Source organism: Malaya genurostris, chromosome 2, assembly GCF_030247185.1.
Source record: "Malaya genurostris strain Urasoe2022 chromosome 2, Malgen_1.1, whole genome shotgun sequence".
Taxonomy (NCBI): Eukaryota; Metazoa; Arthropoda; class Insecta; order Diptera; family Culicidae; genus Malaya; species Malaya genurostris.
The window spans coordinates 98,883,320-99,127,112 of record NC_080571.1 but is presented as its reverse complement, the minus strand read 5'-3'; the positions used below and the strand labels follow the sequence as shown (position 1 = coordinate 99,127,112).

The 243,793-nt window shown below is 37.9% G+C and overlaps 2 protein-coding genes and 1 non-coding gene across 25 annotated transcripts in view; all 3 read right to left on the bottom strand.

Annotated features, from left to right (window-relative positions):
* Positions 1 to 1,150: 1,150 nt before the first annotated feature.
* LOC131428336 (voltage-dependent calcium channel type A subunit alpha-1-like) lies at positions 1,151 to 183,320 on the bottom strand. 3 transcript variants are annotated; one of them, XM_058592229.1, is made up of 26 exons: positions 182,122 to 183,320; positions 55,048 to 55,203; positions 54,686 to 54,958; positions 42,317 to 42,414; positions 41,853 to 42,008; positions 41,548 to 41,777; positions 41,375 to 41,478; positions 40,832 to 41,304; positions 32,007 to 32,856; positions 31,368 to 31,931; positions 31,159 to 31,302; positions 30,890 to 31,091; positions 30,668 to 30,832; positions 30,389 to 30,499; positions 30,247 to 30,330; positions 30,005 to 30,187; positions 29,837 to 29,928; positions 24,896 to 25,046; positions 24,707 to 24,834; positions 24,439 to 24,641; positions 24,055 to 24,373; positions 23,820 to 23,968; positions 22,857 to 23,057; positions 22,632 to 22,783; positions 22,301 to 22,563; positions 1,151 to 8,364 (listed from the first exon to the last, which is right to left on the bottom strand). In XM_058592229.1, exons 2-26 carry the CDS (start codon positions 55,152 to 55,154, stop codon positions 8,220 to 8,222), a joined length of 5,547 nt encoding a protein of 1,848 aa, XP_058448212.1. In that variant the 5' UTR covers positions 55,155 to 55,203; positions 182,122 to 183,320; the 3' UTR covers positions 1,151 to 8,219. The 3 variants fall into 3 exon arrangements, with proteins under 3 accessions (XP_058448212.1, XP_058448213.1, XP_058448215.1); XM_058592230.1 differs by having other exon boundaries at positions 22,301 to 22,560; XM_058592232.1 differs by lacking the exons at positions 42,317 to 42,414; positions 55,048 to 55,203; positions 182,122 to 183,320 and having other exon boundaries at positions 54,686 to 54,810.
* Positions 183,321 to 192,768: 9,448 nt separating this feature from the next.
* LOC131433392 (U6 spliceosomal RNA) lies at positions 192,769 to 192,870 on the bottom strand. The gene has a single exon (XR_009230193.1). It is a non-coding gene; the product is annotated as a U6 spliceosomal RNA (small nuclear RNA).
* A 7,251-nt stretch (positions 192,871 to 200,121) lies between these two features.
* The window catches only part of LOC131427151 (voltage-dependent calcium channel type A subunit alpha-1), a 394,973-nt gene continuing 351,301 nt past the window's right edge, over positions 200,122 to 243,793 (bottom strand). For 13 of the 21 annotated variants that reach the window (XM_058590100.1, XM_058590094.1, XM_058590097.1 and 10 more), the window contains 12 exons: positions 243,099 to 243,226; positions 242,835 to 243,037; positions 242,554 to 242,762; positions 241,483 to 241,524; positions 229,376 to 229,602; positions 229,143 to 229,152; positions 216,263 to 216,375; positions 216,038 to 216,192; positions 205,550 to 205,780; positions 204,973 to 205,127; positions 204,614 to 204,885; positions 200,122 to 203,224 (listed from right to left, as the gene is read on the bottom strand). In XM_058590100.1, coding sequence (XP_058446083.1) covers positions 203,059 to 203,224; positions 204,614 to 204,885; positions 204,973 to 205,127; positions 205,550 to 205,780; positions 216,038 to 216,192; positions 216,263 to 216,375; positions 229,143 to 229,152; positions 229,376 to 229,602; positions 241,483 to 241,524; positions 242,554 to 242,762; positions 242,835 to 243,037; positions 243,099 to 243,226 — 1,911 coding nt within the window. In that variant the 3' untranslated portion in view covers positions 200,122 to 203,058. The remainder of the gene's footprint in view (positions 203,225 to 204,613; positions 204,886 to 204,972; positions 205,128 to 205,549; positions 205,781 to 216,037; positions 216,193 to 216,262; positions 216,376 to 229,142; positions 229,153 to 229,375; positions 229,603 to 241,482; positions 241,525 to 242,553; positions 242,763 to 242,834; positions 243,038 to 243,098; positions 243,227 to 243,793) is intronic. The other 8 variants (XM_058590103.1, XM_058590102.1, XM_058590107.1 and 5 more) reach the window with 6 other exon arrangements.

Sequence of the window (243,793 nt, the reverse complement as noted above, 5' to 3'; positions counted from 1 at the left end):
ACCACTGCTCTCCCTTCATTCGCTAGATAACAGCGAAAGCGCCTCTCCTCCAAGAAAAAAAAAAAAAACAAGATCCATTAAAAAAGAATAAATATTTTTTTCATTGTAAAACGGCCGCGTAAAGCAGAATGCAAAAAGTCAAATAAAAAAAAAACGTTATATAACAGATACGTATTTCGAAATGTTATTTACTTCCTTCTTCAGTGTATCGGGTTTATAAGTTTATTGATAGAACGCTGCAGTGTGTGCAGTTGTGAAAATAGTAACTTTGTGGGAGTGTAATGACGTGACGTAGTAGAATTAAACGGTACAACAACAGTACTATTAGTGACAATATTCTACTAACAGCTCAAACGGAAATTTATTGAAACTTTTTTTTGTTTGTAGTCTACATTTTTTTCACGAATAAATAATAAAAAATTTGGTTAAAACTTGAATACTGTCTTAAAATTTATTTGTTCAATTACCTTAAAATGATGGATTAAATGTATGGATGATGAATTAAATGTAAAAGCAGATTTCAAGAGGCTTCTTGATTTTGAGGTTAATGGCGTCGCAAGATCGACAGCCAAACATTTGGGATAGATTTCTAGAAAGCACATGATATGGCAGGCTACTTGTAATTGTGGTTATGATCACAAAATTTCGATAACTGCAGGGGCGATTGTTTGTCCTGCTTTGGTAAAGCAGTCCAGGAGTACTATGTAGAAAACAATATCTGTATTATACCGAAGGACTGATCCTTCGAACACCCTTGAACTTCGTCCAATATAAAAATAAGGAGCCATTGTGTATCTAAATCATGGAAAGTCGAAAGGAAAGGCAAACAATAAATGCGATTTGGCTAAAAAGTGAGGAAAAGCTAGAGCCACTTCTCCTGAAACAGGATATTCAACGAAGTCCCGAAATTAGATGAAAAACACTTAAAATTGGGTTGTTTTTCAGTCTTCAGGTTCGATTTATTTTTCGAAATCGGGTAGCATCTACTTAATTTTTGCGAAGAACCGAACCAACCCAAAATATTTCGGCTTCCGTGATATTTTACTATCGACAACTGAAAACAGACTTACTTCAACATCTATGTTTCTCACTTTTCGGAAAAAATGTCATCACCATCATTCAATTGCGGAAGAAAAGTAAAACATTCCACTTCTAGTTAGAACTATTCTGTTTTCTTTTTTAATTCTCTCTGAATGCAATTTGACTTCAATGCGCTTTTTTCCATTCGGTTTTAATGTACACTGCGTAATATAAAATAGTGAAAAATTTACAAATGTGCGAGTAATGCTTTCATTCGATTACGTTTAAATTTTGCTAGCTTTGAGTTGTATGTACCTAATGTAAATATATAAATAATGGTTTGCTTGGAGGACGCCCCAAAATGGTCGTAGCAAATAAGGATCCGTATTCCGATTGCTCTCTTCGGCTGTGCCGTGTGGTTTTTTGTTTTTGTTTTTTTCGTTTTTATTTTCCCTTCGACTACGTTTTGCTCCTTAACTTGTTTGTCCTTCAAAATCGGTTCGAATCGACCTCCAGCTGATTTTCGTTCATTTAGTTCATATCAATCTAGTATAAACTTTGTAGTAAACATCACATTTTAGACTGCATTTCGTGTTCGTGTGTGAGTGTGTCTGTATGAGTAGTAATAGTATTAGTAGTAGTATGTTAGTAGTAGGAGGAAAAGAAAATAAAGATGCTTCTTTTGTGATAATTTCGAGAAACGAGTTTTTAGTAGAATTTCACTCGTAAGTTGATTACATTCGGAAGTCGGTCGGTTCGTGTTCGCTCTGCCTAGTTCGATTCATTTGAGTAATAATTATGTCTGTGTCTGCTTTATTTATTCGTGTAGAATTTTCTCATATCGGAGTAATGTAGGATTGACCTGCTTAGTTTCTGGGACCGTTCAGCTAGCCTTACATTCCGTAGGTTTTATTTTATGTAGTAGTAAGATTAGTGGCAGTTTGTTATTCTTTCTTTTTCTTTTCATTCTGCAAATGGTTAGTGTGCTTACATACTTGGCGAAGTATCGAGAACGAATTGCATTGACGAGCAATGAGGATCGTTTTCCTTTAAGGTTATGTCGAATTCAGCAGATGAGTGTGTGTTTGTGTGGGCACAGATAACAAATATCCAGGCTTGAGCTGTGTGAATTTTTAATTTGCTATACGGTGGAAATACGAGGTTTCCCACTGCCACCTACTCACCTGCTTTCCTCAATCTTACAAAACCATATTTTCTTGTCTATTACATAAATGTTCCAACTACAACGATTGGAATGGTTCTCTCATGATTCTCACAAGAGTTCAATATTGCATTTTACTGCTAGGTCGTTTAAATCACATTTCTATCAGAATAATAACAAACTTGCAATAACAACCTACATTAAAACTAAAATTTGTCGTGATGGAATTGCATCACCTGACCTGACACAGTGGCGATCGCGGTGACATCTACAAGTGTTCGCCAGACAGATCATTCCAAATTTTACACACAGAATGGGAGCTTGGATATCTGTTATCTGCGGTGTGAGTAAATCACGAAGAATATTTTTCAATATCAGTAAAGTAAATTTCATTCAGTTGAGTAGGTTATTGTGGTCGATTCAATGAATTTAGAATGTTGACACCAACTTAAGTTTAAATTCAAATCGATATTTTTCCTATACTTGACTAAGGATTGATTTCACCTACTGATAGAAAATTTTCGCAAAATAGAAGCAGTTTGAATTAGTTAGTAAAATCTTTTATCTTACCTCTTCTAGTATGTACAGACAATGGCTATTCTAGTCTAATAATTTTATAAATTTTTAACTAGTTTGAGTTTTTTTTTGTTTGCATATAAGTCCCAATCACTGCTATGGAATAAAATGTTGCGATTTGAAACTGTTTGAACTCGGTAAATGATTTATCTATGCGCGCTTAAATTTTAACGTTGTTAAACTGGTAATGTATCACTTGGTGTAGCTTCAATCTTTGCTTTTGTATCGGTTTATGCTTTGCCTGTATGTAGGCGATGTTGTATAAAAAACTGGATTCTTTGCGAAGATTGTAGTTTAACTGCCACTCTCACTGCTTGGTTACTTTCTGTGTTTATTTAGAGCTTTTACTAAGCTTGGCGACTTACTTGGAGAGAAACGTAACAATTGTTTGCTAAAATGGCCCAACTCATAGAACACTCAAAACTCTCCCATTTACGCTATATTCGGTGTTGATTTCCTACTGAACCAAGTTAAAGCTTCAACTCCTAGTTGGTGTTGTGAACAGAAACGGCTCGGCTTATGACATCAGATGGTCGAAAGATTTTCTACTATGTACACTTGAAACGCTGAACTAAAGCTTTACGGGTTGTGCTTTTGTGTTTGGCAATTCCTTAATGAACGTTCATACTATTTTGAATGGTTCAGAAAAAATAAATTGGTGTTTAGAGTTTTAGCCTAGATGCGGAACTATCATTCGTTGTCATCCCAGAAATCTCAAGATAATGAGCATCGGAATATTGATCATAGGTTGTATTGAATTTTAGTGCTTGGTAAAATGATGGAACCTGTTGGAATTTTTTTTGCCTCAGTATCTTGAATACTATCAAATTTTAAAATCTGTTCCTAGTGGGTATCAAACCTTTGCTAAAACTTTTCAAGCTAAAAAGAGAAAGGATTAATTCACTCCTGAAAGAACGATGAACCCCTCTGACTATAGCTCCTTACCACATTGGGTAAGAAACGATAGAATATCCTTCAAATCTAGCTCCCCATACACACATTCGAACTGAGTGCCTTCAAAGACGCCTGACTATCGGAACGAAAATAAAATCGCTTACCACAGATTCTCTGCTGAAGTGCCGATTGTATTCCACACAGAATCGCGTAGATTTCTGCTTGGAACACAGTACAGTATCTACCAAGTGAATGAGACTGCTCTAGCATCATTTCACGACAGTAGACACCAGCACGGCCATCCAACAGAGAACCGTCCGTAAAACAAACTATGTGTTCATCAAGTTGTCATTTCAAATAACCAGACAACCATTTATCACGAAGAGGGTATCTAACATTGAATATTTTGAAAGGAAAACTGCATGTAAGAGTTAGGTCACTAGGAGCGAGTAAATACTCATCTCAGGTAACCATTTGAGACCATAAGCGAACGTGGCAAGTAGTATAGTCTATGAGGTTACTTTTTCAAAGCCCTTTAACCTTGAGACGATATGCAAACGACAATGCTTTTTGTTTTAGGAACACATGTAGTGGTTGAATGCACAGTAGCGTCTCTAGAGTAGTAGTGGGAGTTGTCGTGAATACTAATTTCATTGCCATTAGAACAATCCTTTGGAGATGATTTAGCTTTGACTGAACTGTCAAAACTTCTCCTTTCTGTCACATAAACGACATCCATATGTCAAAATTGGTCCAAAAGCTCGTCTGCGTTGGCTGAAAGCCATGCAAGCTCTTTTTAATCTGAAGTCAATGTGAGCGGATGGATGTATGTGAGGAAAAACTCGACGCACCTCTCTAGTATTTAAGCTACAAAGGAATACCAATTTCAAATATCATCAGACAGGGGTTGCAAAAGACAATAAATCTGAAAAAAATTGTCTGCAGGCTTCAATTTCTCTAGAAAGTATGATACGCTCAACTGACTTGGCGAGCAAAAAATATTGCGGCAATTTCAAAAGTCTGTAAATTTTGACGAAAGTCTGCGAAAAACTCGATTTTTAAAAGTCTGCAGAAAAAGTCAGCAACAAACAATGTTTGCACCACTATACACGAAATCTGCAGATTTACAGACAAATCTGTAGACCTGGCATCTCTGTTTTTTACACTTTTCGTTACCAACCCGCATACGCATGGCTGCCAGATGGCTGACTAAACGCTGTCAACTGGAAAAATATGGCTGGCAGACATTCTGGTGACCGACTGCCTCACCGCTGCCAGATATACAACTCAAACGATACAACCGTATCCACCAGGATTTTTCCACATTGGAATCTTTGACATTTTCAGCGAAGGTGAGAAGATGAAAACGCTCGGCTAACTTAGATACAAGCGACTTTGTTTTGTCAAACAAAGTCGCTTGTATCTCACTGTCACTGAATCAATTTTGGTAGCCGTCTGGTGGCCATGGCTGCCCAGGTAGACAAACGTGCGGGTAATGTTTGATTGTATACGGAAAATAAAAACTACCTATTATTTGACTTCTTTTTACTGAATTTTGAGTTCTTTTGAATCTTTTCTTTCATTCGCTCCTTCCATTGTTCTCAAAATACAAATAGCAAAATCGCCCAACAGCGAGAGCTTCGTTCAATAAGCTGGCCCTTATTACACGGTGAAAACAAAGTTAAGTGACTGTGACCCTTATTATGGGTATCACTTCACGGTGTAAATCGAGTGAAGTGAATTTAGGTGAATTTTTTGCATGTGCCTTGCGGAAATTACCTAGAGCCACTTTACCTAAGATTAGGTTATTGAACGGAACCTCCAAATTGTGTGGAATGTACTTAAAATTAGGTGGTTTTGCGGTTCCGTGTAAGGGCGGTCTTTGATTGTTTGAAGTGAAGCAAGACTGATTCTTCGGAAAACTGGTCGCAACCAGAGAAAGTTCGAAGTGAATATCAATAATATTTGTTTCTAATAAATTGAATCAACTAGGAAAATCTATTTGAAATATAACTTATTCAGAATTCGGGATAAGCTTAATAAGCAGTTATATGAACTTTAATAAAAGGGTACGAAGGAAACAAGAGAAATTAGTTACCTAGAATGACGGCTATAGCGTGATGGGTTAGGCGATGTCTTTCACGCAGCCCATCTGGGTTCGAGATTCCCAACCCCGCACATAGGGTCAGAAGATTTTTCTGGACCGAAGAGATGAATAACTTTAAGATTAAAACCTCTATAACAATAATATTATAATCAAAACAAAAAAAAAACAGTTACCTTACCTGAAATTATCAATTTTGTAACAATCATGAGACAAACAAAAAGTTAGTCACTATAATAAGCTGTTCTGTTTCTCTAAACAAAATTTCACTGAGTAGTAATGTTTCTACCAGAGCCTAAAATTATCACGCATGCTCAATGAAAGAGTCCAGTCCAACAGATTCATATTCGTTTAATACTGTCACATTCGTAAATGACCGCATCCAAAACAAACGAAGAGAGACGAAGCATTTTCGCCTCTCATTGCATAAAAAGAGAGTATCAATGTTACCGTCACTCGTTCGTCTATGGCAAGATTAAACCAACTTACGTCTGCAGAGAGAATCAGAAGAGTTTCAGTCCTCATTCTTTCATCGATACAATGCAAATCTGTGGCATTTGCCTTTAAAAAGTTACTAAAATATGATACATCGAAGTAACTACAACCCAGAATCTTTTTGGAAACCTCTATCTCTGGGATGACAACGTTTGGAACGAAGAACGCAATAGGACAGTGATAGTTCAGTTTGTCAAATTGGTAATATTTCAGGTTTCCCGGAACTCCTAAAACTTCTTCCACGAATGCTTTGGTAGTTAACATCTTTGGCACCGCCAAGCTATTGTAGCATCCAATCGACAGCCATTAACGGCGGTCGTAAATATCTGTTAAATTTTCAACGTGATAGTGAAAAACTAATAAATTTCAAGTTTGGATTGCTAACTGTTTACTTGTTTGTAACTTCAACTGAATCCGTCCAAAGTATTTAATGACTAGATCTCATAATGTAATTATATCGCAATGCGATGAACAATAGATATATTCTGGATCCATAGAGTAAAATATGAGACGTGCTCTGTGAAACAACAAAACATCTGGGATATGCTTCTATAGTAAACTTTTGTAACAAAATCTTTTCTTTGAATCTAAAAATATACATTATACCTATATATGAGATAAATTGCCTCTTCGATAACCATTCAATTCCTACTGATTTGTAACAACCTGCGATGATTTTATACTTTTATTATTTCAAAGTTTTCTAAGTATTCTTTTTGTTTGGTTTTGTGCACTTGATCCTAACCTTACAGCCTAGAAACATGCCTACTCTATCATTGCTAGTATTTTCAGTAAAAACAAAGCCCGATCCTGATACGAATAACGCAACTTGCACTGATGGACGAATTATTGCACGCATGAAGTTGTTAGCCCTACTGTTCCTAAGTAAATGATCGAAATCGTACAAATAGCTTCGCTTCAATTTAATCTAGAACTTATCACCTAACGATTGTGAAGATGAATTTAGTGTGAACGGACTTATTCAAAAGAACGGAAAACTCTCTAGTAGAACTTCACGATTGATTCGGCCAGAATGTTTCTGTCCAATCAAGTCGCGGTTGAATCGGACTCAAACCAATCTACCGTCATTTTATTGTTGTCCAATTAGAGATAAGAATAAGCGACAACAATTCCGTAAAACTAGACCAGATTTGGTTTACCGTTTGGATGAGTATTTAAATCGATTTATTTATCTTCTTCTTAAGTTATGAAAGATTGAAAAGTTGGTAGCTTCCTCCAGCATTGATGCCTCTTTCGCTTTTCATTGTAGTCAAATTAAATTGAATGTATATCAAAATACGTTTGCTAGATGAAGATTATTTCACTCAGTTTCATGTTTTGCTAGCCTATGCTACCTCATCTTCGTCGTCAAATTTCATTTGTTGCTATTAAATTTTTAGTTAATTTTCTCGTTTTCGATTTTTTTGGATGGATCGTTTTGAATTGTAATTTATATGCGATGTATTTTTTTGTTTGTTTCTTCATTTCAAATCTTATTAATATCCTATAAACTGAAGCAAGCAGTCAAAACGAATTTGCGGAGTTGCATCGAGTATTCGAAAATGTGGCAACGAATTGCGGAGCTTGCGGACGAACGTAGCATTCAGGGTTAGTGCTGCTGGCCGATGATCCCGCAACTCTCTACCGGAACAATCGTATCCGTTACCGATACGAGTACGATACGATCCTTAGTAGGATGATGACGATAGTCCGCTCGTGTTAATTACTTGCTACTTATACCGCTATCACTAGGTTGCGCAGCCGTCCGAGGGAAGCCCCCGCTGCTCTCACTGTAGTCTTGACGTCATCGAAGTGATTGTAGTAGTTTCCGTATCTGCTTCTGCTAGCTGATTGAGTGCGCAATGTTCCGTTGTCCTGTCGGGTCGTTGTGTCGTTGTTGCTTCGGTTCGAAGCGTCCGCATATCCAATATTGGCCCTCGGAATTCGTGTACTCTCCGACAACCTGTGCTAGCACCAATCGCCTTCGTCCGACTCGGAGTAGATCGAATGCATGCCCACCTTGGGTTTGTAACCGTTCAGGGTCGTAGATCCGACGGTACTACCACCGGTTCGGCCCAGATTGTACAGGTGCTCGTACGAAAGGGGTTCGACCCTGGAAGTAAATTGGTGAAACTCGGGTCATTATATGTTCTTAAATTAAATAATCAAATTTATTCTTGTTACAAAGTCAGCTATCAGCTATCAGAGCTGTTTTGCAAAAAAGGTAGTAACTTGTACACCTGGTGATAGTAAATTTAACCGTAATATACTGATACATAAAGAGCGGACATTTAAACTCAGCCAATAAGGCAATTTGAAACTTCGAAAAAATGAGTTGAAGCAATCGTCAAATACTAAATACATAAAAAACTAAAACAGACTCGAAAAGTTCCGATAAATGATATGAAACTATTGAAACAATTCTCTTTTTATAAACGATACATATAGAAACAGATTTTTAATGATGTTCCCAGAATCGCACAAAACTATTTATTGCGCATAAAGCTTGCTTCATTTAGAATTGGAACAAACTTTTGATCATATTGTGGCGCTCCTGGTGGACGGATTTGGAAGTTCTTGGCACCCACGTGTCGGGAATTTTGTCAAGCCAATCGTCGGAGTGGAACTGTCGACTGGAAACTGCGTGGTAAGATTTTGAAGACGATTAAGAGGAATCCTAATCTGTCGGACCGTGATTTGGCCAGAAAATTCGGTGCTGTCCATAGTACCGTGAGGAGAACTCGACTCCGGGAAGTAATCAAGTCGTATCGAGGTAGCAAACAGCCAAACCGGACCATAAAACAGAATAGTGTGGTCAAAATTCGTGCTCGGAAACTATATGACCAGGTGCTGACCAAGTTCGACGGTTGTCTTCTGATGGACGATGAAACCTATGTCAAGGCTGACTTCGGCAAATCCCAGGTCAAAATTTTACTTGGCAACGGCTCGGGGGGATGTTCCAGCCAAATCTAAATTTGTTTTTGCCGACAAATTTGCGTAACGTAACTTTTTTTACGAATCAAATTCCAAACATCGGTATCTTTTTTTGCGAATAAACCACAAATAACGCAAACCCTACTTTGTAATAAGAGGTTTTTGAATTAAATGAAAACGATTTCCTGGTCATTAATATTCCATGGAAACCACGCTCCAAAACAATTTGAATTTTACGGGTGATTTAATCCCTCATACGATGCAATTCATTAAGACCTAATTTGTTAATTGACAGAAAATTTCATTTGTAATGACTTAATGTTAGATCAACATGAATTTTACTGGTTTCGACTGTAACTTATATTCTGCTAGCAGGTGCGACTGTATGAATTTAAATGCACCTTTTACCAGCCAAGCAGATGTGCGGCCGTGAACGGGAAAATTTATAGCTCGCCGGAAGTGTGCGTCGTTCACCAAGAAATATTACAAGGGTGAAGACGGCGGTTTTCTGTCTGGATCTGGCATCGGCCCACTACTCAAAGCGATCGTTGGACGAGATGGAGCGGTTGAATATCGATGTGATATCCAAGTCTTCGAACCGCACAACGTCCCCCCCGCTGCGTCCCATCGAGAATTTCTGCACCAACCTGAAGCGTAATATTCCGGTTAACTGCCGAAAGGCCGCTCGCAAGAGCGTAGAATTTTTTTGCAAGTAAGCCTAAATAAATACCTTTTATGGAAAATTTATCATTTTTATCATTTTTTAGCTTTTTTATCACCACCCGAAAAAGTCAATTTTTTCAGTGCAAACGTTATATAAGGGTTTTCAAAGAATATCATTAGATCGGAAGTCGCCATAATGAATTTCGAAACGAATTTAAACATTATTTTCCAGCATCTCCGATCGAAAATACTCGTGTATTGGGTTTTTAAGGAATATCAGTATACAGGAAGTTACCATCTTGGATTGCAGAGCGACCACAAACATCGTTTACCGGTGTCTACTCATCAAATTCTCTCCGAAAATATCCATCTGCGTAGGTTTTACAACATTCGCTGCTCTGTTCGAATTTTTTATGAAGTAAATTTCAAATAACGTAAACTTTTTTTACGAATCAAACTCGACTTACGAACCTCCGTTAAGTTCGTAAATAGAGGTTTCGATGTACTTAGAGCAGAAGCAATAATATTGGCATCGATTCTACCGCAGTTCATTTATTCTTTGAAAAAAAAATCGCAGATGAAGTGCACACATTTACATCTATTGCACATCATGCACATATTTGGAGCAGGAAATTGTATATAAAAATACTCCTCAAGTCTTTACTTTTCAATACACTTTAAAAGCAAAACTAAGCGTAAATTAAAATATGTTGTATAATTTATTGAAAAATCAAGCATTTGAATTATCTCTACATGTAAAGCACATGAAATTCATGAAAATGTGTACTTAAGGGCTGAGCCCAGTGTGTTTTAGAGGGTTATTTTCGCGCTTCAAATCTGATTTTCTCAGAAACGCTCAGAATTAAAAAAAACCAAACTGACAATCTATTAGAAAATTAGTTTAGATTATTCTGTGAAAATTTCAGAATGATTCATTGACTTTAGCGGTCTGGAAAGTCTTTTTCTGAAGAAAGAATTGAATAGCTGAAAACGCCGTCTTTCAACTTGTTCATTGAATATCTCGCCTTCAAAAACATGGATCAAAAATCTATCCTGATAATGTCTACATAATTTAATTTAGATGCGATTAGAGAATGAAAACTTATATGTTGTCGCGATAAAAATGAAGTGAATGTTGTTTTTGTTAAGATAAGTCGATCTCGAATTACGCGCCATTTTTTCTGCTCCAGTTTCCTGGCAACGTAACGAAACATGAGATAGAAATAAAATCGGCTCAGCATGTAGCTTTATTGGAAGCAGACACATTTTATGCAAACTTGTAACCGAAAGTATCGAAACTTTTCTGGTCACCTGGCCCATCGAGAGTCATTTTGTACATATGCGAGAGAGCATGGAGAGAAATGTAATACGCAGAGCGAGACACGTGGTTACTGGCCTCAGCCCTTAACTCATAAATTTAGTTGTAATTTACAATTCATTTTATGAGTTAAGGGCTGAGGTCAGTAGGTCACGTATGTAGCATGATTTCCACTAAATATCAACAGGTTTTTCAACTTGTAAAAACTGTTGGTATTTAGTGGAAATCATGCTACATTTGTCTGAAATGCACATCAAAACTATAAGATAAAACGTTACCTCAAGATTCCATATGAAATTCATACATTTGTGCTGTACTCATTTCCACTAGAAAATGAAGGATTTAACACATGTAGTTCGATTCAATAGCGAAACACATTACTTCCGAACGAAAAAAAACCATAACAGCTAAGTAAAAAACAATCTAATCTTGCATCTTAGTGGATTTGCACATGAAATCTTTAAACAAATCGCTTTGGTTATGTATTGAAATATATTGTATATTGATTTTAGAGTGCCTATAATCAGAGTGACAACAGTTGTTCGTTTGGAACAGGCTTCCCAAATGTACCGCCGCGCGACATTATTATTGAGGATGTCATGCTGCTCTTTCCATGACAGCCTTGTGATAGGTTTCATCACGACAGCCCTTAGACAAATAGTTCTGTACAGCCAACGTTGCCGTCATTCACTTCGTTCGACAGTTCATTCCATCTTAAGACATTTTGTCATGGTCCACGACAGCCGAAGAAGCATGAAGTTCTCGCTGTTGCGACAGTAAGCTTCGGGTATCAGTCACTGCGTTGTTTCTGTCGAGAACAAAATATTACTCTCCCTTGACCAGGTCTGCGACAGTAGCCGGTGCGGTTCAAATTTGTTGCTCTTGGTTTGCTATGAAGATTCGAGGCAAGCATGTGGGTTTTAGTTTTGCCTTTGGTGATTGCTTTGCGCAGCGGTTGATCATTGCGCATAGCAATCACCGTTGGTAGGGCATTGATAACAATATAATTGATAATTAATAATATACGAAACGGATTGAAGAACGGACTTTGGTTTTAATGAATAGTTAATTTTTATATTTTGATCGATCTTCTATGAATCGATCGATCAATGAAATTCTATAGAAAGAAAAGTTTGTTTTCAAGAAATTATATTCATAATTAAAGAGCTGAGACAGTTCGGCGTGCTCGTTTCAGGCAGTTTACGTTCGGTTTGTTGGTTGTAACATTCATAGTGTAGGCGCGTACTGATGTGCGTGGAGCATTATTTCCATCCTCTTTATCTCTTCCTTCAGGATATCAAAGGCGCAATCGTTTCTTATACAAGAGTGAATAAGTCAATTGAATCAGATTTTAGATGTAAACGGTGAATGAATGTTTGTAGCAAAAGATATATTCAAATTAAAGATTCTGTATTCGATACTAGTTAGCGTGATTCTGAATAGCATTCAACTTTGCAGTCGACTTGTAAGTCTACGGGACTATTGCAGTCAGTGTTGCAATACTACGGACACTAAGAATCTTTCCAAGTCAGAACTGAAACATACAAAATCTGGCTCGTTCAGTTCGTTATATGTACATTGAACCACCAATCGAATAAAAACCTTGAGTGCAAAATTCGGAGTCGGAATTAGCAATGCAAAAATCATGTAGAAACTTATTGGCAGGTACCGTACAACAAAGCTTTGAATGCAAAAACTGAATGAAAAATTCCGGTTCTTCCAAAAAACATGTTTCCAAGCGTGGAATGCAGCATGGTTGCCCGTAACAGGTTCGAATGTTTATTTCGTTTTATTTAGAAAAAAAAGTTTTAGTTCACCAAGTTATTTCATAATGTCTTTCGTGAGTAATATGGTCTCAAGCTTTCCAGACATATCAAGTTATCTTATATATATGAATAGTATAGTGTTTCTATTAACCTGGAATATATTCCAAAATACATATGTGCTGATAATCTGGAATGCATTTTCTTCCTGTTAAGCATTGAATCATCTTATCTCTAGAAACGGCATATTAACTATTATATTATTTTGGTCATAGCTACCAGAAGTTCGCGACTTTTACACACGTTGAAACTGTCACATGTTCGACGTTTGGAAGCATTGGGAAAACCGAAAAGACTCCCATCCAGAAATTTCGGAAGTTGCTTCAACCCTCATGACTGTGCCTGCAACGCAAGTTTCTTTTGAAAGAGCGTTTAGCGCTCTGGCGTTAGTGTTGTCGCCAGCTCGGACAAAATTGTGCGTACAAAACCTGTCGAACATTTTAATAGTAAAATTAAACCAAGACCTACTCCATCATATTATTCCACACATGTACAATTGGAAAGACTACAAATCGATGGGAAAAAATGAATAAAAAAATATTTTTGATTAATTTAGAGCTAAAATCTTATCATTTGCGGTTTCAAAATCACTATAGATTCATCGTATTGAATTTCATTGCCGGTTCTGGTTGGGAAATTTGGGGAGTACGATTACCTATAAAGTACACTTATATTTCCAAAAATGGTAAGTAACAAAAACTACCTAAACATGAATTCAAGCTCAATTTGGTTTTGAAGAATCTTATATCTGCCATTGGAATTATAAAAATTTCATAGTGTCTATACATAGATTTTGATTTTGTCATAAAAAAGGTTTTGAAATTACTTGAAAATTCGACTAGTGAAAGTTGACATTCGACTAAGATAAGTTAATCAATTCCTCCGTGTGTATGTATGTGTATTGTATGTGTCAAACAACGTCACTCAATTTCTCAGGCATGAATGCACCTATTTTCCCAAATCAGGCTGAAATGACCCACCTGCACCTATTTTCCCAAATCAGGCATGACTGCATAGGTTACTATTGAATTTAATTCGGATCCTACTTCCGCAGTTACAAGTCTAAGAATGTCGAAAATTTTCTACCGTCTAATTGGCTAAGTAGCTTGTGTCCGCATTTAAAAAAATTAAACGTTTGGAACTTTAAATATTGTAAATGAATAGTGAAACATTCTGAGAGCCGAGTTCATTGCATATATTTAACAGTTTTCTTTCTGAAAAGATTGTCTGAGCGCAAGTTTGCAAGCTGCGCCAGCAGCTGTCACGTTTGGATGCAGCCCAAGAACGAATCTTGTGCTTTATCCAACTAGTTGAAAGTGGTAAAGCTGGTTCAGGACCAACGAAATCATTCGTTGCACCAGCTCTAGCCAACTTATCAAATAATGATAATAATAATAATAATAATAATAATAATAATATTGTGGCTGTCATTTCCGATCCTAAAAAATTCATTGGTTTAGTTAGGAGAAACAGAAAAATCAAAACGTCGTTATTCAGAATAAGGGTGCATAAGATATTTCCGGAGTATTATCAATGAATGCTAGTGTATCTGTTTCTTTAGGAATATGAAGGAAGCACTAAGGATGAATACTTCAGTAATTCAGATATATGAGCCGTTACACAAAACTCTGTGTTTATCTTTTTATATTCGTTAGTTATTAAAATTCATTGCTTTCGCCGACAGTATATATAAATCTAAAACAATTTCTTTATTCCACAATGGTAATGTAATGAAACCCTTAAATTTCCTGCAAAGGCAATCCCAACAACGCAATCGTATGTACTAGTACCATTTCATTGAGGCAGCTGAAATAGTGCGAGCGCACTATAAACCACAGCTCGTCTCCAGAAACAGCCGGTTTATTGCTTCAAGAGACATTGATGAGACAGCCGGCTGGCGACAGCCCTTCGTAACAGTAATTCCCTAAAAATCAAAGGATGTCTTCGATTTTCTAAGGCTGTCCCCGTAACATTTTATGCGAATGAGCGAACAGAAAGAAACAGGATACAAACAGCCCGTTCGGTTTGACTACTCTCCGGATAGAATACTCTCATCAAACTGGTGAGTAGAAACTATCTCAGCGACAGCATTCATTTAGGCATGCGAGCGCTGTTGCCATTACAGTTCGGCATATGCTGCACACATATTGTAGACTGGGCTTTCGACTTTGCACTCAGACAGTTCATGCTATCTCGTGGCGGATGTCATTGAAAAGCAGTACTGCTGGGAAGCCTGGTTTGGAATGACAGCTTCCAGTTTCAAACTAGCAAACGGTCTATCAACTACAATGTAAAGCTTACGACACTGTCAACATTTCGGATTAATTGTTTTGCATTGTTGCCAACATTACGGATTACGGTCGCCACTCTGGTTTTAGGCACTCTAATTAAGGTAGCGCTTCGCCGTGGTCAGGTCGAAGCGAGACAACTCACTGCTTCCTCTTGCTTTGTCGCCGAAATTTCACCCTAAATTGCAAATTTCTCCAATACTAACCCGATTCACGAAAAATCAAAAACATACAATTGTAGGCAAATGATTTTACTATGCATTTGGCGAAAAATATCAGTTAGAAAGCTTTTCTTTCGCGAGATTTCGTGTGAGTTTTGTTAAACATTTTGTTTTATTTTTTCCTTTTCTTGCTATAAACAACTCGCATATGTAGGGATGTGCTACGTTTTCAACAAAGCGTCAAAGCTAGTAACGATGAAAATCATTACTGATTTCTCGTTCTATTGAAACATGAATAGTAATTATTTTACAAAGTAGTAACACTTACTTACATTTTCTACTCATCTATATTCAACGTTTACGCAGAGAGAACGGAAAACGAAAACAAAAGAAATGTTGTTAGCGTCTACCACATGTGGCATTTTGCACACCCCAATGCATGCGTTGACATTGTGTGCGTGCGAAAGAATAAGGAAAAACTCATTTATTTTTATAACTCGCACGAAATCTTTCGATAAAAACGTTTATCAGGCACAATTTATATACGAATCGATAGAGAAATTAATTATCTAGAATCGTATGTTCTTGGAATTTCCGTTTTCTTTCCCGTTTTCTCACAATTTTGGGTAAAGTGCGTGAAACCCCGGGATAGGCAGCGAACTCCCGTGACCACGGCGAAGCGCTACCTTAATTTGAAGTGCTATTTACATATGAATCGATCGTGCAAATTTTTATCAGTGTAGGTGGTGATTTTTATGTTGAAGACTAGAAGCGTTCCACAAGGCCAACGATATTGAACACATCGTTAAACCTTGAAATTTTTTTCGGGGGATGTTTCAGAACATGTAGAATCAATTTCCAAAGAAATGGAACTTTTTGTATGATTATTTGAAATTTTTTGTTTATTGTAGAGTCGTTTGTTGAAAATTATTTATGTTATTATTTACTTATTTGAAGAGAAGAGTTTACATAATATAATGTAATGATTTTCGGAGGGGGTTTGAACCCCTAAAACAACCCCCCCTCCCTTATACGCGCCTGATTTGACGTAAAGTCGAAAGAACACGAAGATTTTCACGGTGAATGCTCCCACTCTTAGTATTAGAATTATAGTTTAGATAATTATTACCACTTGTTTTGATCGATGCTGAGCTTTCTACCAAAAATGCGATTTATTTCAGTCGAGAAAATTCAAAGAAATAGGGAGGTAATGTCAGAGACATAACTGGATGATGTGAATACGAAATACACAAAACAATTCTTCACCCTTTTGAATATCTAAAATCGTTCTAATCAGTTGATATATTGTGTGAATTGAGTAAAGTTTCATTTCTTTACCTCTAGAATCGTAACGGTTTACCGATACTAAACTGCGAATTATTCTAACATACAAATTAATGAGACGGTACAAGTAAACAAAGCAAATATAGAAAAGTTCCTAAATGATTAAATAATTAATTTACTGACACTGAAAGTCAACGATGCTTAATAGAATGAATGAAACGGGTCTTTTTTTAATTTTATACCTACATAGCAGGCACCGTGAGAATGGAATGTCGCTACTACACTGATAAAAATTTGTAAACAGCGCTTCAATTTAATATAATTTAATATTCATTTAAACACACAACCAAAGCGATTTGATTTAAGATTCCTTGTGATAATCCATCAAGATACAAGATTAGATTATTTTTCACTTCGCTTCAATTTATTTTTCCTTTGATAGGGATGTGTTGTTTTGCTATCGAACTAAATGTGTTAAGCACTTGATTTTCTAGTGGAAATGAGTACAGCACAAATGTATGTGCAAAACACTTGATTCGCTCAACCGAGAAATTCTCTCTATCGAAAAAGAAAAGTGGAAGCACTTTTTCGCCGGTATTCTAAATGGCGTACGTTTGCTACGCATGCGCTTGAAGAGGCCTATACCTTCTTATGTGACTTTCGGTCAGGATACAAGAATCCCGTGCAAATCATTTGTTACCTATGACAATCAGCCACATGTCAATATTGCCAAAAAGCTGTTCACTACGGTATGCCATGTGATAAACTGGACAAGGAGACAACTACACCAAAGGACAACGGTGCTTCCTTCACACCAACCCCAAGCAACCCCAGTACACCTGTGACAGCCACCAACAACAATGAAGCATCCCCCTCAACGAAACCATCAGTATTTCCTTAGAAGTATTAGAACAAAGTACACCAGGTGCAGTTAACAACTTACGCTCCAACCAACCAGCAACTGCAACCAATGCACTATGGTCCGAAACGGAAAATTGCCGTGACAAAAATATTTTCACTATTAAATATTAGTTTTTTGTAGTTGGCGTCTTGACAAAAGTTGTTTATAATAAAATGGCGCTCCTTTTTATGGAAAAAGTTACTAGAGTGGTACTTATTTAGATTGAAATCTGAAATCTAACTTTCTTTATTGAACTTAAAAATGATTTTGTTGTACAATAAAAATGCAGGAAAATTTATTTTGAGGAACTTTGCTGAAAAAATCACCCCTCTACACGGAAAAGCCAGCGATCGCAAAACAACTAAAATATTAGTTGTTTTTCTGATTTTGATTGGTTAAAATTTGGTACAACTAATCGACTGTTGTTTTAACTAATCTGTCATTTTTTATTTATCGTGCTGGCAGCTTAGCAACGACACCCAACAAGCAACAAACAAGTGATGAAACGTTTCAGTTGAGCAATGCCAAACACCCTGAGCGAACAATGAAACGTTTCAATGAGATGTCGCTCGTGCAATTGAGCAAAGACACAATCCCAGCAAAGTTACTTGTATGCATGAAAGCAAAACAATGTCTCAGTTGTTTCAACCAATTATTCAGTTATTTGAAATTAAGACGTCAATTGCAATAAATATGTTTTACTGTTAGCCTCTTCGAGGGACAGCTAATCGTTCACTACTTGAACAACGAAATTTTACCTAATTAACTGCTTATATCTTTATCACTAAACTCACAAAGGATATAGAAATGAACCAAAAGATAACAATTCTCAAAAGAAAACTCACCAGAAAAATGGTCACAGGGAATTAGGAAACTTTTCCTTCACTTGCAGAATGGCTCGCTGGTAAACCTTATGCTACAAATACACTTTCAAGAAAATACAAATAGTACCACTTCACTTTAGCAGCAAATTTTTAAGCATTAAGCGGTTTTAATAACATTGACATGAACTGTCCTAGAATACATTACTCTCAGATGAAATTAAAACATTTATACTGTAGGAATATCTATTTAACACATGGAAAACTTGTTTTACAATTAACTGTTATATTCTTCTGCATACTTTCACTTACATAAAACGACCATTACGTAACTAACATAAATGACGTTCATTTACCTTTAAAAATTTTCAATATGAAACGCTTCTGGTGAAATGAAGAGGTTTTTTGTTTTTTTCTTCGTTCTCCGCCAAGTGACAGCATTTGAATACAACAATTTCGGTTACCTGTCATAACCATGACAAAATCAACAGATATGTTAGTTAAAGCAACAACATTTTAGTTGAAACAACCAGAGCGTGAAACAACAATTGCAATATTGTAATTTTGTGATCTGCGGGTTCTCCGTGTAGCTTTTCATTTGATCGAGTTACATCAATTTTCCCGAGTAAAAGTAGGGTGGATCCTGAAAAATCACTTTTTTTGTTCTAACTTTTTTGATAAACGTTCCACCGAAAAGTTGTCTTGAGAAGAGTTGTTGAACTAATCATTGCGCACAATTTTGCTTAACCAAGCTTTTTCATATGAGCTATCAGTAATAAATTATGATTGTTGTTTTTTCAAAAACTATTCAAGCTTCAAATATTAATATTCATTAGTTACCAGATCGATAAAAATGTATCCTATGTGGTTCCTGAAAGGTCATAATATAAGTAAAAATTAAAGAGAAAATTGGAAGGGTGTTATTTTTTTTAACTTATTTAAATGAATTTCTGTTTGAGCTGTTAGTAGAATGTTGTCACTAATAGTACTGTTGTTGTACCGTTGAATTCCACTATGTTATATCACGTCATTACACTCTCACAAAGTCACTATTTTCACAGTCACTATTTTTCCGAAAGTGTATAAAACGTTATAATACAGATACGTATTTCGGAGTGCTATTTGCATCCTTCTTCAGTGTATCGGTTATAAAACCGATACACTGAAGAAGGATGCAAATAGCACTCCGAAATACGTATCTGTATTATAACGTTTTATACACTTTCGGAAAAATAGTGACTGTGAAAATAGTGACTTTGTGAGAGTGTAATGACGTGATATAACATAGTGGAATTCAACGGTACAACAACAGTACTATTAGTATTTAAATGAGTCTTAAAAATACCTTCCAAAAACTCAAAAACATTGCATAACTCTTAAACGTCTTAGCGTATCAACATACTTCCTTCAGCGAAATAATAGTATCAAATTAGTTTTACAAGTGCTTCATACATAGTCCTTTCGAGAAATGAGACACACAAAAACTACAGCCGAAAATAGATTTTTTGTAGGTCAAAGCACTTCCTGAAACCCAAGAAAATCATTAGTTTGTTAAAATGAGTAGAATGTATTTATTCGAACCAAAACTCATTATGCGTCGTTTTCCGGTTTTTACAGGCTATTCGGTACACAAGTGGATGAGAAAGAAAGGCCAGTGTCATAGGCGTGTTGTCACGATGTGAATAAAAATATTTGCATTTTACTAACTTGCACCAGCTTGTTGGAATAGTTATCAAGATCATGCGAATTTCTGTTCATAGAGTTATCATGGCCAACTAGTTTGGAAAAACCATATTACAAAGTATCTCTAATCCTCAGTTGCTCAAACTCAAACTCGTACCACATTGTATTTATTATGGTAATAAATTAATTGAAATTGTTCTGTAATCTATTTTCGGCTGTAGTTTTTGTAGTTTTCTCATTTCTCGAAAGGACAATGTATGGTACACTTCTAGAACTAACTTGATACTATTATTTTGCTGAAAGAAGTATGTTGATACGTTAAGGCGTTTAAGAGTTATGTAATATTTTTGAGATTTTTGAACGTATTTTAGGACTAATTTAAATAAGTTAAAAAAATAACACCCTTCCAATTTTCTCTTAAATTTTTACTTATATTATGACCTTTCAGGCACCACATAGGATACATTTTAATCAATCTGGCATCTAATGAATATTGATATTTGAAACTTGACTAGTTTTTGATAAAATAACAACTATAACTTGTTACTGGTAGCTCATTTGAAAAAGCTTGGTTAAGCAAAATTGCGTGAAATGATTAGTTCAATAACTCTTCTGAAGACAACTTTTCGGTAGAACGTTTCACAAAAAAAAAATAGAATAAAAAAGTGATTTTTCAGGAGCCACCCTACTTTTACTCGGAAAAATTGATGTTACTCGATCAAATGAAAAGCTAGATAGGTGCAATACAACAAAATCATTTTTGAGTTCAATAAAGGAAGTTAGATTTCAGATTTCAATCTAAATGAGGACCACCCTAGTAACTTTTTTCATCAAAAGGAGCGTCATTTGATTACAAACTACTTTTGTGAAGACACCAATTACAAAAAACTAATATTTAATAGTGAAAATATTTTTGTTACGCTAATTTCTCGTTTCGGTCCACTGTGCAATGTACAACAAGGCGCATCTACAGCAACTAGCAACGAGCTCAAAACAGAAATCAGTAACAATACCACCGACGCGGCAATGTATGATGAGACGAGCCACGAACAAAGTGCCCCTCAATCCTCGCAGGACGGAAATGGAAGCTTCTCTCCCCCTAGAAAAAGGGCGACAACGAGATCCAACACGAAGAAAAAATTTTTATTTAAAAAATCGGCTCAATCGGCCACCTAAAGCTTGTACGCAAATCTACCTGAATAAAAAAAAATCTTTGAAATTATGTGTTCTACAAGTAGTGATAGTTGTAATACTTTGTACATGATGCTAGCGTGCAAATTATTTTCAGTGTACATCAAAACTGTCGTCCGAGCACGAGAAAGACAAACAAGTGTCATGAGATTTTCACTTTAATACTTGTTGAAACCGAACATTTTATAAAACTATAATTTTAGTTATTTGTGAATATGTTATACTACGGTAAATTTTACCATAAATAGCTGAACATGTTCACGATAGCATGGAGAAAAAAACTATGTCGTTGGATTAAGTACAACAAGAGATATTCACGATTGATTTCTACCCATTACTGTACTGTAATGTATGAGCTGACTACTGGAGCTGAGATGAATGGGGGTTACGCTATAGCAAATCTAAAATTTGCTAAACGTTGCACAGAAAACGATTTACTGCTGTTTTCTACTTGATTGCCCGCCTCAACTTCGTTGTTATTTTGTATGAATGTAATTTAAAAACGAACATGATTTGATTTGTCCTCTCAAAGTGTGATCCGAATTATGGAGAGAATAATCAAAGTACGTCCCATCGAATCTTCAACGAAAAATTGTTTTGATATGAATTTACAAATTGAAATAGCTGAGAAAATAGATCAAAAGATTTTCAGGAATCAGGAGGTCGGAGGAAATTTATTAGGCCTATTATTCGTCACGAAGTTCGACAAACCATCCGAAAAGCTAACCAAAAATTTCGATCAAAAATAGTTCAGAAACGGGACTCAAACCCTCTACTATCGTCTATCCGTGGAAATCGTTTCACGAACTGAACTACTATGATTGTGATAAAATACAACTCAGAAAGTAACCCAATTGCAAACTTTGCGGGGTCAATGTGTGGTTCCATTTTTTCAGTGAGTTTCATTTATCTATAGAAGCGGATTTTTTATGCAGTCACTAGTCAGTTGATCAACCCAAAAAGACCCCACCGTACATATTACCTTTCGTAATCCGTATCTCGGGCGGAGTCCCGCGCCCGCTCCAGTTCTCGCTCAATCTCGAACAGCTCCCGTTCCGTGTCTCGGAACACGTACCGTGAACCGTAGTCCCGTTCCCGTTCGCGTAACCGTTCCCGCTCTCGGTCCCGCTCGCTTTCCGTGTGATGGTAGATACGAGGATCGCGCGAAATTTCGCCACGCGAATTAGGCAATGAATGAACACCGTATGGCAACGAGTGAGTATTTAGCGATAGATGGAGACTCTGCTAAAAATGGGAGTGAGCACAGTGAGCTGCCTTCGATGTCCCGAGTAGAGTAAGGGTAGAGTACTTACATGCGTAGGACTAGTGTTTAACCGCGGGAAATTAATATTAGTTGACTTTAACTGTAACGTTGTTGGTTTAATTGGTCTTGGTGGCAGTCTTCTTCCGAAATCTCTGTGTGATTGTAATACTGGATAAGTGTGCTGGATGTATGGGCGCGTTACTGGAAAACAAAAAACAAATGGATGGTTTTGGATCTAGTCATGTGAGGTTGTTTGAGCGATAAAAGAACTTACAAACTTCCTCTCTGAATCGCTCGCGCTCCCGTTCCCTCAGCTCCTGTAAACGGGCTGGACTGGGCGACCGTGACCGTTGGCACAGACTCGTTGTCCCGTACGGGTGTATCCTTCGGTTATGGCGATGATGGGCACTGATCTGTGTATCCAGCCTCGTCGGCGAGGGTGAGCGTGCCGGGCTGGTGGCTACGGACCAGGAACCTTTATATTTTTAAAATTTCAAATCTCTGTACATTGTGTGTGTACTGTGTATGTATCTATATTCATTTTCTTGACTAATACGACTAGCGCTATCCGGTGCAGCAACAGACGCCTAAATACGCCGTTGGCACGCAATACAGAGTTCATGCGCGCTAGTTGAGCACGAGCAACTTGAAACAGACATGTATGTAAAAATTGCGCTAATTTGGAAAATGGGCACCGTGAATTGCTATTTGGTTGGTGTGTTTGGTACAGGGCATGCTGGTGATAAATTCTACAAACTCGCACAAATTGCAATCGCTACTAAACTATGGGATCGGATTAAATTCTTGGCGATGGGATTTGTTTCGGAAGTCAATGGTAACTCTGCTTGGTCTGTGAGTACTGACTGACATATGATCAAAAGCTTTCGGTTTCATGCGATTAAAATGCAAAAGGATGACTTTGGCAGTATCATCAGACTCAAACAATCTCGCAAAGTTGACACCATATTTCGTAACGCCGCAAATCAGAATTGGGAAACCATGCTTCAGCCTTGCGTTAAAATGAATGAGTTAAGGACTGCTGGCCGTTATTTAATTCCTGATACCGTTCCAAACCTTGTTCGTACAGTGTCGAAACGACGAGTCGCTTCCAGCTTAAAAACGACAAAAAGTGGTATTCGAAATCGTCACTGATTTCTTGACTCCAATCAGGAAAATAAATATAGTCACAATGGAGGGAATGGATTCTGTGAATGGTGCAAATGCAAATGCAAAATACCTCTATCGAATCTATAGCGCCCATAGTGGTGCCTACCAATAATGTGATCCCTACGTGCAATCTCCACCACATTGGACACTGTCTCCGAAAATCCAATATCGTGATGCAGATGTCGCGGGCTAGGCGATCGTTCCAGCGCGGAGCCACGTCTATGAAAACGAAAAACATAAAGCAAGTTAACGAAATGTGTACTCTACCGGATTCTCGCAGCTTCTCTGAAAAGTAGAAATCATACTGTATACTAGGTGACCTTCGATGTCCGTTCCGATGGTCGTGCGGGGGATGCAGATGTCCATCGTCGATGTACGCTTCCTGAATTTCGTGACTCTTGCGATCCTGCAGATCTGGTGCATCGCACTCCAGCTGTATGCACTTGTTGTTGCGCCACGTCTCCAGCAGCAAGATTCCGGCATAAAGTTTCCCTACCGTCATTTTTCCAGTGTTCAACACATCCTTCGGAGGTACCAACAGATCTATCATTTTCTTTGCTTGTATAGGCCAAATTTGTTTGATGGTCCCTCTTAGCTCACTGTCGGCTTGATCCATTTCTTCGGCTGTTGGAGATCAAATGAATTTGTCATGCCATGGGAATTTCAAAATTATGTTATTTGAAACGTACCAGGTCGCATTTTTATACTGAGATTTTCGCGAATCAACGCGAATAACGTCGTCGTGAAACTGACTCTGCCTTCCTCGTCCACCGGCATGTTCATTCGTATCAATTTCTTGTAAGCCAACCGATTCGGACATTTGTGTCCAAAACCCAGCGGTGGGGCCATGTTTTTCAACATGTCAAACATTTCGGTGAAATGCAGTTTACCCCTGTGAAAAACGTAAAAAAATGTTTTGGAAGAAACAATTAAACAATCTACGGACAAACAACTTACGAAGCCGACGGATCGTACTCTGCCCAAATTCTAACAAACTCGTCCAGATGATGGGCTCCCAGAATACTGGAATCTCGCGTCAGATAGTCGAAGTTGTCCATAATAACGGCAACGAACAGATTCAACATCTGAAATTATCGTGTATATCAACGAAAATGATGCTTTGAAATTCATAATAACAATTATTACCAAGAATGAACAGAAGAAAATAAAGGATACGAAATATCCGTAGGCCAGGGTCGATCCGCAGGTCTCGTTTGGTTTGTCAGCGCGCGGATCACACGGTCTTCCTTTTAGACACGCTAACATAATATTTGGCCACGATTCTCCCGTTGCACATCTGGAATTAGAATTGATTTCATGAGTTCGGTTGTTTCTATGTATGTTTCATTGAAGAATTTAGGATCTAATACGTTATTGAACAAAATTTTATGCTGTTTACTACCATTGGATCCGAAATGGAATTGAATCTACGATTCAAAAATGTTGATGAGTTTAAATCCTAAAAATCCGTGGAGTAAATTTTCAGTCCGTTCAACAGTAACCGAATATTCAAAACTGTTCAATCTAAAGATTTGAAACATTTTTCCCACTAAACTGAAATTTAATATTAAATGCACAGCACTATTCCGTTCAAAAAGCATTTCATTAAGGTTAATTCACATACAAGCTGAACTTGGCCGATCAAACCATTTTTGTTAGTTACAGAACTTGTTTTATTATTGGGTTCCGTGGTCATCCTTTTTTTTTGGGAAAAAGATTCCACTTAACAAGGATTTGCTTGAGAAATAAATTGTAATAATTGTGTGGCACTTTGTTGGCAGCTCGTTTTTCGAGCTTCACCGTCTGTGTTGATGCTAACAGTATTGTCGTGAGTGGTCATTTTGTCTTTGTTTTTCGTATTTGAGATCGTGGCACATCGACTGTAGTTTCTAGTCGAGTCAATAATGAACGCGTTTTTGGTTCAAGAATACTATGCTCACTACCTACCGGTGCTGAACGACTATACTTGTCTTTGGTTGAAGGTGTCTTTTTCGCAGTTTCATTGCAGTTTTTACGGACGAGAGCAGATTGTTAATAGAACTTATCTACATCCTATGAATTGCGCATCTTTTCATTTTGTGGCGGCTATGATGGAAATGAGTCAAGTATAGATACATTTAAAAAATGAGGTTAAGATTACGAGTAATTCAACTCGAGATCCCAACATTTGAACAAATTTTCAAAACGATCGAAATTCCACCAAGTTACGTCTAGAATGTCAATACAAGATCTGAATTTCGTGCATACAAGATTCAAAACTTAACAAACTAGCGAAAGAAAACTGTTGCCAAGACCTGTTCAAGTTCGCCAGATACAGTTACTGTTTGATATAAGACAAATCATGACAGGCCATCAATGGTTAAATTTACAAGATAAGATAAAATTACTATTTTGGCTTGATTTAGCATTATTCCACTATTCTAAAATTGTGCTTCCCTTGAGAGTGATAGAACTCGAAGGAAAGATATGAAGACCGGGCAAAGAGACGTAACCATCATCAATAAGTGTTAGCTGCGAGAGCTGCATCAATCACAAACTCTACAAAGGTTTTCTGTAGAGAACGAAGGAGTTCCGAGGGGAAATTTATGGGGTTTGCTTCTAGATAAATAGACGTGTTGCGACTGTCATTAGGACTTTCTAAGGATTCCATAACCAGCTGAAATCCCGTAGTTAACATACACATATACAAATTGTTGATACTCCCTGTGGCCCAATCTGATGAGTATTTGAAGAAATCAGATATTCGAATACTCAGCGAGTTTAAGAGAAAAACTTCTGCCCTTAATATTCGGTGGTAGATAAGTGAATGGATAATGGCACAGACGCATGAATCATGAGATATATTTGACGTGACGAATGATTTAAATTTAAAGTCACGTAAATAAAATAATGAATGCATGAATGACATGTACACCCAAACATCCGCTTACGTACACTTTTTTTTACGATGCCCCCTTTTACTTAACTTTTTTTACGAACCAAAGGGTGTAGCCGGGTTTCCATATACTAACTGCCCCCAAACACAACAAAAACTGATATACGTTGTTCGAAAGAGTTTATATCGGAGATGAATTTTCCAAAGTTTTAACCCTTTAACTGGTTGGTGGAGTTAGGGTGGTTCTTCTGATTTTCATTCTATTAAATTTTTCAAAAACCTCTTTAGCAAAAAAGTTGAAAAAAATAAGGAATATTTTTGGAGTTATGCGAAACATTTCTGATTTTTTTCAGAATATTTCAACATATATTTCATGTGAAAAAATTTTTAAAAATTTTCGATTTTTTTTAATCGCACTTACAATTTTGGTACCACTCTAGATTTTACATCAAAAATAAATCATTTATAAGCTCATTACACTGTATTTTGTTTCAGATTTTTGAAAAATGTGTACGGGTATAACATCAGACTTTAAAAAATAAATTATTCGGAAAAGCATGCGTCTCCATCAAATTGTCATCACCCGATGGAGACGCATGGTATTTATTTCTAATATCATGTATCACATGGCCTTAGAACTAAATACCATGCGTTCCCATCTACAACTTGGGTTCAGGGCTTAAGGAAGAATTTTCATAAGGAAGGACCAGTGAGAGGAACATGAATCAGAACTAATGAATTGACATTCCTAGATACCAAGCGCAAAATCAAAGAAAATCCAAAACAAGCGAAATCTAAAAAACTAACCGTTTTAAGGTAACGTGTTCGTCTAGGTTCTGTATTACATGGTATGAATAGCCAAGTTGCCTAAAACTGCTCAACAAGACAGCTAAAGTCAAACGGCTTAAGCTCATAAACACGGATTAATCAAACCGGGATCGGACTGATAGTAAATCCATCGAAACAAAATGTATGAGAGGAAAAGGCTTTAAAATATAAAACCTTCCCTTTTGAATAATAGCGCGTGGCGACGGCATCGTGGTGGTTTATCATTTCGTGCATTCATTCATTTATGACCACGGATAAGGATATAAGAAAAGTAATACGTCACCATAAAAATTTAATCAACGGCGTATAAACCACGGGTTTCAAAAGTTGCTTGAAAATCCACCTGTCATACGTACAGCTGAAATTGGACAGCTACGACCCACATTATCGAAACGACGGAATGAGCAATGAATTCTTACTCGACTGCATGATTTTTTAGTGCTCGATTGGTTCAGTGCTAGAATTTTCGCCTGAGTTGGCTGCTCGATCAACCTGATTGACAGTGACATTGTAAATGTCATTGAATATTGGTTCGTTTTATGAATGTGTTAGTGTAAAATTTAGTCGACTTAAGCCATTTCACTACACTCGTACGCGGTATCCGAGTCTTGAATGGCTGACAAAGAGTGGTCATAGTCTGAGCTGTTTGGAGACGACTTCTAGATACAGAATAGACGGGCTTGAATTGGTACATAAGAGAAGTACTCTATGAAAGACCAGAAAAAGACCAGCAAATGCGATAAACTATATTTGCGAAAGCCTATAAAGTTCGATTTTTATATATAGCTTAGTTTCTCATTCATTCTCAGTTAATACATATTTCGATTAAAGCAATAAAACAATACGATTTTCCGAAACTGTTTAATAAAGGGGTCTTCTTCAGGAAATAGCAAAAAACTGAAATAATTAAGTTTTTTTGCAATGATTGAGCGGAAACATATAATGTAGAAGCTAAATGAATGAAAAACTAACAGAGAAGATGATTCAATGGAAAAAGATACGCTTAGAGACAGGACTCGAACCTGCGTTCTTATTCATTCCGTGCATACGCGCTACCATTTCGCCACTCTGAATCTTGTTTTAGTCACTCTAAAACACCAGTCAGACACAGTAGCACGTACATCGAACATGGTCTACATCCTGGCCGTCACCCGACCGATACCTTATATCCAAACATCTTCTCTGTCCATCAAACACTAGTCTTCTCGCTTTATACCTATTTCTCCGATCAAGCATTGAGTAGGAGAGTGTATTTATAATCGCTTGTCACCTTCTTTTAATGGTGCCAGTCGCTGGCTGGACATCGTCAGCGACAGACCCCTATGAAGGTAGTATTGATTGTCTGCCCTGTCCTACCAGACTGAAAATCAAGCCGCAATTGTTTTTAACGTAATTGAAATACTTCAATGCTTTTGCTATACACGTTTAAGTTGAAAGATTTCGATTCTATTGGTAGTTAGATTATATAAATCCTTTCACAGATCACTGAGCTATGAGCTTTAAAAATACGAGCAAGGCAAACGCGCCTTATGGATTATCTTCTTTGATACTCCTTTATACCAAACATTTAAGAAAAGTTTAAATTTGAATTATTTGAGATTATGTCACACAACTGATAATTTTATCATAAAACTGTGATCATATTTCCGATGGCGTGTAGGAAAAATTATATTGATTCGTTAGTTACAACAAGAGATATTCACGATCAAAAACTTGTCACTCTCTCAGAGGGTAAATTTTGAAAAAGTACCCCATAGTAAAGTAAGTCGTATTCACGACAAAAAACTTTCGTCGTTAAAGTAATGTCCCCAGCCCTTAAGACTTTAGTTTACATATTTCGGACTGTTCGATTTTGAGTCTAATATTTTCTGATTTAGTCTGTATAGATTAAGTGTGGTAGGTTAATTCCGATATATCGCAAGCTTCAAACGGTCCAGTTTGTGTTGAGTCATATGGAAACAACTCATACTAAATTATCCATTTCCTGTCTCACAAAAGGCATATCAAAACTACCTTTGTTGTTGGCCTTAGTTTGATCCCCGTTTGAGTTGCTTCACTAAACACCAATTTTAAATGTCTTAAATAAACAACTTGTCCTTTTACAGCTATCGATTAATATGAATTATGAAAGAACTGCGAGACACTGTTGAGCTTCCCTCTAAAGCTAACGTATTATTATAGAACAAACCCATATTTGGCATATTTGACCCAAAAATCACGGATATATTTTCCTTCAATCTGAAATTTATTTTTATTCCTCCTTCACCATCAGGGGAATTAAGTGAAGCTATGGTAAGGTACAAATTCAGTACAATCAAAATGGGCCTCTACAGCAAAAATTTAATCATGATCCGTGTGAAAAAAAGTTATCCACTAAGACTCACCTAAACAGCAACATCAGACCGTCCAGGAACGATCTGAAATTATTGTGACGACTGATGGCAGTATCCGCATCTAATTCTATATTCCCGAACACCTGAATCGAGGGAATGATTATTGTTTTAATGTTTCATCATCATTTTTTCGAACGAATCCTAAGTTTTGTGACGCACCTGCATTCCAATGATTGCATAGATAAAGAACAGCATCGCTATCAGCAAGCATACATAAGGCAGTGCTTTGAAAGATTGAACGAAAGTCCACAGCAGAATGCGGATGGTATCACCTTGACGGAGCAGTTTGATCAAACGGGCAGCTCGGAACAATCGCAAAAATCCAACGTTGAAAGAATTTTCCTGAAACAAGACGAATGATTTGATGATTTCTGTTGAAACAAGCTTCACGGCTGCCTTACCCAAAGAAGTAGAATGAGTGCATCCACTATACTACCAATTACGGTGATCAAGTCGAAAACATTCCACGCATCTTTGAAAAAGTTCTGTAATTTTACAAATTTTATAGCATGCGCATTTGAAAGTTTCACGAATAAAATGTACCCTTGCTCCAAATCCAATTATTTTAAGAACCGTTTCTACACTAAACATCCCGGTGAATATCATGTTGAGGTACTTCATGAAGTTTTCTAATTTTTTGTTCTGGTCGTGACACTGAAAAAAGAACATCGAACACTCACTAATACTGCCACACAAAGGCACGATGGGAGCCGGAGAGAAAGAGCTAGGCAATGTGCCAAACACGTGCTTATTGCGCATACGCAGCACGTGTCATTACTGTTGCGTACCTTCTGGTACCCGAAGGGGGGAACTCATACTCACCTTCATCATAAGCAATAGAGTATTGAACACAATCAGTGACATAATAAAGTATTCGAAGGGTGCCGATACGATGATTCGCCATACGGTGTATTTAAATCCGGAATGTTTGGTGGGAATGTACCGTTCCAGTGGTCGGGCACCGATCGTGAAGTCGATACAGGATTTCTGTGGAGAAGTTTTAATTGTATTTATTTTCTTTTCAACGCAGTATAATAAGCATACCTGGTTCTTATCAATTTCACCGTCCTGCAGTTCCGCTTCTCCCTGCTCCTGAAATGTGATGATAATCAAGGCAACGAAAATGTTCACGAAGAAGAATGGAAACACTACGAAGTACACGATGTAGAAGATGGACATTTCGATGCGAAAGTTTTGTATTGGTCCCTCATCCTCGTAGGTAGCTGCCATCGAATTCTGGAGAACTCTAAAAAAAGTGAAACAAATGATTGGTGCGCTCAACAGAGGAAACAAATTGAAAGGCAACAACTTACTGTGGCCATCCTTCGCCGGTTTGCACAGCAAACAACGTCAACATGGCGGTTGCTACATTGTCATAGTTGAAGTACTGGGTTCTCCATTCCCGTTTGGCAGCACGTGGTAGTCCGTCCACATCTTCGAAAACGAAATACGAACCTCTGCGGAAGCATTGAGATAAATCAAATTATGCTTAATCTTACAAGCCCGTTCCCCCTGAACTTACTGGCAGTCGTGGAAATTGTGTTTGCTGTCGTCGGTACAGTAGAAGAACTTTCCGTTGAATAACTGTACCGCGATGACAGCGAAAATGAACTGGAACAGAATGTACACAATCAGAATGTTGATGACATTTTTCAGCGAACCGACGACGCAATCGAAGACCGCCTTGAGTTTCGGAACTCGTTTGATTGTTTTCAAAGGGCGCAGTACGCGAAGCACCCGAAGGGACTTGATTGTGGACAGATCGGCTCCGGCATCACTGCCGCTGATGTCGAATCCTATACTGACGACCGCACAACCGACCACTACGGCGTCCATGATGTTCCAAATTTCGCGCAGGTAGCTACCCGGGTGAAGAATCACCCCCAAATCGATGACCTTCAGCAGTAGCTCAATCGCAAACACTCCCGTAAAAGCGTAATCCACATTGTTCAGTACCAGATTCCGTGGAGCATTCTCCTGGACAGGATCTTCGGCAGCCAGTGCAATCGATGACAACGAGATGACGATCATGATGAAAAAATCGAAGTATCGCAGATTGACCACCCAATGAGCCGCGCGTCGCATTCTGCTCGGTTTTAGAAATGGACATGGTTAGTAATCGGCTTGAAGCGATGGCTTCAAAGGCTAGCAAGCTACTTACGGATTGGTCGATGAAAAGACAAACATACAAGAGTACGGCAGCATAGGTTTCGGGCCTTCCGTTTGTTCTTCCTCGTCCTCTTCCTTCTTTTCGTCTTTCTTAGCTTCCTTCTCTTTCTCCGCTTCCACCTCCTCCGTTGTAGGTGTACCATCTTTGGCTTTTTGAAGTGCTTCCATCTCCTTCTCCAGTTCCATCTGCTGTTTCTCCTTGTCTCGTTCCTGCTGCTGCTCTTCTGCTGCGGTTAGTTCTTGTGCGTTCGCTAAATTGTCGACAGCGATAGCCAAGAATACGTTCAGCAGTGTGTAATTACCGAACAATGTCAAGATGATAAAGTACAGGGAGTAGACCATCCCGCTCTTGTGACCGCCCTGTGAGTTGATTCCGAGATACATGACCTCGTTCCAGTCCTCACCGGTAAGGATCTGGAACACGGTGAGTAGTGCGATGGTGAACGTGTTAAAGTTAGTCGGTGGTGTGCCTTCCGGGAGGATAAACTGCCCTCCGAACAGCTGCATTCCGAGCAGCGCGAATATCAGTATGAACAGAAAGAGCAAAAACAGCAACGAGATAATCGAACGCATAGAACTGAGCAAAGAGATAACCAAGTTACGAAGCGAGGACCAGTACTTGGTGACCTTGAAGATACGCAGCAACCGGAGGGCTCGCAGTACGGAAATACCGAAGGAACCCTCTTTGTAGGCGGACCAAACCACCTCGAAGATTGAACCAGCGATAACGATGCAATCAAACCGGTTGAAGGCCGACTCGAAGTAGATGCGTGGTCCGAGCGCGTAGATCTTGATCAACATCTCGCACATGAATAAGCCTAGGAACACAAATTCGGCGTAGTCTAGAACAAGAAAGAATTCCGCATTCGTAAGTGCATCTAGTGTCTAATGGTGGGAAGTAGGAAGTGGGAATTGGGACGTGGTGGATTGGTTATTGGGACAGCAATCACACAGATGACGGTGAGTTACGAAATTAGACAGGAAGCGTGTTCCCTGCGGAGGTTCGTTCCGTTACTTCCAGGCGAGACTGGCATAGAGAAGGCTAGAAGAATCGTACACGTTTTATTCCGGCAATAGCAATCAGGAAGGGCTAAGTGTAACATAACATAACTAATACTAGTATAACGCTACATATACATATGTATCTAGACTGGATGGCCTCCAGTAATGCTTCGTTTCAACTGGATCACAGGCGGAAGTTGTCTAATGGAACTGGCTACGAGAAATCATCTAGAACAGTTTTCTAAACCATAACGTGCTTTTTCATTTGCTCAAGAAATCTACCATTTGAGGCCTGTTGTTAATTTTGATGAATGTAGGGATTCTCCGAAGTTGTATTTTTGCTTTCAATTTTGGAAGTTAGTTTCTTGTTCAAATTGGTATGTCTTTAGAACAAACAGAACAACGATTAAACGGAACTCTAAGATGATTACAGTAACGTTACAGTATGGCAAGGTGATCTTTTCTTTGTCGATTAGTTAGCATCTTAAACAACTTTCCGTTGATAACATTGCAGAAGATCACACAGATCTGATTTGTGTTTTGAGCTAATAGCTGATACGGTTCGAGGTGCGAGTGACAGTGCTTCACCGGCTGTGTATTTGCGCCGGGCACTGTTTCATCAAATTACCGATGAGAAAGGATTTCTTTCCATCTCCCGCTAGCTCGATGGAAGAACAGTTTTACGGATATTTTATCCTCACTTTTTTCATCAGAGTTAAAAAAAACCGAGAGTGGGTTATCAGTAGAGAACGTGCAAAGATCGTGCAATTGAGAAGCACGCGCGTAGTATAAGAAGAATCAGTAGTATAAGAAGAAGGTGGTGCGATAACGAATGTTTTGAAAAATCGTTCGGATATATTCCGGAAACGGGGCGTGTACCATTAACAGTGTTGGTGATTGCCGAAAATTTTACAGAAGCTGCTATATTGCTATCTGTATTGTATACAACATTTTTAATCCGGTAGAAGCTGCTACAAGAACTAGAGTGCATGAACCGCGAGCGAATTTTTCTACATTTCATACTCTGAGTATTACACGGCCCTTAAAAAATTTCACAGTCTGATGATGATCGTTGCTGTGTGGAATTTCCCAAGAGAGAATCGCAAGTTGACAATTATCGCAAGAAATCGAATCGATGATTCAACTTGATGATTCTCATACTAGGTTGCAATATTTCAAAACTCTTGTGTGGAGCGTTCACAGACATTTTCATAGACACAACTTATACAAAGGTTATATGCACATAGAATAAGCGGCAATAGTGAAATGATTCTATCGCAATTATCAACTGCCTGTATAGAATCGGATCGCGAAACGAGAATAAACCGTTTGTTGCTTCAGAGAGAATCCCCACAGCAGCGTGCTAACCTTTGATTCTCAGAAATGTCACCGAAAGAAATTCGCTCTCGCACTGGTGTCGATTCTATGTTAAATGAGCCATGCCGGGTTTTTGTTGTTGCGATGATATCGGTCTCTCTTTGATGGCACTGATTCAATCGTATGAAGAGTTGCTGGTGAGCGTTCTTTGATACGATAAAAGCCATCCTTGACCATTAAAATTAACGTAAACATTTGATGCAAACATCGTTTCGAATGTGGCTCCAATTTTTATATCAAAATCACAAAATCTATCGAACCTTTTCAGAAAGTCATTCAAAAAATGGCTCAGAGCAAATGTATTCATATTCATTCAAGTTTATATAGATATGTGGGAAACTTTTCAATATATCATTGCTAAATACAATCCAGGTGTGAAATGTGAATAGTGGTTTTTCAATTCTTGTGAGATTTCTGAGTAAGAAAACATTCGTGAGCAGATGATAACTTAAGTGGTGTTACGATCAAAGATTGGTCGAATAAAAATGAGTAAATTGTTTCAATGTTTCATTAGAAATTTAAATCATGTCTATATTTTCAATTCAATCCATACAAAATATAGATCTTCTAATTTCTTTATTACATCAGTAACAGTTAATTTGGCCATTTAGAAAATTTTGCGAGCGAAGGAATAATTTTTCGTGATACACAAGCAAAATTTAGTAAGGCCTTTTCCACAGTCGAGCAGAAACTATCAAAATTTCTGGTCTATGAAACATTGTTGAAAAATATGCACTCTAAAAAATTTTGAATTTTACAGGTGACTTAATCCCTCATACGATGTAATTCATAAATACCTAATTTGTCAAATGGCGGAACATTTTATTTGTAATGACTTAATGTTAGATGAGCTTGAATTTTACTGGTTTCGACTGTAACTTGCATTCTGCTAGCAGGTTCGACTGTATAAATTTAAATGCACCAGCCAAGCAGATGCATGCTTCTGTGGCTCAGTCGATTAACAAACGTACTTGCGATCCAATAATTCTCGGTTCAAGTAGCGGTGGTTGCTATCAGTATTCTTTTTTTTTATTTCAATGAATTTCATGTCATGGAGTCTTAGACACAATATTAAATGTTCTTCGACGTAAATTTGCGTGAACTGCGACGCTCCATTTATGTGCATCTAATCACAGGGTTTCTTTTAAGTGTGTGGTATAGCGATTCCGTCTTCATACCTTTCGAAGAAAGATTCAATGTGCAGTTTTGGTTACCAAACAGTGATATCACTTAATTATTACTGAGCGGGAAGACTATCGAGTTTTTCTAATAATCATAGAACCAATTACTAAAACAAATAACAATCATGCACGTGTTTATCACCACAACATATTTTTCGTCTCAATTTTACCTTTGGAAGACTGCAAGTCGCAAATAAACTGTTTGTTCTCAAATGTTTTTGTTTGTGTTTCCATTTTCCATATTACTTATATTTTCATAAAATTTATTAGAAGATTCTGTGAAGATTTTTTCAATCTTGAATAAAATAAGAAACTCCCTTTGGATATAAACTAATATTAACCTTTTCAATTTGCAAACGGTTATGTCAAGTTTGTAAGAATGTTTCTTTATTTTGCATCGTCGATGATTAAACACACTTTACCCTATAGCTCTTGAACCGGAAGTCGGACCCAGATGAAATTAAACAGCAACCTATGAGACTATAAGAACTTTTATTTGAGCCTGTATGTGGAATCTCTGAGAAAATTGAGCGAGTCTCGTTTTTAACTTTTTGACCTCTATTTCCGGTACTTCTGGAACCAGTTTAGCCGAAGTCGGTTCGTTTAGTAAGTAACTAATGTAGCCTACAAATTGAATCAGTTTTAAGTCAAACCTAGAAGAATTTTATCCTTTTTTGCATCGTCGCTCTAAATGACTGTGTGAAATTCAATAGCAACTTATGGGACTACGAGAATTTTTATTTTATGAGTGACATTATTTGACACACATACACACACAGACACATACATTGCTCAGCTCGATGAACTGTGTCGAATGATATAGAACACTTAGCCCTCTGGGCCAATTTTCACTTTTCAATTTTTCAAGTGATTGCATAAACTTTCTATATGAGAAAGGCGATAAGTGTACTTTTATAGAAAAAGATCGTTATCATGATTTTGTAATAACACTAACAAGTAGGTACAAATTGGACAAAAGAATTTTAAAATTTACATTTTTTTCACCAGGAAAATATAAATTTTAATGTGGCAACCCTACACGCTATACGAAATTGAACAAAGCATGCTGCGAACGGAGCAAAGCCGCACATACCGTCGCGTACTAGTTTTGCATCGTCATTTTGAATGACGATTGGAATGTCACGCATCGCTTTATAATTTCGGAACCAGAAGTCGGACCTGAATGAAATTGCCCAGTATTTTAAAGACAATAATAGCTGCAATTTGAATCATGATTGGTGAAAATCGGTTAAACCGTTGCTGAGAAATCGAAGTGAGTTCTTCACTATTACCGGTGCTTTTGGAAGCGGAAACCGGGGACTAGTAGTCCCAAAGTAGTTTTATATATTCATTATCTAACAAGGTCTGCCAACTAAATGAATTAAGCAGTGAGTTTTACAAAAATGTGCACCTCGTTTCGCCATCGCTTGTGTAAAAATACACATGAAATTGAAAATTTTCACTAATCGGACTGTTATACCGGTACCGGATTAGGATCTTAATCAACTTTTCGGGAACTTTTTAAAGAATTTGAAGACCTTTTATTTGCTTCCTAGTTTGTGGATATATGTTGAGAAATTTCCGAGACAATTGAGTGCGCATTTTTTAATAAATTTGCACATATTTCCTTGGTATTCCGGAATCGGAAGTCGGATTCAAATGAAATTCAAGAAAATTGTATGAGGCTATCGTACCTTTTATTTGAATCTAAGTTTGTGGAAATCGGTTCAGCCATCTCTGAAAAAACTTGTGTGATTTTTTTTCCTTTTTGTCGTGAATACGACTTACTTTACTATGAGGCGCCTTTTCAAAATTTACCCTCTGAGAGAGTGATAAGTTTTTGATCGTGAATATCTCTTGTTGTTGCTACATGCCATCAGAAATATGATCACAATTTTATGATAAAATTTTCAGTTTTGTGACATAATTTCCTACAATTCAAAATTAAACTTTTCTGAAATGTTTGGTATAAACGAGTATCAAAGAGGATAATTCATAAGGCGCGTTTGACTTTCTCGTATTTTGAAAGCTCATAGCTCAGTGATCTTTGAAAGAATTTATATAATCTAACTACCAATAGAATCGAAATTTTTCAATCTAAACGTGTATAGAAACATCATTGAAGTATTTCAATAGTATACTATTGAAAAACCTGTCTAATTTTACCCATGTCAACATCAGTCAATCAGAACGCGTTCTGATGAAGAGAACAAAATATCTGCTGCAGTACAACAAATCGTTCGAGAAAAATGTTCCGAACAGTGCTTAATATCGTAGTGAGTTCCACAATTTGGTCCTTCTGAAAGGAAGGATTGAATCCCGTACAGCATCCTAAGAGTTTCCTTCAATGAAATGCAAATCCATAATGAAATAATCGACATCAAAATTCTATATGCTGCTATATTTAGGCCGTTAGGACCGCCCGTTAGTGAAAAAGTTACAAACGAAATCACGTTAAAAGAAACCTCTTAACAAAAATTGGATCAGTTAGGATTCTATCGCCACTGTGAGCAGATATATTGTGTGTCGTTTGCAAAGCTAATTTCGCTTCCGACAAGAGCGATTACGTCACAGCTGTCAGTTGTTTGCATTGACAAAAAAACAACGATAATAGAACAACGGTGGAGAGCATCACACAAAACCAGCCGTTCTAATGGCTCTAAAAGTTTTCTAAAGAACTATTAGGATTTTTTGCTCGCAAATCGAAGGTAAATATCCCCAATTTAGTGAAAATCTGAAACTGTTTGATTAGATTTGTGCAATTTTCGCTGTGTGAAATTCACAGTAATCGAGATCAAGTGAAGCCCTCTTTGTTTTTGCGAAAAATGTGAAATAGGGAATGCTTGCATAATTCATACAATTGATCAACTAATTGATATTTGGAAGTATTAAGGAACATGTCAGTTGTTTTCGTATTCACGACATCCAGTTATGTCTCTGACATTACCCATCCACCTTTTTTTGGTGCATATCACCCTGTAATTCCGGAACCGAAAGTTGGATCCAAATGAATCTCGGGAATTTTGTATGGGACCTTTAGGCCTTTCATTTGAATCTAAGTTTGTGAAAATCGGTGCAGCCATCTCTGTGAAAATAGAGTGATATTATTTGATACACACATACATACATACAAACACACACAGACATTTTGTGATCTCGACGAACTGAGTCGAATGGTATATGCCAGTCGGCCCTCCTGGACTCGGTTGTAAAGTCGGTTTTCACAGCGATTGGATAGTCTTTCTATATGAGAAAAGCAAAAAGAACGTATTTGATCAGTGCATGGCCGGTGTGGTTAAAATTTTAGTTTATCCCCTGTGATCCAATTCCGCACGCAAAACTTATCGAGCCTTTCTTTTGCCAATCATCCCTCTTTAATTCTCTGGCTGAGCAATGATATGTGACATTTTTGTTGTGTCTCTAAAGACGTCTATTTTGTTTACCAAATGTTTGCTCGAAAGGATTTTGAATTAACATTAAATTTTAAATACAAAGTTCATGAATTTCATTCGGATCCGACTTTCGGTTCCAGAATTACTGGGCGATATGCACCAAAACAGTGAAAATAATGTCACTAAATTTTCTCGGAGATGGTTCAACTGATTCTTACAAGCTTAGATTCAAATTGAAGCTCTCTTGGTCCCCTGCAAATTTCCTGGATTTCATTTGGATCTGACTTCTGGTTCCGAAATTACGAGGTAATATGCACCAAAAGAGTGAAAATAATGTCACTTGATTTTCTCGGAGATGGAAAATCCAATTTCACGAGCTTAGATCCAATCAGATGTCAGTAACTATTGTCGAACATGACTCAACTGACTTTTATCATCTTAGATTCGACTAGGAGATCTTCAGATACCATGAGAATATCCCGGTTATTCTTGTTGTAGCATGTGAAAGACAAGGAATAATATGCAAAAGGCATCATTACATCACTAGTTGGATTAAAACAGGTTTTAAAAATCAGTCTTAGTTTCAAAATTTCATCTAAATCAGCGCTTGAGAAATATTATTACTCTGGAATTCCTGGAATTGCTCGACTGGCGTCGACGAGTAAGGATAGAGCAAACAAATACGGTTTATGCACCAAGCCGCCAAGATTAGCTGGCTTACGACAAGTATTTTTTGCAAATAAAATCTAGATAAATTGGTATCATTCGTTATTTAAGCGATTTACGAGATCAGAAATTTCCGGTTTATACCTACTATTTTAAGATTAATATATGAATCGGCGGTACAACTTATTCAGTAAAATGACCTGCGACAACATGAACCAACTGTCGAAATGCAATGTTTCCAGATTGTCTCTTCGTGTAGCATGATCGTGCGTTTTGCGTTTCTATATGTCAGGCACTACATTTGCTGTGGGAATCAATGCTTAATGCTGTTATTGGTGCTACATAGAAGGAAGAGTTCCGCCCGGTCCTCTCACAGAAAAGACGTGAATAGTTTCGAACCGTGTATATTTTTTCTGAGAACAAACCTCTAGAAGGCCTAATACCAAATCCAATAGAGTATAAAAAACAGCTGATCGTGCCAGACAAGTTCTAGTTTTTATCAAGCTATGGAAAAAGACGAGTCTCGTGTCCTGATAAAACATTGTATTGTGAAATTGAATAATTGGTGGTACGGATTGCTCCACCATCCCCCGTAATCCCCAGATCTGGCCCCCAGCAACTACTGTCTATTTTCTAACCTGAAAAGGTTTCTACAGGGAAAGAAAATTTCGTCGAATTCTGAGGTCATTGCACAAATGGTGGCCTATTTTGAAAGACCTATGGATCAAGTGTATCGCTCTAGATGGATATTATACTGAAGAATAAGAAAGTTTTTACGGTAAAAAATCGACTTTATTTGTTAGGCACGGGATTTCTCGTTCCACGTAGTATGAGAATGTGAAATTCGGTATCAGCTATCAGCCAGAACATTGATGCATTGTCGCAAGAAAGTTGAACATATGTATTGACTACCAAATGTTATTGTGAAACAGGAAACTCTACCAATACTCAAAACACACGTCAACACCATTTGGTAACGAACGGAAAGTTCTGCACGTCACAGAAGTTAAACCATGAAGTGCACCACTCGTCGCAATGTGCCAGCAAACCCGACAAAGAAACTATCACCTGCCTGTGTTCGGTGCAAAAAATACTATTGAATAATGAGAACAATGAGAACAGTGAAACACTTAGCTCGCGGTTTTTTTTATGAATCCAATGACAGTGGGTCGTGTCCACGGCGTCAAGAGAGTACTCACATAAAAACATCGACAGCCACGGTGGCTGCCCGTAGTGTTCCACCGCCACGCATATGGTGTTCAGAAACACCAGCACTATCACGAACCAGTAGAACCATTGCGTTTTCACCGTGTGCCTAATGCAATAGCGGAAACGCTTCTCGGCCTGCCAGAAACCGGACTTGGCTGGTTTCTTCTCCTTCTTGAGGATACCCTCGTCTCCGGACTCGGTGGTGGCTTCTTCGTCATCCGTCTCGGAAGACTTCGATTTGCCTAGGTTTTTCAGCTTTTTCCGTTTTGCGGCCGCCTTCTTCCGGGCTTCCATTATGTACATCCGTTCCTCATCGGTTGTGCGATCCTCTGCCAGAATGATTTCTTCGGCTTTGCAGATCCATTCGACGAACCCATTCAGCTCTTTTTCCAGCTGCTGCTGACGGCGCAGCTTCAGAAACTCCTGTCGATTTTCGACCTTTTCTCGCTCTCGAGCAAATTCACTGGAAAAAAGATGGGACTTGCGTTAGTTGTTCGGAAATCTCAATTTACTGCGGAGCTCAAAACACTTACCCGCTGAGGACACCGAGAACTAAGTTGAGCATGAAAAATGAACCAATAATAATCAAAGGCACAAAATATACCCAATTAAAGGTTGAGCCTAGGGCATCATTCGTCTGCCGAAAGTAGAGATGAAAAGGGAATAAGAAACGTGCGCAGCAAATCGTTTTTCCAACGCATCCTACCCAATACATGGTTGACGTCCAACCTTCCATCGTGATGCACTGGAACACGGTCAACATGGCGAAGCCGATGTTGTCGAAGTTCGTGATGCCATAGTTGGGACCGTCCCATTGCTCGATGCACGCGCTCTCGTTGTGGTTGCACAGGTGCACTCCGGCTGGCAGATCGACGTTCATTGTGTCGTCGTCGTCGTAGCAAGGCGTCGGCATGTCACCTTCTTCAACAATTTCCACTGCAATTGAGAGAGACGGTGGATGTTGTTAAAAAATTCCGCAGTTGTTATCCGCAACACGGTGCATTTACTTACAGGCATTTTCTAAGCTATAACAACTTTTGTGCAAAGCACCCGAGTAAAATTCTAATCCTATAATTGCGAATATAACGATTGCGAACAAGACTAAGAGTCCGATCTGTAGCAACGGCGCCATAGCTTTGATGATGGATTTCAACACAACTTGTAGACCTTTGGAGAGACGAGTCGTTAGAAAACAGATATTAAAATATTTTGCATTGTTCGATTTGTAGATTACTGAAATGCGATTACTACAACTAAAATTGAAAACTAATCTAATGTTTAATATCGTGTAACTAAAACATCTAAATGAGTGCCACTAGTATTTCTAAAAGCTAGTATAAAAATGAAGAAAATAAATCTACATCTCTGAAATAATATGTAATTGCTAGAAGGATGAATAGAAACAAACAAAAAACTTAGAAACTATAGCTAACGGGTTACGCTACGCGTCTCCCTATTTACACTATTCTACTCACTAGGAACTCCAGAAACTAATTTCAACGGTCGCAACACACGAATCGACCTTAACGTTCTGAGATCTACTTCGAGCGGAAGAGGGAGCAACGTGACGAGCCTATAAAAATGTATTCAACATATTGGTAGGAGCACTGAGCAGGTATCGCTGGAGGATTGAGAAACGTACGCTCCATTTTGAGAGCAGCTAAACAAATTAGTAATCGCTATCTTTCGGCTGATCTAGTGTCAACTACACTATTTACAAATGTTGAAAATTAATATTAAAAAAAAACTTATTGGCTGAGCTGCGTAACTGAGATTAACAAACATAGATTGAACATTGATTCGGATCAGCTATGCTACCCTGAGCTAGTTGGAACAAAATCAACAAAAAAAAACTTTACGTATCTAGAGTGCTGTTAAATAGTTTGCCGAAAGCATGCCTCAAAATATTTATTTGTACTTCGAGTTCAATTGCATTGAGCTGTTATCTTTCTTTGCTTTAACAGAGCTTTCACCTTTTTATTTTGCATATCTATAAAGATTTTCACAAATCTTCAAATAACCAGGGGAACGTGCCACTAGGGTCAATGTGATCTGATTACTGAACGTTGTACGAGGGTAGGTCGATAAATTTAAAGATACACGGACAAAAATCCATTGTCGGAAAGAAATTATGAAAATCATGAAACGTGTCTTCTCATGAGATCATACCGTTTTTTAATAATATTTTGTTTCTATACAACTTTGCATAAAACGCGTAAATTCGAAGTTGGAAGAGTTTTCGGTACTAAGTTTTAAAACAAAATTTCGCATCTAAGGTTGTGTTAATACAACATAAATCGGTGGAGTTGTTCAAACTGTCGACGTAGGACTACCCAGCTGGTTTCATAATCACTGCCAATATATGTTTTCTATATTTATGAATAAAACATTGCTTATTATAGGGAAAACCTATCTTGAGAAGACCGCACGAGAGCGAACGAGGAAAGATACAGACAGGTGCGGAACAGACAGAACACGGTTTTCCGGAGGAAAAAGCACCACCAGGAAGACCAAGATCGCGAAGCGATGGAACAGCTGTACCGCACAAATGACACACGGAAGTTCTATGAGAAGGTGAACCGATCACGTAGAGGCTACACGCCACAGGCCGAATTGTGCAGAGATTCCAGTGGTAACCTTCTCACGAACGAAAGTGAGGTGATCGACAGGTAGAAGCAGTACTATGACGAGCATATGAATGGCGAAGCACAAGATGATGATGATGATGGTCCCACCTCATACCCCTACAAAGGTGTGACCAGAAAGAGTTATCTAAATGATAATTATTATCTTAAGCAGTAAACAAAAGAAAACGATCTGATTAATCTAGCAGGTATAGATTCTTCTTCAAAAGAAAGACTGACCACAAAATAACATTCAAATATTTCGGATCTACTATCCAGGGTTAATCAAGAAAATTTCCAACCCGGGAAGATCCTTGAACATATCAGGAATCGAACCCGATATCTTTACCAGTATCCCTTGTACAATAATGAGTTTTGCGATCTGGCTAACAGAAAGCTTGGTGTTCTAGCATCAAATGCGTTTCTAGTATTGTACCTATGCAAATTAATTCCTCTTTTAATTCGATCACACAAATATCGAGGCAGCATGTCATTCAATATCTTGAAAATAAATACCATGGTTAAGTAGTAAATTTTCTGTTTCACCGAAAGCCATTGTAATGCGTTCAGTAGAAAATCTGAGGAGGTATATCTACTACATTTTAGAATTAATCGCATGATTTTAATTTGCAGTCGCTGTAATCTCAAGATTTGTGTGTTATTAGCAAGAAACAGAATGGATGGGTAAAAGTCAATGTGTGGTGAAATGACTGTTTTATACAGAAGAATCTTACTATGGGTCGTTAAGTAATTTTTCAAACGACATAATATACCATACTTTTTGGCAATCTCCTTGATGACGTTATTGATATGAGATTTGAATGTAAACTTTTCATCAATTATGATTCCAAGATACTTAATTTCTCTAACGCGATCAATAGTTTCACCATCAATTTCCACATTGGCGTCATGACCGGTGGTAACAGAAGAAATAACCATATATTTAGTTTTCGCGACGATTAGTTTCAGTTCCTTAAATTTTACCCATCGAACCAGCGAACTTAGATCCTCGTTTAAATGTGCAAAGGCTTCATTGAAATCTTTAGTCGTAATGAACAGAACAGTATAATCAGCAAACAAATTTATATCACAGAAACGTAAGACTCGCGTCATATCATTAATATACATAATAAATAGAATAGGACCTAACACACTTCCCTGAGGCACACGAAGTGAATTGCCGAGGGAACTAGACACTACATCGTTAAAAACAGTCTTTTGAGATCTACCACATAAATAGTTTTCAAACCATTCATGTGCCATTCCCCCGATGCCAAAACGCCGTAATGTCTGCAACAATAAAGGTCTTGAAATTGTTTCAAAGGCTCTCTTCAGATCCAAGAACACAGCAAAGATACTCTCTTTGGCTTCGATTTTCTCCTTCCATTTTGCCAATACTAGGTTCAAAGCGGTTTCACAAGAGTGACCCTTGCGATATTCCGATTGTTACGGTATTAGCAAACTGTTAGAGTTCAAATAGTTAATCAGCTGATCTTTAACAACAAGTTCCTGAATTTTTTCCAGTGTGTGCAACATGTTAATGGGACGGTACTCCTCAGCTTTATCCGTTCCAGTAACCTTGGGGATAGAAACCACCAGAGATTCTTTCCACTTTTTTGTCACGTGCCCCGTGTACAACGATTCATTTACCAAATCCAGTAGATCGTGTCCGATAACATGAAAGCAATACTGTATCACTTTTGAGTTTACATTGTCAATACCAGTCGATTTTCCCAAATTAAAGCAAATATTTTTCAATTGTTCAAAAGTGATTGGTTGAAATTCATCAAGTCTACAATAGTTATTCATCGGCTGTGTTATTTCAACAGGTTCACCTACCAATTCAATACTTTGATTGATCTGCTGACCACTATTTATGAAATAACTGTTGAACTTTTCAGATATAATTTGTTCTGTGTGCTCTTCTATACTGTTAAAAGTGCTGGTTTTCGATGCACTATGTGTAGGCTTGATCAACTGTTTGAGAATTTTCCATAACTCTCTGCTGTTTTGTTGATTTAGATCGATCTTCCTCTGTATGTATTCACATCTAGTCTTCTTCAGGGCCCGTGAATAAATATTTCGTGCTTGTGTATATCTACTCCAGTGACTATCATTGTTAGTTCTACAGAATCTCTTGTACTGTTTATCCCTCTCCCGTTTTAACCGTAAGAGGTCTATTAAGTACCAACTGCTCGAGCTGTTCAAACTAACATACTTTTCAGTTACTAATTCATTAGTACACTTTTACAATGAGAATAGATGCCCTGTGATCCAAATTTCCAGTCAACTGTGTGCAACCCAAGCTTCTTGATACAAGTCGAAATAGGGTTTACTTTGAATAGTTTTTCCAACACTTGATTTTCACCGTATTTTCCTCATTTCTAGAGCTACTCGTTACGGAAATTGCAACTGTTTCATGATCTGAAATCTTGCAATCGGATTCCACATTTGAATAAACACCGTCGAAATTGGAATACACGTGATCTATCAATGTTTTACTGTATCTCGAAATTCTTGTAAATTCATTCACAGTTTACTACAAATTGAAGAATTCTGCTAACTGTTTGATTGATGTGAACCTTGATCACGGAGCCAATCAATATTAAAATCTCCAGTAATAATATTTAGTTTACCAATTAAACGGAATTCTCCCACCAGTTTTCTAGAATTTCCAGAAACTGGCGGTCGCTTGAACTTGGAGAGTGGTAAACAACTCCATAATTTCCCATCTGCATGCCTCTTTCAACTGATATACTCAAGAACCAATTATTTCCAACTCCTTCGTTTGATTGAAGGAGTTGGTGGTTCAATGCATAGGACGCTGGTCTTACAAACCAGTTGTCGTATGTTCGAGCCCCGACCTGGAAGGATTCTTAGTGTCAGTAGGAGCCATAGTACTAGCCATGCAATGATTCTGTACACTAAGAATCGGCTGCGAAGTCTGTTGAAACAGAAAGGCCAAATTCTACAAAAGGAATGTAATGCCAGGACTTTGCTTTTTGGTTTGATTGAATACTGAATTTAATTGATTCTCTGGCGTAAATTGCAACTCAACCCGTGTGCCTGGAATGAAACAAACAAAAAGCAACAGTGTAACCCAGAACACTGAACTGATCGAAAGCGTCAGAATCAAATACATGTGTTTCTGAGAGCAAAACTAATGAAGGATGACTAACCTCTACAAGATGACGCATTGCGAAATAATTAGAAGACAAACCGGCTATGTTCAAATACAAAATAGCTGAATGCCTCTCATCCATTAGTTGCTATTCCATTGACATAATGTTGTTCTTTTTCGTTTCAAGCAATTTCAGATATACAGGACACTGCTTACTAAATGCTGGATGGTGAACGTCTAAATTCAATTTTCTTTCTTTGTTCATTCTCAGACAATTAACACATTTGAATTCAGTTGAAGAACCATCAGATGTTCTATGTGCGGAATTACATTTGGAACAATCTTCACTGTTTAAACATTCGGTGCTCTTGTGACCAAACTCACCACACTTGAAACAGCGCAATACGTTGACCGACTCGAAAACCGAACACCTATACCAGCCGACGCAAACCTTGCCGGCTGCCATCAAGCTGCAATATGTATTCTTATCAACCTCAATTATAGCACTATATTTGTTGTAGCGTGGATTCTCAAAGTCAGCAACAACTTTTACATCTTCGGTCGAAATTTCCTGATTCTGACTTTTCAAAAGGTCAATAAATAAATACAGATACAGAGAACGACACAGGAATCAATCTGGGTGCACGTTCTGCCGACGACAGACTCCCAGCACGTGATCTGTCGGAGATAATTGAGGAGATCGGCAAGATGAGGAACAACAAAGCCACGGGAAATGACCAGTTACCAGGCGAGCTGCTCAAACATGGAGGAGAGGCACTGGATGATATCTAAGATTTGGGAGGAGGAGATTCTACCGCAGGAATAGATGGAAGGAGTGGTATGTCGCATCTACAAAAAGGGTGATAAGCTAGATTGTTGCAATTACTGCGCAATCACATTGCTGAACGCCGCCTACAAGGTACTCTCTCAAATCCCTTGCCGTCGTCAATTACCAATAGCTAAGGAATTCGTAGGACCGTACCAAACGGGATTTACTGTAGCCCGCGCCTCTACGGATCACATATCCGCGATAAGACAAGTACTCCAGAAGTGTCGTTAATACAACGTACCCACGCATCACATATTCATTGACTTCAAAGCGGCATACGACACAATCGATCGAGAACAGCTACCTCCAGTGCATGTGCTAACCAGATCATGCACGAATACGGTTTCCCGCAGATCATGCACGAATACGGTTTCCCGGATAAACTGACGCGATTGGTCAAAGCAACGATGAATAGAGTGATGTGCTTCGTCCGAGTATCTGGGACGCTCTCGAGTCCCTTCGAATCTCGGAAAGGGCTACGGCAAGGTGATGGACTCTCTTGTATCTTGTTCAATATTGCCCTGGAAGATGTGATTCAAAGAGCGAGGATCGATACGAGTAGTGCGATCTTCCGAAAGTCCGTACAACTTTTTAGCTTCGCTGACTATATTGATATTGTGACACGTAACCTTGAGAAGATGATGGAAACATACATCAAACTGAAAGCTGTAGCCAGGCGTATCGGACTGATCATAAATGCGTCAAAAACAAAATACATGAGAGGAAGAGGCCATACAGAAGAAACACTACGCCTCCCACAACGAATACTGATTGACGGAGACGATATCGAGGTGGTTGGCGAGTTCGTGTATTTGAGCTCACTGGTGACCGCCGATAATGACACCAGCAGAGAATTTTAGAGACGTATTTTGGCAGGAAATCGTGCGTACTTTGGACTCAAAAAAAACCCTTTTACCAAAAATAAGTACGCCACCGCACGAAATTAACCATCTACAAAACACCCATTAGACCGGTTGTTCTCTATGGCTACGAGACCTGGACTTTAAGTGATTTTGAACGTTGCCAAATGAAGCAGCCAACCGGAAAAAATGAAGCATGTTTTTATAATCGTAATGTATGAGCTCAAAATCAAAGCTCGTGAGATTTGATGTGCTGAGATGGTTAGCACATGAACCGGAGGTTCTTTTACGATCTTGTTCGCTCACAATCGACAAAAGTCTGTCGCAATAACCAGGATTGCGTTGATATGAAACAGTGGACGAAACATGAATCCACTGCTTTTATTCGGAGTCATACCAGCATTCAGACTGGGCAAGCCATCCGAAAGCATAACATGAAAATTTCGCCCACCTTATTCATAATAACCTAGCCCGCATCGTGGACAAGCCTTTGCTGATCAGAAAAAAACACGCTAAGGAAAAACTGAAGCCTATGTTTAGGCCAATGACAAATCATTCTATAAGGCAGTATTGAACCCCACAGAGTCTATTTCACATAAAATCTGGTTTTATATGTGTGATTTTCTTAAATGCGAACGCACTCATTGAAACGCAGATATCTTATGAAATCCGTGAACTTATATATATATATATATAATATATATATATATATATATATATATATATATATATATATATATATATATATATATATATATATATATATATATATATATATATATATATATGAAACTGTCGTATTTGTTAAAGGTGACAATGATTTTCGTCACTAATTGAAGTGAAATATGAAATTATAGATCTAGATGCATCTACTCCAATCGATGGGTAGAAATATTTCCATGCAGTTTGTGTAACGATGTGGAAAATCAGTCAGAAATGATTGAGATATATATGCTCAAAATCGGAGCACTGTTTGTACGTTTTTTTCTGTATTTTAAATTTACACGCCGATATAGAAAACAAAAACGTAGTCCTACGTCAAAAGATTTTGAGTGATTTTATTCATGTGAAGATAAATAAAACGGCTCATTTGTTCATGCAGACATATTTTAGTAACTTAGCTTTCACTTTCCACCAGAAGAAGAGTCGAGCTTAAGCATCTGCCGGAAAATTCCGATAAAGATCTTCTATCATTTACTATAAGATTGTTCAGATTGTTCCATAACTGTTCCAGAACCGACTTACCCCAAGGCGATCTTGATTAACACCGGTGTTTTTGGACCATATCAACACCGATTAAGGCAGAATGATGTGTTTTTTTTACATACCGTATTTTTGCCGTTTCAAACCGTTTCCGCGTTAGTTAATCACTAAAGTTTTTATCAGTGAATGACTGTATACTGCCTGGATCGAAGTGAGGTGTTATTCTTAACCGCCAAGTGCTAGTCAAGTCGTAATTCACGTTCATCTGTGTCGTGCCTGTGGCTATTCTTCTTGCTGCCGTCGTTGTAGTTTGACAATAAACAATCGACGAACCGTTTGCTGCTGTGATTTACCATCTGCATAGTTAAAGGCGTATTCCTGCACTTAGAATGAGTTCGGAGAAAAATTGTGCAAAGTGCAGTCTGATTATTGCAGGCATCGATTCCGTTGTATGCAGAGGCTACTGTGGACGCATGTTTCATATGGCATGCTCTGGAGTTTCCCGCGCTCTATTGGGCTATTTCTCATCTCATCGTAAAAATTTATTTTGGATGTGTGATGATTGCGCCAATTTGTTCGAAAATTCGCATCTCCGCTCCATTACGAAATTGGCAGACGAAAATTCACCTTTGGTGTCGTTGACGGAAGCAATTAATGGTTTACAAAACGAAATCAAAACATTGTCGAAACCTGCTCCTCTGACTCCCACACCGCTCAATATGCGCTGGCCATTCATCGAGGGTCGCCGTCCAGCCAAAAGACCTCGTGGGCCTGACTTGGAACAAAAAGCTTCCGAATGCAAATCTGGATCGAAGCAAATCGGAGAAAACGTTGTTTGTGTTCCAGTTTGTGAACAACAACCCGACAAATTTTGGCTATATTTGTCTCGTATACGTCCAGACGTCACCAATGATGAGATTGCTGCTATGGTGCGAGCCAATCTTGAAATGAATGAGGATCCAGTAGTTGTTAAACTGGTCGCCAAAGGTACCGATGTTAGCAACAAGACCTTTGTATCATTTAAAGTTGGCCTCGATCCTGCACTACTAACTATCGCCTTGGAACCTTCAACTTGGCCCCAAGGAATCTATTTTCGCCAATTCGAGGAGAAATCATCCCAAAAATTTTGGAAACAAGCTGCTGTGGATCCATCTCCAACGCCTGTTTCAACGCAAGGAGGAATAGTTCAGCAGTGATGCAATGCAGTATACTGGGACGCACCGTAGTTGATATTGTGGAAGCCCCTGACCCCCCTTCCCCAGTCGTGCCACCGCTGCCAGCGTTCATCAGCCGTCCTGGTCCTGCGGGTAGGTGTGGTGGAGGGGTCTTCCAAACTACTCATCTTGGCAAGTATTCGTTAGCTTCCAGATTATCAAGCGCTGATTTGTTTTATCCCGTGTCGCAGAATGACGAACAAGATGACGTTGGTATCTGGGTGTACTACCAGAATGTTCGGGGGTTGAGGACAAAAATCGACGAGATCTTTTTAACGACGAGTGACTGCAACTTAGATGTCATCTTTTTGACCGAGACCGGACTGGATAGCCGAATAAACTCTCAGCAGTTGTTTGGAAATTCCTTCAATGTTTTTCGCTGTGACCGCAGCTCAGCTAATAGTGACAAAGCATCATTTGGTGGAGTTTTGATTGCCATTTCACGAAAACACGTCAGCTCTATCATTGAAACGGTGAATGGTCAGTGTCTTGAACAAGTGTGTGCAAGTGCTACAGTGCGGGGTAGAAAGTTACTGTTATGCGGTGTGTACATTCCCCCTGATAAAAGCCAAAACGTTGATGTGATCGATGCGCACATTTCAACTGTTTCGGAACTGTGCAGTAAAGGTTCTGTGAATGATATTGTTCTGGTGTGTGGTGATTTCAACCAGCCCCGCATTGTGTGGAATCAACGGCATGAAGAAACACAACCCGCTTGTTCTTTGTTGCCATCCGCTGCTGGTACAGCGCTGATCGACGGTATGGATTTTTTAAATCTACATCAAGCAAACCAGTGCAGAAATCATCTTGGGCGATTGCTCGATTTGGTTTGGTCTTTTTTTTTTTTCGGAGCATCAATTAATAGTTGATTGTAGCGTTACTCCACTGCTACCTGTCGACCCGCATCATCCGCCTTTAGTTATCTCGTTGGCTGCTGACTGCGAAAACAATTTCCGGAACATGGACTTCACGAATGAATCAAGGCCATTAAATTATAGAAAAATTGATTTTGGTGCTTTACTTGAATTCTTGCAAAACGTTAACTGGAGTGCTTTGCAAGATATCGACAACGCAAATGAAATGGCATATTTTTTCTGTAACAAAATAACTCAGTGGTTAAGTTCAAATTTGCCTTTTGTAAAACGGCCAATAAGTCCTCCTTGGAGCACAGCTTTGCTTCGTAAATTGAAACGAATTCGAAATGCTTGGCAGCGCAAACATCGTCGCTGGAAGAGCTCTGAAATAAAACGAATGTTCAAAAGTTCCAGTGATAACTATCGCAAATTAAACGCGGGGTTGTACAAATCCTACGTTATGCGGGTTCAAACTGATCTTCGTCGGAATCCCAAACATTTCTGGACTTTTGTAAACTCGAAACGTAAATGATCATCAATTCCTTCAAAAGTTTGTCTCGATGGTGTTGAATCCAGGTCATCCTTGGAGTCATGTGATCTGTTTGCAAAGTTCTTTGCTTCGGTGTTTGCAGAAAAAACAGCCTCCGGTATCGATGCGGAGACCGCCGCGGTGGAAGTTCCTGAGAATTTAGTGCACATTGACACATTTTTGGTTACTTCCGATATGATTGTTGCCGCAGCGAAGAAGTTGAAACGATCGTTCTCTGCCGGACCAGATGGCATACCTGCAGCGGTGTACAGTCATTGCACTTCTGCTTTAGCCGATCCTTTGTGCACTATATTTAACAAATCATTTGAGCAAGGTATTTTTCCGATGACTTGGAAACAGTCTTTCATGTTTCCTGTATACAAGAGCGGTGATCGTACAAATGTTAGAAATTATCGAGGCATAACCAATTTATCAGCTGCATCTAAACTGTTCGAAATAATTGTGAGCACTGAGGTACTTTTTCGTACTAAAAATTACATCTCTACTGATCAGCATGGATTTATGCCAGATCGTTCAGTCAGCACGAATCTCTTAGATTTCACTTCCAGTTGTTTTTCGAGTTTGGAGAATAAAGTACAAATTGATGCAGTATACACTGATCTGAAAGCAGCTTTCGACCGAAATTGACCACCGAATACTCTTGTGCAAGATGTTGCGGCTGGGCGCCACACAAAAGTTTACTGACTGGCTACGCTCTTACTTATGTGGTAGAGTCCTGCGAATTAAGCTCGGCTCTTGTGTATCATCTTCGTTCTCAAATTTATCAGGAGTTCCTCAAGGCAGCAATATGGGTCCACTTTTGTTTTTGCTGTTCTTCAACGATGCTGTTTCGGTGCTCGGAGTTGGCTGCAGATTAGTATATGCCGATGATTTGAAATTATATCTTGAAGTTCGCTCTATTGACGACTGCATCCGGCTTCAAAAACTTCTAGATACATTTGTCGCCTGGTGTCGTAGAAACTGGTTGATTGTCAGCATTTCAAAATGCCAGGTCATAACGTTTCACCGAATACTGAACCCAATTCGATTCGACTATGCAATTGATGGACAAACGCTCCAGAGAGTTGACCATGTTAATGACCTTGGTGTTTTGTTAGATGCCAAACTTACCTTCAATCTGCATCGTTCATTTGTAATTTCAAAAGCGACCAGGCAACTAGGTTTTATTGCAAAGATCGGGCGGGACTTCAAAGATCCGTATTGTTTGAAGGCGTTATATTGTTCTTTGGTTCGTCCAATACTGGAAAATGCTAGCGTAATTTGGAGTCCTTATCAACTTACATGGAACTTACGGATTGAGCGCGTTCAGAAACGATTTGTTCGTCTTGCTCTAAGAAACCTTCCCTGGCAGAACCCGCTTGATCTTCCACCATACCACGATCGCTGTCGACTGATCGGACTCGACTCATTGGAACGACGCAGGAAAATTCAGCAAACTACTTTCGTGGCAAAACTGATCAACGGGGATATCGACTCACCGAAGATTTTGTCTCAACTCGATTTTCGTGCTTCACAACGATCACTGCGCTCTTCCAGTTTATTTCAGCCGAGATTTCATCGAACGACGTTCGGGTATTACGAACCGATAACATCATGCTTGAGGACATTTGGCACCGTTGAACACCTTTTTGAATTTGATGAACCATCACACAAATTCGTGCAGAAAGTACAGCGATCTACAATTTTATGACTTGACTAAACCAATTCATTAAGACCATTTTATTGTCAGATGAATAAATTTAATAATAATAAATAATAATAATAATAATAATGAAATTAAAGAATACCCGGATTTTCTAACACCAAATGCATCAGGATCGGTCAGTTTATTCAGTAGTTACAAATTTTTGAAAAAAAATCGATGAAAATCCCAACCCGAGCGTTTGAGTGATAATATATCATTTTTGGTGGATTGGTCTGTTACATTTGTTCGAATACAACATTTTTGTGCTTTACTACTTGGAAGCGTTAACTTTTATTTGAGCACAGTGAAGCAAAATTTATATTGGAAACTCAATATTTCTAAAGTGAACCTTTCAATGGAAGTCCTATAAGAAATTAATCGGTCGAAAATATCTAAGAAGTAGAGTAGCTTGGAATCGTTTGTAACAAGATGGCGCACTGACACCGAGCAAAATATGTTAAGTTCCTACACGGTAGTCTATAGTTAAGTAGCGAAAAATTCCTAATCAGTAATATTAACCATAAGCTAATCTCTTAGTCAATGGAACGGGTTTCAACAAACTTTGGATATCTGCACCAAATTCTGAAATTGATTACATTCTGATCTCATTTCTCGGACGCTGCAATTACTTGAAATATTCTAAGGGCCATCGGCAATGATTGTCGGAAAATATTTAACAGCACAATAACATAACAACACGAAAAACTAGATTTGAAAAGTTTCATGCAAATTTCCTATCGATGATACCAGGCTAAACCTTTTCATAGTTTTGTATCCATTTTAACTGCTTCTAGGGAAAACCTAACGATTTGAGAATATGTCTCTCTTACGGAAATCGTCTATATTCACATTTTATCAAACGCTTCTCAAAAGTGGCTCGTTAATCAGAAACTAATTGGCCTTACCCCGTGAACACCACGAAAAAATCCATCATGTTCCAGATGTTACGCAGATAAGAATCGGCGTGCAGCACCAGCCCGAGAGCGACGATTTTGAGGGCAGCCTCGACCGTGAAAATACACAGAAAGTAGCTTTCCGTCAGTTCCAGCTTCTGGGCCAGCACCGTCTTGTCGCCCTGGGGTAGATGCTCCTCCAGGGCCAGCACCACGCAGTTCGCGATGATTGTCAAAAGGACGCCGTACTCGAAGGGTGGCCATTCGATAATGAATTTGGTGGCTCTGTCGGAGGTGTGCACGGGAAGAAGAATGAAACAGTTTAAAAGTTAAAAGGTTTCCCAATTGACACCCGCGCGTTCGGTTCACTTTACTTCCTAACGAAATTATCCTCGGCGAAAATGAAAAGCGATGACGGTCCGGGCGGTGGCGGACCGGTTCGATGCCTCGGACTGCCCTTCTTTCCCTTCTTCGGACCCATTTGCTTCCCGTCCTTATCAGGAAGCTTCGGCGTTTGAGACGCTGCTAGCCTGTGGAGTAGATAAGAAGAGAAAAATGTTTTAGGTTTCATGATTTAATGTCATGCAAGTTCACAGAATTTATTTACTGTTGGTTGTGAGAAACGGAACGCATTTTCTCGTTAGGAGCAAAGTTCACATAGCATTTTGGAAAAACACAAAACAAAAATATTTTAGAACCCATTCGAAAAAAATTCACTAACTGTTCACTCAACGCCACCTAGTAGTTCTACGAGGTAGCAATTCCTACTCAAACCATTAGGGAATTATTCGCATACTTTACTGCAATCTAGCATGACTTGCACTGCCTGCAACCGCAAAATTCCATGCCAGCGTTTTTCCCCAAGCCATCGCAGTTTCGCGTTTCATAGAAATATGTCCACCGTTCAGTTTAATCTATGAAATATTCTAATTACACGCGATAAGCGTTATGCTCGGCTCCGGAGTCCATTACCGTTTCCTTATTCTTCCTCTGACAAGGCAACACCGAAGGCCATTCGTCATTCTCCGTAAAAAGGCACACACGAAAGGAACGGGAGCTCGGCGGTTTTATTTTTTGTTTTGTTTTCGTGCATCACAACTTCGAGGAGTACTGCTAATCCGCTTTACACATGAGATCGGAGTTCGCAGAACTGCCAGGCAGGCATTTATGTTGCGTGACGAAGTGATTATATCCATATGCCACAAGGTAGAGCCCCAACCGGGAATATGGCAGTATTCGGCGTATGTCAAGTGCATAATTTTGCTAAGTAGAGCGCAACTCATATGAATAAGGAGTCGTGTGTTGTTGGAAGTTGCCACAAACTTCAAGCAGATTAAATTTTGCATAATTAAACTATTGGCTAGGATGAACATTTGTTATTTATGGGGTCGAAATAATTATACTTCGAAGAAAACCAGTTTATCATTTTTGTAATGCTGTTGTTTTCATAATTTTCGGCCGAAGAAAGATTAGAAAACAAATGGAAATCGGAAGAAGCCTCATCTGGTACGTAGGCCGTAGGTACGTCCGTTTATGTGTGTATTTGTCTGTATTTAAGTACAGCATGAAAAAGGTCGAGATCTCAGAGATGGCAGGACCGAGTCTGATCAAACCCGAATTTCAAATGAAAGATTTCCTCTACAGCCAGAACAAGTTTTTTTTGCTGGAATTTTTTTTTACAGTTTACTGTTTACACAAAGTTTCGTGTCAAAATTTCAAATGTTTTGACAATATTGGAGACTTTCCGTCGATGAGAACGTGGACTACTTCGTCCTCGGATTTATCGTCATCTAGGCGATCGCCATGTGACCTTGTGGATATCTCAGAGAAAAGTTAGTACGCATATTTTCATTTTAGTGCACATTTTACCCCTTTGTTCCGGAACTGGAAGTCATATCTCAACAAAATTCAGGAATGAGATCACATTGCCTTTCATTTGAACTTACGTTTGTGGAAATCGGTCCAACCATCGCTGAAAAAAGTGAGAGGAAAAATCTGACAACTATTTCCGGAGCCTACGGAATCGGACACTGGGAATCAGGATAGCCAAAATTAGTTTGTTTGGCCATCTACTGGTAATGACTTTCGAATGGAATAATAAAAATTTCAAGAAGATAGAATATACAAACTTTCATCTGATTTTAAGTTTGTGAAAATCGATTTAGCCATCTCCGAGAAAAGTTTATGCACTTATTTTGACATATTTTTACCATTTTACTTCCTAATTCCGGGACCGGAGGTCGGATCAAAATAATATTCAGATATTTTGTATGGAACCACACTACCTTCATTTGAATCGAAGTTTGTGAAAATCGGTTCAGCCATCTCCGTTAGTGCAAAAAACGTTACATACAAACAGAGACAATTTGCGTACTCGACGAACTGAGTCGAATGGTTTATGAAGCCTGACGCTTCGGTTCAAAAGTTGGTTTTCACAGTAATTGCATAATCTTTCTGTATGACAAAGGCAAAAAGATTTGCCTTGTAAACCCGATCTATTACGCAAACCTGTTTTAATCCATCTAGTGGTGTAACGATGCCTTTCTAATACACCGAAACATCTATTTACGAACTAAACGAGGGTTCGTGAATGGAGGTAGTTCGTAAAAAAAGTTTACGTTATTTGGAATTTACTTCGTAAAAAAAGTTTTGTGTAATGAATGTGGAAACCCCCAATCACATGGCCATTTTCGGAACGGATATGATAAGTGGGTGCAAGAAAATGATGTTTGGAATCGGTTCAAAATCCAAGATGGCGACTTCCGGTTTATCGATATTCCTTAGACATCCTTACAATGTGGGTATTTTCGAACCGGAATTGATGAGTAGTTGACGGAAAACGATGTTTGAAATGGTTTGTAAATTCAAGATAGCGACTTCCGGTTTGTCGATATTCCTTAAAAACCTTTACAATGTGGATATTTTCGGAACGGGATTGATGAGTAGATGACGGAAAACGATGTTTGAAGTGGTTAGTTACGGTATTAAATTTCGACATTCTAAAAATCAATATTGAGTCGAAAAGGTTCCTTTATCAGGAAGAAGAGATTGCCATACTGAAGAGGTGTACATTGTTTCATCCGATTCGGAGAAAGTCGATCCTGCCAATTTATCTGCTATTTATTTCTGGAATTGTTAGAAATTCAGTGTCATGTGGTTGTCTAACTGATTCTTACCACTTGAGCCATAATATCCCTTTCTTTCAATGGCTTACAAAATTTTAAATCATATTCCGACGGGTCAGTTGACATGAGATTTTGACAAGTTTAAATAAAAACAAATGTGTCGTGATGAGAGTAACAGTACTTTATTCGACTTTATCACGTACACTAAAAAAACTGAAATTATAAAATGTAAATAAAAAAATGGAGAACACGGTCATTGATTTGAAACCAAATTTTAATGTTTGTGGTTGCTTCCAAATATTTGATTTAGACTTCCAGTTGTTCAGTAAAATATTGAAGGCATTCAATATAACTAACAATATAAAATTATTATAGCTGTTCAGACGTCTACTTGCTATGGTCGTTTCGAAAATATAGTACAATATTCAAACAATAACGATTAGCAGGAAACACTTTTGACAGAAGCATAACTTTTTTTTAAACGATATATAATCATATCGTAATGATCGTCAAGGAATACCGATACAACTGAACTCACCATTTTGATTTTTGAAGCGCTTTCAAACATAATTTCCCGGTATATACTCATCAATCCCGTTCCGAAAATACCCATATTGTACGGGTTTTTAAACAAGTCGCCATATTGAATTTTCCTACCACTTCAAACATCGTTTTCCGTCATCTACTCATCAATCCCGTTCCGAAAATACCCACATTGTAAAGGTTTTTAGGGAATATCGTTAAACCGGAAGACGCCATCTTGGATTTCAGAACCACTTCAAACATCGTTTTCCGTCATCTACTCATCAATCCCGTTTCAAAAATATTCACATTGTAAAGGTTTTTAAGCAATATCGATAAACCGGAAGTCGTCATCTTGGATTTCCGAACCACTTCAAACATCGTTTTCCGTCATCTACTCATCAATCCCGTTCCGAAAATACCCACATTGTAAAGGTTTTTAGGGAATATCGTTAAACCGGAAGACGCCATCTTGGATTTCAGAACCACTTCAAACATCGTTTTCCGTCATCTACTCATCAATCCCGTTCCGAAAATACCCATATTGTAGTAATTTCCATGGAGCCGGAAATTGTTTTCAATGGATGCAAAAACCTCTTTTTACGAAGTTGGTTCGTAAAAAAATTTACGTTATTTGGGATTTGGTTCGTAAAAAAAGATTTCATTATTTGGGATTTGGTTTGTAAAAAGAGTTACGTAAAAAGAGGTAACCTAAAAAAAGTGTTCGTAAACGGAGGTTTGGGTGTATAACTCATTTTTTTCATAAATATTCATTCATCAAAAAACTTTTATTTAAATCAAAAATTTACACCTATCCAAATTAAAAAATAGTTTTGATCCAAGCTCATTGGGATTCTTTTAGCTCTACATGACGGTTTAAATTTTAAACAACCGAAATTCGAATCCGAACAAACGTCAATAACAGTCTATGATACCATACATCCTTCCATTTGTGCTTAAGTATGTGAAAATCTACTCCACTACCTCTGAGGAAAAGAAGAGAGCTTCGTTTTCGTGTTTTTGATTACTATTTCCGGGACTTCCGGTACCGGAATTGAAACAATTTCTAGTCATATTTAGAAGAATTTTATTTCCTTTTTTTTACATTTCCGCTCTAATTGACGGGTTGCAATTGCATACACGCTTAACCCTGTTTTTCTGGAACCAGAACCGGAATAAGAAACGAATAATGATGATCTTATGAAATTTCTACACATTTTTCTTAATTGTATTGTCAAAGAAGCAAAAGATATTTAAAAGTTTTCTAGTAATGTAGAATGCAGCAAATAAATTTCCCCTTCCCCTTGAAGGGAAGATTTCGACAAAGTTATAGGAAACTTTTTTAATGTGACGCAATTCCTGTTCCACGATCAAACATATACTCAACATTTTTTATAGTCACGGGTCCATACTGATATTGATGTACGGATTTAGTAGGAGAGAATGGGATAAAATACATCCCCTAAGGAAATGTTATTATATCTTAACTAGAAAAAAATAAAACGTTGAAGTTCCATGCATGATTACCTTTAGTCATCAAGATTTCTCATAATTTTGAACAAATACTAGCTGTATGCATTGGAAAATTGATTATTAGTCTCATTTTTCGGATATTACTTTCGCAACATATATGAGGCAAAACGTCCGATCGTGAAAAACATGAAAAATATACATTTCAATTTTCACGAAGACACGAATGATCTTCAACAACGGATCAACATTTATCAAAACAACAGGGCAATACGCACGACAACAATGGGGCAAAATGCACCCTCAAAACGCTCATCCTTTAAATTAAATTAAAAAATTAAGTCTTTCCGTGGAATTTCCAGCTGGAAGATTGTTTACTATTATTCATTAAATTGACATTTCATACATAATTTTTGTGACGAATTCCTAAGCATTTTACCTCACACACTTCGGGTTATTCTGCCCCCATAAAGAGGAGGCGATAACTTTGACGATTATTCAATGTAATTGCAAATACATCATCTGTATTCGAAAGGAATTGTAAAAATCAAAGGAATATCATAAAAGTTTGCTGGTTACATCATTAAAATCGTTGTTATATTTGTTATTGTTTTTTTTCAGAAACCAATTTTTTTAGTAGTATCTTTTCGTGTTGGACTCTCAGTTACATAAAAATTTCTTCGAAAAAAAATAATAACTACTGAGAAAGGCAAGGAGTGCGTTTTGCCTCGGCAGTAAGTTTTACTCCATCGTCCCCTTGTTGGTGTAGGGTAAAGTGGAGTTAGATGCCTTTTTTCAAGTTTGTAGTAATAGAAGTGCTCTAAAGCTGTGACCGTCAGTGTGAATTCACCACGCTAGACGACAACAAAAAGGAAAGTAGAGCAACGGTTCCCTTTTTCATTTCATTTGTAGGGATGTAACCCAAAAACCAGATTTGGCCACTATTAACACTATGATTAGTTCATATTTCTGCTTAATTCACGTTGCTCCACATTGGGAATTGATTCACATTTGTTGGAAATCAAACTAGTATTCAAAAATCCGCTAAAAGCACTTCTGATATGTTCACTACTCTGCTCTTAATTTCACCTCAATGGATTTCTATTCATCCTATCGTTGGTCCTTTATTCATCCTAATAATTAGCAATGGCGACAGCAATCAAAACATTGCATTGCACTCTCAGGTTCAAAATGTCAGAAATTTTCTTCAAAAGGGTCTATTGCCAGCTACAACACACGATATTTTTAGAACCAGTTTGGAATAATTTCGACGTTTAAAGATATTTGGGTCGGTTTTCGTTACCTTTCGTTTTTAATTTAAAATTTTACTGTAAAGTTAATTAGGTGAACTGTAAAACAAAAACAAAAAATGAATTGTTACTATTTAGACATTTGCCCTACTAAAAACAAAATGCAGAACCAGAGATGCAATTTATACAGATTTATCTGAATTGTATAAATTGTTGCGTTCGCATATTGATTTAAATCAGAGTCTAGATTTTATACAGATTTTCTAAATTTAATGAAGATTTGTACAGGTTCATAAAACGTGAGAAGTAAAAAAATAGGCTTTCTCTCTGAGTATCTCTAAGTATTTGATAGCAGTGATTCTTTAAGAGTTCATTGATCAACGGACAAATCACACGTTAAATGGAAATCTTTTGTGCAGATATTTGATGATAACACTGACAAACATTTATATTAAATTTCATTCAATTAATAAACAAAAATTTCCTCGTTGACTTACAAAGATATGAAGATTTATTTTTTAACATCATTTTATTATAGAAATTTAATTTTATTAGTGAAAACAGATAGAGCAGATCTAGACTTTTTATACAAAGCAATACATATTTTCTATGAAAATATCTGTACCGAACGACCGAAGTTAGCTCTACGCTAATTCGTATTACTGTTTTTGAACAAGTTGATTTCAACAACAAAATTTCCAAAATAGCTATAAAATTAGTTAAAATTGAGAATTTACTTTGCTGAAAAAAAACTCTTATTTTTAGAGAATGTGTTTAGTTGGCGAATATCTTGGACACAAACCAGCAATATTTCAATCCAACATGAAATTCTCATTGACAACTAATTTTGTTATTAAAATCAGAAAATTTGTTTCTATTTATCTATCACAATCATTACTGAAGGACAGCACAAATAAAACACAAATGAAATTGGTTTTATTAACAAGTTTATTAACAAGTTTATTAGTCATTTTTCGCATATATCCATATATAAATCCATATATAAATTTCTAAACTGATATGTAAAAATGACGTAAACTCTTAGTGAAAAGTGTATTTGTTCAAAATTTGTGCGCATTCGAAACGATTGTGCGTAATGATGTTTTTACGCGGAACAGTGAAGTGAGTTTCGAATGTTCCACTCTAATTGTATATGTCAAATGATGGTTTTTGCATTTTCCAAACTTCCGGGTTACGCCGTCCGATGCACTACTTGTATTCGATTTTTGTTTTCCGAGTGCTCAAAGTTTTCAGTGAGAGAGTCGATTTCGCGAAGTCGAATGAATAAAGCAGTGATTTGGAAAAAAAATTTTCAAAAAGAAGTTTATGTTTCGCTTATGTCTTTTTCTCCAATACAACATCATATTCATACCTGCCAATATAGAAAAGACTACCGCGACTGAAATTTTTTTCGGTAGGAGTGTGCCATCTAGTGGCTAGTAGTCATTACGGTGTTAACGTTTTTTCGGTGACAGAGCACCATATAACTGCAAATTGCAGAAACCAATCCAACCATTTATGTTGGTGGAAAACAACGTTTTATATCTGTAATTCAACTAAAAAATTGTTGAATGGAAATGAAGTGTGCCTTAGCTAAGAAATGACAGCACGTTTAATTGGTGAATTGGTGGTTAGAATAAAAAATCTAAATTAGCAAAAGTAAGATTTTTTTTAGTTGTCTCAAAAAATAACCAACCAAAATCAGAAAATCAACTATTTTTTTTTGCCAAAATGCTGATTTCGGTCTTTCCGTGTGGCATCTATGTGCACAGCCGATGAAACACACATACACATAGCGTCATGTTGACATATAGCGGAATGAAATCAGTGCTACTAGATTTGCCACAATGGTTATGTCGGGTTTCTGAGTATTCAGCTTACCAGGAACTTCGATAGCAATAACGTGGACAAGCTCAGCTTCCCAACATCGTGGTTTCCAGCCGGCGAAAACTCAAATCCAAGAACATGCACTTAGGGTTTAGTATAAAGTTTATTTACACACTATACGTTGCTCCAAAAAACACATAATTTATTTTAATTAACACACTACATAACATTTATTTTATCTTCTTAAATCTACGTATAAAATTACCCGCATGGGGTTACTTGTTGCTCTAGCGCAATTCGGGACGGTACTAATACAACATGTAAGCCCGATAGAGGGCCATCGAACTCCAACCGTAAAATCGAAGACTGAGCATGTGGTAGTGTAACGACCAGCATTCTCCATCCTTATCTGATCACTGATTGAATCCGATCGCGAATTGATGACGTCACTGCTTCATAGTTGACCTACTGAGGCTATGTATATCGGGAACAATAAGTAGTGGAATTCGACTACCTGACAAGGGATGTAGCTTCAGGGTGGTCGTAGACATCCTCACCCACCCTGAAATTCTGGCAATTTCTGAAAAAAAGAAAATCCTTTCGACTAGGATGGGATAGGAGTCTAGGATGGGCTCGTGGCGCTATTAATTACTACAGGAGCTAAGCGTTTCGTTTTCAGCTGGTGATGGCAGCAAACACAGTTTTTCCACTGGGCGCTTCAATAAACCAGAGGCAGTTTTGAGAGTTACCACTCTAACCACACCGTCTGATCCTGGATGCAATTCTTGAACTCTTCCCATTTTCCATCGAGTAGGAGGTTGATTTTCGTCGAGAATGATGACTAGTCTACCAATTTTTACTTCTACCGCCGGTCGCCAACGTTTCGTCCGGCTTTGCAATTGACACAAATATTCTCTCTGCCATCTCTTCCAAAAATCCTGAAGCATTCGTTGTATGAGCTGCCAATGATTCAACCTATTGATGGGAACTCCTTGAAGACTCTGTTCCGGAAGCGCTTGCAAGGATGATCCAACCAGAAAGTGTGCGGGCGTTAAAGGCTCAAGATCATTCGGATCTTCGGATAGGGGAGTAATTGGTCGCGAATTTAGACATCCTTCGACTTGTACCAGCAGCGTATTCATATCTTCTGGCGAGACAATAGCATCTCCAATGACGCGTATAAGGTGATGCTTTGCTGATCTTACCGCCGCCTCCCATAGACCTCCGAAATGAGAAGCACTCGGAGGACTAAAATGCCAGCGGATTCCCTCATCTGCGCACGATTTAACCACCTTATCCTGATGTTGTTTATCCTTCAGTAAACGTAAAACTTCTACCAGTGTATTCCGTGCTCCAACAAAGTTTGTCCCATTGTCGGAAAAAACTTCAACTGGCTTTCCTCTACGCCCTACAAAGCGACGAAATGCTTGAAGGAATCGATTAGTGGATAAATCTCCGACCAACTCTAAATGAACTGCCTTCGTGCACATGCATACGAATATAGCAGCATAGGTTTTGACTGTGGCTCGTCGGGGTGCTGGTCGTACATAGATAGGTCCGAAATAGTCTATTCCCGATTTTGAAAAGGGTCGAGAAATAGTCACTCGCGCAGCTGGTAAGTCTCCCATGAATTGTTGCACCGCGGTAGGCTTAGCTCGAAAACACTTTAAACACCGATGGACAACTTGCTTGGCAACGTTACGCCCTCCTAACGGCCAGTACCGAAGTCTGACCACACTCAATAACAATTGCGGCCCCGCGTGAAGTAACCTGTCGTGGTAATGCTGTAGAATCATACATGTTAGCCGATGTCGAGCTGGAAGCAGGATTGGATGTTTAGCATTTTCTGTTTCTTTCGAGTTAATTAATCTGCCGCCAACTCTGATGATATCATCTGATCCGCAAATAAATGAATTGAACCATCGTATAGGTGATCTCCTTGATACCGGTTCTCCCCTCAGTAATGCCTTACGCTCTTCGTGAAAGGTTTCTCTTTGCACCCGTCTAATGAGTACGCACTCAGCTACTTTCAGCTCATTAGTCGTGAGCCATCCTGTCCGTTGCCCTTCACTCGAACCGCGGAGTAGCGACATAAATCGCATCCATATTGCTGTAGAGCGGATTAACTTCGTATATGATGAAAACCTTGATATGAACCAGTCAATGAATTCTGTAGCAGAAGCCGTGGTGGCTACAGCCGTACGACGCCTTTCCTCCTCAGCCTCGTTGCTATTGTTATTCTCAACACCAGTCGGCCATTCCTCTGGCCCATTTTGGAGCCAGTTGGGACCTCTCCACCAGAAGTCATTGTTAACTATTTCTGCTGGGAATATTCCCCTCGAAATTAGATCGGCAGGATTATGGATACCGGGAACATGCCTCCACTCATATCCCTCCGTTACAGTTTGAATAGTCGCCACTCTGTTGGCGATAAAGGGAGTCCATGTTGCTGGACACGCTTGTAGCCATCGGAGCACACATGTCGAATCTGTCCAAAAGTATGCCCGAGCGCTGAAACGAGTGGCCTGTTGAACCTTCTGGAATAATTGTGCAGCGAGTACCGCACCGCAGAGTTCTAATCTTGGAATCGTAATGCATCTTAATGGTGCCACCTTGCTTTTTGAGGTAAGCAATTGAACTTTCACCCTTCCTCTTTCATCAACGCTTCGCATATATACACATGCACCATATGCCTTCTGAGATGCATCTGAAAAGCAATGACATTCAACAACAATTGCCTTCGGTATAATGACGCAACGCTCGACCAGTATTTGATTGAGCAGATGCAATTGCTGATGATACTTTCGCCATTTCTCACCCACCGTCGAGGGTAATGGATGATCCCAATCGAACCGCTGATCGTTTTCATCCCGCAACGCCCAAGAGTAGCTCCCACCAGACCCAGAGGATCGAAGAGCGTGGCAATGATCGATAGAAGCTGCCGACGAGAGATGGAACACCTGTCGTCAATCGGAGGGATGACAAATTGAAACTTGAACACATCCGTTTTCGGCCGCCAGACTAATCCCAAAGTCTTAATCGACGGATCATGTTCTAACTCTATATCTATATCACGAATTGCCAAGTTTGCTGCTGGAATTCCTTGCAATACTTCCAAGCAATTGGATGCCCACTTTCTAAGCTGGAAACCTCCTGCAGACATCATTTTATCCAGTTGATATCTCATGGTCGACGCCTCTGCAACACTATCCGAACCTGTGAGCACATCATCCATGTAAGTATCTTCTTCCACCGCCTTGGCAGCGAGTGGATAACGCCCTCCTTCATCTGTAGCTAACTGCTTTAATGTCCTCGTAGCCAAGAAAGGAGCTGGCTTGGTTCCATAAGTGACGGTACTCAGCTGATAGGTTACTATCTCGTCCTTTGCTGAAGAGCGCCATAGAATCGATTGTAGTGGTCGATCTTCCGGATTAACCATGATTTGACGGAACATTTTTTCCACATCAGCAACCATCATTATTTGCCTCGTTCGAGAGCGGAGAATGATCGACCTAAGATCCTCTTGTATTACTGGACCTACCAGTAACACATCGTTTACTGCCACTCCTGAAGCCGTTTTGCAAGAAGCGTCGAATACGACCCTGACCTTTGTGGTGGTACTAGCCTCCTTTAGTACCGGATGGTGCGGCAGATAGCACCTTTTAACCGTTTCTCGGACTGAAGTATCGACCTTCTGCATATGACCTAATTCAAGGTATTCGCTCATGAACGCTTCGTATTGTTGCCGTAACGTAGCATCCCTTTCCAATCTACGCTCCGTGCCTTGGAGACGTCTGAGAGCGATGTCCCGAGAATCACCTAATAGCTTCAATCCACCATCCTTCTTTGGTAACGAAACTGTATAGCGACCATCTGCTTCGCGTTGAACAGAGGTTTTAAATAACTGCTCACACCGCGCTTCTTCTGGTGAGTAATTTCTACTGGATTCCAGTTCTTCGCAGCTCCAAAACCGTGTCAGCAAATCCTCTAACCTTTGCGTGGAAGAAACATTGCAAAGAATATTTGAAGTCTGTTCAGGCAACGACGAACCACCGCAGACGACCCATCCAAACACAGATTCATTGAGTGATGGTAGACGCTCTCCCAGAGTAATTTTTTGACCGGTCTCGAAATACTCAAAAAACGATTCGATTCCTAACACGATGTCAATTACTTGAGATACCATAAAGGTCGGATCTGCCAACTCAATCCCTTTAGGAATTGGCCACCCAATACTGTTTATAGTTACAGTTGGTAAGTTTACTGTCACCTTGGGAAGTACCAAGAAACTCATTGTTCGGGAGAAATCCGAAACTCGTGACAGCACAGTAGCCTTTATTCGCTGCTTCACTTTACTAGTTCGCTGACCAATGCCTAACATCGAGATATCCACCTTATCTCGTTCCACCCTGAGACGTTGACTTAAACGCTCTGCTATAAAATTACTCTCTGATCTCGAGTCAAGTAGAGCGCGCGCAGGGAATTGATTACCACAATCATCTTCAACTATTACAACTGCTGTTGCCAGCAAAACCTGTGATGATTGACGATGCGCGGTTCCAACCAATGAGATTTTTGAGGCTGCCATGTTAGCTACTTGTGAAGATGATAACGAGGTCGGAGTAGTGAACGTCGGATTATCCTCTGAGACGGAAATGTTACCACATTGATTACCCGATGAATTCTTGGAGTTATCGCTCCTTCTGAAGCAAACCAGCGTATGGTGGCGCCCCTTACAGTTGCGACAGGAATATTTTGATTGGCAATCCTTTGCGTGGTGTCCTTGTCTAAAGCAATTTCGGCAGAGGGAGTTGATACGCAGCAATTTATCTCTCTCAGAAACTGACATTCCCTGGAATTTTACGCACTGATAGAGTGGATGACTGGCATTGCACGCCACGCAATTATTGTTTGTTAACTGAACCGTGTTGAAACTATTTTTAACTGTAAATAGTTTCTGCTTCCTTGGCTGTTGTAGCTGACCACCCCTAGTGTCAGCGGATCTAGGTGGTAGCGACTCCAATATTTGTATCCTCCGATGAAGAAACTCCGTTAAATCTGTTAATGAATCCTGGTCTCTAATTGAAGAATGTTCCTCCCATCCTCTACGCGTAACTGGATCTAGCCGAACCGAAAGTAAGTTATCAGCAACAGATCCTTATAATCGTTAGGCTGTACGATTTGATCAAGCGTCTGAACTATTCTCTGGAAACCTTCCAATAACGAATGAAGATCGGTAACCGATTCCCTTGTTAAACTGGGCAATTTGAACAGCGATTGGATTTGACGCTTCTTCAACTGCTCAACTTGCTGTTATTATAACGCTTTAACAGCATTTCCCACGCCACCTGGTAATTAGCGCGAGTTATTTGTAGTGACTCAATTAGAGCCTTAGGCTCACCCTGCAAACACCCCTTCAGGTAGTGAAACTTTTCCACCTCTGGCAAGTCGGTCTTCCAATGAATAAGTGAGGTGAAGAGATCTCGAAAGCCTAACCACTCGTCGATATCTCCGTTGAAGGTTTGTAGTTTTATTTGCGGTAGCCGCACGTGGTCCACACCTTGCATCGTCGTATCACCAACTCGCATCGATTGTTCCATGACAGGAGTGTCTTGCCTCTCCTTGGTTCGATCCATTAAAAATGATTTAGCCTTGTAATATCGATCGCTGAAATCCAACCTCTGGTCTTCATAGTCGTCACCTTTCGCCACATAATCGTCGTGTGATTTTAGCTCAATGAGAGTGTCGCTAAATTTCTCCCACAGTTCATCGAGCTTCTCCAGTCGTACCTCTATCTGGGTATTAGTTGCGTCTTCCTTGAAGTCTTCTACGAAATTCCAAATATCGTCGAACGAAGATTGAACATCCTTCAACTTGGTAGTCAGCAGTTTCAGCGACGGTGGCTTCTTTGTGGTTGATGTTGTTGCTGCTGGCATGGCTCTCCGTTCATACAGTAGCCCGGGTCAAACAAGATACGGCAAGGTGATGAGAAAACGAATATGTAGTACCAAGAGAAAGGCCAGCTTCGGCTGGGCATATACTGCGGTCACTCACCACACAAAACTAATAACGGATCCAACTGAAGCTGTTTCAATGACCAAAAGTACGCTCAATAAACGCAATTCAACAACGTTTGTCAGGGCTCGGTAAGATACAGTCGAAAGTACAAAAAAATAAAATCACTAATTGTGTATTTCTCTGAAACCTAGACATCGGTGGTCATATACTGTTCATGCACTAACCTGGAGAAAATATTTTGACGCTTCCAGGTTACATCATGCAAAACGCTGCTGTTAACATGCAGACGGTGGTGCTGCTTCCAATCAACCCTTAGCTATGGCTGATGCTTGCAAATGTGGCTCGCTCCAGCAGTGTGTAGTAGATTGTTCCAGGCATCGAAAAAAATCGTTAGTATTACAGCATGCAAACTTCGACCGGACATATACCTGAACACGTAATATTTACCCGAAAAAACAGGATGTTGCCCCTGTTCAGGTTCCAATCAGTTGAACGATCCAATAAATACTTCCGAACTGATAAAAGTAACCGTCGTAATAATCCTTTTCATCCGAACGCAGCAAGGAATTATAGTTGTAGTCTTTCATGCACATTTATCCGAGTGACGCCAAACCATAATGACGCCAAGCCAAACGCGGTGTTAAGATGAATTCCAATATACAATGATACAATGCCCTTATTCAAGATGATTGATACTCCATTGTTCGCCGAATTGTTTGAATCCGATTTGCCGATACAATGGCAGTATGAGCTGAATAGGATAAGGTAGCCAAGCGTCGAATACCCTTAGCACCGACTGCGAGTTTCCAAAATCCGTCCGGATCCTTATCCGGTTCGAAGGACCAAAATGTCGGGTTTCTGAGTATTCAGCTTACCAGGAATTTCGATAGCAATAGCGTGGACAAGCTCAGCTTCCCAACATCGTGGTTTCCAGCCGGCGAAAACTCAAATCCAAGAACATGCACTTAGGGTTTAGTATAAAGTTTATTTACACACTATACGTTGCTCCAAAAAACACATAATTTATTTTAATTAACACACTACATAACATTTATTTTATCTTCTTAAATCTACGTATAAAATTACCCGCATGGGGTTACTTGTTGCTCTAGCGCAATTCGGGACGGTACTAATAAAGGGTGATTTTTTAAGAGCTTGAGAACTTTTTTAAACAATAAAACGCATAAAATTTGTAAAATCTCATCGGTTCTTTATTTTAAACGTTAGATTGGTACATGACATTTACTTTTTGAAGATAATTTCATTTAAATGTTGACCGCGGCTGCGTCTTAGGTGGTCCATTCGGAAAGTCCAATTTTGGGCAACTTTTTCGAGCATTTCGGCCGGAATAGCCCGAATTTCTTCGGAAATGTTGTCTTCCAAAGCTGGAATAGTTACTGGCTTATTTCTGTAGACTTTAGACTTGACGTAGCCCCACAAAAAATAGTCTAAAGACGTCAAATCGCATGATCTTGGTGGCCAACTTACCGGTCCATTTCTTGAGATGAATTGTTCTCCGAAGTTTTCCCTCAAAATGGCCATAGAATCGCGAGCTGTGTGGCATGTAGCGCCATCTTGTTGAAACCACATGTCAACCAAGTTCAGTTCTTCCATTTTTGGCAACAAAAAGTTTGTTAGCATCGAACGATAGCGATCGCCATTCACTGTAACGTTGCGTCCAACAGCATCTTTGAAAAAATACGGTCCAATGATTCCACCAGCGTACAAACCACACCAAACAGTGCATTTTTCGGGATGCATGGGCAGTTCTTGAACGGCTTCTGGTTGCTTTTCACTCCAAATGCGGCAATTTTGCTTATTTACGTAGCCATTCAACCAGAAATGAGCCTCATCGCTGAACAAAATTTGTCGATAAAAAAGCGGATTTTCCGAATGGACCACCTAAGACGCAGCCGCGGTCAACATTTAAATGAAATTATCTTCAAAAAGTAAATGTCATGTACCAATCTAACGTTTAAAATAAAGAACCGATGAGATTTTGCAAATTTTATGCGTTTTATTGTTTAAAAAAGTTCTCAAGCTCTTAAAAAATCACCCTTTACAACATGTAAGCCCGATCGAGGGCCATCGAACTCCAACCGTAAAATCGAAGACTGAGCATGTGGTAGTGTAACGACCAGCATTCTCCATCCTTATCTGATCACTGATTGAATCCGATCGCGAATTGATGACGTCACTGCTTCATAGTTGACCTACTGAGGCTATGTATATCGGGAACAATAAGTAGTGGAATTCGACTACCTGACAAGGGATGTAGCTTCAGGGTGGTCGTAGACAGGTTATTTCATTAGTATTTAACACGCTCTTTGTGGTAATATTCAAAGCCGAAACAGTTTTATTGAAATATAAATATCAATAATATAATCAAACTAATGTCACGGATACCAAAAAAAATACTTGTTGATGATAATTTGAAGAAGAAAACAACTTTGGCAACTTTGTGAAAGGAAATGAGATGAAAACAAACCGCAATCAAGTGAACGAAGTGAAAAAGTTTCATCTGATATTTTTGAAGACTCTCATTGTTTGTTGGGTAATTTTTGAAGTTTTTAATCATTTATGGCAAGTGAACATTACTAATTATGAAGTCATCCAGCATTCAATAGTAGTGTAATTGTGTGAAGTAATGATCAATAATTGAGACGAATCGATTAGTAGATATTCAGAAACACGACGTACTGTAAATTTTGAGACTAAAATGTGTCCTAAATTGAAAAGTAAGTTTGTTTTAAATGAAAAAAAGGCGGGTGGGTAATGTCAGAGACATAACTGGATGTCGTGAATACGAAAACAACTGACATGTTCCTTAACACTTCCGAATATCAATTAGTTGATCAATTGTATGAATTATGCAAGCATTCTCCTTTTCCACATTTTTCGCAAAAACAAAGAAGGCTTCACTTGATCTCGATTACTGTGAATTTCACACAGCGAAAAGTGCAAAAATCTAACCAAACTGTTCTACATTTGCACTAAACTGAGGATATTTGCTTTCGATTTGCGAACAACACATCCTAATAGTTCTTCAGAAAACTTTTAGAGCCATTATAACGGCTGATTTTTTATAATCCTCTCCAACATTGCTTTTTCATCCATCGAAATGACTGGCAGTTGTGACGTAATCGCTCTTGTCGGAAGCGAAACTAGCTTTGCAAACAGCACAAAATACATCTGCTCGCATTGGCGATAGAATCCAAACTGATTAGATTTTTGTTAGGAGCTTTCTTTTACGTGATTTCGTTTGTAGCTTTTTCACTAATGGGCGGTCCTAACGGCTATAAAAATAGTCGCATACAGAATATTAATGTCGATTATTTTATTTCGCATTTGCATAATTTATAGAAAGAAACTATCAATATGCTGTAGGAACTTGTTTCTAGCATTCATAAGGGTCAAATTGTGTAGTTCTCTACGAACTCTGGAACATTTTTCGCAAAAACACAGAAGGTTTCACTTGATCTCGATTACTGTGAATTTTCACACAGCGAAAAGTGCAAAAATCTAAACAAACTGTTCTAGATTTGCACTAAACTGAGGATATTTCCTTTCGATTTGCGAACAACAAATCCTAATAGTTCTTCAGAAAACTTTTAGAGCCTTTAGAACGGCTGATTTTTTATAATGCTCTCCAACGTTGCTTTTTCATCCATCGAAATTACTGGCAGCTGTGACGTAATCGCTCTTGTCGGAAGCGAAACTGGCTGTGCAGGCGACACAAAACACATCTGCTCGCAGTGGCGATAGAATCCAAACTGATTCAATTTTTGTTAAGAGATTTCCTTTTATGTGATTTCGTTTGTAGCTTTTTCACTAATGGGCGGTCCTAACGGCTATAAAAATAGCCGCATACAGAATTTTAATGTCGATTATTTCATTTCGGTTTTGCATAATTTATTGAAAAAAACTATCAATATGCTGTAGGGATTCATTTCCAGCATTCAGAAGAGTCAAATTGCGTAATTCTCTACGATATTAAACTCGGAACATTTTTCGTAAAAAAAAGGCTTCACTTGATCTCGATTACTATGAATTTCACACAGCGAAAAGTGCACAAATCTAACCAAACTGTTCTTGATTTTCACTAATGGGCGGTCCTAACGGCTATAAAAATAGCCGCATACAGAATTTTTATGTCGATTATTTCATTTCGGATTTGCATAAATTTTTGAAAAAAACTATCAATATGCTGTAGCGATTCATTTCCAGCATTCAGAAGGGTCAAATTGCGTAATTCTCTACGACATTAAACTCTGGAACATTTTTCGCAAAAAAGGCTTCACTTGATCTCGATTACTGTGAATTTCACACAGCGAAAAGTGCACAAATCTAACCAAATTGTTCTTGATTTACACTAAACTGAGGATGACTGGCAGCTGTGACGTAATCGCTCTTGTCGAAAGCGAAACTAGCTTTGCAAACGACACAAAACACATCTGCTCGCAGTGGCGATAGAATACAAACTGATTCAATTTTTGTTAATAGATTTCCTTTTATGTGATTTCGTTTGTAGCTTTTTCACTAATGGGCGGTCCTAACGGCTATAAAAATAGCCGCGTACAGAATTTTTATGTCGATTATTTCATTTCGGATTTGCATAATTTATTGAAAGAAACTATCAATATGCTGTACGGATTCGTTTCTAGCATTCAGAAGGACCAAATTGAGGAACTCACTACGATATTCACCACTTTTCGGAACATTTTTCTTGAACGATTTGTTGTACAGCAGCAGCTATTTTCTTCTCTTCCTCAGAACGCGTTCTGATTGGCTGGTGTCGACATGGGTCAAATGAGATAGGTTTTTCAATAGTGTACTATTGAAATACTTCAATGCTTTTGCTATACACGTTTAAGTTGAAAAATTTCGATTCTATTGGTAGTTAGATTGTATAAATCCTTCCAAAGATCACTGAGCTATGAGCTTTCAAAATACGAGAAAGGCAAACGCGCCATATGAATTATCCTCTTTGATACTCGTTTATACCAAACATTTCAGAAAAGTTTAATTTTGAACTATTTGAGATTATGTCACACAAGTGAAAATTTTATCATAAAATTGTGATCATATTTCCGATGGCATGTAGCAAAAATTATGTTGATTCGTTAGATACAACAAGAGATATTCACGATCAAAAACTTATCACTCTCTCAGAGGGTAAATTTTGAAAAGGCACCCCATAGTAAAGTAAGTCGTATTCACGACAAAAAAAAACGATCACGAAGAATTCAAAACCATTTCTTTCAATAGGAAAGTGTGACAATAGAACAAATAATCATTTTAAATCATTTCACAGTTAGGTTTAGGTACGATGTAAGATATTATTCATGTATTCAAGTATTGAGATGAAGGGATGAGAGCTCAGATGAAATAGGGAACCGTTACCCTAGCAAATTATATTTTACCTGTAAACATTTATAACCGATGGTATATTGTTAGTTCTGCTGCTGTGATCGAATATTTATTTCGCGCTTCGTAAATGATTGTGCTTCATTCGAAATTCATCTCAAAATAATGACATAACTTATTTTCGTGACAGATAGAACGTTCCCGGTAGATTTTGTCGACCCGCATCGGTCCGATTATCGGATTTGAATTTTACAGGTGACTTAATCCCTCATACGATGTAATTCATAAAGACCTAATTTGTCAAATGATGGAAAATTTTATTTGTTATGACTTAATTTCAGATGAGCTTGAATTTTACTGGTTTCGACTGTAACTTGCATTCTGCTAGCAGGTGCGACTGTATGAATTTAAATGCACCTTTTACCAGCCAAGCAGATGCATGTTTCTGTGGCTCAGTCGATTAACAGACGTTGGGTAAAGTGTTATAATATGCCCCCCTTAAGAAAACATTGAGATATTTCTAAATGTACTGATTTATTTTCTTCGAGAATGTATGTATTTCTTTGCAATACCGCTGAGGAACATAATTTTCAATGATTTCAGAAGCAGTGATGAGAATTGATTGATACCAGCACATTTTCCAAAACGATCAAATTCACAGTTTTTTCGCTTGCCGTTGGCATAATGCCCCAGCAACTGTATAATATGCCACACAACAAATCAGTGGTATGCCCCACAACAATGATGCAATATGCCCCTTGGAATGTCGGTATAGAAGAAAAGCAGATAAAGAAGATATTCTTTGCATCAGAAATCAATTGCATAATCAATTAATTACAATTGCAAACCAACATTTTCTATCCTCCCAACGCTACTTTTTGTTTTAATAACCGTTATAAAACTTTTAAACAATATTTTAACTCGAAGCATACTGTTGAATCGAAGGTGGGGCATAATGTCCATAGAGTGATTGTTATGAGAAAATTCGTATATCAAAGAAATGGCTTTGTTTCTTTAGATATTTATACTGTAAATAGAGACATTAGCACTGCTGAATGTTAATTACTAAGTTGCAACCGACCATTAGACGTTTTACACGATTACAATGCTTGTTTAGTCGAAGCAAAACCTTACATCGAATAGCTATCTAATGATATTTTCAGTTTTTTCATATTTTCCAGCAAACTACAACTGCCAAAATTGCATACCAGAAAGATCTAACGAAAAGATAACATTAGAGATAAAACTTTTGTTTAGAAAAGTCTTGAATACTTAAAAACGGAAGGGGAGCGTTTTGGCCAACAGGGACGCTTTATAACACTTTCCCCTACTTGCGATCCAATGATTCTCGGTTCAAGTCGCGGCGGTTGCTGTCAGTATTCTTTTTTTTTTATTTCAATGAATTTTATATCATGGAGTTTTAGACACAATTTTAAATGTTCTTCCACGTGAATTTGCGTGAACTGCGACGCTCCATTTATGTGCATCTAATAAGATGTAAAATCACAGGGATTTTTTTAAGTGTGTGGCATTTACCCCGCAAAGCGGCATCTCTAAAAAAATATATTTTATTGTTGTTAATAATTCAGTGTGATAATCAGGGATTTTTCTCCGAACAACTACACTGGATTAATAAGTGATGTTTGAGGCATTTTCAAAAAATATTTACAATAACGGTTCGTTACTTCCTTTTAATTTTATCTTAACTGAAACAAACGAACAGCATTCCTTGCCACTTTACTCTGTATAAATTTCATGAATCACAATTTCTACGATACGTTTATCCCTCCCCTACTACTGACGTCATGCACCTATTTTTCTGCGTTCGATTTGTCGAAATAAGAACGCACCGATGAAATTCTTAGCGTGTGTGACCTCGTTTGTGAAGTATTTATGTTTTATCGCTTTTAATTCATGCGAGAATTAGTATCAGTCTCTTCTTGGCAATGTACCAAAAAATGGGATTCCGGCGGGAGTATTTCATCCGGAAGAAAGTTTTTTTTTAACTTTTGTTCAATTCCCAATTTCCACTCAGATAAAGTTTCCCGTAGCATGGAAATACTTCATGCAAATGTTCGTATTCAGGTTACCAAAGTGCATGTTGACAGCAAATAATCGCTAAATGGCATTATAATTGCACTTTAGACTAAATTAGGACCGATTATGGCAAAATATACGGCTGTTCATAGATGCAAAAACACTCATTCGAATTTCTCAGAGATGACTATACCATTTTCCACAAACTGGTAACCAAATAAAATACTTTATGGTTTCGCAGATGGCTGTTAATTTTCATCTGGATTAGATGCTAAAGATTTGTGACGTTCAATTTGTGGTTTTTGATAGTTGATAGCCAATTTAACCGGTAACTTTAGAACCAAACTCACCGCTCAAACTTTAGGAAACCAAAACTGAAAATAGTGGGGATGAGTGATCGATATTCCTCTGATGTATTTATTGACCTATTAAAAAGTCAAAATCAGGAAATTTCGATTGAAGATGTAAAAGTTGTTGCTGACTTTGAGAATCCACGCTTCAAATATAACAAATATAGTGTTATAATTGAGGTTAATAAGAATACTTATTCCAGCTTGATGGCAGCCGGCAAGGTTTGCGTCGGCTGGGATAGGTGTTCGGTTTTCGAGTCGTTTAACGTATTGCGCCGTTTCAGGTGTGGTGAGTTTGGTCACAAGAGCACCGAATGTTTAAACAGTGAAAATTGTTCCAAATGAAATTCCGCACATAGAACATCTGAGTGTTCTTCAACTGAATTCAAATGCGTTAATTGTCTTCTAATTATGTCGCATTGCGTCATCTTATAGAGGATAGACATCCTTCATTGGTTTTGCTCTCAGAAACACATATTGTTGATTCTGACGCTTTCGATCAGTTCAGTGTTCCGGGTTACACTGTTGCTTTTTGTTTGTCCCATTCCAGGCACACGGGTGGAGTTGCAATTTACGCCAGAGAATCAATTAAATTCAGCATTCAATCAAACGAAGCAGTTGGAAATAATTGGTTCTTGGGTATATCAGTTGAAAGAGGCATGCAGATGGGAAATTATGGAGTTGTTTACCACTCTTCAAGTTCAAGCGATCGCCAGTTTCTGGAATTTCTAGAAAACTGGTGGGAGAATTTCGTAGATTTTGGTAAACTAAATATTATTACTGGAGATTTTAATATCGATTGGCTCAGTGATCAAGGTTCGACTCAATTGAAACAGTTAGCAGAATTCTTCAATTTGAAGCAAACTGTGAATGAATTTACAAGAATTTCGAGATACAGTAAAACATTGATAGATCACGTGTATTCCAATTTCGACGGTGTTTATTCAAATGTGGAATCCGATTGCAAGATTTCAGATCATGAAACAATTGCAATTTCCGTAATGAGTAGCTCTAGAAATGAGGAAGATACGGTGAAAATCAAGTGTTGGAAAAACTATTCAAAGCAAACCCTATCTCGACTTGTATCAAGAAGCTTGGGTTGTACACAGTTGACTGGAAATTTGGATCACAGGGCATCTATTCTTACTGACATATAAAAAAAGTGTACTAATGAATTAGTAACTGAAAAGTATGTTAGTTTGAACAGCTCGAGTAGTTGGTACTCAATAGACCTCTTACGGTTAAAACGGGAGAGGGATAAGCAGTACAAGAGATTCTGTAGAACTAACAATGATAGTCACTGGAGTAGATATACACAAGCACGAAATATTTATTCACGGGCCCTGAAGAAGACTAGATGTGAATACATACAGAGGAAGATCAATCAAAATCAACAAAACAGCAGAGAGTTATGGAAAATTCTCAAACAGTTGATCAAGCCTACACATAGTGCATCGAAAACCATAACTTTTAACGGTATAGAAGAGCACACAGAACAAATTGTATCTGAAAAGTTCAACAGTTATTTCATAAATAGTGTTCAGCAGATCAATCAAAGTATTGAATTGGTAGGTGAACCTGTTGAAATAACACAGCCGATGAATAACTATTGTAGACTTGATGAATTTCAACCAATCACTTTTGAACAATTGAAAAATATTTGTTTCAATTTGGGAAAATCGACTGGTATTGACAATATAAACTCAAAAGTGATACAGGATTGCTTTCATGTTATCGGACACGATCTACTGGATTTGGTAAATGAATCGTTGTACACGGGGCACGTGCCAAAAAAGTGGAAAGAATCTCTGGTGGTTTCTATCCCCAAGGTTACTGGAACGGATAAAGCCGAGGAGTACTGTCCCATTAACATGCTGCACACACTAGAAAAAATTCTGGAACTTGTTGTTAAAGATCAGCTGATTAACTATTTGAACTCTAACAGTTTGCTAATACCGGAACAATCGGGACATCGTAAGGGTCACTCTTGTGAAACCGCTTTGAACCTAGTATTGGCAAAATGGAAGGCGAAAATCGAAGCCAAAGAGAGTATCTTTGCTGTGTTCTTGGATCTGAAGAGAGCCTTTGAAACAATTTCAAGACCTTTATTGTTGCAGACATTACGGCGTTTTGGCATCGGGGGAATGGCACATGAATGGTTTGAAAACTATTTATGTGGTAGATCTCAAAAGACTGTTTTTAACGATGTAGTGTCTAGTTCCCTCGGTTATTCACTTGGTGTGCCTCAGGGAAGTGTGTTAGGTCCTATTCTGTTTATTATGTATATTAATGATATGAAGCGAGTTTTACGTTTCTGTGATATAAATTTGTTTGCTGATTATACTGTTCTGTTCATTACGACTAAAGATTTCAATGAAGCCTTTGCACATTTAAACGAGGATCTAAGTTCGCTGGTTCGATGGTTAAAATTTAAGCAACTGAAACTAAACGTCGCGAAAACTAAATATATGGTTATTTCTTCTGTTAGCACCGGTCATGACGCCAATGTGGAAATTGATGGTGAAACTATTGATCGCGTTAGAGAAATGAAGTATATTGGAGTCATAATTGATGAAAAGTTAACTTTCAAATCTCATATCAATAACGTCATCAAGAAGATTGCCAAAAAGTATGGTGTATTATGTCGTTTGAAAAATTTTCACCACACATTGACTTTTGCCCATCCATTCTGTTTCTTGCTAATAACACACAAATCTTGAGATTACAGCGACTGCAAAATAAGATCATGCGATTAATACTAAAATGTAGTAGATATACCTCCTCAGATTTTCTACTGAACGCATTACAATGGCTTTCAGTGAAACAAAGAATTTACTACTTAACCATGGTATTTATTTTCAAGATATTAAACGGCATGCTGCCTCGATATTTGTGTGATCGAATTGAAAGAGGAACTGATTTGCATAGGTACAATACTAGAAACGCATCTGATGCTAGAACACCAAGCTTTCTGTTAGCCAGATCGCAAAACTCATTGTTGTACAAGGGAATAAGTTTTTTCAATTCGATGCCAAGAGAAATCAAACGCGCAGCGACATTGGTGGAGTTCAAAAGGTTATGTATTTCACACATAAAGTCCGCTTTGTAAGCAAATATTTAGTTAGTTAGTTCAAATTTTTTAGATTTTTTATTTTTTTTACGTATTACGAAGATTGTATTTTCTTTTTCTTTTTGATTATATATATATTATTGTGAGACGAATTAAGTTACTATGTTCGATATGATGATGATGGATTTTTAGTTTGTTTGAGAGTTAAAAATAATGAGCAGTCTACAAACGTTTGAGCCTCGCGCGCGAAGCAGGTAGTGACTATTTGGAAAGCGAATAGGACTGGCCGAAGAGCCTTAGCATTCAGTGTGTTAAGTTTGCTCTAGACCTTGATCGCAAGGTTTGATTAATAATTTAAGGAATTGATTCGGGAGATTAATTGGGATCGACAGTTGTTGATGGAATTGGGCTTGGCTCTGCTCATCCGCAGTCTCGTTACTCCATCGTAGCTGATGTGTGTAGCGATGAACTGGTCCGGCGGGAAGGGCCAGGTGAATTACTGTCTGATACTGGTAAAGATATCGGGTTTGATTCCTGATGTGATCAAGGATCTTCCCGGGTTAGAAATTTTCTTGATTAACCCTGGATAGTAAATCCGAAATATTTGAATGTTATTTTGTGGTCAGTCGTGCTTTTGAAGAAGAATCAATACCTGCTAGATTAATCAGATCGTTTTCTTTTGTTTACTGGTTAAGATATGTGCAAAAATATTAATTATCATTTAGATAACTCGTTCTGCTCACACCTTTGTAGGGGTATGAGGTGGAACCATCATCATCATCATCATCATGAAGAAAAAATTTCCGAGGCCCGAAGGGCCGAATGTCATATAAAAATCGATTCAGCTCGACGAACTGAGCAAATGTCTGTATGTGTGTTGTCAACTAAGAGGTCGAGATCTAAGAGATGGCTGGACCGATTTTGATCAAACTAGTCGCAAATGAAGGGTTTTCCCGTCACCCAGAACGCTATTGAATGGTTTAGAGATCGGATGTTTACTTTTTGAGTTATACGAAGTTTTATGTCATAATTTTTGTCAATATCTGTCACATTTGACCTTGAAAACAGAATATGTTTCCAGACTTAGATTTCGCACGGTAATAGCTATCCAACAAGCCATAGATTGTTAAAATCCGTCCATTTTTAACGGATATATCGATATTTTTATGTAAGCGCCTTTTCCTTTATTCCAGTGGTAGGAACTTTGAGCGTTGTATGACAAATCAATGCTTGGGAGCAACGTGAAACACTATTTTTTATACTGTAACATACAATTGTTTCTAAGTACCAAAAAGACTGTGTACAACATCCTTTTTCATGGCATTTTGCCTCGGTTCGTTTTTGGCAACATAATCGTGCGAGTGTAACATGTAAACTAGATGATGGCAGCATTTTCGAGTTGAAAGTAATTTCCTAATTATTTTGATTTAAACTACTTACAGTAATAAATGCTGGAAGAACATAACACCATACGACTCAGTTCGTCGAGATCAGCAAATGCGTGTGTGACAAATAATTTCACTCAATTTTCTCGGAGATGGCTAAACCGTTTTCTACAAACTCAGATTCATATGAAAAGTAGTATACTCCCAAACAAGGTTCCTGCATTAAGTTTGGATCCGACTTCTGATGGCGGAACCACAGGATGATATGTGAAACGAAATTAAAATAATGCAATTTTTCTCTGAACCGATCTAAGATTTAAATGAAATTTAAGAATCATCTTTGATTGAAATGAGAGGTCTTAAAATCCTATAAAACATCTTATTTTTCAGTCAGATCCGACTTCTGGTTTAGGAGATACAGGGTGATTAGTATAAAAATGTCCATTTCACATAAATTAATCAGGTTTATCGGGTTTGCAGATTTGGATAGTCGATTACCAAATAAATTTATTTCAGTTTAAGCGGTACTCGTTTTTGGATTTGGAATGTACCCCTAAATTTTATTTCGCACTACAATTTCTCAAAGATGTCTACACACTCCTCAGGTGATTTTAACTGATATCGGCTACACCTATTCTAGAATTCCGATTCCTGTATCGAATCGTTTCTCAAAAAGGCCAAATCGAACATTAAAAACAAAAACTTAATTAAGGGACTTAAGGTCCCATACAAAATTGGTGAATTTTATCCGATTCTGGAATTACAGATGATGAGTTTTTAAATTCATACCGATATAGAAGATGTAAATTGTTTGGCGTATTAATTTATGGCCATTCGAATCATTTTGTGTTATGCTAGTTCCTGAATACCGGCTCTGGAAGTACCATACATAATGACGAAAAACTCTAAAGTGGAACTTACTTCGACATCTCATGGAATGTTCAATCGAATGTCACACGTTAGGATTGAAATTCGATACGATTTGCAGTTTCGACATTACATGGTAATGAGTGATTAAAATCTTAATTTGCCGTTTAAAACGACGATAATTAAAATAATGTCAAGAGAACTAAAACACCTTAGAATATCCATGCAAAAAAACACATGCGGATTGATAAAAAATGGTACCATCTCACTGCCAGGTGAATTAATCACGTTTTGCCTTTCTCATATAGAAAGGTTATGCAATCACTTGAAAAACCGACTAGTGAAATTGTCATATACCAATTGACTTAGTTCATCGCAATGTCTCTCTGTGTGTGTGTGTGTGTGTGTGTTTGTGTGTTTGTGTGTGTGTGTGTGTTTTTTTTTTTTACAAGGTGAAATACCTACTTATGTACTTTCCCAGTTCACGCGCTCAGTAGTTGTCAAGCTACCGCTATTGTGAACCAGCGAGTGGGACTGGCTGAACCTTACCCACTAAAACACCTTGGACATCTTGCCTTGATCCCCCCGGAACTAAGCTAAGCTCAATACATCGGGGGAGGCTGTGCTCATGCACTTCTTCGTTTGGGAGAAAATGAGCTCCTGCTCTCTATATACATCTCGGCTGTGCTCATGCACTTCTTCGTTTGGAAGAAAATGAGCTCCTGGGTTTCTATCTTTATCCCTCTCGATCCACCTTTGGCGCCTCGACAACCCAATGCCGCTACGTCGCACCGCACTACTCAACTGATCCCCGACGATGGATCTAGCCTACACCGACTGAGAGTTTCCCCTTTTACGCCACGCGGGACACCCGAAGGAGTGCCGAGGTCTGCTCTGCGATTCCGGTTGGAGCATGGCGTCCGGTTCGCTGATGCCCCGTCGACTCGAATCGGTGTTGTGGCGTCTGCTCAACTAGTCCCCGGTGATGGATCTAGCCTACACCGACAGAGAGTTCCCCGACGATGGAAGTTCTCCCGAAACCGACGTTTTCGATACCCGTCCACGGCCCGACCGTAATGATACCTGGGTCGATCCAGTGATGCCGGTTGGAGGATGGCTTCCGGTTCACTGGTGCCCCGACTATCTTAACGGTGCTACGCCACGATCTACTCGTCTAATCCCCGATGAAAGATCTAGACTACACCGACGGAGAGTTCCCCGGCGAAAGAGGCTCTCCCGACACCGAGTCCCCTGTTGCACCACTCGGGACACACGAGAGAGTGCCGAGGTCGGTCCGGCGATTCCAGTTGGAGCATAGCTTCTGGTTGGCTGGCTGTGTGTGTGTGTGTGTGTGTGTGTTTGTGTGTTTGTGTGTTTGTGTGTGGGTGTGTGTATGTGTGTGTATGTGTGGGTATGTGTGTGTGTGTGTGTGTTTGTGTGTGTGTCGGTGTGTGTGTGTGCGTGTGTATGGATGTGTGAATGTATGTGTGTGTATATGTGTGTGTATGTATGTATGTGTGTATGCGTATGTGTCAAATAATCTCACTAGGTTTTCTCGGAGATGGCTGAACCGATTTTGACAAACTTAGATTCAAATGAAAGGTCTCGTGGTCCCATACAGAATACCTGAATTTCATCCGGATCTGACTTTCGGTTCCGGAATTATAGGGTAAAGTGTGTTCAGTATTGTACACCGTCAATTAAACCGGCGAAACAAAAAACGTAAAAAAAATTCTAAACTGGTCTCGAAACTACACAAATCGATAGTCATTATCAGTAGGCAACTAAACAAACCGATTTCAGCTATCCTGATTCTCGGTATCCGGTTCCGGAAGTACCGGAAATAGTGGTCATATATACCAAAATAGATCTCACACACTTTTCTCAGCGATGGTTTGACCGATTTCCACAAACTTAGATTCAAACGAAAGGTCTTACGGTCCCATACGGAGTTCCTGAATTTCATTTGGATCCGACTTCCGGTTCCGGAATTATAGGGTAAAGTGTGTTCAATATTGTACACCGTCACTTAAACCGGCGAAACAAAAAACGTAAAAAAATTTCTAAACTGGTCTCAAAACTACACAAATCGATAGTCATAATCAGTTGGTTTTTGACATGAATATGCATCGCTGTTTTAGTTCTCATGACATTATTTTAATGGCCGTCGTTTCAAGCGGCAATTTGAGATTTTAGTCACTCATTACTCGGTAATGTCGAAACTTCAAATCGGATCGAATTTGAATCTAAAAGTGTAACTATCGATTGAACATTTCATGATATGTCGAAGTAATTTCCACTTTAAAGTTAACAGCTATTAAAGGTACTTCCAGAGCCGGTATTCAAGAACCAGCATAACCCAAAGCGATTCGTATGACCATATGACTAATAAATTGCAAAAGTTCTGAGTCCAACTTTAAAGCATTTTGGGATTGCCATATTCTATATCGGTTCGAATTTCAAAAATTCATCATGCTGTAATTCCAGAATCGGAAGTCAGAATTGGACAAAATTAATTGTTTATTGTTTATTTATAGGAACCTTGTTTGGATCCGACCAGGAATATTTTTTCACGCACGCATTTGCTGATTTCGACGAACTGATTCGAATGGTATATGGGTGCTATGTTTTTCCAGCATCCATTGTTGTAAGTAGTTAGAATCAATATAATTATGGAATTGCCTTTAACTCGAAAATGCTGCCATCATCTGGTTTACATGTGTCATATTCGAACGATTATGTTGCCAAAAACGAACCGTGCTAAAATCGGTCCGAGGCAAACTGTCATGAAAAAGGATGCTGTACATAGTCCTTTTGGTACTTAGAATCAATTGTATGTAACAGTATAAAAAAATCGTGTTTCACGTTGCTCCTAAGCATTGCTTTGTCAAATAGCGCTTAAAACTCCTACTACTTCAATAAGGTGAAAAGTCGCTTTTACAAAAATATCGACATCTCCGTTGAAAATGGACGGATTTTAACAATCTATGGCTTGTTGGAATGCTATTACCGTCCGAAATCTAAGTCTGGAAACATATTCTCATTTCAAGGTCAAGTGTGACAGATACTGCAAAAAAAATTGAAAATTTTTCATAAATCGGAAAAAATATGCACACACTTTTTTTCATATTTGGCTAAACCAATTTTCACAAACTAAGACTCAATTAAAAGGTCTTATGGTCCCGTAGCATGATATTAAATTTCATTTGGATTTGGTTTCCGGTTCCGGAGTTACATGGTAAGATGTGAAAATTAGAGAAAAAGTGTACATTCAATTTTCTCTGGAACAACTCAACCGATTTTCACAACTTACCTTACCTAGCTATAGGCCTGGGGTGTCCTTTGCTGTATCGAGCATACGTTTCCACATAACTCGGTCCATGGCTGCTCGTCGCCAGCCACTCAAGGCACGGATGCTTCTGAGATCACCCTCCACTTGATCGATCCACCTTGCTCGCTGCGCTCCTTTTCTTCTTGTACCAGTCGGATTAGATTCAAGAACCGTTTTCACTGGTCTGTCGTCCGACATCCTTATGACATGCCCAGCCCATCGTAGACGTCCGACTTTATCTGTCCGTACGATGGGTGGTTCTCCTAGCAGCAGTTGCAATTCGTGATTCATACGCCGTCTCCACGTTCAGTCTTCCATCGGCACTCCGTCATATATGGTCCTCAGTACCTTTCTTATAAAAACACTGAGGGCGCGTTGGTCCTCTGCCATGGTCGCGTTGGTCTGTCCAGGTCTCGTGGCCATAGAGAACAACCGGTCTAATGAGCGTTTTGTAGACTTACTTTTCTCGATCGAAGGGATTTTCTGAGTATAAAATACGCACGATTCCCTACCAAAATACGTCTATGAATTTCTCTGCTGGTGTCATTATCGGCGGTCACCAGTGAGCCCAAATACACGAGCTCGTCAACCACCTCGATATCGTCACCGTCTATCAATATTCGTGGTGGGAGACGTAGTGTTTCTTCTCTAGAGCCTCTTCTTCTCATGTATTTTGTTTTTGACGCATTTATGGCCAGTCCGATACACCTTTCTTCAGATTTCAGTCCGATGTATGTTTCCATCATCTTCTCCAGGTTACGTGTCACAATATCAATATCGTCAGCGAAGCCAAAAAGTTGTACGGACTTTTGGAAGATCGTGCCACTCGTGTCGATCCTCGCTCTTTGAATCACACCTTCCAGGGCAATATTGAACAAGATACAAGAAAGTCCATCACCTTGACGTAGCCCTCTCCGAGATTCGAAGGGACTCGTGAACGTCCCAGATACTCGGACGTAGCACATCACTCTATCCTTCGTTGCTTTGACCAATCGCGTCAGTTTATCCGGGAAGCCGTATTCGTGCACTATCTGCCATAGCTGTTCCCGATCGATTGTGTCGTATGCCATTTGAAGTCAATGAATAGGTTTTTTTTATTCAATAATGTAATATAATTTTAGGCACATTGCCTGAGCTCTGAGATGCCAAGGGTATTTTCTAATCTTAATTAACGACTAACTTAAAACTATAATAGTATCATTAGACTATGTCATCTCGGGTTCTAGTAAATCGTAATGGCAATCGGCAGTGGTCGATGAATTGAGTGTTGCATAAGTCTTCCAGATGGCGTTGGTCCGTGTGAGTCCGCGGGAAACACCCCCAGGCTACGAAGGCCCGGCGGGTGGCCCGCATGCTGGTTTTCGACTGGAGCGGTCTTCCGTGGGCGGTAATGATGATATTGCCGAAGAGAATAAAAGATAAGTAAATATTGTGGAAAACGTGGTAAAAAGGGGGATGTGGGAACAAAATGTCTGAAAACGACAGGGATCTAATTAGTTGCCATCGAGATGGTGACGAGACAGGGAAGGGGGAACGAAAAAGTTAGTGACAAAAAAAAAGATCCAATGAATAGGTGATGCGTGGGTACGTTGTATTTACGACACTTCTGGAGTACTTGTCTTATCGCGAATATGTGATCCGTAGTGGCGCGGGCTCCAGTAAATCCCGCTTGGTACGACCCTACGAACTCCTTAGCTATTGGTGATAGACGACAGCAAAGGATTTGGGATAGTACCTTGTAGGCGGCGTTCAGCAATGTGATTGCGCGGTAATTGCAACAGTCTAGCTTATCGCCCTTTTTGTAGACGGGACATACCACTCCATCCATCCATTCCTGCGGTAGAATCTCCTACTCCCAAATCCTAGAAATCATCTAGTGCAGCGCTCTAGCCAGTGCCTCTCCACCATGTTTGAGCAGCTCGCTTGTTTGCCATGTTTGCCAAGCTTCCAATCGTAGTCCTTTGTTCGTTGCGTAAGTCTTTGCCGATTATTCCGAGTCGTATTTCTTTCTTGATCGTACATAACATGTGTTTTCCGGGCGGCTTGTTAGTCCTGCACCAACCTCTTGTCGCGCCGGAGGGCCATCGTGTCAGCACTGTTTAGTGTCCCACACTGACACAAGGACGATAATCAGCTGCTCCTGACATGGAGAACAGACGCTGTTTCGAGGGGGAACAGACGCTCGGGTAGGCTCGCTCTCTGTAAGGAGAAAGCAAGCCCCCCTTCCCTGTCAGCATACGACCAAGGTCCCACCGGGGTTGGTTACCCGATCTTTCCTATGGTTGCTCGTATCCCAGCCGGCACCGCGGGGAGGTAGGGATAGGATTTACTGGACAAGAGGCTAAGAAGCACATTGGGGCCTGAATTGCGCATTGTCCAGTCGTTTACCAACCAAACCGATTTTCACAAACTAAGATTCAAATGAATGGTCTTATAGTTTCTTAAAAATTTCTAGAACAGATCCAGATTCGACTTCCGGTTCTGGAACTAAAGCGTATTATTTGGAAAATTACCAATTTCATTCATATTTTTTCACAAAAGATGGTCAAAAACAGGTACAAATCCCATAAAACTATCTGATAAATTCTTAAAATTTGCAGGGCTTGATAGTTTGTGAGCATAAAAGTTTAATTCAGCACGACTGGTCCCCCCTTTTTTTGTTCCGGAAGGACCGAAAGTGGTGAAGAAAAACTTAGAAAATAGAACTCACTTCGATTTCTCTGCGATGCATGCACCGATTTCACATATTTTGATTTGAATTACAGCTCATATTATATTTAAATCTACTGTGAATTTCATCCGGATCTGACTTCCAGTTCCGCAGTTACAGGGCGATGAGTGTCAAAGTTTTCAGATCGTCATATAGAATGACAATATGTACCATACCGAAAGCAGAAGAAAACACAAAACAAACTATGCGTGCTTTGTTCTATTTCGTACATGCTATAAAGAAATCGAAAAGGTTACGGATGTCTGATACTAGTGTGTAATATTGGTAAAAGACGGTGCTGCGGTTGATTAAAATTATAGCTATTTTATGATCAGTACGGCCGAAAGAATAAACGAATGTCAATGAATTCAAATTTAGTTGAAAAAACATGAAATTTTCACATCCGGTAGTGCAGTAATACCGTGCCGGTGTAATGATGTCAATAATAATAATAAAAGTAATAATCCTACTACATGTTTTATGCTGCTGATTCATGCTGTTTAGCCTGACTTAACCCATTATGCTCTAGCGTATGGTATATCATACGCAAAACTTCCTATATTTTAATGCATGTTTACTTTAAAAGTTCAATACCTAACAGCTTTACTAGAGCACTAGTTGTTAGTTTACACTTCTAATTTCTGTATATATTAAAATTGTTTTCAAGTGTCAACGTTTTATTTGTATTATAACCTTACATAGTTCACACTAATCACCAAAGAAAAGTAAGCAACATATTCGTATGAATCTTATGTTCGAAACCATAGATAATAAGTGAAATTCCAAAAATATATGTTAAACAGTAGTAAAATTGTTAACATTTGAACGTATGATGTATCATACGGTGGGATAATACAGTAGTAGTTTTTCCAAGGCATATCGTTGACCGATAAACTCGAGCATCAAAATTTGATGGTTAGTTGATGTCTTTCGAAAATTTCTTGCCATCAGCAAATCAAATTCATTTTGTTATATCTTCGAAATGTGGTATATTCAAAAACATGGCTGCAAAAAATTGTGATAAGGATAGGGACCCTTTAAGATTTGACGTACACGTGAATATGGAGTAGAACGCTAACTTAGAAAAGTAAGTATGAATACCTCCGAAACTTGTTAAACAATGGAAACACTATCAAATGAGCTAATGATACTGTCAACAAATCGTACAAATATCACAAATATCATACAAATAGAAACAGGTAATCCATTTTCTTAAAAACGAAGAAATGGAAACAAATGAAGTTATTTTTTTTTATCATCGATTAGACAGATTTTACTCTTAAAGTCCTTCACCCCTTCGGGCCAGAAAAACCTTTTGATCCTGTGTGCGGGGTTGGGAATCGAATCCAGGTAGGCTGTAAGAAAGGCATCGACAAATGAAGCTGTTTGTCGCAGCTTACAATACAATATATACAGATAATTATATTATCAATAACAATCCGCTAAAAACTGAAACGAAGGTATATTTTGGACGAAATGCACCAAATATCTCTACTTATATTGTGCCTTCATCTCCGATAGTACTTCTACCGGTACTATTTGAAAGACATTGAATGGTATATATAAATACCACTCTCAAGATATAGACATATCTCTTATAATTTTTTGCTACTGTATTGTCCCAGCGTATGATATATCATACATAGGATAATTTTGTTTGGAAAAGATTTTTAATAGTGATTTGGCATTTCCTGACATCTTCAACTCAAAATATGATGGTATTGATGATATCTGCTCATTTGGTTCAAATTTGGGAACCCCTGGGTTATAATGGGTTAAATATGCAGAATTTGCTTCATTTGTTAGATTTCGTTTAATTGATTTAATCGAGTATGAGATAGTAAGTTTAGGTTTAACTAGATTCAAAACTGTTCCAATTTTTAGGTCATATTTGTTAATGGCAAACAAACCAACTTCGGCTATACCGGTTATCTGAATCCGGTTTCGGAAGAATTGGAAATAATGATTAAAAACTGCAAAAGAGTCTCGCTCACTTTCCTTCAAGATGGCCAAATCGATTTTTACAAACTTATAGGTTCAAAGGAAAAGTCTTACAGTTTCATACGGAATTCCTAAATTTGTTGTGGATACTACTTTCGGTTCCAGAAATACAGGGTAAATAGGATTTGTAGAGTTTGTTAGATTAAGCGCGAACAAACTTTCCTATTTCTATATTATATTGCGAGTAATCCTAGTATCAGCTATTGACTAAAACATATCTTTCCAAAATTGAGAACATTATCCTGCTGCTGATGTCGAACAACTATATCTATCAAAAATATTGAATTTTTTTGAAAACAGTTTTAAAGTAGAGATGAATAACTTGCCAAACTTCGTAAATATCCATTACGAGTTGTTACACAGCTTCAATTTCTCGTAAGGTCACTTATTAACTTTCCACTATTTCTTAAAAAAATGTTGTTAAGCAACGTGTGATTTCTTCTTATTTTAAACAAATCTACCACTTATATTTTTTACTGTTGAAAGACACATTTTCAAGCTGCTTTAAAAACATGCCTGCCTAATTATAGTCCTATCACAACACCGCCTTGAAGGAGATAGCACGCCTATCTGACCGAGAAAAGAAATACAACATCTTCGAATATATCCGGTGATCTCACACAGCGTCGACCTTTTCCAGATGAAGCTCGAATAGATACTGGCAGAGGCCTTTCTCGGGAGCCTAGATCGAGACGCCTCTTTGCTATCACATCACTGAGGGAATGATGCTGTGTGCGGATGCTGGAACGGCGGGAAGGGGAGAGAAACAGTTTCGGGTCCCGTTTAAGAGGCGTTTCACGACCGTGAGTGCGTAAACGACCGATGACGGAATGCTGGGATAACGTGAGGACACATTCAACAATCGATGTACTATTCACTTGCGGCGGAATAGTTTTACAAAGCACGTTGTTTTTCTAATGGCTTTACTTTCCGTGCTGATTCCTGCGAATAGTCCTGCATAGAAAAGTTGTGATGAGACTGGTCGTCTGGGTTTAGCAGTGTAGATTTTCATTCAAACATGTTCTTGTTCACAGCTCTTTGTAATTCATTCCAACCTCTTGGTTTCGACAACATATTGGTAGATTCGTTTTTCCGATGGTGTCATAATCTCGGCAAGTCGAAAGAAGAAGAGCAACGGATTTTAAGATTGAAGTGCAAAAACGCACGCTTTTCGAAGCCAGTGAAAACTGCCACTCGCGAGTTCACATTTTTATGGGACAATTTTGCGTCCGAACCGTATCTGCTCGGAAATGTTAAGTAGCTAGGAAAATGGATGGTGCGTGAATCGCAGGGTGAATCTCGATCAGCAGATCTCAAAGAAGAATAAAAACAAAATGATTCTTTCCCATTATTACGTGAAAGCTTTGCTATTTTAACTACTAACTAACACAAGACTCTTATCAGGATTTGCTTCCAAATTTGATTTTTGTTCCAAATTTGTTATTGCTTGTGACTCCGTATATTAGATCAGTTTAAAATTCAACAACAATACACAATGGAATGAAACTAAACAAAATTGATTTGTGATACTTATGTAAGTTTTCTAGTCTATTCAACGATTTAAATTTAATCAGTAAGCTACCATGCAAAGCAAAGTCCTGGCATTACATTCCTTTTGTGGAATTTGGCCTTTCTGTTTCAACAGACTTCGCAGCCGATTCTTAGTGTACAGAATCACTGCATGACTGGTACTATGGATCCTACTGACACTAATGGCGTTTTTCATTGAAAAACACTGGTGGCGTGGATTGCTCTGGTTTTGCATTTTCGAGCAGAAATCGCAATGAAACACCGTCAGAATGTTGCATTTCTGCTCGAAAGTGCAAAACCAGAGCAATCCACGCCACCAGTGTTTTTCAATGAAAAACGCCATAAGAATCCTTCCAGGTCGGGGCTCGAACATACGACAACTGGCTTGTAAGACCAGCGCCCTATGCATTGAACCACCAACCCTGGTCTACCATGCACCAGAAGCTTTTATTCAATGAAAACGATTTAGTGACAGATGAACAGATGGATACCCGATCAACAAGGGAGAACAAAATTGTATCTGGGGTTGTTTCGTTTTTTCTATCTAAATTAGTCAAAATCTTGGTCTCGTTAATAATTAAAATAACAGAAATTATAACTCAAATTAACATAGGTGGTAACAAAATTGTTACAAACCGTGATATGTTAATACCAATATTATATCTAAATTTGTTACAAATTTAGTACGACTTTTCAGCTATTATAACCCATTTTTTTTTTGGGGAAATTCTTTACAGTGCAAATCTAAAAATAGATTTGCCACGTAAGATGAAATTGCATACCTTTAGGCGTTTTGACTTACCATAAAAAAGCATGCAGTTACGCGACTTGTGATTTCGAACCGGGAAGTTTTGAGTTGCTAACATACATGCATTGGGGCATGAGACCCCACTGAGGATAACAGGATATATTGGCATCATATAATAACTAGTGTAAGTCTATATTTCTCCCCACCTATTTCGTCGTTTCCTTCCAAACGGCATATGAATGACAAAGGGGTATTTTAGAACTACGAGCAAGCTTTTTTTGGTACTGAAGAATAGTAATAAATGAACGGAAATGACTGAATTCAGTGAAACAAATTTCTTACTACCTTACAGAATATGAGGAAGTTTAATAATGAGTGACAGTTTTTCTGTTTTTTTTTTCTTTTTTGTACCAGGAATCAGTTCGCTCGTTCAGTTGAAGTAGTGAATTGTCTGTACGTGTATGTATGTCGATTGGCGGGCATATTTGATTGAAATGTGCACTTAATTTTCTCGGAGATGGCTGAAACGAATTTCTTGAATTTAGATTAGAATAAAAAAATCGTTGGAAAAAGTTGCAAAATCTGAAGAAGTGAGAAGATTCGATTAGCATGTTTTTATGATTGATGATCAATAAATTGCCTATTAGTCAGATTAGTTTGCGATATCCGCTGCCAGAAGCCTCGCAAGTAATGTTCAAACAGCATCGAAATTGAACTTTTATTCCGGTTTGATTGTTTGATATCTACCAAGATTGACTTACAGAAAAATGATTCAAATGGAAGCAAGGATGGCTTTTATCGTATCAAAGAACGTTCACTGGCAACTCTTCAACGATTGAATCAGTGCCATAAAAGAGAAACGGAAATCATCGCAACAACAAAAAACTGGCATGGCTCATTTAACATAGAATCGACACTAGTGCGAGAACGAATTTCTCTCGATGACGTTTCTGAGAATCAAAGGTTAGCACGCTGCTGTGGGGATCCTCTCTGAAGCAACAAACGATCGCTTATTCTCGTTTCGCGATCCGATTCTATACAGGCAGTTGACAATTTCGATAGAATCATTTTACTATTGCCGCTTATTCTAAGTATGTGCATATAACCTTTGTATAAGTTGTGTCTATGAAAATGTCTGTGAATGCTCCATACAAGAGTTTTGAAATATTGCAACCTAGTATGAGAGTCATCAAGTTGAATCTTCGATTCGATTTTCTGCGATAATTGTCAACTTGCGATTCTCTCTTGGAAATTCCACACAGCACCGATCATTATCAGACTGTAAATTTTTTTTAAGGGCGTGAAATACTCAGAGTATGAAGTGGAGCGAAGAAATGTAGCAAAATTCTCTCGCGGTTCATGCATTGAGAGACTCGAGTTCTTGTAGCATCTTCTACCGGATTGAAAATGTTGTATACAATATAGATTGCAATATAGCATCTTCTGTCAAATTTTCGGCAATCACCAACACTGAATGGAAGGTCTCATAATGCGGGTCGGTTGCCTTGAACTCAACATTGCAAATTTTAAATCCCAGCTCACGGTTCCGGATTGGAAGTAATCAAGATACTACGAAATGAGACTATCATAAATTTATCAGATATGAATAGATTGAACTTTTCAAATCGAAGGTGCGAAGAACCGTTTTGTTTGATTCATGAATGTAAAAATGTTCATGCAATGTTCTGCAATTAGTAGATCCTATTAATTGATGACCTAACCAACTTATTTCGATTTTACTGGTTTTGAATCCAAAAATTGTGAAAGTGATTCGATATTACTGTAGTTTGCTTTAGGCCATGATATCATCAGCGCCACCAGTGAACATTTTTCAATGTAATATTAGCAAAGCTTTTTATTTAGATTCAATCCACAAAGCATACCAATCAAAGGTTGAGTAAAACAGCTATCTTATTCGCAAAATCCTCGTTACATTCTAAGTAAATGTTAAGAATTTATGAATGGAAGTGATAAGCATCTAATATGCATCTCTACAAAATCGGCATATCACAAATAGAGAATAATATCCTTGACCCATCACAACTACGCAAAGAATCATCAGATTAACATAGTATAAAGTACAGCAAGAACTAAAGATAAATCCATACGAGTTTTTTTTAAAGAATTTGTTTTCTCTATTTCCAGTATATCCGGGGTCCGGTAAAACTAAAGTCGCTATTTTCAATCTGCAACTAAAGCTCCTAGACATCGAAAAAGTATTGAACTGAGTTTAGATTTTTATTTGAGCCCAGTTTAGATTTTGTTTTTCGTTTATTGCAGCGTCACTTTTGAAGACGTTTTGAAATTTTTTACACTTCTCACTCTGTTTTTTTTTGGAAACAATCGGTCACCGATAAAGTTAAAGAATTCAAGCATTAATTTGACTCCAAGCTTATGAAAATCATCTCTGAGGAAACATTGCAGAATTCAATGAACTGAGTCGAATGCCATATCACTTTATTTAATATTTATGACTCGAATTTTAAAGTATTTGCCTTACCCTTCTTTGTTCGAAGGAGAAAAAGCGCAAAATCATCTTAAGAAATATTTATTTTCAATTTAAAATTAATATTTGAATAAAAACTTTACACAGTTTAAGTAGGAATTACTTAGGAACGTTCTCAAATTTATTTTTTTTCCGTCTTTTCAAAATCAAACATCAAATTATTGTTTTCAAAAGCATCTTCAGGTATGTGAAACCAGGCACTAAAGCAATAGTTTCGGACAAATCTTCCATTCCGGTGTTGTAACTAACTATATAGAGATGAGAAAATATCCACACAATGAAACACATTGTGTGAGAAGCCGTCGTGGGCAGAATGTGACAACTTCTCGTAACTTTACTTTTGCCGGTTCGGATAGTAAATGGCAAACGACCATTGCCTTTACTTTCTGACATATCAGAGACTCGGATGACTCGTATAGCTAAGATGCCTAAGTTCGACTCCTCTGGTTACTGAAAATAACGAAAATATGAATGTATATGTTCCTACTAACAATCAGACTAAACTTGATTTTGGAGACCATACTGCAAAACAAAGGTAGGTTTCATCTTCACTAACCATGGGGGCACATTAGCTACATTAAGGCGGGAATCCTCCATTTCAGTCGATCGAACGGTGAACCGGGATGTGATGATATTAGTCTTACAAACCCCACCAAATGTGTCATATGTGACCAACAGTTTGCTAAGCTGTTTATTTTAAACGACACATGCAAACACAAACCGAAGGAGCACCATATCGTTGTGACATTTGCGGCAAAGGCTACATCGAGAAAAGTGCTTGGAAGCTCTGGGGAGCGTCCGCACAACTGAGGAGCATTTCAAGTGTGATACCTGCGGAAAAACATTTTCCCTCATTGCACAGTTCAAGTGACATTTTGAAACTACTTTGCATGAGAATTTTTCGATGGGCTAAGTAAGTGTATCAGGGCTTGTAAGTATATAAATACAAATAATACAAAAAACTTCCATAACTCAGACTTTAATATAAAAAACGTGCCTAATCCATTTAGTAGTGAAATGATACCTTTTTTTTTATCAATCCGCATGTGTTTTTTGCATAAATATTCTTAGGTGTTTCAGTTCTCATGACATTATTTTAATGACCGTCGTTTTAAGCGGCTATTTGAGATTTCAATCACTCATTACCCTGTAATATCAAAGCTGAAAATAGGTTCGAATTTGAATCTAAACGAGTGACAATCGATTGAACATTTCGTGAGATGTCGAAGTAAGTTCCACTTTAGAGAGGGGAGAGGAGCTTCCATTTTTATCTTGCGATGAGTGAGGGGCACTTTGTTTGTGGTTCGTCTCGTCCTCCATTGCCGCATCGGTGGTATCGTTGTTGGTTTACGTTTTTTCTTCGTTTTCCTTGTAATTCGCATTCTTGGGTTGGTTATTAGTTGCTGTAGACGCGCCTTGTTGTGCATTAATTGCAGTTGCTGGTGGGTTTGATGGTACAACAGGAGTACTGCGCTCACTAGTTCCCGTTGTTGGGCGGTTGTCCTTATTTTTGTTTGAAGATGTCCTTTTTGCAGTTTCAGTGCAAGGTCCCTTTCGATGGAAAGAACTTCACCGTACTGCGACATACTCTTCCGAACATACCCATCGCTGGTCTGCGGGGTAAAGTCATGCACGCGTACTTCTATGGCATTGTCCACCATGTACACAGGGATTTTATATTCAACATTGTCATGATCAATACTGTGCATCCCGTTATTAACCGAAGCAAATGCAATTGCATCTCTTTCACGTTTGAACATAATGTACACACAGTTAGACGCCTTGTTGAATTGAATCTCACATACATCATTAACGTTTAGATGCATTCGTTCCTTAAGCAAGATTTCAATTTCGGTTGCTGCTGGTCTAACTTTGCAGCGCTTGAAATCAATACAAATTGAATTTGGCCTTGCATGCCAACTTTCAGGCTTTGTTAAATCGTATTTGCCCATTTCGTACACTCTATTGTTCACTACACTGTATTGTCTTTGTTTCTATCGTCTCGACCGTAAGCAATTGTCGACTGCGTCTGATGAGATGCGAGCACGAACTGTGTTTCAAAAATGTTTGAAAATCAGTGTAGACATCTTTGAGAAATGGTAGTGCGAATTAAATCCGAAAACTGAATACCACTAAAACTGGAATAAGTTTATTTGGTTATCGACTATCCAAATCTGCAATTAATCTGATGATTAATTTATGTGAAATAGATATTTTTCTACTAATCACCCTGTATACTCTAAACCGGAAGTTGGATCTGACTGAAAAACAAGATGTTTTATAGAATCTTAAAACTTTTCATTTAAATCCTTGATGATTCTTAGATTTCATTTGAATCTTAGATCGGTTCAAAAAATGAGTTTCACAATTATAATTTCGTTTCACATATCATGTTGCAGTTCCGGAACCAGTATCTAAACATAATCCAATCCAAACATAATTCAGGAACCTTGTTTGGGAGCATACGACTTTCCATATGAATCTGAGTATATAGAAAACGGTTGATTCATCGCCGAGAAAATTGAGTGAAATTATTTGTTACACACGCATTTGCTGATCTCGACGAACTAAGTCGAATGGTATACGAGAGTTATGTTCTTCCAGCATTTATTATTGTAAGTAGTTTAAATCAAAATAATTATAAAATTACTTTCAACTTGAAAATCATCTAGTTTACATGTTATACTCGCACGATTTTGTTGCCAAAAACGAACCGTGCTAAAATCGGTCCGAGGCAAAATGTTAATAAAAAGGATGTTGTACACAGTCTTTTTGGTACTTAGAAACAATTGTATGTTACAGTATAAAGAATCGTGTTTCACGTTGTTCCCAAGCATTCCTACCACTGGAATAAGGGAAAAAGTCGCTTACACAAAAACATCGATATCTCCGTTAAAAATGGACGGATTTTAACAATCTATGGCTTGTTGGATAGCTATCACCGTGCGAAATCTAAGTCTAGAAACATATTCAGTTTTCAAGGTCAATTGTTGCAGATATTGACAAAAAATTGAAAATTTTGACATAAAACTTCGTATAACTCAAAAAGTAAACATCCGATCTCAAAACCATTCAATAGCTTTCTTGGTGACGGGAAGACCCTTTATTTGCGACTAGTTTGATCAAAATCGGTCCAGCCATCTCTGAAATCTCGACCTCTTAGTTGACAACACACATACATACACATACACACACATACACGGACATTTGGTCAGTTCGTTGAGCTGAATCGATTGGTATATGACACTCGGCCCTCCGGGCCTCGGAAAAATTTTGAGTCAATTCTATACCTATTTTTTATATTTATAAAAAAATGTAAAAATCCTTAGACAACTGGTTTCGTTAGCAAGTGGATCATCCGCAGTTTTCACGACAAAAGAATTCTTTCAGCAATTCAGAATGACTAGCCGATACACTGGTCTGGTTCTGTCAAAAAGAGGATTTCTTACTCGAGACATTCACTTTGATTTTGTCGTAAATACGACTTACTTTACTATGGGACGCCTTTTCAAAATTTACCCTCTGAGAGAGTGATAAGTTTTTGATCGTGAATATCTCATGTTATATCTAATGAATCAACATAATTCTTGCTACACACCATCGGAAATATGATCACAATTTTATAATAAAATTTTCAGTTCTGTGACATATTCTCAAATAATTCAAAATTAAACTTTTCTGAAATGTTTGGTATAAACGAGTATCAAAGAAGATAATTCATAAGGCGCGTTTGCCTTTCTCGTATTTTGAAAGCTCATAGCTCAGTGATCTGTAGAAAGATTTATATAATCTAACTACCAATAGAAACGAAAATTTTTAACTTGAACGTGTATTGCAACAACATTGAAGTTTTTCAATAGTACACTATTGAAAAACCTGTTTGATTTAACCCATGAAAGCACCAGCCAATCAGAACGCGAGATGTCTGCATCTATACAAGAGCATTCATATAAAAGTTGAGTGGTTCATTTTTTCGCTTTGAAATATCCGATCCGCTGTTTGTTTTGTTTACATTTGTCATGACTTCAACATGCAGTAACCAAGGTTATGGTAACTGTGATTCATCGACAATTTATTAACTTGTGTTGCCAGTTTCTACATTTTTTCAAGCGATTACGTTTTGACATTACCAGTTACTGAGGGGGAGTTAAATTTACGATACAGTTGTGGCAGGTCGTGTTGTCGATCTTTCTCTTATTCGGGATATAATGAGCAATTCCAGAAATGCTTAGCAGATCATCAGACTCGACCTTCTTCGATTTGGGTGAAACTTTGCACATGGCTTCAGTATGGCAAACCATAAGTTTTTAGCCGATGGAGAGGTCAATACGACTCACGACTGATTTTTAAAAAGGGCGTATGTATTTTTGCATTACACAAGAATTGCCTTTTTCGAATCGTTGAAACTCGGAAACCGTTAATTGCACAGAAATGGTGTTCAGGAAGATTTTGTAAGTAATCGATTGAGCACTCTAAAAAATATACAAAGAAAAATACTTTTTTTCTCAATAATTAAAAAATAATCCGAAAAAGTTAAATAAAAATATCAGAGTTTTAATCAAGTTCATCTCGTTGTAATTCGGAAACCGTTCATCGTACAAAAATAGCGTCCAGGAAGAAATTGTAGGGAATCAATAGGGCACTCTAAAAAAATATACACTGAAAAACAAAATTTGATTTTTTTTTCTCAATAATTTCAAAATGAACCAAATAAATTATCATCAGGGTTTCGATTTTTGTGATAATTTTTATTTTAAAGCTCTTAATTAAACCTACAGGTTGTTGTCTATCCCACCCGTGCCTTTTGAAAAATGAAGAAGTTACAGTTAAAACAATTTACAGATATATTCGAAATTTCAAGTTCTCGTTGAAAGATAATCTTTTAAGCACTAGAAGTAACGTAAACGAATAAACACATGTAGAATCAAAGAGGTGTGCCAGTTGACTACCTACTGTTCACAACCAACCTACGTACTGGCGAATTGCTTACCTATATTCTACCTGTTTCACATATAAATAGCTATGCATCGTAGAACAGATAGCAGTTTATAACAAATTTCTTTCGAAACAGTTACAATACTACAATATGGTTTTCCCAAAGTGTTATAGACCTTTTCCTGGTTTTGTGTGTTCCGGAAATTTTTTCCAATTAACAGAAACCATAATTGGAAAATTAGAAGCTCAAAAGTGTAAGGTTAAATTGAATACCACGTTAAGCATTTGTGATCACTGTCGTAGGCGGGCTTACAAGGAAAGTCATACGTCGGAAACAGAAGGGCAGTCAACAACGGAACCACAACCATCCACATCGCAATACGATTTAGAGGAAGTATCTTCAGCAGCTTCAATCAACTCAGCATCTTCTGTAGCATCAGTCGCGGCGGAGTATTCAAGAGCACACAGCATTGAACTCTTCAACAAGGGCATCGCAGGAATCAACGTGTCTCCGATATCAACGAAGAAAACCCAGAATGTTAATTATCATCGAGAAAAATATTTGGATATTTCAAGAGGTATAAAAGAGCAAATATTCGGGTTCCCGGCGGATGAAGAAGATCCACAATTACTCAAAACGAAAGCAGCAGAGTTGGATGAAGTGATTACTAAAATGACAGAGCAGTTCGCTAAGCCTGATTGCACTAGGAATGAAAAAGTGCGTTTGTTGTCAGTCTTGCCAAACTCGTGGCAAAGGAGAAAATAGCCACCCAATTCAAGGCAAACAAATACATTGTTTCGGAGGCAAGAGAATCAACGGACGAAAAAAGGCAAGAAATAAACGGGACGCAGCAGGAACGAAACGATAGAAAACGAGGTGCTTCAATATTTCAACAGCGATGACGTCAGCAGATTAATGCCGGAACCAAGAGATTGCGTCACAGTCAAAATGAATAGGAAGTGTGAACGCAAACAAAAACGATTGCTTTATTCATCATTGAAAGAAATTTATTTGGGTTATCGGGAGGAATTTCCAGATCGAAATATTGGATTTAGTACATTTGCAGCATTAAGACCAAAACACTGCAAGTTGCTTGGAAGTTCTGGTTCACATAACATATGTGTTTGCACAATCCATGAGAATGTTTCGTTGGTGATTCATGCTGTTGAATAATATTTCAAGTATGATGATAAGAATTATTATTAAAAAAGCTATTATGTGACTCATCAAAAAGATCCTTCTAACTCCGTGAATGCAAAAGTTGTCCAGCGACACAAGATCTGGAGAGAAGCGTTTTAGACAATTTCGAGGAACGTGATTTGACTGAGATAAGATTTGAACAATGGGTTCCTACTGACAGATGTGATCTAGAGAAACCAAGTAGAAGAAAAACTTGTGACTCATGATTTTCTTAAAAAGGTAAAATCTAATTCAAAAACAGGCGAAATTGTAATTTTTCAGAAAATTTTTCATTTGTGCTTCAGGACGCTGTTCAAAGCCACTATTGGAGCAATGATCAAGCAACCATTCATCCGTTTGAAATTTATTATAGAGAATCAGAAGAGCTTAAACATTTGAGTTTCATTGTGATTTCAGAAGTGCTTAAACACGATACCATCGCGGTTCAAGTGTTTATTTCATACTTAATGTCATTTTTAACAGACAAAATTCAAATTAAAAAAGAAATATTTATGTCTGACGGAGCTGCCTCGCAGTACAAAAACAAAAAAAAAACAAAATTGCAAGTCTCTGTAAATTTAAATCAATGTGTAACATTGATGCTGAGTGGCATTTTTCGATGCACTCGGGAGTAATTTAAAGCGAATGGCACGACATGATAGCTTGGCTAAACTGCATGAACACCCAATCACAACTGCAAAACAATTATATGAATGGCAGAGCATAGACGTCGAGATGAACGGGGTGTGACCGAGTGGAGTAGTGTTTATAAGGATACCAAAATGATTTCAGGCACACAGAAATACCATTCTTTCGTTTCGATTTCAGAAACTACAATCGTCACAAGACTGTATTCGAATGACGATGCACGTAGTACTCATACAATTTTCAAAAACTTAAAACCTTAAATATAATTAAGAATTATTCATGTACATGTAATAATTGTAGATATAGCCAGCAAATGAACAATTCATGGAAATATAAAAAATGGTGTTATAATTAAATATCCAAGTATCTCGAGAACAGATACATTTAGAAGAAAGGATATCATGAACAAATTTATTGCCTTTAACCTGTAGAATAATATTCTACTGTTTAAATGATTATCTTTCAACGAGAACTTGACATTTCGAATATATCTGTAAATTGTTTTGGCTGTAACTTCTTCATTTTTCAAAAGGCACGGATGGGATAGCCATCAAACTGTAGGTTTTAATAAGAGCTTTAAAATAAAATTTATCAAAAAAAACACCCTGATTTTTTTTTATTTGGCTTTTCGGATTATGTTGTAATAATTGAGAAAAAAAAATCAAACATTTTTTTCAGTGTATATTTTTTTTAGAGTGCCCAATCGATTCCCTACAACTTCTTCCTGAACGCCATTTTTTAACGGTTTCCGAGTTACAACGATTTGACAAAGGCATTTTTTGTGAAATGCAAAAATACATACGCCCTTTTTAAAAATCAGTCGTGAGTCGGATTGACCTCTCCATCGGTTCAAAACTTATGGTTTGCCATACTGAAGCCATGTGCGAAGTTTCATCCAAATCGGAGAAGGTCGAGTCTGATTTTGTCACTTTTTCGTCTACTCATTCCTAGAATCGCTCTAATGTATTGTCTAGCAATTACAAGCTCTCTTGATATAAGCGGTTGTGATATGTATTTTCTATCTATGTAAAACTATAAATATAAACACAGAACTAAACGAATTAACTTTAATACTAGAAATTCGCTAACATCTCCGAATTATGTATTACAATTTCTTGATTTTACAAATCAATCCACTTGTATTCAGGTTTACTATTATGATGATTTCCTATTCCAGTGGTATAAATACATAATATCAGATCGTTTTATTTTCAGAAAAGTTGAAAACCACTTCATCACTTTTGAATCTAAAGACGATAAATTTAATTCTAACTCTGCACAGAACTTTGAATGGTTTGTTATTCTGATTGTCGTCCTGTTTATAGGTGATGTTTGATTTCATCATTTTGAATCTAAAGACGATAAATTTAATTCTAACTCTGCACAGAACTTTGAATGGTTTGTTATTCTGATTGTCGTCCTGTTTATAGGTGATGTTTGATTTCATCAGAATTATTAACACTTAATATATAGAAATAATTGCGCAACAGTAGTCTTATCGGTCACGAGATCGTGTAGCTGTAATTTTTTTTTATTTGTATTCGATTTCTTGGATTGGTCAATATTGATTTACAGGGTTGTGTAAAGGAAACTGACACATTTATGAAAGTTTACAACCATTTATTGTTAAAAACAATATTTGACAAATGATCCCCACAACTTGGTACGCAATTTTCGAGCCGTTTCGAGTAATTATTGACCACTTTTTCCAACGTATCGATATCAATTACGGCAATTCTACGTTGAATGTTGTCTCGCAGATCGTCCAAGGTCCTGAGTTAGTTGATGTAAACTTAATTGTTTAAATAGTTTCACAAATAGAAGTCACAGTTCGATAAGTCAGGCGATCGGGGCGGCCAATGAAAATCGGTGCTCTTGGAAATGATTTGCTTGTGGAAGTTTTGTTTTCCAACACTGTCAACGTATCTCGCAAGGTATTACACGAGGCTTAATCCTGATGAAACGACAAATCTTTCTTGACTATTCGAAGGAAAGAACGACGAGAAATTTGAAGAGCTGCTACATGTTTCTTATCCGAACGCACGGGATTCTTCACTAGAGCAAATCGTACTCATTCAACATTCTCTAGTGTCCGGACAGTCTGGGCGTAGTATAACGCGAAGGCACCGGCATTTTCGACTTTAATTTGAAATGTTGGCATGACATTTTCGGCTTTAATTCAAAATGTTTTTCAAACTCACGAAAAGTAACGTACATCTGATTCTTGAAAAACGAGTTATAAGTAAAAAGGCGATGGGCGACACTCCTTCATTCTTCTACTCTACGATTCCGTGTTCAGTTTTTTCCCTCCCTTGTTTGGTTTCAGTTTAATCGGAGAACAAAATGTAAAAGGTTCCTTCGCGTAACACTATATAATATATTTGGTTTGATCTAGCATCCTACCACTACGTTCGAAACGTGTTGGAATGGTATCGAGCCAAGGGAGTTAAATTCTCCGCAACTTCGACCAATTGAAAAAATCTGAGCAATCACAAAGACGAACTTATTAATAAATCTCTAAACTATTTTAAAAGAGCTGGTTTGTTTGATCGTCTACTTATAAAAACTATCAATTGGAGAAGATTTGAGGTCGATTTAGAAAACTTTTCACGGCTTTTCGCCCTTTTCAGTGATGGTATAAAATTTTTAACACACTTTACCCTATATTTCCGGATCCGGATGAAATTCAAGAATTACGTATGGGACCACAGGACCTATCATTTGAATCTGAAATTCGGTCGCGCCGTCTATGAGAAAAGTTAGAACACATATTTTCATTTTTTTGCACATTTTACCCCATAACTTCGGAACCGGGAGTCGGATTCAAATAATATTCAGGAATTTTGTGTGGGACCACAAGACCTTTCATTTGAATCTAAGTTTGTGAAAATCGGTTCAGCCATCTCCGAGAAAAGTTATTGCAAAAAAACGTTACATACGCACATACGCACATACACAGATAGACATTTTGCGTACTCGACGAACTGAGTCGAATGGTATATGACACTGGGCCCTCCGGGCCTCGGTTCAAAAGTTGGTTTTCACAGTGATTGCATAACCTTTTTATATGAGAAAGGCAAAAATAATTGGAAATCTAAACTCGAAAGTAATTTTTCATTGCCTGGAAATTTCACTACATCCAGTAATTGGCTTAATATTAGTAACTGAATTTGTAAGTGACTTCATAAGTACAGGTTTAAAATTTAAAAAAGTTTATAGATAAAAGGAGTTTTCTAGTGACAAACTAATAAATGTCACATCCTTACAAATCTAATCATTGCCGTTGATGGCGTTATCATTTTGATTCGCTTTAATCTCCTCCGTCATTTAGCTAGACTGATGTCGCGACGCCACTTCATGACTAACCGGAGGAACATCGAATGGAAAGTGTCTTGTGTTTCATCAGTGCTTTCCACCCTCGCCAATCTGTCGATCAGTGCCAATGAATCGTCCGTTTCAAAACAATCAAAGAAATATAACCCCACAGGCTGGTCGTCGTTTTTTTCAGCCAACAGGACAAAAAAAATGTGCAATGCTATAACCAGCATTGGATGATGAAATAAAAACAAATCATTTATTCGTCTGGTCTTTGTGGGCAGTTTTCCGAGGGTAGCCACCAGGGCCAATGAAGAAGAGTTTCTTTCGTAATTATCGAAACAACCACCCCCTCAATAATGGCAGCCGTTCGACAAACTGCCACATGAAAGCCATTTCGGTTGGAGTTACATCGCTCAGAAAAAGGACGTAGCTATCTTTACAGCAGACCATGATGAGTTTCCGGTTCCGTGCAGTTCAACCCTGCGAAATAAATGGATAACAGTTGCCGGAAAGCATCCAGTTGACGATAGTGTGTTCGCATGCGTAACTTTTCTTTGGATAGTCTAAACGCCCGATGGACGCCACCACTGAGAGCCTCAGGATAAACAGATATTTTTTTGTTCAACGGTCGACTGTGAGCAAAAAAAAGCATCAGATGGTGAGTCAAGTTTAATCCTCTGGTAGACGAACGTAAGTACTCCCATTGACTTTCCCTTTGGAAACGCCGCCAACATGAAACAGACCATAATATAGCAAGTTCTTACTTTGCCCAGACAGAAGAGCGGTTAGTCATGGATATTGATTGATAAGGCGTGTCTGCCATGATGCCATGATGATCTGACTCGTTGGAAAATTTTAAGATCTGTTGACACCGTTTCGAACCAACTGATGGTGTCAGTCGAAGGTCGATTATAGTTCTCCATTCACCATCATACGGCGGGGGATTACAATAAATCTACATACGAATGGCGCCTGTTCGTAAGATTGATGTGTCATCACAGGTTTTTTTTCTCTGCTGTCGGCGTTCAGCAGCCAACAGATCCTTCGGTTCCGGTGCACCATCGGTTGAAGTTTGATTGATGGATTTCATCTGTGTTTGAGCAAGAGCGTGGTACCTTTTTTCAAAAGCATAAATAGACTGAAATTTTAATGTCAAGACTCGGAATGGAACCACCGACAGTGGTTTGGCAAACTTTGTTTGAAAAATAATACGGATGAGTCAACCAAGTAATAGATTTGTTATTCAATTTGTACTATACCAGATTTAACGGTTTTGAATTTTTAAGGTTTTATCGATGCAAACATTAAGTAGTAATGGGAGCGGATTATTTCGCCGAAAGGGTCATTTCGCCGAAAGGGGCATGTCTCCTGTATGTTATGTCTTCTGTATAAGCGATGTGGCGCGCCGAATCAGGGTCTATTCGCCGAAAGCCGTTTCGCCGAAAGCCATTTCACCGAAAGGGTAATTTCGCCGAATCCTGAAATCGTTCTAAAATCGTAATTGGAATTGATTTAAAATAAAGACAAATGAAAAATGATAGCGTTAACGCCCGTTTTGTTGACCTACAATTGTACTTCTTGAATAAAGATTGATTATTGAACCATGGAACGGAGTTCCCAAGAAAACATGTTGACTATTAGCTACTTAGCATCAAAGCAATTGCATAGGTGTGTCTACCAGCAAGGATGGCTTTTATCATATCAAAGAACGTTCACTGGCAACTCTTCACACGATTGAATCAGTGCCATCGAAGAGAGACGGATATCATCGCAACATCAAAAACCCGACATGGCTCATTTAACATAGAATCTACACCAGTGCGAGAGCGAATTTCTCTCGATGACATTTCTAAGAATCAAAGGTTAGCACGCTGCTGTGGGGATCCTCTCTGAAGCAACAAACGGTCGCTTATTCTCGTTTCGTGATCCGATTCTATACAGGTAGTTGATAATTGCGATAGAATCATTTTACTATTGCCGCTTATTCCAACTGTGTGCATATAACCTTTGTATAAGTATAAGAAATGTCTGTGAATGCTCCTAACAAGGGTTATGAAATATTGCAACCTAGTATGAGAATCATCAAGTTGAATCATCGATTCGATTTTCTGCGATAATTGTCAACTTGGGAAATTCCACAAAGCAACGATGATTATCAGACTGTAATTTTTTTATGGGCGTGAAATACTCAGAGTATGAAGTAGAGCGAAGAAATGTAGCAAAATTCTCTCACGGTTAATGCATTGAGAGACTCGAGTTCTTGGAACATCTTCTACCGGATTGAAAATGTTGTATACAATATAGATAGCAATATAGCATATTCTGTCAAATTTTCGGCATTCACCAACACTGTCCCCCGTTACCCACTAGGAATACCTCATCACTAGCTAATAGGCAGATAACGTCCGATCTTAAGTACGAACAGCAATAGAAATTGGTATTATTTAACAAAGTTTCTACCAAGCGAATCTGAAGACAATATTATAGGTTATGTCCATGGTCCATGGTCAAACAAAACTTTAAAACGCTATAAACGAACCAAGGGATCGGCATTGAAAAAGTTTACAAATCGTCCCTCATACCAGCTGTGATCTGCACCACAATAACCGCTACAAACGACTGAACCAAATATTATACAATAATCACTTGCTTCGCGTTCAAAACAATTTAAAAAACAACCCGAAAAGCTTCTGGAATCACGTAAACGAATAGAGAAAAGAGTCAGGACTACCAACTCACATGTTTCTTGGAGATGTCCAATCATCAACGCAACATGATATATGCAATCTCTTCCGGAAACACTTCAGCAGTGTTTTTTCTCCGACGAAACTCTATCTAATCATCAAATCTCTGAAGCCATCAACCGCTCTCCTATCGGCCCTCACCCTAACATATCGACTTCTATGATTGAGTTAGCGTGCGTCAAGCTGAAGTTATTTTCGAACGCTGGACCAGATGGTATTCCTTCAATAGTGCTAAAAAAGTGTTCGAGAAGGCTTTTAGTCCCACTCTCACTGCTATTCAACTCATCACTCACCTCAGGAACGTTTCCTGATATTTGGAAGAGTTCATATATCTATTCAGTATTCACGAATGGAAATAAGTCTGACGCTTCTAATTATCGTGGGATTGCGGCATTATGCGCAGTTTCCAAGTTATTCGAAATTATTGTCCTGGATTTTATCACTCACAATTGCAGTAACTACATCTCCGATACTCAGCAGATTTATTTGCTTTTATCATGTTCGTTCGCCTAATCGTTCAACTTCAACGAATTTACTTTCCTACACATCTTTTATCATCCGTTCTCTTGAAGCACGTATCCAAGTTGACGCAATCTATACATGCAGGTTTCTCCGCAGCCTTCGACAAGATAAATCATCAAATAACAGTAGCTAAGCTCGATAAGCTTGGTTTCAATGGATCCTTACTGAACTGGCTCCATTCATATTTAACTGGCTGCAAAATGTCTGTAAAAATTGGAAACTGCTCGACGACACCCTTCGCCGTTAGCTCGGGAGTACCCCAGGGCAGTCATTTGGGACCATTTATATTTTTACTATACCTTAATGATCTCAATTTTTTGCTGAAATGCTGTAAGCTGTCCTTTGCTGACGATTTCAAGCTATATCACCAGGTTAAATCTCAAGAAGACACAATATTTCTACAATCACAGCTTAATTCATTCGCCAATTGGTGTCAAATAAACAGAATGGCATTAAACGCCTCAAAATGCTCTGTTATTTCCTTCTCTCGCAAACACTCGTTTATAAGATGCGAATACAACATTACGGGAAAAGTGATGAAACGCGAATCATTTGTAAAGGACTTAGGAATTATTCTTGATGCCAAGTTAAACTTCAAAAACCACATTGATTATATAATTTCCAAGGCTTCAAAGCTTCTAGGATTTATTTTTCGCGTAACCAAAAACGTAACAATGTACACTGCCTTAAGGCATTATATTGTGCACTAGTCCGTTCGACGCTTGAATATGGCGCTATTATTTGGTCACCTTACTATCAAATCGACGATGAGCGCGTCGAAGCTATCCAGTGAAAATTTGTTCGGTTTGCTCTACGCAATCTACCATGGAACGACCCTGCAAATCTACCTAGCTACCAAGATCGCTGTAAACTTATAGACTTGGATCTATTATCTGTTCGTAGGAATGTCTCAAAAGCAGTTTTTTTAGCCGATTTGTTACAATCACGTATCGATTGTCCCGAACTCTTACAGTTAATTGATTTCGACATTCATCGTCGTAGTCTGCGTCATCATCCTTTTTTTAAGATTACCTTCCGCCAGAACAAACTATGTATTCAATGAACCATTTACTAGTATGTGTCGTTTATTCGTTAACTTATATAATGTCTTCGATTTTCATGTATCTCGAAATGTAATCAAACGATTGTTTCTTAGTCACTTATCATGTTAGTTTTAGAATCAAAGATTGGTACAAAGATGAGGAGGTTTTATGCCTACTGGAGGCAGAGCTTTAAAAATTCTCAACTCCAGTGGGCTTTTCCTTGCTCCACATACATACACATACAAACATACATTATTGTATTGTACCCCCACTCCTCTCCACCATTCTCCATTGGAAACTAACTACATTCGCTCGCCGAAATTAACTCGGTCGTCTTTTCCTCTTTCTCTCTGTCCTCCACCATGCATTCTTCGATCACTAATTAGATCTACATACTGATTCTAAATCTGTCGTTTTCTCTGCCTTTCACCATCTTTTTGGTCACTAATTAGATCTTCATGCCGATTCTAACACAGTTGCTAGTTAACGCTCGTCTACCACCTTCTCCATCAACCCTTGTATATATATTCCCACTCTTTTCTTCTCACTCACTTTTTAAGCAAGAGTACTATTACTGCCATGTAAGGCTTGGCGTCATCAATTAGTTATAGGGTTATAGATTTAGTTTTAATTGTTAGTTTTAATTGTTAGTTTCAATTGTTATTAATAAGTCCAAATGTATCTATTGGATCATTGTAATCTGTTGATACAAATAATGATAAGGTTTTATGCCTGCTGGAGAGAGAGATTACCAAATTTCATCTCCATCGGGCTTTTTCCTTGCTCCATAAATAAGTGAATAAATAAATGTTTGTGGTATTTTCCGTTTATTAAGTGGAAATGAAAAAATATCCAAAGCGGCTACGCCACATCGTTTTGGTTCATGTGCTATCTAAAGCAAAAAAGCTAGCTTTGAGTAGACCGAGCAAACGAGGCGGTTACAGGTTTGTATGCAAGAGGCCGCCGCTTCCGACGGCGGGTCGGCGGCCGACTTAGCTGGCGTCGCCTCGGCCTCGGTTCGATGTTTTAAAACGATTCTTGCATTGCAAAACCCATGTCCGGTTTTTTCCCTCAAAGTTTTTATTCGATTTTTGCATTCAAAAATACTCAAACGGGTTTTCCAAACTAAGTTTCACTTATCCGATTTTTGCTTTCAGCCATTCAATTGTAGGTCAACGAGACGAGCGTTAACGCTATCATCTTTCATTTGTCTTTATTTAAAATCAATTCTAATTACGATTTTAGGACGATTTCAGGACGTCGAAAATGGCTTTCGGTGAAACGGCTTTCGGCGGAATGACCCTGATCCGTAGAAATGAACCATGAAACTAGATTTTTTCCGTCACTGCTAACCTCAATCGGATGAACACATTTTGAGAGTTCGGCAGTACTGTTTGTAAACAGAGATTTTTTTGTTTGTCTGTTGACAAATTGGATGAGACCATTTACGGTCCATATCGCCTAAATAAAGTTTTAAAACATGTGTTCACGATTGGATACGGTTGGTTTTTGAGATATAATAAATAAAAGTGACTAGTTGCAAAGTGTAAAAATGATTGTTTTAGATGTGCTCTTCGATTTTTGTTTAAGCTTGTTTGTAAACAGTACCGCTGAACTGTCAAGGATGAATGCGAATTCATTTGTGACGTCAAGATAACAAATTACAATTTCAATGATGACAAAACAAATTCCAGGATGAGGATTATAATGCGCTAGAACACTCGTGATCCCTGGCCTAGAATTCCTCGGTCAGTAATAGGAACAAGTGTTGAACTAACATTATTTCCCTTACTATGATTACATTATTACACATTTCTTGTTCTAAGTCAGTTTAGGTTGCACTTTGACCATGAAGTACTACTCTCAAGTATCATGCGTGATTCAATATGTAATTTCAACTGGTTTTTTGATCAATTGAAGGAAACGCGCGGAAGGATTACTAAGCTAAGCTAAATTTCTTGGGAAATTTGAAAAATAATTATGAGACTTTTTAGCAAATTCAGACGATAATTTTCTTGAATTGAGGGTTACAAATCATATGAGTTATTTTGTAGAAATTATAACTGTGTAAAAAAAATGTTATAAGGGTAAGATTCCTGGGGTAAACGAGTTACGATACGTTATTTTTAAGGAAGTTGTAGGTGTTACGAAGCGTTATATACGTCGCTCTTTTGTAAAATGTAGGTGTTACGAAGCGTTACATGCGTTACTTTTTTATAAGTTATATACGTTACGATGCCTTACTTTTTTGTGAGTTATAGGCGTTACGAAGCGTTACATGCGTTACTTTTTTGTAAGTTATAGGCGTTACGATGCGTTACATGTGTTACTTTTTTGTGAGTCATATGCGTTACGAAGCATCACACGTGTTACTCTTCTGTAAGTTGTATGCCTTATGAAGCGATACATGTGTTACATTTTTTTTAAATAATAGACTTTACGAAGCGTTACGTGCGTTACTGTTTTGTAAGTTATAGGCGTTAAGAAGTGTTACATGCGTTTCTTTTTTTAAGCTACAAGCATTATGAAGTGTTAGTGTTTTGCAAGATATAGACGTTACAAAGCGTTACTTACGTTACTTTTACAAACGTTACAAACGTTCTTTTTTGTGAATTATAGGCGTTACGAATCGTTACATGCGTTACTTTTTAGTAATTAATTGGCATTACGGAGCGTACGAAACGTTACTTTTTTGTGATTTAAAGGCGTTATGAAGCGTTACATACGTTACTTTTTTGTGAATTATGACGTTAAGGTAGCGCTTCGCCGTGGTCACGGGAGTTCGCTGCCTATCCCGGGGTTTCACGCACTTTACCCAAAATTGTGAGAAAACGGGAAAGAAAACGGAAATTCCAAGAACATACGATTCTAGATAATTAATTTTTCTATCGATTCGTATATAAATTGTGCCTGATAAACGTTTTTATCGAAAGATTTCGTGCGAGTTATAAAAATAAATGAGTTTTTCCTTATTCTTTCGCACGCACACAATGTCAACGCATGCATTGGGGTGTGCAAAATGCCACATGTGGTAGACGCTAACAACATTTCTTTTGTTTTCGTTTTCCGTTCTCTCTGCGTAAACGTTGAATATAGATGAGTAGAAAATCAACGAAAGCTTCATTTCACATTTGTTTTAGCGCGAAGCAATGGTGCTTAAGATGCAATTAATTGTATCCGCACACCAAAAAAGTTTATAGTTGTCCTAATCTCTCATACGATGCAGTTCATAAATACCTAATTTATCAAAAGGTGGAAAATTCCATTTGTAATGCCTTACTGTTGGATGAGACTTAATTTCACTGGTTCCGACTGTAGCTTCCATTCAGCTAGCAAGTGCGACTGTATAAATTTATATACACCACTTACCAGGCAAGCATAACAGTTCGGCTGAAAAGTTCGTATCGTTTAATAGAAACACACATTTTTTTGCCAAAATTCGTTTTTATTATTCAACATAATTGCCATCAGAGGCGATACAGCGATTATAGCGATCTTCCAACTTTTCGATACCATTTTTGTAGTACGATTTGTCCTTTGCCTCAAAATAGGCCTCAGTTTCAGCGATTACCTCTTCATTGCTTCTAAATTTTTTACCAGCGAGCATTCTCTTGAGGTCTGAGAACAGGAAAAAGTCACTGGGGGCCAAATCTGGAGAATACGGTGGATGAGGGAGCAATTCGAAGCCCAATTCGTTCAATTTCAGCATGGTTTTCAATCATCAATTCGTTGTTGTTTTTGATCGATTGTGAGCTCACGCGGCACCCATTTTGCACAAAGCTTTCTCATATCCAAATATTCGTGAATAATATGTCCAACACGTTCCTTTGATATCTTTAGGATGTCAGCTATCTCGATCAACTTCACTTTACGGTCATTGAAAATCATTTTGTGGATTTTTTTCACGTTTTCATCAGTAACAGCCTCTTTTGGACGTCCACTGCGTTCATCGTCTTCGGTGCTCATATGACCAGTACGAAATTTTGCAAACCACTTACGAATTGTTGCTTCGCCCGGTGCAGAGTCTGGATAACACTCATCAAGCCAATTTTTGGTATCGGCGGCACTTTTTTTCATAAAAAAGTAGTGTTTCATCAACACACGAAATTCCTTTTCTTCCATTTTTTCACAATAACAAAAGTAGCTTCACTCAAAATGCAATATCCCACAAACTAATAATCAGACAGCTGTCAAATTTATACACGTATCTTTTGAAGGTTGGTACTAACTGAAAATGGTATGGATTTAATTCTAGTGGCACCCTCTCATAGAAACGATACGAACTTTTCAGCCGATCTGTTATAAGTGCTTCTGTGACTCAGTTGACTAACGGATGTACTTTATGATTCAATGGTTCTCGGTTCAAATCAAGGTGGTCGCTATCAGTATATTTTTTCTATGAATTTCATGCTATGGAATTTTCTAATCACATCTATGATTATGTTCTTGCATGTAAATTTGTGTGAATTGCAACGCTCCATTTATGTGCATCTTATAAGATATAACATCTCAGGGTTTTTTTCGAAGTACTTCGAAGTTCATCCATCACTTGACGAATGGTATGAACATTAAACCGTTCCAGAGAAAACACCAAAAACATCACGCAATTTTTGTACGTTTCATGAATTGAACTATTATCCCATTTCAATCAGAATATTAGTTAATTTTCTGAATTCGATTGGTTAAAATTTGGTACAACTAATCGATTGTTGTTTTAACTAAACTGTCATTTTTGTTTTTCGATTAGCAGAAACGATGTTTGAAAAAAAATGCTGTCAATTAGTGAGGACAAATACCTTTCAATTTCAACAAATATTTTAGTTGAAATAACTGGTGTTGTTATTGAAACAAAATTCTGTTAGTTGAAAAATAAATCGGTTTTAATTGTTTTAGACATTGCAAATAGTTGAATCAACTAGAACAATGTTATTGATTTGCGAAAATAATCAAAATACACTTACTGATACACGTCATGATCTATTTGAAATAAGTTCGGTATGTTGAGATTCATGAAATAAATATCGTTGTTGAAATATAAACAGTATTTTATATTGACATGTAATATCATTAGGGCTGCGAAAACTACTGATCACAGTCTATGTCAAGTGATCTTAACCAAGGAATAAACTATCATTACGAAATCAGAACTGATCTGATCTCTAAGTGATTTTGATTTTTGTATGATCATGATCATGTCAAGTCGAGATCAGTAAAGATCTAAATTCTAAAAAAAACCTCTGATTCGATCGGAAATGATTGATGTAGAAAAACGTTTTTAATCAACAAAAAGCGCCCAGAGGGGCAAGTAAATTAGCGAAATTATTAAATTTACCTAAAATGAGTATTGATAGATGATGCCTTCAAACGGTTGAACTACAGTTATGCTCTGATAATTTTAGTCAATTTATATGAGCTTGGGTGTATCAACCGCTGGGAATTGGAATTTTGTGACGGCAATTCAAACGCGTCATTCAATCGCAGCGCGTTCTGTGTGTTTGAAACCCTTCGCTCCTGTTACTTTTATAAATTAAATGCATGTCCAAAAGCTTTTATTGCTAATGCATGAACATCCATCGGTATCAAACAGCTGGAAGTAGAACAGTCTGCTGGAAGTAAATCAATGATCGAATTTGAAGCATAAAATTTTTGCGCATACCTGAAAGATTACGAGATGATCATTCATTAACATTTCTAATTTGTCACCAAATCTTTTTCATCTTAAACAAGGTTAACTTTATCATAACACCGCTGTTAGATAAACAATTGTTATGGAATCATAAATTTCTCGAATCGAATGGACACAATTTCACCAAACGCTTTAACCATCGATGTTGTTTTCATTGACATTTTGAAGCGACGCGAACAGATTTCAACTAAAAAAGTTGTTGATTTTGCATTGCGATTGTTGTTTTGCTTTCAACTGTCTCCGGCATTTGACAGCATTCAAAACAACATATTTTTCAACTACTTGAATATATGCAAATCAAAAATCATATTGGTTGAATCAAAAAGAAATTAGTTAAATCAACTATCGCAAAAATCAAAAACTGCGATATCGCAATTTTATGATCGAAGGGTTTTCCGTGTTTTGCGATACGGATTTCGATATTTAAGCTTCTCTTCGCCAAGCTTGTGTCCAAGCTTTGTATGCAAGCAGTTATTTTTATAGTGTTAAGTTTCTCTACTATTCTGCGATTTCGGTTAAAGCGATAAAATTTTTCTCATTATTAATAGAGTTTTTTTTATATAAATTGGAAATTAATCCTAAGCACTCAAAATTTACCCTGGGGAAGTTGTCAATTTTTCAGGCGAAACAACATAACATCTAATTTTATCCGAGCTTCCATAACACAAGATCAGAGCATTCCAATTAAAGCTTCAGATCATTTTATGGCACTTTTTGTCTTGCTGTCTAGAAAACAACCTACCTCTAGCATGCTACGCCTAGGACTGAAACGTTAGCTATAATTTCGCTTCTATTTATAGATTCGCGTGCTTCCAACAGCTTCGCTTTTGCTTCGATTGACAATCAGAGCGATGCTTTCCCTTTGATATATCGTTCACTTCTTCAAAACCGTCGTCTATGGCGGAGAAATCCGGCACGCCGGAGATTTTTAGCGGAGATTTGAAAATACATGGCCTGATATATTCAAATCGAAACTTAAAAATATTTCCAATCAAATGACGAAATAATATTAATAATTGATATAAAATAGATTGAGCGCTTACACTAAAAACCTGACCACATTTCTACGTGTACTTTTCCTTGAGTTTCTGATTTTCACCCCTATATACAGGGTCCGGCACTCGAAGTGTAACCAATTAAAAAGGCCATAAATTCAGTTTGGAAAATTACTTTTACTTAATTCAAAGTACAAAATGTGTAAAAATAATACAAAATTCAGAATCAATTTACTTTTGCTCGATATGACCACCTTTTGCCTTGACTATGGCCTTGAGACGGTCAAAAAACGAATCGCAAGCTGCCCGAATGTGACTTGCAGGTATTTTGGCCCACTCGCGGACAATAACTTTTTTCAGCGCCTCGAGACTGGTGTATCTTTTAGTTCGGACTTTGCTCTCCAAAATGGCCCATCCATTGGATTCGCATCTGGTGAATTCGAGAGCCATTGTGTGGACGTGATGAAGTCCGGAACGTTGTTTTTCAGCCATTCTTGGTTCACTCGAGCTTTGTGAGACGGTGCCGAGTCCTGCTGAAACGTCCATGGTCTGCCACCGAAATGTTTGTCTGCCCACGGCTTCAGAGCAACCTCCAGAATACTTTCCCGATAATATGTCGCATTTGCCTTGACGCCAGGCTCGATGAAAACGATTGGTGGCCAATCGATGACTCAAATTCTCGTATGAACGGTCGGTCAAGTAAACCTTATCACTTTGAGAGTTTACGAATTGCTCAATTGGAAAAATTTTCTCGTCAGAAAATACAATGTTCGGAAATTGACCGCTTTCGGCCAAACGAAGCAACTCCTTTGCTCCCTCAAGTCAAGATTTTTTTTTCGCGTTCACTTTTGGCAAAATGCTTTCTTGCGCTTGTAAACAATACAACTCCGAACTGTCATTTAGCAAATTTCTAGAGAGCTGATGCCCGTGCGTCAGCTGCGCGAGCGGTCTGAAGTTGGTTACACTTCGAGTGCCGGACCCTGTAGAGAATAAAGATGTGTTCTACATCAAGATACACTTTATATCCATGACTGGAATAGACAGTTAATGTGGAAACTGGGTTAAGGTTTGGCATCAAGCGAAAATGACATAAGGATCTACGGGGCTCCGATTAAAAGTCAGTTTTCTCTATAACTCCGCATTTTTTCCGCAATGTAAAGGCAACTGGCGTAGATTTATTTGTCAGACTGGAGTTTTTTTTGACTAAAGTTGTCATGTCATATCTGTTTAAGTAAACATCTAGAAAAATTAATGTAAATTTTCGTTTTATGTGAATGATATATTTGAGTGTTAAAATGTATCATTTTCACAGTTGATTTTTAATGTATGCTGCCATATTTTCAAGTTCGGACTTTGTTTGACAAACATTTGAAGCATAATATGGTGTCGTATATGAATTTGCGTCACCAGTAAATTCAATATTTTTATTATATAAGAGGTTATTTTGTTTTGCTGGTATCTTTTTGGCAACACTGTTTTTTACAGTTCATGCGCGAATAGTGTCTTGTGTCATTGTCAAACTTGTTCAGTATGGTCTATAATTTAATCATAGTTCGTCGTTTGGTCTATAATTTAATCATGAATAACATCTAATTTGGTCTATAATTTAATCATGACATGGGCCATCTAAAGCGGAGCCGCGGCCAACATTTGCATGAAATCATCTTCAAACATCAAATTATATTGATCTTTCTATCGATTCCAATGAAGATTTCGTCAAGTTTCTCAATTTTTTTGTGTTTATTTTGAAAATCAAATCTGTACATCTGATTTCATCTCATTTCTTTAAGTTCTCAACTCTTTTGTCGATCATAAAAAAATAGTAATTCTAATTCACAGGAATCGTTCTCTCATTTTCATTAAAGAACCCGAAACGGTAATTCCGTTAGCTGTCACAAAACGCGTATTGGCACGGAAAACCAATCCATTTGTTTGATTGATGTCGGATTACTTATTAAAATGCTAATCAAGATCTCACTCTTTCGACCTCTGCTACCTCTACCCGGTACGTTTTCCGGTGCTATCTTCTGAACTATACAGCGCCAGAATTACACTGGCTTTCGACTTTTGCAGCTACATTTCACCAACCGTCGCTGGACCGCTGGAAGGTAAACATAAATAAACAGTTCTCTGAGTAACGGAAAGAGAACCAGAGTGTGCGCGCACCACCCATCTTCACTAGCGATCATTCTCCGGGTGTAGACAGATTGTAGGGGAAAACGAGTTCCGTACTCACAAACTTGTCCCCCATGGCTCGTCCTGTGAGTGATGCTCTCGACGAGCATAAATACAATCAAACCCACGTCGTCCCCCGTGACTTCTACTTAATGAGAGGTCTGATATATTTCCTTCGCCGCAGCCCACCTCGTCCGCATGCACGGACCAACATACCTTGACCTCAAAGGGACAAGTTATGACATATTGCTAAAAATAACTTTCTTCACTTGTTTGGCTATTCACCCAATTCAGCAACACGGGGCTGATTTGCGGGCAATCTTTCTCTCTCGCGAACTGGTGGAGTAGCATGCCGATCTCGTGAGCTATCCTCCAGCGTCACGTGAAAGAAATCATCCGTGCCGGCGCGGCAACATTCTGGTGAATCAACTGACGTCATTGAAGCTGGGCACTTTTGCCGTTCATTCTCTTGATTCGACCAAAAAATAGGGGACGGGTTTTCTTTCGGGTCGGGTTCGGTTGATTTAATTTCCAGTATGAGTCCTTTTTTGCATTGTAAATCCCGGTGATATGTGATGTGACTTATGATGCTACTGTCGAAATTGATGATCTTCATTTTGTTCCGAATAGAACCGATGCTTTTTAGTAGAAAATCTAGTTCCTCTATTCATAACTGACTATTGAAAACTTGAATTTCGAAATGGAGTCGCTTGGTACATTTTGTGTTCCTAAGCAACTCACCTACCACCACGGGATGACTGCTTCTAGATGGTTTTGTGCTGAATTCAAATTTATATGACCAATTTTTTATTACATTTTAAAAGACTTTTTTCCAAGAAACAAACAGCCCAGAACAGAAATGAAACGTTCTCGCATCGGTCAGGTGCACACAGGCCTTGGTGTGAGAAAATGAAAACCCCACTTGTAACTTGAAATGTCCTCGAAGTGTGCCACTTTCACCGCCACTTGTTCTTCATGAAGCATTACATTTAGCCTCATTCCATTCTGGGTTGTTTTTGTGTGCATTCTTGAATGAACTTTTCTTACATATGCTGAACGTAGCTGAGTACGTCACGAAAAGCTAAAAATCGATGGAAGCACACCAGTTGAAAGCTACAACGCTTTGCTTTGTCATGCTGAGCGAGGTGATTCATGCCGTTCCGGGGAACAGGAAGCGTCCCCTGCATCGAAGCTCGAATTGGTGTGCTGTCAATACTCACATTTTCGAACATAGTCTCAACGTTACTGAGCGACTAACCAAGGCAGCAAACATGGAAAAGTTATTCTTTTATGAAATCGGTGCCATTAAATCGAATATTTGGCAGCTTGGCATTTCCAATTGAAGGAACATTGTTAACTACAGTTGTTATGAAATCCGCAAGCCTACCCCGTAGCTTCGTAAGTTCACAACTGGAGCCAACAAAGCGTAACATTTACAACTTTTCTCATTGTTGTTTCCAGCAGTCCATCCATGTAATCTTTCGAGTGGTTTCGAAGAGGCGTCTTGGTGACGGAGGACCGTACGTCACATCGGTTCCGAGTGGGACTCGAGACCTGCTCACTAGCTAAAGGTGCACTTCTTAAACGTCTCGTTTGTGGCACAGATTCAGACATCTCATCAGGAATTATTTCGTCCCACGCGAGCGAGGACATGTGTAGGTTATCATGGTCGTTTGAATAGAGGTGTTGAAAGAAACTGCATGAGTGAAGAATGCAGCAGGGATCCTTCGAAGAATGTGACAATGCCTGTTCGTTGGGCAAGGACAAAGCAAAATTCTTGGTCGCTGTTGCTGTCTGACATCATCGATTTGACCTTCGGTGGCATTGCACTCGACCGCTTGTAGCAGAAGCGTCGTCAAAGGGACTTCATTCAAAAGGCATAAATGCACGATAATGAATATTTGCATCCATTTCTCGATCAAACAATGGTTCTTATTCCGCTGCATTTGTTATGCGATGTAGTTCGTTGATTTTCAAGTTATTCTAATTATGTATTTATCTGATTGAATAAAGTTTCCTTTGAGATATAGCATAGAGTTTCCCCTTGAAAGAAAGAACAGTTTTATAGAGATAAAGAAAATATTATACAAACATTTTATTTGAAGATGGTGAGAATAGTTAGTTCAATGATATTTATGTTATAATTTTGAGCGCTTCTATAACAACACATTTTTTTCTAAATAATTCTCATGAAGGCTAAAAGGGAGAGGTTCTATTTATCTCAGGTTCTTAATTTGCGGCAGAAAATCACCTTGAATTATTTCAAATAAACGAATATACACACATTATATATGGAATCGAAAACTAATCAATTATTTATTCATTTTCCATTGATGGCCGGTTTCCGGCATTAAAAGTCTAACGAGTAATATTTGAAAGGATTCGAAATTGAAATTATTCTTATAAATTTGAAGGGTAACCATTAAGATATTTCTAAATGTACTGATATATTTTCTTCAAGAATGTAGTTACTTCTTGCAATACGCCTGATGAACATAATTTTCAATCATTTCGGTAAAAGTGATGAGAATTGATTGATACAACACATTTTCCAAAACGACCACATTCTCAGTTTTGCCTTTCTTATATAGAAAGGTTATGCAATCACTTGAAAAACCGACCAGTGAAAATTGGCCCGGAAGGCCAAGTGTCATATACCATTCGACTCAGTTCATCGAGCTGAGCAATGTCTGTGTGTGTGTGTGTATGTATGTGTGTGTTTGTATGTGTGTGTCAAATAATCTCACTAGGTTTTCTCAGATAGAGCTGAACCGATTTTGACAAACTTAGATTCAAATGAAAGGTCTCGTGGTCCCATAGGGAATTCCTGAGTTTCATCCGGATCCGACTTCCGGTTCCGTAGTTATAGGGTAAAGTGTGTTCAATATTGTACACCGTCACTTAAACCGGCGAAACAAAAAGAAGTAAAAAATTTTCTAAACTGGACTCTAAACCGTTATTCCCAATCTTAGGACCAAATGAAAGGTCTTATGGTCCTACCAAAAATTACTGCATATTTTTGGGTTCAACAAAAATCTAAACCGTCGTTTGGAGTACGATGGCAAATCGTATAAAAACTAGTGAAGTTTGAACGTTATGTTAGTTGGTGACCGTACGATCCGAATTCGATTATACCGGTTCTCGGGTTCCGGTGCTGGAAGTATATATAATAGTGAACCCACTTCGTTTTCTTAAGGATGATCTACGCAATCAAAGCACTGTTTTATTCTGTATGTTATACTAGTTAATGAACAAACAATCTTTTGGTTTCTTTCAAAAATCGAAGAAAAAATTTTTGAATAGAATACCACAATATTATACATGAGAAAGGCATCATTACACCACTAGGTGGATTAAAACAGGTTTTTCCCTTGCTGTTGACATAATGCCCCAGCAGCCGTATAATATGCCTCACAACAAATCAGTGGTATGCCCCATAACAAATGACATTACACCCCACAACAATGATGCAATATGCCCCTTGAAATGTCGATATAGAAGAAAAGCAGATAAAGAAGATATTCTTTGCATCAGGAATCTATTGCATAATAATTAATTACAATTAGAAACCAACATTTTTGATCTTCTAACCGCTACATTTTATTTGATAACCGTTATAAATCTTTAAACAATATTTTAACTCGAAGCATACTGCTGAATCGAAGGTAGGGCATAATGTCCGTTGAGTGACTGTTATGAGAAAATTCATTTTTCAAAGAAATGGCTTTGTTTTCTGTGGATTTTTATACTGTAAATAGAGACATTACCACTGCTAAAATTCAATTACTAAGTAGCAACCGACCATTAGACGTTCTATATGGTTAAAATGCTTGTTTAGTCGAAGAAAAACATTACATCGAAAAGCTACCTAATGATATTTTCAGTTTTTTCTTATTTCCCAGTAAACGACAACTACCAAACTTGCATAGCAGAAAGATCATACGATACGAGATAGTGTTAGTGATAAAACTTTTTTTAGAAAAGTACGCTTTATAGTACTTTCCCCTAGTAGGTAATTTTAGAGACATAAACAAAGAGCAAATCACTTTAAAAATGCACATATATTTTGGTACATTGTTCTACTAATAAATTTTCCATTTCAAGTAAAATCTCATTAGATCTTTGTAAAATGCTTTGGATTCTGAAAAGACCCGAAGGTTATCGTTTCTCCAACTTTCAAACACAGTTGACAGTTATTTCCACGAGCAAAATTCCAATAAAATCGGTTGCCTCTCGTTTGGCGAATGGCGCACAAAGTAAATCTGTCACAGGCTTGTGTGCCCTTCTCTACAGCGCTAACGTTCTGCACCGAGTCGTGGCACCCATGAAATTGGACGTCGTACAAGGATAAAAATCCATTGCCGGTACCATGATTAAAAATCATGAAATCATGAAACATGTCTATCATGAATAATGAGGCATGACTTCTTAATTAAAATGATTGATATCATGAACAATCTAATCTCCCATGAAAATTTTCATGATATCAATAATTTTGCTCATTAAATTTCATGTGACGTGACGACACATTTTCTGATTGAAAATCGATTTTATAAAACCAAATGTGTATAAAGGAAACCAATCAAATCTTTGCTTGATTCTAAAAAAAGACAGTAAAGACACTAAAAATGGTTATAACTAAATGATTGGACCGTAGTTGCGGATTATAACACTACCATTTATGACCTTCAGAACTGTCGATTTGTATTTGTTTTCTCTCCGTTGTGTTCATACTTTAAGGAATTGTTTGCACTTCTTTTGAAGCGAAAGCAGCACTGCGAACATAATAGATTAAAAGTTGAAAAGAGCGGTTCTAATGGCTACAAAAATACCATCGTATAGAATTTTAAGGTTGACTTCTTTATTCCAGATTATCATTATTCCTTTTTCGGACCGAATCAATGATTTTTTCTGTTACTCGCACGCAAACGACCAGCAGCTGAATGATATAATCGGGGGACTCATTTCAGGCTTTCAGAAGGTGTAATTTTCAACGATATTGATATGCCGGTTGCTGGCTTTATTTGCATTCGTTTGGTGCGAATGTCGCACTGCGAAAAATGCACTACCTATCAAATTATTCTAGATTTGCACTAAACTGATTATTTTTACCTTTGATTTGCCATAATAGTTCTTAAGGGCTGAGGACAGTACCGTAAAGTGATAGGTTTTTTGCTATTTTCCCGTTTCAAATTAAATTTTCTTGGAAATGGTGCAGAATACAGAGAAACCCACCTGACAATGTCTTCGAAATTTAGTTAAGAGTATTCTGTGAAATTTTCAGAATGATTCATTGAGTTTAGCGATCGTGTTGTTTTTTTTCTGACTGAAGCACAGCTGATAATTGGAACGCTCGGAATTGCATACCTCTACTTGTTAATCGAATATCTCGGCTTTGAAGGCTTGTATCATAAATCTTCCGTGACAAAGTCTAGATAATTTAGTTTAGATGCGATTAGTACATAGAAACATATATGTTATCGCGATAAAAAAAGTCTTGTATTTTTTTGTAAAACAAAGTCAGTTTCCATGCATCCGCCATTTTTTTCGCTTTGGTTTCCTGATAGCATTCTGAAAAAGGAGAGGGGAATGAAATTGGCTCGACAAGGCTGCCAAACACACAGACATAGAATAGAATTTTGATGTCGATTATTTCATTTTGGATTTGCATATTTCATTGGATGATATTCTTAAAAACCAATACTTTCGAAATCTAATTTCGAGAACCGGAATAGCCAAAGCTGGTTCGTATCACCAGCAACAAATATGACCTACAAATAAAAACAGTTTTGAACCTAATTGAATAGAAATTATCACTCTTTTGTTTCGTCGCTTTAGGTAGCGGTATAAAATTTTCAACACTTAACTCAATAGTTCCGAATCCGAAAGTTGGAATCAGATGAAAATCAGGAATTTAATTTGGGATTATAACACCTTCTATTTGAACCTAATTTCACGAAATTCGGCCAAACCATCTCTGAGAAAATAATCTGAGTTTCATTTTGAAGTATTGAAACTTTATTTTCGATGCTTCCGGAATCGGAAATCGGGAGCCAGGACAGCACGAAATTGAACGAAGCCTACTGTGAGCATTGTTCGTAAAAGTCAGTTGTGTTTTGCTCTTCCGTGCCAGCTCGTACCGGTGCGTACTGGTTTTGAATTATCACTTTATATTGCGGTTTGAAAGCTTTGTCACCTGAAGATTGTGGAACCAGAAGTCAGATCCGAATGAAATTTCACAAAAGTTTTGAGACAGTATGAGCTTCATTTAAAATCAAGATTTGTGAAAATCGGTTCAAGCATCGATGAGAAATCGAAGTAAGTTCTACTGTTGGAGTTTTTCTTCACTACCTTCGGTGCTTCCGGAACAGGAAATGGGAAACTATTAGTGTCGAATCAAGTTTGTATACCCACAAGCTAAAAAGTTCTGCAAACCAGAAGAATTTATCAGTCAGTTTTATGGGATTTGTACTTGTGTATGCTATCGTTTATAAAAAAAAACATGAAATTGAATTAACTTGTCGTTTGAGTGTTTGAACAGAATGATTTTACCAGGATAAATTTTTTAAATATTACCATTTAATTCTGTTATAAGTATATCACGTCACTATACAAATTCACTATGTATCTCACGACACTATAAATCTTGTATAATAAACGTCACATCACATATGCACATTTCGAATACAATTTATATTCATCTTCAGTGTGATAGTTTTGTTTAGTTATTGAAAGAATGCTGCAATGTTGACATTTGCTCAGTTCGTCGAGTTGAATTGAATGGTATATGACATTCGGCCTCGGTTGAAAGTTCGATTTTCACAGGTTATATACCTATAAATATGTAATTCCGAAACCGGAAGTCGTACCCGGTAGGATTATAAGGAACTGTTTTTGACTGTTCATTTGAATCTTTGCTTGTGGAAATTGTACGAACGATCTCTGAAAAAAAAAACGATTGTTCGTTTTAAGTTTGCTTTACACATTTGAACCCGTAACTCCCAAACCGGAAGTAAGATCCAAATAAAATTCAATAGAAACCTATGGAATCACAAGGCCTTTAATTTGAATCCTAGTTGAAGATAATCAGTTTAGAGGTCTCTGAGAATATCGAGTGCACTTTATTTTATTTTTTTGCACATTTCACTCCATTACTCCCGGACCGGTATTCTGATCCAAGTAAAATTCAATAGTAACCTAAGGGACCAAGAGATCTTTAATTTTAATCTAAGTTTGTGAGGATCGGTCCAGTCATCTCAGAGAAAATCGAGTGCACATTTCTGTTACATACACACAGACATTTTCTCAGTTCGTCGAGCTGATTCAAATGGTATATGACATTCGGCCTTCAGGAGCTCGATTAAAAAGTCGGTTTTTACTGTGATTGCATAGTCTTTCTATACGAGAAAGTAAAAAATATTAATTTGATTCTTGAATAAAAACAAGAAAGTTTGCTTGGTTGTTGACTAGCAAACCCTACAAACAGAAATGATTTTCAGTTAGTTGAACTTTTCCTTTTGTGCCTTTTTCATATAGAAAGGCTACACAGATAAAAATATTTTGTGAATTTACATCTATTTTCATGCACATATTTGGAGCAGGTAATTAAACATAAAATTACTTTACAATTCTGTACGTTTCAATATAATTTAATCGCAAAACAAGCGTTAATTGAAAGATACAGTTATATTCATTGAAAATTCAACGCAATTCAATTTAGTTTTGCATCGGTGAAGGTTTTCAATGAAAGTTTCGATTCAACCCATGTCTATTACATGTTACTATTGATTTACATCTCGTGTAAATTTCATTATTTCTTTCTGTGTAGTAATCACTGTGAAAACCGACTTTTATTTCGGGGTCCAGAGGGCCGAATGTCATTTACTATTCGATTTAGTTCGACGACGACAGCTGAGCAAATGCCTGCGTGTGTTTGTGTGTTTATGTATGTCCATGCATGTGTGTGTGTGTGTGTGTGTGTGTGTGTGTGTGTGTGTGTGTGTGTGTGTGTGTGTGTGTGTGTGTGTGTGTGTGTGTGTGTGTGTGTGTGTGTGTGTGTGTGTGTGTGTGTGTGTGTGTGTGTGTGTGTGTGTGTGTGTGTGTGTGTGTGTGTGTGTGTGTGTGTGTGTGTGTGTGTGTGTGTGTGTGTGTGTGTGTGTGTGTGTGTGACAAATATTGCGTTTCTAATTTCTCCGCAATGGCTAAACCGATTTTCTCAAACTTAGAATCAAATAAAAGGTCCTAAACAACCATCCCATTCTTTGACCCTTTATGGGCTGCTCTGGTCGAGAGTGGGGTCGAAGGAGGAAACCCTCCATCATGTAACCCAAACACCAGACCCCTTTACGGTAACCAATTTGTGATGAAAGATACGAGTATTTTCTATTCTGCTCTGATTGTTTCTACCTTTGTCGATGTATTTTTTGAATCCGCATAGTGGGATATGAATGGTAATTGATGAGTGAATGTAACAGTAGTGAGAAACGGAGAGAAAGTAACGAATGTCAGAGAAAGTATCAAGCATCCTACAACGCAATTTAACAGAGAGCTACATTTAACATGCAATCAAACTACTAGTTGTGCAGACTTTGTTCCACGCAGTTTACGGCTCCCAAAACACCACGAAGAGATCTGAGAGTGTATTTACACCTGACCGAATCAGTTACATCGTCATTATAATGTGTTTAACATTAGTACCGGTACCGAACCGGATCGGAAAGGTTTTAAGGTTCCTTAACCATTCATAAAACACCAATTTATTCTTATTCCTAATATTAATAGTCCTCTTTTTCGAATTAAATTCACCAGCTCAGGACGAATGTGATATATTAATATTCACACCAACTGCATCATTTTAATCCAAATTGGTGACCAATTCCAGGCAAAAGAATGCTTGGAACCACCTAATGACAAGTTGTCTATTTTAAGCACTATTAGTCATATCCATTCCATGATCGATACAGAGAGCATTACAATTTTCATTTTTTTACATTTATAAGCGAGCAAGCGATCGATCTCTGTATGGGTCGGCTGTGTCCAACTTCTGTACGTTTTAAGAAGTCTAAATTGACTGTTACCCCATCCGCTAAGCAGAGGTACACAGAAAGAAAAGATGAAACTTACACTACATGTAAACCGATAGTACTATGATATAGACATCAGTTGAAACGAAAATCTGATTTAAAACCATGATTGTTGTAAAATTACATTAAAATTCATTTGATTTTTCAATGAACAAGACTGTATATTTACAAACCGCTTCGTTTTGTAACGTAAATTTCCATTCAATTGCCTGTTCCAAACATGTGCATTAAAATAAATGTAAAATCACAAAATATTTTTATCTGTGTACGCGCACTGTTGCTCATCAACCAAAGCCTAAGAAATTATTCCGCAAACTTTTTTTTTTTTATAAAAAGTTCCTTTACTTATGATTCAGCGTCTACTAATCGGATTTTTCTTCAAACACAAAAATCTTGAATACTTTCAGCTCTGCGAAAATTCTTGAAACGAGTAAGGGTTCTTTTCACCGATCTGACCACCACTCGTTCGAATTTTGGAAAGCCGAAAGCCATGTTATCTTGAATCAAAACCGCAGATAAGTCATCTACACACATAGAAGAAATCGTGTAAATTTACGTCTTCTGAGACCGACATATTCGAGCATCAAAAATGACTCATTTTTACAGTAAATCAGAAACAAGTTAATATATTTTTTATTACTGAAACATGAAGGTTTACACGTCTGCTTGAAAAATGGGGAATATTTGTCGTAAATTTGAATCATTCTGGTAAAACACAATCATTTTACGAATAACGTTCTTCTGAATTGTGTCATATATGGATTTACGTCACCAATAAATTTCATATTTCTTTCCTGTGTACGTTGAAAATATTTCTAATCTGTTTGTGTTGCATAAAGACTTTTTTTAAATTTAAAAGTTTTTAGCAGTATACAAAACTTCGAGTAAAACAAAGAGTTTGGTGAATATGCTTTCGGTGGAATGACCAGGACCACTTCGGTGAAACACCTCATTCGGCATGATTCCTCGCAATATCAGGGTTTCCATAGTGGAAATGACATGTTGAATGTTTCTAGTCACTTAAAAGATACAATTTAAAATTAACGAATCATATCGATTTAAACAGTTTTGTTAAGCTGGAAATTGCAACTTTCGTTTTCATTTTGCTTTTAAACTTTTATAATCAACACCTACACACTAAGATTCAATTCCGTTGTTCGGTAATTTTTTTGACGAAAACTTTCGGTAATCAATAGAAATTACCAATATTTCGGTATATGCACGTCATTTTACAAAAATTATGCAAATTTTTACCGGACGATCAGTTTTCAGTACAGAGTTCTGTAAATAGATATACAATTCATACGGTAAATCTGAATAGTCGCCGAGTACGGTAAAACTTATACCGCCCGTATGGTAAAATAATCTTCCAATAACCGAACTTCTGTAAATACTGATTGTCGTGAAAACTAACTGTCAAATAGTTGATCAAATTTTCAATAAGTGTCTTTTTATTAATCAAACGAAAAAAGTCTTGTAGAGTTCATCGAATGGATTGATGTACAGGTGCTAAAGTTTTTAAAACATTAGAACCACTAAAAACTTTTTGTTTCCTTATAGGCAGAAAATAATTTTGTATAACTTGTCCACTTGCTGCCTACACAAATCGTTCAAGGGTAATTTCTGGTGGACTCGATGGATTGTGCAGTGTTTTGGAAGGTGCTCATAATTCCGGTCAGCCGGAACATTTGACCCATTTTATCGTGGAATAAAACCATAGCAGGTTGAAATTTTCTTCATTCGTTTTTGTGAATATGTGTAGTTTTTTTAAAATCCGAAAATAAAAGAATTTTAACCAAAGGAAAATAAAAAAAAACAAAAAATTACCGAACAATCAGTTAGATCCATTTTGTTTACAGTTTACGGTAGTTGTTTGACAGTTCAGCAATTACCGAACGATCGGTAATCAATTCAATTACCGAACTGATTACCGAACGTTCAGCTGTTGAAAATTGGGTAAAACAATTACCGAATTCTGCGAAATTTTCTAAGTGTGTACAAATTTCAAAATGCTATTGCTTACTATCTTCTCTATCCGATTATATCACATTCGGTATGATAATTCAACAAATTGTCGAAATGTCAATGGGCTTCTTTTCGTTTTAGGATGACAAGAATGTATCAAAAATTCGTTTAGTTTTTTTGGCTTCGCTGACGACGTTGATAATATGATACGTTAATTTGAAATCATGACGGTCTTAAAGTCGAAGCTCTGTAAACCATATTGATTGTCATTGCGTCTTCTACAAAATACACGAGTAGATGAACTCTACCACGATTTTAGGATCATCAGAGATTAAAAAGTTTTAATTGACCAGCAATTTTTTATTATTATATTTATTTATATACTAATTATACTTTTATGAAAATGGAAGGTGTGAGCATCAGAGCAATCCGTAACGTGATTCGGAAGTATGATGAGGAGTTTACCGTCCAATATAATGAAAAGTTTCGTTCCAAACCCAACGCCTGAGGCGGCGATTCATGAGGCACTGGTCCATCTGACTTGAAATAATTCTTAGTGTCCGTAAGATTGTAGCACTAACTATGTAACAATCCGATAATCTTTAAGAGTCGACTGCGAAGTCTGTTAGAATAGATGGTTAAGTTTCGCGTCAGAATGTAGTACCTTGGATTTTTTGCTATGAAAATCTGGCACTGTGAACCAAAACCTTAACCAGAAAATCGTGCAAGCTTTCATCCGTGACTTCAATAGTGCCAGTTCTACACGATGTCTATAAGGCAGAAATGCTTGCAGCAGCTTGCTTCTTCCCATGATTCAAAAACATAATAATCCAGTGATGTTTTGACCTGTGCATTACGGTGCATCACGCGAAGGATGCGGTAGTCTGGAAGGATTCACCAAACTGTTCCCAGGCCAGACCAATTGAAACTTTTAGAGTCCTGACATATGCATATACGCGGAAACATGTCGAGAAGTGGATTTCATTATAGCTCTAGAAAGAGACTAAAATTAACATTCTTTACGGATTTAATAAATGTTTTAACATAAATTGCGGCGCCGGTTCGATTCAGAATGAATTATCTACCCAATGGTTATTCCGTGCTTTGTTTTGTCAATGTATTATAAATACGTCATAATATCGAGTGAGTGCTGTATTTATCGTCACATATCCATGTTTTATCATTATGTTAGCCTTCTTGGGAACGACTAAGTGATATTTATATCGATGTGATAAATAATAAAATAGCGTGACGCATTGTCTCACAGGATTATAACAGATATAATTTTATTTCTATGTGCTGTTGTTGTGAATATATTTTGATCACTTTGAAAGTAACTGGAACATATTGGAATTTGGTTGCATCTATTATGTTCACTTTACTTGTAATCTTCAGATTCTAGTGATAATATTTGTTGTTGTAATTATTGTTCTCAATAGAAATTTTCGCCGAAAAACAAATAAAATTTATATCATCGAACAACACGTAAAAACACATCATTTTCATTATATAGTAAAAAAAATTAGGATTTTATGGCACATTTCAATCACAACTGCAGCCGTACGTGTTTCGTCGCATCATAAAGTATTCTTCGCAGAACCGTCAAATGGATGAAGGCTGGGCTATCTCGATGACGATGTTCAAAACAGCGCACATCTTGAGGGCCACCACCAAATCCACATACATAAGAGAATCGTGTTCAATTGTAATTACTTGTTAAATAATTTAGCGACATTCTGCTCCTCACAGCCCAAATCCTTGTACAGCCACGCACGACAACTGGCGAACATTGAACACACGCGAGTTTACTTGCAATCCGCAGTGGTACTTCTACAGTTAACATGAGAAACCCGACGGCGGCCACACACGCACTGGCAGCGTGTCTTTTCGGTAGGAAAACTTTGCTCCCCTTATGATTTGGCACCATTCAGCCGCATGGTTTCCCGAAATTCACGACCACCGCAATAAGATGGTTCCGCGATGGGTTTCGACGGAGGAATGGGTGAGGTTTATACAGTAAAACAACGCCGAAGCGGTTAACCCGATTGTTCGCTCCCTTGTTTTCGCTCTCAAGAAGGACCTTTTCGGTAAGCAGGCTGACCAGCGCTGGCAGGAAAATTTGCTTCTCAAATGCGATGTTTCTATGCAGAGTGTCTCTAAACAATTTAGCTATTCCGAACATTTCTTAACGTTTCCAAGTTTATTGAGTTTACGAATTATTATACAGCTTAGTAATCGTATATCGAAATAAGTCCGTGTCTAGCAAATACATGCTTTCAACTTTACTGTGGACACTGTTTTACTCTAATGTAGTTTACAGTTTACACACAGCAAGAGACAAAAGAGAATCGGTCGTCTCGTGTATACTTTTACCAAAGCTCATCGTACAAGTATCAAAAATATATTCTTTATCAACTGTCAGCCAGGAAACAGAACCCTGTGTTCGAATATTTTTGGGATGACTTGTTTTGAATGTATAAGTTGAATGTTTGGAATGTGCATTAGGGTGGGACAAGATTGTATGGAAAAAATAATAGGTTTATTTTCTCGCTCCACTAGACTTTTCGTGTTCATTTTGGGCTCCATTAAACCGGGCAAAATTTTGGCTCGATTGGTCAAACTATATTTGTATCGGAAAATTGATTTCTTACACACTAAATTTCCTACAAACCTAACACATCCACTGATTTTTAGAACGATTTAGTGATTTTAGAGGGTGAATTCAAGCCGATTTTTTTACCTTTTTTATAAATATAAAACTAGGTGTAGAATTCGCTCAAACTTAAAACAAAATGGCTTAACTGATTTCGTCCATCTAACATTCAAATAAAAGGTCTTAAGGTCCCCTCAAAACTGCTTGTATTTTAATCAGATCCGACTTCCGGTCCAGCAGATACGTGGTAAGTAGGAAATAATTTCACATAAATTAATCGGGTTTATCGGGTTCACAGATTTTGAGAGTCGACGACCAAATAAACTCAGTTTTACCAGTATTCCCGGAAGGCATCCAATAATTTTATGTGAAACGCACTACGATTTCTCCAAGATGGCTACACTGATTTTCAGAAATTTCGAATCTAATAAAATGCTTAGCAATCCATTAAGCGAATTTAACTGACTTCAGTTACACCGATTTCCGAATTCCTTTTCCGAAAGTATCGGAAATAGAGAATCTAAAAGAAGGCCAAAATTAATTTAATAAACAAAAATTCTAAATTCAATAAACTTATGGTCCCACACAAAATTAGTTAATTTTATCCGATTCCGACTTCCAATTTTGAAATTACGGGGTGATGAGTTTTTAGAATTCAAACCGTCATAGAAGATGGCGATACAAAAAATTTTCAAAGTTGGGCTGAAAACAATTTCAATTTATTCGTCATATTTATTCATGGACATACGAACTTTTTTTGGTTATGCTGGTCTCTGAATACCGTTTCTGGAAGTACCATGAACAATGACGAACACTTTAAAGAGAAACTTACTTTTACATCTCATGGAATGCTTCATCGATTGTCAAACGTTTAGATTGAAAGGAATAATTTTAGGCTTTCATAATTTTCGATACGTCTTGCGGTTCTAATTTTTAATCACAATTCATTTAAAACGACGGCCTTTGAAATAATTTCATGAATACTAAACACAATGAAGAATATTCACGGGAAAAACACATGCTGATGATCAGTTTTTTCATAATATATCTCGTACAAGCTTTAAACCTCGGGCGTGATAATATAGTTTCAATCAGACGGAATCCGAACAGTTTGGTGGAGCTAAAATTCAACAAAGTAATGGAAACGTATTCTATAAATATGTATTTAGGAAGTGAACTAGAACAAAAATATAGCAAAGCAAAGTCTTGGCATTACATCCTTTTGTGGAATTTGGCCTTTCTGTTTCAACAGACTTCGCAGCCGATTCTTAGTGTAAAGAATCATTGCATGGCTAGTACTATTGATCCTACTGACACTAAGAATTCTTCCAGGTCGGGCTCGAACATACCACAACTGGCTTGTAAGACCAGCGTCCTATGCATTGAACTGCCAACCTGGGTTAAAGCATATAGCACTGTGCATGATTTAGAGGTTCTAAACTCACATTTGTCGTACACTACAATAGTAGTAAAGTAAATAATAGGCAAAGATTTATTACACTTTTCGACAATATTGTCCAGGAATATCCATTAACGTAATCCATATAGCATAATACGGAATCCATACACCGTCTCAATTGAAGAATGTAGAGAATAAAATCAATCCACAAACACTAACTAAACTGGATCACATTTCAACTTGCGCTCATTACATACTTAGCCATTTACATACACTCCTGGAATACCAAGAATTATCAATACTCTACTTTATTATCGACAATATTTCGCAACGCATTCAATCGACAGCATCATTTATACAAATAAAGGGTGATTTTTTAAGAGCTTGAGAACTTTTTTAAACAATAAAACGCATAAAATTTGCAAAATCTCATCGGTTCTTTATTTTAAACGTTAGATTGGTACATGACATTTACTTTTTGAAGATAATTTCATCTGCCACAATGTCGAATTTTCAGTGAATGGGCCCTAGAAAAGTTGGCAGAAAATCCGCTTTTTTATCGACAAATTTTGTTCAGCGATGAGGCTCATTTCTGGTTGAATGGCTACGTAAATAAGCAAAATTGCCGCATTTGGAGTGAAGAGCAACCAGAAGCCGTTCAAGAACTGCCCATGCATCCCGAAAAATGCACTGTTTGGTGTGGTTTGTACGCTGGTGGAATCATTGGACCGTATTTTTTCAAAGATGCTGTTGGACGCAACGTTACAGTGAATGGCGATCGCTATCGTTCGATGCTAACAAACTTTTTGTTGCCAAAAATGGAAGAACTGAACTTGGTTGACATGTGGTTTCAACAAGATGGCGCTACATGCCACACAGCTCGCGATTCTATGGCCATTTTGAGGGAAAACTTCGGAGAACAATTCATCTCAAGAAATGGACCGGTAAGTTGGCCACCAAGATCATGCGATTTGACGCCTTTAGACTATTTTTTGTGGGGCTACGTCAAGTCTAAAGTCTACAGAAATAAGCCAGTAACTATTCCAGCTTTGGAAGACAACATTTCCGAAGAAATTCGGGCTATTCCGGCCGAAATGCTCGAAAAAGTTGCCCAAAATTGGACTTTCCGAATGGACCACCTAAGACGCAGCCGCGGTCAACATTTAAATGAAATTATCTTCAAAAAGTAAATGTCATGTACCAATCTAACGTTTAAAATAAAGAACCGATGAGATTTTGCAAATTTTATGCGTTTTATTGTTTAAAAAAGTTCTCAAGCTCTTAAAAAATCACCCTTTATTTTTTTATATACAGCATTTCCATGCGATACTGATATGCGATCTCTCAGAATTTCGTAATATCTCGGTTTATTTTTCAAAAGGGCGTATAAGCAAGTGACAGTTTCTCTTTGTTTACTTTCTCTTCTATTCCACGTTTATCACTCAACTTTTTGCATGAAATGATACCCGAAACTTTCGACTTTCAAACAGAATAGTGATATCAAAGAAAATCTTTTTAATCGCATCACAATAATCGAGACAGAGAGTTATTAAAGAGAAACTGTCACTTGCTTATACGCCCTAATGAAAAATCAACCGAGATATTTGAAAGAATCGCTCTCCATCGAAAAATATTAGACCCGTTTTTTTTACTTTGTCATTAGAGAAACCATTTCCTTGTTCGGGTGGGTAAAAAAAAACAATTATTTTAGAATTTCTTCAGTAATATATATTTTTTCAAATCATAGCTTTTGAACCACTCGGCTGATTCTGATAATTTTTGGGTATGTTATCAATAAATGCCTATAATTTTTAGGAAAAATATGGGTAAAATTCAAGTTTTGCGTATGAAAAAGTCAATTGTATTTTAATGGTTTGCAACCAATGGGCACTATTTCATTTTATATTTTTTTCTGACGGCTGAAACATTTTCACATAACATATCCAAAAATTGGCAATGTTGTTGATAAGTTTATAACTTTTGAATCACTTAACCGATTCCGCTAATTTGTAGATGTATTGTCAAGAAATGTCTGCAGTTTTTGGGAAAAATATGTGAATATTACAAAGAAGGAGTATCCTGTTTTAGAAGGGAGCGGGTCATTTCGCCGAAAGTCGTTTCGCCGAAAAGGTTATTTCGCCGAAAGGGTCAATTTACCGAAAGGGCCATTTTGCCGAAAGTGTCATTCTTTAGGGTCAAAAATATCCTTTTGTTTTTATATCTTTCGGATAATTAATGTGGCGCAGCCACATAACCGAAACCAAGGCGACACCAGCTGAGTTGGCGGCCGACCCGTCGTCGGAAGCGGTGGCCTCTTGCATAGAAGCTAGGGATCTTTGCTTCAGTTAAGTCCGAACGAGCGGTAACCTTTCAAACTTATTCAAGTCTTTGGATCATAAGGAGTGTATCGAAAATAAGCTATTCACAAATTTTTCTTTCAAATTGCGATAAAAAACGATATTTTATTCAAACTAAAAATTGATCCTTTATTGTACGAGGTTAAACTTGAACATAATGAAAACCAGATGAAATTTAGGTTATTCCTTCACGAATTTTCGAACTTTTGATCGAACGCTCTTCATCAAGTTCCGGACAAGTACTGCATCGCATTTGTTGGACGCTTGAGCCCAAATTTTTTTGAACGGCTGCATGTTCCCAGCTGCCTTACCAGTCTTCTTGAAGACCCTCTTCACGATTGCCCAGTAACGTTCGATGGGTCGAAGCTGAGGGCTGATATTTTTCTCAACGAAATTTATACCCTTTTCCCCAAGCCAATTGAGAGTGGTTTTGGCATAGTAAGCCGACGCTAAATCCGGCCAAAACAGTGTAAGTGCACTATGCTTCCTATATGAAGGCAGCAATCTTTTCTGGATACACTCAGATCGATAGATTTCTGCATTTAATGTTCCAGTAGTGTACAAAATGGTTGACTTCAAACCACAGGAACATATATACCAGTACCTTTTGACTGAATATCTCCACTTGAATCGACCTGTCCGCATCGCTCACATCCTCCCCAATGACGACAGTAAATTATTGTGGACCTGGAAGGGTTTTTGAGTCCACCTTTACATAAGTCTCATCGTTCATCAAAACGCATGCATCCGGACACTGCAAAAGACGCGAATACAATTTCCGGGCCCTTGTTGCTGCTCGCTTCTTCTGTTCTACACTTTGTTTTGAGATTTTATGCTTCTTGTAGGTCGTCAGGTGATTTCGCCTCTTGATACGCTGGATGGTTCCGACACTCGTTCATGTCTTTCTTTTGGCGAAATCACGTATTGACATTGATTTGTTCTTCATGATTAGAGATACAACTTTCTGTTCCAGTTTCCGGTTGGAAGAACCGGGTTTTCTGCCTCTTCCTGGTAGCTCATCCAAAGAATAGTTTTTTAACACTGGCATGATGAATTCCAAAACGCTTCGTCAATTTTTGCATAGTAATGCCTTTTTCACTTAGCCATGTGTCCAGAATCTTAATTTTCACTTCCTTTTTAATACGCGACATTTTGAAAACGCGGAATTTCAACCGCACAAACAAGTAAACAAACGAAAGCTGTCAGCCAAACGCACAGCATGCTGTGATCTGAGCATAAAAAACCATCACAAATACATGCGTATAACACAAATGTATGTGGATAGCTTATTTTCGATACACTCCTTATCAGAAGTACGATTGTAGGTCAACAAAACGGGAGTAAACATAATCATAAATTTGTCTCTTTATATCAATTCCAATCACGATATTAAGACTAATGAAAAATTCGGCGAAATGAATTTCGGCGAAACGACTTTCGGCAAAATGACTCTTTCGGCGAAATGGCATTCGGCGAAATGACCTACTCACGCGTTTTTTTAACGCACTTTACTCTAAAATTCCGGAAAGTAGATCCGGATGAAATTCAGACTCATTTTGGCATACGAGGTCTGTTCAAAAAGTTCCCGGAATTTTTTGATTGCGCGCGTCTGGGGAGTCCGGTGGTCAAATTTTTTTTTTATTGTGTTGGTACATATGTCCCTAATGTATGGTGAAATTTTCAGCTGTATTCATTGTTTACATTCTGTCTTGTAGCGGCTGGTGTAGACGTGTTTTTTTGAGCTCGGTGATTTTTGTTAGTTTAAACAATGGAAGAATTGAAGAGTCAAAGAATTTGTATTAAATTTTGCGTGAAAAATGAAATAAAGTGTAACCAAGTGTGCGAAATGTTACAGAGAGCCTACGGTGAGTCTGCTATGAAAAAAACAAGTGTTTACGAGTGGTATAAGCGTTTCCAAGATGGCCGCGAAGACGTTGAAGACGACGAACGCTCCGGTCGAACTAGCACGTCAATAATCGATGAAAATGTGGGAAAAGTGGAAAAAATGATTATGGATGATCGCCGAATCACTATTAAAGAAGTTGCTGATGAAGTTGGCATATCAGTTGGCTCATGCCATCATATTTTTTCAAATGTTTTGGGCATGAAACGAGTGGCAGCAAAATTCGTTCCAAAACTGCTGGATTTTGATCAAAAAATCTCGTGATTTTTTGGCTAAAAACAAGACTTTAATCATGCGCCAACCTCCTTATTCACCAGATATCGCTCCGTGTGATTTTTTCCTGTTCCCAAAGTTGAAGAGACCCATGAAAGGACAGCGTTTTTCATCGATTGAAGAGATAAAGGCAGAATCGCTGAGAGTGCTACAGAGCATTACAAAAAGGGGTGTTTCGAAGACTGGAAAAAACGCTGGCATAAGTGTAATATATCTAGGGGCGATTACTTTGAAGGGGACCATATAGATGTAGACGAATAAATAAATATATTTTTAGAAAAATGAGAATTCCGGGTACTTTTTGAACAGACCTCGTATATGACCACTATTTCCGGTGCTTCCGGAACCGATCACCGAGAACCAGGATTACATTTTAAAGACGGATTGAAAAATTATTTGACCTGGAGAGGGATACTGAAGAAGAAATGCAATCTCTCGTCAGCTACATCAACAGAGTGAGACCTGGTATCGCAGCCATGGTAAAGTGACATGCCGAAAAGCGCACACAAATCCAGATAATGTAATATCGACTTTAGGAATGGAAAGGAACTCGATTTTAACTCATTCCTTCATTTCTCGACTGCCCAAATCTTATCAATCTTTCCCGGACGACTGTCCGGGAAAAATATCTCTTTAATCTCCATAGTATGGTGAGATACAAGAGAAACTGTTCAAAGCCATTTTCGCATTTTTAAAGAACCGAAACTATCTCGTCGATGACCTAGTGTCAGCAATCGACCCACATCTTTAGTGGTGGTTATAGAGCCGCAATAAAAACAACCGCCCTGATATTAGCACGACTATCTTTCTATCTATGCTTTAAAGGTCCCAGGTCCATTTACTTCACACAAAAGCGACCAACAAAAGCCATGCAACCTATACATACACATATAAACGTTTTTGTTTTTCTTTGCCATATCCAGCGTCATTTAAGCTTCCCAGCTCTCACGACTGCACCGAAATACATAGTTCATTACTGGTTCATTCACTTTGATCTCCCTTCCTCCCGCAACTCTCTCCTCACTTTATTCAGAAGCCTTCGATTCGGGTCAGCCAGGTTTAAACTCTTGTTCTATTTGAGGACGATGCAGCTATGAGATTATGCTTGCCGCTGGTGATCCACTTTCCCGAACCAGATCGGAGGTCTGTTGCATTTAGCCTTCCGGTCGTTGAAACTTTTCCTGACCGGTCCGTACACCTATCTAGTTATGATAAACTAGCACATCACTGCCGCAGTGTCCGGTTGTTGGGTTGCATCGTTTCAATAATGGCAAAATCGATGTAATAGTTTCAAGTCAACTTCCGGTTTTTTGATGGTCGTTTTATGCGTTTTAAGATGGTAAATTTAATATGTTTCAATAGTTGTGGGTAAAGTGACCCTAAAAGTTTCGAGGTTAAATCTAATCGTTAACCATAGTTTGTTGGTGAATCGAAAATTGGAAATAGAACGTCGTCGAATATTTTAGTCGAGATACATAGGAAGTATGAGACTCAATTTGTGTGAAATCTTTTTGAATGGTGTAAAACATTGCAACTCCTCTCCGTACGCATCGCGGAGCTCTTGGCATTAAACAGAGATCCCGAACCAAATACCAGCTCGAACATGCTTCAAATCCATGTTGTGATCCAGGATACTGCGCCACTTGTTCACTTTTCAGTGATGGCATATTGTGCGGGAAAAAAGTTCTGAATAGTTACCCGGGAGGTGCAGTTTTTTCCTGCCCATTGTTAACCTATCAGTTACGTAGCCTTGCCATCCAGCCGAACGCGCGAGAAAGTATCACGAAGCGGAGAATGCCGGGAGATGTCGGACCGACAGGCAGATGTTGTCGTGTACGGAAAAGAAGTAAACAACGGGAGTGCCAAACGAGCTGCAATTCTAGACACCGGCACCGCGCAGGCTGGCGATGGTTGCCACCAGCACCTGAAAGGCAGCGTTGAGTGGCAATGCAATGTAACTGGAAATCCTGCGCGCCACACTTCCTGTACCCATTTGCCGCCCTTAGAGCTTTACCCGGTGTTGGCAGGTGTTTGCTTCCGGAATGAGTAGTGGGCCTTTTCGCGTGATTCTATTCACGGGCGCTTTATTGTTATCGTGCCTCAACTACAAACGACAAAGCATGTCCAAATAAATACATACCGATGGTTTCAAAAGTGAATACGAGTGAACATTCTTTGTGCGGCTCGGTTTTGTTGGTTCCAGTATTGTTGGTATTATACACCAAACCAAGATGGAAATCTTTGTGAGTAGCTGCTGAAGCTACTCAATTTAGCTTAATTTTTTTTTTTTGAAGTAGTCATAGTGTCCTACACTGGACCCTTGATAAGATTTGCTTCTATTTTAAATCATCACACAGACGACCCTAGGGTATGGTGACCACCTGGTCACTGTTTTTTTTATGCTGATTCAATCAGATTTTATAAAACTGTTATTATAATGTGTGTCACATGTTTGTGTTTTATGGATTTAGTTGTAGCTTTATATGTAATGTATATTGTCCCGGGTTGGCGGTTCAATGCTTAGGGGGCTGGTCTTACAAACCAGTTGTCGTATGTTCGAGCCCCGACCTGGAAGGGTTCGTAGTGTCAATAGAATCGTAGCACTAGCCATGCACTGGGTTCTGTACACTCTGAATCGGCTGCGAAGTCTGTTGAAACAGAAGGTCAAATTCCACTACAGGAATGTAATACCAAGGCTTTGCTTTTATATTGTACGTACATACATGTATACATATACACATACCCACATATACACACACATACATACATGCACATATACACACATGTATTCCACAAGCAAACATCGTAATATTAAGTTACTATTTCTATACTCATAGATTCTAACTAGGGTTAATGTACCAATAGTCATCTCATTAGTAGAGTCACCATGTTATTTTACCGATTGCGCGATTTTCAATCAATGAATTGTGATAAAATCGAATATTTTGCTTCGGTTCTGTAAAGCAATACTGCAGAAAAAGTAGTTTTAAAATTATCCAATACTGCTGTTATAGCGACGCGAAAACTCGAAGCAAATGCTCCTAATTTCATGTTACTCTTGAATTCAATCTATCGAACAGTAACATTAGATCTTACTCTAACTAATGGTTTTCGTATATAAGATGACTAATGAAGCTACTGGTGATCAAGTTTGAAGATCAAATGGATATGACTTCTCATTCCGGAGATATGATGGTATAAGTGACGTAACCGACAAAACGAGTTGTTTTTTTGGTCTCTGTGGTCGATCAAGTTAAATACGTTGGAGTTATTCTTGATTCAAAACTGAATTGGTCTGCTCACATTGACTTCAGGATTAAAAGAGCTTGCATGGCTTTCGGCCAATGCAGACGAGGTTTTGGAAAATCATGGGGACTCAAACCCAGATACATTCATTGGATCTACACAACTATTGTTAGACCAATTTTAGCATATGGATGTCTTGTATGGTGGCAGAAAGGAAAAGTCGCGACAGTTCAGTCAAAGCTAAATCATCTCCGAAGGATGGTCCTAATGGCGATGACAGGAGCATCCACGACAACTCCTACTGCTGCACTAGATGCGCTACTGTGCATTAAACCACTACATGTGTTCCTAAAACAAGAAGCATTATCTTGTGCATACCGTCTTAAGGTTACAGGGCTTTGGAACAGTAACCCATTAGATTATGCTACCAGCCACACTCGCATGTGGTCTCAAATGGTTACGTGGGATGAGTATTTACTCGCTCCTAGTGACCTAACTCTCACATGCAGTTTTCCTTTCAAAACATTCAATGTGAGCTATCCTCTTCGTGAGGAATGGTTGTCTGGTTGTCTGGAACGACAACTTGATGAACACATAGTCTGTTGTACGGACGGTTCTCTGTTGAATGGTCGTGCTGGTGCTGGTGTCTACTGTCGTGAAATGAGGCTAGAGCAGTTTCATTCACTTGGTAGATACTGTACTGTCTTCCAAGCAGAAATCTACGCGATTCTGTGTTGAATACAATCGGCACTTCAGCATAGGATCTGTGGTAAACGAATTTATTTTTGTTCCGACAGTCAAGCAGCTTTTAAGGCACTCAGTTCGAATGATTCACGGTCGAATCTAGTGATCTCATGTCGAACTCAAATTGAAAACCTTAGCATCTCAAATGCTGTTTACTTCTTATGGGTACCCGGCCATTCTGGTATTACTTCAAATTAATGGGCTGTTGAGTTGGCTAGAGTTGGTGCAACGAATGATTTTGTCGGTCCGGAACCAGCTTTACCACTTTCAACTAGTTGGATAAAGCATAAGATTTGTTCTTGGGCTGCATCCAAACATGCCAGCAAAAGGATATTCTCACGTTTTTCACCCAATGTGATAAGGAGCTATAGTCAGAAAGGTTCATCGTTCTTCCTGGAGTGAATGAATCCTTTCTGTATTCACCTTAAATAGGCTTTAGCAGATTGTTCGGTATCCTTTATGGGGTACCGAATTTACTTCTGCTCGTACATACTGCGAATCGTTCTGCATTCTTCCAGGAGTGCAGAATGGCGTCGCTTTTGTAAAATCTCTAAATCCTCTCGGGGGTTGAAGGTTTTATAAACTGTGCATCGTTTATCAGAAAGAACGCACATAGGAACAAACCTAAATAGGTTTTACAGCAGACTGTTCGGGACCTCGTAGAGGTTCAGAATTTACTTCTGCTTCCACTAAATGTGATCCCCAGCAGATTGTTCAGCATCCCTTAGGGGTGCAGAATTTACTTCTGCTTTTTGTGTTTTTGTGTCGTCAATTTTCTCCATCCTCCTAGTCCAAACCTTACCATTTCCCTTCAATCCTTCCCTCTTATATATCGGGAAAATTATGCTAAAAACAAATTGATGGTAAGCCACAAATCTCCAAATATCAAAGGGAACGTGTCATTTGAGCCAATTTGTTCTGGTTCATGATACTCTAACTAATGGTTTTCGTATATAAGAAGACTAATGAAGCTACTGTTGATCAAAATTGAAGATCAAATGGCTATGACGTCTCATTCCGGAGATATGATGGTATAAGTGACGTAACCGACAAAACGAGTTGTTTTTTTTACCGCGCAATTTTCTTGCAGGTGGGGTCACCTCTAATTTCGTAAAGCGGTAGTATTCAAAAGTTTCTTGGAAAAAGTCTACATGCAAAATTTGAGCTAAATCGGAGGGTAAGTAAGGGGTGCTGCCCTGCGGTTAAGGTTTGAAATTTTTCGATCTTGAAAAATCACCATAGCGGTGTACATGAAATTTCCGAAATCGAGAACTTTTTTTGAGTTTTAAAATTGCATAAAACGACGAGATTTAGTGTAATATAAAAAAAACATATTAAAAAAAAATCGATCTCGGAAATTTTATTCAACTACTTGGATTAAGAAGGGTTCTGCTAGATTAGCATCACTCTACTCATACAAATAGAAAGAGAAAGGCATTATCACACCACTTGGTGGATTAAGAAGGGTTTTTGCCTTTCTCATATAGAAAGGCTATACAATTACTGCAAAAACCTTGACTCTTGAACCGAGGGCCGAATGTCATATACCATTCGACTCAGTTCGACAAATTGAGCAAATGTCTGTGTGTGTGACAAATATTATCACTCACTTGTCTCAGAGATAGCTTAATCGATTTTCACAAATCAAGATTCAAATTAAAGGTCTTATGATCCCATACAAAGCTCCATGCCCCAAAAATGTGAAAATAATGCATTAAAATGTGCAAAATAAAGTCACTCACTTTTCTCGAAGAAGGCTAAACCGATTTTCACAAACTTGGATTCAAATGAAAGGTCTCATAGCCCCATACAAAGTTCCTGAATATCATTTGGATCCGGTTCCGGAACTACAGGGTGATATGCACCAGAATTGTGAACATAATCTCACACACTTTTCTCGAGGATGGCAGAACCGATATTCACAAACTTAGATTCAAATAAAAGATCTTATGGTCTCATACAAAGTTCCGCAGTTTCGTCTGGATCCCACTTCTGGTTCCGGAACTACAGGGTGTTATGCACCAAAAATGTGAAAATAATGTCAATGACTTTTCTCGGAGATGGCTGAACCGATTTCCACAAACTTGGATTCAAATGAAAGGTCTTAAGATAGCCTAAGAATATTCCAATTTTTATTTGGATTAAGCTTCTGCTTCTTAGTGTAAAAATGTCAGTTTCAAGAATTTTTTCTCATCAGTTACCTCTTTATATTTGCTAGTTATTTTTTCTTGTTTGCCGACAATGAGATTCTCTAACCAAATAACCCAATCATTGATAGTCCCATAAAAGATTTGCCGAATTTAATTCAAGTCCGACCCCCGGTACATTCTTTCCAAAATTCAAATCTTCATAGTGAATCGTAAATAAATTTGTAGGTCATATTAGTGTATGGTTGAATAAGCCGAATGTCAATATGCCGATATTCAGCTTTTGGTTGCGGAGGTACCAACAATAGTAATTAAATGTAATAAAATGTAGCTCACGTCACTTTCTCACACATGATTCAGTAGATTTTCACTAACTTAAACTCAAATGCAGTATATCAATGTAACAGAAATCTTCAAAATTATTTTCTAAACCATTTTGAATTGTAGTATTTCGGGGAACTTCTACTGTAATATACAGGAGAAAATGAAAATGAGAAAGACATCTTTACATCACTAGGTGGATTAAAACAGGTTTTTTACAAGCTAGCGGAAATATGATCAATGTGAGTGAATTTTCAACAATGTGAGATAACCATAAATAACTCAAAAACAAAACTTTTGGAAACAATGAGGACCGATGAGGATTTCGTAGCTAAATTCAGTTTCGGAATTCAAATTCAGAATTCAGTTCTAGATCTAAATTGCAACAGAATTTTGAGCCTGTTTAGTTTTGGAACTCAGGTTCAATTTCTGAATCCTATAGATTCTTTTCAGAATCTTTCAGGAATATATTACCAAAGAACTACACGAAGTTTTCCTACTTTATAAATTTACAAAAAAAAACAGCTATAACATTATTGTATTTTTACTGATGTTTGGACGGCTCTTTTGTCGTGAATACGATTTACTTTACTGTGGGGCGATTTTTCAAAATTTACCCTCTGAGAGAGTGTAAAGTTTTTGATCGTGAAAACTGGATCTGGATTCGGGTACCGAGTTTTTGATGTGGAACACATCTTTATTTTCTATATAGGGGTGCAAATTAGAAACTCAAGGAAAAATACACGTGTAAATGTGGTCAGGTTTTAAACACTCACAGCTCAGTATACTTTCTATCAATTATTAATATTATTTTATTATTTGATTGGAAATATTTCTACGATTCGATTTGAATGTATCAAGCCACGTATTGATTGAAATTTTGATTAGTAGCGAACAGTGTCCTATTTTGTCTGCTAAAAATCTCCGGCATATCGGATTTCCCTGCCATAGACGACAGTTTTGAAGGAGTAAGCGGTATATCAACGGGAAAGCATTGTTCTGATTGGTCAATCGATGCAAAAGCGAAACTGTTGGAAGCACGCGAATCTATAAATAGAATCAAAGTTATAGCTAACGTTTCAGTCCTACGCGTAGCATGCTATAGGTAGGTTGTTGCTAGACAGCAAGGCAAAAAGTGCGATAAAACGATTTGAAGCTTTAATTGGTATGCTCTGATCTTGCGTCATGCAAGCTCGGATGAAATTCCATGTTATGTACGTTGGAAATTATACTCTCTCTTTGTTTCAATGAGAAACGAGAATGCTTTGTCTCTCTTCGTTTGTTCTGCTGTCGGTCATTTACGAATGAGACAGTAAAGTAATGAAAATGAGGCTGTTGGATTGTATCGTTTAATTGAGAATGCGCAACAATTTTAAGCTCTGTTTGTACGTAATTTTGAGAAATACTGATTGCGGAAGATAGTCATGCATGCAACTCTTCCGTTTTATTATCTATAGTTAAGATATAGCGATCTTTTGGGCCTACAAATGAGTCGAATAGTTAAATAGTTTTTAGTTTTTGGTCACAGATATTTTGCGATCTTGAAAAACTTGATTCGAATGGTTCAAAAGTCGGTTTTCATGGTGATGGAATAGCCTTTGTTTATGAGAATCACAAAAAATAAAATAAAAATCAACTCCTCAAGTTAAACCAATAAGTAGACCATTATCTAGAGACCTTGAAAATTGGAATAGTTTTGAATTCAGTTTCGAAGCTTCTTCCATTTTTTACATCGTCCCTTCAATTGACGGTTTGAAGAAGTCAAGCACTTATCAACCGATGATTCCGGAATCGAAAAATAACTTCGGATAAATATCAATAGCAGTCTATGTGTCTGTTCCACCATCTCTTCGTAAAATGGGTGACGTTAATCGACACATACACAATCTCATACCGTTTTCGTTTATTGATCAGAGCTGCCCGAAAGCTAACCCAGAGTCGCCAAAACAACTTTTGATGAGTTTGTTTTAGCAACCTGGGGTCGCTCTAAATAAGACTCCAATCGCGTAGTTTCGTTCTGAAAATTTTCTCGGTTTGCACCACGTATCTATGCAAGTTTGTTTAATTTTTTCTTTTTTTCCATGGGTTGTTTCTAAACAACACGTACCACGTGTTCGTTTTACTCGGAGTCAGAGTCACCCGCGTTTACGTTCTAAAACGAAAACGGTATTAGATTTTGCTCAACTTGACGAGCTGAGTCTAATGGTATCTAACGCTCGATTCTCAAGGTCAATTTTCACTAGTCGAATTTTCAAGTACGAGAAAAACGGAAAGGTTTTTTATCTGAAATTCCTTCGATAAATGTCGAAATAATTCTCAATTTCGCTGTAAAAATCATTTATTCATTCATTGAATAAATCCTAGTACGCCAAAAATCCCGTGGCGGTTGGAAACACTTATCATAGTCGAACCATGCCTGTTCAGTAAAAACTTTTCGGATCGTCGGCAATCAGCCTTCTGCTTAGCTTATGAACCAAAATGGGCTTACGCTTAACAACCGCTGCAAATGACGACGACCTCATCGGCGACCGTGTTACCAATGGTCACCACATCACGACGGGGTAATGGCTACTAAATGTTGTGCGGATGCATCGCACCCAAGTAATCTTACAGTAGGCGACCGTAAATAATCGGTGTCAGTGCTGTAAAACTTCATTCAATTCAATTGAAACTGAATGTGGAACACATTGACGATCTCTCTAATGCAGTAAACTTCACTCTCTGACACACACAATGTTTGCTGACGGCCCGAACGGGCAGCATTCAGTCATCACTCGTTTCTCTTCAATCGAGGCTTAGTTTAACCACCGTCAGTTGATCTCTTGAAGTAACAAAATATCTCTTTCAATAGTGTGAGAGCGGCCTTCAAATGAGGTTCATGTAAACATTCAAATTGGTTCAAGATAATAGATGAAAGACTAATCAGATAGCTGAAATACCAATCACAGAATACACATAAATTAATTGTTTCCTCCTTAAGTTTTCATTTTTAACACTTTACTCCATTTATAATTCTATTCGATCGAAATTGCTTACTACCAGGAGCGAAGACTATGAAGCAGCTAGACTACTTGGCACTTGAAACTGAGTAAGCAAAACTTCGAATGACTAGGTACGATTATTCAACTGACGATGAATGGTGGGAGCTTCACTTGGAATTGGCAGCATAAGTCGAATGAATTAGAAGGGATATGCTGACGGTCAGTGGCCACAAATTTCATTTTCATCTTATATTATTCGATTGAAAATGAAATTTTACCGCACTGATCGGTGTCACATGTAATCCCCCGCTGGTAGTAGTAAGGATGTAAAAGAAGAATCCGTTCGATGGGGTTAGCCTGACCGAGAGGGAGACTCTTTTCCGTTTGTATGCCCTTGCTTCTTGCTTCGGTATCGGTTTGTGTATTTTTGACGCCTAGCACCAATAGGCAGCATTGGGTGAATGGCCCGGTCGTGGTAGACTTGACAAGGATATTTCTAAATTTGACCTTTTTGTGTTTTACCCGCAGCGAGTGGTAGTGATCCGATATCTTGAGATGGTCGGTGTGAAGAGATTTATCACGGAACTGTTGGAAAGCGGATCCAGTTAGGGAGCGTGAGACTTGATTTAGATGCAGGGAATCCAATCAGGTTGGAATTGTGAGCGAAGGGTGGATTCAGTACCAGGGAATTAAATTTTGAAATTCATTCCAAACGAGACGAATGGTCATCGTTCACAAATTGTGAATATAAAAAAAATAGATGCAATATTCAAAACGACTAGGCCTCGAATGTTTACCGACTAGCTGATATTTTGTATCTGGCAAACAATAAAGAGAAACTTCAACATTTGGAATCAAATAAAAATTGGCGCCATACGAGGAGATGGCTCGGTCGAGTTGAATGAAAAAGGCCATTCTTTGGCAATGAGCCGCATTATTGATCAAGCATATCGTTATGGAAAAAAATGGATGCCCGAATGTTGTCCTCAAGTTGAAATGCCGGAGTGATGTCAGCGACCGCGATTTATTGTCGGAGTCGGCCGGAACAGGATGAACAAAAACTTAATATGAACGAGATCCGTTAAGTATGCGTTGTTGGTCGGAGGTACATGCTTCACTGAAAGGATTAGTGCAATTCTGTGGTTTGACTACAAAATAATATTCTTGTTTTCCAACATTTGTCATAGATACTTAGATCTAATCACGAGAGTAAAGCGCAACCAACGAGTGAGCAAGAGAGTCTAATAAGCTGGGAACCACAGAAGAGTTCTGTTTGTGCTTACGGCATCTATGTTCCTCGAGGCGCTGTGGTAATTGAATCTCTTCAAACGATGATAAAATGAAAAATTGGAACAATGCTGCTCACGTGTGCGTGTGTATGTGAGAATGATAGTTAATTTGGCACTGGGATTCTATTTTTAGATTCCAATTGGGAAGTATTATTGGAAATCCCATCTACGAGAGCGCTGGTGAAATCAACAAGGATCTTCTTGCATGCCTGAAGCTAAATGCTCACTCCCGAAGAGCTTTTATTTCTTAACCGAACGAAACGTGCTGTGCATAATATCAATCGCCCTCTTGCTAGCCACTATAGTGAACTTAACCTCCAAATCTGATATCACTCATTCGCTGTCTGATACCTCATTCATTCTCAGGCCAGTTTGCCCGCTGTCGTGACCCACTGCAGTATGGTTCCTATCAGTACAATCGTTATCTCTTGTATCGGATTCAAGTGAAACGTGCCTGCCAGGATAATTGCCGCGCTCCGGAGTATCAGCCAACTTCTAGCTGTTGTGATGGTGAGTGTGAGAACGGTAGGAACTCGTTCCTTTTCTGTTTTTGTTGCGTGTCACGAGATTTTGAGTTATTCCGCAGCTGAGAACGTGACCCGCGGTTGGGAAATGGCTCTCTGAGAAAATTTTCCTTTCTGTGGCGCAGAACGGTAGGCCATTCTCTGGCAAGCGTCCGGAAATTTTGAATCAACAATTCTAGGTAATGTAAGAAAGGGACAAACTTTAAATGCTCTTACAAAATGAGCAGGTGAAAACTTTTTCAGTCTCTATCAATAGATTGTATTTTATTCTATGATGGGAAGTTACATTATTCAGCACTAGTTAAAAGACTATGTCCAATATTTGTCTTCATAATTATAAGTATTTATTTTCTTTTTGTTCAATCGAACCAACTTGCGTAATTCAAAATTGATAAAATATTTAATAAACCTGCAATTATTTCTATCCATGGATTGACTTTATAAGCGCGCTTTTATGTGACAGCCAGACGTCAAGTAGCTGGAAATTAAAATTAAGATATCTCGAGATTTGGCACCCCATTCTATTCGTTCTTAATTTTTGTGTAAAGCTTTATAGTCTGGTTTTGCCCCATAACGAGTCCTGTTTAGGTCCGCTGTTTCAGCAATATTGGATTTTGGGTTGGCTATTCAATGACCCTAAACATATATTGCAATTGTCTTGACAGTCTCTCGATTCCGGCTCCCATTCAAAACTACTCCCATCGGTAGCCATTATCAGTAGACTTAATTTTAATAATTTAAATCATTGTACAAACCGACTTTTTAACCGAGGCCCGGAGAGCCGAATGTCATGTACCATTCAACTCAGCTCGACGAACTGAGCAAATGTCTGTGCGTGTCCGTGTGTCTGTATTTCTGTATGTAATGTATTTCTGTAAATGTGCGCTCGATTTTCTCGGAGATGCTTAGACCGACTTCCACAAACTTAGATTCAAATGAAAGGTTTCTTTGTCTTATTAAACTGAACCCGTATCGATAAAGAAAAATTGTACTCAATTTTCTCAGAGACCGCTTATCCAATATTCAAATGAAAAGCTTTACAACTCCATATAATACTACCAAATTTCATTCGAATACGACTTCCGGTTCCGGAATTACAGGCAGAGATGTATAAAACTTACTGATTTTTTGAAAATCATTCATACAAAAAATTCAAGCCCCTGTCAATTCAGTTTCATTAAAATCTGAGAGTGTGCTGTAAACTGTTCTCGTTAGCGTGAAATTCGTCTATACACAGACACCTACCCAGATGAGGGACCCAAAGGGCCAAGGCCCCTCCCGAAATCAAAAATAGAAGCAAACAAAAAAGGTTTAATACGAAGCAGTTACATAGAACAATGTCAAAACTAAATAACCGGGACAAAATACGCGACAATAATAATAAGGCACAAAATTGTGCTGGTTGACCGGAAAAGGAAAGTGCGCGAGCTTGACATAAATATATCCTGCCGCTGGATCCCGTACATACATATTTAGGACTAAAAAGACGAACGCAAGCGCACTTCAAGTACATGTTTGGTTGGATCCATTATTATACGCCAGAGAACAGAATGACCCGAAAATGGACTGAAGTCGTGCTTCGAAGTGGTACGAGTGCCTGCGGAAGGGAGGCTCAACGGGATGGAAACATCATAGTTCCGGTTCAGTTCGCTTCCACATCTCATCCAAGTCAGTCGATAAAACAAAACCGCGGGACAGGAGAAACAAAGTACAGTATTGTGTAGTGAACAATAGAACGACCTCGAAATGAGTGAACCAAACGAACAAAAGCTACCGCCGACACGAAAGAATACAATATTTTTTTTTTTATTCAACAATATAATATAATTTTTTTAGGCACACTGCTTAAGCTCTAAGATGCCGGCTTTTTCTAATTTTAGTTAACGACTAACATAAAACTGTAATATTGGTGTTGAAATTGTCTATTCTCGAGAATCCAGCCTACAGCTGGCAATCCGCAGTGGTTGATGAACTGAATATAGCGTGTGTCTTCCAGATGACGTTGGTAAATATTTATGCTGGCCGCATCCTTTGGTCCGTATGGGTCCGCGGAAAACACCCCCAGGCGAAGACCCGGCGGGTGGCCCGCATGCTGGTCATCGATTGGAGCGGTCTTCCATTGGGGTTGATTGTTATGTTACGGAAGAGAATAAAAGAGACATAGACTAGTAAATATTGTAGAAAAACGGGGTAAAAAGGGGATATGGGAACGAAATGCCTAGAAAACGACAGAGATCTAATTAGTTGACAACGAGATGGTGAAGAGACGGGGAAACGGAGAATAGAAAGTTAGTGACAACAAAAAGATCTAGTTAGTTCCAATGAAGATGGTGGACAGGACGAGGGGTCGATAGAATCGGGCGGATGTTAGTGTCGAACCTGCAGTTGGAGATTATTCTTAGCCATAGTTAAAATATCGTCGAGGAATGGGAGGAACTTTCTCTGCAAGATATAATAGATTACACTTGTATACGAATGTGTTTAAGGAATTGGTATATGAGAAGCATGTATGAACTATCCCGACTCGCCAACACATCCCGAACCGGAACCTCAGGCGGTCTACCTCGGGCCCTAAGGGATTCCAGTAGCTTCGACCTGGCGTCACGATACTCTACGCACGACCACACGACATGCTCGATGTCCTGGTAACCGTCGCCACAGGTGCAGAGACTGCTCTCCACGAGCCCAATACGCCGGAGATGTGCGTTGAATGTATAATGATTTGACATGAGCCGCGACATAACACGAATGAAATCGCGACTCACGTTCATCCCCTTGAACCAAGGTTTCGTCGATACCTTAGGGATAATGGCGTGTAGCCATCGTCCCAGTTCGTCATTCGTCCATGAAGTTTGCCAACTTTCGAGAGTTTTCTGACGAGAAATGCTGAAAAATTCATTGAAGCAGATTGGTCTTTCATAAATATCACCTTCTAATGCGCCCACTTTAGCCAATGAGTCTGCCTTTTCATTGCCCGGAATGGAACAATGCGAAGGGACCCAGACTAACGATATTGAATAAGACCGTCCAGATAAAGTTCTCAAATGTTCCCGTATTTTCCCCAGGAAATATGGCGGATACTTTCCTGGCTTCATTGCCCGGAGAGCTTCTATTGAGCTTAGACTGTCCGTGACAATGAAGTAATGGTCTTTGGGCAAGGTTTCAATGATCTCGAGGGTGTACTGAATAGCAGCTAATTCTGCGACGTAAACTGAAGCCGGATCACTGAGTTTGTAAGAAGCGGTGATGTTCTGATTGAAGATACCGAAGCCTGTGGACCCGTTGAGATTTGATCCGTCAGTGTAAAACATTTTTTCACAGTCGACTGCTCTAAACTTATTGTAAAAAATGTTAGGGGTCATTTGAGGGCGTATGTAATCCGGAATTCCACGAATCTCTTCTCTCATGGATGTGTCGAAAAACACAGTAGAATCAGAAGTATCCAACAAATGAGCACGGTTGAAAGCAAACGAAGAAGGATTAATATTCTGGGCCATGTAATCAAAATACAAGGACATAAAACGGGTCTGAGAATTAAGCTCGATAAGCCTTTCGAAGTTTTCAATCACCATCGGATTCAAGATATCGCATCGGATTAGCAATCGATATGAGAGATCCCAGAATCGGTTTTTCGATGGTAAGACGCCCGCGAGCACTTCGAGACTCATCGTATGAGTCGACTGCATGCAACCTAAGGCAATACGCAAACAACGATACTGAATTCTTTCCAGCTTGATAAAATGGGTGTTCGCCGCGGATCGGAAGCAGAAGCATCCGTATTCCATTACGGACAATATCGTTGTTTGGTACAGCCTGATCAGGTCTCCTGGGTGGGCACCCCACCATGATCCAGTTATTGTACGAAGAAAGTTGATTCTCTGATGGCATTTCTGTTTCAGATACCTAATATGACATCCCCAGGTACCTTTTGAGTCGAACCAGACCCCGAGATATTTGAATGTGAAGACCTGAGCTATGTTTTCACCCCCTAGTTGAAGCTGTAGTTGTGCTGGTTCTCGCTTCCTTGAAAATACAACCAACTCAGTTTTCTCCGTAGAGAACTCGATACCCATTTGAAGAGCCCATATGGATAAGTTGGCAAGAGTATCTTGTAACGGCCCTTGCAGATCGCCAGCTTTGGGTCCTATAATAGACACAACGCTGTCGTCGGCAAGTTGTCTTAGCGTGCAAGATGTATTGATACATTTATCGATGTCGTTTACGTAAAAATTGTATAAAAGGGGGCTTAAGCATGAGCCCTGAGGAAGACCCATGTAACTGAATCGTATTGTCGACAAATCACCATGCGCGAAATACATGTATTTCTCGGACAATAGATTGTACAAAAAGTTATTCAAAATTGGTGAAAGACCATGCTGATGCAACTTCTCAGATAGGATATTTATGGAAACTGAGTCAAAAGCCCCCTTGATGTCTAGGAAAACTGATGCCATTTGTTCCTTACGAGCAAATGCCATTTGAATTTCTGTTGAGAGCAACGCAAGACAATCGTTCGTTCCTTTTCCTCTGCGGAAACCAAATTGTGTATCTGAAAGTAAGCCATTAGTCTCGACCCAATTGTCTAGACGAAACAGAATCATTTTTTCGAACAATTTCCGGATACAGGAAAGCATAGCAATCGGCCGATACGAATTGTGATCGGAGGCTGGTTTCCCTGGTTTTTGAATGGCAATAACTCTTACTTGTCTCCAGTCATGTGGGACAATATTATCCTCAAGAAGCCTATTGAATAAATTCAATAAGCGCCTTTTGGCAGAGTCTGGTAAATTTTTCAACAAGTTGAATTTGATTTTGTCTAACCCCGGAGATTTATTGTTACACGATAAAAGCGCAAGTGAGAACTCTACCATCGAAAACGGTATTTCGTTTGCATTTGACGTCGCGGCGCGGGAGATCCTCTGGTCCGGAGCAGAGTCTGGGCATACTTTTTTAGCGAAATCGAATATCCAGCGGTTAGAATATTCCTCGCTTTCGTTTGTGGTGTTTTTGTTGCGCATTCGTCGGGCAGTGTTCCAAAGAGTGCTCATCGATGTTTCTTTTGTTAATCCGTCAACAAACCGGCGCCAGTAACCGCGTTTTATTGCTTTAATTAAGTTCTTCATTTGCGTGTCTAACGTTGCGTAATTACGATAATTATCAGGTGTTCCATTGGCTCTAAACTGTTTGAACGCGGAGGCTCTATCAGCGTTCAGTGATGAGCACTCTTTGTCCCACCACGGATTGGGAGGACGGATGTTAGTTTTCGCGCCAGGTACACGTTTCGTCTGAGCTTGAATCGCAGTATCGAGAATCAAGCCAGCCATAAACGTGTACTCTTCCTCCGGAGGAAGTTCTTGTGTTGTTTTGAGTTTCTCAGATATCGAATTTGCGTAGTCTTTCCAATCAATATTTCGTGTGAGGTCATACGAAACATTGATTGTCTCCGATGGTCTTAATCCGCAGGTGATTGAGATTACGATAGGTAGATGATCGCTACCGTGGGGATCAGGGATCACCTTCCACTTGCAATTTAACCGTAGCGATGTCGAGCAGAGGGATAAATCCAGCGCACTTGGTCTTGCTGGTGGTGCTGGAATCCGTGTCATTTCTCCCGTATTCAAGAGTGTCATATTGAAGTTGTCGCAAATATCATGGATCATAGTTGATCTGTTATCATCGTGAAGACAGCCCCATCCCGTACCGTGTGAGTTAAAGTCTCCTAAAACCAACGTCGGTGCAGGAAGGAGCTCTACGATATCACTGAGCCGCCGATGCCCAACCGAGGCTCTTGGGGGAATGTAGATGGAAGCAATGCAAAGGTCCTTGCCTTTTACTGTTGTTTGACATGCGACAACTTCAATGCCTGGTATCGATGGGAGGTTAATTCGATAGAAAGAATAGCACTTTTTGATCCCCAAAAGTACTCCTCCATAGGGATCATCTCGATCCAGACGAATAATGTTAAAATCGTGGAAGTTTAGGGGTACATCAGAAGTTAGCCAAGTTTCGCATAATGCAAATGCGTCACATTTCAGATTATTCACTAGAATTTTGAAAGGATCTATTTTCGGGGTGATACTTCTACAATTCCACTGTAAGACAGTGATTGAATCCTTAACCTCAAAGGGTGACTTAGCCATCGAAGGATACGATCACTGAAAGAAGGGGCCAATTTGCAGTCATCTGCTTCAAATATGTTTTCACTGTAGGCATGAATGCAATTAAAATGCTTTTAAGAGGGTCAGATATGTTGAAATTTTTGAAAATCCAGTCCACAATATCTGAGAACTTGATAAGTCCAGCACTGAGTTGGTTCTCAGATAGATTTACGGGGACGCTTGTTTGATGTCCCAGGAAGTGGTGGGAATTCTTTCGTAGAATTTAGATTTCCTAGACCAGGAGCATTTTGCTTCGGTTTTGCTTTAGCACCACTTCCTCTAGCTGTAACTTTTAGAGGCCCTTCTGAGGATATCTTCGAACCCTTACTAGGAAGCTTGTGGGAGGATATATTTCTTCTCTTTCTATAGCTTTGAGGGACTGCCGAAGATGTACCTTCCAAAGGGTCGTCATAATCACTCTCGTCATTTGACAAGCAGGCATATGGGTTCGTTATTTGTTTGGGGGGAGTGGCACTCTTCAGCATATCGGCGAAAGAGCGTTTAGAATGTTCTTTCAGAGAACGCTTCATTCTGTCACCGCGAAGTCTATACGCGGGACATGCCGAGAGGTCATGCGGACCCTCCTTACAATAGAGGCACTTTTCAGTATCCTTACCGCAAGAGCCATCCGCATGTCCTCCCCCACAGTTGGCGCACCGGGGCTTATTGCAGCAATGAGAAGCTGTATGCCCCAATTGTTTACAGTTGGTACAATTCATTACTCGCGGTACAAAGAGACGAACGGGCAGACGAACCCGGTCCAAGAGGACGTAGTTGGGTAAAGCCGAGCCAGCAAAGGTAACTCGATAAGAATCTGATTGGGGATAAGATTTTGTTCCATCCCCGGCGATTGATACTGAATGCAAGCGTTTGCAATCCAGTATCTTGACATTCTTAAGTAAGGGGTCTTTAAAACAACCTGCTCCGTACTTAAGAATGTCCTCACAAGTCAGAGTCGAATCGGTTACCACGCCGTCTATTTCGACTTCACGAACTGGTACGTACACGCGGTAGTCCCGCGTAAAGTGCTCATTTCGAACAATCTCGTTTGCCTGCTGAGAGCTGGTTAGTAAGACCCTGAGCTTGTCTGGTCGTACTTTATCTATTCTTTTTATAGTAGAATATCGCGAGGACAGGTCACGAGATATTTTCAAAGTATTCAATTTTTTGTCGTTTGATTTGGTCCGGAAATATACAGCATAAGGTCCGACCGGGAGTGCAAGCCCATCCGGATAGCTCTTAATGCGAATCTTACTGCTGTCAGCAGAAGTCTCCATCTGATCATCGGGAAAAGGGGGATCAGGTTCAGAGTTGCTCATGTCCTCACGGATAGTTGTGAGGATAAAATGATGAGGAACCGATAATAGAAAGGCGGGAGAATAAACAATGAGAAGACAGTACTTATCTTAAAATCCGGCTGATCGTCCACCAAGTACTCGCTTTTGCAGATCGGTGTATCACCGCAGATGGTGTGTAAAAATCCTCCACGAGGAAAAAAAAACAATTGTCTATAATGTTCAACGTATAACGGCACTTTTCACCAGAACACAATATACAGTGATATCACAATAGCACCCGGCACTGGCCAACTGTGCCTATTGATACTAACACTCGCTAGCACACAGAGAGAGCAAAATGACCTTGAGAATGGATTAAAACGCTCGACTGGACAAATGTTAAGAGAAACGTAAATACGCATCCGATCACATCGACTGTTGATTTGGAACTGAAAGAATACAATTGTTGTTGACTTCAGGCAGTGCAACATTCGACCTTCGATACGAGAACTTAAAGGTTTGCTTAAGGAGTAAATGCATCTTGACATTAAACGTGTGCATTTACTTCAATGCAATAAGACAAATAATATTATTTACATCCTTTTTTATAAAGAGTTGGATGCAATTCAATTCACAAAAGACAATAACAATGTGCACTATGTGGAGCACGAGAACATTAAGTACAACATTCCAGTATATATGGAAGATAGAATGATAGAAGTGCGTTTACATGATCTTCCCTCAAGCGTCACCGGTTCTTATATTCGCCAAACTATGTCCCAATACGGAGAGATTCTCTCTATCGAAAAAGAAAAGTGGAAGAATTTTTTCCCCGGTATTCTAAATGGCGTACGTTTATTACGCATACACTTGAAGAAGGCCTATACCTTCTTATTTTCGGTCAAGATACAAGAATTCCGTGCAAATCACTTGTTACCTATGACAAACAGATGGCCACTACGGTAAGTCATGTGATAAACTGGACAAGGAGACAACTACACCAAAGGACAACGGTGCTTCCTTCACACCAACCCCAAGCAACCCCAGTACACCTGTGACAGCCACCAACAACAACGAAACAATTAGTATCCCCTATAGAACAAAGTACACCAGCTGCAGTTAACAACTTACCCTCCAACCAACCAGCAATTGCAACCAATATACAACAAGGTGCATCTACAGCAACTAGCAACAAAAAGAAGACGGAAATCGACAACAATACCATCGATGCGGCAATGAATGACGAGACGAACCACGTGCCCCTTAATCCTCGCAGGAGGGAAATGGAAGCTCCTCTCCCCTTAGAAAAGTGGTGACAACGAGATCCAACTCAAAAAAAAAAATTATTTAAAAAATCGGCTCAATCGGCCACGTAAAACTTGTACGCAAATAGGGCTGAATAAAAACCTAAAACTGAAACCGGTATAGCCAAAGTTAGTTTATATGGTAAACAACTAATATGACCTACAAACTTAGGGAGCTATCTTGGACCACCTCTTGTGGATTGTTGTGCTCTAGAAATGGATATTTAGGCTGTGAACCATTTCGCAGTTAATTTTAACTTTTGGTTAAAATCTGACACTCGAGCGGTTAATTTGATGTTGTCAAAAATAAACATGCTCTCTGGAAGGCTTATTTTTGGCAACATCAAAATAACCACTCAAGTGTCAGATGTCAACCAAATGTTAAATTTAACCACGAAATGGTTCACAGCCTTAGATGGTCATAGACATGTGTGACAGAAATGGCATGACAGTAAACGTTAAGAAATGTAATACAATAACCTGATTTCGGGTACAGTTACCAATTTTATTTGAAGACTAAAAAATGATAGTTGCAAGGGAAAAGTTCAAGGGGTATGTTGAAAACATCGTTAAAAGACGCAACGAGTTATGTACATAAGTAATCTTCTGTAACATCATTTTTTTATCTTAGGGCTCCTCCCGGAATGGCATCCTGGGTACGGGCCTGTCTAGAACACATTTCATCGAATACCTTAGTTTCTTTTAATGTATTATGAGAACGGCAACGTTTAGGAGAAAAATTGCTGATGACTGTTTCCCATAAAAAATTTGAGAGATGCTACAGTGTTATGGTTGTAACCAAGGATGGCTTTTATCGTATCAAAGAACGCTCTCTACCAACTCTTCACACGGTTCAATCAGTGTCATCAAAGAGTGACGGATATAATCTCAGCAACAAAAAACCGACATGGTTCATTTAACATAGAATGGACACCAGTGCGAGAGCGAATTTCTCTCGATGACCTGTCTGAGAATCAAAGGTTAGCTCGCTGCTGTGGGGATTCTCTCTGCAGCAACAGACGGTCGCTTATTTTCGTTTCGCGATCCGATTCTATATGGGCAGTTGATATTGCGATAGAATCATTCTACTATTACCGCTTATTCTAAGTATGTGCATATAACCTTTGTATAAGTTGTGTCTATGAAAATGTGTGTGAATGCTCCACACAAAGGTTTTGAAATATTGCAACCTAGTATGAGAATCATCAAGTTGAATCATCGATTCGATTTTCTGCGATAATTGCCAACTTGCGATTCACTCTTGGTAAATTCCACACAGCACCAATCATTATCAGACTGTAATTTTTTTAAAGGCGTGAAATAATCAGAGTATGAAATGGAGCGAAGAAATGTAGAAAATTTCTCTCGCGGTTCATGCATTGAGAGACACGAGTTCTGGTAGCATCTTCTACCGGATTGAAATGTTGTGTACAATATAGAGAAATATCGAGCAGCTTTTGTCGAATTATCGGCAATTACCAACACTGGTTGTAACTATATTGTTTCAAAATAAAAATATTGAAGACAAAAAGTGAAGATATATTTTTTTTAATAGTATATTTCGGTATGTTTAGTGAAATTTTTAGTGAAAATTTATTCAGAATTATCATGCGATTACCTGAAACTTTTTCATGGACATCATATCCATACAATTAACAGTTTTTGAGTTACATCTATGTTTAGAATGTTATTGTCAAAAATATGCATCCTCACAAGAAATTAGTCCTAAGTCGAATTGGTCTCCTTTTCGCCTCTTTGGTTGTTATCAGATCAAACGCAATTTTGCGGATTTGAGCTCAAAGTAAACATACCAAAGTTAGCGTGGCGTGGTAACAGTGTATCACGCTGAATTGCATCGCAATGCTTAGCAAATCGCAATCACTCTGCCAATCGAGATAGTAACAAACTAGTATAAATTACTTCGTTCATTTTATAAACTTTTAAAACAAAATGTCCCATAATTCTGTGCCAATGTTTAATTGCTACCCAATCAATCAAAACATCCGCAACAGAAACCTCACAGTCTCCACCAATGACAAAATAGTCATTCTTATTGTCCTGCCATCAAAGGCAATCTAGCGGCTTCCGTCTGCTGAGCCCAATTGAGTAATTTGTTCTGTATGCGCTCGCTTGTTCCCGAAATCACGACGCGCCTGACAGCACATCAAGCATCGTCAAGTTTTTGCCGCGCGTCCTGGCCATTGATCATATGGCAAATTTGTCCTACATCCATTCGTTGTTTGTGCGCTGCTTTCGGCTGACTATCGTTTTGTGTGTTTCTCGTGTATACCGCATACCATACACACACACAAGCAATGCCAGCCGCACAACAATAGCATGCCATCTTAGTCATCCCCAAGTCCTCATTGCCGTTTCAACCTTCCGAGCGAACGGACGTGATTTGGATTTACTGCGAAAGCATTGAAAACCAGTTGTGTGCGTGTGATAAAGTGGTCGGACGATATTGTGTGATAGACAATAGTGCTTTTTCCTCTGAGAGGTTTTTTTTTTCGCATTATATAATAGAACAGTGCCTTATTGCGAGCGGTCGATCGAAACGGTACCGTTAGCCGATTATTGTTTCGCCGATCAAGGCCAAGTGTGAGGATTATAAACAAGCGGCCATTGAGTGAGGATTATAAATAAGTGTGCCTTTTCCTCTCGGAGGTTTTTTGCACATCATCAAAGCGGCGATACGCCGATCGACGAAGTCCAGCTTGGTGTCCCCCGTTGGATCTTAGTTAAGTACCTTTACTTCGTTTATTTTTATTTCTTTATTTGACCATTATATTTCCCCCCGAATCATTTGTTTTTGCGCGGAAGTAGTTCCGCTATGTCTAATTTAAAACGTGCCCCCCCCGCTCCCGATGTTCAAATGGAGACTTCCCTTGTCAGTAAAAAGTCCCGCATAAAGAGCTATCCTGATGGGCTCGCACTACCGGCCGGGCCTTACGCGGTCTATTTCCGGACCAAATCAAAGGAAAAAAAACTGAATATTTTAAAAATATCGCGGGACCTGAATTCGCGATATAATACCATAAAAACTATAGATAGAATACGGCCAGACAAGCTCAGGGTCCTGTTTACCAGCTCAAAACAGGCTAATGAGCTTGTTCAAAATGATCCTTTTACGCTGGAGTACCGCGTCTACGTGCCAGCTCGTGAAGTCGAAATCGACGGTGTGGTCACCGATTCGAGTTTGACTTGCGAGGATATTCTTAAGTACGGGGCGGGTTGTTTTAAAGACCCCTCACTTAAGAATGTCAAGATACTGGATTGCAAGCGATTGCATTCAGTATCGATCGCCGGGGATGGAACAAAGTCTTATCCCCAATCAGACTCCTATCGTGTGACCTTCGCCGGCTCGGCATTGCCCAACTACATCCTCTTGGACCGGGTTCGTTTGCCTGTTCGTTTATTTGTACCCCGGATAATGAATTGTACCAATTGCAAACAACTGGGGCATACAGCTACCCATTGCAGCAATAAGCCACGTTGTGCTAACTGTGGGGAAGCTCATGCGGACGGCTCTTGCGGTAAGGATGCTGAAAAGTGTCTCTACTGTAAGGAGGGTCCGCATGACCTCTCTGACTGTCCCGCTTACAAACTGCGAGGAGATCGGATGAAGCGTTCCCTGAAGGAACACTCCAAGCGTTCCTTTGCCGAGATGGTTAAGAGTGCCACCCCTCCTAAACAGGCAACGAATCCATATGCCTGCTTGTCAACTGACGAGAGCGATTCTGACGACCCTTTGGAAGGTCCATCTTCAGCGGTCCCTCATAGCTGTAGGAAAAGAATGAATAAATCTTCTCATAAGCTACCTAGTAAGGGTTCGAAGGTGTCTTCCGAAGGGCTTCGAAAAGTTACAGCTAACGGGAATCGGGAAAAATCACCGAAGCAAAAAGCTCCTGGTCTCGGAAAACTCAATTCCGAGATGGAATTCCCACCGCTTCCAGGGACTAAAAAATCCCCAAGCGTCCCTGAAAATCCACCAGAAAACCAACTATGTGCTGGACTTATAAAGTTCTCTGATGTTGTGGACTGGATTTTTACAACTTTCAATATTTCAGACCCTCTTAGAAGCATTTTAATTGCTTTCATGCCAACAGTAAAAACATATTTGAAGCAGTTGACTGCAAATTGGCCCCTTCTTTCAGCGATTGTATCTTTCGATGGCTAAATCATCCACCGAGGTCACGGATCTAATCACTGTTTTACAGTGGAATTGCAGAAGTATTATCCCAAAAATAGATTCATTTAAATTTCTAGTAAACAATCTGAAATGTGACGCATTTGCATTGTGCGAAACTTGGCTAACTTCTGAAATACCCTTAAACTTTCACGATCTTAACATTATTCGTCTGGATCGAGATAATCCCTATGGAGGAGTACTTTTGGGGATCAAAAAGTGCTATTCTTTCTATCGCATTAACCTCCCCACGATACCAGGTATTGAAGTTGTCGCATGTCATGTTACAATCAAAGGTAAGGACCTTTGCATTGCTTCCATCTACATTCCCCCAAGAGCCTCGGTTGGGCATCGGTGGCTCAGTGATATCGTAGAGCTCCTTCCTGCACCGACGTTGGTTTTAGGAGACTTTAACTCACACGGTACGGGATGGGGCTGTCTTCACGATGATAACAGATCAACTATGATCCATGATATCTGCGACAACTTCAATATGACAATCTTGAATACGGGAGAAATGACACGGATTCCTACACCACCAGCAAGACCAAGTGCGCTGGATTTATCCCTTTGCTCGACATCGCTACGGTTGGATTGCACGTGGGAGGTAATTCCTGATCCCCACGGTAGCGATCATCTACCGATCGTAATATCAATCACCAGCGGCTCAAAACCATCGAAGACAATCAATGTTTCGTATGACCTCACACGAAATATTGATTGGAATAGCTATGCGACCTCGATATCTGAGAAACTTGAAAGAACTCAACAACTTCCTCCGGAGGAAGAGTACACGTTTTTGGCTGGCTTGATTCTCGACACCGCGACTCAAGCTCAGACGAAACGTGTACCCGGCGCGAAAACTAACATCCGTCCTCCCAACCCGTGGTGGGACAAAGAGTGCACAAATTTAAACGCGGAGAGAGCCTCCGCGTATAAAATATTCAGAAAAAATGGAACACCTGATAATTACCGGAATTACGCGGCGTTAGACGTTAAAACTAAGAACTTGATTAGAGCCAAGAAACGCGGTTACTGGCGTCGGTTTATAGACGGCTTAACGAAAGAAATATCTATGAGTACTCTTTGGAACACAGCCCGACGAATGCGCAATCATAACACCACGAATGAAAGCGAGGAATACTCCAACCGCTGGATATTCGATTTCGCTAAAAAAGTATGCCCAGACTCTGTTCCGGAACAGAAGATCACCCGCGCCGCGACACCAAATACAAACGAAACACCGTTTTCGATGGTAGAGCTCTCACTTGCACTCTTGTCATGTAACAATAAAGCCCCGGGATTAGACAGAATAAAATTCAACTTGTTGAAAAATCTGCCAGACCCCGCCAAAAGGCGCTTGTTGAGTTTATTCAATAAGTTCCTTGAGGACAACATTGTTCCACATGACTGGAGACAAGTGAAAGTGATCGCCATTCAAAAACCAGGAAAATCAGCCTCCGATCACAATTCGTATCGGCCGATTGCTATGCTTTCCTGTATCCGGAAATTGTTCGAAAAAATGATTCTCTTCCGTCTAGACAATTGGGTCGAAACTAATGGCTTACTTTCAGATACACAATTTGGTTTCCGCAGGGGTAAAGGAACGAACGATTGTCTTGCGTTGCTCTCAACAGAAATTCAAATGGCATTTGCTCGTAAAGAACAAATGGCGTCAGTTTTCCTAGACATTAAGGGGGCTTTTGACTCAGTTTCTATAAATATCTTATCTGAGAAGCTGCATCAGCATGGTCTTTCGCCAGTTTTGAACAACTTTTTACATAATCTATTGTCTGAGAAACACATGTATTTCGCGCATGGTGATTTGTCGACAATACGATTCAGTTACATGGGTCTTCCTCAGGGCTCATGCTTAAGCCCCCTTCTATACAATTTTTACGTAAGCGACATCGATAAATGTATCAACACATCTTGCACGCTAAGACAACTTGCCGACGACAGCGTTGTGTCTATTATAGGACCCAAAGCTGGCGATCTGCAAGGGCCGTTACAAGATACTCTTGTCAACTTATCCACATGGGCTCTTCAAATGGGTATCGAATTCTCTACGGAGAAAACTGAGCTGGTTGTATTTTCGAGAAAGCGAGAACCAGCACAATTACAGCTTCAACTAGGGGGTGAAACCATAGCTCAGGTCTTCACATTTAAATATCTCGGGGTCTGGTTCGACTCCAAAGGCACCTGGGGATGTCACATTAGGTATCTGAAAAGAAAATGCCAACAAAGAATCAACTTTCTTCGTACAATAACCGGGTCGTGGTGGGGTGCCCATCCAGGAGACCTGATCAGGCTGTACCAAACGACGATATTGTCCGTGATGGAATACGGATGCTTTTGCTTCCGATCCGCGGCGAACACTCATTTCATCATGCTGGAAAGAATTCAGTATCGTTGTTTGCGTATTGCCTTGGGTTGCATGCAATCGACTCATACGATGAGCCTCGAAGTGCTGGCGGGTGTTCTCCCATTGAAAAACCGGTTCTGGGATCTCTCATATCGTTTGCTCATTCGATGCGACATTTTGAATCCTCTGGTGATTGAAAATTTCGAAAGGTTAGTTGAGCTTAATTCTCAAACCCGTTTTATGTCCTTGTATTTTGATTACATGGCTCAGAATATTAATCCTTCTTCGTTTGTTTCCAACCGTGCTCATTTCTTGGATACTTCTGATTCTACTGTGTTTTTCGACACATCCATGAGAGAAGAAATTCGTGGAATTCCGGCTCACGTGCGCCCTCAAGTGGCCCCAAATATTTTTTATAATAAATTTAGAACAGTCAACTGTGAAAAGGTGTTTTACACTGACGGATCAAACATTAACAAGTCCACAGGCTTCGGCATCTTCAATCAAAACATCACCGCTTCTTACAAACTCAGTGATCCGGCTTCAGTTTACGTCGCAGAATTAGCTGCTATTCAGTACACCCTCGAGATCATTGAAACCTTGCCCAAAGACCATTACTTCATTGTCACGGACAGTCTAAGCTCAATAGAAGCTCTCCGGGCAATGAAGCCAGGCAAGTGTCCCCCATATTTCCTGGGGAAAATACGGGAACATTTGAGTACTTTATCTGAACGGTCTTATTTAATATCGTTAGTCTGGGTCCCTTCGCATTGTTCCATTCCGGGCAATGAAAAGGCAGACTCATTGGCTAAAGTGGGCGCATTAGAAGGTGATATTTATGAAAGACCAATCTGCTTCAATGAATTTTTCAGTATCTCTCGTCAGAAAACTCTCGAAAGTTGGCAAACTTCATGGAGCAATGACGAACTGGGACGATGGCTACACTCCATTATCCCTAAGGTATCGACGAAACCTTGGTTCAAGGGGATGAACGTGAGTCGTGATTTCATTCGCGTTATGTCACGACTCATGTCAAATCACTATACATTCAACGCACATCTCCGGCGTATCGGGATCGTGGAGAACGGGCTCTGCACCTGTGGCGACGGTTATCAGGACATCGAGCATGTCGTGTGGTCGTGCGTAGAGTATCGCGACGCCAGGTCGAAGCTACTGGAATCCCTCAGGGCCCGAGGTAGACCGCCTGAGGTTCCGGTTCGGGATGTGTTGGCGAGTCGGGATAGTTCATATATGCTTCTCATATACCAGTTTCTCAAACACATTAATATACAAGTGTAATCTGTTACATCTGGCTTAGAAAGTTCCTCCTATTTATCGACGTTGTTTCAACTGTGGCTAAGAATTATTTCTCAACTGCAGGTTCGACACTAACTTCCGCCGATTATCCCGATTCCTCATCTGTCCACCATCTTCATCGGAACTAACAAGATCTTTTTGCTGTCACTAACCTTCGCTTCCCCTCTCCCCGTCTCTTCACCATCTCGATGTCAACTAATTAGATCTCTGTCGTTTTAGTCATTTCATTCCCATATCCCCTTTTTACTCCGTTTTACGCAATATTTACTTCGCTATATTTTTTTTTTCATTTTCTTCTGTAACAACACCATCATCGCCCACGGAAACTTATCAACAGCATGCGGGCCACCCGCCGGGTATTCGTAACCTGGGGGTGTTTCCCGCGGACCCACACGGACCGAAGAATGCGGCCAACATGAATATTCACCAACGCCATATGGAAGACTCTCATGAAATATTCAGATCACCGGCCGATCACCACATGAAGGCTGGATCTGCCAAAGTCAACCACTGCGACCCAAATATGACATTACTTAATGATACAACCCTAGTTTTAAGTTAGTCGTAAATTTTAAATTAGTAAAAGCCCTTGGCATCTTAGAGCTTAAGCAGTGTGCCTTAAACATTATATTCTTGAATAAAAAAAAAAAAAAAAATCCCCAAGTCCTAGTCGTCGAGTAATATTGAAATCGTTTGAGCATAGATCATTTGATTGCACAAGAATGGGAAATGTTTAGCGAAGAGGTGGCCAATTTCTTGCGGCGAAACCGAGCGAAAGAAAATGGATGGAAAATTCTCGCCGAACCGTATGTAGGCGACATAGGTTGTTATTGCCATTGCTCAAGTTCAACTATCTACCGTGGTTTTCCCACATTCACGGGCTGTCAGATGCCAGTCTATTCGAACTGAATGGGAGTCTACTTGCCGTTTACCCGACCAAGAGGCGTAAGTTTGGTCCTATAGTGCAATTTTCTGTGCTGCTGGTGAGATGACAGAGTGGAACGGTAATTAGGTTCAGTACAAAACAAGTCAGGAGACGGGTTGATTTTAGTTGGTTTTTTATAATTGCGAATCATTGAAATAGTTGTTTTCTCTCTCTCTCTCTCTCTCTCTCTCTCTTCGAGTCGGATCGTTTTGGCAATTTAATTTAATGACAATTCATTTCAAAGGTGTTTCAACATTAAACTGTTCAACATCTCCGACATATGGGTGGATACATTTAAATACATTAGGATCAAATATTAGTAATAAGAAAAAACAACTACTATTGAAAATGCTATGTAAAAAAATTAGAACTGTTGAAAAATTTGTCTTGATTTTTTTAAATAACAATTAAAAATCAGATATCTCAAAAAACGTATTTTTGATTTCTTTAGTTTTTAATATGTTGCAGCAAGAGCCCAAAATAAAATACTGTCAAATTATTGGAATGGAGAAATAATATTTGATGAAGTTACATATTCACAAAGAAATGTAAATTTTTGAAAATCTTGATCATTGTTTTTGCCTTTCTCTATAGAAAGGTATTAGAATTGCTGGAAAAACCGACTTTCGAACGGAGCCTCGGAGACCCATAGTGTTATATACCATTCGACTCAGTTCGACGAGATCGGAAAATGTCTGTGTGTGTATGTGTGTGTATGTGTGTGTGTGCGCTTTTAGAAGATATTTGAACGCGCTCAATTTTCTCAGAGATGGCTGAACCGATTTTAACAAACTTGGACTCGTTTGAAAGCTACTGTCGGGCCATTGATCAAGTTCGAAGATCAAATGGCTGAGACTTTTGGTTCCGGAGATATGATTGTATAAGTGACGTAACCGACAAAAAGCGTTGTATTTGAACGCGCTCAATTTTCTCAGAGATGGCTGAACCGATTTCAACAAACTTGGGCTCGTTTGAAAGCTACTATCGGGCCATTGATCAAGTTCGAAGATCAAATGGTTGTGACTTTTGGTTCCAGATATATGATGGCATAAGTGACGTAACCGACAAAACACGATGATTTTTACCGCTCTTATATATATAAGGGTGCCAAAATTTTGGGATCACCTCTATTTTCGTTAAGTTCTAGTGCTCAAAAGTTTAAGCACCTCGAAAAAAGCCTTCATCCAAAATTTGACCTAAATCGGACATGCTTAAGGGGTGCTGCCCGGTGGTAAAGGTTTGACAATTTTCGATCTTGAAAAACCACCATAGTACATGAAATTTCCAAAATCGAAAATTTTTTTTGATGCCGAAACTCTTGAAACTGCATGAAACATCGAAATTTAGTGTCATCTCAAAAAAAAATTTTTTGAAAAAATCAACTTTCTGGGACTTAGAAAAATTTTCATATATTTTCTAAGTCCCAAAAAGTCGACTTTTTCAAAAAATTTTTTTTCGAGATGACACTAAATCTCGACGTTTAATGCAATTCTAAGCCTTTTTGCATTAAATTTTTTTTTTCGATTTCGAAAATTTCATATACTTCCCCCTATGGTGATTTTTCAAGATATAACAGATCGGCTGAAAAGTTCGTATCGTTTCTATGAGAGGGCGCCACTAGAAGTAAATCCACACCATTTTCAGTTAGTACCAACCTTCAAAAGATACGTGTATAAATTTGACAGCTGTCTGATTATTAGTTTGTGAGATATTGCATTTTGAGTGAAGCTACTTTTGTTATTGTGAAAAAAATGGAAAAAAAGGAATTTCGTGTGTTGATGAAACACTACTTTTTGATGAAAAAAAGTGCCGCCGATACCAAAAAATGGCTTGATGAGTGTTATCCAGACTCTGCACCGGGCGAAGCAACAATTCGTAAGTGGTTTGCACAATTTCGTACTGGTCATATGAGCACCGAAGACGATGAACGCAGTGGACGTCCAAAAGAGGCTGTTACCGATGAAAACGTGAAAAAATCCACAAAATGATTTTCAATGACCGTAAAGTGAAGTTGATCGAGATAGCTGACACCCTAAAGATATCAAAGAAACGTGTTGGACATATTATTCACAAATATTTGGATATGAGAAAGCATTGTGCAAAATGGGTGTCCCGTGAGCTCACAATCGATCAAAAACAACAACGAATTGATGATTGTGAGCAGTGTTTGGAGCTGTTATATCGAAATAAAACCGATTTTTTTCTTCGATATATAACAATGGACGAAACATGGCTCCATCACTTCACTCCGGAGTCCAATCGACAGTCAGCTGAGTGGACTGCACGCGATGAACCGAACCCAAAGCGTGGAAAGACTCAACAATCGGCCGGTAAGGTTATGGCGTCTGTATTTTGGGATTCGCATGGTATAATTTTCATCGACTACCTTGAAAAGGGAAAAACCATCAACAGTGAAATTTCAAAAAAACGGCCTCATTTGAAGAAGAAAAAAGTTTTGTTTCATCAAGACAATGCACCGTGTCACAAGTCGATGAAAACCATGCTGAAATTGAACGAATTGGGCTTCGAATTGCTCCCTCATCCACCGTATTCTCCAGATTTGGCCCCCAGTGACTTTTTTCTGATCTCAGACCTCAAGAGAATGCCCGCTGGTAAAAAATTAGAAGCAATGAAGAGGTAATCGCTGAAACTGAGGCCTATTTTGAGGCAAAGGACAAATCGTACTACAAAAATGGTATCGAAAAGTTGGAAGATCGCTATAATCGCTGTATCGCCTCTGATGGCAATTATGTTGAATAATAAAAACGAATTTTGGCAAAAAAATGTGTCTTTCTATTAAACGATACGAACTTTTCAGCCGAACTGTTATGAAAATTCCACTAAGTGGACTAAGAAGGCTTTGTTTAGATTAGCATCACTGATTACAAATAGGCAACGCAAATGTCAAGCACTAATTTGGAAAAATGATGCTGACTGTGTGACATAAACACTGAAGCATGCTTTTGTGATCTACTCGAATCAATCTGAATCAATTAGTTTCGAAATTACTATCCGAAATTATTTAATAAAATTATGAAATACATTTTCATGAGACTGTTATGAAAGAAGAGAAAGGCATTATCACACCACTAGGTGGATTAAGAAGGGTTTTTTATGATATATATACATTCTTTTTCAGCAAAATTTATGAAAGGAATAAATTTCCAATGAAAAAGATGCTAAAAAAAATATTGCTATATATTATTACTCTCTAGATACAGCTGTTTGGAGAAAAAAAATCGGGAAAATTTTATATTTGTAACGATTTTTGATGACCTACAAATTGGAACAGTTCAGAACCTAGTTAAAAGAATTTTTTCTCTTTCACTTCGTAGCTTTAGGTGGCGGTATAAAATTTTTAACGCTTAAGGAGCAAGACTCTTTGCAAGCGTATGAGTAATGTCAACAATGTGTGCGTAAAAACAAATTTCAGCGCTTCTAATTTTAGCTTATTATTTCAGTTTTAGCTTACTTCCACACATTCCTATATGGATTTCCTCTTGCCGAAATTATTGCGATATAAAGATTTACGTACCTTCTAAAAGTAATCCCGCAAAAAAGAAACCTTCAATTGAACACGCGAAAGGCAATGGATATGGAATGTTGTCGTAGAACTATTTATTTTTCCGAAAAACAACTTTTGTTACAGAAAATATCTAGTTTTGTTTATTTTATGTAGCCCATTCTAATAGAAATGCATTGAAGCAGTTTTGCTAACTTTTTTTTATTAAAGAATTAAAATCTACATTCATAAAATGTAAATAATTTTCCACCAAACGTTGGTGAAAAATTGATCAAAACTAATATTTCATTAAAAATGTCAGGCTTAACATTCATTTGAGAATAAATTATTGTTAAAAAAGATTGTTTGAAACTCATTCGTGCAAGCCACTTTGATAAACTCGTTGCATTGTATATATGAATACATAGATCTATGACATACGTACCAAATAAAATGTACGTAATAAACAAATTACCAACACAAGTGAACTTGGTTTACTCTTGATCCTTAATCCAGTAGTTCCGGAGCCTAAAGTCGGATCCAGATGAAATTCTGAAATTTGATATGGGACCGTAAGATCTTTCACTTGAACCTAAGTTCTCGAAAATTCGTAAAACTAAGACTAGACTTAATTTCATTTTGGAGCATTTGGATACTATTTTCGATGCTTCCGAAATCGGAAATCGGGAACCAGAATAGCCGAAATTATTTTGATAGTGCGCCTACTAAAAATGACTAACGATTGGAATGGTTTCGAGCCTAGTTTAGATTTCTTTTTAGGTTATTTTGCTCCGACCTTTAAATTGAATCTGTTTGTGAAAATCTTCAAGACAAGTGAGTGCACAAAAATGCTACATACCCATATACATTTTGCGTGTTCAACGACTTGATTCGAATAGTACATGAAACTCGTTGCAAAGATCGGTTTTCAAGGTGATTGTATATCTTTTTCATATGAGAAGAGCGAAAATTCCGTGAAATAAAATTTCATTCTGAATATTGATGATAGAGACAAAGACTTTGCTTAAATTTCAATTGGTTGACTTATAACTCATGTTCTATATCGATTAAACCAATTAAACGAAATCTAACGAACCAAGCGAACCTGGGGTTTCTGTTACATTTTTATATGTAACTAGCTGACCCGTCGAACTTCGTCTCCCCCAAAAATTATTTGTTCGAATTTGTTTTCGGACAGCAGAATTATCTAACGACTAAGTGGTTAACGTTTCTCTCCATTATTTTTTTGATTACCTAACCTACAATCAATAGAATTCGATACACATTCGCTTTAGCCCAAAAAAGAAATATCACCAAAAATTAATGTGAAAATGTGAAACACTTCTGTTAAGCAGAGATTGAGCAAATGCATAGATTGTCATCTCATCCTTTGAGTCAATGCACTGAACAGATATTCCTCTCTAATGGCTTCGACATAAAGGATATAAGGTGCCAAATTTTTTCTTCCGGGTGTGATTCTTGTTTTCGGTAATCGATAAAAAAGAGCTTACTAACCAGAAATTTGTATTGATAAACCTAACACAATGTTGAAGAGTTTCTCTTCTAAAGTTGTTCATTCGGGATGGTAGAATTTACAATATTTACAATTTGTATTTAGTCCAACTGACTTAGATCTGACTTAAACATCGTTCTGAATAGTCCGTGTTTTAGGAATTACATTTATGCAGCGAGAGCTTTTATGCAGCGAAAAAGCTTTCTCAGAACTTGTTCTGTATGTTCAAGTTGCCAAAAATTGCCACTCGAACTTTAGAGCTCTAATAAAGTGGATATTTTTCAGGTACTGTGGACCTTAGGTTGCTTAGAGAGAAGACGTAATTAAATTGTAATTTGATATTGATCTTACCAATTTGAACATTCTTCGAAGAATATGGAATATGAAATAGCTGTCTCAATACATTATGGTAATCATCTTGAACATTGATATCTAATTGCCACTTATTATGTGCGCTTAGTATAATCTAAATCATTAGAAAACAAACTACAAGGAAAATCCCTTAGTTTGACCTGAACGCTTCTACAGCACAATCTTTGTATTGATTTTTTTTTCCATAAATACGTTTATTTCTTAAGGCAGTTTACATAAGTTTTTCTTCGCCGTAGCATCACTTTTACATAATATTCTTATCCTAATTTAATTCTAACATAGTCACAACGTTTTGAATTTATTAAAACATATTCTCTTATAGCTTAAATATCATCTTAGGTAACTCGTCATTAATTATGAAATCTACTCGGAAATATTATTTGAACCAAACGATTAACTTCCATAAATTATAAAATAAGCTGTTATTTTCAGACATTTTGTTGATAATTTCATAAACTGTTTCGAGTTTGTTTGTATCATTACATAATTTTTATTCTAATTTAGCTATTGGTTGAACTCATGGACGCAGCTGGGATCAGAACTAAGTCTTAAAAGGGGCCTTTATTAAATTGAAACTCCAATTTTCTTTATGAAATGATAAATAAGTTTCATGTATGAAAGGTCACGACAAGCAAGAATGTCTCGAACTGGGATATTGGATAGTCTACCTTGGGTACGCAAAGAATTTATTAGTTGAGATCTGACATCACGATACTCCACGCATGTCCAAACGACATGATCAATATCCCGATAACCTTCTCCGCAAGCACAATGATTAGTCTCGGAGAGCCCAATTCGAAGGAGATGTGCATCTAACGTGTAGTGATTGGACATGAGTCTGGACATCACACGAATGAAATCCCTACTCACATCCAGTCCCCTGAACCATGCCTTTGTCGATATTTTCGGAATAATTGAGTGCATCCACTGACCCAGATCATCTCTATCCCAAGATGCTTGCCAGCTGGCAAGTGTTCTTTGGCGAGACGAGCTATAGAATTCGTTGAAAGCAATCGGTCGCTCATAAATTTCACCCTCAATAGCACCACGTTTGGCTAAAATATCGGCTCTTTCATTGCCAGGAATGGAGCAATGAGCCGGGACCCAGACTATAGTGATTAGATAATTATTGTTCAATATGTCGTTCAGGCACTGTTTTATTTTGCCCAGGAAAAACGGTTCATTTTTGCCAGCAGCGTTTGAGCGAATGGCTTCAATTGCACTCAGACTATCTGTGAAGAGGAAATAATGGTTTGGAGATAATGTGACGATTACACTCAAACTATAATGAACTGCTGCTAGCTCTGCTATATAAACAGATGCAGGTTCTTGAAGCCTAAATGAGGCCGAAACATTATTGTTGAACATACCAAACCCTGTCGCTTCTTCAATTCGCGATCCGTCCGTATAAAACATTTTCTCAGAGTCAATATGCCTGAACTTACTTGAAAATATTTTTGGGATTTCCGTCGAGCGTAGATGATCCGGGATTCCACGCACTTCACGCTGCATGGATGTATCGAAAAATAAAGTTGAGTCAGGGGCACTTAGGATGCTGACACGGATAGGAATATATCTTGAAGGGTTGATTTCCTGTGACATATGGTTAAAATATACTGTCATAAATTTTGTTTGAGATCGAAGCTCGACTAGTCGTTCGAAATTATTAATTACCATGGGATTCAGCACCTCACATCTTATTAGCAGGCGTGATGAAAGCTCCCAAAATCGATCTTTTAATGGAAGAACTCCCGCCAGAACTTCAAGACTCATTGTATGTGTCGAGTGCATGCAGCCTAAGGCAATTCGCAAACAACGGTACTGAATTCGCTCAAGTTTGATAATATGAGAGTTTGCAGCGGAACGAAAACAAACGCATCCATATTCCATCCCTGAAAGTATCGTTGTTTGATACAATTTTATTAGATCTTGCGGATGAGAACCCCACCAAGATCCTGTTATTGTTCGAAGAAAATTTACTCTTTGTTGGCATTTCGTTATCAGATACCTAATGTGTCCTCCCCACGTGCATTTGGAATCGAACCACACCCCGAGGTATTTAAAAGTTAAAACCTGTTGGATCATTCTTCCCATCATATGGAGCTGAAGCTGCGCGGGATCATGCTTTCTTGAAAAGACGACTAACTCTGTTTTCTCCGCAGAGAATTCGATACCAAGATGAATAGCCCAAACGGACAAGTTATCTAAGGTATCTTGCAATGGTTTATGCAGAACAATAGCTTTGGGCCCAGTAACTGAAACCACGCCATCATCTGCCAATTGTCTTAGTGTACATGGGGTTACTAGACAGCTGTCAATGTCATTCACGTAAAAATTATAGAGGAGCGGACTGAGGCATGAGCCTTGCGGGAGACCCATGTAGCTAATTCTGAATGTTGCCAAATCGCCATGTGAAAAATACATGCACTTCTCTGACAAAAGGTTGTGCAAATAATTATTTATAACCGCTGGAAGTCCATGTTGGTGGAGCTTGTCTGAAAGAACATCAATGGAATCTTTGTATTGATTCATTCAAAAATTTTCTGATTTTTTAGACCGGAGTGGCCAATATTATTCAATAATTACAATTCATCAACTGGTAAATGATATCAGAACTTTTTCTCCTGCCTACAGCGGTTTTCTAGAACAGTCATATGCATTCCGTCATTCAGTCATTTGGCAAGTTTGAATACCCAATTTAGCACGTGGCTCTAAATGATGCACGTGAAATCTCCACTACTAATCGTTGCACGCCAAACAATTTTTTCAACGATCTAGTAGTCTTTTTCTCGATGGCCAAGCACTTATGCAACTCTTTGCGCGCCAAACATCATTCGTAGATCTAGCAATCATTGGCTGCTTTTTCAGTGAAAAATTCCATTGTCCATACAAAAAAACTTTATGGATTTTTCCCACTTTTCCGGCAAGTTTTCCTAATTTTTTTGATGTACGAACCCGGTGGGGGTTAAAACTGATCATACAAAAAAGAATCATGTTAATCCGTCCATCCGTTCTTAAGTGATGCGATTACAAAGAATGATCTCTGCATTTATATATATATATATATATATATATATATATATATATATATATATATATATATATATATATATATATATATATCTATATATATATATATATATATATATATATATATATATATATATATATATATATATATATATATATATATATATATATATCTATATATATATATATATATATATATATATATATATATATATATATATATATATATATATATATATATATATATATATATATATATATATATATATATATATATATATAGATTTCTGATAAACAACATGATTCAACAGCATAAAACATGTACTAGGATTATTATTATTGTTATAATTATTATAATTTTGAATAATTTTTATAATAGTACGTATATTAATATTATTTGCGTTTTCAATGACATCGATACACCATCAGCCCAGTATTACTGTACAACCGGCTGTGAGAATTGCGTATACATCGCTGAGCACGAAATTCCGATGTATGTTTTTTCTCAAATAAATTTGAATTCATTAGCAAAGATTTTTCTCAACATCAGCGCTGTCTTCTACTAAAATCACACACCAGTAGAAGACATTCGTATTCGTATCGTTTTCTTAAAAGCGTGTACGAAATTGAACAAATGCTTGTTGTGTTTCCTTCTTCCGTGCCAGCACGTACCATTGCGTATCGATCGTCATTTCAAATACGGTTCGAAAGCTTTGACACTCATCGCCCTGTAATTGCGGAAGTCGGATCCAGATGAAATTTCACTTGAATTTAAATTATGATTTGGGAAAATCGGTTCAAGTATCGCTGAGAAGTCAAAGTGAGTCCTACTTTGGGAGTTTTGCTCCGCTACTTTCGGTGCTTCCGGAACAGAAAATGAGAGACAAGTTCTGCAAACTAGCAGAATTTACGAATCAGTTTTAGGGTATTTGTACCTGTTTTTACTATCGCTTGTGAAAAAATTCTAATGAAATTGAAAACTTTCCACTTATTACGCTTTATTTACGAAACCGGAAGTCGGTTAGAGATAAAATGTTCCAGCAAATTTTTAAAAGCTATGAGATATTTCATTTGAATTTTAGTTTGTGGAAATCGTTGATGCCATTTCCGAGAAAATTGAGTGCTTTTTTTTAAATTTTCACATATTACTATGTTACTCCGGAACCAAAAGTCGAATGCAAATGAAATTCAATAGCAGGCTATGACACCATAAAACTTTTCATTTGAATCTAAGTTTGCAAAAATCGGTTGAGCTATTTCTGCAAAAAATGAGAGAACATTTTTTGTTTTTTTTTTTTGTTCATATCACCCTGTATCTCAGGAACTGGAAGTCAGATCGGGATAAAATTTAAAAGAAGGCTATGGGTATTCTAAGATCTTTCATTTAAATCTAAGTTTGTGAAAATCGGTTTAGCCGTCTCCGAGAAAAGTAAGTGCATATTTTTGTTACACACATTCACACGTACATTTAAAACCTTTTTTTAATCAACCTAGTGGTGTAATGATGCCATTTTCATATCACTTATATTTTCTAAAATATCACTAGAAAATTCTGTCAAGAAATTTGTTTTTCGATCTTGAATCAAATAAGAAACTTTCTTTGGGTATGAACTAACATGACCTTTTCGATTTGTAATCAGTTATGTCAAGTTAATAAGAATTTATCTTTATTTTGCATCGTTGCACTAAATGATAAAACACACTGTACCCTTTTGTTCTGGAACCGGAAGTTGGACCCAGATTAAAATAAAAAGCAACCTATAGACTACACGAACTTTTATTTGAGCCTAAGTTTGTGGAAATCGATCAAATCATTTCTGAGAAATTTGAGTGAGACTCGTTTCAAAATTTTTGACCACTATTTCCGGTACTTCTGGAACCGGGAGCTGGGTACCAGTATAGTCGGGGTTATGAGTGATATTATTTGACACATACTCACACACATCCAGACACACACAGACATTGCTCAGCTCGATGAACTGTGTCAAATAATATAGAACAGTTAGCCATACGGGCCAACTTTCACTAGTCAATTTTTCAAGTGTTTGTATAAACTTTTTATATGAGAAAGGCAATAAGTGTACTTTTATAGAAAAGTATCGTTATCATGATTTTTTCATAATACTAACAAGTAGGTACAAATCGAATCAAAGATTTACAGATTAACATATCTTTCACCTGAACAATATAGATTTAAATGTGGCAACCTTGAACGCTATACGAAATTGAGCAAAGCACGCTGCGAACGGATCAAAACCAGTGGTATTTTCTTCTTTCGTATCGCACGGACCGTACGCGTCAGTGTACTAGTTTTGCATCGTCATTTTGAATGACTATTTGAATGTTTTGACACTCATCGCCCTATAATTTCGGAACCGAGAGTCGGATTCGGATGAAATTGAGCAGTATTTTTCAAAACAATGAGAGCTTTAGTTTGAATCAAATCCTTGTGACCTTTTTTTTTTCATCCCCAGTTCAGGCTATTGTTTTGTTTTGCTCGCTAAACCAACGATGGGAGACGCAAATCGACGAAAATTATATTTTGCCTCGGGTGCCCTGGGATTTTTTTGGTACACCACTGACTGTTAACCTAATTTAGAAGATTTTTTTTCTCGTTTTTTCATTTTCGCTATGCACAAATAAAAATATTTTGTGAATTTACATCAATTTTCATGTTTAGAGCAGACAACTGAATGGAAAGTTGCTTTACTGTTCTTCAATTGTCAAAATACTTTGACAGAAAAAATAAACGTTTTTGCCTTTCTCTATAGAAAGATATTAGAATTGCTGGGAAAACCGACTTTCGAACGAAGCATCGGAGACCCATAGTGTTATATACCATTCGACTCAGTTCGACGAGATCGGAAAATGTCTGTGTGTGTGCACTTTTAGAAGATATTTATACGCGCTCAATTTTCTCAGAGATGGCTGAACCGATTTAAACAAACTTATGCTTTTTTGAAAGCTACTGTCAGGCCATTAATCAAGTTCAAAGATCAAATGGCTGTCATTTTTGGTTCCGGAGATATAATTGTATAAGTGACGTAACCGATAAAAAGCGTTGTATTTTTACGCGCTCAATTTTCTCAGAAATGGTTGAACCGATTTTAACAAACTTAGGCTCGTTTGAAAGCTACTATTGGACCATTGATCAAGTTCAAAGATTAAACGGCTGTGACTTTTGGTTCCGTAGATATGATTGTATAAGTGACATAACCGACAAAACACGTTGAATTTTACCGCTCTTATTTTGGGATCACCTTTAATTTCGTAAAGCGCTAGTACTCCAAAGTTTAAGCACCTCGAAAAATGTCCTCATGCAAAATTTGAGCTAAATCGGACATGCGTAAGGGGTGCTGCCCGGCGGTTAAGGTTTGAAAATTTTCGATCTTGTTAAAGCACCATAGGGGGGAGTACATGAAATTTCCAAAAAAAATAATTTTTTTTGATGCCGAAACTCTTAACACTGCATGAAACGTCGAGATTTAATGTCATCTCAAAAAATATTTTTTTTAAATCAACTTTCTGGGACTTTCTAAGTTCCAAAAAGTCGATTTTTTCAAAAACATTTTTTTTCGAGATGACACTAAATCTCGACATTCCATGCAATTCTAAACCTTTTGGCATCAACATTATTTTTTCGATTTCGATTTAATTTTACATCGGACTAGTGAACTAGTAGTACTAGTGAAGTACATGTCGAGTCATTATTTTTACTCTGTAAATGACGTTTCGAAATTGTGAACACACTACACCTTGTAGTTCCAATACCGGAAGTAGGATCCGAATGAATTTAAATAGCGTTTTGCATCACTTTTTCCGGAACTTCTAGAAACGAGAACAGAGAACCAATACGGCCAAAGTCGGTTTGTTTGGCCAGCGACTGACATAACCTACTATTCGAAACAGTTTCGAGTCAAATTTCGAGTAAATTTGCTTTGTCGTTCTAAATAACGCAAGTTTTTGATCAATATTCCCAGGACTTTCGGCACTGGAAACTGATAGCCGATCTATCCGAAAAATATATTTTTCCTCATTACCTAGCAAGATGTGCAAAACACAAGCATTATATGGCTAGTTCAAGTGATTTTATTCGTTTTCACATAAACTAGTATAGAAACAGGCTATTGAAACGAAAAAATTTCTTCGAGTTACAATTTTAAACCGTTTTATGGGCATGTAAGACCTTTAATTTTAATCTATGTTGGGGACAACCGACCATTTTCGAAAATAAATGAGTGATTTTTTTGTAATTTTTGCACATTCCGGAACCGGAATTCTGATCCAAACGAAATTCAATATCGTTCTTTGGGGCAACATGGTTTTTCATATGAAACTAAGTTTGTGAAAATCTCATTCCAGTTCATATGCACGGAACCCCTCGCGATCGTGAAACAACCAAAATCTTTGTTGTTTTTCTGAATTTGATTGGTTAAAATTTGGTACAACTAATCGATTGTTGGTTTTTCTAAACTGTCATTTTTGTTTTTCGATCAACAGAAACGATGGTTGAAATAACAAAATTTTCTGTTGAAAAAAGATCAGTTAGTCAAGACACACACCTTTCAATTTCAATAAAGATTTTATTTACAACCAATCGGTTTTAGTTGTTTTAGATATTACGGTTAGTTATTTCAACTTCAGCAAAATTATTGATTTTGAACGACAATAAAATATTCCTTATTGATATATGTTCTGATTTTTTAAATGAAAATACGGTATGTTAAGATATATAAAAAAAAATCAATCCACCTAGTGGTGTAATGATGCCTTTCTCATATATAATACTGTGGTATGCTATTCAAAATGATTTTTGAAAGAAACCAAGAGATTGTTTGTGCATTACCTAGTATGACATAAAGAATGAAACATTTCTCTGATCGGTTAGGCCATCCTTAAGAAAACGAACTGGGTACACTATTATACGCACATCCGGCACCGGAATCCGAGAACCGGTATAATTGAAGTCGGTTCGTACGGCCACCAACTAACATGATGTACAAACTATACTAGTTTTTATTAAAATTTTGAAGATTTTATCCAATTTTGCCATCGCACTCTAAATGACGATTTAAATGTTTGTTGTATTCGAAAATATGCAGTGATTTTTGGTAGGACCCCAAGACCTCTCATTTGACCCTATGATTGACGGTTTTGAGTCCAGTTTACATCATTTTTTATGGTTTTTGTTTCGCCAGTTCAAGTGTCGGTGTACAATATTTAACACACTTTACCCTATAACTTCGGAACCGGAAGTCGGATCCGTATGAAATTTAGGAAATCCATATGGGACCGTGAGACCTTTCATTTGATCATTTCCATCACTGAGAAAAGTGAATGAGATCCATTTTGGTATATATGTCCACTATTTCCGGTGCTTCCGAAACCGGATACCAGGATAGCCTGAATCGGTTTGTTTAGTTGCCTACTGATAATGACTATCGATTTGTATAGTTTTGAGACCAGTTTAGAAAATTTTTTACGTTTAAGTGACGGTGTACAATATTGAACACACTTTACCCTATAACTCCGGAACCGGAAGTCGGATCGTGGTGAAATTCAGGAATTTCGTATGTGACCGTGAGACCTTTCATTTGAATCTAAGTTTGTCAAAAACACACACACATAAACACGCACACACACACACACACACACACACACACACACACACACACACACACACACACACACACACACACACACACACACACACACACACACACACACACACACACACACACACACATAGACAGACAGACAGGCATACATTGCTCAGCTCGATGAACTGAGTCGAATGATATATGACAATTGGCCCTCCGGGCCAATTTTTACTAGTCGGTTTTTCAAGTGTTTTCATAATTTTTCTATATGAGAAAGGCAAAAATATGTAATATTTATTATGAATAGTATACTGTCTTTTAGTAGTGCTGGTTTCAACAAAATTTTATAATTGTGACCACTATATTAATTACGAACAAAAGATCGAACCGAATGCACTGATTTTTATTTTTTGAGCCATTGCAACTTACAGTTTCAACAGATTATATGAATGAACACTAAACATTTTCAATTAAATCACTTTGTTCATACAATTTTTGTACATGACTTGAAGATAACATGATGCTCATTCATTAACATGCATTTCACGATGGAGAATCAAGTTGATTTTAAGACCAAAATTCAAACGCATACAATTCACTGGGTTAAACACGTTTGGTAATTGCAATATCTCTAACGGCTATCAGTTATGTACATAGCACTACTTTATATCGATCGTTTCTTCTTGTAACACCAGAGCAGTAAATATGTACAGGGTCCGGCACTCAAAGTGTAACCAACTTCAGACCGCTCGCGCAGCTGACGCACGGGCATCAGCTCTCTAGAAATTTGCTAAATGACATTTCGGAGTTGTATTGTTTACAAGCGCCAGAAAGCATTCTGCCAAAAGTGAACGCGAAAAAAAATCTTGACTTGAGAGAGCGAAGGAGTTGCTTCGTTTGGCCGAAAGCGGTCAATTTCCGAACATTGTATTTTCTGACGAGAAAATTTTTCAAATTGAGCAATTCGTAAACTCTCAAAACGATAGGGTTTACTTGACCGACCGTTCAGCGATTTTTGTTTTGCTTTGTGCTGTTTTTGACATTAGACAGCATTAAAAACAGCATATTTTTCAACTACTTTAATATGTGCAAATCAAATAGCAAATTGGTTGAATAAACTAATTATTAGTTAAAACAACAACTGCAGAAATAAAAAATTGCGAGATCGTAAGTTTTTGATTGGAGGGTTTTCCGTGTGGAAGTCTGGATATCTGATATCTGTGGATCAACCAACAATTATTTGTTATCCATTGGAATTCTACAGATGTATTAGTCCAGCATTTTTCTCATGCTCGATAGAAATGATTTCATTTAGTCGGATCGAAGTTGGCTGCCATTAACTCCCGGGAGGCCCAATTTACTGCGTAAGACTAGATGGAACGAGATAGTTGATTTATGATGGCAAGATGAGACTCACAATGCCATAGTGTAACCGGCCGATCAGACTAGACAGTGCTCCATTTCGGTACACTTACCGAAACATGTATCTAAAATGATAAATTCAAATACTTATACTGTTGTGAAAACAGTGCACTCTCTATTCCGAAGAAATAAACAGAAGTGCAGTACAAACAGTCATTAATCGTTAACCGCAACCATACTCAACAGATTATTTCTCACAAAGTAACATAAAAACAAAAGCAATAATTACCTTAACCCAGAAATTCATTCACTCAATAGCACATAAGGATGGGTTCCACCGTCGATGCCGTTGAGGCACTAAGGCCGTTAGCAGGAATCGCGTAGTTCTCGTGGAGCCTGCTGATGATGAGATCAACCCCTCGTCGTCGTCGTCGTCGTCGTCTTCGTCGTTGTTCCACTAAACTAGTTTTGCCCATGGCTACCGACAGCAGCGGTGAAACGTGAATGGCTGCGGGTTGCTGTTGTCATAATGATTTTTTATTGTCACCAACCCCAGCAATACGAAATATCACCCTCTAGCTCCGGGTAGGTAGGTACGTGCGCGGACGATTCTTACTTGGCAGCTCCCGGCAAATCCCGGTGGTGGCCAGCAGAAATATCCTCGCTCTGGCTAGCGGCCAACGGAAATTAATTTTTAATCCTTTTTTTCTCCTGAGGTGCCGTTTGCTTCCACTCTTTCAGATCTATATTTTTTGTGAGTTTTCTTCTGCTTCACCACTGCTGCACGGGTGGCCCACAAATGCTCTATTTTGTTAGCACATAACCTTTCCTACTATCCACCTTCTTGCTGCCACAGCTACTCTGCCAGCGTGACCCAAACACTGCACAAACTTTTATTGTAGAATACACTCTCTCACACCGATGCCGCAACACTCACACCGCTCCACGGTAGGCAAGGGAGCATTTGGTGAAAATTGGATAATTTTCTCTGGATCATGCCAACCAAAATTCTACTAATCGAAAACAACCGCAACAAAACACCCGTCAAACATCACGTTATGACAGATCATCTATGCAAGCCAACTTCGATCTAGCACTCATCGCATTTCGTTGTTTTTTTTTCACATCCATTGAAGAATTACTTATCCCAAATAGGGTTTTATCACCAGTGTCACCAGTGTTCTAGATCCCCTGCAGTACTTTTCCTGCTTTGCCTTTACCAGTGGTAGGCTATCCTGCAGAGCCTCAAAATTTTCCTTTTTCTTTTCCACGCAGCAAAATTCACTTTTTCGGTACCGCACCGTCGCCAACCGAACACTATCCGTACGATTCCAGCGAAGTTTCACGTTTTCAAACGGATTTTCAGCACTTTCTAGGCTCACTTTGCTCGAAAAAGTCCAATTTTTTCCAGTTCTGCAGGATCGACCGTTTCCGAGCAAAATCAATTCTGAATTTTCCTGATGTGTGCTGCTCTGCTGGCTGCCGTTGCTGCTGTGTTCTGGTTTTCACTTGCGCTCTCCTACAGCTGAACTGGATTTCGCTGCGGGAAAGACGAGAACCCAGGACAGGACACACGTGTGTGCGCGCGAGTGGGATGACCATATGCCTATACACAGCACCGTTTGCCCCTATTAAACTCCACCAACTCACAACCGACCCAAGTTGGCAAAAGGCTCTCCGCCACGCTCTACCCGGACGTGCGGGAGTGAAAGGACAACGGTAGGTGAGCGTGTTTGTCGGAGTGTTTTTGTGTGTGTGAGCATAGTGGGAGGCAATGGTACTCAATGTGGGTGGTTGAAACACAAGCCAGAGCGAATTGACCTCGTGCTGACTTAAGTTGCCAAAGTACGGGAAAGTTTCTGACAGTAGCATTTTCAGCAGCAGAGCTCCGTTCGGCAGTTGATGTTTGAATTCAGAAAACCGATGAAATGTGCTTAATGTGAATGCATGTATAGGCTAGAGAACTGACATTTGCGGGAGCTTAAGGAATTACACAAAATTATTCCAAAAATGTCGGAAGGCAGAAGTAAGTAGGGGGGAAGTTTTACATTATGTCTACGTCTGTTTACGATGAATAAGGCAGAGGGGGTGTCCGTAATTAACTTTAAACAATTTTCAAGAGAATAAACTCAAAATCCCAATCAAAACAATAGTCAATACATTATCGGGAAAAGTGTGAATAGTTGACAGGGTTTAGAGGAGGTCATATTAGCACTATAAATATCAAGGGGATAAAAAAAATTACAAGGTTGTATGCAAGACACGACCGAGCACAATTACATTAAAAATGAAACAATTCAAAGGTTTCCATAGTAATAAACAAAACCCTTCCCACATTTTGCCGTTCTCATATAGAAAGGTTATGCAATCACTGTGAAAACCGAGGCCCGGAGGGCCGAATGACATATACATTTTTTGACAATATCTGTCACAATTGACCTTGAAAACAGAATATGATTGCAGACTTAGATTCCGCACGGTAATACCTATCCAACAAGCCATAGATTGTTAAAATCCGTCCATTTTTAACGGAGATATCGAAATTTTTGTGTAAACGACTTTTCCCCCTATTCCAGCAGTAGGAGTTTTGAGCGCTGTATGACAAAGAAATGCTTGGGAGCAACGGAAAACACGATTTTTATACTGTTACATACAATTGTTTCTAAGTACCAAAAAGACTGTGTACAGCATCCTTTTCATGACATTTAGCCTCGGACCGATTTTAGCACGGCCCGTCGTTCGAATATGACATATGTAAACCAGATGATGGCAGATTTTTTTTAATTATATTGTTTTAAACTACTTACAGCAATAAATGCTGGAATAACATAACATCCATATACCATTCGAATCAGTTCGTCGAGATCAGCAAATGCGTGTGTGACAAATAATTTCACTCAATTTTCTCGGAAAATTTCTTTTCTACAAATTCAGATTCATACAAAAAGTCGTATGCTCCAAAACAAAGTTCCTAAATTATGTTTGGTTCCGACCTCTGGTTCCGGAACTACAGGATGATATGTGAAACGAAATCAAAATTGTGTAACTCATTCTTCTCGTAGATGGCTGAACCGATCTAAGATTCAAATGAAATCTAAAAATCATCTAAGATTCAAATGAAAAGTTTCAAGATTCTATAAAACATCTTGCTTCTCAGTCAGATCCAACTTCCGGTTTCGGGGATACAGAGTGATTGGTATAAAAATGTCCACATAAATTAATCAGGTTTATCGGATTAGCAGATTTGGATAATCGATAAAAACAATTAACTTTTTTCAGTTATAGTGGTATTCAGTTGTCGATTCAGAAGGCACCTAAAAATTTAATTCGTGCTATGATTTCTCAAAGATGTCTTCACTGATTTTCAAATATTTTGAAACAAATGTAAACTATACAGCTACTCAGGTGAATTTATCTGACTTCGGCCATACCGGTTTTAGAATTCCGGCTCCAGTGAAAAATCATTTCTCAAAGCTCAATCGTTTTCTCAAAAAAGCCTAATCCAATTTCAGAAACCAAAATTCAAATTAAAATAAACTTATATACAAAATTTAAAAATTTTATACATACACACAAAAATTAATTCATTTTATCCTATTATGACTTCCGGTTCTCGAATTACATGATGATGAATTTTTAAAATTCAAACCGATATAGAAGATGACAATCCCGAAAAACTTCAAAGTTGGACTCAAAACTGTTGTAATTTATTCGTCATATGGCCCTACGAATCGGTTTGGGTTATGCTGGTTCCTGAATACCGGCTCTGGAAGTACCTTAAATTACCGTTTAATGTTTAATCGATTATCACACTTCTAGATTCAAATTCGATCCGATTTGCAGTTTCGACAATACAGAGTAATGAGTGATTAAAATCTCAAATTGTCGCTTAAAACGACGATCATTAAAATAATGTCATGCGAACTAAAACCACAGCCTAACAGACATGACAGTATGAGTAAATTCTTATAAAAATAATTTTTCGTGATGCACTAGTTCCACCTATATTGTACTGCGCGAACTATTTACTATCTCTACACCCCTTGTGTTATGTAAAAGTTTTTTTACTAGTTGGTTTCCCCCCGTTTGTCAACACCGATCAGCTGCTTGCAGGGATGCCTGATTTCATCAAAATATTTGAAAATGAATCGTCACAATAAATTATTGGAGAACGTTGATAATATATTTAACTTTTTCGCGATGTTGGAAGGTAACCATTCATTTGACTCAACGTTGTTCATCTAGACTATTTTTTATTGTGTTGGCAGTTTTCACCCGAATTTAAGTGGCGGCAGACCAGAAGCAAGTAAATATTGTAACAAAACGGGTTCGATTTTGTATTGCGTTGGAGGATGAGAAGTAGGCACAATTATGTATATAGTTTTCGCAATATGTATTAAATCTGTATCCTGCATGAAATTCGCATGGACGTATACAAATTAATACATTACAGTAATTCTGTATGAATGGCAACTCTGTTGGTAAATGAAAAAAATAAACACAGTCTAGATGACAGACAGGATGTTTTTGATAGGGTAACGTGGCGCCATCATTATACATGTGAGTACTGTCCCAAATAAAGGAATATTCGAAATGACTGTTAAAATGATAGAAGAATCTAATTTGAGTGTCCTGTATGTTAGTCTGTGCTAAAACACTGAAGAATATTCATGCAAAAAACACATGCGGATGATAAAAAAGGTATCATCTCACTGCTAGGTGGATTAAACACGTTTTTACACTAACTTTTCTCGGAGATGGCTGAACCGATGTGCACGAGCTTAGATTCAAATGAAAGGCCTTGTGGTCTCATACAAAATTCCTGGATATTATTTGGATCCGACTTCCGGTTCCGGAGTTATGAGGTAAAAAGTGCAAAAAAATGAAAATATGTGTTCTAGCTTTTCTCATAGAGGATCCGACTTCTGGATCCGGAAATATAGGGTAAAGTATGTTAAAAATTTTATACCATCACTGAAAATGGCGAAAAACCGAGAAAAGTTTTCTAAATCGACCTAAAATCTTCTCCAATTGATAGTTTTTATCAGTAGACGGTCAAACAAACCGATTTCGGTTATTGTTTTAAGAATCGAAGAAAATTATTTTGAGGAATACCACAGTATTATATATGATAGTATGATTGATATGAGAAAGGCTTCATTACTCCACTAGGTGGATTAAAACAGGTTTATATATATATATATATATATATATATATATATATATATATATATATATATATATATATATATATATATATATATATATATATATATATATATATATATATATAATAGGTATAAAATTCGCTCAAACTTAAGAAAAAATTTCCGAGGCCGGAGGTCGGAGGCCGAATGTCATATACCAATCGATTCAGCTCGACGAACTAAGCAAATGTCCGTGTGTGTTTATGTGTGTGATCAAACTAGTCGCAAATGAAAGGTCTCCCCGTCACCCAGAACGCTATTGAATGGATTTGAGATCGGATGTTTAGTTTTCGAGTTATACGAAGATTTATGTGAATTTTTTTTTTACATTATCTGTCACAGTTGACCTTGAAATCAGAATATGTTTCCAGACTTAGATTCCGCACGGTAATAGCTGTCCAACAAGCCATAGATTGTAAAAATCCGTCCATTTTCAACGGAGATATCGATATTTTTTTGTAAGCCTTATTCCAATGGTAGGAGTTTTGAGCGCTGTATGACAAAGCAATGCTTGGGAGAACGTAAAGCACGATTTTTTATACTATTACATACAATTGCTTCTAAGTACCAAAAAGACTGTGTACAGCATCCTTTTTTATGTCATTTTGCCTCGGACCGACTTTAGCACGTTTCGTTTTTGGCAACATAATCGTTCGAATATGACATATGTAAATTAGATGATAGCAAGGATGGCAGATGTGGAAAACAATTTCACTCAATTTTTTCAGAGATGACTCAACCATTTTCTACAAACCAAGGGGAGGACGCTTAGAACAATGTGCCAATCACACATTAACACTATGCGTTGGTGCATTGATCAATATTGGCACTTTCGTTCTCATACAGTTGCACAGTTGCTTCACACAAAGGGCTCAGTTTTAACAAGTAGCTGTTTCATGTGGCACAGAGTGGCACACTTAGGCTCACAGCATATCACTTGTTTTTTTAGAGGCACAATATAGTTTGTGTTAAGCGACTCTCCCCTTGTTACAAAGCCATATTCATACGAAAAGTCATATGCTCCCAAACAAAGTTCCTGAACTACGTCTGGATCCGACTTCTGGTTCCGGAGCTACAGGATGATATGTCTAACGATATTAAAAAGTGTAACTCATTTTGCTCATAGATGGCTGAACCGATCTAAGATTTCAAAGAAATCTAAGAATCATCTAAGATTCAAATAAAAAGTCTTAAGATCATATAAAACATCTTGCTTTTTAGTCAGATCCAACTTCCGGTTTAGGGGATACAGGGTGATTAGTATAGAAATGTCTATTTCGCATAAATTAATCTGGTTTGCAGATGTGGATAGTCGATAACCAAATAAACTTATTTCAGTTTTAGTAGTATTCAGTTTTCGACTCGGAAGGAATTCAAAAATTTAATTCGCACTACGATTTCCTCAAAAATGTCTACACTGATTTTAGAACATTTTGAATCAAGCTTCTCATGTGAATTTAACTGACTTCGGCCACACCGATATTCGAAGTATCGAATCATTTCTCAAAGCTCAATCGTTTTCTCAAAAAAGGCCAAATCGAATTTCAAAAACAAAAATTCAAATTTATGGTCTCATACAAATTTAATGAATTATATTCGATTCTGGAATTACAGGGTGATGAGTTTTTAAAACTCATACCGACATAGAAGATGACAATACAAAAAATCTTCAAAGTTGGACTAAAAACTATTACAATTTTTTCGTCATATTAATTTATGGCCATACGAATCATTTTCGGTTATGCTGGTTCCTGAATACCGGTTCTGGTAGTACCGTAAATAACCGTAAACTCTAAAGTAAAACTTATTTCGACATCTCATGGAAAGTTCAATCGATTATTACACGGTTAGAGTCGAATTCAATCCGATTTGCAGTTTCGTACAGAGTAATTAAAATCTGAATGTCATGAGAACTGAATCACCGAAGAATATACATGCAAAAAACACATGCGGATGATAAAAAAGGATCTCACTGCTAGGAGGATTAAGCACGTTTTTAGTATCGTTATTGACTATGACGGTATGAAATTTTAAAAACTAATCATCCTGTAATTCCAGAATCGGAAGTCGAACTCACCAATTTTGTGTGGGCCTATAAGTCCTCTTACTTGAATTTGAGTTTATGGAAGTATTGACCATCACTTGAATTGGCCAGCATAAGCAAAAATAAGTTTCAGTTCGGCACGTCAGCAAAAGCCGTTGCACTTCGGAGCAAACTAAACAAGTGTTCTGTATGTAGCAGAAATTTTATGTGGCTTATGTTGAACTGCAGGGTAGCATAACACTTCAACATAAACTGTTATACATTGATCTGTCGAAGTCACAACGTAAAGTATATGAGGTAAAATGGTTATTCGCACCAAGCACAAACTTAACGAAATCCTCTAAATTATAAAGGAAAAGTATGTTTGCCTTTCTCATATAGAAAGGCTATGCAATCACTATGAAAATCGACTTTCAAACCAAGACCCGACTTCCATACTATTCGGCTTAGTTCGTCGAATACGCCAAATGTTTGTGTGTGTATGTGTATGTAACAAAAATGTGCACTCGAATTTCTCGGAGATGAGTAAACCGATCACAAAGTTAGATTCAAATGAATCCATAACCTGCTATTGCATTTTATTCCTATCGAACTTCAGGTTCGGGAGTAACGGGGTGAAATGCCCAAAAAATGTGCACTCGATTTTTTCAGAGACCACTCATCCAATTTTCTCAAACTAAAGTTCAAATTGAAGGTCTTACAAGCCCTTAGTATAGTATCAAATTTCATACAGATACAACATCCGGAAATACAGGCTGATAAGTGAAAAAATTCCATTTTCAGGGGCGTGTTTTTTTACATGACACGTAAAAACCGTAAAAAATGCATTCTAATATCCCTATAATTCTAGGTTTATGACCAAATAAGTTAATTTTGGGTATACCGGATCATCGTTCCTGCTGGGGCGGCCCATTTTGCATACGATCATTTGATATAATACATAATACCGATCATTTGACATAAAACCGTTTAGCATAACACCATGTAGCATAATGGTTATATGGCATTGTAGTTACAAGGTACAATTCAAAATTCCAGGACTTTTTAAACAGCGCGGCTCCTAGTTTAGCCATCTGTCTGAAATTTTAATCCGTCAATTATGTAGTGTTTTCGTATAAAATTTTCATGAAATTTCGACGTAGAGAAGCTGAGGTATCGCGCTAAATGTAACAGTACATTTGAAAATGAGCATCGAACAAAAAGCCAACATTAAGACTGCTACTTTTCACTTTGACGCTTGGTTTCGGGTTTATATTCAAAGCACCATGTTTCGACCAATCACAATCGAATAGAAAAAGTTTGGGATAGTTTTGGCCTCTTTAATTATGTCTCTTGAATGTTGAATTCTGAGGTCTTTTCCGTGTTGTTTCAAAATGTGCGGAACAAATCTAGCACAAACCTTTCTGAGACATAAATTTTCTGTCAAAATACGATAAATCGACGCTGCGGGTATTGATAATTCCGATTCCATATATTTAAGCGATGATTGCGACTCTTTTTTAATGAATTCACGCACAATTTCCATGTTTGTTTTAGTTTACAACATCTTTTGGCTGGTTTCTGATAAAAGTTGTTAGCTTTCTAACAAGCCTAAGCGTATCGAAATTCGTTGAGTCATCTTCGAGAAGTTTCTGCCGATGAAAAATATTATTTATTTATCGAACTTTATTCAAAAGACAATAGTAACTTTCAAACGAGCCGTATAAAATTGTCCACCATCGTTAATAAAACAACGCGCTTTGTCGGTTACGTCACTTATACCATTATAAGTCTGGAGCTAGAAGTCACAGTCATTTGATCTTCGAACTTGATTGTGAACTTGAGGTTTGTTTAGATCGATTAATCCATCTCCTAGAAGAAAAAACAAAATGACGCTTAGTTTGCGATTTTCGACCCCCTTTTGCACTTTTAAATGGTAATAACTTTTTTTTTAAATAGCAATCAATGAGAAACATCTAATGAGTAAAATTGTGTTTGGTTCATGTTGATACGTGCAATAGTTGCAAAAATCGTGATATCGAGAAAAAGTCAAATTCGTGACTTATTCTATATCATTTCTAATAGTATTTTCCAGCAATTTACGAAAAAGAATTTGTTTTTTTTTAAATTGATTCAAGGAACCTGGCATTAAGCTTTCATCAGTGCACAAAAAAGACATACTGGGTAGCGGCTGATATAATCGTGCGAATAAACATCCTTTGGAATAGAACTTGAATGTATTCTCAAATTCAGGGAAAAGAGAAAAAAGAGATATAGTACAAATTTCACATATTTCTGCAGCGAAAAAAAGACGAATGGGTAATGTCAGAGACATAACTGGATGTCGTAAATACGAATACAACTGACATGTTCTTTAACACTTTCGGATATCAATTAGTTAATCAATTGCATGAATTATGCAAGCATTCCCCTTTTTCACATTTTCGCAAAAACAAAGAAGGCTTCACTTGAACTCGATTACTTTGAATTTCATACAGCGAAAAGTGCACAAATCTAATCAAACTGTTCTATATTTGCACTAAACTGAGGATATTTACCTTCGATTTGCGAGCGAGAAATCCTAATAGTTCTTTAGAGAACTTTTATAGTCATTAGAACAGCTGATTTTGTGTAATGCTCTCCAACGTTGTCCTTTTTTCGTTGTTTTTTCACCAATGCAAACAACTGGCAATTGTGACGTAATCGCTCTTGTCGGAAGCGAAACTAGCTTTGCGAACGACATACAATACATCTGCTCGCAGTGGCAATAGAATCCAAACTTATCCAATTTTTGTTAAGAGGTTTCTTTTTACGTGATTTCGTTTGTAGCTTTTTCACTAATGGGCGGTTTTAACTGCTATAAAAATAGCCGCATACCGAATTTTAATGTCGATTATTTCATTTTGGATTTGGATTTCATTGAAAGAAACTATCAGGATGCTGTACGGGATTCGTTCCTGCCTTTCAGAAGGACCAAATTGTGGAACTCACTACGATATTAAGCACTGTTCGGAACATTTTTCTCGAACGGTTTGTTGTACAGCAGCAGATATTTTGTTCTCTTCCTCAGAACGCGTTCTGATTGGCTGGTGTTGACATGGGTCAAATAAGACAGATTTTTCAATAGTGTACTATTGAAATACTTCAATGCTGTTGCTATACACGTTTAAGTTTAAAAATTTCAATTCTATTGGTAACTAAATTATATAAATCCTTCCACAGATCACTGAGCTATGAGCTTTAAAAATATGAGAAAGGCAAACGCGCCTTATGTATTATTCTCTTTGGTACTCGTTTATACCAAACATTTCAGAAAAGTTGAATTTTGAATTATTTGAGATTATGTAACACAACTGAAAATTTTATCATAAAATTGTGATCATATTTCCGATGGCATGTATCAAAAATTATCTTGATTCGTTAGATACAACAAGAGATGTTCACGATCAAAAACTTATCACTCTCTCAGATGGTAAATTTTGAAAAGGCGCCCCATAGTAAAGTAAGTCGTATTCACGACAATAAGTGGAAAATTTCATGACTTGTACGATTCTAGCTTGTTTAGTATTAAAAAACACATGACCAATAATAGAATCACACAGACCGTCCATGTATGGAACGAATTCTACACGAGTGATGGAAAGATTTTTCGTGGTCCATGATGTTTTTACGCATATTTCGCGCAGCTTTCGGACAAAGCCTATGCAACAATAAAGTACTCGTGACAATTTCTCATCCTTGCGCAGGGGCCATGCTAATCTTCTCTGTATCGTTCCAATTTTAGTATATGTCCAGCCGAAGCTAGGACATAGTGACAATTTCTGATAACAAAAGCATTTTGTTGTCGCGATCCAAGAACTCAAAATTTTCATTTCGAATAAGTCATAATTAGAAAATATTTTTATTTAAGAAAATATTGTATTACTTTCGAATATTTATCCATTTTAATCCAATTCAATAAATAATAAAACCTTGTCAGAAAAATCATACTGTAGCGAACAAATAATTTTCAGAATACTATTTACAATTTATCCTCTTGCAGGCTATATGCATCCCATAAAAGCTTCCCGGAACTGAGAGAAATTCCTCGATAAAAACCACACGCGTTCGACTGTGTGAACAAATAAATTTGGATGAGTGAATGTTTTATTCGATTACTGATGGAACCGTATCATTGATTATACACGTCTAAGTTACTATTCCTTGACACACACCTTAGACACATACACGCACAATCTAAATGGAAGTTATGAAGCTATCAGCTAGCTGTGCTAACAATCGTGTTTGTGAAATAGTTTTAAATCATTTAAAAATATAGTAGTGTTGAGTTTTATATTTCGATTGTCGGGTCATTTTGATTCAATTTTAGTGAATCAACTTGATTATGTTATGAATTATGACCGGTCTAGGGAAGAAAAGGATGCCTTGATAACACCCAAATTAGAGCGAATATAGTCACTGCTAAACCTACACCGGTGCAGCGCTAAAAACAAAAACGGCATTAATTTATGGTAGTATGAAGTTTCGCACAAAGAGGCATATATGCTGCATAACATTTCATTGCCAAGTTGGTGCTTGCCTATTAATAAAGCCAGCAGCTCGGCCAGTGAAGTGATGTCTTGATTGTAAGGTATATGCGTTTGCTCGCTGGATTGTCGCTTTTGCTTTGTGAGTTAGTGCAATTTTCTGCTGTTTGCTGCACACTGTGTTCGCTACAATATGGATAGCAAAATGATTGTTCATGTATTGTCATCAAACGTATGATTAAAAACTGTCCTATATACTCGGATGAAAATTTTCAGTCCACATGCAGATTTAATTTAGGAGGTAAGACATTAGAAAATAGATTTAAAAAATCAATTTAAATACTTACAAAATCTGTTTATAATTTATCAATTTAGGCCGCAAAATAAATTCTAGAAATTATTCTGCCCATTGAAATACTCAGATCGTAGCAAAACACAACTTAAACGGCAACCCGATTGAACAATACTCCGTACATGCTCATATTGCGCACGGTTAATGTCCCATCTCAGATCTCACAATAATCGTAACCAGTGTTGGTGATTGCCGAAAATTTGACAGAAGCTGCTATATTGCTCTCTATATTGTATACAACATTTTCAATCCGGTAGAAGATGCTATAAGAACTCGAGTCATTCAATGCATGAACCGCGAGAGAATTTTTCTACATTTCTTCGCTCCACTTTATACTCTGAGTATTTCACGGCCCTTGAAAAAAAAAAATACAGTCTGATAATGATCGTTGCTGTGTGGAATTTCCCAAGAGAGGATCGCAATTATCGCAGAAAATCGAATCGATGGTTCAACTTGATGTTTCTCATACTATGATGAAATATTTCAAAACCCCGTGTGTGGAGCATTCACATACATCTTCATAGACACTACTTATACAAAGGTTATATGCACATAGTTAGAATAAGCGGCAATAGTAAAATGATTCTATCGCAATTATCCACTGCCCATACAGAATCGGATCGCGAAACGAGAATAAGCGACCGTTTGTTGCTTCAGAGAGGATCCCCACAGCAGCGTGCTAACCTTTGATTATCAGAAATGTCATCGAAAAAAATTCGCTCTCGCACTGGTGTCTATTCTATGTTAAATGAGCCATGCCGGGTGTTTGTTGTTGCGATGATATTAGTCTCTCTTTGATGGCACTGATACAATCATGTAAAGAGTGAAGAGTGAGCATTCTTTGATACGATAAAAGCCATCCTTGATCGTAACATTCACGGTGTTCTCATGAAATCGTGTTAGTTTTATGTTTGATTTTATATGTGCTCGTAACGTACTTGAAATAACGTTCCTTGTCACATCCGATCGAAAATACCGTACACTTCCATGATTATAAACACTTGCTAGTCTCTCCTCGTAGTAAAAATTGTATGACATCATTATTTCCACGAAATCGCTCACGATTGTGATATTGATTATTTTATAAAGAAAAGTTAACTATCACCATAACTACACTCGTACTATAGAATAACGATTCAGTTATTACAAGGACAGTTTTCTCAATTTACATAAAAAATGCACATTGATTATATAATTTCTTCGTCAATTCAGTCATTTTTATATATATGAAAACCTGTTTTGATCCACCTAGTGGTGTAATGATGCCTTTCTCATATCAATCATACTATCATATATAATACTGTGGTATTCCTCAAAATAATTTTCTTCGATTCTTAAAAGCATAACCGAAATCGGTTTGTTTGACCGTCTACTGATAAAAACTATCAATTGGAGAAGATTTGAGGTCGATTTAGAAAACTTTTCTCGGTTTTTCGCCCTTTTCAGTGATGGTATAAAATTTTTAACACACTTTACTATATATTTCCGGATCCGAATGAAATTCAGGAATTGCGTATGGGACCAAAGGACCTTTCGTTTGAATCTGAGTTTTGGAAAATCAGTCGCGCCATCTATGAGAAAAGTAAGATCACATATTTCATTTTTTTGCACATTTTACTTCATAACTCCGGAACCGGAAGTCGGATCCAAATAATATTCAGGAATTTTGTATGGGACCACAAGACCTTTCACTTGAATATAAGTTTGTGAAAATCGGTTCAGCTATCTCCGAGAAAGGTTAGTGAAAAAAATGTTACATACACACATACGCACACACACATACACACACAAACATTTTGCGTACTCGACGAACTGAGCCGAATGGTATATGACACTCGGCCATCCGTTCCTCGGTTCAAAAGTCGGTTTTCGCAGTGATTGCATAACCTTTCTATATGAGAAAGGCAAAAAGGTAAAAATTTATTACCATTCAAAAGCGCAACAGAGGGTCGAAAATCTAAACATGACCGCCATTTTGATTTTTCTTCTCGGAGATGGCTTAATCGATCTAAACAAACCTCAAGTTCACAATCAAGGTCGAAGATCAAATGACTGTGACCTCTGGTTCCAAAGTTATAATGGTATAAGTGACGTAACCGACAACACACGTTGTTTTATTTACGCTCATTTTTTTCAGAACTGGAGGACAATTTCATACGACTCGTTTGAAAGCTAAGATTGTCTTTTGAATAAAGTTCGATAAACTAATAATATTTTTCATCGGCAGAAGTTTTTCGAAGATGACTCAACGAATTTATCTTAGGCTTATTAGAATGCTAACAATGTTTATCAGAAACCTGCCAAAAGATGTTGTGAACGAAAAAAACTCGGAAATTGTGCATGAATTAATGAAAAAAGAAACGCAATCATCGCTTAAATATATGGAATCGGAATTACCATTATCCGCAGTTTCGATTTATCGTATTTTGACAGAAAATTTGGGTCTCAGAAAGGTTTGTGCTCGATTGAGACCTCAGAATTCAATATTCAAGAGACATAATTAAAGAGGCCAAAAATATCCCAAACTTTTTGTATTCGATTGTGACTGGTGAAGAAACATGGTGCTTTGAATATGAATCCGAAACCAAGCGTCAAAGTGAGAAGTGGCAGTGTTGGCTCTTTGATCGATGCTCATTTTCAGACCGACACTTCCAATGTACTGTTACATTTAGCGCGATATCTCAGCTTCTATACGTCCAAATGTCATGAAAATTTTATACAAAAACACTAGAGGATACACAATTGACAAATAAAAATTTCAGACAGATGACTAGGAGCCGCGCTGTTCAAAATGTCCTGGAATTTTGAATTGTACCTTGTAACTACAATGGCAAATAAACATTATGCTACATGGTGTTATGCCAAACGGTATTATGTCAAATGATCGTATGCAAAATGGGCCGCGTCAGCAGGAACGATGATTTGGTATACCCAAAATTAACGTATTGGATCATCAACCTAATTGCCTAATTGAAGAATGATACGGATATTAGGATGCATTTGGTACGGTTTTTACGTGTCATGTACAAAAACATGCCCCTGAAAATGGAATATTTACGCTTATCAGCCTGTATTTCCTGAAATCGTATCTGTATGACATTTGATTTAGTTTGAAAAAATTGGATGAGTGGTTTTTGAAAAAAATCGAGAGCACATTTTTTGAAATTTTGTTGCACATTTTACCCCGTTACTCCCGAACCTGAAGTTCGATAGGATTAAAATGCAATAGCAGGTTATGGAATCAACAGACCTTTCATTTGAATCCAGCTTCGTGATCGATCTAGTCATCTCCGAGAAATTCGAGTGCACATTTTTGTTGCAAACACATACACACACAGACATTTGGCGTATTCGACGAGCTAAGCCGAATAGTATGGAAGTCGGGTCTCGGTTTGAAAGTCGATTTCCATAGTGATTGCATAGCCTTTCTATATGAGAAAGGCAAACATACTTTTCCTTTATAATTTAGAGGATTTCGTTAAGTTTGTGCTTGGTGCGAATAACCATTTTACCTCATATACTTTACGTTGCGTCTTCGACAGATCAATGTATAACAGTTTATGTTGAAGTGTTATGCTACCCTGCAGTTCAACATAAGCCACATAAAATTTCTGCTACATACAGAACACTTGTTTAGTTTGCTCCAAAGTGCAACGGCTTTTGCTGACGTGCCGAACTGAAACGTATTTTTGCTTATGCTGGCCAATTCAAGTGATGGTCAATACTCCCATAAACTCAAATTCAAGTAAGAGGATTTATATGCCAAACGATACCAAAAAATGGAATAGAAATTGTTGAATTTGCGGACGACATCGACAGTGAGGAAATGCTGGTGGCAGAGACGACCGCCGCAGTGAAGGCATGGATGAATGAATGGATTTAAATTGAAATTGGCTCTCCACAAAATAAAAGTGATGCCGCTCAACGGGAGCGGGTCATTTCGCTGAAAGTCGTTTCGCCGAATAGGTAATTTCATCGAAAGTCGTTTTGCCGAAAAGGGTCATTTCGCCGAAACGGTCATTTAATCGAAAGAGTAATTCCGAATACATCATATTATTATTTTTTTTGTATTATTATGTCTTCTGTATTACTGATGTGGCGCAGCCATATAACCGGCATGACCGACGGCATGAAGCTTACGTGCCCAGCGGTAGCGAGGTCGGACAGCACACGAATCAAATCGATGTGGCGAAGCCGCATTAGATATTTTTTCAATTAGTAAACGTAAAATACCGCATACATTCACTTGGTAGATACCACCCCCCTGCTATGGAAGCTGGTTCCTGAAACCGACGCATTTCGTTTTGGTGGCGTTGTTGTCAACAATATGTTAAGCTACGTTCATACCATACATTCAAACCACACTGGTGTCAAAAGTTAATTTCTTCAAACCCAATATAAATATAACTCTTGTCTAGTATTCTCTGCAAAACAAGTAATTTGACCTCTGCAAAACAAGTAATTTGACGTGTTTCGTCCATTGTTATATATAGACGAAAAAAATCGGTTTTATTTCGATATAACAGCTCCAAACACTGCTCAGAATCATCAATTCGTTGTTGTTTTTCCATCCATTTTGCACAAAGCTTTCTCATATCCAAATATTCGTGAATAATATGTCCAACACGTTCCTTCGATATCTTTAGGGTGTCAGCTATCTCGATCAACTTCACTTTACGGTCATTGAAAATCATTTTGTGGATTTTTTTCACGTTTTCATCGGTAACAGCCTCTTTTGGACGTCCACTGCGTTCATCGTCTTTGGTGCTCATATGACCAGTACGAAATTTTGCAAACCACTTACGAATTGTTGCTTCGCCCGGTGCAGAGTCTGGATAACACTCATCAAGCCATTTTTTGGTATCGGCGGCACTTTTTTTCATCAAAAAGTAGTGTTTCATCAACACACGAAATTCCTTTTTTTCCATTTTTTTTCACAATAACAAAAGTAGCTTCACTCAAAATGCAATATCTCAAAAACTAATAATCAGACTGCTTTCAGAGCTGTCAAATTTATACACGTATCTTATAAAGGTTTGTACTAACTGAAAATGGTATGGATTTAATTCTAGTGGCGCCCTCTCATAGAAACGATACGAACTTTTCAGCCGATCTGTTATCAACATGCGGGTCACCCATGTTTCGTAACCTGGGGGTGTTTCCCGCAGATCCACACAGACCGAAAGATGCGGCCAACATAGATACATACCAACGTCATCTGGAAGACTCTCATGATATATTCAATCCACCGGCCGGTGTCGATCGCCAGCTAAAGGCTGGATCTGCCAAAGTCGACTATTGCGACCCTAATACGACATTACCTAATGATACCACCCTATTTTTAAGTTAGTCGTTAATTTAAATTAGAAAAAGCCCTTGGCATCTTAGAGCTTAAGCAGTATGCCTTAAAAATTTTATTTTTGAATAAAAAAAAAACACCTAATTCACCTAAACATCGCCCAATTGTAAAATTTGGGAGAGTTCCGACCCGCCGTCGGAAGCGGCGGCCTCTTGCATACAAACCTGTAACCGCCTCGTTTGCCCGGTCTGCTCAAAGCTAGGTTTCTTTGCTTTAGTCAGGTCCGAACGAGCGTTAGCGAGGTCGGACAGCACACGAATCAAATCGATATGGCGAAGCCGCATTAGATATTTTTTATTTAGTAATCGGAAAATACCACATACATTTGCTTGGTAGATACCTATGGAATTGCTTTGATGATTAGTGGGTAATTGTCAACAAGTTTCTTTGGGAAGACCGTTCTGAGGTTCATGAAGTTGAACTTATTCAATCATCTTTAATTTGTCTTTATTTTAAATCGATTTCCATTACGATTTTAAGACAATTGCAGGAATCGGCGAAATGACCCTTTCGGCGAAATGGCTTTCGGCGAAATGACTTTCGGCGAAACGGCTTTCGGCGAAATGGCTTTCGGCGACATGACCCTGATCCGAGTTGTAAGTAAGGACAGAGCTTTTTCACAAACATCTTAATTCTTTTAAAACAGAACTAACATTGAAGAAAATGTGGGCGAAAACAGCGATACCAATGGGTTGTGTCAAATTTGATGGAAGGAGGGAAAAGGAAGATAAATCATAACCCATAACCGACAATCATTTTAATATTGGTCAGTTGAGGCCCGTTGCGATGGATTCGGTCATCAAGAATTGGAATATGGGAAAATAAGCGATTCAAAGATTTCCATTTATTTTCTTTCATAAATCTTTTTGAACATATTCTTTTAAAAAATCTATTCGATAGGTACCTAATTAAGCATTCCGTACTGTTTCTTCTTTCTCGTCAGAATTTCATCTAAAATCGTCTCATTTCATTATTGGCTATACCTCATGGTAAACTAAACTGATTAACAAAATTTTCGCAACAGACTAGTTTAAATACCGATTTGACTACTATGAGACCTTCAATATCTATAGTGGAACACAAAATAGCAAATTAAATGGCACCGTAAACATACAACAGTCACACGCACTATCTGAAGAAAAAAAAAACTTTTGACATGAACAGCTAATAAATTGTCTGTTGTTTTGGAAACATACACTAACAGGTTGTTCAAATAATTCTTCCTAACCACTTAACATTGCAGCCTTTGCGACCAGACCCTTATGCAATGCAGTGACTGCGGAAAGCAAAAGTATTTTTTTTGGACCCGAACCCCGAGTAATCAGATTTTGGAGGGTTTGTTCCAGGCAAATGAAATAACTAACGCGGAATGCTACGGAAACCGTACCCAGAACTGGCCGCCAGTCAATTGTGACGCTTGAATCTGAACCCGCACGTCAGCAACTTTTACCTTTTCGCAATTTATATATCACAGAAAAATGTATTTACAGGTTTTCGCTAGAGATTAAAAAGTATTTTGTTCCATAATATATTTTGATAGAAATATTTCCTCTCCGATGCCAATGGTTGGTTCTATTTTTGTTTTTGTTTGTTTTAATATTATCCTGTACATATTTTAACCTAAGTTCTAAAGTTCGCGTTTTTTTTTCTCTCTTCTTCTAACAGCTAAGCGATGGATGAACGATGAGCTAATGGTTGAACTGTGTGTCGTTTGGTTAAACTTCATATAGGGATAACGTTTCGGATCCTAACTCTACAACAGGTCTGTCTGTCTCACATTGTGAGAATGGTTCTTCGCGAGTTACTGTCTTTATCTTCTTTCTCTTTATATACGCACATCAATAGTCCATCTAGGATTATATCTCACTATTTCCTCACCGTGGTTTATTAAATATTTGTATACACGATTAGTTTGTTCGGCCGATTCGACTCTAGCATTCTCGCGGATTATCGAAACTTTCAAACTGTTTATTTGACTTGAACGTTGTTTACTTATCGTAGATCGTAGAAAAAATGGCCTATTTGATTAGTGGTTTTTCTTTTGTTTGTTTTTCAATTGTCCCATCTGGCTAAAGTTTGGCAGTATGGCAATTCAAGCATGTGTTGTAAAGTTGTTGCATTTCAATATGACCTTACAGAAAGGCGATCTTAATTTATGATGACGAAAAATCCTAATGAAACGAAAATCTCGTAGGAAATGCATCAATGACAAACGATAGCGCTGATTCCTCATGCTGGGCTAATGTTTTATTTATGAAACAGAATAGAAACCTCTGTAGTATGTTTGAGCAACAAAACTATGCACATTAATATTGGTTTTGTACAAAACTCTCCAGATTAAAGTTATACAATTATTCAAACCATCTGATGACCATTGGAACGATTCTTTTAGCGGTGGCTGTCAAGTGTTTGATGTAGGTCGTACTCTCCCTATTCTAAACTCCCAAACTAGTTGAAACTAATCGCTACGATTTTTTTGTCTCTCCATAAATACAGTCATATAAAAGTTAAGCCCAACTATTCTGGACCCAAAAAAAACGACTACTTCAGCCTGTTCAGCTTTGTTCGAGCCGCGTCTACCGTCTAGCAAAAAGCTGCCAAAAACACTCCACAAATTATCAAACCAACAACGACTTCTAAACGTTTCTATCCGTTTGGCTACATTTCTATCCTGGTAAAAATTAAATTCCCTGCATCGTCAAAAATTTCGGTGTACGTCGTGTTCTTAAAATACCTGCGCTCCGCTGGTTGTTTGAGTGTGTTTTTTTTGTCTTCTATAAATAGTAAATAGTCTACGGGTTCCAATAACATTTTTCCTATCGCGACTCACACTAAATACCTAAACAAATCAATCGCAATTTTTCATTGATTTTTGTTTGTATTCCTCCGATATTTTATTTTGAATTTCAGTCTTTTCATCTAGATGTTGTCAGATTAGTGATGAAAGTGTTTGATGATAAAAGTGACAACGGCACCCGGAATACTATTCCAAATGGTCATCCGGTTGAATACCCGATCCGACAAATGTTATCGAAGTGTGAAAAATCTTGGCTGAAGCGCATATGGTCTTGATGCTGGAAAATATTTTGCGTTAGACTAGAGATGGAATATTTCATTCTTTAACTATTTACAAACGGTTTCGATTTGCTATTGAGAAAGATTAAACATTTGAAAAATTAGTAACTATCAGAAGGATATTCTGCTCAACGTTAGTTTTAAATTACCATCGCGTGTTATTAAAGATTTGTTTGTATTGTTTCTCCGACGATCTACGTTTGCTCTCATTTGTGGCTTTTAAAGGCAGGTTCAGTTTGTTCACTTTTTTTTAATTTCGTAACGATTAACTACGACTTCTACGGCGTTTTGGTTCATCTCACAAAATGTTGAATCGGTAATCAGTTTTGAAATCGTTCTAACTAAGGCCTTACTCGTAGTATGAAGGGAATCTCATGCAACCACTACCAAATACCGTTGATGATAGCGCTCCTGTTAAGCTAGTTTGGCATCACACTGACACTGTCTTGAAGCGGGATGCGTTTTTTTCTGTCACCCGTGGAACTTGGGTGCATATGATAAAGCAAAATTTCTGTGCATTATTATCGGGTCAGCCGTTGTTAGTCGATGAACCTACTCCACTCGGAGCGTCCAATTGTACAACGGCCGGCTGAAAAACCCGTCGTTCAGTCCACCACCAGTTACGCATCACACCCAAATCTGTTCCCTGCGTTTCCTGTCGCACTGGCGCCGTCTCACCCTGTGCTAGCACCAGTCCTCGTCGTCCGAATCCGAGTGGCGGGACGAGTGAAGGCCACTGCCGCCTCCTTTTGGCTTGTAACCGTTCAGTATCGGTGACGGAAGAACCCGTCCACCGGTTCGACCCATCGCCAGGGCCTGCTCGTACGAGAGAGGCACGTGGTGTTCCATGCTGGAAGAGAAAAGAAATGACTTTTAGTGACAGCTCAATACAACCGGGTGTCTCCATCCTTCAGCACAGTTTTCAGCACAGGGTTGATGGAGATGCGTGATACTAAATAAAAAATATTAATTCGATGGCAAAGCAAATCGTTTTACGTATTATTGGTTTTCAAATGATTTCAGTTGATCGATTTGAATTTGATACATGTAAACATCTGTTTATAGAGCTTTTGATGAAGTGGACTCGAAAGGATGTTTTCTTCTGCGGAAGATACTTTGTGCTTAATATAGAAACATGTGCTTTGGTAACATTCGTCCCCATATTTTTAGAACAAAATTGATGAATGAATGCCGGAATGTGAAAAATTACGCTATTGCTAAACGAAGAGATGCGATCTCTTGATATTCATTGAAATTCCACGCAATATTAGCATTTTAAAAACGAGTTTGTCAAGTAGCCGGAGAACAATATTCCAAGTCAATAGGGAGAATTTTTAAGACGAATCTTACATGCAGTTGTATTTAAGTCTACATAAACAAATTTTGAATGCTAAAGGAGATATAATTTAAGTGTTTCAGTGCTCACGTCGCATACCTTATGATCAAAAAAGAATCGGAATTTTCATTTTAAAATTCTCGCGCTTGTCCAATCGGTAAGCTTTTATTCTCTCAACGTTGGCAACACTTTTATACACACTCTGTCAAATTTTGACGCATATCGTACGATTAGTTCATCATAACTGGTGATGAAGTGTGGGTCTATGAATATGACGTCGAAACCGCACAACAATCGACCGAATGGCGCTTCGAAGGCGAGCCGTTGTTTTAAATTTTCTTCCATTATAAAAATCGCCACACGAAAATTTTTAAACTTCTTTGTATAGACGCCAACCATAAACTAATCGTACGATATACGTCAAAATTTGACAGAATGTGTATAAAAGTGTTGTCAACGTTGAGAGAATAAAAGTTTACCGATTGGACAAGCGCGAGAATTTTAAAAAGAAAATTCCGGTTCTTTTTTGATCATAAGGTAAATATACACACGCATACACATACAGACATTTTCCGATCTCATCGAGCTGAGTTGAATAGTATATAACGCTACGGGTCTTCGGGGTTCCGATCGAAAGTCGGTTTCTCCAGTCATTTTAAATCCTTTCTATGGAGAATATCGATACCTAACTCGTCAAATGACGGATAATTTCGTACGCTATTGCATTACGTCACATTTGAATGAATTTTCCAGGCCTAGACTGTAATTCACACTCGGTTAGCAAATGCATCTGTATGAATTTTGAATGCATACATTATCAATTTAAATTGTAACTCCATCAGTTCTAATGTCTACGGTCAGGATATCTTTTATTGCGATCGCGCCGATCTAAAATCCACTTACCGTTCGTATTCCCGCTCGAACTCTCGTTCAATTTCCCGCTCGCGTTCGTAAAGCTCCCGTTCCCGGTCTCGGAACTCGTACTGCAGTTGACCATAGTCCCGTGATTCCCGCTCGCGGCTACTCCTGTAGCGTTCGCGGTCCCGCTCCCGGTCGCGCTCCCGATAGTACAAATCCCGGTCACGGTCTCGGTCGCGATCACGCTCCCGAAGGAAGTCCCGTGTCGGTGGCATCGAGTGAACACTGTGCGGCGTTGTGTGAGTTGAATGCAACGTCTGTGATTACAAAGAGAGAGGGAGAGAAAGAGAGATGAGATGATTCCTGCCTCTAATTCGATCAAAATCATCTGTATAGAAACGTACGTGAGTGGGACTAGCATTTAGCTTCGGGAAATTGATGTTGGTTTGCTTTAACTGCAGTGTCGACGGTTTGCACGGCGTCGGTGGCAGTCTTCGTCCCTGGCCTTGCCTTCGGGTCACCAGAACTGGATAGCTGTGTTGGACATGACCTGGAGGACCTTGTTGTTCGATTGATTTTTGTAAAGTAATAAAACATGAATGTGAGAATTTTGAGTACGCTTCAATTGATATTGTTTGCACACGGTTTTCGATGACTCTAGTATTCACACAGCATCGATACAGACAGATAAAAAGTTGTGTAGAAAATAGTTGAATGATCTGTACACAAACGTTCAAGTTGGAGGACACATGCGATGAGTTGTATGATGACATTTAGAAATCCAAGTGGAGTTCAGTTTTAGGCCCTATAACATTCACAATAAGAGACTGTACGCGACTCTCGGAAGACAGTGTTAGAAACAGTGGACGGCATGTACGATGAGTGAATGAAAGGGGAATGGTTTTGGATCAGAAAATAAAGTAGTTCAATGATAACAGAACACAGATCAATAATTAAAAACGAAAGGTAAGTTTGCAGTACCCATTCCATTCCTATACTTCCGTCGCGCATGATTCCGGTCCCGCAGCTCTTGGAGCAAACTGGCAGGACTCGGCGATCGTGATCGTTCGCAGAGGATTGTCGTATCGTACGCTTGGTGGGCCGGGTGGTTTTTGGGACGATCTTTTCGACTACGATGCTGGGCACTACTATGTACACCGATACGACTGGGTGACGGCGAACGGGCGGGGCTGGTTGATGCTGACCAGGAACCTATATTGAAGAAGAATGGATAATAGCACAAGAACAGATGGGGAGGGAGGGTGAAGAGAAAGCACACGCACACACACTGGGAAAAAAGGACATACGATCATCGGGTTCGGAACTCGGGGTCAATCGGGGTTAAACCTCGGTTCGAAACCGAACGCTCCGCTGCCCTTGGCTTTGCAAGATTTAGTCATTCTTCTAGAGTTAAATATGAGCACCTATTGAAAGCTAGTACTTGTAGGTAAGAAATTTAGCGTCCAAACTAAAGATGAAGATCGAGTTTTCTTTTGGCTAAAGCTATTACTAAAGAAATACACTGACATACACGGTACTGAAACTAGAAGAAAGGTTTAAAGACCAACGAACAACTGAAGCCTGTCAAATCGTAGTGTGTTTGGTTTTGTACTAAAATTAGCTGGTTCGATGGGCCCTGAAACTCTAATTTCTGAACACCAGCCTCCAAGAAATGAAATGGGTACTACGGGATCAACCAAAGCTAATTGCTGGAAAGAATAATATTTGTGTTTCACTTTGGAAAGGTGAAATTAGTTTAAAAAACTCAGTGATTTCTAGACTATGTTCTAACTAACTAGCTACCGTTGGGATGCTTTCACTAAATCTAGGTGATATTGTGTGTGTAATGATTTTTTAATGAAATACTACAGCTAACTAGGAACACTAGCATCTTTTGTTAAATTAAAAATATGCTACGAAAAGTGAAGTATTCGTTTTACAGTGACTTGCTTTTAAGGATGTGAAAGACTGTATCGACAACCGAAACCATTTGCTGAAAGCGGTTGCAGCTTAGTATTCGTGCCAAAATTTGTAATTTTCTGCAGTGTCGATCTAAGTGACGGTTTGAAATTTCCCTGTAGTTCCTATTTACCTTTTATTCGGGCTTTTTGTTTGAGATAGTCAGTTGAGCCATTTGAAGGTGATTTTTAATAAGTGACGAAAAAAAGCATATTAGTCTACGATCAAATGGGCTAACGTCAGTTAATCCGGTCCTCACTTTAATAAAAACTGCTAAATGAAACTCTCTTCGATTACTTATAGATGGCAACTTACAATCAAATTAAAGATTTTATGGTTCCATAGGAAGCTGTTAAATTTAATCAGGATCAAACTTTCGTTTCCAGTATTCAATAGTGATAAGAGTTGAATATTTCAAACAGTCGCACGGTGGTTCAAAACTTTAATTTCATGCCTCTAATTATTTAGTAGCCTTATCGTGCCTTGTGCCTTGTTAGTGCCTTGTGCAAAGTTGTAGGCGTTATTGACGCGGTCTTATGGAAATGAACGACTATGTTCCAGCACGTGTGTGAAGACAAACCAGAAAAAATAGTTTTTTATTGGAGGCAGATAAATAGATTTCGTCTATGACAATGTTGAAGCCTTCGCAATTTATGGTAACTTTGCCGACGGTCATTTCGCTATCTATAATCGTTACCTCATTTTTCGGTAGTATTACTAAAACATTTGAAAAAAAACTGGCATTTTTTTTACATTTATTCTAGAGAAATGGTTTGTTTAACAAAGTGTTAGATTTTGCAAAAAAACGTAATTGCGGAAAACTTCAAAGTTCTTTGACAATTTTTTGAATAGTTATGATTAGTTTTATTTAAACAATGGTCGCATTTCGAACTTAATTATTTCAGAAGGTTGCAAAAATTTGCAGAGCAAACCACTCTAGTTCAAAAGTACTTTTAATTTGCATCAAATGCATGGTTTATATCCGATAGTATCCTAGAATTCTATGAGCAAATGTATATCTGATATATATGAGATTTATGGGCTTCACATATTTGAATATTTTCTTAAACATATACAAAATGAATGAAATAAAAGATATATAAGTTCAACAAACTCTATTTCACTGTTTTAATCGTTTTAACTAAAAGTATATGATGAATGCTCACACATATAATTGTAGCTCAACTACCTTCTTGCATTCGGTGAAAAATTTTATGGCATTTTCGATAGTTTCCTCCAGTTAGTTACTATGGATTCAGAAGACAAAAGAAGTCGCATGAATGCATCTTTGTTGGTTTAAAGTTTCTACGATTTTCTTGTATGATAAAACAGTTCTAAGTTTTAGTTATGAGACTCTTGTTTTCTTCGAGAAAGTTGATATCAGAAATAATTTAATCACTTGCGATCCATGGAACTACATTTTATACACAGTTACCAACATGTAATAGTGTAAGTTGCTACGAGTTTCGAAAGACTAAGTTGATTAGGAAAGTTCTTTTAATGGCCAGATGTAATGGCTTTAGTAATGCTTCCGTAACGTTAGAGTACGTCAATTCCCGTTATATTGATAGTTTTTTTTCGCGAAATAGTTTTTTTTTGTAGACAACTGTAGACTTTGTCATATTAAATATCGATTAGAAATGACGGTATTCAAAGACGCATGGACTTTTTAAAGAAGAACAAAAATCTTGTAACAAGGACTCGAAACTTTATTGTAGAAATCATACAAAAAACTACAAGGATCAGCCCCATGGGGTTGTTCGAGCCATTGATGTGGAACAAGGCAACCAAAATTTGATCTACAATCAAAAAGATCAATTAATCCGAACCAACACCGAACATCATTTGTCTTGATTTGCATTTATTTTATAACCGACGAAATTACACCATTATCCCAAATGTATGCAATTATAGCTTTGTACATACTTGCGATTTCGATAATTAAGCCTCTCTTCGCCAAGCTTGTGTTCAAGTTTTTTATGCAAGCAGTTTTTTTAGCGTTAAATTTCTCTGCCATTCTGCGATTTCGGTTGAAGCGATAAACTATTTCTCATTATCAATCGAGTTCATCTAATATAAATTAGAAATTAATCTTAAGCATTCAAAATTTATCCAGGGGTAGTTGTCAATTTCTCATGGGGAAACGACATAACATGGAATTCCGAGCTTGCATGACAAAATATCAAAGCATACCAATTGAGGGCTGAGGGCAGTGTGTTTTAAGGCGTTTTAAAGGGCTATTTTCACGCTTCAAATCTGATTTTCTCAGAAACGGTGACGAATATCGAAAAACCCAACTGACAATCTCGTAGAAGATTAGTTTAGATTATTCTGTGAAAATTTCAGAATGATTATTTGACTTTAGCGGTCGGGAAAGTCTTTTATCTGAAGGAAGAATTGCACAGCTGAAAACGCCGTCTTTCAAATTGTTCACTGAATATCTCGCCTTCAAAAGCATGGATCAAAAATCTATCCTGACAATGTCTAGATAATTTCATTTAGATGCGATTAGTGCATAAAAACATATATGTTGTATGTATAGAGGAATAAAATCGGCTCAGCAAGGCTGCCAAACAAGCGATAGCTTTATTGGATTTTATGTGATGTAATCAAACTTGTAACCGAAAATATCAAAACTTTCTTGGCCACCCGCCCACATCGTGAGTCTTTTTACACATTTACGAGAGAGCATGGAGAGAAATGTAATACGCACAGCGAGCTTTTAAAGCTTCAAATCGTTTTATGGAGTTTCTCTCTTGCTGTCTAGCAGCAACCTACCTCTAGCTTGCTACGGGAAGGACTGAAACGTTAGCTTTAATTTCGATTCTATTTATAGATTCGCGTGCTTCCAACAGCTTCGCTTTTGCATCGATTGACCAATCAGAGCGATGCTCTCTCTTTGATACATCTCTTACTCCTTCAAAACCGTCGTCTATGGCAGGGAAGTCCGGTATGCCAAAGATTTTTAGCAGCCAAATAAGACACTGCCCGCTACTAATCAAAATTTCAATCATGTATAATTGAAAATACGTGGCTTGATACATTCAAATCGAAACGTAGAAATATTTCCTATCAAATGATGAAATAATAATCATAATTGATACAAAATAGACTGAGCTGTAAGTGTTTAAAACCTGACCACATTTCTACGTGTAGTTTTTCTTGAGTTTCCGATTTGCACCCCTATATAGAAAAAAAAGATGTGTTCCACATCAAAATCATAGTAAACGCCACTAAACAAAGATGGATTCATTCTGATTCCGTAGTAACTAACTGGAGGAAATTATCGAAACTATGAAGTTCCTTTCACTGGATGCGAGAAGGCTCATCACAATAGTTGTAGTATTCCTACTTGTAGTTTTGAAACAATTAGGTACGAAATGTGATCATTATTAACAACTATTCAAAAAATTGTCATAGAGCTTTGAAGTTTCCTTTAATTCTACGTATTTTTATAAAATCTAATACTATGTTGAACAAACCATTTTTCTAGAATTATTGTGAAAAATATCAAAATGAAAAAACTAACGACTTACTTTACTATGGGGCGCCTTTTCAAAATTTATCCCATACAAGAAAGGGCAGAACTTTATCGCGAATATCTCTTGATGTGCTTAACCAAGCAACATAATTTTTTCTACAAGTTATCGGAAATACGATTCAGGAATTTGTAATATGATCAGGAATTAGTGATAACCATAAATAACTGAAGAACAAAGTTTTCTAAAACTTTTGGAAATAATGAGGAAAACTCATCACACTTGCTTGCATTTTTTCGCATCCGGACGACGGTTTTAAGGTAGTCAGGCACATATCAGTTCCGATTATCTACTGAACGAGTATGAAAGGTAAACTTTGATTGAAAATCGTTCATTTCTTGTAGTGCTTCAGACGGAACTGAATGTGGAGGTGAGATTTTCCCACCAACATCAGTAAGAACAAACCAAGTATGAAGCAAATTTCGGCTCACCTCAGGTCGTGGACTTCGGTCGTCGGGAGGAAAATTTATTTTCAAAGTTATATTTCAGGAACTTAGTTCCAGAATACAGGTTTAGAATTCAGAGCCTGCATTTTGGAACTGGATTCCGGAACTAAATTCAGTTTCAAAACTGTAGTTCAACTGAATTCTGTTCTAAGTCCTGAATTTATCTATTGAGCTCAGGTCCAGTCCGTTACTCCTGAACTCTTCAAATTGATTTTTTATAGAACCATAAACATATTCCCAAAGAACTATGCGAAATTTTGCTTTACTTAACTATCTACGGCCCTTTTTGCTTTCTCATAAAGAACGGCTTTGCAATCGCTGTGAAAACCGACTTTACAACCGAGGCCGGAGGACCTATTGTCAAATACCATTTGACTCAGTTCGTCGAGATCACAAAATGTCTGTGTGTGTATGTTGTCCCGGGTTGGCGGTTTAATGCATAGGGCGCTGGTCTTACAAGCCAGTTGTCGTATGTTCGAGCCCCGACCTGGAAAGATTCTTAGTGTCAGTAGGATCCATAGTACTACCCATTCAATGATTCTGTACACTAATAATCGGCTGCGAAGTCTGTTGAAACAGAAAGGCCAAATTCCACAAAAGGAATGTAATGCTAGGACTTTGCTTTGCTTGTGTATGTATGTATGTGTGTGTGTAAGTGTGTGTGCGAGCATGTGTGTGCGTGTGTGTGTGTGTGTGTATGTGTGTGTATGTGACAAACAATGTCACTCAATTTTCTCAGAGATGCCTGAGCCGATTTTCACAATCTTACATTCAAATGAAAGGTCTTACGGTCCCATACAAAGTACCTAGGTTTCATTTGGATTCGACTTCCGGTTCCGAAATTGCAGGGTGATATGCATAAAAAAAGAAAAAAATTGTCACACGTTTCTCAGCGATGGCGTGACCGATTTCACAAACTTAGATTCGAATGAAAGGTTTTTTAGCCTCATACAATTTTCCTGAATTTTGATCCTACTTCCGGTTCTGGAATTACAAGGAAATATGGGCAAATTTATTAAAAATGCGCACTCAATTTTCTCGGAACTTTCTTAACAAATTTTTACAAATTAAAAAGCAAACAAAAGGTCTTGAAATTGTTTGAAAAATCCCCGAAAAAATGATCCAGATCCGACTTCCGGTTCCGGTATTACAATGCGATTAGTGAAAATTATCAATTTCATGAGTATTTTTTCACAAGCGATTACGAAATGAGGTACGCAAAAACGGAACTCAATTCGATTTCTCAACAACGCAGATTTTTGGAGGCATGATACAGCTGACCACAAAGCACTTTTTTGTTGTAAAATGGTCAGTAAAATCGATTCCATGTATTTAGATGGACCGCACGAAACGCTATCATGTTCATTTCACCCCAAGCTCCCTTTTTATATTGCTTTGTATTCAAGCTTAACTATATAACATAAAACCGAAGAACTTGCAGAAGAGCGAATAGAGTTTTTCTGATGTAAAAAAGTCTAACAAATCGATTGCATATAGTTTTAATGACAGCGCAAAACGTACCGTTGTACCGTTTTAGCCCATTTCTTTTCTAGTTATAATACTCAGCTGAAATATGATCTACAATCCAAAATCAGATCCAATACGATCTATCAATATTGTTTCATATTATATATTATATTCATTCATATATTTGTATTGGATCTGCTTCCGAAAGGTAGATCAAAAGGCTAAATTAAAAAAAATTTAAGGCTCAATTAAAAAAAATTAAGGTGAAACGGTATAACAGAATTCGTGCGGGCATTGAATCCATTTGTAATCTTATTTCTGGGTCTTACTTCGTAATATCAATCGATTTTTATCAACAGCAATCAGTCTGTTTTTGAAATACGAAGGAAAGTTCACCCATAGATACAACTTATGACATACATTGGGGTAAAGAGGGTTAAACGGACTAGTACTGTTATTCTTTTATGTTGAATCTGCTTCGGGATTGTAAATCTGAATTCAACATAAAATTATTGGGAAAATTGGGGTAAAACGATGTAGCGCGAAGCATGCGATCATGGAGACTATCTGTTAATTATTTTTGAGGTTATATGCGAAACATAGAATTGTCTTGTTTAACCATAATTGGTCCAAACACCGATCAGTAGAACTTCTTTTCTGTAAATTCATGGAAGAGAGATGACTGGAGGTAAAACAGAATACAGTTATTTGCAATCAATCTTATTAAAAATAATCCATTTATTTTACTTATGAACATGTCGGGAATATCTTCCGATTGGTCGAATTATATTTTTCCAGAGTTTCAAAGTTAGTTTTCGAAGTAAAGTCAGAAAAAAGAGTAATTGGAACAAAACGGGCATGGTAGTGAATTTTGCGGATTCTTTAACTATCATAAATTGTTGCATAAGAAATACTAGCTTTGAAAATATTTGCTTAGGTTTTTATAAAATTATTGAGCAAAGTCGCAAAGTGGTCGTTTTTTCCCCACTGTGCAACGGTTAAGCCGATTTTCACGAATCATGATTCAAATTAAAGCTCTCATTGTCTTTAAATATGGTTTGCGATTTCATCCTGATCCGACTTTCGGCTCCGAAATTATAGGGCTATGACTGTCAAAACATTCAAATCGTTATGACGATGCAATTTCGTAGAGCGTGCAGGGTTACAACATAAAAATTAATATTTTTCAAGTGAAATAAATGTAAATTTTTTAATTCGTTTATTCAATTTGTACCTACTTATTTATAACACGATGTTTTTCTATAAAAGTACATTTATTGCCTTTTTTATATAGAAAGTTTATACAATCTCTTGAAAAATTGACTAGTGAGAATTGGCCCAGAGGGCTAAGTGTTCTATACCATTCGACACAGTTCATCAAGCTGAGCAATGTATGTGTATTTTCTCAGAGATAATTTGATCGATTCCCACAAACTTAGGCTCAAGTAAAAGTTCCTATAGTCTCATAGGTTGCTGTTCAATTTCATCCGGGTCCTACTTCCGGTTCTAGATTTATAGGGCGAAGTGTGTTCAATCATTTAGTACGACGATGCAAAATAAAGTAATATTCTTATTAACTTGACATAACTGTTTACAAATTGAAAAAGTTAAGTTAGTTTATACCCAAAGAAAGTTTTCTATTTTGTTTAAGATAGAAAATTTTTTTTGGCAGAATCTTCCAGTGAATATTTCAGAAATATAAGTAATATGAGAAAGGCCACCTCACACCACTAGGTGGAGTAAGACAGGTTTTTCAATCAGTTGTTGTTGTTGGAACTTTCTGCTGATTTGCTATATAAAATGCAGCACCGACTCAATTCAGGTGCATAGTTTCAAATTCTGGTAGCGAAGAAAGGGAAAGCTGGCACAATTCACATAATTGATCAACTAATTGATATTCGAAAGTAAAATGAAAGCGTTTCAGTTTTTTCGTATTCACGACATCCAGCTATGTCTCTGAAATTACACGCCCGTACTTTTATTTTGAAACCCTTTAGTAATACTACCGAATAATAAGTTAATGGTTATAGTTAGCGAAATATTTCTTCAGCAATGTTACCAGAAATTGCGATGGCTACAATATTGTCGAAAACAAAAACCGTCTATCTACCTCCAGTAAATAGTTAATTTTTCTATTTGTCTCTACACACGTGCTAGAACATGGTCGTTCATTTCCATAAGACCGCGTCAATAACGCCTACAATTTTGCAGAAGACACTGACAAGGAAAAGTTTACGATAAGGCAACCAAATAATTAAAGGTGTGAAATCGCAGTTTTGGACCACTGTGCGTCGTTTGGAAGATGCAAAATACTTTAAAAATTTCTGAACTCACAACTAACCCTATCTGTAGGTCATGTAAATTGTTGGTAACACGAACCCATTACGGCTGCACTGGCCCCCGGATTACGATTCCGGTAATAGTGGATATTTTGCATATCAGCATTTTGGAGTTAACTTGACCGATTTCACAAACTTAGATGCAAAATGAAGGTTGAAAGATGGAATGTATTTAAAATTTGAGGCTACGATGCAAGAAACGTAATACTTTTTCGAAATTTGGTGTAAATCTGTTTCAATTCATATGTTGATGCCACTTTGTGATGGTATAAGTGACCTAAACAACGATTCTTAAGTTTAGTCTGAAAATCAAGTGAACTGAATGTAGGTCTTTATCACGAATGTCGCTTCAGAGAAAAAAGTAATTACTTGGATGAGCTTGTCGTTATTGTGAACATCATATCACTAAAATTTTGTTGAAAAATGATTTTACTGATTGTAGTTAAGTCAAGTGAAGTGATATGTGGATTTCCGGTTGGGCACATCTCCAAAGCAAGACTAGAATCACAGTCGTAAACTAATGATGCAAACGGTCTTTTTTTTTGTTGTGAACATTGCGTTTGGAAAATTTGAGTCAAATAAATTGTATGTTCGAATTCAAATGAAATTGTTCTGAAATGAAAATGCGTTGTTCAAAAAAAACTATGTAAAATACTCCAGTTAGAGCATTGAAACTAGTGAAGTAAATCACTAGGAGTAATGAGTGCACTCGTCTTTGCATGTAGTATTCATTATGGGGAAACTTTCGCTGCCTGCGGGATACCGCTAACACAAACTGTACAGTGAGGATGTGAAACATTGCAAGTGGAGTGGCTAAGCGCATTCGAGAACTCTTTTTTCTAGTCTAGTCTATTCTAGCAAATGTTTGCAGTGAAATAAATCGATCTGGTTCATTGATGTGATGATGATTGTGAGGCACACTTTTTCAAGTAAAAATTCATAACCTTAATTTTTGATGGACTGTTTGTATTTTTGGTTTTTGTCTGATCGCTGACGCATCGGTGTGGTGTTGCGGCTGTACTGCAGTTTTTTTGGTTATATATTTTGATAACGGTTTGGAGTGGCTGGAGCTATTGCCAACAAGTGGTTTTGTGTGTCTTAGGAGCTAATTTGAAAGAGGTTTACCGTTTTAGTTATGGCTAGAACACGCACATACGGACAGACACTGGTCGCTTGGAAATGGCAAACCGAAACTAAACAATTCTTCAAAGAAAGCAGCCTTCGAATAATTTGGATTGGGTTACGGCAAAAGAAAATTTGTAGCAATTTAGAGTATGGTTGGTAGGAGTTACTACATCTTGTTTAATAACGCAACGCAAAGGTTAACGAAGAACTTTCAACAGAGTCAATAGAAAGTGAGATGCTCAGGGAAAGCTAGAACACTTGGTTCAGTGCAGAATAGTTAATTTAGAAGACACACGAGGGTGGTACATCTTTTAGATTTATTTTTCCTTGCGCCATGCTTCAGCGTGAGTGTGAGAGAGATTTAAGGGCAACCGGTTCACATTTGAGATGAGAGCAAGTATTACAAACAACTCCGGTATTACAAAACGACTGCGCCCCGATATTCCCTCCAGTGACTGGTCAACAAGTCAATTCATATTTTTCCGCACGTAGGATGTACCACCCTGCACAACATCAACACCAACATCGAACGAATTTGGTTCGTTTTTTTTTTTCAAACCTCAATTAGCCGAGTATGAATTTTTAATGAAATACCTCGATGATGTCTGCGCAAGTAGTCGAAATGCATACCACGTCTGTGCTCTTCCTTCTGTATTTCGACCACGTTGGAAACCGTGTCTGAAAAGCCAATTTCATGTAGGTGACTGCGCCGCCTGGGACTGGGTGTCCTAACCAAAGGCGATTCTCGTCTGTAACAAAGATACGAGATTTGAAAAAAAAGGATTCGGTACCACCATCCACCGATGGTAATTAACTTACCTCAAACTTGGCGATCGGCGGTGTCCATTGTGATAGCCATGACCTGGATGCAGGTGACCATCCGCACCGGTTAGCGATTCCAGCGACGGCTGACGGGAGACATCCTGTAGCTCCTGCAAAGTTGGTGTGAGGTTTCGCGAACCGATGAAAAGAAAACGACAATCGAAAACAGAGACAGAGACAAAGATAGAGAAAACGGAACGGGAAGACAAAAGCAACCGGTTAAAACACGCTACACTAGCTCCTTAGTGGCTCAAAATCACCGGGATGGCTTAAGCTATGGTTAAACCTAGGAACAAAACTACTTTCACTACAAATACAAATTTATGTTGCTCTAATCATCTTTTGTTTCAGTGAGTCCTCAATCCGTTCGGAATCTTGTATGTTGCACTATATTGTATATCCTAGAGCAGTTTGAATTTTTCAATAAATAAAGACTTTTCTATTGTATCGCCTTTTGACAAGATGTTAAATTTCGTTGAATAGTATTAGTTGTCCTATATTTAGTTGGGGAATAATGCCGTGGACTATGAAATGATATATACATGAGAGTGTGTAATAGTTTTTGTTTATCGTACTGTGTGAAAAGTGTCAGAAGATTCATAGTATTTAACCCAGACTGGACATGAACCAGCTGTGGAGAGTCTAGGAATGAAAACATCTAGAGAACTACTTTTGACAAGCAAGCAATTATTTGAAGCAGGCGAGAGATAAAAATACAATCGGAAGCATGCATGAGAAAGCACAGGAGTTCGGAGATCATGACAAAATTTGCAATGATTTGGGGTGATTTGACGGTTGATTACTTACCGCTACTTTTAGTCTAGTTTAGTTTAAAGCTAAAAATCTATTCTACTTCAATTGGTACACGATTACGAAAACACGCGGTTTACCCTATTCTATACTACACGGAACGACCGAAATCAGCATTTTCGCGAAAAATTTAGTTGATTTGCTGATTTTAGTTAGTTATTTTTTGAGACAACTAAAAAAATCTTACTTTTGCTGATTTAGATTTTTTATTCTCATTCCCTTAATAATAATAAAATATTTGTTGAAATGACTATTTTTTTTAGTTGAATTCACAAATTAAACGTACTGTTATTTCTTAGCTAAGGCACACTTCATATCCAGTCAACTAATTTTTTAGTTGAATTAAAGAAATATAATGTTGTTTTCAACCAATATGAATGGTTGAATTGGCTTCTGCAATCTGCAGCTATATGGCGCCCTGTCAGCGAAACGGTAACACCTTAATGACTACTAGCCACTAGATGGCACACTACTGCCGAAAAAAATTCAGACGCGGTTGTCTTTTCTATATTGGCAGGTATAAATACGATGTTGTATTGGAGAAAAAGACATAAACGAAACGTAAACATCTTTTTGAATTTTTTTTCTTCTAAATCACTGTTTCTTCATTCTCACTGAAAACTTTGAGCACTCGGAAAACAAAAACCGAATACAAATAGTACACCGGACGGCGCAGCTCGGAAGGTTTGAAGATACAAAAAACCTTCATCACAATTAGAGTGAAACATTCGAAATTCACATCACTGTTCCGCGTAAAAACATTATTACGCACAATCGCTTCAAGTGCGCACAAATTCTGAATAAATACACTTTCCACTAACAGTTTACGTCATTTTTACATATCGGTTTAGAAAATTATATAGGGATATATCGTAACACATGCGAAAAACATCTAAACAATTTGCGAGCAGTTTCAACAAGACTGTCCCTTTTAGCTTTTTAATGGATTGTTTTGCTTTGACACTGCTGTCCTTCAGTAATGACGGTGATAGATAAATAGAATCAAAGTTTCTGATTTTAATAACGAAATTAGTTGTCAATGAAAATTTCGTGTTGGATTGAAATATTGCTGGTTTGTGTCCAGAATATTCGCCAACTAAACACATTCTCTAAAAATAAGAGTTTTTTTCAGCACAGTAAATTCTACATTTTAACTAATTTTATAGTTATTTTGGAAATTTTGTTGTTAGAATCAACTAATTCAAAAACAGTAATACGAATTAGGCGCAGAGCTAATTTCGGTCGTTCCGTGTAGGTTCGAACGTCGGAAACCTTTAACGAAGACGGTTACGTTCCAGGGATATGACATCGAGAAAGTGGTGGTAGATCCCCATTTGAGTTTGTGAAGTCATTTGAGAGCTCCCGCATAATTAAAAGTTTAATTTTTGATACGAAATGAATGGTAGAATCTCTAAGTAGAGTAGAGTCGCTCTAGGTAGAGCGCCCCCCAGTATGGTTTTTGCCAAGTCCTGCGCTCCTGTTACTTCTGTGTTTGAAATTCAAGTAAATAGTGTAAAAAGGGCTGTTTGAAACTGCTACACTAAACATACTTTGTGATTGGAGTTTTATGATTGTCATTATAATTGTTTTTGATCATAATTTGGCATAGTAAGATCAGTTTGGAATTGATGTTCAATACATCTCCTACCATATTGAATATCATCATTTTCAGTGAGAACTGTTGCATGGCTGATAATCGTGAGCATGGTTTTGGACGACTGTCATTTTATTATCGCGTGTGAGTTTATGAAACATCGCTGTAGTGTTATTGAACGGGATGAGATTTTGTTCCTACTCTCTATGAGTGATCATAATTATCATTGATTTTGCGAATAGTGATAGTCAAAGTTATTCTCACAACACTGACTTGGGACTGGAATTTTTGTTTGTGATGAGTGTAATGAATATGGAATGTGGAAGAATCCCAACCTTATACAAACCAACGATAGAAATCCCAATTTATTTGGAAAATGTTGTCGACGAGACAAACGCACTCATAGTTGCAGCGGATTGTGCAAGCTACTAGAAGAACTCATTGGTGGTATGCTGAGCTTGCTAAACTAAAGACACTATGCAAAAGAGCTTGGAAACACCGACGAAGAGATGGGTCGGGAGCATTGGTGTCGGCTCTAAGGGCTTACAAAAATGCTCTTCGATCATCCTTTGCACAAATATCTTTAGTCTCAACGAGGCTAGCAGATTGAATAAGTTACTTTCAAGATCTAAAGACTTAAATGTCGGTTTTTAAGAACTTCAGATTGTAAGTACTTATCTGGTGAAGGTGATGTACTTCGCCATCTTTTTAACACTCACTTTCCAGGATGTATGGAGCCATTACCGACAGCTGTTCCTGAGACTTTTTCGGGTAGTTACGATTCTTGGGCCCTTGCTCGAAGCGTTGTGACGATTGAATCGGTCAAATGAACAGTTGAGAGTTTTGCTCTGTACAAGTCTCCTGGAAAGGATGGAGTATTCCCAGTGTTACTGCAGAAAGGCTATGAACATTTCAAACTTGTTATGAAGAAAATACTTCCTTTTTGTCTTGCGATAGGATATATTTCAAGAGCTTGGCAGGAAATAATTGTCCAATTTATTCCCAAAGGCGGTCGCGATACTTATGAGCAAGCGAAGAGTTTCAGGCCTGTCAATCTTAGCTCATTTCTTCTTAAAACAGTGGAACGCATAGTCGATCACTATACCAGGAATGTTATTTGGGCGTGCGAAAGTCCACTACAACCCTGTTACATGATGTTGTGTGCAACATTGAAAAAGTTTTTTCACAAAAGCAATCTTGCTTGGAAGTTTTCCTAAATATTGACAACGTGTATTTCAATTCAATTCTGGACGCAGCCCGTGGTCATGGCATACCTTCAAGTATCACCATTTTTATACACGCAATGTTTAGCAATCGTTTTCTTTGTTAGGCTGGTTGAAAAAACTTAATGCCCTTGGATTCCAAACTTACGGTTTTGCCGACGATTATCATATATTGATGACCGGTGATGACACTCTCTTCGACTTAATGCAGCAAGCCCTGCGATGTGTTTAGCAATGGTGTTGTCAGGTTGTGTTATCTGTAAATCCGGGCAAAACATCAATGGTGCTTTTCACTCATCGTAGGATAATCACAGGAGCTCGTCCGTTACAGTTCTTCGGTTCAGAGGTTACTGTGGTTGATCAAGTTAAATACGTCGGGATTATTCTTGATTCAAAACTGAATTGATAATCCCCTTTCCAAATCCTTAGATACTATTTCTGCTATGTATTCCTTGAAACGGGTACCTAATGTTCTTTTTGTTTTTCCAATGTATAATTTATCACAAAAAGAACATTAAATTTTATATACCCCAACTTTTTTCATTTTATCAGTAGGATCTTTTGTAGATCCTAGCAAAGTTTTCAATTGGTAGTTAATACTACTGAATACTAAACCCAAGCCAAAGGGTTTAACGTTTTTAATTTAAGTGGATATGCCATGTTTGAGTTGAAGTTCACCGATATTCTTTTCAAATTTTCTGATAGGGGGGATAGCTGTGAGTGATAGTTTTTTCAATGATCTCAATTTTTTATCAAGGATTGTTTGGATTGAGCTCTCCGGATATCCAATGAGCTTTCCAATTTCGAAAATAAAATTTGTCTATTTTATTACCGCATCTTCTCTGAGGTAAGATCAGCATTCTATAAAACATATGATGGAATGCTGCAATTTAGTGTTGGTGAGAATGATTGGAAGTGTTTGGTATGACACGGTCCGTATTGGTTGGCTTCCTATATATTTCGAAAGTTAAAAATTTTGCCTTCCTGACAATGAAAATATCTAAGAAAGGTAAGCTGTTGTCTTTCTCTTCCTTAAGGTGAATTTAATATTTTTATGTAAATTATTAATTATTTCTAAGAAATTTGATAAATCGTTTCGTTTGATGATGCGAAATATATCATCAACGTATCTCCACCAGCGATTAGGTAATAATCCCTGTTTATTTAAAAGTTCTTCAAGGTTTGTCATAAATAATTCGCATAAAAACGAGGAGAGCGGATTACCCTTGGGGCCCCTTGTAATTGTTTATAAAATTCATCTCTAAATTTGAAATAATTTACATCCATGCAAAGTCGAGTTAGGTTAAGATAAGACATTACTTTGCAATTCCATAAACTATTACTCTTTTGTTGGAGTAACCAATCTTCCAACAGATTGATTGAGTCCTTCACTGGGACGCTTGGGAATAAGGCGGTTACATCGAAAGATACCATTTTTTCGTCATCTTCGATTTCACCTGAGTTCAGAAGTTGAGTAACTCTTGCGTATTGGGGATAGATCTAGTAAATACTTTTTCGGTATATTGTTGAATTCTTTCCCTTATTTCATTCCCAGGTTGATGAACTTTAGGTAATCCTTTGATTTTTGGTAATGAAGGGTTAGGTACTTTGAGACGGCTGAGGTTGATATCGAAGTTAGGTTTTGGAGACGGGTATAGGATAGTCGATGCCTTTCACGCAGACCACCTGGGTTCGATTTCCAACTCCGCACATAGGGTCAGAAAGCTTTTCTAGCCCGAAGAGGTGAATGACCTCAAGGTTAAAAACTCTATAAAAAAAAGTTAGGATTACATTCAAGGAGAGTTTTATCTACTCTTTTAATAATTTCTGGAAGGGGGTCGAATCTCTGTTTCCTATAAGGTCCGTCATTAATTTTTTGGATTATTAGATTGTCTATAATTTTTTCTATAATAACGAGTTTGTTTCCCTTGTCAGCCTTTACATAAAAACTGGCTTTTCCCGCAATTGTTTTACTAGTTCTCTTTCATTTTTAGTTTGTTGATATCTTAATGGAGTATTTTTAATGACTTCAGCTACAATAGCTCTGGCGTCATTTATTTTTGAAAAAGAAAACTTACAGTTATTCAGACCAGTTTCAACGTCTATAATAACTTGTTCGAGATTAACTTTGGAAATATAGCATAATTTAACCCCAGGTTGAGAAGATTTGTTTGTTCGTTTGTGAAATTTTGAGATGAACGATTAACTAGTTTTGGGTAAGCAAATTTTCGAATTTCTTATGACGGAGAATTCGTTTTCGTTCAGATTCGCAATGCTCAGCGATTTCTACTATGGTTGGAAAACTTTCAAAACCTTGAGGGTATTGTTTTGCTACTTTTAAGTGAAGGTTATAACATTCCAAGGTTTTTACGTTTTGGATGCTATATAACCTTTTTAAATGTTCTTTTAAAATTTCCATCTGTATTTTACGCATGATATTATTAGAAATAAATTTCCTACCTCGTATTCTGCAGCATGTTGGAATAATTCCAAAGTTTTTGCATTTTTTCAAAAATGCAATATCTTAGGATACACCTACATTCAAAGAGAGTTTCATTCCACTTCTTTACTAAACAGGGACCAAGGAAATATGTCTTCCTGGCTTATTATCTATCTACCTCCGTTTAATATAAAAGGAACAACATTGCAGTATTCTTTTAATTTACTTTGAAACCGTGATACACTGATGATGAATACAAGTAGTATTCGAAATACGTATCTGTGATGTGACTCTATTATATATGTTTTAAAAGTGTTTTGAGATACATACTGAATGTGTATAGTGACGCGATATACCTATAGTAGAATTCAATTGTGTAAACATTTTTCATTCTATCAATTTTTGTTCCGACAGTCAGGCATCTTTAAACACACTCAGTTTGAATGATTTACGGTCAAATCTACGGACCGCATGTCGACTAAAATTGAAGACAAGATTCGTTCTTGGGCTGCATCCAAATATGCCAGCTACTGGCTCAGCTTGCAAACTTGCGCTCAGACAAGCATTACTAGATTTGAATCTGAAAATGTCAAAGTGCTACTACATTTTTCCAAGCATCATTTCAGTATTTTGGTCAGAGCTCTGACTGGACATTGCAAACTCAATTATCACATGACTATTCAGCGTGCTGAGTATTATTCGTGCAATTTGTGTGAATGCGATTGCGGTACTTCATATCATCTGATATGTAACTGTCCCGTATTGACGAAACCACGTATCCAGGTTTTTTTTCTTTCCATACTTGGTCGAGTCTGTTTATGTGGAGATAAAATTAAAGGGTATTTTATCGTTTCTCACCCAATGTAGTAAGGAGCTATTATCAGAGTGGTTCATCGTTCTTCCTGGAGTGAATGGATCCTTTCTGTATTGACTTTAATAGGTTTTACACAATTGTTTGGCATCCCTTCTGGGGTGCCGAATTTACTTCTGCTCATACGTACTGCGAACCGTTCTTCAGAATGAATGCAGAATGGTGTCGCTTTTGTAAAATCTCTAAATCCTCTCGGGTGTTGGATGTTTTATTAACTGTGCATTTTGGCACCTGTATATTATTCAGCATCCTTTCGGGGATGCAGAACAATTTTTCTTTATGTTGTGTGCTGTTTTCCCACCTCACCCACTTCACAATTCCCTTCCATGTTCCTTTTACCCTTCTCTTCCCTTAAGGGCTGAGGACAGTACCGTAAAGTGGTAGGTTTTTTGCTATTTTCCCGTTTCAAATTATGTTTTCTTGGAAACGGTGCAGAATATAGAAAAACCCACCTGACAATGTCTTCGAATTTTAGTTGAGAATATTCTGTGAAATTTTCAGAGTGATTCATTGAGTTTAGCGGTCGTGTAGTATTTTTTTCTGACTGAAGAACTGCTGAAAATTGGAACGCTCGGAAATGCATAGCTCTGTTCATCGAATATCTCGGTTTTGAAGGCTTGTATCATAAATCTACCGTGACAAAGTCTAGATAATTTAGTTTAGATGCGATTAGTACATAAAAACATGTATTTTATCGCGGTAAAAATAAAGTCTTGTATTTTTCTGTGAAACAAAGTCAGTTTCAATGCATCCGCCTTTTTTTCGCTTTGGTTTCCTTATAGCATTCTAAAAAAAAAGAGAGAAATAAAATTGGCTCGACAAGGCTGCCAAACACAGAGACGTTTCATTGTATATAAACACATGTTTTGTTCCGCATTCAATCTTTGTGAAAGTTGAATATTTTTTCATTGTTCATTGGAATCTATGTAATGTTCGGATTTATGTGATAAAATTTTTCATCAAAATAATAACATGTATGCTGACAACCCGGTACAATTTGCTCATATACGCGAGAGTACAAGAGAAATACGATGCGCAAAGGGAATTGAGCGAGCCACGTGGTCGATTTAGAACTCAACACGCGACCCTCTGTCCTCAGACCTTAATTGAAATGATGAGAAGCCACGGCAAGGCACAAATCTCTGAATAACTTGGATAACTTGCCACTTGATCCAATTAGTTTTGTTTCCTGATTCCTGAATTCGTGCCAGAACACAATGTGGGAGTCGTTCCGAAAACTAAGATGGCGGCTCTCGGTCTCAAATCCTGTTTTCTTGCATCTAATCATCAAATCCGTTCCAAAATTATTTCAATTGTAAGAGTTTTCAAAGAATATCGATAAACCGAAAGATGTCATCTAGGAGTTCCAAAGTACCTGGAACATTATTTTCCGGAATCTACTCTTCAAACTCGTTCCAAAAATACCCATATTGTAGTAGTTTTCATGGAATATAAATGAGCAGATTGTATGCAAAAACCACTTTTTACGAATTGGGTTCGTAAAAACAGTTTACGTTATTTGGTATTTGGTTCGCAAAAGGAGTTTTGCAAAGAGAGGTAACGCAAAAAAAGGGTTCGTAAACGGAATTTTAGGTGTATATATTTATTATATGAGAGAGTTTTCCATAAATCATATGGCTGTTAGTACCAATAGTCATCTCATTGGCAAAGTCGCAATCTTAAGCTACGATTACATTAGCCAGTTTATCTGGCAGTTGTCTGCAAGCAGTCAAAATTGGTTTGACTGTCCATCTGTATGCAGTCAAAATGTGCAGATTCTCTGTGACAATGTAATCAAAGTGTGATCATAGTCGACAGACACACAGTTGATGACTGTACAGACAAATTAGACTGTTTCTGAAACTGTTGTGCAGAAGTTGTCTATGACAACCAAAAACTTGTTTATTTCATCCAAACACAAAGCAAAACGTTCCCGCGCCATACTTCTGGAAAGCCACTGTACTTTATTGTGAAGGAGCTCGGAAAATTCAGTGGCAATTTCTTTTAAGAATTCCTTTGCTTCTTGAAAGAAAACAAAACAAAATGTTTGCGTATCAATTAGTACATCCAACAACCAACAAAATGAAACAGTTTTGCTAATGCAGGTACTTTTGCAACCCGTGTAAATGAAGTCGGTTCGAATGACCTGATCGAATGATGTATTAACATGACTTACAAATTGTATTAATTTTAGTCAATTTTATAAGATTTTATATGATTCAGCCATAGTTCTCAAAACGACGATTTGATATTTTAAATACTTATAATTTAAAAAAATGGCAAAAATGAAATTTTATTTGTATTTATATTTTGAACAAACTATTTGAAACTAAATTTGTGAATATCGATCACGCGACCTATACAAAAAATGAGTGAGTTACATTTTGGAGTATATAACCACTATTTCCGGGGCTCCAGGAATAGGGAACCACTATAGCCAGGCGCGTACACAGGGGGGGGGGGGGATTTAGGGGTACAAATCCCCCCCCCCCCCTTCGAAACAAAAAATTATAACCCAAGTGAACGCTCCTTTTCCTCGCTTCGTAGATTAAAAACTTACTTAAGAAGCACGATGGGAAGGGAACGTTTAAACGGATTAGCTCTACTCAACATTCATCAAGATATCGATGTCTCTATAGAAGAAATTTTGGACGTAATGGCGCAAACACCAAGGAAAATGGATATTTTGCTTTGAATGTGAAATATCAAATATCAAATAAACGAATAACTTTCAACAAACGACTTTATTACCAAAAACATTTTTAAGTTAATTTATACATATTTCCATGCGTAGGGAAATTTATCACCATGATCTAGAGGTCGAAAATTGGATGTCTGATCGGCGAGGTATCCACAAATTGACAGAAAGATGGTCACTATGTGTAGAAAATAAAATTTCGATTTTTTTTATTTTCTCATTCAAAATAAGCGTTTCGTTTTAACAAAAACACGCTCCCTTCATACTTGGTTAATGAATAATTTTTAGATACATTGAAAAGCTTCGGTTTCATATTTTTTAAAAGTTCAGTATTTGAGTTTTCCTAAAATACTCCCCATGCACCTACGGGCCTAGGAAAATCAGTCTAAAGTTTGAGCGAATTCTATACCTATGTTTTATATTTATAAAAAAATGTATAAAAGAAACCGAAGCACATTTATGGACTTAAAATTTGTTCGGTAAATACTAAAACATCTAGAGTTGTATAAAATTCGGTTCGGTTTCGAAATTGTGATATCTCTAAATAAATTTTAAAATTCGTAAACATTCTCGACATGCGTAGAACCTCCATAACTTTGTCACAATGGCAGTTCAAGAATTAACTTTTTGGAAAACTTTTTACAGTCCAAGCGACTTCAAATGTAGTACAAAGTGGTCGCAGCTCGACAGTTAATTTTCATACAATATCAAATTGGCAGAGGTTCAGTAATTTTAATTCGATTTAATGATTTGAATCCAATGCTACAATGATGGAACGATCGATGGTGGTTCAATGCATAGTTCGCTGGTTTTATAAGCCAGTTGTCATATGTTCGAGCCCCGACCTGGAAGGAAGGATCCTTAGTGTCAGTAGGATCGTAGTACTAGCCGTGCAATTATCCTCTACGCTAAGGACGGATGCGAAGTCTGTTGAAAGACCAATTCCAAGAATGTAATGCCAAGACTTTGGTTTGACACGTTCCTCTTGTTACTTGTAGATTCGTGCCATACATTTGACAGCAGGTGCACTTAAAACTGGGATAGGTTTTACTTCAAGCGAATACGCAATAAAACTGTAAGGAAAGGAAACCCAGTCTATGTTTTGAAATAAGAATGGCTTTGCTCCGAACATTAACCGAATAAACTAAATAAATAACCGATAAATTATTTAATTTTCAATTTCTAAGACAATTTTGCGACAAAACATAAATTTGACCACAGACTTCAGCAATTCAAAGTCAAAAAATCTATCTGACATTTATAGTGAATGCTGTAAATTTAAATAGTAACGACATCCACTTTGACCCATTTTGAATAATTTTTTATGAAAAATATTATTTATTTAAGTACTATTTATTGTTGTTCAGAAAAAGTTTCGTGGCTCATCAAATAGCTGTTAAATTTGGCATTTTAGGTTTTTTCGACTCAAAAGGTTCCCGACCCCTGGGAAATAACTTTTTGGCCATCTATTCACAATGACTATCGATTTGAATAGTTTTAAGCTCAGATTACAATTTTTTTGTTTATGTTTCGCTTTACCGCTGAAAACGATGGTATAAATTTTTGAACACCAGATTTTGAAAATGCTTAAAGCAACGGTATAAAATTTTGAACTTGACACTGTGTGTCCATTTTAATTATATATGGAGCAGTAGTTCTTCGAAGTTTTGTTTGCTCGTGCTGTTGGAATTTCTCTGAATCCTGAATAGAAAGTTCTTTAATTAGTCCAACATGGAAACCATCACTACCCCTTTTTTATAAAATCGGAAATCCATGTACGTCTGCATTTGGTAGGTCTTTCTCCGTCTTTAATTGCTTTTAAACACAACACACCAAGTAGCAACGCAACGAACTTTCTTTTGTGAGGCCTGATCGACATTTTATCATAATGCGATATTCTGTGAAAAGTTCTCTGCCCCACAGACTGCCTTCCAATGTTATCACTGTGTGCAGAAAAACTGCAATAAAATGCCCACTCCCTATATTTTAGTCTGTAACCACTTTGATTTGTCTGATCAATGTAATCACAATACAGACATGCTCAAAAAGTCTGTCACAGTCAAACATAACAACTGTCAAAGTATTGACTGTCGGCAGTCAAACTTGACTGTTGCAGTCATTTAACTGTGAATAGTGTATTCACATTATCAGACCAAATATTAACTGCGACAAATTACTTGTCTGTAGCAGATAAACTGGGACAGATAAACTGGCTAGTCTGATCGTTGCTTTATTTTCTCGATTACTCGATTTTCAGTCAAAGAATTGTGATAAAATCGGGTACAATATCTTCGCCTCGGCTGTAAGAAACAATAGCGCAGAAACAAATAGTTCAAAAATTGTTCAACACTGCTGTTATAGCGACGCGAGAACTCGTATCGAATGCACCTATTTTCATTTTATCCTTAAGGTCAATCAAGCCAATTCATCGAGCAGAGAATTGGTATATGAGATGACTACTGGAGCCGTTACTCTATTTCTTGCATAATATACTTTGATACAATATCGTTAACCCAAATCACGAAATAAAAACATAAAGGGAAACCAAATTATCATTCAAGAGTGTCACTGTCTCATGGATAACCGATGCAACTATGAGATTTTTTCTTAGAATTGTTGTATAGGGTTGAAAGAATCATTCTTTCGATGAAATTTAGTTCAAACACAGATACAGGCACAGCGGCATTGTATCCATAGGTGTATTTAGGTAAACTTCATAACTGATTTCTCGGCACCTTAACTAACCACTTTACAAATTTTTTACGTTGGAAAAGCACTAGCTGCTCAAACCATAGACCGATATGTGTAGTGATCCTTCCGGTGGACGGTTTCGGATTGTTTATCGTTATCTACTCTAACCTGTTAACCGACAAACAGCAGGTGGAACCTAGTGCTCCAATTATTACTGTGGTAAAACCAAACAAAACAAAGAAAAAAACAAAAAACTTCGAAAACAAACGGTGCACATATCCGACCTGATGCCTAGCACGCCCGCGGACCGGACTTCGGATGATAGCAACCGCAATTATCTCGGGAATCGTCACAATTATCAATACAATAAACCAACACCGAAAACATCGACAAATTAAAAACGGAAACGGGAAATATATATTATGGTCAACATAACAAAACGGATCAAACAACAAAGAGGTACTCTCGCATGTAAGTAGTTACGAAACGTAAAAGGTAGTATGGAGGCAACAAACGGACACGTTTTACCAGTTATCGAACGAGATTTCACCTTTCTGTTCCTGGAAAAAATTCGTCGGTTCGTGAAAAATTGAGAAAAGAAAGAGAAATACAGATCAAATGAGACTGCGATAATTGTTTGATATCGATCGATCGACCGGTTCCAAAAGAGAATATTATTGGTAAGCATAGATAGATCTCCCCTCCCCCATAAGAGATCCAGACTTCTCCAGACCGTCAGCCTTTGACAACGAAAAACAAAAGCCTAGTTCTGGCAACACTTACCTGAAAGACCGCTTGCGCATGGTGGTTCGTCGGGCCAGACTGGCCAGGGTACCCTCATGGTCGCCTTCGTGTCCGCCGCCATGGTTGCCATTCGGTTGCTGTACGTACAGCAGATGGGTCTGCGAGTTGACGCCTTCGCCGTTCTCGATGCTCAGCGAACCGGTTCGCGAACCGCCCGTTTTCTCGAGGGCGGCCATGTCGAGGATCGCATTGAACAGGGATGGCTTCTACAGGAGTGAGTTTGATCGATTGCGATTGATGTTGGTTGGTTGATTTTGTAGTGGAAATTTGGAGGTTTGTTTTTTTTTTTTTGGTTTGGTTGTTTATTTTCGGTTTGGCGGCCAAGGATGGTTGATTTGTTGGCGGATGATGGCGGTTGTGGTGGTTTTGATGGGATTTTGTGCCGCACCGGTCGCCAATATGAACACGTGCAGGGGTGCATTCGGTCACGGGGCACGGATGAATTGTATCGTGGTTGTTTTTTTAACGTGATGACAGTTTGGTATGATACAGTTTAATGCGTTTTTTTTACAGTAGATTGTTTTGATGAAAGTTAGCGGAAGCAAATTTTATTCGAAGCATAAAACAAACAGACAAAATTTATATGAAATAGTTTGAAATTTGTTAATGCATTTCGATTGTTTAAATATGGGATCATTTTTACAGGAACATAACGAATCAAGGCTAGTGTGGCCTGATGTTGTCGATGATTCTTTCGGTACTCCGTTGATTCGTTATTGTCAGACACAGTGATTGGAAGCGATCGCTTGTTGGTGGATCGTAAACGAAGGCTTTCAATCACTTTTTATGGGATTAAATCGTTTGTATTTACAGCTTCGTGGCTTTTTCATTAGAAAAGTGAAAAAAAATGATTGAATAAAATACTGAAAACCGTGTAAAGTATCAAACTTGAATCGAAAAACATGCATTTAGATAATAATTTGGAATATCTATACTATCGGAAGATATTTGCAATCAGATTCACTCAACATGCATTAGGTAAGTAATTATAGAGATAAAAAAAGTTGAATATAAATTGTATTTACACCATCTGCGTGTGTGAGTTCTGAGCGTACAGTATGTTGTTTGTGAATTAGTGAATTGTTTGGCTGTAATTTTACCATCGATTTAAAAAAAAGTAATTGCTAAAGATCAACTACATTGGCAGTTTTCTAGAGCTAAAAGGATTTTCTTCGTTTTTAAATTAGTTGGTTCTGTAAAACTAGAGAATGGGCATGAATCTATAGTAAGGAAACCGAAATATCTAACCTATGGCTACGATCTTGATTCTATGACTAATTTTAAACGATGAAACTAGTGAAAATGCTAATGCAGCTATGGCGAATGAGTTTACTTCACATTAAATATAGGACAATTTGAAACCGATTGGTTGCATATCGATTGCTTTTCTTCTCTGTTATTATCCCTTTATTTGGTTCTATCGTTTATTGTTTTGTATTTTTTTAAATGCCTCATTTCATTGTGTCATACTTCAAGTTGAATATTCTGCAATATTAAAATTTATCTGCGTTGTGTAGTGAAAGGACTCCCGGGTTGGCGGTTCAATACATAGGGTGCTGGTCTTACAAACCAGTTGTCGTATGTTCGAGCCCCGACCTGGAAGGATTCGTAGTGTCAGTAGAATCGTAGCACTAGCCATGCAATGGTTCTGTACACTCTGAATCGGCTGCGAAGTCTGTTGAAACAGAAGGTCGAATTCCGCTACAGGAATGTAATACCAAGGCTTTGCAGTGAAAGGATGCAGTCGAAAGTATGTTGCGATTGAATTCACTTGAATTGAATTTTCATCAGGCATTTTCATTCAAACCCAGTTTTAGGTTGCGATTATTTTAAACTGATTAAATAATCGGAGTTCTCTTGGGGTTAGTTTAAAGCATTGGGTCAAAAAGTACGCTTTTGGTGTTTTACAGAAGATGGCACCACCGGTGGCGGTCAAATTTTATAATAGCTTGAGGATCTGTCAAAAACATTGCTTCATTGGAGCATTTCTATTTGTGTCATAACGGGTGTTTTTCTAGAAGGGATTTTTTTGCAATATGAATTACTCTATTGTCTGAAAGTTGTTTTGACAGTGTGAAGTTACGTTTCTACTCAATATTGTTTAGCAAATCATCATGAATTGGTTAACTCCAGAGCAACGCAAATCGTGAAAATTTATTTTCAAAATCAGTGTTCAATTAAAACTGTTTATAGAGCACGTCGTGAATTTTATGGTGCACATAATCGACCACTTTTTTTATGCCAAGAATTACCGATGCATTCCGATAAATGTACTGTTTGGTGCGGTCATAGACCTAGTGGCTAGTGGAATTATCGGTACTTATTTTTTTTAAGGACGACGCGAGATGATCAATCAATTTTTGTTGAGAATCTTCAAGATATGGAAGTGGACGAAATGTTGTTTCAACAGGATGGTGCCACTTGTCATACATGCTTACTACAGGAACATTTCAACAACAACATTATTTCGAGAAATAGGTTGCCTCCGCGTTCGTGTGATTTGACGTCACTCACTGTGGGAATACGTGAAGTCATTGGTTTATATGGATAAACCAGCAAAGATTGATGCTTTAGAAACCAATATTCAACGTGTCGTTGCTAAAATACGCCCTCAAAAGCTTGTAAAAGTGGTCGGAAATTGAACCTCTAGAACGACCTATGTGAAAAATAGTCGTGGCGGCCATATGCTCGAAATCATATTTAAACGTTAAATGCCATGAAATTATTTGCCAGATAAAATAAAAATTTGGTCATCTCATAATTTGGCAAGTGTTTTATTTAAATTTCAAATTAGCAAGCTCTTCAAAAACACCCTTTATATTGTAAACTAATTGTTATTCTCTAAGATGACAAAAAGATTCGTTGGGGCCTATCGTTTAGTGTTAAACGAGGAATCATATCGTGAAGATTCGAGACAAACGGAAGTGAGTCAGAAAGACGTTTACCTGTACCGAAAAGCATTGAAGTTTGTCCGAATGATTGTATGTCGAAAAACAGTGGAGTGACATAAAAAGGAACCGTTATTTTGAAAAGGAAAATTTATAATGTTATTCCTAAATGCAAAAGATATAATTGTATTAACGTAAATACGAAGAAAATTAACATGCTTCTTGTTCGACTGCCGAGTGTCATTATTGCAGATCTTCCGAAATGCATATCTATTTGAACAATGTTACCAACGAGTGTGACTGTCTCTGATTGATAACGATGACACTTCTCCGCAGCTTCGATTAGCAACTAATTACTAATGTCATAGTCATAACGTCCTGCACCGTCTGACGCACGAGAAAAAGGTGGATGGGTAACGTCAGAGTCATAACTGGATGACGTGAATACGAATAAAACTGACACATTTTTGTTCACACTTCTGAATATTGATTTTTATTTTAGTTTTTGCAACGATTGAGCGGAAACATATATTGGATAAGCCAAATGAAAGAAAAACTAACAGAAAAGATGATTTATTGGAAAAAGATACGCTCAGAGACAGGAGTCGAACCTGCGTTCTTATGCATTCCGTGCATACGCGCTACCATTTCGCCACTTTGAATCTTGTTTTAGTCACTCTAAAACGCCAGTTAGACATAGTAGAACGTACATCGAACATGGTCGACACATCCTGGCCGTCATCCGGCAGGAACGCAGGTTCGAGTCGTGTCTCTGAACGTATCTTTTTCCAATAAATCATCTTTTCTGTTAGTTTTTCATTAGTTTGGCTTCATTAGCATTGGCCTTACAAGTAAGTTGTCGTATGTTCGAGCCCCAACCTGGTAGGATCCTTATTGTCAGTAGGATCGTAGTACCAGCCATGCAAGGGTTCTGTACACTCTGAATCGGCTGCGAAGTCTGTTTATTTATATATATTTTAATCAACAGACAAACTAAAGTCCTAATGATTATTTCTAAGAATATTGTTGCTTTTATTCTGCTATGAGGAAAATTGAAATCGATTCCCATAGATACGCCATTGAAGGTTCGCTGTAATCCATGGCACCGTAGTTAGTACGACGTAGAGGCATTCTGAGGAGGATGTTGTTGCGAAGAGCTCTAGAACGAACATTGATGTTGATTTGACTAAGTAGTTCAGGGTAATCAATATTGTTCGTCAAAACATCGGCAATTAGCATTGCACGGAACAGATCTCGGTGCACTTGCACTGTTGAAACAGAAGGTCAATTCCACTACAGAAATTTAATACCAAGGTTTTTTTCCAACAAGAAATGCATGAAACCTCGTCGGTACAACTCAAGGATCTCAAGAAGAGATAACGTACAATATTAACTGCTATGCACGGAAGAGTCTAAGCCGAAAGGTAAGAAGAAGGAGAAAAGCTTAGTACAAACCGGTTATTTGTGATCAATCCCCTAGATGACTATCGAAAGACTGTTGATACGCAAAAATATCGTTTGTCTTTCAAGGAAAAACGGTACAAATATCAGAACTTACATTTGAAACCGAATTTTTTTCATCACGACAACGGTCGGTCGCGAGTTCCAATCAAAAACCACTTGAGTAAGGGAATTCGGATTCGTTACTATCGAACTATTACTTTTCTGACAGATGGGTCAGCATTCGTAAAATCACCCAGAAACCCTTTTTTTAAATTTTCCATCTCAAGTGTGTCTGATTCGATTTTATTTTATCATTTAAATAACTTTCCAGAAGAAACATCGAAAAATATGGGGGACGAGTATAGCGTGATGGGTAAGTCGACGTTTTTCACGCAGCCCGCCTGGGTTCGATTCCCAACCCCGGGTCAGAAAGTAAAATTGATCTATACTATCTTTTGAAAAGGTCTAAATATTTTTAATCAATTTTTTCCAAAGAGTTATTGTCGAAAATGATTCCTATAAAAAGTGGTATACTAGAGATCAGTCAAATTTTTCATTAAAAATACTAAGAAAATTTTTATCATGCTCTACACGGATTTTTTTTTTAAATTCACAAAATAAAACTATTATTGATTTAGATAAAATGTTTGGTGATTGAAAGATGGGCACATTCAAGGAAAAAAAATCAAACAAAAACTATCCCAATAGCCAATCATCCAAGATTCCAATTTTTCAGTGTAAAATTAGAGCAATTTTTTTAGTATTTCCATTAAAAAATTAGACTTATTTTGAGAAAATACATATTTGTAGGTTTTGCCATTTTCCCATACTAATAATATGCAAAAAATAAATTGTAAACATGTCTTGTCCTTTTCAAAAGATAGTCTAGATCAATTTTGGAAAACCAAAGTATGCAATGTGACATTTTAGGACAAACTCTACATGTGCAGAAAGTTTCATTCAAATCTGAGAAACTTCTGCCAACTGCGAACATGATATAGCGCAAAATTCGTCATATTCAAGTCCATTATAAAATTAATGATTTTCAACAAACGATTTTATCCAAAAAAAAATTCAAGTAATTATTTACATATTTCCATGCGTATGGAAATTATTCATCATATTCTGAAATCCCCTCCGAAAAAAAATTCTGGGTACGCCTCTGACTCGCGGCATAGTTTTTTCATACGCGCCGTGTGTTGCGACGCACGCATTTGTAAACTTGCATTGAATAATTCCATAAGCGACCTGAAATTTGTTAATCACCGCAGATATTGACAAAAGTTTTAGTTCTAGAATGAAATTTTCCAATGGTAAATATTGAATCAATTTTTTACAAAATAAAATCTCAGATTCGAAATGCGATTTAGCATACTTTTTGTTGTCATTCAGGGACTTGTTTACAAGAATGCGAAGGATTAGATAAACATAAATAGCTTAAAAATTTAATTTACTCAAGCGTGAATTATTTAAAACCATCATGACGGGTGTTTCTCTATCTCTGATAATGGTTTTGATGTACTGAGTGGCCTATCAGTTTCACTGAGTTCAAACGGACGGGCACAGCTCGATCATAGACTATGCTAGCAAAAGTCGATCTGCTTTGTGAGCTTTACCCACTAATCCTTTGGTTCATTGATAGTTGACGGTGAACCTTTTGGATTCAACAAGCAGGCAAACATTATAATTTGGTCCGGAAGAAAATAAAATACTTTTCGGTACATTTTGGGACCAATAAATCGATGCTAAATAATTTAACATTAGCTCCACCTTTAGTAGCTACGTGAATATTTAAACAATACGCAATGAGATTCCCGCAATCAGCATTAGTGATGAACTGATTCGCTTTATGTATAGTGTCATGCTGATTGGTCTTATCTTCTCAAGAATCACAAGTTAGACATTTCCTTCACAGGAATCGAGTTATTTTCCTTTAATCCTACTGATCCTTCGCATTCGAGAGAAAGAAACTCATCAATTCGGTTCTTATCAGGACCAAAAAATCGACTTCAATGAATTATTTGAGTAATTTTCTTCTATTGAAATTAGTAAATCTACAGTAAGACTTGAAGTGTGTCAGGTTTATTCTTATTCACGTTTATCCGGGTATGTCTCTGACATTACCCACTCATGTTTCACAATTTTTTCACAAACGTAGTATGGGTTGGTCAAGCTTTAAACAGTTACAAGGCTGTTAGTGTGAAATCTAAACAGGCTATAAGATTCAAATTGTAAATTCACTAGTTTCTACCCAGTTCGACGCATAATCCTTTCACTGCACTATACAGACATTTTAAATTCAAAAATTTGCAATTCATCAAATATGCGTATATGACATTACCAACAGGTGACAGGAGCAAGACAGTTGGAGAATTTTGTAGACTTGGTGCGTACAGACATTTCCGATTTAGTTTTCAAATATACATGTGACACTCGGAATATGAAATATATACAACATCAACAGCTGTCAACGAGAGCAATTTTTTTCCTGTGCACACACACCGAAATTTCGAGAAAAGTAAATATATCATACAACATACACAAACCAAGTTGTGCTGCGGATTGATTTTTCCTTAGTTGAGGTGTTGAAATAACTTGAAAAACTAGCTACTGAGTAAAGAAAAATCTAGCTACACTCTACTTATGTCGTTTTTGTTTTCAGCGCTGCACCGGTGTAGTGTAGCAGTGACTATATTCGCTCCAATTTAGGTGTAATCAAGGCATCCTTTTCTTCCCTACACCGGTGTAGTGCCACCGTTGAAAACGAAAATGGCATAAGTCTCACTTGATTTCCATTTAATTACCTAGTCGAAAGTACAACACGTAATAACAGTTCTAGCCATAGAATACTAGAAACTACAGTACTCGTGGGCCCTTCCGTAGCCTCGATGGAATAACGGAATTCAGCTACTCTGAGTAACAGTGGCAAATTACTGGGAAGTTCGACTGATTGTCACAATAGGAAGGTTGTGTGAGGATTTCCCTGCCTCTGTGTAAGCTTCCGGCGCTCTAACGCTGGACAGTAATTACAACTTCCGCTCTAGAGTCGGATCGTGGTACCGCGCGTGAATACCATACGGACGCAGGACGATGGTCCTCTGCGGTTCTGTTGTACGTTCTGTGTGGAAGCAATTAACCTTCGGTTCAGTATTTTTCATCCGGACAACATGGTTTGACTCTGACGAAACGGATCGAAAAGGAGTTCTGGAATAAAAGGAGGAACAGAGGAAGGTTTGGTTTTTCAAAGCTGACTGGAAATGTTCTACCGACTGCGACGTTTCATCAATGTTCTCCTTTTGATTGGGCACGTACACGTGCAGTAAAGTATAAATCTGAGTGAAAATCTAAGATGAGATTTGAGTGAAGATCTAATTTTAACATCTAATCTGCGTCTGAATCAACATTTCAGTTGAAATTTAAGTCCCAATCGGTGTCCAAATCAAGTCTTAGTCAGAGCTGAATCTGGTTTTGAATCCGAGTCAAAAACTAGCTATTAAGCGTTCTGATTAGTCAAGGTCTGAGTTAGAATTCAAGTCAGAATTGAAATCTATATATCTATTTTTTTGTTTAAATCTAAGTCTGAGTAATTTTTTATTTCAAATTAAAATCTGAAGACAGGGCAACATCTAAATATCGATTTCAATTTATTTGTGAACCTAAACCTTGGTAACAGTTTAAGTTGAACTGAAATATGTTTCGTCTAAATCTGATTCTAAAACGAGTTTTAAGCTCAACTACTAATACCAACAAGTGCTCAAGTATTCCAACATCAAATTTCAAGCATCCATGTACTGAAGTGCTAAAATTACAATGCCAAGTCCAACTGTGCTAGTTCAAGCATCCACGTTCAAGTCTAAGTTTCAGTTTAAGAGTTCAAGTCCAAGTATTCAACTTCAGGTGCTCAAGTCCAAGTGCACAAGTTCATGCATCCAAGTCCAAGTGCCCTAGACTAAGTATTCAAATCCAAGTGCCAAGTCTGAATGTTGGAGTCCAAGAAGTTAAAGTGTTCAAGTCCGTCAAGCGATGCTCGAGTGTCCAAACCAAAGTCCAAGCATTTTGGTACCACTTTCGAAATCCAAGTATCCAAGTTTTAATTCAAGTCCTACCGCGAAAATCAAAGGTCAAGAATTGAACAGCAACTGTTGAAATTCAAGTGCTTAAGTCCAAGTGTTCAAGTCTAAGTGACCAAAGCCAAGTGTCCTAGTACAATTGTTCGTTGGAGAGAGTCCAAAGTTTTAGGTGCGAGTGTCTAAGCTAGAGTCCGAGTATTGATGTTCAAGAGTTCAAGTCCAAGTTATAAATTTCATGTATCCAACGACTAATCCAAGTTGCGAAATGATACATTCTAGTTTCCAAGCATGTCCACGTCGAAGTCTTAAAGTGTAAAAATCCTAGCATTTAAATCCATGTATCCCAGTCCAAGTGTTCTAGTCCAAATGTACTGGTTCGTTAGACCATGATAAAGTCCCAGATCAAGTGACTCGTCAAATATGCACCGCAAAATTTTCAAGAATAATTGTGCAAGGTAAAATAATCAAATTCAAGTGTCCAAGTCCAAGTTCGAATAACCAAGTACAAGAGTCCAGGATCTATCGTCGCAGTCCGATTGTACAAACCCAAAAAAAGGATCAAGTGAATAAGTTCAAGTAGCCAAGTCCAAGTTCAATTGACTAAGTTTGACTATTTAAGTGGCCAAGCTCAAAATTCTAAGAACCAAGTAAACCAGTCTACAAAAAATTCGAGTGTCCTAATTCAAGTTCAAATGAAAAACATCTATTCAAAACCTCCAGCAAAAAACCCCAAGTGCAAGTTCAAATGTCTAAGCTGATGGGTCCATGTACCTATGTACAAGTGCCTGAATTCTAGTGTTCAAGTTTTCAAGATCAAGCTTACAATTTCAAGTGCAAGCTCAAATGTCATAATCCAAATCCAAGTGTCCAAGGCCAAATGCCCACGGCCAGGAGTCCATGACGTCCAAGGCGAAGACGTCCAAGCAAAGACGTCCAAGGCCAATGCGTCCAAGGCCAAGACGTCCAAGGCCAAGACGTCCAAGGCCAAGACGTCCAAGGCCAAGGCGTTCAAAGCAAAGGCGTCCAAGATCAAGAGGTCCAAGACCAATACGTCCAAGACAAAGACGTCCAAGGACAAGCCGTCCAAGGCCAAGACGACCAAGGCCAAGTCCTCCAAGGCCAAGACGTCCAAGGCCAAGACGTCCAAGGCCAACACGTCCAAGGCCAAGACGTCCAAGGCCAAGACGTCCAAGGCCAAGACGTCCAAGGCCAAGACGTCCAAGGCCAAGACGTCCAAGGCCAAGACGTCCATGGCCAAGACGTCCTAAGCCAAGACGTCCAAGGCCAAGCCGTCCAAGGCCAAGACGTCCAAGGTCAAGACGTCTAAGGCCAAGACGTTCAAGGCCAATACGTTCAAGGTCAAGACGGTCAAGGATAATACGTTCAAGGTCAAGACGTCCAAGGCCAAGACGTCCAAGGCCAAGGCGTCCAAAGCCAAGACGTCCAAGGCCAAGACGTCCAAGGCCAAGACGTCCAAGACAAAGACGTTCAAGATCAAGACGTCCAAGGCCAAGGTGTTCAAGGCAAAAGCGTTCAAGGCCAAGACGTCCAAGGCCAAGACGTCCAAGGCCGAGACGTTTAAGGTCAAGACGTTCAAGGCCAATGCGTTCAAGGCCAAGATTTCCAAGGTCAAGAAGTCCAAGGCCAAGACGTCCAAGGCCAAGGCGTTCAAAGTAAAGGCGTCCAAGATCAAGAGGTCCAAGACCAATACGTCCACGGCTAAGACGTTCAATGCCAAGACATCCAAGACCAAGACGTTCAAGGCCAACACTTCCAAGGCCAAGAAGTCCAAGACCAAGACGTCCAATGCCAGAAATCCAATGCTACGGCGTCCAAGATAAAAGACAAAAGCGTCCAAGATCAAGAGGTCCAAAACCAAGACGTCCAAGATCGAGGCTTCCAAAGCCAAGCGCCCAAGACCAAGTGTCCAAGGCAAAGTGTCCAAGGCCAAGTGTCTAGAGGCAAGTGTCTAAGGACAAGTGTACAAGGTTATGTGTCCTTTTAGAAATGTTCTAATTGCAGTCCAAGTGTTCATTCTTAAGTTTTCAAGTATCGAGTCATGTACAAGTGCTCAACTTCAAGCATCTAATAACGAAGTGCCCTAATGCAATCTCTCCAGTCCGAGTGTGCCGTTTCTTGAGTACATGTTCAATTGTACAAGCTCAAATCCCAATGGCCATGTGAAAGTATCTAAGAGAACAAGTTTAAACTTCTAACAACCAAGTGGGTTTAGCTCAAATTCAACTGCTCAAGTAAAAGTTCGATTGCCCCAGTGTCCATTTCCATTTGCCTAAGTCTTATCTTAGACCAAGTCTTAGTTCAAGTGTCCAAGAGTGAAAATCCTAGTGTTCAAGTTAGACTTTCTTAGTCCAAGTGCTCAAGTTCCAGTTTCCCAGTCCAAGCGTTCTAATCCAAGTGGTCTGATGCATGAGTTCAAGTCTGAGTGTTCAATCTCAAGTGTTCAAATTTATAAGTTTCCCCCTACAAGCGATCAAGTCCAAATGTCCAAGTCCAAACGCCCAACTCAAAATGTCCAAGTTCGGGTCCGAATCCAGGTCCAGATTCAAGGGTCCAGTTCAGTTGTCTAAGTCCAGATGTTCGAGACCAAATCCTCAGTGTACGGACTGATTGAACTGTATAACCTCTAAACTTGCTTGTGTAAGTAGTGTCCTTTTACTCTATTGATGCAACCAAATCACCAGTACGCTACCATCATCCTACGAAATTGAGGTTATGTCAATTATGTAAAGAGCTACTCTAGTGTAGAGATGATTATTTTCTCTTTAATGGCCAAATTTCGATAAGGGATGAGAAAATTACTTAAATGCAATATTCGTGATGGAAAGAAAGTAAACTCTACCTATATTTTATAGAAAAGATGTTTCTTCATGATATCAACTTCACACTACTTGAGAATTCAACAATATTCCAAAGGTTAAATAACTACTTGTTTCACTACATTTCAGGAAGGTGCTAGGATTCTAGTGTCTACCAAATCAAACTGCAACATCTAAAAAATTCTCCAACGTCTTTTCTTGGGGATCAATGATTTTAGATTTTGTAGTGACATTCACTACAGTGAAATATTGCTGAAGTGACCTTTATTTTGCACCGTACTTGCTCGCTAGTGCTGGTGCCGTTCAATGTTATTTTCCGTGATTGGTTATTGAAAAGAAACTACCTACTTTGTAACGACAATAACTACTGATATCTAATCCTAGACTATGCTAACAACAACCGGATTGGTGTTCGTGATAATTTTAATTTATGAGCTTATGGATTAGTTTTGTGTAATCAATGTTTCTTATCGTTTGAGAGTGTGCGAAACTTGAGTCTAAATTTCAAACCGACGCTTCTCTAAACTAACTGCGAAAAATGTTGAAAGAAACAGAAAAGGAAATTAGCGAACAAAACTTCATAAAATAACCTGTTACTGACTATTCTAGAACGAAACTTCGCAGAAGACCGAAGTTCGTGGAAACTTAATGTAATCAAACAACACACAATGCTTAACTGGAAGCCATTAGAAACAAGTCGAAACATTTAAAAAAAGAATCATAACTAAGGTAGAGTAAGAAAAAGAATGTATCGAGAGAGGTTAGAAAACAAACAAGGATAAAATCGAAAACAAACCGACTGTAGCATTGAATAAGATAAAGATAAAGTAATAAAAAGTGAGTAATACCGGCAGTCTGGCCGTGGGACTATTATTGCTTGCATCTTGAGCCTGTAAGAGTGAACGGCCATGGTATTACGACTTTAAGTTGATTTCATTATTTTCTGCTGATCTTACTGCTAATGAAATTGTTAATATTTCTGTCCTACCTACTTGAAACTAAAGATATGATTCACGTTACTCTAAATGGTGGAAACGATACCTGATGTTGAATATTAATTGTCTGTTGTCTGTTTTTAGTTCAAAATACGCTGCAGATCTGCAGGTCAAAGTTCTAACGTATTCGTTTACATAATATGTAGTTAAACAATACTGAGTATAAAAATAAAACATACGGACTGATACAACTAAGGGAGCGACCAACACAGGGAAACGGTTTGTTCCTAAGTACAGAACCTGGCTAAAACTTAAGTGTAGAGAAATAGAACGTTCCAAGACAGAGACAATGTACGGTAACAGTGTCGTGTACTAAACAAATGATCACTAGACGAGTAAAAAATCTAATCAGTCCATTGAACGAATACGAAATAGAACAGAAGAAAATAGAAAACTAAAATTACGGGTAAAAATTAAATTTTACCGAGAACGATCCACGTCACTCCACTAGCTGAAGTGACAAAGTAACAATACAGTAGAATTTGGTATTATCGTACCGTTCAGAACGACCAACGAAAAACATACAACGATTACTTTCGTTCCTTTAAACCTCAAGACACGGTTACTGATCGCAACGAACCAAAACAGTCAATCCAACAGAACAAACATGAACATGAAAATGTGTTCTGGAACTTAAACAAATCATACGGAATCAATTTGCACTAACTAGATAACGAAATGATAAGAGCTAATGCAAGAAATAATAATGAAACTTAATTCTCCAAATCATAGTGGCTCACTTCCTTTCAGTTGAGCCAAAATCTGCATTGGTTATTTTTTTTATTTTTGATTTGGTTTTGTTTTTTTTTTGATACTTTTTTTACTCTTAGCCTAAACTGTAACTTCATAGATGTATTTTCTGTCGTAAGTAAATCAAAAGAAAGCAACATGGTTCGATGATGTCGAACGGTCGCAACCACTTACCGGAAGATCCGACTCAATCTGGCCGAACTTGGTGTTCCGCCAGGACTCGAGGATGAGCAACCCGGCGTATATTTTGCCCACCGTCAGTTTACTTTTGTTCAGTTCTTCCTTCCGGGGGACTAGCAGGTCCAGCATCTTTCTCGCTTGCAGCGGCCAGATGTGGCTGATCGTGTTGCGCAGTTCCTGATCTGCCTGGTCCATTTCTTCGGCTACCGTGGGTAAGTTAATGGAAGGCGATGAAAGTCATGGCGGCCTTGGTGTGCCAGGGTATTCGTACTTACCCGTTCTCATCTTGATGTTCAGGTTTTCTCGGATCAGCGCAAAGAGGGTCGTAGTAAAGCCGACCTTCCCCTCCGCATCCAGTGGCATATTCATGCGGATGAGCTTCTTGTAGGCGAGTCGGTTGGGACATTTGTTACCAAATCCCAAAGGAGGATCCATGTTTTTCAACATATCATACATTTCTGTATAAAGTATTTTACCCCTGAAAGTCGAAAGGATTGAAAAATTCGAACGAATTCGGATGTAGCTGATCGAGAACGTACGTAGCATTTGGATCGTATTCGGCCCATATCCGTACAAATTCGTCTAGATGATGGGCACCGAGAATACTGGAATCACGTGTCAGATAGTCAAAGTTGTCCATGATGACGGCAACGAACAGATTCAGCATCTACAGATAAAGAACAAACACACCGTTGTTAGATTGGATTTATCACCGCCGGAAGAAACTAAATTTAATCAAGGACTACGGTTCCATTCATTTAGAATAAAAATAAAGTGTTCACTCGAGTTTCCGTTTTAGGTAATGCAAATTGCCGACCGTTTGTTTAACCTCTTCTACCGAGTTTGGCACAGCCTTCTTGATTGCATTCTTCGTCACAGTGGAGCTCCCGCTTGACAATTACCATAAATCAAATAAACATATGTCGTTTTCGTTTTTAAACTGCACTACACCGGTGGAGTGCTACACCATGGCATGAATAAACGAACAAAAATGATGAAAACATAAACAGTAACCATTGACTACAATAAACGATTCCATTGCACAGAGCTACACCAAACTTTTGATGAGTGCTACACCAGTGGTATCGGTGCAGAAAAAGTGTAGCACTGGTGTAGTGCAATTGGTAAAAACGAACGGTTTCAGTGCAGCTTTCGCTACACCTGTGTAGTGCAATTTAAAAACGAAAACGACAATAGATTTCACAGTGTAATAGTAATGTAGTTGAGAAACCCG

What these genes read in the sequence shown, in the direction of transcription:
- LOC131428336 (XM_058592229.1), bottom strand. Translation starts at nt 55,154, where the DNA reads ATGGGTCCGAAGAAGGGAAAGAAGGGCAGTCCGAGGCATCGAACCGGT. An exon ending in CAGTATAAAAATGCGACCTG is followed by an intron (nt 24,374 to 24,438) that starts GTACGTTTCAAA and finishes GATCTCCAACAG; the next exon opens with CCGAAGAAATGGATCAAGCC. An exon ending in GCGCTATAGATTCGATAGAG is followed by an intron (nt 23,058 to 23,819) that starts GTATTTTGCATT and finishes AAAAATATAAAG; the next exon opens with GTTCCTGGTCCGTAGCCACC.